We start from the raw sequence: 271,982 nt of genomic DNA, 5'->3' as shown, positions 1-271,982 counted from the left end.
CTTATATCTGACTTAAAATGTCGTGGTTTGATTTAAAAAAATCAAGTTTATAAAACTGTGGTGTAATTGTAAATGTTGCGAAACCATTTTGATAATTGGCATATGAATCGTGCAACAGCAATCACAGAAAAGCCCGTTTGAATGCCGGTTTTGACGTTTGGCTTGTTGTTTCGTGATTTGAATCTATAAAGTTACGTTTGAAAACCTTCCAATCAAATTATGAAAACAATACATAAACTGCATACTTGCGATTCAATTTAACACTTTGCTATTTTTGCGGCGTTGGCGTTCCATAGATAGACACAAACACCACCCTATGTATCGCAGACTTATTCTTATGCTACGTTTAACTTTATGAATTGCGATGTACTTAATAAACTCAGCATAAAAATATCATTATTAGGCCTCGTTTGACATGTGTTTACTAGCGGCATGTTTGTTTTTCAAAATTAACATTGTTTGGATCTTATTTTTTTATAGGCTACACTTGTTTTCTGTTAAATCAAACTTGGTTCGTGGTTGTGATTTGTTGCGCGCGCTGCGCAATAGAGTTAGACTAAGCTGCACCATATTGAATTAAAAGAACAGCTAATACAAGAATTACACTGTAAAAAGAATTCCTGCACAGGCGCTCACTCGAAAAGTGGAGTGCTGGGCAACATATATCAGGAATTTTGCAAATAAACACCTTGGTTAGGTTGTCAAATAATATAATTGATTGATTCCAATTATAGAAAGAACAATGAAAAAAAATTGTGTTAGGAGGTAATTCCCCTAATGTGCAGTCGCAGTTCAAATTTCAAAAATAATAATAGAGGTAGCTTCTTATATCTGTCTGCTTAAACAATCAAAGTTTTTAATCTGATTTATAAGTAATGTGTTAATTAAATATTTGAAAGATAAGGAATTTTTGTTACATGCTTGGGGGAATACTGTTTGAAAATATTCTGTATGCATTTTTGTCTAAGTTATATTTACTATTTAGGCTTACCCTACGTCCCGTTTTAGCCGGGACAGTCCCGGTTTTTAAGGCTTTGTCCCGGCGTCCTGGTAAGTTAACCAAAAAGTACCGCTTTGGAACTTAGTCAGCCAACATTGTCCTACACTTCACGAAAGTTAGCATGCTGTGATTGGTCTGTTTAGTCAACTTGTTGAAGAGTAATATATGCCTGATTAGTTTTCTACTGTTCTTGTTTCGTTTGTTAAATGTGAAAGTAATCGTTACGTCATTTTAGCATGTAATTGGTCCAGTAGTGGGTTGATTGTTAGCGCGTTCGATAGTTCAGTAATAGTAGGGAAGTAGGAGGAGGTGTCTTTTTTGCAGTTAGGTTATTGAAAGAGCTTGTGATGATATGATAAGATTACCTGCAAATAGAATGCCGCATAGAATACTGTTTTGTTTACGGAAATCGGCAAAGCAAAGCATTACGTTACGTAATCAATTACTCTCTGCTTATCGTATTAAGTCGTGACAAAAATGTCGTGGATGCCTGCATTGCGTGTGTTGTTGTTCATAGTTGTTCAATGCGTTACAGTCTACTAAGTTAACCCTAGAAAATGGTCGACTTTATTATGTAGCTGTCCCAATGCTTTATCTTGATGTATTCGTTCAATGAAGCTTCAAATATAATCAGAATATACAGTTGTCATTGTTGTGTGACCTTTGTAGTGAAGTGGGTAAACCTTATAGGTTAAGGTACCATATACCACTTTTCATTACAAGCTTATTGCGTACTGGTACTTGTTTGCATTTCCTTCTGCAAAAGCCTTTATCTGATAAGGCTCGTTGTTCCGAAGCGTCCCGGTTTTCAACCGTTAAAATATGGTATGCCTATCTATATTAAATGTAAGAGATAAAATTCCACGTATAATTCCTTAATCCTGCTCCTTGGTACCTTTTAGACCCAGGCCCATAACGGCTTTAATCCGGCTTTTGTCCCGATTATGGTCCCCTATGTAACCTACGTTAGTTTTTTCAAGTCCTATTTGAGCCATCGACGTGTGCAGCCGGCTTTAAATTAGTTTTAGTTTAAAAAAATGCAATTTAAATATTGGAAAAATTAAAGAGTAAATTTAGGCAAACTTTGAATATGGTGAATATTTTTGAATTATACATCACTTTAATTTTTCTCATTTGTGACACAATGTAGCTGGCCAAAAAATGATGGCACCAAAGTGGTGCCCCTCACCTTAAATCCGGCCATGACTTGACAATCAAGTTAACCTTATTTTTTGTCAATCGTGTAACTCTTTTCTTAAACAATGTTTTGTTACATCCTCTGTACATCCATTCTTCTGTTTACGACCCCAATGCTCTAAATCACACTAACCAAAGTCATCTCTTAGTACACCTGAAGAAGCAAGCTTATGCTCGAAAGCTCGTGTAGAAGAATAAAAAATAAAGTTAACCTCAGAATGCCACCTTATATCTTGGGGTTAATACCAAAGTATTAAGCAAGCACATGACGTAAAATATTGCAGAGTACTGGTCAAAAACAGCTATTTACAATTGGTGGCGTCACGAGAAATATTCAGTATGTGCTCAGTTGAAACTGCTATTGTTCAATTATGCAAGCCGGATTCAGAACTTTTATTTTGCAGCGTTCCAAGCTTCCAAAACTTTGATTCTTAGATTTCTATGAAATCTTTTTCATGCATAAAAAGAGACCGCGCCAATCTGACCGACAAGACCAGAGTTGCGCTAGCACGGCTGTGTACTGCAGAGTATGGCCATTTTTAGCAAGGTCTTGAATATGCCAAACAACCAAAAATGCTCAGACGCAATGAAGGTGAAGTGTGCAATTAAGCAGTAATGTACAAAGTTTGGCTTATTCAATCTCTAAATCAATTGAAAATTGTGTGCGCAGAATTTCTGTCTGAGACATTAAGTGCAAAATAACGCAGCTAAATTGCGGAACTGAAGCTCATGAAAGGCAGTTATTGTGATGACCATGATTATTTTTTTTGGCTTATTTAAAGTATCCCACAACATCACACCATACTGATCGCGTTTGCTAGGCCTATGCATCGTAAACCAAATCCTCAACTACTGCATGATAGAAACAATTTACTTTTGGCTAAATCACACAATTAAAAAGTATGTTATTCAAGATGAAATTCTGCATGTGACGGTATCAATTTCGTTGTTATACGTCTAGTATAACTTGTATTATTTGGGTTTAAATCAGCAAGATAGAGTGATTTTTTGCACACTGTTGACCTAATCCTATCAGAATTACAAGCTTTCCAGTTTGACCTTAATTAAACTGTTAAATAAACTTTCTGCTTAGGCCAGTGGCAGATGTAGAAAATTCTTGACGGGAGTGTTCCCGGGCCGATTAAAAGTTGCGGGTTTCCTGAACTAAGAACAGCTATTACGTCGTGCAACCTTTTGCACCATGTGTGATTAGTGACATAATTGTAACTTGAAGTACGTTGCTAGAGCTAATATAGGTGCACTTAATACGAAAAAAATGAGTAACAGGTTAGTGCATACTGACAGAGCCGTTTTTCATATTTATTGGCAAATTTTATGTGAAGTAAAAGCTTTAGCCTCAATTTGTGACGTTATGAAAGTACTGGTAATTACAATGTCACACTCATACCATAGTGGTTTTTGATCCAATATGCCGACATGCATATGTGACAAACAACACATTGCGTTTAACCCAATCTAGCATAAGAGTATCATATATTTAGCCTAAATGAAAAATTACGCTATGTCTAAGTTATGTTGGTCAAGGTTGCTGCTATCTTTAGAGCTAAGCTCTAGCTTAGCCTTAAAATAACCAGGTTTTCAACGTGCAAACCCAGTAACTTCGTGTATTTATTTGCTGAAACCATAAAATACTACTATGCGTGAGTGTGCTAAATACTATCATTTGCTTATTATCTATACACTTTGCTTTAATATAAGCCGCTTTTATAGCTTCACCCGTTTTTGAATCTAAAGCTGGCCGTAACACTCAGCAATTTTAGTGTGACATCACAATAAATCTCAATCACTGCACGGCAAAACGTGGAAAGTTTGCAATAACTTTGAAGCCATAAATGGTTGCTTCCACTTCTAAATGGTTTTAAAATTTTTGCTGTTAAGTATGTTCATTTTATATTCTTGTGTCATTTTTTGCGCACTTGTATTAACACTAACCTCCCAGTTTAAATGAATAAAGTTACTGTAAGTAGGTCAGTAAGGTCACACAATCCTTTGTTTAAAATAGCGGTAAGGATTTAGAAGAAAGATCAGAAGGTCGTGTTAAAAGTTGATTTTAGTTGTTTGAAATAATAAATCAAAATTAAATGAAATTTATGTTTTAACTTTCAAGGAACCGAAAAAAGTAAAACAGAAAATTTTTTCGGTAAAACAGTGACATTCCTTGTTGCATTGATAAGAGTTAAGCAAAACTCGAAGTTTATGCAAAAATAGTTTATTGCTGCCTTTTAAGTCACAATATTTATTCTTCGAATAACCTGCGGTTGCTAGAACTTTGGTTTTAAGTGACGTTCTTAAGTTGATGGTTTTAGCATTCTAACACTCCATTATAGCCCTACTTGGTGTGAAAAACTTTATGCGTTATTTTTGTCAACTCTTTATTTCAGTCGTATCTAATTCTGACATATGACAAGTCTGTTTTCATTTCTATGTTATGCAAAAGCTATATTAAACTTTTGTTACATGATGAAGTCGTATCGTTGTTCCAAATAAGTTAGAAATTGTGCAGATTGGATGGGAAAGAACGAGCACATTCCTGTTGTTGCACTGTTAGAAACAGGAGATTAATCAAAATAGGTGAAAAATCAATCGTAGACATTGCAAACTTGTAAATAATTGTATCAAAGGACATTCCTTTGTTCGTTGGTCATAGTTGTGTTATTGTTCGGTTGATATCGTACTAATCGGGATTGTCTGTTATTATTGTCGGATTCAGTATTTTCAGGTTGAAATGACAAAACAACAAAGGCGTTTTTCTCGTAATTTAGGCAAGTGCGGCTTGCCCTTTTTCATTTTATAATTATAATGAAATCATCAATGGCGATAAGAGAGAGATATAGCATGACAATAGGGGCATGTTGCAATACACAAACACCTCCGCCTAAATCCACCGCTGGCCTAAGCCTATTTTAAACCGCACAATCTGCTAGTGAAATAGTAACTTGGCCTACAATCGATCGGTGAATTTAAGTGGGGTTGTGATCTGACTAGGCATGGAAAATTGAATGGAAAAATGGAGATTCACTATTGATGGAAAACTGTCCGATAAGCTGAATGGTTCAATTAAATATAGTTCGCCTAATCGGCCAGCTGTAGTTTTCAGTTTAGTTGTTAATGGCTTTGAACAGTCAACACCTGGTTTTAGTCTCATGGCTCCGGTGGATTCAAAACACACTATAACATGGCTAATTGACAAAAAATGTGTTAATACAAGCAAAATATTTGCACTAGACCTTTCAATAGACAAGCAGAAAATATGTTGATAGTAAATCAAATGTTTTTGAAGGTTTTCCAATTCTGATTACCATGGAATCAAATAATGATGGTTTAACCTATGCAAGACCTACCTGCAGTCGCAAAAATTTGTCGCAGAAGTTTTGTAAACTGGAAGATAAATATAGTCGGCAGTATGCTCACATTTATTTCATGAGAAGTGAACTGATGAAGAATAGGATAGAATCAGCGGCAAAGAAGAAATGGGGAGCAGAAATAAATATCAAAAAGCTGTCTGATGTAGTCAAAGGGGAGAAATGTTGTCTTTTAGGAACTTTATTCAAAATTATGCCACTGCAACCAAGCATTTTAAAAGAAATAAGTGAAGAATTCAGTGTACCTCTTCAGTCAGAACGTATGCGATTTACTGGTGAAGATGATAAACTTGTACTTGAAGATTCCATGCAGCGCATTTCTCTTGTTGGCAATATTATCTCACATGAATGTTTTACTGGAAGCATTATTGCAGTGCTTGGCCATGAAAGTGAACATGGGCAGTTTGAAGTAGAAGATTATACATATCCTGGACTTCCCCCACAAACTGAAATAGTTAATGTACCCAAAGATGATGAGTATGTGCTCTTTGTATCGGGTTTAGGAATAGGAGCTAAGAAAGAAAAGACCATGCAAATTCAGTTGCTGATTGATTACATTTTAGGGATGTTGGGCGGAAAAGAGGATCATGAATTGTGTGCAAAAATAATTCATGTGATTGTTGCAGGAAATTCACTGTCGAAAGACACACTAGACAAAGAGTTTCAAAGCAAGGCAAAATACCTAACTTACAAATCTGAAGCATCCTCTGTAAAGGCCATGTGTGACTTGGACTTTTTCTTGTCACAACTTGTGCCATTTGTAAGTGTAGATATAATGAGTGGAGAATTCGACCCAACTAATCATGTGCTACCACAAAAACCTATGCATCCATGCATGTTTCCTTCGGCACGTAGTTTTCACGGTAGCACATTTCATTCTGTTAGTAATCCGTATGAATGCAGAATTGAAGGAGTCCATTTTTTGGGGACATCTGGACAGAATATTAACAATCTTTATGCATACAGCACAATAAACGATGGCTTGCGCTTACTCTCTGATACATTGCAGTTACAGCATTTAGCTCCAACTGCTCCAGATACCCTAGGCAGTTTTCCATTTTATGACATTGATCCTTTCATCATTGATGAGTGTCCACATGTCTACTTTTGTGGCAACCAGCCTCACTTTGCGTCTGAGGTAAAGCTTGGTGAAGATGGGCAAAAAACTTTATTGCTAAGCATTCCAGAATTTAGCAAAACATCTTGTGCTGTTTTGCTCAATCTGAAGAATCTTACTTGTGAGGAATTGTGCATCGATGTTGATTGGAAGGAAGAAGTTGACAATATGGAAACAGATGATCCAGAACCAGAAAAGTAAATCTTCTTGAATGTGGTCGTACATTGGTAAGATTGTAAACTGATCAACCATCTGCGACCTGGTCACCAATCTGTCTATGTGCACATGTTTTTATCATGAATTTAAAGCCATTTCGTAATAATCAAAGTAATGTCGTATCTTACATTACATTTGTTAAAATTATGTATTATCTTCCATACATGTTATGTAAGTTTTGGTACATGTATTGCAGAGCACCTCAGTGCTCATTCAGCAATAAATTTTTATTGAAATCGTATAACATCTATAATAAGTGAAGGTTATTTCTAAAGTGATGTTCTGGATTGCAATTACAACCATTTATTATTATACATGACATTGTTTAACAATCTTATTTGTACAGATATTCTGCAGTCCTGACTGTAAGCAAATAATGGCTGAATTGCAGCATTTTTCTGGTGCTGGAAGTGTAGAAACTGTTAACTACTCCTCAACACTTTCTTCTACTGAACAAGATCTGTCATCCCAAGACAGTTCTCAAGTTCCAGAGGCAGCAAGTGCAGAAGTTGAAGTGCACGACAGCAGTGATATCACTGAAGAAACTTCTGGTCCAATTAAACTAGTGGCAGAGAAAGATCAGAAGACTTTATTTGCAGTCCTTCAGTTTTTGCGTAAAAACAATCTTGGAGAAACAGTGAATGCATTGGAGCAGGAAGCTGAAAAGGCTGGTGGTGAGTTTTTACATAAGCTGCCCTTGTTGCCGTAATATGTTTCTGCATTATAGTTCAATAGTGCAGTGGTTTTCTTTTCAACCTTATATAGTTGTGGCTAGGGATGAGACCAATACGTAATTACCCGGGCTCACCGAGACCAGGTAATACTAATAAGGCTTGCAAGAATTTGAGTACTCGTCATGACGTCACATGATGCTCTTGCATGCATACGCACGGAGGTTAAACACTAATTATGCCTGATACAACTAGGGTTGGATTATCCGGATAACGGTTAACCGGTTAACCGATTAACCGCAGTTTTTTTTTCTATCTGATATCCGGATATAATTCTGCCGGTTAACCGGCTAAAAGAGTATCGTTGCTAATGCGTTTTACACTTTTTAGTAAGTTTGAACATTCTTTGTTACGTAGAGGCTGACTCCCGCTGAGCGCAATTAAACCTTTGTTCACACTTCCATTGTCTTATACTTTCAACTACGGTACTCGTAAAATGCACGAGTGAAATTTACTATCACGTCACAAAGAAAGCATAATGAATGATTCTTTTAATAGAAGACTGCATTCTCATGGCAAGGTAAAGTCTGTGAAGTGTCAGTTGAAAAGCTTTGACTACAACCTAGTTTGAAGTGACTAAATTTAAGAGATGGAATTTAAACGTTTCAAAAGTGATAATCCAGTTTGGGGCTACTTTCTACGATGGCGTTGCGTTGGCGTGGCGCGGAGGAGGGCGTTGCAGAAGCAGTGAACATTAAATTTGCGTAATTTTTCTCGTATTCGCTCGTACTGCGCGTGTACGTAGATCTACAATAAAACTGTGTAATGATTTTACAATCCATTTTTCATGCAAACCTCGTGAAATCGATTGTCTCACTTAGCAGTTATTATCCGGTTAACCGGTTAGATAAATTCCAAATATACGGATATATCCGTTATCCGGATAGTAAAAATTATTGATATCCGAAATAACCCTAGATACAACGTGTCATACATACATTGAACGCAGTTATTGAACAGCAACACTAAGCAGTACTTGCCTGCAATTTGTCTGTTCCAAATGCAAGTTCTTTAATTTTTTGTGAGAATTTTATGCCTTAGCAACCACTTTTCCGGAATTTTTAACGCAATTGCTGATGGTACTAACTGAAAAAATTAACCTTCTCCATTGCGCAGGCATTTGACAATAATAGGTTGTTTCTCGTCATTACATCTAATATATAAACAATCAGGTTTGGGTATGAACAAACACGCGGAAATATATGGCCTTAGCCTACTTATTCATTTTTTGTATGAGCAAACACGCGTCAAGGGTCTCTTGTTCTCTTCAATTATAATTTGTACAGGAGTTTACGATACAACCATGCACATGAGTAAATTTGGTTAAAACTCAAGTAATCCAGAGTTTACTGGATAGGTGTGCAAATAAATAGACTGAAAACGTTACTAAGAGACTCTCAGTGTGAATAATGAGATATCTGCGGTACATGCGAATATTAGAAATTATTTCAATCCCCGGGCGAGTGTTCGGCCTCAGATTCAACCCAGTACATCCCTAGTTGTGGCATTGCTTGCTTGCAGCTCATGCCCTCATGTATTGGTTATGCACTACACATGTTCATTTTTTTAGTTTTCGTTAAGAGTCTGCTAACCAAACTGCCTCTCTGTCAACTGTCAGTAGCTATGAGAGCTGGACCTACTATTCAGTGTAGTAGACATTTTCTTCAAAAATATAAACTGCTTTTTGCCCTACCTCCATCAAAAGACTGCAACTGCTCAAGTGACATATGCCCGTATCATTCCCTTTTTATCAAGCTATCCACATACTTACATTACCATAGTCATCAAGTATGTATGGCACACCCAAAAATTGTGCTTGGGTCTGCCACAATCCTTGCGTTCGTTTCACAAACGTTAAATACGTTCAGCTTTCAAACCGCGGTAGAGTTGGTGTTTAGATGGAGTAGCCAACAAAAGATTACATTTAGAAGACTTTTTAAGACTTGCATTGTTGGTACAGTTTCATCATCAAAGTCAAAATCAGTTAATATGTAGGGCAAACAGTGTTATTGCCTAAATTTTCTAGTTCAGTATTTTCTAAGTTGTGTGTTATGAGATGTTCACAAGTATACCTCAATTTTTTTATAATTGCCAACTTTTGATCCCATGTTATGGATTGATCAACTGTCAGTTTCATTTTTGGCTATTCTTAAGCTAGTTTGGAGATGTAGGACACAATTTTGTGCTGTACTGTATTTTGTGTGTAGGCCGACAACATGCATGTAATATTTTTATAAGACTAATTATAGGCCTATACAAGTTTGGAAACCAAAGGTTTGGTAATAGTTCACTATACTACTAACAACAACCTGATTTATACTGAGTGTTGCAAAACAATGATAGTTGTAGGTAAACAGACGGCAATATTTTGTTCATTTGTGGTCTTTCTAATAAATTACCTATAGCTAACTTGGTATCAGCAAACTCATTATGCAATTGGTAATTAGTTTGCTAAAACTACACACCAAAGCTTTTCTTAGAAAATGGTATTAGTTGTGTACACAAATTATCACCAATACCATTATGTTTTTGGCACAATAAAAATTACCTTTAGCTAGGCCATAAATCACCTACAGACAACTATCATGCAATGTGGGCTCGTAAGCTGGTGCATTCAATTAAAGAATCTACTGACCTAGGATTGCACAAAGCTATGTCAGAAAAGCAAAATATTTGTAATTGGAAACTCTATGTATCAAATGATGTCATAATGCAGCACATAACAACACCTCTGCTCATTGCAAACAGCGATTTAGGTTGTGGCGATGCCCTGTTTGAATACTATTTAATTTATGGTTAGTGATAATTGTTGCTTAAACTTTGGCCTACGATGTAGTAATGTGTTTTAATATGTCTCATTTTAAATGCAGTAAAGTTAAAAGGAGATCCAGCATCAGGTTCTCAGCTAAGTACTGATGAGGTGTCTTCACTTTTATCTGCATATTCAAATGAGGCTGATCCTTCTAGTTATGAGGACAATTACAGGTGAATACTGAGTATATTAATACACAGATGCTCATATATTCTGCTAATTTTATTTATAATTTTATGTAAAAGAAGTACTTTCCTTTTTTGACAGTAAGTCACCAGTAACAATTAAAAAAAAATATATGTGTTAAGTAGTTTTTTCTGGCTTAGTCTTAATCAAACTAAAAAATTACCTCATGATATGCTATTGCTTTAACTTTAACCAAATGACATCTTACAGTTACATCAATAAATAAATAATATCTGTGTAGACTTTTGCAGCAGTGCATTGAAACAAGTTTAGATGCACATAAGTGCGAGCTGGCCCAGCTGTCATATCCTGTTTTTATTCACATGTACCTGGTGTTGATTTACAACCATCATGAAACAAAAGCAAAGTCATTTTTTCACAGATTTAGGTAACAATTTTGAATAACAAATTATGCCACCCTTTTAATTAGTCATATATTTACTTCATTATCATACACAGCCTAATCAACCTTGCTTATGAGGAAAGATAGAATTTATGTTGTTGAAGTGATTCTTGAATTTAGTGGTGTACTAGAGGATTTCCATCAGGATGATTTAAGTCAACTTTCTGCTGTTACTATGAAAAGTCAAATGGAAGGGAACAACTTCATATTTAGCTTAAGAAGCAACAAATATGTTGTCAGAATATCACAAGACTCCAATGATATGCTTAAGCGTTACCTTGAGGTAATATGCTGTGTGAATTGGCAGATTATTTAAACATGTACACAAAATTGCAGCTACTTATGAATTTCCTAAAAGAATTCAAGTCAACCTACTGTAGCTTTTTTGCAGGAGAAGAACAAACCATTAGTGCAGGACATAATCCAATCTCATATTACTCTTGATGTATTCGAGGGCTTACCTAGAACTCGAACACAAATTAAGGCCAGTGCTGGTGGCCTGTGTGGGGAGGCTCGCCAAGATGAAAACAAAGTCAAGGTAGAGTAGTAGAAATAAACTTGCTCATTGTACAAGGTTGTATACCATATACAGGTACAGTAGACTTCGCTTATTGTGACCACCTTGGGACCAGATTATTTTGGTAATAACATCCGAATGGTCACGTTAACCGAAACTGCTACAGTAGTACATATTGTTTAACCACACCGGGGTCAATACACTTATGCCAAAAATGACAAAAAATGTCAAATTCATACGTTTAATTAATGTTAAGCAGTTACATTAAAATGAATGGCATTAGGTGAATTGGGAATACAAGTGGCTCAATTGTCACTGTCAAGTAGCATAATTGACACAAAAAATTGATTGAAAAATCTGACGAAGACTACAAAATGGTCATAATATCGGAAGACTGGTCACAGTAAATGGAAAGTTTTATATGGCAAAATTCTGGACAACATCAAAATGGTCATATTAAGCGATTCTACTGTATTTCCTTTTATGATAGGTTTTTTATGGACTTCTTAAAGAACCAGACATTGACATTCCTTTGGAAGATGATGATGATCTAGATGACTCCCAAGATGGAAGCAGTAAGTCCAAGAAACGGAAAAAAAAGGAATTTTTATCTAAAAAGAACAAAGCTGACCCAAATGCTCCAGCATTAACAAGAATTCCCCTCCCGGAAATTAAGGTACCATGTACTTCAGACTTGACAGACAGTCTTGCAAAAACATGCTAGTACTTAGTCACAGAGTCTAAAGTGCAGTCAAGGTGTGATCTGTTGCTTTCCTTAAACAGTATGACCTGCAAAAGTTATGGCTTACAATAATTTTTTTTCACCAAACCAGGATGCTGATAAACTGGAAAAGATCAATATTGCAAAGGAGAGTTTAAAAAGAGTAAGACTAGGTGGAATGGAGAGAGTGGCCCCATCAGTGTGTTGTTACACTTTTACAAATGCATTTGGAACAGTAACTGCTGTCGATATTTCTGATGACTCTTCATTGCTAGCAGCAGGTTGGTAAAAGGTTAAATTAATTTTAGTAAGTCAATATTTCTGAACTTGTATTCTGCCAGGCTTTCAAGATTCCCACATTCGAGTTTGGAGTTTAACACCTCGCACACTCAGAACTGTAAAATCAGCTGCAGAACTGAGTCTCTTGGATAAAGAGGGAGATGATATATTTGAAAGGATGATGGATGATTGCACTGGAGTTGAATCAAAGTAGTGATGCAATGTACTCTTAATATGGTATTTTGTAATATATGATGTTTTTGCTGAGCCTGGAAATTCAAATTTTGCAGAACATTGTTTGGACATAGTGGGACCGTATATGCATTGAGCATAAGTCCCTGCAGGACACTACTTGTTTCATCTTCTGAGGACGGTACAGTAAGGTGAACTATGTCGACATAAACATTTTTGCTGCCTGCTGTACCAATAAATTGTTGGCTGATGATTTTGATTTGCAGATTATGGAGCTTATTGACTTGGACAAATTTAGTGGTTTACAAAGGCCATGTATGGCCAGTGTGGGGTACACAGTTTGGCCCTCATGGTCATTACTTTGTGTCATGTGGCCAAGACAAAGTAGCAAGATTGTGGGTTACTGATCATCATCAGCCTGTGAGAATGTTTGCCGGTAACTTTTGAACTAGATTTTGTCTTGGTTAATTTGATAACATTTCAGAATAGATGTGACATTAAAAATGTGTTTGCAGGGCACTTATCAGATGTGGACTGTGTTGCCTTTCACCATAATTCAAATTATATAGCCACAGGTTCTAGTGATCGCTCAGTACGAGTATGGGATGTTTTGAATGGAAATTGTGTGAGAGTTTTCACTGGTCATAAGGTTTGTATTATGATGATACATATGTATGAGTCCCGTCATGTCACCATTAAACTATATTTAGTTTTTCGTGAGGTCAAAAAGTGCTTTCTAGGGCTGAGTGTTGTAGCTTACTATTGAATATCTGACAACAATTTGCCCCTCAAACGCAAGCATTTTGGTTATCCAGAAACCAGTACTGTGCTTGGCTTGGTCACCTGATGGAAAATATCTTGCCTCGGCGGGGGTTGACACAGATATCCTCATTTGGGATATTGCAACAAAAGTAATGGTTGGAATGTTTAAAGGCCACACCGCAGCAGTTGAAACCCTAGCTTTCAGCAGAGATGGAGAAGTTTTAGCATCAGGTCAGTATGTGAGCGACATAAAATAGCCTCTGTTCTGTAGCATCACCTCAGTTTCCAGTTTCCATCATTTGTAACCAGTTTTGGCAATAATTCAAAATAAAGTTCATTTTATAGGTGGCTTGGACAATACAGTTAAAGTATGGGATTTCCAACAAGTTATCTGGGATATTGATACTGATGATATCGGCATGCAAAGGGGTCATGCCACAATCACTGATCACAATTATCTACTGTCAGATTTTCCCACAAAGGAAAGTCCTATATTTCACTTGCATTTTACCAGAAGAAATCTCCTGTTATCTGTTGCATCATTCTTAAACCCTTCTTGATGGTAACTTACACTCTCTAAATTAAAGCGAAGAGGCACCAATCTACTCTAGGAGGGGCTCAAATGATGACGCTCTTCCTAAATCTTTTCATTCCCTACAACCGCTTGAACATCTTGAGTGAACAGTATACTGTCACAAGTGCGTCTTTAAAGTGGTTATTCACTGCTTAGTCACTCTCAGTGAAAATACTGTTATACAGAAAATATGGAAAAATTGTACAATAGTGCATTCATTGTATAGATGCGGCACGAAAAAAGCAAAAAGAACATTTTTCACCACAGTGATTTCCATGCAAAACTAATGCTTGTGATGGCACTGGCAACAATAGATAAATTCAGAAAATAATGCAAAACATGCTTTAGTTACTAATAGTTCAATTGATTATAGATATAATTAAAATATTATGATGATAGAAATAATTCATAAACAGACTGGGTATTTTTCACTAGGTTTGAATAAGGTGATGCTGTTACAGACGAACTTCACCGTATACTTAAGCTAGCGATTCTGCTGGGATTGCGCAAAATATGACTTTATAGAGTGGTTATTTATTGATTATGTAGTAACAAGACAAGGTATTTGATTTGGAAATTGCTTTTTTTTTATGCACTTCAAAAATGAATAAATAGTCTTCACATTTTTTGCAGTAGTAGATCTGCAGTCTATGCATGTAATATTGCAAAGTTGTTTTTTTCATCTTCACTGACATTCTATTCACAAATGTTGCAAACATCATACTGGATATCAGGTTTTGTAAGCGGTTTGGGAAGCAGTATGAGACCTTCTGCCTGATGGTTTGTACCCACCTATGCTGTCTAGATTGTTAACATAAATCAGATCATAATTTTGAAAAACATCAAATGTCAATTATCACAAAAATTTCAGATTTGGGTGTTTTGTCGTAAACTTGCATTGCACTGTATGTGATTGCTTTTACTTCTGTGCCCTTTCCTCCATGCCTTTCTCTGTCAAAGTCTTCACCATAACCTAAAGCTTTCATTGTCCATTTTTCTCTGTTAAATTCAGTGATTTTAATCTCACGGGCCATGAAGTAGTCATCTGTACAAGAGAGAAAGAGGAATTCATCCATCAAATGAAATAAGAGGGATTCATAATCGGTTCCCTCTGCTGATACTTCCATTGTTTTCCTAGGTAAAACACCATCTATATCAGTCATATAATTGAACATGCCCATTACAGCATGTTCAAATGCTTCCTCGATTGTATCTCCCCATGAATGTATTTGCACATCTGCAGTATGATCCAGGTATTCAAATTTCTTGACAACATCGTAGTACTCACCAGCTTTACCTTCACTCTCCGAACTTTCCATTTTCAATTAGTCTTCAGAAGGCAAAATTAAACATTTTAGTTTTAATTATTTGACCCTGAAACAAATTACATTGTCATAATTGTTCCTCAAACATTCCAGGGTAAAACATTGAAAGTTTTAGTCTCAATAACAAGGTGACAAGTGAATACAGGTCACACAATCCATAGTTGAAGACTGACAGTTCCAAAAAGTTATGACGTCGGTATATTACTAACTAGATTTGGAATTAAATTATAAAATAACTTACAAAACTATGTTATGATGGTTAGGCCAAGCAGAAGGAGATCACCTTGTCCATTCAAAATCAGTTAATTTTCAACTAATATTAGAACAAAACAACAGTTTTTAATTTTGTTTGGCTATGGCAAACCATTTGTCAAGCACAATGTTGGCCTACTGTTTAAAAACTACTTCAACTTGAGAAGAAAATGCGAAAGCATGTTTCCAGAAACATAAAACTTTCAATCAAAAATTGTCATACCAATAGCACATCTGACAACATTACTGTGATAGGCTTTGTTTCTTCCTGCCATAAAAGTGACGTCATACTAAAACATAGGATTTTATTGCTCAAGCTTTAGGTTTAATTTGTAAGCTTATTTTTATGCATGGCTTTCTCCTTGCCCCGAAATGACATCAGACTTAATGATTTTATGACCTTGTTTGGACAATTTTTAAACAGCTTTTACCTTTATGGCTATACAAGACATTTTAGAGAAACAACCACCTACCTTCGAAAAACAATTAATGAGCAAGTGTTAAAAGAAAAGTTGAAGTTGTTTATTTAATCGCCACTGGCTAAACAGCAAGTTGTATTCTAATCGCATTTGTGTTACACCATTTTCCATATGCAATTCATAATAGCAACTCAGCAAAATAGTTATTGGTTTCTTTATGCTATCTAAACCTGTACACAACCAACATACTACCGTAAACAGACGTTAGGGTGAGAGATAAGCACAAGGGTTGATAACTAAGTGTCTACTCTACTGGATGGTAACAATTCCTCTATGGAAAGTTTGTATGATTTGCCGGAGAGCTTCAGCGTGGCAAATATCGTTATGCCACTAGCGTAAATATCAGCTTTGACTCAGTCTCAAGAAATGTGCAGTTTCATCTATTGACAGTGGCATGGATAAGCAGGCCATGCAAGACCAACAGACTCAAAATCGGCTCAATTCATTAAAAATAGGAATTAGTCACGACAGAAAATAATTAGAGTTTTAAAACTGGCGTGGCATAAAATATAGATCTTCCTGTGCTAAAATGCAAGTTTAACATACAGGTAACAAATGTCTATTAGGTGATCATAGAATGTTTGGGTCTAGTGCAGAAGGGCACAACCACAGGGTGCCTATGAATACATACTTGACCTGCAGCTACTCAAATTGTGGCATCATCTTGTTGCTGTGCACTCATGCAATATATAGACCCGAATGTTTAATAAAGTAAATCTATAAGGTTTATACGTGATGTTTATCTTTTGCATGTTCTGTCTTTATTTTGAACATTAAATAATTTAATTATATTTGCACAAGTTAATTTAATACCTGAATACAATGTATGTACATTAATGCTAATAACTTTAGAGTATTATTTCAAAACTAGACTTGCAGTTAAAGACAGTACTGGCACGCCTTCTACAGCTGTACTTCTAGCCTATATGGTATTTTCTATTGTGCTCATGTTAACTCTAAACGTGACATGAGTATTGTATATAATTGCATTTTGTTTGTTATTGTTTTGTTCTAATAAGATTGCTTTACTAATTAAAAACGGCACAGTTGTAAACTTTTAGTGAACTCTGATTTAAATGGCTTGATAAGTTCAAAAACTGCATAAAAATCGTTTATCAGAACAAATAACAAGTTGGCAACAATTAGCTAGTATGCCACCAGCTGGTAGTGGGATGCTAACTGACTGTATTGTTGGGGTTGTGAACTGTTTTTAATTGTTATATTATATATAATTATTGCTTAATCGATTGTTCGCTAATCTGACTCCATTGATAGCTTATTCATTAACCCCTGATGACCAGTTAAGCATCACAGTACCAAAACCAAACTGTCAATGTCTTGAATAATATTTATTATTGATTCTCAACGAAACGGTTACTCTTTTCATAGCACAGAATAAAGGTGCATTTGACAGACTGTAAATTACATACTCCCAATATCAGACTGACAATATCAGAACTAACGCATTGAGCGCTGTAGTAGGAATGACGTAATACGGAAGTAATCAAAACCGGGTCGCGTATATTAAACACGGCCAAAATATATTACAGCGCTTGTTGTTAAACACACGAAATAGAACACAAATAACATTACAATATCATCAGATCTGCACGATAATTTCGTAGGATTAAGGGCTAATTATGACAATTAGCACAGTGGTACCATCTATAACCTTACTTTGGCAACTGGGCCACCAACAATGCGATCAAGTGTGATACGTGCCAATTCAGGTAACAAAATGCAACTGCCAGTTTCTAGTCCAATTTTAGTTTACTGAAAAAGATAACTAGGGCAATTTAGTGAAGCTAGTTTTGTCCGTCATAATTTATAGTTTATACAATGTATAATTTATACGATGTTTAATAATGTCTGCGACTTTGCAGGAGTTTTGCATTATTTATTGTATGATTTATTTTACCAAAGCAATATAAAAGTACCTTTATATTTACCTATCAAACATATCAAATTAAACTTTAAAGAAAAGATATTACAATAATTATCTTATGAACGTGTTATCATGTTGTTATATGCCAAAATTACGTTTATGTATTTTTATTTTGGTATTTTGGATAACCTCAACTGTTTAAATATAAATGGTTATACGACTTAACAATTTGTGTTTCAAGTACAAGATCAGCTGATTGGTAAATGTGACGTCACTTCGTTGTGAAACTATCTAAGGTTATTAACATGGTATACAAAAAGATACGTTTTAGTATGCTGCAGGTATATTATTAATTTTCTTGTTGCTGCTGTTAGTGTGATTCATGCAGGCTTTGCCGGAGCAAACTGTGAAATTCGGTACAAAAATTCGAGAATGATACAACCCACGATATGAATGAAAGCTTATGAATATTCTAAACAGTTGTAGGCTGTCACTATACGAGTACCGTGAAGACGACTAGACTAGGCTATTATAGCCTAGGCTAATAGTGATAGGCCTATACCTGCTTACGGTATTTTACCATAAAAAATTGGGGTCTAGTACACAAGTGCACAACCACAGGATGCCTTAGTATACTAGAACCCAGCTAATCACATTGTGACGCCATTTGGTTGTCCACTTGTTAAACTATTTTTACAGTTTATTGTTAACTTAACTTGAATTTAAAAGCAAAGTAACCTAAACCCAACCCAAGTCTATATTCTAATCTAAATTTCACTTCAACTAACCTTAACTGCCTAAACACCAGTAGCCAAAATTAGCTTTTTGCAATTAAATTTACTCATCGTCTATTTTTAATTCGAATAAAGAGCTGCTTGACTTACTTGTGGACACATGTTGAAATAATCGCTCTCCATTCAGATTGGAAAGTTTGCTAAGTGCGTGGGAAATTAATTTTGTAATAAATATAGGAATGACTATAATATTTCATCTTTTTGCGCGGAACAGTTCTCACCCAAAAGCAGATACTAACTTTTCAATCTGGGTCTCCATCATTAAATCAGTTAGGTGTTTGGATTAAACAAATGTGTACTTCGTATTTGTTATTGGTTTTCGTTATTTCAATCCTGTATCGCTAACTAATCACACCTTCATACTTAAAAGTGTATGATATTATATGTAACTATACAATAAAACTTGTTCGAAGAAGCGGACAATATACCGTATCATACTGCCTGGACACTGTGTTACACTTCCATAAATTATATATCTGAATATTATATCTAGTTTCCACGTTTTGGTTGAAAAACAACTGAAGTTTATACACTGCTATATTCTTGAGTTTGCATTTCATGACAAATTTACTGATAAAAGGACATAGCTTATAATGTTTGTGATGTTATATTGCAAGTACAGACTTAATAAAGCAATATTTTGTGCATTCATAACTATAACCAAACAATGTAAATAATTTTTATGGATATTGCAACAAATTTGTTTTTCCTTGTAGAAAAATAAAGGTACTTGTATTTTTCCCTAGAATTTCTTCAAACCTTCATGTAGAAAGCATTAAAAGCAAAACCATCTCAAATTTTGCCTTTTTGAATATAGTAAGAACTCACCTGCCAAACTGAAGCGTGGCAATATTATTTGAAACCCTATTTCGCTATTTGGTTTATCAATTTGGCTTATCTTTGGGAGTTAATGTGGAATTTAATAATGGTCTGGTCAAGCTTGTCGCCTTAGGTGAAGCATTGGGCATATATTTTGATATTGCATTTGGGCAAATGAAGTTAATAACAGACAAACAGTGTTCCCCCAAAAGTATTTGCTCAGATGTTTCTGCATATCATGTTGACTTACATACAAAGTGATTGGATTTGCCGTGGTCAACACAAATTAACATATTTTATTCAATAAAGTGAAAAGTGATCAATACAAAGAAAAATAGTCTTGTTAATTGTTTTTGAAATTTGGCATCAGCCAGCTTAAGCGTCAGTTTAGATTCATGTCGATAACATTTCACACATAATTGCAGTATTTGGTGTAAGTCTGTTAGTTTAAAACAAAAGATCAGGTCAAAATAATTTGTAAACAAGCTTCTGAATTCCATTTGTTCTAGTCCGACTTCAATGTTCTGCACTGTGCTCAGTGGCGTATCAAGCCTTGGTATTTAAGTGCTTGAACACACCACTTTGAGAATTAACTTACTGTATCATATATACCGGGGGTGTTCAAATGGTGGATCTCGATCCGGATCCGGATCTTTTCAACTTTTTGTGTGGATCTTCAAATCTAAACCAACTCATCATTTTTCTCACTGAAATGTACTGATCTTCCAATGTAGTCTTGCAACAATCTTGCAGCTGAAGCACACATCACTTTTGGCTTTTACAAAGTTATAAATATGTTGTAGGCCCTAAAATGTAGGGTACATTTACTTGAATAAAGCACCATAAAAATTAAAGCATGTCCAATATGTTTACTATTCGTATTTAGTGGATCATCACATTGTCAGGTTTGGCTGTGGTGGATCATGGCAGAAATCATTTGAACACCCCTGATATATACTGACCAAAATACGGAAAGAAGCTTACATACGCAGGACCTAAAACCTGGCTAAAAAGTTTCTCATTTCATCGGCCGAAATTCTGTTCGTACGGTAAAAAACGCAGGTGTCATCATCCATAAAACAACAGAGTTGAAGAAACTTACACGCAAATAAATCGTTCAGATCTGATTTACGTGTTGTGCAAAACCATTGACCGTGAATGTAATTGAGATGCTTTTTAGCAGACATTTAACTTCCGTTAAACGTTCTTTATGGGAAGATTAAGATAGAATGCTATGGTTTACCATTGACGCTTTTAAGTATCTTGCTCACAAGTTTCATTATTTTATCATATTTTAGAATGATTGATTGACCGCATTGATACAAACAATGCCGTGGCGGGAATGCGCTTAAATTTTTTTCGCACATGGTGTGTCAGCTGGCTGTGTTGGTTTCTAGACGTTGTATTGTCATTTCACTTTAGAAAACACTAGATAAGTGCCTATTTAGGAAAACAATGAACGCAATGCATAGCGCTACTGGAAAGCTCTATTCCTTTGTGACATGAGTAGGTAGAAACATATCAGACCTGGGTGACAACACTGCGCTATAATACTGTGTCATTGAAAGAAAAATAAAATAGAAGAAATAAAACCAGATACGACAGGTTGCATTTTCTGTTTAGTGGTTGTCAACGTGGTAATCTCATTTCATCCAATTAATAAATATTACCACACTGGTTGTACCAATTTTTATTATTTTGGTAATGTCATCTTAATTATGATACTACATGGGCCCGGGTAATTAACCCTCATATCTGGCCGGCTGCCCATGATTGACTGACAGGTGGTGGAGACTTGCAACAAAGGTTCATTTGATCTGCCGCAAACTTTGCTTGATAGTATCAGAGATAATGCTAAACACTTGCCATCAAAAGCGAGTAATATTTCTTTGTTTCCATTAACTATCAGCAAAAGAAAAAGGTTTATGGGTTTAGTGGCCATGCTAGTTGTTACCCGCAATTATTACCTTAATTATTTATGAGCACGTTTTAGCCTTTTCAGCTTAGTCACTTTTGCTCATTCATTGGCATGTGTTAGTAACAACTGGCTTGATTTTTTGTTCCCCACGGTGAAAAATAATAAATGATTGATTGATGGAAAGTTAGACACATCTGTTGCGTATTGTTTTGCTACAACTGGGAATGTTTTAATTGTGCTGATACAAGAAAGTAGCAATGCACACAATTTGCATCATTGTTACGCATGTCGTCCCGACCAAGCTAAAAACTGGCCACAGTAATATAAGTGGACTACTTTATGACTTGCATTTTATTTTCTGCAAGTAAGATTATTATTATCTTACATAAGATAATAATTAGGTTGGGTTTAGGTTGTCTGATTTCATGGTTTTGTTTAGCAATTCGTATCAAAGACTATGGTGCAATACAGATATAAGGGAGAGTTTGGTTTGTTATGTAACAGTCTCTTTTCCGATAATGTATCCAGGCATTGTTGACAAACGCATAAAAAATTTTCTGAACATATCAGAGAGCGCTGTACTCGGCGAAACGTATTACTCTTGGTAACAAACAATCCTTGCAGATCTGCATGTAGGCTTATACTTCTAAGGGTAATTTAACATGGAAAGTAAACAGTGGAGTGAGCTAGGCAAATAACGCTTCAGTATTTAAAAAAAGAAGAAGTGTATTTAAAAAAAGAAGAAGTGTTTTGCTCACTATCACTAACCAATGTGTTATTGATAGGGACATGAAAGCAAGTAAACCCGCGGAAGAATAACCCTGGCAGAATTTCCGTTTCTTGGGAAAACCCCATTTTCAAAAGTTGAGACAAACTGAACACCCCCATAAAAAATTTTCTTGTGCATAATGCCTAATGACACATAGCAAAGTCAGTTATGGTATGACAATTTTTATCCTTGGACTAAGGCAAGTCTTTCCACGACAAATCCAGTGATGATTTCTCATCGCTCAAGCCCCCGTTATCGAGCTAACCTAGCCTGTAAAAGTTCCGATTGTCACACATTTTTTATTTTTTATATATGTAGTTATACCATGCCCACATTTAGAACCGTCCACCAGGTCCACTAAACAGGAGCAAGTGTCATTAATGCCTTGCTCAAGGGCATTACAACAGTATAGCGCCACTGGATACCAAACATGGGACACGAGCTGAATTTATTGCAAAGCCAACACTCGAACCATTCTGCTACCATTCCGAGTTAAAAGTTAAGCAGCTTGAAAAAAGAGGAAAACGAAAGCAACATGGGTTTCATGTCAGAAGTATGTTTTGTAGCTGTAGCGCTCAAAATTAGTGTTTTAGTTTTTCTTAGTAAAATAGGCTTGTAAAGTCAAAGTAAATGTTTTGGAAGAAGTGAATATCCGTAAATGCACAAACTCAGGAAATAACTTATTACTGAAAGCACCTAAATGCTTAATTTTTTGCAGAAAGTATGGACCAAATTTGGTTTAACATAGTATTCTACATTGTTATGTAGAATATTTTTAATTACCGGTACATGTTTTTGCCATAATGGTTTTTGAATAGGTTTGTGAAGAAGCAAATAATTGAGTGAAATCATATAGGTGTATAGTTTTGCCAAGGCAGCTACTCTATCTCAAAGGGCATTGTCAAAAATGCTGTATATATATTTTCGAACTAGTTTTTTTGTTTTATTGTGCAGTTAAGTAACAAAGGCCATCTACAAGGGGGCACATTTTTGCATCAAGAAAAGAAAAATATCATCACAATTTTCATCACTAGAAAAAGTATAAAATAACTTATTCCAGGGTGGTCCAAACCCTGGCACGTGGTCCGCGTGTTGCTTGCGGACAGCTTTTGTGCGGACCGCAAATACTTCCAGAGGTTTGGTACGCTGTACTTTTCCATCCAAAATCAGCAGAACTTTGTTAAAATACACAGTCTATGTTTTATTTAAATAGGTTGCATTAGCCACAGCCTGAGATAAGTAGCTCATCATTGAGGTGCAAGTCAATATGTGATTATTATAGGGTGATAAACATACAGGTTGCAAACAAGTAGAAAGTATCAAGGAGTGCGTTATTAGTCGTGCAGCAAAGCATCAAGTCGGTTATAACTGTGATCTCAGTCTTGCTAACATTGGAGATCCCCCATTTGGGGCTCTTCATGCTCGCAGTCATGGACCACCCTGGCCTATTCAATATGATGGTAGTCTTATTTCAGTATTTTTAATCTTATTTCTGTGTTGATTTTATTCCTTGCATGATAACAATATGGGAGCCCGTCAAAATTATCCACCTTTTAATTAGTTACAAAATAAAATTTTACTTGTCTCGAAATGAAACTTTGAAAATCTTTAGCTAATAATCAATGGGTACTTTGTCAAGCCTTTCAAAGCACAACGCTATTGCTGGCATTCATTTTCTGTGTTACTCCCACAAACTATAAACTTTCCGCAGATGCTATTTTCTAAGTGTTCTTTCCTTTATCTGTCATTTGTGATTCAAGTATTACTGCTACCTTCATTTAACCTTATTAATGATATTTATTTAAACGCATTATTTTTGTAGAATTAATTAACTTATTTCTATCTTCTTGATCGAAGTACTTACAATCTAACATAGTTTTTTTGCTATCAATGTTTTTGACCCCATGCAAAAACTGGTGCACCTTAATGGATGGCGGCAACTAACTCGGATCGAAACTTAATCGACTTTCTCACAGAGTCTACTCAACCTCAATGTGGTAACTATTTGTTCTTAAAAAGCATTTTTTATGATTTTGTTAAGTATTCAGGGAATTTTTTTTCATGGCCAGTTCACTGCTTGTTTTATAGATAACCCATCAAATACAAACTTCACTGTGAGTTATTATCATTAACTGTAACGAAACGTTTTAGACTATTCAAACATTTCTTTACTAGCAGAAAAAAACATAACATATTTCAATAGCAAGTATACTCACATCACATCTTTTCTATACACAACATGTTACCATTACCCTGTATCATAAATAGGGCCATTTTTATTTTGACCTAAAAAGAATTTTTTTGACTTTATTTTTATCAAATTTTGACTTTATTTTGACCTAACGAAATTGCTTATTTGTAGAGGCCACAGTTCTTCCTCCAGTTACCCAAACATAATATTTTGTCGATTTCAGACCCAAACGTAATATTTTGTCGAAAAGTCAAGGTGTTTTATGGATTATAAAAAGTGCGTCGTGTTTTTTGGCGATAGATTTAGGTAGCTTGTGTTATTTTGTCCTTGTGAAAAGGGCACTTTGCCTCGATTTTCTCCGCATGGTAAATTCTAATAAACAGCAAATTAAACAGGGAATGCTTGCTGTTGCTCCAATCCAGCTTGATGGCGTTTACTTTTCCTGTGGCTTTCAACAAAATACTTTTTATCGCACTTCACTATAACCTCGCAAATATTGCACCTTAAATCACCCCCGGGAGTTGCATTAAATTCATCAGAAAAATCTCGACAAATCTGTCTAACTTTTGCTGAAGACGATTTAGCTTGCTTAGGCATTTTTGTATAACAGAATGTCAGTAGGCTATTCCTAAAATCCAAACTGTTGATCTTCGAAAATACCACGTTTATGAAGAGGAAGTGTTTTATAAGAATTATTTAAATACGTAACAATGAATAAACAATGGACAATTTGCGATAAAAGTTACTGCTGATCCAAGTGGGCATTGTGACTTATTTCCTGCTTTTATGGGTTAATATGGTTTAATTGTGTCGCAGTTCCTGATTTACAATGCTTCCACGAGGATTTTTACAAGAATTACTCTCAAGAAACACAAAAACTTTGTAAAAAGCCATATTTTGACAAATTTTGACTTTATTGAAAATTTTGACTTTATTGTAAATTTTGACTTTATTTTGACCTATAAACTTCATAGAAATAATCCCCTAGGTGCTGAAAACAACTTTATTCTTTGATTCATGGTCAGACGAGGTCCTTAAAAATTTTTGACTTTATTGACTTTTGCGGGCCCTAATCATAAATCATCTCATGGGCTTATACTCTTGCTGCTATTGTATGTTAGGCTGGTAAAATAAGTTGTATAACTTTGCTTACAGTATGACAAAACTTAAAGTCAATAAATTTGTGACATTTTTGTTGGATATAGCATATATCCTTGGTTTATTTTTAATTGTGATTCATGCTTTCTTTTACAAGTCTCCATTGGTTTTATTTTACAAACTGAATTTTTCCATTGTTCTTAAACTTTCTGGTTTTGTTTATTTTAGACTAAGTTGTCACCACTAATTATACAAAATGTTTATTTACATTTGACGCCACAGCACACGGAAGTAGCCCTGGTTTTTCTAAACTGACTGACTATGAATTTCAAATTCAGTTTCATTTTGAGCATATTATTTTTTAATGCATCCCTGTAACGTATTGCAAGCAATTTGTTCTGTTCTCAAAATATTTTCATTAAACCGCAAAGAAAATACTACATATTGGGGGATTTAACTGTAAACATCTTAATTTGAAAGTTATAGTAAATAATCGTCTTGAATTACTCAGTTTTGACATTTATAATATTTTAAGGACTATAGGTGTTAGGTTTGGCATAAGATGTCAACCTGTTGTAAACATCATTTTAAAATGTAGGCAATGTACCTTATGGTTTTACTTAATTAAGATAAACATTTTAGACATTATGAAAATCATGAGTATAATGCCCCAGATATACTGTACAATGTACACAACTATACACAACCTTATTATTAATATTAACTATTAGATACAGTATCCACTTCCTCTAACTATCACATGGTCCTGGTCCCAATGTCCTTGTCAGTAAATATAAGATGAATTAACATTTTATCTGGAGCTTGTTTCATATTGGTACAATGGTACCATTGTTGATTGCATTTTATGTGTTCATGATTATGTACCAGTAGCCTACATAAAATATTATGTTCTAAATTTTTATGTGCAGAAAACTTGTGTTATTGAAATTTACAGTTTAGGTTGGAGTTGCATGTTACTAAGTTTATTTGAATGTTACCAATACAACATTAATACTGGTTGTAAGAATTTAAGCTAGTTTAGAACAAAGTGACTTAATAAAGTTTTTCGTACTTCTAAAAAAATAGCAGAAAACTTTGAAATTGCTTTGCTATTAATCTAACCTTGGTAGAAAATATATATTTCGAGAAGCTTTTATTTTAATAATTTTATGCAACTATTATTTAGGAAATATGCCTAATAATTACCCATTTGTATTTTGGCTATATATGTATCATTATCTTAAATAAGTTTAAAATACAGTAATATAAATTCACACAAAAATATGTTCCGAGAAAGTTGTAAACTGTAAACTTTGCTATCTGATAACTAATATATTTTAGAAAAAGTATTTATATTGGAAATATTTGTATTTTAAGCTATATCATAAGTGTTGTAATTATAAATAGATTTAATAAAGCAAAAATATAAATAAAGCCATTTTAAATTTAAGATACAGTTTTGCTTCCTGACAAGACAATTTTCTCTGGTGCAGGCATCACACAAATAGACCTGTTGGGGCAAACTAAAATAGAGCAGGTAAACAAACTATCTTGCGTTTGGATAACTATTTTCTATAAAGGTTGCAAACCTTTTTATATTGCTTCCTCTAATGTTGTTTTAGAATACTACAGTATAACAGATTTGTTCAAATTTTTTTATTGTTTGTTACTTACATGCACTTACAAATACAATTAAGGTATTTTTTATCATCATTTTTTGACATCCCTTACAAAACGGTATTTAGGCTAATTTGGAGGATATTTTGTTTGAACAAACTAAAGCTGAAATGACAGTCGAACAATAAGATTTTACTTAGTTGTTATGTTACGTTTTAAATTTTTTCACATAAGCAGTGATATATTTTGCATCGATACATTCGAAAACGTGTTAAGAGATTTTACAATTAGTAATTATTGTCTTTGTAAATTAAAGTGATTTACAATTATTAGAATTCGTCTAAGTTGCCGCCTACCATTTGGTCCTGGTGGAAAGCCTATTGTTTTCTGTAGTATGAAGTAAGTCGTCTTCGCTTAACTCGCCACCGTTCTTGCGACTATGACCAAAATAATCCGCGTAAGTAGTCAGACTTTAAAAACACTTTGTCAGCGTGATTACAGGGCATACTTAATCTGGTACGACTACATTACAGCAGTATCGCCCAGCTGTCTGCAATCCTTAGTTACATAACACAACCTTATTGTAAGTCACTATGTATATTTATGAAGGACTGGGAAACCTTGTCATTTTATACTGTTCTTATCAGTTTTAGTTTTCCTTCAGTTAACCATGCTACTGTCAGGTGAAGGGGCTTAGCCAGAGATTACAGAATGACGATGTGAATGAGTCCTACTATAGAGATTGTCGTTTTTATAGCTCAGTTTTGCTTTTGCATTTGAGTGGAGAGTTGTAAGCAGGTTATGATTATAGCGGCCTAGAGCTTATAAATATGAGGTAGCGCCTGTTAAGTGAATCATTTTATTTTTCGTCAAAAGCGCGGCGGGCTCGAAAAAAACAAGCCAGTTGCTACTAGCTAGCACCAATGAACGGGAAAAATTGACAAAGCTGAAAAAGCTTAAAACATGCTCAAAAATAATTACTTAAGGTAACAATTGCTGATAACAACTAGCACGGCCAATAAACCTGTTTAGGCAAGGATGCTGTTCTATATACAAAATTAGAATCTTAATATCTCGACGAACATTAAATTTTAACCAAAAACAATTTATGTGGTTTTTTATCTAAATGTAGTACCTCAAAAATGTAATAATTAATTCAATTTGGTATTGTTTGCCTAATTCACGTAAGTCGCCACTTTTTCTGTTCCCCTTGAGGTGGTGACTTACGCAAATTCTACTGTATTATGGAACTTTGATTGCATATTTATTTATGTTTTTATGCAGAACATGACAGATTATGTAGATGGAACAGAAACAATTGAATTGCAACAGAATTCAAGTACAAAATCGGTATGTGCATCTAGCATCTTTTTAGATTTAGTGTCTTCTCAACTGGGGTTCTGCAAAACATCATTGGGTGGTTCCTCAATGAAAATTGTTTTGTGAGCAATATTCATGCTTAAGAAGCAGAGCTGGGCATGAGCACGCTCGTTTTTTTGTGAGCAATCGCGCGGCTCTTTTTTACCAAAATTAAGCTTGCTCACATTTTTTGATCATCCGCTTAATAATAATAATATTTGTATAGCGCCGTATTTCGGTAAAAAATAGCCGCTCAAAGGCGCTTAACATATACAGGATAGATAATTAATAGTTATACTTTTATAAGAATAGGAGAACACATATAAAGTCAGTAAAAACAGCAGTAACAACAGTAGAACCAGTGATGATGCTGGGCATAGTTGAAAAGTTTAGGGCTGATAAGCACAGCAAAAGTGGTATGTTTTCAATGATTTCTTGAAGGCGTTGAGGCTGTCCGCAATGAATACCATTTGCAGTTTACAAATCATAGAAGTTTTGACCGCTTGGACACTAATTATAATTGTAATGCACTGCAAGTATAAGCTAGATTACAAAATATATTCTCCATAGAATGAAATTGCGTGAGCCAAAAGCGAAATGAACAAATAAATTTAATAATTTTAGTAAGATAAATAAAAATAAGATACAATAAAAATAAAATCACACTTTGATATTAAACAATAGCAAATCTGACAATATCGAACTTTTCATTAAAAATATCAAATGATATCTTACAATTGGAAACAAGTTCTTTATAACAACATGTAAATGCGAAAATTTATCAAAAATGTGCAGAAAGACAAAAATAGCTTGTTACAATTTATGAGCTTGCATGCTCATTTCTATTTTGCAAACACATTTTTTTATTGAAGAACATGAGTGGAAGTGTTACTTCGATTTTTCGTTGACGAGCATGAACGCTCCTCTTATTGAACGATCGCTGTACAGTCTGCTAAGAAAGGAAAGCAAGAATATTCTCATATCATTGTCAAGTATTATGAACTATCCAGAATTTTTATTCATTTTCCGTAGATTACAATCTCTTGAAATCTAATGCCAGCAAATAGACATTTCATTTAGGACTTTTTTGAAAAAGATAATTAACTTTGGTGTTTCGTGTTGGTAAAATGTTTGAAAACGACTGCAGTGTCAGAGTGTTTGTGAAGAAAACAACAAATAATAGTATGAAATTTCTTAAGTATATGTCGGGAATGGTAGACAATAGTACATCCAGGCCTGTGATTTCTACCTTGAAATTATCAAAATGTATATGAAGTGTATATCAGTGTAGTTTTATTTTTCATTGACACCATCGCTACCATATTTCTTGTGAGCTTAACTTTTTAACTATCTCCAAGACCTATACAGTATAATTTTGGAAGGTGTGCATATATTTATATATATAAGTGTTATGCTTTATCGATTTAATTGTCATGAATCATCTACCAAAGAAAATTCTGATATTCACAAACATCTAATATTAAATATTTTTGTTAATATATAAGAACAAATGTACTCACTACTCCCATGTTATAAGTTCTTCATATTTTTATTGCATTACTACCTGACTTATATTGCACAAGATGAGGAAACATAGATGTGTTAAAATCACCAGATTACCATTGGGAAATTTTGAGTTCTTATGAAAGTAGAAGTTATTCATTAAGCTCATTTTTTGAATTATGCTCTAGGCAGAGGTATTTAGTTTGAATCACTGTTTTTTACTGTCTTCCACAATTTAACACTATACTACAGAAAATGTGCTGCATTTTGTTATGGATATTATGTCAGTAAATCTGAATTGCTTATTCATTTTTGCATTTTGTCTAATACTGCAATGAGGCAAACAGAAAAGTGTTGTGAATACTTTCCGATTGCTGCATTTTTGCTTTCTAATCTAAGTTCCTTTAAATTGGCAATGATATATATTCTTTGCATCATTTACAGATCTGTTTTTGGATACAAACTGTTACTTGTCAATTGCCATCACTATAGTTATTGCATTTTTTACTTGGTGTAGAAAGGAGCATCTCAAAGTACTCAACCTTTCTGTTTGACGCAAAATAACAACTCAGTCAAAATGCTTACCTCAGAGAAGTACAACGCTGTTGAAGGCGAAACTGAAGCCATAAAGCACAATGGTCAATTAAGTGTGGATGATTTGGATCTTATTGTTGAAGCAAATCAGTTGGGACAAAGTGAGAAAACAAGAGTAAATGTCCTTGTTGACAAGAAAGAAGCTCCGTTACACCAAATTCAGGTACCTATGTTGTTTAGGTGAATACAGCAATGTAGCTTTTTACTGGTTCCACTTGAAGGTAGCGTTCTAGAAGTACAAATAAAGTGAACTTTTTTAATCAGATTTGAGTTATAAATAATAATCACTTTATTGCAATTTGAATTGATAATTTGATAAATTTATTGCTTTGCAATAATTATGAGTCATTGCATTTTTATAGGAGACCTCAATTCCATCCCACAGTCAGATATTACCAGATGAAGTTTCCAGAAACAGTGAAGCAGTATCAAAACATGCCGTTCGACATGTAAGAGTGGACATCACTTCTCCATCACCTCCAGTTTTGCCTAGCCCCAAATTACCAGTGCCTTCATCACCTTGTGGTGAAAACCAACCTTTACTTTCTAGACAGTGAGTATTCCTTGACCAGTTCAAACAACATTATTTTTAAATGTTTTCTATTATTAAAAAAGGGTATTTCTTAAAGAAATAAGTTTGGATTGATGGAAATTAATGCCTACCCATTGGAAACTAATAGCCACTAAATAATAGAACTAATAGAAACTAATTATATTCTACTCCTTTGCATTTAATAGTACACTTACAAGCAAATTAGATCAGGAGTTAATGTCAACATTTATCTTCCTCAATTTTCACAGTTAGCCAAATGCAGGACTGTATGACCTGACTAGCCAGTTGTTTCTGTGCAACTACCTGTGTTTTCTGATTTTAACAACTAACATGTCAGTTGTATATTACTAACTTGCTAGTAATATATCACAGTTAATAACAATGCTGTAGGTAGGAATGTTCATTTCAGAATATAACATCAAATCAATTGCAAATATCCATTTATTTGACATTTTTTTATTTAATTACGTATTCACAAAGAGAATTTGTAGAGATTTGTTGCTTAGGTAAAATGCAGTAAGTAACTTTTAGATGGCTTGACTGAGAAAATGTTTGGTTATTATGCTTTGCTAGTTTGTACCATAAAATTTGTTTAAAACTTTACCGTTGACAAAAGCTTAAAGTATTAGTTTGAACAGCATTTTTTATTTATTTGGAAATTGCTAGACAGTCAACGATATTTAGAATACAGATTCAGCATTCTGTTCTCGAAATTAAGATTCTTGAGTAATTTGAAATATTAACATATACTAATTAGATTATTAAGGCTAAAAAGCAAGATGAAGCAACATATTGATGAAACTTTATCGTTTGGTGCTGATATGATTAGGTCCAAGACTCATTCATTTCAATTTATGTGACATTCATGTTTGCACAAGCTCAAATAATTTTTTAACTGTAGAAAAGTTATAGCTAAGGAATTTATGCTAATCTTGTGAATATTTACATGTGTCTTAACACTAAACTGAATTTTAATCAAATCCATTTATCATAGGCAGTAGCCTGCAGTTTATACAGTAACGTATATAGGCATATTGCATCACACATGATAAATGTTGCAAGATGATGTTGCATTTGCATGGCATAATTCGGACAAGGTTTAGTTCTGTAAACCATGTGTTTTATGAGCATATTTAAGTACTTCCCCTTTGACGCATTTTTCTTTCTAACTCAGGAAGCATTTTGTATAGGGTTGTATGTTTCTTCATCTCTAGCACAGTAGGTTAGTATAACTGGCTGCTACTAGTTATGACTTGTTTGCTCAATGGCAAGTACTTCATATTTTATAGGCTGTTGTGTAGCAATAGTACGGTATGTTTGTAGTTCTTGTATGTACTTAATGGGATGTCGAGAGCAAACTTCATTCGCTATAATATTGCAAAGGCTTCATGTATCATAGATAGCTAAGTAGCTTGTTACAGAAGTTAATACATGCGCTATAAAAACAGGCTCACCTATGTGGAAAGTTTCAGGTATAGGTTTTTTGAGTAGCTTGTCATTTCGCATAACATTGCTTTAGGCAGTTTAAAAAGCATGGCAGAAACAGCTATCATATTTTTTCTAATTTTCGATGATAAAATTGTCTAGATATACTAAAGCGTTCATTTCAGTGGTCGTGTCATTGGATTGTAACTTAGTTGCAAAAAAACAAGGTAACAATGTCTCAATATTTAGAAAAAGGAAAACTGATTTGTTTTGAACAAAAACATGAGAGTGACTGTTTTACTGTGAGCAGGTCACAAAGCCCAATGTTAAAGAAAAGTGCGAAGGTTAGAAAAAGGGTTTGTAGAAAGGTGATTGTGCTTATATAGGGTTTAACTTAAAGCCAATTAAAAGATATATTTGGGTTTCAGTAACCATGTTAAATATTATTTTTAAAGTTAGATTAACAAGAAACTGAAAAATTTCTTTGAACGTGTGATTTTTTTCAGTGCGGTAACAGCAGTCAAACTTTATGTCCTAAAAACATTTTCATTTTAACAGATTTTTTATTGTTTAGGTTAAGAATGTTATTAATTATGTATGTCGATTGCAATTTGGTATTGTGCCAACTGTGAGACGTTGACTTATACAATAGGTTCGTGGCCTAAAGTACATGCTTATCTGTATTGAAATTTGTAACACCTCAAACAGAGTATTGCTGACAATTGACATTTCGACACTCTTTCCATATCCGGTTTTGAGCACAGTAAATGAGTAATACAATATATATAATTGGTACGGAAGTCGTGCATAACTCTGTAGCATTCTTGTTTGTACAGATGGAGTCTAAGTTGTTCTGACTATTAAATGTTACAGGCAGTATTCAATGAATTATAATGTCAGCGTACTAGTTACAGATATGACTGTTTCTGGCAGCGTTTTGCATCTGGCTGTGTTACCATACGTCATGCTTTTGGTTTTGCTTATAACTGGAAGTTTTTGATTACATGGCTGTAAGGTTTGGTTATTGTCAAGCGATATATCATGTAAATAAGACCCTAGGGATTGCCAAGATAGCAATGGCATCTGCCAAATCTGTGCCTCTTCCCTGTGGAGATAGACAAACCGAACCTATAGTTTATGACAGGTAGGCTTTTAAGTAAAGTATTATATCTATCTATGCAAGTGCAGTTACAATTCAATTGCATATTTAAATCATTATCAAAACTTTAAATCATGATGATGTGATAACATGAACGCTGGAAGCAACAACTATATAACCTTGAAACATAGAAACTGGATTGAATTTCATAGACTGGTATAAACCAACATGTAATTTATTATGGTCTTTATCACATTTGCTGTATCTTGTTTGCATTGTATCTATAGTGTAATGTGTAGCTAAATTATATACATCAACATTTTTGAAATTATTTTAACTTTGAAATCTAGAAACTTAGTATTATTAAGTCCTTTAGTGTCATTGAACAGTGAGTAACATGGTCATGTGCTTTCATTATTGGTCACTCATTGATTTTGAGTCGGTTAGTATGAAGCAACTACTGGTAGCTCATCATTGAGGTAATAAGGAGGTAGAACAACTCGGACTCGTTTATTCTGCAATGGCTGTCATTTACAAAGGATTGACTTGCTATTGCATGTGAACACCAGCCCTACTTTTTTATAAAGGCTGTTTTACATGTATCTTACGTATCAATTTACCAGTATTTGATAAAACCTGTCACGATTTATGTTTCTTTTTGCAGTCGACTTGACTCAGAATTTATAAATGAATTTCCTGAAGACCCAATATTTCAAGGGCTAGTTCGTGCAGCAGAAGCAGCTATTGACAGAGGGGTATACCCTGTAAGAATAGCTCAAGGTTCAAGCGGAAGTTATTTTGTCAAAGATGTAGATCGGGTACGTAGAAATGTTTGTTGTTATTATTTGTTGTTCCTGCTGAGTTGCTTTTGAAAAACTATAGAAGTATACTACATTATTCATTAATATGCTTAAACGTCATTGTGGGGCAAAATGTGGATTCCAGTAGTTTTAAAGTGGTCATCGCATAACTTATTTATGATTGTTTTCCTTTTACATCTTCTTTGCTTTGTACCTTTGTACATCATGGCTTCATTGTTAATAATCATGAATTATATATGAGTTTTTATTCAAAACCTAAATTCTTTTAACACAAGTTAATGGGCTTAAAGAGAACATTTTAAGAAGTTCTGCTTTGAATGCCCAAGTGAAACCATTACCGCTTCATATGGTATATAAAAACATTTTACCTCATCATTTCATTGATCTTTCAAGCACATTTCTACATTTGGAGTTTTTTCCTAAAAGCATTGGTTGTTGTAGACCATTTTACGTTGTTTCTAGTCCATGTTATTTCTTATCCATGTTTATTTATCAACAACCAATCTCCTTCACTGTGTGCTGCTAATGTCCATCAAGCTAGAATCCTTACTTTCGTATCAGTAATGATATAATTAATGCTATTATGCGGTTTGCTTTAGTTGATGTAATTATATTGAGAATTTGAACTTACTTTTTGCTTATTAGAAAAGCATTGCAGTATTTAAACCTAAAAATGAAGAACCATACGGCCAGTTAAATCCAAAATGGACGAAATGGATGCACAAAACTTGCTGTCCATGTTGTTTTGGTCGAGATTGTCTCATCCCTAATCAAGGTTACCTTTCAGAAGCTGGAGCGTCATTAATAGATTCTAAACTGGAGTTAAACGTTGTTCCCAAGACCAAGGTAAAGGTTCATTCTTCATCACTAGAACCCAACATTAAATCATTTGTATGTTTTGATATGATTACATCATCATCTGGTGATATGTCGTAAAATTTCCTCACTGTTCATAGCAGGCGTAGTTTTTCTGCTGTCACGTTATCAGATTAAACAAAAACGTTGCGTCTTCGCTCTGAATACACAAACGTAGAGCGTTATTTATGGCTTGCTTAATTGATCCAAAATCATGGCTTCTTCGCAGGTTGTCCATTTGGTTAGCGAAACGTTTAACTACAACGCGATTGATCGTGCGAAATCGAAAACCAAGAAATACACATCCGAACATTTCCCAGCAGTTGGGAAACGTTTTCACAGAATTGGTCTTCCACCTAAGGTAAAGTGGTGAACTGCTTACTTTAGTATATCATCCTGCATTTTTGGTGGGCAACGATGCAATATTTTCTGCTCTTTAATCTGCTGTTCTTTCAATGTATTGGCAGTAAAATAAATAAATTTGTTAAGTGATTTAACTGTTTGGCCATTTTTCTGAATATTTACGGAGAGTCGTATTTCCTGACGTCAAAGAGCTTCATCTTTTGTCCATTTCATGCGTGTCTTATCATCAACCTTTGCTTTGCAAGGTTGGTTCGATGCAAACTTTTGTGGAAGGTTATAAGGACGCCGAATATTGGCTCCGAAAATTCGAGTCCGAATCATTACCGACTGACACATACAAAGAATACCAACTCCAGTTTGAACGGCTTGTTGTACTGGATTATATTATTCGAAATACAGGTACAGCTATCGTACCTTGGTTTGGAAATACGTTTATTCACAGTGAGTTTGGAGGGTACATGCAAAGTATGTCTTGAAAATTAGATCGTGGCAACGACAATTGGTTGATCAAATACGAAAATCCGGACATCGATGACCAACAAGAAGACGATATAACCGAAACTGATTGGTCGATGGTGAAAAGGCCAATTGTGACGCTAGCGGCTATCGATAATGGATTAGCATTTCCTTTCAAGCATCCAGACTCATGGAGGGCATGTAAGCATTATGACGTTTGAATGATACTTTACCAATAATAACAACCTCTTAATTTTTAACTTATCTGCTGTGTAATATGGACAGTGTACTATGCTAATCTTTCAACTGTACCAATTGAAAGGCTGTCGTCAAACAAATTGGAGACAATCTTGCAACTTACAATTTTGTTTGCAGAAAGCTTTAATGTAAATCGGAAGCTTATTTTCCGTACTTTTTTCGTAAATGATATTTACGATTACAGACCCATATCATTGGTGTTGGCTGCCTGAAGCTCGGACACCGTTTTCAGATGAAACAAAGAATCTTGTTCTGGACAAGCTGTCTGACATCAACTTTGTTGAATCGTTAACTATGCAACTTTATGAACTGTTTTCCGTAAGTTGCTTGTTTAAAAACGTTTATCATTGTTATAGCTGAAATATGCATGTTAAGTTTCATCAGTGTCGTTTTTCTGGTAACTATGTGCAACAGCGCAAATTATTGCGATACGTGTATGAGTGTTACTGATACTACAACTGTTAAGAAGTTTTATAATATTTATATCTCGAATAATTATAATTATATCGAAAAAGTGCTCATAATTTGGTACTATTTTTAAATTTCAGCAAGACAAAGGTTTCGATAGGACTCTATTCGAACGTCAAATGTCGGTAATGCGCGGTCAAATCTTAAACATGTGTCAAGCCATGCGTGCGGGAAAGTCACCAGAACAATTGGTTAACATGCCTCCGGTGGTGATTGAAAAGACTCGCGAACTGTCGCTGGGTGGCAGACTTCGTACAATGACTGATCATTTCACGCAGACCTTTCACGGCAGAAAGCCATTTTTTTCCTGGTGTTAAATGGTGACTGTGCAAAAGTAATAATACTATTATTATGACATTTGCATGTCTTGCCATTTACTGCAGTTCCATTACAACCATAGTCACGTATTGCATACTTTTTGCTAACAGTCACCATATTGCATGCAATAACAAAGTCCCTAAAGGACTTACTCCGTGAAACTTTTGCTATCCAAAAGAATGGAGTAGATATAAATAAAAAGATGAAAAGATATAAATTATGAAGTTGTTAATGAATTTATATATGACCGCTGTGTAGAATTTTTTTCACTGAAGCATATTGAAGCGTAAGCTATACACGTTTTTATGGATTTTCAATTTTGTTCAATAAATGAGATATTTAAAAGTGAAAACATGAAATCGAAGCTAATCGATGGTTATATACTGAGGCTCAATTCTAAGCGTTCTACAGTATTCTGCATTTCCCCAACATGGTGCAATATCCGTCCGATAAATAATTCTATTGACTTGTTGCATTCCAACCGGACCTGATCTCGTCGTTTCAAACTCCTGTGTTAAGTTCATCGTATGGAAATCTTTTTTGCGAGAATCTGCATGGCACTCGCAAGCTAATAATATCTTGTGGTCGATTTTTGGAATGTTATCGCCACATTGTTTTTCGGTGTCAACTGTTGTTTTCTTGATCATGCGTTTTCATCTCATCTTCTTTATGGCACATCTGTTACCTTTTGTTGTTGTGTTCAATAGCCAGTTTTTGTGAAGTGTAAATTATTATTCGTTTTTCGTGTTTACAACAGCACTTGCTTTTTACGAAGAGAGATTGGCTTTAGCTTAAGACTTCGTTGCTGTGAGACGTGGGTGCTTGTGACCAGTTAATAAACCCAATCAACGCCGCATCGTAACTAACCTCAGTTTTATCTATTTGCTGGCTGCAAATATTGACCACATTTCGTTGTTGCCACAGAAATCCTGTGAATAGGATTTTACACAACAGAATATAATTTCTCTTTTCTTTAATGGTAATGTGACCATTGCAAAGTTAATTTAAACCAAAGGAATGTTAATCCAATCATAACTTGAGCACCACTGGAACCCTAAAAGCTAAATTGGAAATGAGGTGAAACATATTAGTTTAAGAACTTTGCTTCATACAGCTTTCGTTAATATCTAAATAAGTTAGAAGCGCTATAGAAAGTTAATCCTGCCAGATATTGCCGTGGAGGACAACAATACTTAAATTTAGACATTTGAGAAGTTTAATGGATGTAACGCTAATTGGCATTACAGGATAATGCAATTGCAATTAATATGCACATAACAACGAAGTTTTGCTTAAATTGGTAGTCGTGTAAGATTTTGAGAATGACGTCACAAGAAACAATACCTGTTTGGTTTTTGAAGTTGTAAAAATTTTTGAGCATATTATAAAAATTAATTGGAACAAAGTCACCACTCAATCAGAAGATTTGAAAACTGTAGCACATATATCTTTTTTTATTTTGCTTCACAGCAATCAATCTTGCTAAATTCTGTCTTGGTATAACACGCTAAGGTCTATTACTTTTATTAAGGAAACAATAGCGGCTTGATAAATAAAATCCACCACAGGACACTATTCGAAACAATCAAAAGCTAATCAAATTTGAAAAACGCCATTAAAACAGTGTAATTGTATCGACCTCATCAATCATACAGGCGGCAGAAGAAGCACACGGAAAAAGACGCTATGGCTTTTTTACTAAGAAAATGGACGTTGACGTTAAGTTTGCTCGTGTAATCTCTTCATCAACATTGTAAAACTGAAGTATTCTAAAAATTGCTTGCTTTGCAGTTGTACATTACGATACAGGTGTTCAGTTATAGATGAATAATAATCATTAGCATCAAAGTTCTGACGAGTGTGAGTGAGATTTGTCAGGATGTTCGTCTGAGTCTGCATTCATCATCAAATGATAATAGAAATTTATGGCTGATTCAAGATTCGCTTTGGATAATCTTTCGTCTCGGCCGTGTATTCTGAAAAATTCAACTATTGCTTAATGCCGAAAAATATTTATCAATTCAAAAAATAATGTCTTGCTTTAATATCTTATAAACTTCTAGCCTCTACCCCACTATCGGTGGACATTCCATCAACTTCTGTCTAAGTATTACGCTACATACATATAGGCTACGAAACGGTATCACAATAACAATCCATACTCTATAAGTCTATACTATAGTATACCATAGAGTCTATAGACCAGGGGTGGGCAAACTTGTTCAATGAAAGAGCCACTTGCGGAAAATTACAAACACCAGCGAGTCGCGAAATCAGTCGTGTTTGTCAATTTGGTCATTATAATATAATATTATATAATTAGTAGTCAACTTGGGATATTACTAATAAGCTAGATGTGCTATAAAAAACATGTCGGCGAGCCGCAGTTTGTCCACCTTTGCTAGTATAGAGTATAGATCATAGACCATATCGGCGACAGTTTACTTCGTTTTAAATCAACGCAACCACGACAAGCATTACATACTGCACCTGTGCAACTCAGTCTTAACGTCGAGCACAATGGGGTTGTGTCGAAAGACATGCTTGGAAAATGACAAGTAATGTTTAGTGTCAGTGTTTGCAACCAGAGGAACTGTAAGAAAAAAGTTTGCAAATAAATTTTTGAAGCACGTTTTGTAGCAGTAGATATAACTCAGGTTTGCGCAAAGCCAGAATTTGATAAGTGATGGCAGAAATGTTAACATTAAATTTATCACTTCTTACGTGGCGCGGTCACAACGTTGGGATATATTTGCAATAAAGTGTCCCTAATAAGTCGATATGGTCGGTCTTTCTTTGGGTGATGTGGCGACACTGGGTGGGCATTATAGCTTCCAGGCAGTGGCGTGATAGTGACACGCTTGTCGTTAACAACCGCTCTGTTTCTATCAATAATCTCAACAAGAAAATGATATAACAATAATATTAACACAACCAGTTATAATATTAATGAACGTTTGATTTTAAATTGAATAACGGTGTACGCTATCCATGCATATAATCTGTACTTCATTTTAAAGTTTCACTCACCTCAGCAATGGTTTGTTTTGGATGAATTCGATGATTGATAACAGCCCAAGCTGTGGGTGGAATTACATTTGGTTTGAGCCCACCTTGAAACATGGTTACCGCAGTTGTGGTTCGAACCATGCTTTCCGAAACACCTTTGGCCAAGGCACGGGCAACCAAAGGCTAGAAAAGCAAATAACCATACTCAGAAAACAGCGATTCGTTGCTGTATTAGAACATTGATCAGTTATGTAACATTCAACTGGGTAACAAACCTTAAACAGCCACAAGTTTGAAGTAACAACGTTCAACGGAAACGGCATATCAAGCGAAATTGATTCAACAAAATTATGCGTCATTTCGTCAAAAATAATGTCGTGCTGATTGGCTTCTAACCTAAAAATCATATTGCTCATGTATTTTCGAGTAGCCTACTCTTTCAATATTATTACACTCTATAATCTATATGGAGAGGTATTTACTTCGCTAACAGAAAGATCTGCAAAACCTCGCAAAATTTCGAGGCCTGTCAGAAAAATTAGCAAAGTTGTAAAAAACGCTAGTCACGCGTTAACATTGAATTCTCATATGTTTACAACCACTGCCTTAAATATAGATAAAGTTACAGTGCGTTTATGGTTCAATTACCACACGAACTTACTTGGCCAACGCTGCAGAAAGAATTCCGATGCTGGTTTGCTTGGGCGGCATGGAAGAATGGCCACCTTCAGAATGAACCGAAAGATTTAAATGAAGTGACCCTTTTTCGGTAACCCCAATTCTATGGAATAACAAGTAAAAAGATTTTCAACTTAGCCAAGGAATTACTCTCCGATTAGCCAGTTACGTTTCACGTTTAAACCAATATTTGGTAGAGATGGCAAAATTTCTAATGTGAATAAATTGATGTCATCTTCAAGTTTTCAAGTGCGGGCAATAGCTAAATAAAATTAATTAGCTTACCCAGCAATATTATTTGGTAATCCTTGAAATAAATCTTTTAAAACCGTAAGTCCTTCGTCCAAGACAAAGTCTAAGTCATGTATACCACGCTTCCACAACTCTTCTGCTATACGGGCAGCACCATCATGACCACCAACCTATACGCCAATGCAAAATGTTCATTTAAAATTGAACGACATCAACAGAGCTCGAAATCGATTATTATTTATCTTGCCAAATGTTTAAAATTTTATATTTTATGAAATGATGATCAAAGACGTGGTGCACTTTGCGTATCCAAACATATCTATATTAGCTTAATTGATTAATTAATTATATTTACTACACCTCCTCGTCATGGCCAAAAGCGAGAAAAAAGCCCCGTTGTGGCTGAATTCCTTTAGAAATAAGAAAACTCAAAGCTTCTAGTTGGGCCTGTAATAGCAAATATTGAGTTCGATAGGCTTCAGGTCGTAAGTTACATTGATAATAATCTAAAGGACATGTTGGGTATAGCTTATACTAGCAATCTAAATTAATCTAGGTTGTCACTATTTCAGTAGAAAGAAAATCATATAGGCCGAAGCTATTTTTCACAGTTTCTTGACATAACTGGAATAACTGGCAAGATATATCTTTATTCTAACATACATTTATAATTATTTTCAATTTAACCCTATATAAATAGCTAAAACCATCTTTTTGCATGACCATTCTTCTAACCTAACCGCCTAAGCACATAGCTTTAACAACGTTCTGTGTGGCCTACTTAAAGTGAAATAGTCATTTTCATTAGTACAATATATTTAAGACCAACGTGGTTGGTCAGTTTAAGACAACAATACTATCCGTTTATAAACTTACGATCACGTTCGATTTGTCGTCAATCGCCCCTCTTGCATAAACCATTGATCCATCGTCCTCTTCCTCTGCTCCAAACCCGTCATGGGTCCATTCCTCTTGGACTACGGGAACCACGTCTAAATGAGCTGCCAGCAGATAAGGTGTGAGAGATCTGTTTTTCCCACTGACCGAGATAAGGAGACTATATTCGTTTATGATGTCACGACGTACATGAGGAGACTGAAATACTTGTGGATAACCTGTTTTGCAAAGTTTGGTACAATGCTATTATCATGTCGATTTCAAACCTTTAGTAAACAGGATATTTTTTTAAGCACTGTTGTAATGTTTATGTATTATTCGCCCTAAATAGAAAGTACTGAAATTACTTTGCAGTAAAAAGGTTACGAATTCCTGTAAATCCTTCCTATTGTAAACGTGTGGAGCGTTGGATACAGTGCGAAATTGTAAGGCTTTTTTAAAACGGGGCCATGCATCTTCGCTGGTGATGTATCCTTGGCTTTCATTTCTGTGGCAAGGAGTCGGTGCAGCTGAGCGGGACACAGTCAGGAGAAATGTTCGAATACAACTCACGACGAGCAGCGCAATAAGCAAAGACAGTAAAGCGCACACAAATTTTAGAGCTTTTCGCATGGTTACGGCAAAGCTGCACAGCAACAGATACAGTGAAACAGTTTACTGGCAAACTGAACCTGTGAGTAATAATAATTTCTTTATCATTCTATTAACTTTTGCTGCATGAAATGAAACTTAATCTGTAGTTCTCTCCACCGACATCGTTTTACTGTTCAAAATATAACAGTGTATACGATGCTACCTTGCGCAAACAAACATATGTATGTAAGTTTGCATTAAACTTTGTGGTTAATTCAGTTCGTTCCTAACTTTCTATCCTTTATGTTTTGTAAAGTAATACAGACACATAACAGAGTTCGTGACAGGTTTCAGACATAATCATAGTCATCTAACAATCTATCGTCACTCACCAATTAACCGCAGGGGAGTGATAACTGCATTATACCCAGAAACACTGCAAATTATTAACTAGTGTTATTACTGTCTTCCGTGCATAACCTAAGCACAAATCTAAGAAGGTTTTCTTACTGAATACAAGCTGTTTTCTGATGTCATGCCCAATTCGCCATGACATTTCAGGGCCAATCAAGTTAACTGGTTGCCGAAGGCTGTTTTTAAAATACGCTTTTTATATATTTTTTGGGTGTCTAATCATCACCCATCTAGCTCCACAAAAAAATAGTTACGTCAATTATGCGTTTGCTAAGTAGCATTAAATCTTTCCTCAATTGCATATTTTAGAGGCTACTTAAACTTTCAACTCAACTCTACTTCATACTTTCAACTCAATAAAAACGCATGCTCGCTCCGCAAACATTTAACCACGACTAAATTGTACTGTAACAAAACGGGCCATTGTACAAAATTCTCGCAACAAAGCCCGCCTGTTATTTGAACCGTACCGCTTTATCAATAAAGCTTATTTGTCAAGTCCTAACACGAATAAAGTGGAGCATGGCCGATTACCAAATCGGGGTTTCTCTTTCAAAGCATTGACCAGCACCTGCTTCCAACTGCTATGTAACCTGCCACAAACTGGCTTCATTTATCAAGTCTGTCTCGCGATGACGGAATGCGAACACTGCGACAGCGTGACGGTTTGTCTGCTCTATCTTCAAAAACAAGCTTAGCCCGGCGAATAAAAACTTTTGAGTGGCAGCTATAGAATTTAAAGAGTTTCCGTCAAACTGGTATCTGTTGGGCAATTTTGCAGTAACCACACTTGGTGACCAAGTTTTACGATGTATATATTTTACCTTGTAAAAAAACATTCACTTTACACCGTGATTCATTTTTCCACTATTAAGGCATGTTTTATTAGAACGTGTGTCTGCTGACTATAAATACTCGGCTTTCAAGACGAAAATTGTTTGTCATAAACATCCAAGTATTTAAAGCTTTACCTACGTCAACTGTGGTATTGTTTTGAGTGAAAATGCACGTGAACATGAGTACGTAACACTCGAAAACGTACATTGAGTTTGCAGTTTTAATCGTCAGCTGTGCACATTGACTAGCCGCAGCATCAACTTAGTCGAAATGAACTGTGTCTTACGAGTGAAGACTTCACTTATTTTGCATTTATCATTCTTAGATATCTAATTACAACCAAGGCGTTTTATAATACGGGTCGGTTAATTTAAACATGATGAAATTATTTTCTTGCTTCTTATTGGGTGAAAGCCTAATAAGCGCGAGTGAAATTGATTTAAAATTGTGGAAGGAATAAATAGAGTCGTAAAATAACCGTTTCCCTTTCAGCTTCGGAAACATCGGACTGTCAGGTATTAAATAAAACATGTACGTATTAATTTCTAGAAAAGAATGAGATTAACACCATAACGAAATAAAAAATATTGGAGTAAGACTATCACCGGACGGAAAAGGACCAAGACCGTATTTACTTAATTATGGAAAAGATACGAGAACTTATAGTCCTTCATTAAAATTGTTCATTTCAAACTTATTCCAGTGATGAGCACCATATTTTGTTGTTGATATATCACAACCATCAGTTCGGCAGTTTCACACCAACAGTAATTCAATCTTTTCAAACGTCAGTGATCAACTTATGTTGTTTTTGCATGATAACGTCATAATGGCCGCCACTTCCGAGGCCAAATTTGCCATATATTTTCGGCAGTAACTTCTTAACCACTACATAATATTGTACATCCTTTCTCCAGTATAGCCTACTGGCTTGGCAATTATTCTTTGAAGCCGAAGTTGTTTTCAACTTGCCTTTCACTTCAATGTTTGTATCTACTCTGCTTCATGTAACTCGCTCTTTCCATTATTTTGTTCGAAAGGATTTTTTCACTAAAAAAATCGATTTCGACAATTTACAAACCTATGCCCAAGGTGAAATAAGGGTTGTTTGCGGTACCTATCTAAATGACTCGGTAAACTCGAGAGGGTGACAAATCAAACGGCATCAAACTGTGATGCATTGACAGATCTATGCGTTTAATGACGTAACTGATAACCTCTAATATAATATTTTAGAATTTGCAAAACATTAGAAAACACAAAATACAAAAAATGAACCATTGCACGAAAAGCGATTGCGACTTCGGGAACAAAGCACAGTTACAACGATCGAAGTGTGATGGCACACAACAGATAATATAACAGCGATAATAGTGAAAACGATGAAACCTGCTCGACATAATGTAGTACAGTATGTAATAGCAAAATGCCAGGAGAATCCAACATAAGGCCTACACATTTTTATATTGTAAGTAGATAGCAATGCGCAAGATTATTATGCAATTATGTTAATGAGAACATACGAATAATTGCATTCATATGAATACCCAGATAAGCACCATGCTGTAGGTTTAAATAAGACGGTCCTAAAATAAAATTGATAAACGCAAAGTTTTTAGATGTGTGCTGAGATATGAAAGTCATGGCAAAATAATTATCAAAAAATAAATGAGTTGCCTTGAATAGACAATGATGTTATACTTTTAGCAAACGCACAATGCTGTATAAAGCATGTGTGTTGCTTGATTCAAGCCTCAACTGCAGTGAGTCGCTTTAAGTGCAAAGGCATATAACAAATCAACTTTACAAAATGTCGGCGACATTCTGCCACAGACTCAAATATTGCACAATATCACAGGTGAGTTGGTTACACCATTGCAATAAATTCAAATTTGTCAATTCGAATAAAACTTGAACGAAGAGGAAAAACTTTAAACTCCGCATGTTGAACGTGAGGATTTAACACTTGTCAGATGGAGATACTTTCATTTCAGGGAACAACTCGGTAAGGAATGCATCGAGCAGTAAGTAGCTGAGCTGTGTCAAGAATATTTATTTCATATTTCTTTCTGTATGTTATACTGTGCGGTCATGACTATAGTAAACGTACCTGCTTGTTCAACTTGGGCTGCTGTAACACTTCAAACAATCTCTTGCAACCCTCCTCATGTTTCTCAGGACCAACAGCATTGGAAAATGTCCCTGGAGTAATTGAAATACGGTTACTTAGAAGAAACTGGCTAAAGGTGGAAAATTATTGCACCACGCACAACTATGATTTGAAAGCACGGATTCACTGTTGTTCGACAACAGGCCGACAGCGAGTCATTGGTTTGTTACAACTTTAGTGAGATTAGAATACACCTATGAGTTGTAATTAATTAACTTATGAACCCAAATGATCAAATCTTACCTGGAACAAATTCCTTCCATTGCTGATAGGTCAATTTTTTCCTTTCTTCTTTTTCTTTTAAGGTTCTAAAAATAAACAAGATACTCGAACGTGAAAAATGTATCTCTGGTGAAAATCCTTCATCCACGGTAAATTGATTTTGACCGACTGCAACTGTCAGTAATTCTTGAACTAGATTATATCTTGCAATTGAAAATTACAAGCGTATTATTTCAACGTCACGATTATGTCATTTCACATCGAACTGTTCCAATCAGGACAAAAACTAAAAAACGTTTTGCGGGGCACTGCAAGAAACATCTCGAAAATTGAAGGGTTAATTGCTAAGTGGAATATATCATAGTACCTGGGAAGATCGTTATTATGAAATAAAATATCGCGAAATAAATGGATCAGGTCAACGACGTGGTGTTCCATACGATATCGATCGATCTTCGATTTAAGGTACCTGTTGCAAATAAAAATAATTGGCATATTCGTCATGTTCGTTAGTTAAGAGAACGGTAAGTGAACAACAAATGTAGAAATTTTGCACAGGATATGATTCACTAACAAGCTATAAGTTAGCAATAAAACTGCATTTTAAACCGTCACGTTATTGCAAAGCTATATGCTTACATATATGTGAAGGGTTCAACAGTATTTTGAAATAATCTTTTGAAACAGATTAAAATGCATTTGACCCACCAGTCCGCTTGGAATACCTGAGTTGCTATATGAAGAAAAAAAGAAAAACTTAGCACTGTAAAGTGTGTTTTAATACCGACCAACTTCCGACGCACAAGTATTCCTACTTACCGATATATATGAGGTAGTCAAAGATTCCTTGATTCGTTGGATGTTCAATTTCTTCTTCATGAATTCGATGGGACTGAAAAGAATCGGTCTGCCAATCGCTTTCCGGATATAACTCATTGTGAATCTGAGATGAAAACAATGTCTTCTATCGGGACTTTGAATAGTTTCTCGATTCAAACGTGTTCAAGCGTAATGCGCTGTGAAGAGACAACTGCAAGCGACTTTAACAGTCGGATTGAGAAGCCAAATCGATGTAGGCTACTAGGAAATTGAGTTCTGCATGTTAAACTGAGGTCTATTCAACGGTGGCGCTTGGAAAAATAATTAATTGCTCCATTGCGTAAAATCGATAAATTTGGATTAACTACTAACAAATGAAGTGAAGTTTTCCAACCCAGGTTTAATAAATATTTATTGATTGCCACAAACAAACTTCGTTGAAATGCTACATCACTTCATCTGCCAATGCTTACAGATAAAGTTCTGTTGGTTCAGTTCTTATCGTTTGCTGTCACTCTATTAAAGTTCTCTTTACGTATCGATCAAAATGGGGAATTGCAAAGAATTTGGACAGAAGGGTTCACGCAACGTCTAACCAATGTCTTGCGAACTAAAATCTAAATTTTATGCGTGGTACAACGGAATCAATCAATTAATTTTCTGGATTCAAGTGTGTAGTTACTTAATTTCAACCTCGATAAACTACAAAAAATACATTCCGTTCGCTGACAACTGGTTTTCTAAGATTAACTGTGTATAAAGTGAACCACTTCAAGCGTGATACCGCTATTTGCTCGTTAATTGTTCGGCAAGTAACGTGTTCCTAATTCGGCGAGGTTATACAAAGTTTCATACCTTTTGATCCATTTGTATATCTGGATGTTCTGTAAGTGGAGGGTATTTTCTGAAAAACAGTTCCATTAACAGTAAATAGATAATAACCAGCAATACCTGCAAAATATGTGCTACCAATGCCGCTATAAGCAAGGCACGTTTTTACCGGAATAACATACAAGTGACCTTACCCCGGCTTGGGCTTTGGTGCTTCACAAGATTGAATGAAAGATTGGAGGAACACGTCCAGATGTTGACCCTTTTCTTTTATCAATTTATTTGGCACTCGTCGAAACAGTTTGCCAAGGTTGACATCTGGTAAGACTTTTCCGTAAAAGCGCGCTGCGCCTGCCTGATGTGGTCGAAGGAAATGATACAAGAGTTCGCTACGACACAACGTCACTTGCGACAAAAGATCCTGAAATGTTAATTATAAATAACGCTCCATCAGTAAATTAAACCCATTAAACCCAGCTCCATTAAACACATCAGTCTTAAACCACCTGAAGCCCAAACAAAACAAACTTAATTAAATTTTTATTGCAATGCAAAATAGTAAAACACGACAAGACATGAGACAGAATTACCTTTAAAAATCTTTCGAAGTCGGCTCTTTTGGATTCTAAATATTCTTTACTTGGTGATCGCAGAAAAAGTTTCTTAGGCGGAAGACTTGCGATGTGTAAACCGTCGTGAAATTCGTACAATCGACTTTCAAGAACATAGAACTCATTGTATCGGCGCAATACATGCCACTGATCCGGCTCATCCTCTCCTGAACGGAAGGTATTGCGAAAATGCTAAATGTTGCTTATTCTACTACAGGTCGTAACACAGCCTCCTACATAACCTAACAGATTAAAAATTTAGAAAATATTATTCTATCCCATCCAACTTTCGATAACATTGGTAGTAGCAGTAAAAACCAAAAATTGTGTCTTTTTAAAGTCAATGAATCTATTGGTCGAGATGTTCACCATTTTGGTTTCTTTAATCGCTTATGTTGCTTATTTCGTCACATACCTTCCACGACGTCAACTCGCTTTACTTCAACGAAAAAAGCGTAGATTCTTTCGTTGGAAGTGCTCAGTCCGTCATCGCGTCGTGGTACTGAAGTCAAACTAGGTACTGAGACGCGCCATGTCGATAAGTTTCGATTAGCCAGCCAATCATCTTCTATCTCCTCGTCCAATGCGATTTCAGAATTCTTGTCTTCTTGTTCGATCTACGAGGAATATGCATTCAATACAATCAGATTATTTCTAGTTCATGCACAATTTACAACGGATGTGGAACAAGCTGACAGCGGCGCTTTCAAACGTAATCAACTTAATGAATGGTGACCTTATGACGTAATACAATATCGGGTCAAATTAATGATGCCACAATGAACAGTTGGATTTTATGTAGTGAATTTTGTGGTGGATCGAAACATGGATTTTTTTCAGTTTACAAACAACAATCTGATCAGGCATATAAAGAAATGACACCACAAGCTGCTTGAACAAAGGATACATGCATATATTAGTGATTTTTTGCTATGCAGTATTATTATGTACTGATTATGCCGACGTTAGCTGGGTTAGTTCAATCGAAAAATGGATGAAGCGTTATACTTGTTATTGGCCAATAGACTAGCCATGGCAACTGGTGGCATTTATGTTAAAATGACACTGCAAAACAACACCACATAATGGCACATACCCGGACACGGGAAGGTCTATTACACATCTAAAAGACATATGTTTTCTGTGAATGGATAGTGTCCGCAACAGTAAATATACTTAATATACAAAAAAAAAACGAACGGAGATTTGATAGTGATTTAGGGCAAAAAGCAATAGCTAAAACTATTATAAAAATGGTATCAAGGCGAACTGTTACTCACCAAATTTGTGTCTGGTTCAGAATCATTGTCGTCCAAAGAGAATTCACAAGCTACGAATAAATAAATAAATAAATAAATAAATACAACAAAGTATTAATAAAAGTAAGCTTTCCCGACTTAACAACGAAAAACTCTTCTGCAGAACGAAATACTGAACAAATAGAAAGTGGACATCAAATAATGACATTGACATGACAGGTACGACACATAACTGCACTCTACAAGCGTTACCAGTTTTTTACCTTTTGCAGGCACTTTGCTTGGTTTTCTTTTCATGCTTTTCTTCAATGCATCTTTGTCTGAACTTCTGTTTATTCCTCGTCTGCATTTTGAAGCAAATTTATTTCTGTTACTAATGTCAAGTTCAATCATCAAAATTGTTTTTCGCTGTTGGATTGTTAGATAGATAAGGAACACTTGAGATTTTAAAAAGGAAAAAAATAAACTGTATCAAGCCTACCTCTGCAACACAGTTTCCTTTTGTTTGACTGGAATGCAATCACCACAAACCATGTTATAATACTGCACAAAAGATATATTATAATTAAAGAGAAATCGAATTAACACTGTCTACAAATAGTAAACAAATGTTGAGGAACTTTACAAATTACCTGAAAATTTACTTACTATATCACTTTGATAAAACAGCGGACAATATATTTGTTCTAGTAGGTTATAGACGTGATCGTATGCCCGAAATAAGGGAGTGCTTGTTCGCAGACGACAAACTTCATGAGGTGGCCCATGAGCAACTGAAAGAAATACAATTATTGTTGAATGTATGAACTCAGTTACAACTTACAAGAACTTGCATTAATAATAATTAATAAATGAAAAATGTGAAGTTCATTATAACCTACTATGACAACTTACTTCAGTCATTAATCATATAATCCAGTGGTAAAAGTCAAGCACTTTGTAAAATAAAGGAGTGAACACTATTCTTTACTGACTGGCCTATGTGAAACCTAAAAATTAGGCAGTGTGACCTACTTGCTTGTAGTTCATTCACAATATCTTCTTCAAAATGTATAAAAGTAGGCGAGTTGGCACGGCAATACGATTCATAAATATTACAGGCCTCTTCATGTAGTTTTTCTTGTTGATTATTGTCTTGCTCTTGCGATAAACATCGATTGTTGAAATCTTCTGTAATTGCATGTAATAAAGTGCATTTATGAAATTAAAGTTATTAACTATCACAGTTCTGGAGAACTAAGCTGTGTATCACTGCACAATAGGAATGATTTACAATTTACATGATAACGATACTTACGGACAGTAAGACAGAACTGAAGAAGATGAACAGCACCGACAGTTTTGAGAAAAGTCATCAATTGATAAAGCTGATCTTGTGTGGACATGATCTTTGGCAGGTCAACATTTAGAACCTGTTGTCAGAAAATAATGTGAAACAAAACACACCTATTTTCTGTTTCGTGTTAAGAATTATGAAGAAATGAACATACCGATTTAGGAGCACTTTGATCTTTATAAATAATCTGTGACAAAAGTGGAACAACAGGAGAAGGAGGATTGTCTGGTTCACGAGGCTGTAATCGCACCATTAAATGATTATATGAAATAATGCAGGCATAAACGCAAGGAAGCAGCAGGGTACATAACACATATACTGAATAAATCCAGCTTAAAATCTCAGAAATCTTGAGGAAGGCCGGAAGGGCAAGTAAAAATAAGAAATAATAAAAGTATAACAAAATAGTTCAAGTTACTCACTGGCGTTCTATCGAAGAAAATAAGAAGTAGATTGTTGACTTTATCCTGCAAGAAAGCACAGTTTGATAAAAAGTTAGAATGCCAGGCAGCCAAAGCATGTACCACACCAAGGGAGTTACCAGTGAGCTATTAATATAATGTATAATGCTGTATAATGCTTTACCAGTGCAAACAAAAATTACATTGCGTAATAAACATTAGGTACCCAATTACATTGGGTACTTTGACAATAAAACGAGAGGACCATTGACTTAATTTTGTAGCCAGCTTACTCACAGGGTCTGCTATAACGTCCATGCTAAAAAGGATAACATTTGAGGACAACAGTTCTCTTAAAAATGTTCTTCCAACTCTACAATAAATTAACAAACGAGTACATTAGTTACATAATAACAGCCTACTAATAACAATGACAAAAGAACTCACAGTAAGTGCACTGTAAATATTTATTCTTATTAAACACATTCTGGATACAAGTTTGCAAAAGTTCAAAAAGTGCATGCTTTATTGTGGCGCCAAAGCAGTTCAAATAATGAGTGCAGCATATCATGTACCTATACCCGATAGACTGATATACAGTATACTGATGATAACAACAACTAATAACCTGCTTTTCACAAGAGATGGGGGGAAAAGGTGAGGAAATAATGCATCACACAATGATCGTAAGTAGGTCACCTCTGACCTTCGACTTTTTAGAGCTGGATGAAGATTATTTCCATACCACATTATTATATCATCACCATTGCAACATTCTGTCATATAGCGTATAATTTTTTCAAACAATACCTATATATAATACTACATAACGGTCAGATTTTGCACTCTTATATTAGTTAAACAAAAGATATGCAATAAGTATGATAGACTGTAAAACAATTTTACTGCCAAAAAGTTTTTGAAAAATCCTATCCAGTATTTTAGATAAGTATGGTATTTGTTGCTTAGCCTACCTATTTTGCCTGCTTTTATGCAAATGTCAGCATGAATTATTGCAATCTTCAAAAGCTTTTTAAGAATCAATTCTGACAAGTCAACCTGAAAAAAATAGATGTGTACAGGTATAGTAGTAGCATTGGATAAACAAATCTTACAAAACAGTAGCTATACAACATTACTTTGGTTATTACAAGTAGCACATTGTTATTGTGTGTTTTACAAAAGAAAATTTTAAATAAACAAATAAGCAAAGTCAGAGAAACACTACATAATGCATATATACAATAAGAAGAAAGCAGAACATGATTTCAATAAATAAGCTACTTTCTGAATATGATAATGCCAGCTTACCTTGTTAACACGTAGATAAAGCGCAGAAAGCAAATGTCTCAAAGCAATTTTTAATTCATTCACAAATGTATCATCTTCGCTTAAATCTCTGTATGTTTATACAATATATTTATGTTAAAGAATTTGAATATTTCAAGTCTAAAAATATATAATAAAAAACAAAACAATCATTTATTATTGAAACAAAATGAGCATGAATTAAACATATTTTATAAACATATAAAAATCTTAAGTTTTATTAAGGAAACAAATTCTGACACAATGTTGCTAAAATAAGATACTTTAAAAGTTTAAATCGTGATTCTAAAGGAGTGTACCATATTATAGATGACATATTATATCAATCGTTACCACTCACAGTCACATATAATTTATTGCGTATGAAATGATTGTAGATATGTTAATGAACTGACTACATATTTATGTAGACATAGTCACTCATTGATTAACTTGCATTTGATAACTGATGTTGGACAAAAATGAGCAATCAAGCAAAAACAAAAATCGTTTTACCTGTACCATTTCCAAACATATCTTTCGATCATAAGTTCAATAAACTATAACAGAAAACAACTCAGTGAAAAACACAATAATAGCTATGACCCACATTGGTACAAATATTCGCAACTATTAACTACAATACTTAGCATTATATGAAATTTTATGCTTTAAGTAAAATAACAAAGTCGCCAAAAAATGTTGTTACTTTATAAACCATAGGCTGACACATGTTCCTTTGTTCATTCAATACAACAAAGAACAGTCTTAAAACCAACCAAAATGTATCTGGAGTGAAAGTAATATCTAAAGTGGAGATACGCTACTGTAGATTCTGAAATATATATACTCATTATCTGAGACTTTGTTGTGCTTTTGAATCCAAGACAATTTACCTCCTTTAGTGCTTGGTCTACAGTTTCATTTACATAAATCCCCAACCAGGGCACAAGTGATTCCATATTACTTATTGATCTAAAATAAAAAGCAATGCACTTGTGATACATATTTGAAATCAATATTACACAGAATAAGAAGTGATTGAAACTTGTAATCACACACAAATATCAGCAGCAGAAGAATGGTAAGTATGTCGCAAATTTAGTGACAGGACGTTACTAAGGCAAACAACCTAGACAATTTTTATGTTTAGGCAATGAAAAAAACATAATTAAACTAAATATTAAAAAAAACGTATTTTCGAATTTATTTATTATGGCTATCAATTAATTATAGTTCAATTATTTTGTCTACAGCAGTCTATCAACATACATGACCAGAATTAAGCAAACATATTTCCAAGACGTACTGCCTGTATATATATACATATAAAAATATAATGGCCAAATACACACAAATTTGCAAACTTTTAACCATTACATTATGCAGAATCTTTACACAAGAGAGGACATGATTTATCCAGATTTACCTTTCTCTTTTGCAGTCTTGCTGTCCACAAACACTACATGGTACATGTTTCTTGTCCAAAACTTGTTTTTCCTAAATATTATATATGCAAGGTACCATATTAATTATGATATAATTGTTCTGAATTGTTTTTTAAAATTATGATATACACTCAATGTATAACATTATGCCAGACACAGAGTTTATTGCATTCTCATATCTGCCATGTTGAGCATAAATGAAAAATATATTCATGTCATCTACAAGCGAGCGCCTGCTTTTAAAAGATTGTCTATTAAATTGTACAAAAGGAGCGAGGTAGGGTAAATTTTCACATAAAGCGTTAAAAAAAACTTACATTTCAAAATCCAAATTTACTTTAATTGTCGTTTGCATGACATGACACTGAATGTGTCTTGAAATGCAATAGTTGCTCAAACTTAAGTACTTTCATTTTGTAGAAAACAGTAGCTTTATTTTGAAAACTTACTATACTCAACTGAACCCCATTTCTATAGTATAATAATTTGAGTATAGCACCACAAAGCAGGGCAAATTTAATTGGATCAGGGTTGTCCTTCAAAAGCAACTTGCCATTGTGTAATTTCAGTCAAACAGAAATATTTCAAAATAAAAAGTAGATCATACATGCCTAATGCCTTCAAAAACCGAACACATTCACAAACCATGTCTGAAAATTAAAGACACACAAAATCCGAATTTTAGGCACTTTACATCCCAGAATTTGATAACAAATTTGAGTATTACATAGACAGCACATTTACCACAAATAAACATTGACAGATTACAAATAAATTGTCCACTGATTCGTAAATATATATTTCTTGCATTAGAGGTTTAATATTTTCCATGAATTTGTGAACAAAACATGCAAAGATAATATCTAGTTGGGTTTCAGAGATGGATTCTGATTTAAAGAAAAAAATTTTTGCTTATGGTTATTTTATCCAAATGTTAGATTTGTAACATATAACACCCATTCTAAATAGAAAACAAAACTATCTTGTTTCACATTAAGACAAATCAGTTGGGATATGGCAAATAATTAATTTGCCTGCTAATGCAACCATGATATGCCCAGAATAGCTCCTCAAAACATATAAGTTTGGTTAATAATTTTACAAAAATAAAAAGTATGATATATGACATGTATAATGATTTAATATGCCATGCCAACCCAAACTACCCTCACCCGTATTGCATATAAAATACTGGTAAATACACGCATGTAATAGAACATGTGAATAGAATGTGTGTCACTTGTACACAACATTACAAAATAGTATATATATATAGTATATATATACCTGGTATGATATATTATTTTAGCAGTATCACACAAAATAAACATATAAAAGAATGACTAATTACCGCTAAATTTCTATTCATGTGATATCGAAGTAGATTTGGAATTTTATAATCCGGCCTTAAAACAAACAAAAACATGAGTTTAAAAGTGATTATATTGTAACATGTAGTCTTTTATTACAAGAATTTTAAAAGACAAAGTTTCGCAAAATAAAGTCAGCTATTTATGTTATAGCTGCGGTTAACATTAAGACAAATAAAGAGTTTACCTTAAAATAAAAGTACATAGAGCAATGCCAGCGAAGAAAGACCAGAATAGCAACATTAACGAGAAAGTGCTGAAATATATAACATAAAATCGTCAATACAATTTTAACAGCAAACATTTAAACAGTAATCTTTGAACAATATACAGTTTATATACGAGGTCTGTCCAATAAGTATCTGACCTTACTCCCTCCCCACAAAAATAATGCTATGCCAGGGAAACTGTTTTTGCAATGTGATATCATTATCAATGCACATTCATAGAAAGTTTCAAGTCAATAATAGGAATCATTTTCTTTTAATGAAGCATTCAGTACAATCTTATAGTGCATGATCGTCAATTCTTAGTTGCAAGTAAAATGACAGAACGTCTCGAAACAAAGGTATTGCATCGAGTTTTACCAAAAGCTCCAAATGTACCAAACCAAACCAAGTTTCAATCTTCACAATGTACACATCCAAAATCTCCAAAGCCCAAGAAACCAAGGCAAGTTTGCTGCAAATTAGAAGTGATGCTGACCTGTTTCTTTGAGTTTCGCCTTTTGCGGCATTTTGCATCATCAATACGCACCAGTAGCCCAAACAATCAACAAAGAGTATTACTTGGAAGTTTTACGTCGCCTTCGTGATGCTGTACGAAGAAAGCGGCCAGACATGTGGACAAGAAACAACTGGTGGCTTCACCATGACTATGCTCCAGCTCATTCCACCAATATGATCCAAAGATTTTTGACAAAAAAAAACAGTACGGCACTTGTGCGACAACCTCACTACTCTCCTGGTTTGGCATAAGGAAACTTCTGGCTGTTTTCCAAATTTTAAACCATGTCAAAAGTGACACAAGAAGACATTATGGAAAAATCGACAAAATAGATTAGGAACATTCCATGTAGAAGTTCAAAAGGTGTTTTTAAAAGCGGAATAGGTGCTGGGAAAAGTGTGTGCACATGTAAAGAAAGAATTTTGTAGGAGATTAATAAAAATTTGTAAAATTTATTGTGTTCTTTAAGCCCAAAGGTCAGATACCTTTTGGACAGATCTCGTACGGGACATATTATGTTTTTAAAATTACCTTAGTGTTAATAGAAGAAATACAAATATTCCTCCGCCAGTGAAAACTGCAATATGTTTCATCGACATCTTGCTCTTGCAGAAGTCAGAATCAAGGTTTTCCAAAACTTTTTTTGGGGTTTGTTAAGATGGAATTTCTCAAAAACTAACGGTATTCCATAAAGTTTAAGAATTTGCATAAAATTCACCATAAGTATGTGAAAGTAATCTTTAGTTGAAAATGATTAACTTCATATCTTGACAAGTCAGTTCAAGACCAAATCTTAGTACAGTATGTAAACTGATTAGAAAAAGAGAACCTGAAAATATCATGGTAACACTTAACAGTATGGTAACACTTGAAGCATAGACTACCAGTATACCAGTACTATTAGACTATGCTATATTATAGCCTATAATAGCAAATAGGTTTGTCACCCCTGATTTAGAGCAACTTTAGGAATTACTTAACCGCAAAACTTGACATGCTCTGCTTTGCGCATGAGGTGAGTTACTACGTGACGTCATGAAGAAACGTGATGACATCACACTGCACGCCCAGTTATTTTATTAAGCTGGCGCCTATGATTATTATAGGTCTATATACATCTTTATCAATCTAAGTGCAGCCAGCGCATGTGATTCCACATGGCCATACGCAACCAGAAACCAAATCCGCTACCAGCAATACTGTTCACTGTTTGAGCAGTATTGATAGGTACCCGTACCGGTAGTCTGGTGCCTTTTGAGGTTGACCATTTTAAAAGGCTCCAATGTCATGCCATCACCCTCTGGATGGGAAAGTTCGCTAAGTACGTGGAGATTAAACTTAATTGCGTGTATACAGTAGTCGCCGCTTTATAAGCCTACGGTTAATAAGACCAATTAAGCACAGCCTCGATTTACTCCATTTGTTCCTGTAGTAAAATGCTCTGCCTTCTAAGCTTAAAACTCCGTTTAATAAGCCCATTTTTGGAGAAATTTCACATAATTTGAGCATGAGTGGTGATGGTTTTGCAGTATTGTACTATGGTAGGCTATACATTAAATGCATCTAAGCAGCGTATTGTTTCTGCAAACTCTAAATCTGAGCAGTAAACAAACTACAGTATCTCATGCAAGTGTTGCATCATAAACTTGATTGTTGGTCCTTATTCGTTTATAATCGTACTGTGATGTACTGTAACTGTTGCGGTGTACGAAAGGTGCAGAATTGTAAGAACTATAGTAACCTGAAAACTTAGTTGAGTCTGAGTTGGGTCAAAACTTGGTTGAAACGTAAAAACTTAGTTGTGTAAAGCCATTTATAGCCTCTAGATTGACGAAAACACACATTCCACTTCATAAGTCCACTTTCTTAATAAGTTTACCATCCAGTATTCATAACAACATTTTCCCGTAGTGCAGTGTGTGGCATGTGCATGCACGAGATTCATCAACATGTACAACAACCTTCATCATTTATACGTTGATTTATAATAAATAAACAAAGAAAAGCTGGTTGTTATAACACCAATTCATAAATTATAATAAATATAATTAAACAAAGAATTGAGGCTTCCGTGAACGTGAAAATTTGCATATTTGTAATACGCATGCCATGGTGGAAAGTGTGGCAGCTTAACGAAGAAGTTTATCAATGTGCATACTGAAATTTGAAAAAAGAAATTATTACGACAATTTCTAATAAACAAAAAAAGAAAATCTGGTTGTTTGAACGCCAATCTATAATAATAAATAAATAATTGAGGCTTCAGTGAATACCATCATTGGAGAAGTTGAGTGTGACTATTTCATCGTAAGTAGGTCACATAGCCTCTTGTTAAAGATAGGTGGTTAAGTTAGGAGAATGGACACACAAAAAGTTGATTTTAGCTATTTAAGGTTTTGTTGAAGTAAGATTTAGATCAGAAAGAAGATTTAGGTTAATGGGGCAACTGATTTGGATGACCGTGAGGTATTTTCGCTGCCCCACACCAATCAACTGTGTTAAATTGTATTGTACTTTAACTTTTACTTTGAATGGTCAAATAAATTCTCTCTCTCTCTTCTGTGTTATAATATTTAAGTTAGGTTAACAAGAAAATGTAAAAAATAGCTAGAAACACACGATATTTTCCCGTGTAATAGTGGCAGCCCTGAAATTTTGCTTACACCTTGCACGTTTCAAGCTTTCAGGGCTTTGACGTTTTTTCCGTTCTTTGATTGTTTGTAAGCAAATTTCTTGTTTGACCAGTTTACAACGAAGTTAGCATCATACTTTTCAATCTTCACAGCAAGACTTGGTCAGACAGTCAACGGCAAAAAATAAATACCAGTGTAGTACCAAAACCTGTTTAGTACCTGTATTTTTCTACTTAGTTAAACAGTAGCCAGTGAAGTAGGCACTTATTTGAATTATATGCTTTTTTTCAAATAAAATTGACATTTTTCCAAAGTCCAAATTAATTTGAAACTAATCCCCTCCAACCCAAATTTTCACCTCTCATGAATAAATTACATAAAAAACAATTTTTGACAAAATTTATGTCAAACATTAACAAGATTCGAACCCGAGACCCCTGTATGGAAGTTAAAAGTTGTGCACCAGACATGTCCAGTGCACAACGTAGCTATCTGGAGCACAAAATGGGTCAAAAAAGCTAGTTTGTAAGTTATGTAATTCCCAAATAGCGATATATGGTGCACACTCACGCATAACGGTGAACACTTTTTGTTGATTACTGGCAGACTGGAGCAAACCAGTGTTTGAAAATTACACTGTCCGGTGCACAATAAAATTACATTCCATACTGGTCAAGACCTCCACTAGGGCCTATATCAGACGTGGGCAAACTGCGGCACGCGAGCCGCATGCGGCTCTCCGGCATGTTTTTTGTGGCTCTTCTAGTCGAATCGTAAAATTCCAAAAAATGTAAAGGCTACCAAGAGTACCGTTTATGAAAGTTTCTGTGTAGTTTTTCTTTATGTAGGCCAGCATTTCGTTTATGACGTAACACTAGACATCGATTCCGACATTGTTTTCAGGTATAGATTCTATACTCTATTGCAAAGGTTGTCAAAATGCACCTCACCAACATGTTTTTATGGGTCTTTTAGTTAAAAAGTAATATCCCAAAATGACTACTAATAGTATAATAACCAAATTGACAATCATTACTGATTTTGCGGCTCGCTGGTGTTTATATTTTTCCGCAAGTGACTCCTTCATTGAACAAATTTGCCCACCCCTGGCCTATATCATTGCTTTTTTTCCCTCATAAAAAATGACAGTGATAAACTCGTCAGCGAAAATCTACCGGGCACCATACTGTAATTCAGCAACTTCGGTAAACGAACGTCAGTGAAATAGCCTAGTCACTTCGTATTCAATATGCTAGTGTTTAATAGCCTATGTTTAATGTTCTAACTGGGCTAGTAGCCTAACACTCGGTTTCTGCTGTTTCAAACCGATAATCATAATGAAATCAATAACGTCACAATGGGCTGTTTTGGACGGGAGACAAGTTTTGGCACTACACTGACTACACCGATACAACTTGGATGATGAAGGATAGGCCTAGTCATTGGGCTTATATTTTGACAAAGGCGCAGGCGAATGTTAATGAAAACCATCGGTATACTTTAAAAACAATTCAAAACCACACTTCGCTGACTAGGCCTAGCCAACTAGCAGTACTGATCAGTGTTGCCACTCAAAAAAAGAAATTAACCCTACCAGCACACCTAAAAAAAAACCTACATCTCCCTACGCAGTTTGAACAAAAAAAAAAGAAATTTTGGCAGTTTTATGGCACTTTATAACTACTTTAGTTTCAGTTCAAAAGCACCAGAACTAAAGTAGTTCAACATTTACTGACATTTGTGTTTCCACTAATTGAATATATCAGTAATGTTGAATTTATAACAAGAGCAATAGCAGATAACATTCTTTGGCGCTTGTACTCAACAACTAAGTCAGAATATAAACCACCAGGGTTATCTTACCTCAATTTTCTGAATTTTAGTGGTGAAGCTGAGCCATACATGTTATCATACCCTATATACACCAAGCAAACTCTATCAAACTAAAGCAAGCCCATCATAAGACATCTTCTAACCCAAAAAATATTTAAAAAAAAATAAAACAACTCACAGTACGATACATTCCTTTACAAGTACATCAGACTGCCAAATGTCATAACTAACATCACAAAAACATTAAACAATTTCAATATTAATTTTACAGTTAGTGGAATACTGTCTGCAAAACATTGAAGCACTTGTCATAGACTCATAGTGTTAAAATCACGGAAATGATAAATTACAACAAATAAACTAGTTACCGTATCATACGTGCAAATAGGCAGTGTTAACACAGTGTCTCATACCCACAGTTACTGTACCATTATCAAATGACAAACATTTATGAATATAAATCACAAAGTTGTCTAAGAAACTAATTAGGCATTGATCTTCTGAGATCAAAAAGGAAAATCATCATTGTCCATAAATTCCACCTCTTCCGCAGCAACACGATCATCAGCAGAATATTTATTCATATATGATCGTCTAGCATTTGCATGCAGCCGAGCTAGTCTTGATGTGACGTCAAAATTATCAGAAAATTTCTCACTCACTTTTATAATTGCCTCAAGAGTATTTACACCAAGATTGTTTCGCAGTTTGGTTTTGTTTAAGTTCAGCTTGGAGAATGTTCTTTCCACCACTGCAGTACTCTGTGGAAGAGCAGCTACCTGCAGCACAAATGTTGCCAGAGTTCTATAAGAATCAATTTTGCTCATAGCAAGCCAAAAATTTTCAAATGACTTGCCTTTCCATTGTCCAGAGATGATATTTTCATCTGCTAAAAGTGATCTCCATTGTCGGTCAATCTGCTGTGCATTAACATTGAGCATAGTTGTAATGCAAGGAAGTCCACTAGCAATCGTGGCTGCAGCAGTGATTGAAGAAGTTTCGTTAACAATAGCAGATGGTTTCAAATGCGAAAGAGATTGGAGTATAGGGTCATCTAAATTGATCCTTCGATATAATTGCTTCACTGCCTCCCTATACCATTCCCTACATCTTTCCAAGAAACTTTCTTTCTGATGAGGTAGCAATTCTTTGATTGTGTCACTTGCCATCAAGCCTGGATAAACCTCTTGGATAGAAAGCCAGCGGGAGCTGTCGTCAACATTAAGATGGTGGATATGACTATCTTTGATATAAGATCGCTTCATAAAGTTCAAAGCAAACATTTTCATCACACGGACCACTTCCGGATAAAGATTGTGCAGCTGGAATTCATTGGATTGAAACAGACGATTCAACCCAGTGAGTTCATCTAAAACAAAGTTCATGAATTCAAAACTGGCCCTCAGATAAGGTGCAGTAAAAAACAATTGCAGTGGTTTCCATTGTTCTACTATCCTTGAGGTGCACATTTGTAAAGAAAGCCACCGGGTTTGACACATTTTCAACATCTTGTGTGGTTCCGTTTTGCAAAAATGTTGAAATTCTTTCAATGACTCCTGTCTGCTGGATGAATTTTTAAAATAATTATAGATGTCTTGCACAAGTTGTTCAGCTGTTTTTGAAAGCTTTTTGCAAGCATGATTTGCCACTAGTTGGATGCTGTGGCAATAACACTTCAATACATAAATATCAGGAATCTTTTCTAACATCCGTGTTAAAAATGAATTACTACCACCTTGCATCAAATTTTCTCCATCTGAAGCATATCCAACCACTTGTTGCCATGTGAGTTTGTCTTTAACCAATGCTTCTTCCAAGGCAGCAAATAGAGCTTCTGCGTTTCCCCTTTTTAGCCTAATGAGTTGGTATAACTGTGTTCTTGGTGATCCATTGTATAAGTAGCCGACGTTTATACAAGATATTTTATTCATTGATATATCTGATGCTTTATCACAGAGAATTGAAAAGCCTTTAGCTTCTTGTAGCTCTTGAATTAACATTTCATGAGCATCAACAGCTAGACATTCTGTTAGTAGATATGTTGTTTTTGTCCGACCAGAGGTCATATCTTTTATTGCTTTGGAATCACTAGCAATATGCTTCAGGGTTGGTACCATGTATGACATGAAATTGAAAGAAATATTGCGTCTTGCAATTAAGGCCACAGTATTTAATTCAGCTTTGATGCAGCCTTGACTACTTGTGACATATTGCTCCATCGATGTGCTTCCAAGAACTTGTGCAGCATTTTGACAATGTTGAGCAGTTTTTGCATGCCTCATTAGTTCTGATTTCCAAGCAAGAATGTTCTTGTCACAAAATTGACAAAATGCTTTTGATGCTCCCTGAGACGAAACTTTTAACAATCCTTGTGCCCAGTTTTCCTTTTCCCATTCTTTTCTGTAGCTTTGCGATCGAAACCTAGAATTTTTGGATCTCACCTCTTTGGGCATTACCGTTGTCAACTTGTCAACAGCCAGAATTATTGTAATTTAATGATAAAAGTATCGTATTCAAGATCACTTGACTTGATCAAAACAAGATCACTTGATTCCTGTAATCCTGTCTGTTCAATCTGCTGATTCTGCTCATCTGCTGTCTCACAGTCTCACTCTCCAGTCTCCACCTGCTGGGCTTCTCCAACTCTTTTTGCAATTTACAATTATTAGTATAACCATAACCAAGACTTAAAACTAGGTCAGCCCTGACGTACAGCTTCAATCTGACAATTTACTTAACTAAAGTGTCCATTGTTACAACAATGAGTCCATTGTTACTACATGAGATAGAACGCATTGTTTCATAATCTGATCAAACAACTCGTCTAGACCGGGAAAATGCATGTCTAATTCAACAATGCTAATTCATTAAAGAGCCGCAGTTTGGCCACCCCTGGCTTAGACTACGTTTTTGTCATTATTCAGTAAATTTATTATTTGAATTTATTTTTATTTTACTTTAAACAAAAGGAAATCTATGAATAAAGGTGAAAAACCCGTAGGGTCACCCTACACCCCACAAGGGGCCAAAAAACCCTACCGTAGGGTAAAATCCCTACGAGTGGCAGCCTTGGTACTGATACTAAACTAGCCAGAAAAAAATAGGGATGGGCGGATACGAACCCTAACCCGAATAGATTCGCCGAATATCGCCATTATGGAAGATTCGGGCGAACACGAATACCAACAATGGCGAACCCGAATACAATATTACTTATAAATTTACTGACTTTTGTTAAAAATAATTATCTAGTTTCCCGACAAAGCTAAACTAGAATCAGCAGTACTTACAATGAAGGTCGTTTTCCTAACGAATTCCTTTTTCAATCGTTTTTTAAACACTATTTTTTGGAAGAAAGCGATTTGTTTATCGATTACATCATGTTACAAGCAAGACTTGACAACTTTTGGATGAAATTTTATTGTTTGGTTCTAATACGAGTAGATTCGGGATTCGTTCGTATCGACCTTCATAATATTCGGGTTCGCACGAACCCGAATAATCTTCCTCGCGGCACATCCCTAGAAAAAACCATGGTCTAACTCTAAACTTGATTGATTGATACGATACGGCGCGATTGATACCAATCGCTATTTACGGGCAACACTTCTTACGGAATGAAAAAAAAGGAATCCGAGGAATGCCGAACTACTTTACGGAAATGATAATATATGTAAATCAAAAACTAACACGTAGTTACCTGAATGGTATGATAATATTTATTCTCGGACTGAGGAAGGTCTTTGCACGACTTAAACCCAGCGATAATTTGTCATCGCTCGAGCTCGGTTATCGAGCTAGTTTTTGTACAAGTTCCGATTGTCAGACATTTTTTGTTTTGTTTTTTTGATTTTTTTATAGTATTGCCTGAATTTAGAACTGGTCACCACTCACCAGATCCACTGACCAGGAGCAAGCGTCGTTAATGCCTTGCCCAAAAGCATCACGACGCCACTAGGTATCGAACACTGAACCTGAGCCGCATTTATTGCAAGGCCAGCAATCAAACTATTCGGCTACCGAGTTGAATAAACGACAACTAACGCAAAAATATCAGACAGGTTTCTTTGTAAAAAATACTAATTAGATTCGGACTAACAAGATTCTTCAAAGGCGTTATGGCATAAATAAACTATGAACATGAAACAACTTGAAGAACTTATGATAAATATCAGAATAAAGAAAGCATTTAGGGGTTCAAATCGATAACAACATAACACATTAGCCTACAACTAAAGAAGATGCTAAATTGGTAAAATAGCCTACCATAGACTATTTAGTTTTGTTAGTTTGCAATTAAAGTTGTTTTATTACGTCATAAATATTAACATTTTATTTTTTGTTCCCCTGTCATGCCAAATTTGTTCCAAAGTTTTCCTCGGGTTTAGGGAAAACTAACAAGGTTACCAACTTAACTTTCAAGCAAGAAAAGAATACATACGAAATCACCGGGAATACAAAGTTTTTGATCGAAAAACTTGCGCTGAGTCATGGAACATCTTTACGTCATAATGCCTAAACAAATTAGGCACGGCATCCCCACAGACATTGACAACAAAATAAACAATGCAAAAACGATAAATGTGGAAACTATTATATTGAAAGTCGACTTGGAATCTTCCATCATAGTGTTATTAACTTATTATTAGTTATATCGATGAAAAATACAGTGATAAAGCAACGCAAGTGGTGATAAAAAGTAGACAAGCGAAGACGTTATTTTGAACAAAACAGTTTGATCAATGCTGAATTTTTAATAAAAAGGGCGGGGGTTTTCATAATTCAATTGTATTGTTTTTCAAGTTTGCACCTACTCCAGATATACGCATCCAGGCTGTTGTGAACTTATTTTGATGAAAATCCTCGTTAGTCCAAAGCTATGTGTGTTTTTTTTGTAAACAAACGACAATAATTATGAACTTTTGAATGAATTTGTGAATTATTATCAGCCTTTTTTTATTTGTTGTCGGTTTGTTTTTTCTTGCAGGTCGATCTCATCTTTACCAAATCCAAACTGAAGAATTACGAAAAACTGCCAATGCTATTTTACGAAATGTGAGAAATAACGGAATTTTATAATCTTTTTAGTTTTTTGAGTCATTGATAAAGCATGTAAATAGAACAAGGATGCATAGAGTAACTTGGTATTCTTAATAAGTTTAAACTTTGTTTTGAGTTGAATTCACTTAAACGTTACAAACCAGGACAAGTTGCAAGTGGTTGCAATTACTTGGTAAGCTAATTAAATCATAATTTTTGTATAGGCCTAAGCCTACCATGATTTATAAAAACTGTGATATAACGAAGAGTGCATTGCATTAGGAAAAAAATAATTCAAAGGTACAAGAAATTTTTAAGAAAAAAGAATTTTAAACGCTTTAGTATCTTTTTAAAAAATTACCAATTTAGGATAAACAATGTCGAGATTTGGCGACATAAATTTTTGCAAAGGTTGAAATGTAAAAGGCTAGCTATAACTGGGGGGGATAAATTTGCTTGCAAATGCCAGGAACTGACAAAAGTGTATACAATGTCTACAGCAATTTCATTTAAAAACATAAGTTTGTCATATTTAGACCATATTAATTGGTAATGTTAACAAAAGTAGTTTTTAAAATACAGTAGCCTACCTACTTTGTCAATTAAAGTCAAGTCAAATAACCTACTAAGTGGTAAATAAATTAAATTTTCCTTAAACTAACATTGACCATATATTTCGTAAGTTATTAAATTTTTTGATTAGTGTTTTTCAGTGTCGTAACCAACGCATTTTTTTCTGACTTGAGTCAAACAATTCAATTTAATTTGTGACTGGAGTAAAGTCAAGTCAATGGTAATTCACTTAAAATTTTCTTGACGTCACACAATACCTTGCGTTAAATGGGTAAGTTTATCATAGCGTCATGTATGATGCCAACCATGGTTGTCCCTAAAACAGTATGGTTGATATTTTTTCAGAGAAATGTAAGCTAACTTTTTAGAAATTTATTCAATTTCGTTGCCTTCCTTTTTTACTGTTACGACTGTCATCACTTTACTCGGGTTTGTAGCGCCTCGCTAGCTGTTTTCACTTTAAGAAGGCACCGCAAGGCTTATTAGTGCTTAGCGTTCACTTGCTGTACTGGCGCAAACGTGTCTCACCAAAATAATGTCGCAATAAATAAACATGTAAATGGTATAAAACAAGACCAAGTAGGTTCTTTAATATCAATAATCAAGGTTTATTTGCTATATATAAACTTATAACACGTTTACAGTAAGTTTATGGTATAGTGTTACATGGTAGTATTGGAATAGTTAGGCTACCCGTGGACGGAAAAACTCTTTACACAAATTGAACTCCGATTAATGAGGTTGCTTGTGTGCATTTTCCGATGTTGTAGCTTATGCGTATCTGTTGATTTTCATTTATTCTTTGTGGTCTTGTCTGAATTTGGAAGTATTCCCAGTACTGGTAGGCTACATAAACAATCAACAGGACCACTGAACAAGCGCAGTTATAGCATAGTTCTTATACATCTATACAGAGGTGGGCAGTCGGTACTTTGAATGTACCGACGGTTCCGGTATTCGGTCCTATTTTAAAAAAGTAGTTCGGTACATTGTCGGTACTCGGTACCGGTAGTTTTTGTGTAAAAGATGCTGCGGCAAATGTATTGTTTGCCGCTATTATACCCTTAGTAAAAATTACTCCAGGTCAAAACATATGTGACGTTGCTCGCTTGCAATTATACTTGACATTTCTAGATCAAAAAAATCAAAAGTTGTTAAAATTAGTATTTAGAGTTAATTAACATGTATTTTTGAAAACAAAGTTGTTAAAATTGTGAAATAATCACATGAAAAGTACCGAGTACTGGGGCCGACTGAAATTTCTTGAAAAAAGTAATTCGGTACAGAGATTCGGTACTGTTTTTCAAAAGTACTGTAATGAAATGGTTGTTTATTCTACCTTAACCTGTAAGGTTGACCACTTCACTACAATGTTTGTTAATAGAATTGTTTATTGCGCTTGATGATACATGAATCTCAAAGGTCGTTGTTCTGCTTTTCTTAATCTTAGAATTAATTGTTCACCTTGACAACTGTATATTCTGATTATTTATATTGAAGCTTCTTTGAACGAATACATCTAGATAAAACATTGGTACAGCAACGGCATAAAGACTTGCATGTTGCGGCGTTGATCGTAATAACAAGAAGACTGATAACTCATAAAGCACACACAATAACCAGGAAGTAATCGATTACGTCACGCAGTGTTGTGCTTCGCTGATTCGACACTTAAAAAACTAAATTTCCAAATGATATTTAATTCCGTATGTTACATTAGTCATCATATTATCACAGTACCAACGGTACCGGTATCGGTACTGAAAAAGTACCGCGGTACAGTAATTTGGTAGTATAGTACCGTGGTAGTGGCCACTTATGTACATCTATACCTGGCGTTCCGTTTGTTCCACATTTGTTCCGTTTGTTTCACGTTCCGTTCGCTATCTAGCGTCCGCTAGGCAGCGGCAGGACATCACGTTTATTTACCCAAAGAATTATTGTGTTTTTTCTCTTTTTTCCTGTTTGCATTTCGAGTCAGTCGTCATTTAGACAAGGAGGCATACAGACGCTCTTCTGAGACGTTTCTCCGCTTCATGTTATGCCTGTGCTTCGGCACATGTTATTTACCAATAAAATAATACCAAGTTAGCCGCAGTTGTGAATCAGGAACAGCTCAAAAACATATATATATATATAGCGTAATGACCTTTCGTTGCGCTATAGTATAGCCTATAAGGACAATGGTTATAATGCCTTGTCCAACTTAACGGTCTAACCCCTTCTTTACATATACCCTACAGGAATAAACTGCAGCAATGATAACAATTTTTTGACCTTATGTAGATCTAACATGGCATCAGATGGCGTGGTACAAAATAACACCTTTAAGAAGATTGCAAATTTGACTTAGGGGAATCACCTGTTATAAAACTGTTTTTATATGGATTAGCCCAGGGGTCGGCAACCTTTTGCACTTAAAGAGCCATTTTAACCGATATTCCACAAAATAAAAATCACTGGGAGCCGCAAAACTATTTTCACAATAAAACGAAAATATAATAACTAGTCTAACTGCTGCTAGTAGACTGCTAAAAACAACCTTTGTGTTAATTGACTAATTATGACGTCACAACCAGAATGATTATGCTTTCATTTACTATAATGTGCTCAGTGAGATAAAGACGCGAGTGTTCTTCTGTTTGTTTCTACTGTAGCAATAAAATTAATAAGAGCCGCATTAGAAGGATGAAAGAGCCGCATGCGGCTCCGGAGCCGCAGGTTGCCGACCCCTGGATTAGCCTAAAACGTTTTCCAGCGTTGCCGAATGCCATGCGCCACTTTGATGCGAAAAATTAGTGACTAAAACTCCTATAGCCATAGCCTAGTTGTAGTTGAAAGGTTGGGTATTTTTTTGATTTAAATCTCGGGTTTAAAACTTCGAACTCAGCGATAGGCGTTAGCTTATTCTGCTATTTGGCAAAAAAACTTTTAAATTTGAAGTTCATAATAAAACAAGTATAGGCTAGCTTAAAGAGTATATATAGGCCTAGGCCTACACATATTTTCGTAGCAAATTGGAAATTTGCTATTATATCGTTTATTTTTCGGAAAGAACTATAGGCTATGTCGTTGGGAGGGAAACTAAGGTTCTAAATTTAAGAATTTTTATGTGCAAAAATATAAAAAATATGCTTAACAAACAGAAAATTAGCCTACAACTGCAACGGAAAATCATCAAAACTCTCATAGCTTAGAACGTTACAATGGCAGAATTGTGATATAAAGACAGAAAAATTGTATGTCATAGCCTAAAGATTAGATTACCATACCAATATCTGTATATATCAAAGTATGTTAGTACGGCCTTCAAACCCTTAAACCTGGAACACGATATTCCTTAGACAAAAGGAACTTAATTGAGAAAAATACTGAGATAGGACCCAAATACACTCATAACTTCAAAACGAATAGACCCTTTTCGAGTTACTGTCTGGGTGGCAAGATTTTTTTGTTTGAATCCTACGCACTGGACTTGCTTAATAGCCTACAAAGTCACGTTACGTGGTCAGCGTAGCCAGCGACGTAAAATGCGTAAGAGTTTGCATGTTATCTGCAGCACGTTTCAATGTAATAATACGGTTTGTATTTATTTCTGGTTGATTATTTTAAACTTTGCTTAACATTCGAAACAAAATTAGCCTAAGACGTAACGTGCCGCAGATAACACATACAATCTTAAGCATTTTATGTTGCATGCTTCACTGACCATGTATCTGGACGTCACATCGAACATTTTCAGTTCGAAGGTTTCAAACCACTGTAAAATAAGAAATAGGCACCATATTTCCAAAATTTCTTTTTATTGTGTAAAGGAATTTATATGTTACTCATCTGAACGAAATCTTAACAATCCCATATCCAAAATTCTTGTAGTTTAAAAAAGAGTCGAAGTGGCTTGACAATTTCCATTGTTAAGTACATGCGATTGAAAAAATCTTGCCATCTGAAAACAATGGCAGCGGTAACTCGGAAAGGGTCTATTAGATGTAAACAAAATAACAAAAACCAAAACAGGAATAATGAAGAGTGTTACAAGAGAACCAGAGATTGTTAAGATGGTAAGGACATGCTTGCATGAGTTAAATTAGTTAATTACAGTTACAAATTAGCATTAAAGAGCAGGAGATGCCTGAAATATATTGCTGTGCACATGTATGGTAAAAATGTAGAATGTTCCAAAAGTCACTAGCCTATGCCTGCTTTCTCTTTCCTCTTTCATTTTAGGTGTTATTCGTAGAAACTGGCCTATGGTTGGTATAGTCATACTGCCTTACTGTATAGTCATACCAATCAGGAAGGCATTAACAACACTTTGTTGTTTGTAGTGTGTATCAATGGAGGCTCGTGAGTTATATAAATATAAACGCTGCAGCTTAGTTACACACTTTCAAACCTTATAATTATTTTTCCATTTTGAAATAAACGCATTCAAAGTAGTGACTAACATTCAAAGCTAGACCTTCCACAAAATTTCATATTGTGCTTGAGCAATAATGTAAAATCGTACCGTACTACAAAATTTAAGAACATTTGGAATCACAAAGAACTATTCATGCTCTCACATTAAAAATGTATGTAAAGTAAAGGCCTATTGCTTGCGGCTATCTTCTTTTCAAACAAGGGTGTGGGGCTGTTGTTAACCTAACAAAAGCTTTGGTATGAGGTACTGTATACAATAATTGCATTCAATAATCATGATTCTTAAGGCTTGCATGTTTTCCTTGCAGGCTAACCTAATTCGGAATGAATCCTACCCACTCTGAGCACAGGCTTAGGCCTCTACTACCTGCACTGCCATAGCTTGTTGAATTTTTAAAATAACCGTCAAAATGATCCTAGCCTACAAGTGAAAGGTCCTGTTGCAGTAGAATGTAGTTAAGTCATTCAATGTCAATGTAATAACACTGGTCTACCAGCAGAAAGCCATCATACCGCATAGTTTTTTACGATTTCGGGATGCTACTTTTGCAGCCCAAACCACCAGCTATTTTGCTGCCAACCTGCTAACTGGAAAATTTTCTTTTGCGAGTCAAAGAAAAACAAACCTAAGCACTTTCGGGCACATTCCTAAGTGCTTCCAAATAAAAAATTAAAAAAAAAAAAAAAATATTAAGCTCTTTGGATGAAGAATTGAAATCTGAAACGTGTTAGCGTTTTCTGTTATTTGACTTGGTAAAAATTTCAGGAGGGGCTACAACTTTGCAGGTTGCATCCAAATTAATAGAATGCTTGAAGTAAATAGGCCACATTTTACTCAGTCTGGGTAATTTTGTAATATTGCAAAGTAAATCAATCTTTGTCTAAGGGGGGTTTCAAAGATATATGTAATGCAATAGCAAAAAGCTACTATTTTCATACCTATTGCTTTGTTAAGTTGTTTTTATGTGTTACAATTATCTCAGGTTTCCCAATTTTAGATTTTTAATTAAATTATTTTGACTAAGAATGACCAGTGAATCCAAAATAATGACCTTATCACCTAGCAAAAGTGCATTTAAAGGTCATGATTTTAACAGTGAAGAAACACAAATACTTGCTGCACTTTCCATATGTATTCTTTTCTTCGGAGTTGGTGTACCAGTCTGGTGGAAAACTACAAATGTGTATCGAGCTGATCTTCCATATCATGAAATATCTAAACTTCATGGTGAGCGCCAGATGACAGTGCAAATTTTTGTTGATGTGATCAATGAAAACACACCTGTCAACTGTAACACTTTCACAAAAAACTTAAATCATTTGCTCAATGAAAATGGGAATCAAACCTCTGTAGGTGTTGTTTACAAGGTGACGTGTCATGATGAACGTGAAACTGCCAAAGTGAACAAAGTTAATCATATTTACATTATTTTCACAAATAATGATGAAAGAGGGTATGGTCTTAGGCTTACTACCAAGAGAGAGGTGATTTGTAGCATTTCTGATGAAAAGTCTGGAGATAGTGAAGTCCTAGAGCTTGTGCAGTCCACTTTGACTTCTCTGATTAGGGATGTCATGGTACGAGAAAGTATTTTGAAAGAATTGGTATCCAACATCCATCAGGAAAGAAAAGATTTTTCTCACGATCAAGAAATGATGAAAATGATTCAAGGTAATCTAAAGTTTGACATTTTGTTTTCTCTGTTATGCCCAGAACCTAACGAACAGGTGGCAGAATGGAATATTGAGGAAGCTGATGATCTTTATCTCAAGGCAATGCTGGAAAAAGTAGAACCAGTTTTTGATTTTAATGTTGGTTCTCAAACTTTGTATTATACTCTTATTCCATATGCACCAAAAGTCAAAAAAGACAACAGCAATAATGTGGAATATCATTATTTAACACATAATCAGTTGTCACTTGTTATCAATCCAATTGAAGGTAGATTGGGTTCACAAGTGTCAGCTGATCCTACCTTAAATTTTGTTGTGTATGTAACAGAAAAAAAATTTCAGCCTTTGTATATACAAAAAAATGACAAAAACTTGTCTCAAAGCAACACTTTTCTTATTCCAAGATGGGGAGCATTGATGTTTTATAACATGAATGATACCTTCAATGTTGAAGGAAACTCATACAAAAAAGGAATCGTTGACACCAACACTATTATGAAGCCTTTTCTGAACCACCTCAGAGCATTAATGGGCATCCAAAATCCTAAGCCGCACTTATCCAAACTAAATGTGATGCTACATCAGCTAAACTATGATGGCATTGCAGACTGGGAACTGGATTATCTCATTCGATTGCGCACTTTAGAAAGAATTGCCAGTGCCACTCATACTCTTAATTCCTTATATGATTTGCTAAGCAAGATTAGCAACATTGTTATTAATGACAATATTGCTGAAGAAGTTTACAAAGCTACTGAGACAGCTGCTAAAGCCAAGGCACTTTTAGCCACGGGAGACTTGTCTGAAGCCCTAAACATATCAAAGATTTCGTTCAAGTCATCCGAAACTGCATTCTTCGACCCAACACTTCTTGAATTGCTGTATTTTCCAGAGGACCAAAAATTTGCAATCTATGTACCTCTGTTTCTGCCTATTAGTCTGCCCGTATTTGTTTCATTGGTGTATACAATACGACGACTTAAAAATGCAAAAAAATCAAAAACAGATTGACCAAAACTATTTAGTGCAAATAAGTGAACTGAGTTTGAACACGCTCACTGTCATAGAGGGAACTATTTTACTGAAGTATTTGGTACCAAAAGCAGAGGTTGTTACTGTGAGTTATTTATAAGAGATATCAATTTTCTGTGTGGAATCGGTGATTTTTAGTATGAATTTACTATATCTTGTGAATTGTTTCCTAATTTTTTGTGGTTTACATTCTGATTGTAATTTTTTGAAACCGTCTTTTTTAATAATTCTGTACTGGGATGAATGGTAGTGTTTTCCAAGGGTTCGGGTATTGATTGTATTTTTTTACTTTTGTTACCCACCCCAAACTAATGTTATACAATCCATTTAGAATATCACTATGCTATATCTAATATCTATATCTAATATCTAATATCACATTTGCAGAGAATAGATGAATCTGTAGTTTATGGAGTCATATTTTTGTGAAATTGATTTAACTGCTGCTACTCACAAGGCCATGTGTTTTTCAAAGTGTTGTTAATTTGTGTGTTATTCAATTACATTTTTTGAGTATGAGAATACCAGTATTTCCAACGCTTATGTTTCATTATCAATTTCATGGTTTGGGCTCAGTAGTGATTTCTGTTAATGACATAACACACAACATTGACACCTTTAACTTCATTGTGGTTGATTCATCATTTTACTAATTAATCAGAATGCTACAAATTTAAGTTGAATTTTAAGACTAATGTTGTGAAAGAAGATATAAACATGAAGTGCACGTCTTGTGGCGTTGGTGAAGTTGTTGAGGATTTTTCTGGTGCAGAAACTACAATGGTACAAGGGTGTTATATTGTTGTGGCATGTTACCAGTATTGTTTTCAAAGAGAAGTTGTGCAGACAGTGTTCCTTCCATAGGTTTGCAATGAATGCGGATGTGTGGAAAAAGGATGCGAAGCTACAAATACTTGGGTAAACGATGAACGTGATGCAGATGATCCTCAAGACAGTAACTGGGAGAAAAAATACAAAGTTCACTTCTCTCGTTTATGGTGCATACCATCTGCTATAATTGGTTGCTGTTTAAAATTAGTTAATAATAATTTTGTTACATTCTTTTATATACATAAATGTTGCATTGTTACATGATTTAACTTAACGTGATGGCTAGTCCAAAAACAAGTTGGCCTTAAATGAAGTTGTCAGTAAATATACTGTTGAAAAGATTAGTACTAATATGTAGTTGTAAAGCAGTTATTGCCATGAGCAAGTGACAAAAAAGCAAATTCATCGCTTAATTAGGGCGGTTCATATTACGTCACAATTACAGAAACAATTGGGATGACTTAAGTATAAATAGAATGTTTCCTGTGACAGACAAGTAAGCAGTTAACAGGTTTAATTTTGTTATGGTATGATAGTCTTTATCGTTGGACTGAGGAAAGTCTTTGCGCAACTTAAACCCAGTGATGATTGCTCTACTTTTACTCTACAACTACTTTTTGATTTAAGGCTGACTTGTTTTTGGACTTGCCCCTCACTTTAAGTAAAACGATTTACATTGTGTAATTTCACCATTATTTGCAATCCTTTATATTGTTTGCAGCCGTTCACAGGTGTTGCAAGAGTATCTAGATGTTATGAAAAATGTTATAGACCTATTCGCTATGAAGGGCAATGCTGAAATATACAAACTTGCAGTCAATATATTTCTTGCTGTTGATAAGAAATTCCTCCATGGAAAGGGAATAAAATTGAAGATGCAATGTGCAGGTTGCTATTGAAACGATATTGGAACATGGGGCCATTAGTAAACTGAAATTTGATTAATTATACCCATGTCAGTTGTTTGTGTATTAAATACAGATAGCTGTAATGGAATGATCAAAATTGGTAAAAATGTTAGTTAATGATTGAAACATGAAACATTTGTAATCATAATATTTATTGAATGTTAATTTATACATGACTAACATAATGTATGTTTTCGCAGGAATATGTGCTCATACTGCTTTAGTCCAGAACAACATTCTGGTTACTATTGGAGGTATACTTAAAGCAATGGATGTTCCAGCAGCCAGTGTTTTCAAAACATTGGATATGGTTTGTATACATAGAATATAGATGCTTTTCCTGAAAAAGTTTTACATGTTAGATTGCAGAGTTTTTAATGTGGCATATTTAATGTACTTATGGGTCAGGTGAGGTGACTGGGTAGTGAATATCTATTTATTCAGAAGATTTGTTTTTTGTTCCTTGAATTATATCACTTTTGCATTGATTAATATTAAGGTTTAAAGTTAGTAAAATTAGCAAAGATTTGTAAAAGATGACAGCTATAAGAATACATTCAAGCGTAGGTGGTTACAGATTATATTTTTAGATTTTGGAAAATGTTTTATCAGAATGATGCATTTCAGATACACAGCACAATCACAGAAATCGCACCTTCTTACTTGGAAAGAAGGCAAAGAGAACTCGCAAAAAATACCATTTCAGAAGATATGAAGCTTACTCTGAAAACTATACCTTGCATGAAGAACCGGTAAGAATCATTGCATTTGGAATTAAGCAACCCACGCTTCAGTAAAATACATAAGTGAAATGAATTTGTTCATTATTTATTAAAGGATATGATTTTTGCGTTTGCTTTAAACTGGGTATTAGTTGTGTAAAATTGCAGACCGGATATTATCAAAAAAGCTTTGGATCTGGTGTCATTGATATACGATATTAATGTTGCTACTGGAAGGAAGTCACTAACTGTTGTTTCTTGTGCTGCGTACTTGGCATTTCTAGCAGAAAGCAAAACGTAAGATGTTTTAAGACATTCATGCTCAGAATTTTCCAAAACTTTTTTAATGATTAAAATTAGGTTTTTGAAAAAGGTAAACTGATTAGTGATTATTATTGAGGCAGTAATTAATTTTACTCTTGTCCCGTGTTGCATAAGACAAAGAATCACACGCAGTTTATCTCTCTACTTACTGTATTCAGATGTTTTTACATGGGAGTTTTTCACATCCATATTCATGAAAGGTTTAATTTATTTAAATAATTAATGTCTTGTGATACAAGCATGTCAAACCACAACAAAATATAGTTTTGCTCTGCCATAAGGTCCTTTATATTGTAGGAGAAAGAAAATTACTCTTCACCATTTTCTTGTGACAAATGATATGGTTGACGTATTTGGTGGCGTGCATTCCTGCTGGATAGAAGTACAAGCCAGGCTGCTTGTGCTTGTGAAGAGGTGCGTTTAGTCATTCTTAGAGTACTGTATTTTTTTGTTGCGTATTAAATTTTTTTGGGAAGAAATACTGTTTTGGCAGCGTTACTTTGTTGCGCAATTTATGTATTTACAATCGTTTAGGTTGCCCTGGATGAAGGGGAAGAACGTTAAGAAAGAAAAGGTGCATTTCTTCCTCAATGACATTTTGCGTTTTAAGACTACATTGTTGTCGCAACGTAAACGTGCCAATGAAGTTGACGTCTCGAGTTTTGCCAAAGTTGCCGCAACCTGTAGCCAAACCTTATGTGAGAATAACATTGAAAAACGTCCTGTCAGCGTTAAAACAGAAGCCATTTGTGAGTCTGTAAATACCCTGCCATCCCAAAATACCAGTCAAACAATTAATGTCAGCACTAAGCTACAAAAAGTCCCAAACAAGAAATACAAACGCACAGAAGTTTGCAAACCCAGGACAAAAGTGATGCGGTCCTCTGATGTTTTTACTGGTTCAGAATTGTTAAATCCACCTTCTTATTTACAAAATTTAATCCAACCCAAACGTAAGAAGATTCATGAAATAACATCTTTTCCGGTTGCTTCAACGTCAGAAACATTAACCGAAGACGATTTACCAGAAGCTGAGCTCCAGAAATACTTAAGGACTCCTCTTGAAATTGAGCAAGCAGCAAAGATTCAAGAGCTTCTAGAGAAATGTTGAATCTAAAATAAAACAAACCTTTTTGTATTGCTGTGACGATTTATTCCGGCATAAAGACTCAATGAAGAAGAAATTGGAGCTGTTATGATATCCATTAGATTTCAGAACTATCTAAGCTTTTCAAGTATTTGTTTTTCCTTTCATTGTTTTAGAAGGATCTGTAGTTTGTTATCTACTGCCAATGAGCGCAGGTACTTTCGGTTTCTTTTAAATAGCTTATGAGGCCTGCCCCTTTTTCGCGCTACATAATCCCAAAAACAGTAGCACAATCAAATTAAATCTCGTTAAAACGAAATAAATATGACTATAGTAAATGCTGAAAATTCATAATCCGGTAAAAACAAGTGAAAGCTATTCCTATCTTTCTTTTTAAATGTCGCACTAAGGTATATCGAAATGCCCAATATGGAAAGCTCTGCCCTACATACTGTGTAAGACGAAGATAAGGACGCAAGTGAAAACAAGGATATTTTTAGAAATAAGAACAAGAATATTATCTAAGACACCCTGGCTGTAGACGAATGCGTTCTAGCAATGTTAGTACGCAAGGCTTGGTAGCCTATATAGTGCTTGTTTAAAGAACTTTACGTTGATCTTTTGTTGATTCGTATGTTTTCTGGGTTTTTGACAATGATAAATTATTGAAATTAATACATTATTTCTTTTTCTAATTGCGGCACACGTTTTATACTATTAAAATATTTCGTATTATGAATTTCATATAAGAGATTTTATTGCATGTAGGCTGCACAACGTTTAACAGATTGATGAAGGTTTTCCGGTTTAAAACTGGATAAGGGCGGTCCAATACAGTCTATATTTGACAGATTACACTTTCAGGCTTGCGTGAAGGATAACGGCTAAAGACAGTGCTGAGTTGGAACTGTTGTTAAGCGTATACATAGAAATTACCGCTGTTATATACGCTCTGTAGTTTTTTGTATATATCCCCCACCGAAAGTTTGTAGGAAATTACTGCAGATGCCTGAGACCTTTCGATTGAGAATACGCTTATAATACTTTACAGGGTTTAACCGTTTACTTTGTAGTCGTAACAGTCTGGAAAAAAATGCATCAATACCAAAACATCGATTTCATTAGAAAAATGGCCATAGACTACCAATATTAAATCTTGATAGGATTTTGTATTCTAGAAAATATTTTTGCAAGTTTCCCAGAAGAACAGCACTAAAGGCCTACTGCATATTGTTCCTGTGAACGATCCCGTATCCTGTCAGCTAGCTTGTTATAACTCCGAAGCAGCTGGAAAAGATTAAATGAGTATAGCGCTTTGCTAAGTTTCAGCTTTATGACGACGTTGTATGATGATGTGGTTACATAAGAAATGCAGTTGCGCAGATTTTTACCTTAATTATGTTGCGATTTACAAGTTTTTTTATAGAAGGAAACCAATAGCCTAAGTAGCCTATATTGAAAAGCATGACTATACGTTAACCATATTATTAATACTGTAGCTTAATACTTAACGTGTTTAGAAACGCAAAGTGTTGGGGTGATTTTAACCATAGGAGAAAGTAAAAATGCCTGAATTCCTTAATGATCAGTCGTCTTCTGCGGAAAGTTCGTCGCAATATGACGCAAGATATTCACATGATGACGGCGGATCCGTGACCTTAAATCCGGATCGCTTCGGTCATAGGCGAGAGTCCTTGGAGCGCGGTAGAGCGCGTACTATTTCTTCCATAGCACCGCTACCGGAATCGTGTTATACCATCAACACCTTTCTATTTTTTCTGATATGCTTCCAACTGACAAACCTATTGACATTGACTTACACAAGCAGCGTGCTGAATTATATCGCAAAAGCGTTTAATATTCCAAACACCATGGCATCGTTCATACCAGCTAGTTACCAAATCAGTAGTATGGTCGTTCTCATACCAGTGTCGTTTTTCGGAGGGAAATGGAACAGGCCAAGAGCTATTGGTGTGGGAGTTATGGTTATGGCTGTAGGATTGGCATGCTGCGCGTTGCCTCACTTCATTTCACCGGCCTCAAAGCTCTCAAATGTAACCGAAAGCAATATGTGTATTCTAAACAAGACAGCCGCTAAAGCAGACAACATCGTGTATCTTCCGAGCGGGCTTCCGTGCAATAAAGACGGCAACGTTGAAAACCCTGCGTTGCTGTTGATCATAGGTGACCACAGTTGATTAACTTGGTCAATTTTTAGTCGTTATTCTACTTTCAATATGACCACAACCTGTTTGTTTTGTGTCTACAGGAAATATTCTTATCGGAGGCGGCGCTTCGCCCATATGGCCTCTTGGTATTTCTTACATTGACGATCATGTAATAATTAGAAAAGCACCATTGTACATGGGTGAGTATACCAAATATCAACAGAGGCTATAGCATATTTCCTACAAAATATATTACTGTGTAGTACAAGATTTTGAGCGTTTCAGGCCATCAGGTTGATTGCATAAGTTTTTTATTGAAGGCATATTTATTGGCACTAGTCTAAGCGGACCAGTATTTGGTTTTCTATTGGGAAGCCTGACTTCTTCTATCTATGTAAACTTAAATGCTCACGGTCTCAGCCCATCAAGTCCCACCTGGATCGGAGCTTGGTGGTTAGGTATAATTTTGAGTATTTTCTCCTTTAGGCTACTTGCATAAGAAAAAATGATAATATAATTTAGCCTGATGTTCTTACCCAACAATAAAACACAGAAGAAGCTAAAGTCTATCTTAACTTCACTGCACACAAATTGGAAATTTACTGGAAAATTAGAAATTTAAAACAAATTTTTAACCTTTCCCTTGTATAATTCTGTAGCGTTTATAAACACGACATTGCTTTATTTCATGATGCAATGAAATTGTTTAGGCCTAGGAAAAGGTGGAAAGGTTCACAAATATTGTCACACTCATTTACTCCCCAAATATTTCAGGGTACCTGGTGGCTTGTCTACTGTTAATCGTTTTACTCTTTCCATTTTACTTCTATCCCCGTTCCCTCCCAATATCTGCCCAAAAACAAGCAGAGCTTGCCGAACTGGAAATTTTGCAAGAACGAAAAGACCAGGTGAAGTTATATATATCAAAGTTTTACGTTGAATGAAAATAACTAGCTCGTATATAATAGACTACATATTACGTTGGGTTGTCTGTAATGTGGACCAACAACGCTTCTATAAAGAGACGTAACTACATTTTTTAGTCTTTACCCCAAACGAAAAATGAAGCCATGGAAAGCATTAGCTCTCACGAGCTTTCTTCAGAGACAAGTAGTATACCTGGATGTTCAACTGCACCCTGTGAGCTAAATGGGACATGTAAAGGCACGTTTGCAGGAAGAATTATTGCCATTTTGAAAGGTGTTTAAAATTTAAAGCGGTTTTAGCCTAACACAAAATTTTTATTTTTTTAGCTTTTGCATTGTGATGCCTAAACGTAGACTTGTTATCGATAGAGAGTATTATTGAAATGCAAAATGTTAAGCTACTATTCTGTGTTAGTCGTTAGCTATGCTGAATGTGACATACGCTATAATCGTATGCTACCCATAATTGCTTTTGGTTATACTGCCTATTGCTTTTTGTTATAGCTTATACCTTTTGTTATCCGGATTAAAGCTGTGCTTTACATTTAAAGAAGTCGCTTGCGCCATCAAAATTACTCTTTCCACGCCGCTGGTGTTAACATGCATTTGTGCATACGTCGCCATGGCTAATATTTTGTCGGGCCTTGGAACGTTTGGTCCGTCATATGTACAGACAACATACAATCTGTTGCGAACTATGGCGGATGCTTTAATAGGTAATGTACAGAAACTTCTACTAGCTTACAGTATAATCAAGCAGCACTTTATATCTACCCAGAACAAACACTATAGATCTAAAACAATAGAATACTTTTTTGTAAGTCATAAGTTTCGGTATAGCCTATAGCCTACTACAGCGTGGTCCAACTTCTTTTCATCGCGGGCCAAAATCAGAAAATTTTTTTATCTTGCGGGCCAATGTTTTTAAATTAGAACTGAAAAACAATGTGACATTGATATTAGAACTGAAATTAGAATAGTTCAAAATTTAGCTATTAAATGCTGATCAATGTGACATCTGCGGTCGAGGTTCTTCCTCGACAATAGCGACTATCAAAGCTGACTATCAGTTCGCGGGCCAACTTTGGCCCGCGGGCCTGCAGTAGGACCACGCTGTCCTACTACAACCATTGTAATGTGACGCCGACAATGATAACGGTTGTTGAGACTATATGGCTATACACGAGATAGACTAAAATGACTATATCTCATAAACGTGATTTCTATTGTTTTGAGTCTTTACTTAAGAGTGAACAGAGTCTAGTATTTGTTCTGCTTATAAGATAGTTTGCTCCTGCGCATTTTATCTGTTTAATGCTGTAACCAGCCCAGTGTAGAGAGGATTCAGGCGGGCCGATTTGCCCGAGCCTATAACTTTTAATTAGGCTTATTATTTGCAAATCACATTCATTGTCACGCTTTGATAAAGGAAGCATGTAGTATAGTAGCACAAAAGTTAAAACATATTGTACAAAAAATGATTTTTTGTGTTTTTTATCGATTATATTCCAACATAGTACCGTAGTTACACGTATGTTTGCGTCCATGTGTGCGAAATGTGGCCCCTTAAAATTTGCACAGCAGCACAAGCATTTAAAACACAACACACAGCCCATTCCGAAACTGCAAACTCAATATGCATTGTCACAACAAACTTTTGTGGGCCTTTTAAAGTTCTCAGAAACCCCTTCTGTTTGAAAGACGCTATAGCTACTTCCCTGCATGACAAGGACAACGTCATCCGTAAATGTTGTGGTCGAGGAAGTTTACTTTTTTTCAAGAAATATAAGTCGGTCCCGGTACTTTTAAAATGATTACTTCAAGTATCAACGCTTTAACACTTAGTGCCAATTATAGCGCTTTTTGTTCTTTTTAATCTAAAAATGTCTAACAAAGTCGCAAATAGTGGGTTCACATATTTTTAACCTGAAGTAACCTTTACCGGGGTCATAATATCGGCAACAACTGCACTTGCAACAACATCCGCTGTACAAAAACTACCGGTACCGGCAATTTATCGAACTAATTTTTTGAGATAGTACCGAATACCGAAACCGTCGGTACATTTTTTGCCAAGTACCCGTTTTGTCGATACTTTCACCGATTGCCTTCCTCTGCTAAAAACTAGCGTTAAAACCTATTTAACCGGATTTTTATTTACACTGCAGCTATCAATGTCACACCTACTGATACCGGTTTTAAAACAAAACTTTCTAAAACCGTTACAGTACTAACATAACCAAACAAGTTTAGTCTTCAATGAGAAAAGGTATGAATGATAAATGGTTCAATGAGAAAAGGTACGGTTTTAACTTGCCCTGGAATAAATACATTGTGATTAATACCTGTATATAGTAGGTAAATTTTGAAGTAAACCGGCTCTGTTTCGGTATTTAGTAATTACAAGTTTATTTTTTAATTATTTTTGCACAGGCACAAATTTGCTTTCGGTCCCAGGCTCATGTACTGTGCTGTACGCGGCTCTGGCTACAATGTCTTGGGTCTAGTCATAAAAGTCAATTGTGGCAATTTCATTACAATATTTAGCCTCCTGCAAGTCTGCAACTAACGTATACTATAGGATAGGCTCATGCACCGCAAAGTACAATGTTAGGCTCAATCCACGCAGATATTTCTCGCAAGAAGATACTTCATGTTCGTTTTTGCAGTAGCTATAAACTAGCTCGCGGTGCTCGGTTATAGCAAACAAACATAACATTCACTTGCGAGAAGTCATTTTTTGTATCCAACCTTACTACAGTATAATACCTTCTGTACAGCTATACGCTGTAACCTTCAACACCCTATCAAGTTCTTCGAAAATGTTTTGAATTATTACAGGTGGAGTATGCTTACCGTTGGGTATCTTGGGTACGTTCATTGGTGGTTACATACTGAAGAAATACAGTTTAGACATACGGCAGTCTCTTAAATTTACTGTGGTCATGTCTGGTTTGGGGTGTTTATTCATTCTTGCGGTTATGTTTATTGGTTGCCCTCTTCAGCAAATTGTAGGCTTACAACATAGGTAAGTTCAAAATCGTAGATTTTTCCTACATCGTAAATGTAAACCTACGTCTCCAAACTATAATTTTTGTTAATTGTTCTCAATTTTAAGCAATCGAAGTTGCGCCTCAAAATGCCACTGCACCGTAGGAGAATTTCATCTGATCTGCGGTTCCAATAACCTGACGTATCTTTCGCCTTGTCATGCAGGGTGCCTTGAAATGCAGATCAAAAACGAAGGCTTTCTCAAAACTAAAGAGGTGTGTAATTTACTTGCGTTTTATTCAAAAGCATAGTTTGCAGAAGTGCTGGAATAATACCCATAAATTACTTCCCTTGCTCTTGACTGGCAGAAGCTGTATCATGAAGGGATGGATATAAATATAACAGGCTACGTTAGTTCTGCGACCCTGGGCTTTATAACATCCGCCAATTAGTCTTGTTTACGCAACTTCATTGCTGTCTTTACTTAATTAAAGTTTATTGTTATGCAAGGACAAACTTGGAGATAGAAATACTAATCTTTTTTTGATTTACGACATATGACTTACTTATTCTGTGATTGATTTTAATGGAATTATCCATGTATAAGTCCCGATTTAGGGACTGAGGACTAAGTTTATGTACCTCAAAGTTGGTAACTGTCGAAACCGAACCTACAGTCCAATTCTTTGAAAGTCAAATTTTTAGCTTTCTTATTGATAGACTGTTTCGATTACAGACTTATAGCAACTGCTCTTGTATCGATGACACACAGTATTCAGCAGTCGGCGGTGCTTGTAGCACGAGATCTTGTTCTGTTAAATTTGCCGGTTTTATGATACTTGCTTGCTTTGCCGTATTCATGTTTTGCCTTTGTCAAGCACCAGTGTATGTCATTATGCTTCGAGTCATAAACAAGGAACACAAGGCATTAGCAATCGGACTTATGTCATTCTTTTCTAGAGTATTAGGTAAGATTTTTGCTACAGATTTTGGTTTCATTTGAAATGAGTAAAAACACTTTAATGTGCCTGCATTCTTATTATCAGGAAGTATTCCAGCTCCAATATTGTTTGGTATGATCTTGGACAAAAGTTGTACATACTGGAGTCCAAAATGCATGGGAAAATCAACCTGTCTATTTTACAACGCAGAAGGTCTGCGCTTCAGTTTTATTGGGCTTATCCTGGCCTGGGGCTGTATCTATTGCATTGTATTTACAACGTCGTTTGTATGGATGGAGTTCCATAAAGATAAATACGACAAAACAATTTTTGCGATGCCAGATTCTACCTTAAATAATAACAGTGACACAGAAACCAGTCACCTCCTGCGATAATCAGGGTTTGGCATGGCGTCTTACAATTTGTATACTAAAGGAAATACAACGACAAACAAATTTGACATGCTCGTTATGAATTCACTTGCTATAGTTCACTTTGGAGTAAACTAATTTTTATCTGGCGTCCCATGCACAAACTTAAAAGTTAGAAGGCTACTAACAGCAACATAGCATGTCACACCACTTCAAGATCTGCATTGAGCCAAAACTGCAAAATATTCAATTATGGGTGCCTCCTTTTTCCACAGACAGAATGCAGAATACTACAAGGTTCTCTGCTATACAAGGTTAAAACTCCTAATTGCTCTAAGCTCTGCATACATTTCGGAATGTTTGAGAATAATGTGGTTAGTGCCACACAGTACAGTAAGTCAGTCATTGGCGTGACCCTGATAAAAAAAACCGACTTCATTTTGTGGTCCTCCTTAGTGCAACTTTAAAGCACTTGGTTAGACACAGTTTGTAAACAGTCTCTACTATCTACATACCAAGTTACCAACTATATCATATAAAGACTAAAGTATAACCGTGAATCCTTGATATTACTGATCTACCCATAACCTCTCATTTCACATAAACATATAACCATAGTCTCTACTCTCACATAACAACTATATAATATAAAGACTAAGGTATAACCGTGAATCCTTGATATTACTGATCTACGCATAACCTCTCATTCGACATAAACCTCGGCAAAATACAATAGTTACTTCTCGTTTCGTACTGCAAGCCAAAGTTCTTTGACCAGTTTCTCCAGTTTACAATGCTTTTTGATATAAGATGAACGTTTGCTTAGATTTAGATAAACTTGTGTTTAGTATTGTACTTGGCTAGACTTTCTTCAAAGCCCAGCAAATTCTGTTTTGTATGAGTTCTTCTATTACATCACAGACATATTTTGATTTTAACAAAAAGGTTCCTTAAGTAAGTTTTAAACAGTCGATGATTAGCATTCAAGTAAGTCAATGGCAAAAGTGTGACAAATAAGATGATGAGCAAAACTCGAGTTGCTAAAGAAGCAAGATGTCGACCACTAATACGCAGTAGGATGAATGGTGCTATGCAAGAAAATCCGCATTATTGCCCAACCCACTTGTTTTCTGCAAAAAATGATAAACAGAATCTGGTAGAAACCATGTTGGCAGCCCTGAAGGCCAAATTTGAATTGCTAAATCGTGAAGAACATTTGGAACAAAATCAAGGAAACAACAGCACTAAAAGTAAAATATTAAATAAAACTAAAATTTTGTAAAGTTTTAGCAGATATTATGTTTGGCACTGAATTATATAATACTGTCAGCCTGATATTTACAAGATGGCACTAGAATGAGTTGCGGGCCAGCTTTGGTGGGAGCCCTTTCGTTACTATAAGGTTGTACTTCAAGACCATGTCCGCCAAATTTAGATTTATAAACTCAATCAAAACGTTCTTTGTTTAAACCAGCCAGGGGTTGCTTCAGTACTGTAAAGTATTTGGCTACAACATAAAATAACAACGCTGGCTTAAACATAGTAAAATACAGACCACCACTGTTATATTACGATAGCAAATATATGCTTAACATGAAATAGTATTTAGGATTGTTAATAACAGGCCCTCTGAAAATGTTTTCATGCCCATAATGTGTGGTTCGCAAAGATTCTGCGTTTTACGCCGAAAAACTCCACAATATAAAATGTACCCTATTCCCATACAGTGGTCTTGTACCTGATATAATTAATGGCGTTTAATTTATAGTTTGTAACCTAAACAACAATTTTGTAACGCCGTATATTCGACTACGTGTACTATATGCGAGGATCGATCCAGTTTTTTCATAAAGGAAGCGATAGAGTATATACAATATAGGGACCGCAGCCGCATACTCATGTCATATAATTCTATTTAATATCTATTCTGTAAAAGACGGATGACATTTAGCTTGCTAAAACAAGTCGGTAAAACAGTCAACAACTACGATACCCATATGTTCTTGACTATAGTCATAAAGTAGTCATATAGTAGTCAAGTAGTCATATAGTCATATAGTCTATAGTCATTTTAGACTATTTAAACTTTTTAGAGCAATAATTACTGTCTTTCCTATGGTTGCCTATTGTACTAGTGCAATAATTAAATCTGATAAAGAGTTGTAAACAAGAAAATGCCATAAATGAAAACAAGTGAGGACGTAAAATGGCCTATGACTCTAAAATATTAGGTTGGCGAGCCATGAGAGAGATTTTATATTCCCTAAGTATGCGAGTGTTAACAAGTCTTCCTTGAGTCATCGATATGCGCAGCCGGGCTACGATTAATTCGAGGTTAGAAAAACAGATTCTCCAGTGAAGTTTGAAACTATTAAAACCAAAGAAATACGCCATGCCACCTAAATGTTGGAGAAAACTTAATATTAAATTAAGGCATAACTTTAACTTTTGATGAATATTTTGCTGGTATATCACTATCAGTGTATGTCTGCTCATTTTTGGCACAACGCAGCTGACCAGACGAAAAATAGCTAGTGAGGGCCCGGGCAGGCCTGTAATTAAATGGGTCCCATTGGCCCAACCTTTTTCGGAGAAATTGTGTTAAGCATTGTTTAAAGTAGCGTATTTGTAGTTAGTTAGTTGCTGTTCAGTCTCCTTCAGAAAACTCTTGGCCTCCTAAGGTGTCCCAAGTTAGTTACAGGTCTGGGATCTTCCCTTGATGCGGGCATGTTTGTCGTTATCGTGTGTTTATTGGCATATATTCAAAGCTTAAAACCAAAACGGCATATTTGATCATACTGTTAAACTGTTTATGTCTAATTCGTCTAAGTTATAGATGTTCATAAACTCTTTCAGCCTTATAGGCTATGTTGCTACAGATGGTTTAAAATTTTGCCCCCTTGAAATATGCTGGCGATTGTCGGTTTTATGAAGTTAGGTCACTCTTTTTCATTTTTTAAAATGCATGACAAAATAATAACGAGGCTTGCAATCAAATGAAATTTAAGTAAAATTAGTTTAACCTAGTTCTCTCTATAGTTAGTGGAGTAAATGGGCTATATCTATAGCCCTGATAGAAAAACGTAAAGTAAGATCAAGTATGACAAATATCCTACCTCTTAGCCCTACAGGTCCATTATAAATTAACAAATATCGATGAGCAGGCACGAAACACAGTCTTCTAAGGCAAGTATACATATTGTGAAAGTTTACAGTAATCTTCAAAAAAATACGGTATAGCTTACAGTAGGCTATGTATACCGTCTTGAACGCATTTACTTCACTGAAATTTTTTTAATATTGGATTTGAGCTGTAGAGTTGATAACACTTTGTCATATTTTAGACTACAGCGCGACTGAAACTGAATCATTATCTGCTCAAGGAGACATTTGTCAAGACGAGCCAACATTATGTGATGATTCAGCAATTCCGGTCAAGCCTGAGCAAAAATTGCACAAAACTCGCAAACATGGAAAGAATAAATGTTCCAGTCCACAATCTTCAGAGTGTTCATCCATACCAATTCTTCGTTCGGGACTAAACATGGCAGGGTAGAGAGAAGGAAAATTTTAGGACCTGCGTATTGTGATACTTGAACGCAGAAACTATAACATAACACAGTCTATTTCCGTCGCAGAATTACAAATTTCACCAAACCTCACTTAGCGATACATGTCGACGTATTTTTGGGTCTTTGTCGTAACAGTTCCGAGGTTATGCTTTAAAATTAAACATTCCTGTACAATTAAAATATTACTGAATGAAAATATTCTGTTAAAATATCAATCGTGTGCAAAGTCGTATTCTTACAAAAACAACTTGCGCATTCCTGTAATTGTAAGCTAACTATAAAGGTTGTGTCACCCAAAAAACATCGTGTGTGGCTATCTGGAAGCTATTTTTGATAGTTTCCTATTAATTTAAATTGTTTTTATGGTAAATAACACTTAGAAATTTAAAACAACCTTCTAATTTACCTTCAATTAAACCCTAAATAGCTTAACTAAAATTACCTTTTTGCAAACCATTTCACCTTACATACATTAGCGGCTATCTTTATAACAAGTTAGCAACGAGCTGCGTGACCTACTTGTGGTGAAATAGGTCACTTTCTTTTCATTTTCACGTCCACTAAGTAAACGTTATCCAATCGAGTTGTTGAGAACTTGAAAGGCGCCGAAACTATGAACAAATATAAAATTCACCAGCCGCAGAGAAGGAAACGTTGTTTCTGTCATTATCAAGAAAATAGCTGTGGAGTGCAGTACTCTGCTATTAAATAATAATCTATATACCGGTACAGAGAGACTTTTAAAAACGGTAGTAGATTGCCTTATACTGCATGTACCACTCACGCTGTTTCGTAACTTTGAACGCATGTGACAACATAGAGAAACGAAGAAAAGTGCAGTGTTTTTCCTATCTACTTGAAGGTTTGGTCATCGATTCGTTTGTCTAAGAAAGGCTTATTCAGTCAGTGTGTACAAAACAAATTGTATTAAACTTGAGGCATGCTAACAAGTGACTGTGCATTGAGAGAAGATATTTCAGGTAGCAGCTTTAAGATGGGGTATTGGCAAAGAAAAACGTTCTGCTAATTTGTTAATAGTAATTAATTAATTATAATTAAAAAGTATAAGTATTTTACACGAGTAATAGTTAATTAGCTAGTTAATTTGGAAACAGGGTGATTTTGTCATAAAAATGGAACAAATTAATTGTAGTCGACTGTTTTACTTCTCAAGTGCAGCGAAATTACAGATATATTTTGTATCGACCACCAAATAACCACTCGTTGCATGGCCAAATACCTGTGCATATTTTCAACAAGAGGTTCTATGTAATATATCAAGCAATATTTTGGAATAATTGACAAATTCTAATTTTTGCACTGCTGTCTCTTGTGTAGTGGCATTAATGCCGCGTAAGTATGTATATAGTCGCGTATTTTCATTGGATTCTAATTTCCAAAAAGACTTTCCTTCGTTGAAAAATAAAGATTGAGATACCAAATCATGCACCATAACAGTACAGTTAAGCAAAATTTAAGACTCTATGTATTAGTAGATATATTGATAACCTTTGACAGTAGTTGACATTCAACCGAAGAAAATAACAATTCAAAGGTGTGATGTTTCTGTTGAAATAATGACAGCGTTTGATGTTTTCCGTATAGTAAATCTGCTATTTTAACTTTGATTAAGTGCAAATGGTTCGACCTAAATCCAAAATATCAAACTAGGCAATTGCGGAAATGCAATTTGTCATTATGAAGCAGTATAGCACTACAATACAGAAACACAGAAAAGGATCAGATGAGATAATATTTTTAGTTTTCGGCAAGAAAGTTGTTCTCTCATTAACAATAGGCTACAGTACCTGCATCGGCATCAAGAATATGTTGGGAATCAATACTGAAGGCCCAAAAGCCGGAAAAATCTAGTGCTTGCTAAGGTTTATTTGTTTACTGAGGGCTAGTCATTGCGCAACCTTTATGGTTAAAAGTTAAAACCAAGCGGGTAAGAGCTATAATAAATTAATAATGATCAAAAAGTCATTGTGTATGTGTGTACAGTGTGTACAGTAGGCTATAAGAAGGTGATCAGCATAGTCCGGATGAAAAGAATTAGTAAACAAAACTCGATTAGCTTTTTTTCGGAAGCGGCTGAATTCCATACTCCAAAGAACTATACAAAACCAAATAAATGTATTAATTGCCTTGTCGTTATCAAAAATAATTGAACGCGAAAGAGATCTTGAAGCTTGTGTTTATCAAACTGCATAGCTCTTCAAGTGTTCAGTAGTTAGATTTTGAAAGGTTTAAGCATGGCAAATGTTTAAATTACAACTTTCTTTTAATCGACGTGTCCGATCAACATATACGAGAGTAAATCAAAGCCGTAAACAAGACAATTTTGATGTACAGTGTTTAAGCCGTAGCCCACACTTCAAACCAGACGCCTCATTAATCATTGAGATTATTTTATTGAAAAAATTGCCTTTAGCAACACTTGAAATTTTCTTGGTGTGGATCACATTTGTGACGACAGTCTGCTGCAGATAAAGCGTGGAGTGTGTGAGGTACCCACACAACCGCATGCGTCAGCATTCAAATTAAAATGTTTCCTTATCATATGATAACAGGCTGTTACACTTTGATTACAGTCTATGTAGCCAATACAAGTTTTGTCAAGTGTTAGCAGATTTGCAGAATGGCAGATTTTCAAACGTTCGAAAAACAGCTTAGATTTTAAAATTTGTTTTACAGGTATTGTAAAGTTAGCAACAGATAGGCTATTAAGTTTGCAATGACTAAAGATAACTCAAAATACTGTACGTTTGTGACCATCTTCTCTCAAGTTAGCGTATTCTTACCGTTAGCTCTCAATGCTGTTGCACTGAATCCAATTGATGAAGTAATTACCGAGTTTATTAATGAAACATATCAGGTAAGATTTGTGTTTTTTAGAATGCAGTCCTTGTGATTAGTTTTGCATATAGTTTCAACCCAGCCATATATAAATCTTAAGAGAAAACGGATACCATTACGTTCTTAACAGCATTTTCTTATCACAGCTGCATATATGTATATACACACGGTGACGTAATTAATTTGTTTATATAAACATTACAATAGGGCATAATACCACTGACGCTTCAGATAGTCCTGTGTGAAAACATTAACATTGCGATGCATGCATCTTATAGTTATAAAATTATTTATGATGTATACAGTGGAAGAAAAGTTAAGGGACCGATCAAATCATTCCGAGTTATCCGAAGTTTATAAAATTAGTGATAAATGACATCGAAATGAGAACACGTATATTAGAAATCAACATTTCAACAATTAACACTATTACAATATTTAAACACCAAAACTTTATACGCGTATGCGTCTATTTATGCAGCCTCGCACAGACGTCAATAGCTTATCTTAAAATTCTACGTTGTGTAACAAAACATGCACTAAATCAGGGGTGCCCAAAGTTTAAACAAACTTTAAAGTGTGTGGGCCACACTATACATTAATCTTGTGCTTTGGGGAGCCAAAAATTGGTGCAATCACACCAACCTTAATTGCGAGACTTGCTGAAGAGCGCAACAATTTTTCGCGTGTCACATTCAGTCCTTGGGCTATACTTTGGGCAGCCCTGTACTATATGATGGTTTGTAAGTGTTGTAAGGGATTAAAATTCGTACAGCTAACTACAAGTTATATATCTACCGAAATGACATACTGTATCAGTTGGGATCCAAAAGGATTAAAATAAGCTATCAAAAAAAAGATAAAAGTATGAGATGAGAAAAAAGCGAACGTGGATACGACTACCGGACAATACTTTTATTGCAAAGGTTTGCAATAATTTCAATATAACGAGCGCTGTCACACTTTAGGACCAATAAAACACTTTCACTTAAACGAAATTTCTCTTTACAAAATTCCTGCGTGGTACGGAGAGTTGTTTAAATGCATTCGAATAGGGCCAGAACCGGTAAACGTGTTAAGCATTTTTTCGTTTTTCTATTGAACACCATCTAATACATACCATACCATCTATCTATATAGAATAATGTTCACGATTTGTGTATGAGTTACGGTATGGTAAAAATAAAAGATATATGATGACGAATGTTTATTCAAGCTAATTGTTATATACTTACAGCATCGATGGAATATCACCGTTAACAACGAGGACGCACTTTTTATCATTACACTTGCACAATCCATGCTGATGGTTGGCTCGTTAGTGGGCGCTTTTGCAGCCAGATATACACTCATGATTATGAGGTTTGTTACAACACGGGTTTGCGTTTTGCATAACACTTGCTAGCCAGCTAGCGTAAGTATTTAAAACACTGCGTTGTCTTTGACATAAAGAGAACGACATATTCTTTAAGGAGGTATAAAGTTTTAAATTGTGATAACGGGATGCATTTTTTTATATAGCCGCCGAACAAACCTGGTTTTGGTACATTTCATGTCGGTCGTCTCGTGCGTGCTCATGTCGCCGGTGGCCTTCTATTGCAAGTCTTATGAAACATTAATAGCGGGTAGACTTATAAACGGCTTTGCTAGAGGAATTGGATTTACAGTTGTACCGTTAATTGTAGCGGAGACCACAAGCCGTGCTACTCTTGCTTTGTTTCAAGCACCGACCGTGGCTATAATGGACTTGGGGTCAGCAGCGGGTAATATACTTGGCTATCCCATTGTGCTTGGTTCTGGGGACAGATGGCCCTACTTATTAGGAATTTCTGGTATATTTTCGGTCGCCTACTTATGCTTAGTTCCCTGGCTCCCTGAAACCCCGACTTATCTCATTTTACAAGAAGAGAAGTCTGCCAAAACTACTACGAAAAATTACAGTAACTTCCCATCCTTCCACCTTCTTCGTAAATTGCGCAGTGGAGACCTTGAAACAGTCCGAAAAGAGTATGAGGATATAAAGGACGAAATTTACGCAGATTTGCAGATCACAAAAGCATCACTTAAAGAAATATTAACCACAAAACGATACAGAAGACAGTTTTTTGGAGCTCTCGTCATATACTTCTCATTTCAAAGCACAGGCATACAAGCTATCGTTCTATACACGGATAAAATATTTCATGAAGCCGGAATTCCATATAATCAGGCGACTTTGTATACAGCAGGTAAAAAACAGAAAGTTTATCTCGTTGATTCGTCCACTTGTAAATGTCATGTCATAACTAGGCCTACTAGCTAATTGGATTTTTCAAAGAGTGTAATAAGCTTTTTCATATAGCCTACGGATAAATTTGTACAAGTAAAATGTAAACTTGCTGGAGATGAGCATAAAGTAGGCTAATGTAATTATTGGCATCTGCAGTAGCTTATTTATAGCCTATAGCATTAATTAAAAATTTTTTTGTTTATTTAGGATTTTTTATAGTGATGGCGCTTATCTGTTTTGCAAGCACGCCTATTCTAAAGCGTTTTGGATCAAGGAAAATGACTTTGTTTGGTCTGGTGGTGACTGCCTTTGCATTGGCTATGCTGTCTGCATCCATTGAGCTTAAATTAGCATACGGAAGCATCGCCGCCATCGTTCTGTATGCATTTGGCGTATCTAGCGGACCACTTCTATGTTACGCAGCGCTCGCATCTGAAATTACGTCTCAAGTTATACGTCCTACTGCTTTATGGAGTTGCGGCATTTGCTACTACACTATGGCTTCCACTGTTTCCTTCGTAACTCCTTATACTGTTGATTGGATTGGCGGTTACACCTACTTGATCTTTGTTGGACTCGTTGTTTTGGATGTAAGTTGCAGTGTAGGCCTATACTGTATGCTGCTCATTGCTCGAGTTGCAGATTTTTTATCACTTATTCATTTTCAGGTGATCTACATCAAGTTCGCTATCCAGGATACTTCCGCATCCAGCATGCTAACTCCGCGAATAACAATTGAAGAAGCAACTTCAACGGAAGACGACGAATCCACTTCCTTGTTATCTGGTAAAAAACCGTTCTATGGAGCAAGAGAACACGACGACACCCATTTCGAAAAACACATTTGATTTTTGTCTATGCTTTCATTTAAAAGAAGTTAGCCCTTTTCGTTTTCTTTCGCATGTTTTGCTGTAAAAATTGTGGATGATGCAGTGACAATTAACAATATATCGTCTTTTCCCATAATGTCTCTTTATCGTATACGAATATCGTCTTTTTCACCAAGTGGCTTAAAACATTTTACGGCGGTTCAGGACAAAGTTTATTAAGCATAAAACACTGTAGTGATGAAAAGATAATGTACGCTGCCTTTCAAAAAACTGTATTAACAAAATAAGAAATTATTTAAAGATCACATACAAATAACTTACATATACTACTTGCAACATGCCGTGATAGCACATTAGTCAATTTGCCTACTACGTTTCCTACTTTGCACCAATTACACCAGATGCAACGCAAATTATTTTTTTGATCAACGTACATTTAAAATATTGTCTAATACTTAAACTGGAAGAGAAGAATATATCACTTACTAGAGCGTGTCATTTGTTGGTACAGTCGCACAGTGGACCTGGCGCGTGCAAAATACAACTGCATAGCAGACAATGGTACCACTTGGTAAGTGTTACTAATGTTACTCGCCCATAACTTTCAGTTCTAGTACATCAAGCGTTTGCTGAATTTGTTTAATGGCTGCTTTGCGTTCGGTTCGGATTTCCTCGGCACCGGGTGCTCCAGTAGCGTTTATTTCGTCCAGCCGGAGTAGTTTGTTTGTTAAGAGATTCTCCAGTTTGAGGAATTGCTTATCCGTACGGCTGCCACTAAATGCATCCACCTCTTTTTCAAGTTCTTCCAGGTCAGCGAGAATGCCAGCGATTCGCTTTCGGGCCTCCACGACTCTATAATCTTCACTTCCATCCTTTTCAGTGGTGGACGCTTGCGAATGGGATCGAACAGGATCAGGAGCTTCCGCCTCACATTGGTTGTTAACCTGGGGCGGTTTTGATGTTGACGTCGCAGCAGGAGTGACATTGGAGGATGAAGAAGTTCTGGGGGGTTCTGCTGTTTTCTTCAAGTTGGAAGAAGTTGTCACATTCCCGGGAGATTCGTGCATCACCTTGATAGGAATGCTTCTCTCAACCGGAGGCTGACTCTGCAAACAATAAGAAAAAGATTACGATGACGTAACAATACAATAATTTCTATGAGAATTAAAGGCTGAAAAATAATTCCTAAAAACGGAATTTACGATGGTTAGTCCAGCGAAACGACACGATTTAACACTGACTAATGCATTAATGCTGGGCCATAGGCGACCGCTTCTCTGACTTAATTAGATTAGGCAGCTGCTCGATTAAAAGCAAAACAAAGATGGCGCCCGGTTATAAATGGCAATGCGCTTGAAATGACGATGGGTCGATGATAAAGCATGACCTTTGATGACGTCATAAGCAGATTTCGTTTATGGCAAATGAACGACGAGACGATGGCAGAGTCTTTCACTAAATGTGGGTAAACATGCAAATGCCCTTTCTGATTTCTTGATGTGTTTGAATCGCAAAACATGATACTGTACACGCATTTTCAAACAATACATTTGAACTTGTGAAGCGAAACACTCTAACCTCTTTGCATTGATCAGATTCTGGCGAACCTTTATAATATACACATGGCTGGTGTATTCGATGATCTCCATCTGGAGTTTCATGTTGATTGTATTTTGAAGTTTTTTTACTAGTTGAAATAACACTTTCTGTTTCAGGCGGCTGCATGGCAAATTCTGCTTCAGGTACTGGTTGTGGTGACCCAATAACTTTACCAAAGATGTTATGGCTTTCCTCGTCACTAACTCCAGAATCACTTCGTTCTAGCGGTACATGACCTTTACTTACGTTGCTATCGTCTGCTTTATAAGGAAAAACAATTGGTGTACAACTAGGGCTTAGTGGCTGATCTCTCTCTACCGGGTTTGACATATCAGACGGCTTCGGACGATTTGCTGCTAACTTATCCCCAACCTGATATTTTAATTCAGGCGTAACCGCATTGTCCCAACCACTAACGCCAACAACGTTTGGGGGTTCTTCAGGGCGTAAAACCGGGTCACCAACGTTAACATGTTGCACTGGTATTGATACAGAACTCAAACGTACTTGTCCCGGATTTCGACCGGAGTTTTGTAAAGATCCAGACGGTCTCGGCTGTTGATGGAACTGTTGTGGTTGTCGGATCTGCTGAGCTTGCTGTTGGGGGATATAACCATTTGGTTGCGGTACGTTGTAAACAGGAAATTGTTGAGGCTGAGGCATTCGATTCGGATTATGCTGTTGCCAATGTTGGCCACCCAATGGCTGCTGCTGTCTACGTTCTTGCCATTGTTGAACTGGAGCGGGTACTTGTTCGTGTTGCACTGGTATCACTCGAGCTTGTTTCGGTACGTTTGCCTAAACAAAGAATTATTCCATATACACTTTAGCTTTGCAGCTCTAATGACGATTTAAAAAATAAATCAGAAAACTATTTCTTAAATAAATAACTGATAAAACTGGCAAGATTTCACTTCTAGTCAAGGCCATAAACTTGTACATACAATCAAGGTTAACTTGGATAAATATATTCCTTATTTAATAGCAACCCGAAGAAACGTCAAGTTAAAAGGTTAAACAAAGACTGGAGTTATCGGTTAAACTTGTTGCTACTTGCCACCATAAATAAATAATGACAAAAAAGTCTTGTTCAATATTGCCAAAAGATGTTGCCCTACTAGGCTAACATACCGTCTGCATACTGTTTCCTTTCTCGCTACACAGCTCTTGGTTTTCTTGGTTACTTGTAAATGTATCTTGCGGTCTTTTCATTACATCAGCAACGCATGGGTATAATTAGATTTGTAAAACTAGTTCATCATACGAAAGTACCAATATCTATTTACATAATTTAAAGACGAAATTTAAATTTCTCCAGTACAACAATTTTCCTATTTCTTTTTATGTGGTATATATTTTACGCTATGAAAAGCGATCAAAAATAAATTGACTTCTCCATACCTAAGTAGATTAAGATTTCAATGATGCCTAAGTTCAACTATTCTTAATCTTAGCATCACCTTTCTCTAACAAAAGTACAGCAGAATCTGCCACAAACGCTGGCGCCGATACTCACGGTACCAATATGTCAATGCTCAACCGCGACGTTCCTTTATTTGTGCGGCAAACAGGCGATGTGCTGACGTCATATGCACTCTAGACGACACGCGAATGGTCGAGAAATATGGAGAATAATTGGGTTCCATATAGAAGCTGCGTATAATATCGCGCTGGCTCGACAGCTTTTTTATTTCTTATCTTAGGTGAAAGGACGTTTTTCATCATACCTTTTCGATGTTTTTGTTCAAAATCAGTTTACCTCAAGATATATCCAAGATTAACACAACAAGAACCACAATAAATCTGTAATAAATCTCCACCCAAATGTTAAACTAAATCCAATGACTAACTCACTTAGTTTATGAAACATATTAATGCAAAAATCGCCGACTACATAGTCCGGAGTATATCAGCACAAAATAATTAACTTGTCAATGGTCAATGTTATACTAATAATCATAAACACATTTCATAAAAAAAATGAACACAATTTTTTAGAAAACACTAAAATCTATACCTACTAGAACGTATTGGGCAAAAATTTTTTATGTAACTTTTGCTGTTTTATCGGTACTTTGAATATCTTGTATTCTAATGCGCCTGTTTTTAATGCAGCATGCATATAGTTGTTGGGGTTTGTTTGTTTAAATGTTTTTGTGTCAGGTTTTGTTTACAACTTTTAACCTAGAATGACTAATTTGACCCCACCTCAATGAACTTTGGTTTCAACCAATTTCATGTCTTGAGAAGTAAACATCCCCATTAATTCTTATAATAAAATGTGTGGATTAGGCATTTAGCTGTTCACTACTAAAGATATATATATATATAATTATATTATTAGTTTATTACCATTAGTAGTCTGAAGCACAAAACTAGTAAGACACAATTACTGTGTGGAGTTAACACACTCACACAAGTCATGTAAGAGCTAGTTAGCTAAAGTAGGGGACAAAATTGACCACATGCTGAAAAAAACTGTTCTAATTTGTAGCAAGTTAATAGTTTTATCTAAAGTCAGATTAATCTGATCTACAAAGAAGAGTTTGAAAGAAAAATGTAACAAAACACAAAAGTACAAAGCAAAGGTAAACATACATACATAGGTGGGCAGTACCGCGGTACTATAGTACTCAATTACTGTATTACTTTTTTCAAGAAATTGCAGTTGGTCCCGGTACTTTTCATGTGATATGACTATTTCAAAATTTTTACAAGTATGTCTTCAAAAATACATCTTAATTATATATATATATAAATAATCCTTAATACTAATCTTAGCATCTGTTGATCTATTTTAATCTACAAATGTCAAGTAAAATTGCAAGCAATTAACGTCACAAATGTTTTGACCAGGAGTAACATTGCAATTACAGCAGCAGCTTTTACATAAAAAGTACCAAATACTGGAACCGTGGGTACATTTTTTGCCAAGTACCAACTGCCCACCTCTGCATACATATATTTTCAATAACAGAACAAAAAGTAATTTGTATGATGTGGTTTCGGCATATTTATACTATAACAATCTAACTGAATAAATTCCTTGCACAACCTCAGTGATGGTTCCTTCCTGTTCAACACAAGCTTGCTTGTGTGCATTTTTTGATAGATTCTATTTTATTTGGTTTGTCTTTTATGGAGCCTTGCCCAAACATGGCACTGATCGCCAATGTCACTCAACAGAAGCAAGCAGTATTAATATCTTGCCAAAGGGTAGTACAACAGTGCAGTGCCATTTGCGCATTGAATCCAGTTCACATACAGCTTGCACTATGTGTTTCCAACAATGTAAACACTACACTACCAAGCCAGCATGTATATATATCTGTGTAAATAGTTTTGCTTTGTTCAACTTGTTACGCTAGCAAAATAATTATACACCAACTGAGAAAAGGCTTAGCACAAGTTATACTGAGGGATGCTTCCTCCCCGCTCAGGTATCAGTAATCGAGTATATTTGCATGTGTTTTCTGACCTTTTTTCTGATTTAGGTTTGTGAGATTTTCCCAGATTTGGTTTGCTTTATTCCCTCCAAAGAAAAAAAACAGAACAACAGAAGCATGCTGTGCCCAGAACATGAGCAAGGGTAGTTATGTCAAAGCACTATGCCACTACAGTGACTGCTGTGTTTCAAACCTGGATTGCTAGCTCTGAAACATTCCAACCACTATGATTACATTCAAAAAGTCAAGTATGAACTTACTTTAACAGGTCTTGGATCAACCCATGTTGTTGTTTTTGTATTGTGGTCAATGAAAAAAGGCCAGCTGGTTCGATCATCTATGCGCATTTCCCATCCTAAACCATAAACAACATTACACATCAATCAAAGCTGTTTAAAGTGCTTGCACAATGTTTGAAATTATGAACACATTAATAAATTCAATATGGTTTTAAAAACAATGATATGGCGTAACCAAACGTCAAACAAATCAACAAAATACCAAGTAGTTGAAAATTTAGCAACATAAAAATGATACAAGTAAATTACATAATTACTGTACTTACCTGGTGGCAAAGGTTCATTTAAACGTAGATCTGGAGGTTTAGGAAACTGGCCATAATTTTGGGTCATGGTCACAGTAAAGAACTATCTTCAATGTTCTTTATCGCTGGGGTGTTTAATGGGTATTATAGACGTTTTGGCAAGGGCTCACCAAGTTAATTCGATTTTTATTTAACACTCTATGAAAAAAGAATCATCATGAAAAAATTGAGATCATTTAAACATAGGCCTATATACATCAAAACTTAAAAAGGTTTCTTACCCGTTAGCTCTGTTTTAACGCGACCCAATTTCTCTTCATTTAGAATGCTTGTAACCCAACCTTTTGCTGTAGCCTATCGCGTGTCACCAGACTTTTTTTCCAAAAGGGCCAGATAAGTATGAGAACCGATGATTACTGTTTTGTTCAACGATCTAACCTGGTCAGTGGTAAACTAGATGAAATTTGCTTTCATACTAAAAAATAAAAAACACCGAAATTTTTGTCAAATATTCACCTGAACGCCGCAAAATATTTAACAGAACACTAGAAATGTCGCTCCCAGTGTACATTAAGATGTTGCATGCCTGCGTTATATTGGCCAAAATTACAAAAATTTCCGGCCAGAAAGGAATGATTTAATCTGTTCAGTGGTAAACAAGATGAAATTTTCCTTCATACTAAAAATTAAAACTCCATGATCTTTGCTAAACTTTTAACAAAACAATTGATTTACTCTGTCTGGTCAGACATTTTTAGTTTTATTGTTGGAAACATGCCTTGACTTAGGGGCGCTACGATTCTGCGTAATCTGATAGCATTCTGCCTGAATGAATGTGGTCAATAATGCGCAATTTAGAAGCTGGGCTAGCGAATATTGCTGTTAAATTTCAACTTAAAAATATGTTTCCATTAAATTAGCTTAAGCTGTAGGCCTGCCCTAGCACACTGCCTTTCAGCTCGGTACTATTCAGTCGTTAGGGTACTGGGCTTGCAATCCATAGTGGAAACCATAGCCTAAATGTGGCAGCTAAACGCAAGAGGTTCATCATTGTGTACGCCGAATTTTTATTTTCACGCTGTTTTATTATAAACAAATTACGAAAATTTGGTTGTTTTAATGCCAATTTGTAATAAATAAACAAGTAGCCTAATTGAGGTTTCGGTGCACGCCATCACTCCAATATTTGCGTTTTGTCAAAAACTGCCATACTTCGGCTTGCAATAGTCGTATGCGACTCGTGTTCAATATCCAGTGTCACTACCTGTGGGATACTACTAAAATATACTAGTTCGAGTGTTTCAGAAGGTATCACTTGGTTCGAATAATTCAATAGGAACTGCTGGGCTCGAGTGGTTCAAGTTTTAAAGATGTGTCTTTTGTATAGGCGTCGATTTGTTTAAAAAAAAAGAAAAAAATGGGGGGGAGGGGGCAAATTAAAATTTATTGATTTCCACATTATGAGAGCATAAGGTCGGCACAATGTTAGCGTTGATGTGTAGTTATGTATCACAATGCGTTTTTGCGTATAAATATGTGAATTTATGAAATGTCTTGAATCAATTTTTCAGCGCACTCTTTTTGCATTGGTCTACTGTTAAATTGATTGCCCATCATTAAAATGCGGTGCGTCCTAAGCTTTTCATTTAATACTTAGAACGATTACGAAGAGCCAAACCAATGGGAAATTTTTTATTAGTCAGAAGATTTGTCATTGTTGAGTTTAGTTCAATTCGTTTATAAATACTACTTAAATAATTAATTTAATTTGATTAATTTATTTATTAATCGAATGAATTATGACAAAGTAAGTAATTTTTTAGCATAAAAATGTATTTACAAAGGTTGCTGTTCATGACATGCTCTGCTCATATCTTGTGTATATAATATATAGTATGTAATAACCGCTCGAGTCCACGAAAACTTACGACGCATTTTGATTGTATTAACGGAAAGTGGAACCAGTTTATAGCGCTAACTAGCGACAAGAAATCACTGTCTTCAAGGCCGCTACGAGTTAAAATGATTTATTTCAAAACGAAAACAATTTGGTTGACCCAAGTTCTCAATAATCTTGCACTTTTGTTAAATATAACAATTAGGTAATTGAAAGCAATTATTTTATTATTTTTCTCTTGTGTTATATGCTGTTCGAGCGGCTGTTTTGATGCATGTCATCTCTCTCGTTTTTTAGCAGCATGTAAATGCATTGTCAACGGATCATATGTTGTTGTTATTTTTGTATATATTTAAGAAATTTGTTATTACCAAAAAGGTTAGAAACTAAAAAGCAATAACCTTCTTCGAAAATAAATAGTTCATACTATAGCTTTGCAGCTTCACAACTAAGGATATGCAAAGATTCCTTGGTTGGCTTTTTCATTAATCACTCTCTTATGACAAAGGCACGTGTCGTCGCACATACACTTGCTGCCTTTATTTATTCATTGCAATCCATTAATTGCTGTGGCGGTTAAAGGATTGTATTTTTGTAATGATTTAAGCGCTTGTGCGAAGTAGTAACCATCACGTTCAGCAAAACCGTATATAATAATCAGCTTCAAAAAGGTTATACAAGGTAAATTGAAATATTTGTGGACAGTGATCGTAGTTTGAACAATATTGATTACAAAAATAAGAAAAAATTTAATTAAATAATTTGTATGTCAGATCGGTGAAGATAAAGACTGGGGGGCGAGCATATATTCTGTCCCCTCAAAATTTCCAGATGGGGGTGCGTGCCCCTGGCCCACCCGGCAATCGACACCTATGGTCTTTTGTGTAAAGTGTACTTTTGGGCATGGGTGGACAGTACTATAGTACCGAATTACTGTACCGCGGTACTTTTGAAAAAAGTACCGAATCTCTGTACCGAATTACTTTTTTCAAGAAATTTCAGTCGGTCCCGGTACTCAGTACTTTTCACGTGATAATTTCTAAAGTTTAACAAATATATTTCCAAAAATACATGTTAATTAATCCTTAATACTAACTTTAGCATCTGTTGATCTTTTTTAATCGAGAGATCTTAAATAAAATTGCAAGCGATTAACATCACATGTGTTTTGGCCTGGAGTATCCTTTACTGGGGGCATAATAGCGGCTAACAATGCATTTGCAGCAGCATATTTTACACTAAAAGTATCGAATACCGACAAAGTAGTATCAAACTACTTTTTTTAAATAGTACCGAAACCGTAGGTACATTTTTTTCCAAGTATCGTTACCGATGGTACTTTTAAAAGTACTGACTGCCCACCACTGTTTCCGGGATTGCGGCATGACGCAGCATAACTTTACCACTGAAAAGCCTTGAAAAGTGTAGTTGGGTTTAGGTAATGTTTCATTGTCACACTGTCATGGGGCTCCCTAAAACCGTTCATATTATCGTATCAATGCAATTTTCCTGAACTGAGAAACAGTATCAAACTAAGCTCAAATTGCAAAAGCTATAACAATAACTCTTGATGCAGAGATCCCGGAAGTTTGCTTGACGAAAAAGATACTTCTGTCCAACTTGAGCCTGCGAAACATTTCAAACCAAATGGTACCTTTTAAACCACTCGAACCAAGTGGTTTGACCCATTGATACCATTCTAACCAAATGGTACCGTCCATACCAAGAACTACCACTCGAAATCTCGAACCTGTATATTTTAATAGTATCCATTACTGTAAGCATTAATTGTCCATTAATGATTTATAAATAACCTGATAAGCTATTCCAATGTTCTTTGCATGTCAGAATTTTATGATTGTAAACAAATAATATATCTCTGTAAGTAAATAATTGATGATCGCAAGTGTCAATTTCTTGTTTTATTTTCGTGTTCATGTTATTTTACGAAGATTTTCTGAAATTATTATATTGGTGTGTTAAGGAACATTCCAAAGTTAAATCAAGAAACATCAAGTTTGGACCTGAATCACGCAAATGTGTGCTCGCCAAAAGTGGCGCACGAGCCTGCATTTGCACCCAAAATTGGTTAACCAGAGCTTTTTGTTAACTTTGTTTCAATCATGCTGGTCTGGCTAATACGTCGAAAGTTGTGATGTCATAGAGAAGAATGACACTTGGTTGTTGAAGGAAACAAAGTATCAAGAGGCGATCAGAGTGTTTTCGTTTTGCTGAATTTTGTACCATGTTATTATACCGTAGGTGGTAAACAAAAGGTAGATTTCGGTGCGATTAGTTACAGTGTACTGGTCAGGCCATTAACAAATGTTTTGAATGATTTACGCCAGACGCTAGGGAAGTGGTTGGAGTACTGGGCTCAAAACATATGCTTATTAGATTCAATAATCAGCGATAGCATCATTTCTATTGCTTTATCCTTGAGCAAGGGCCGAAAATGCTTGCTTTCATTCTGTGATGCCAATAGTAAAAAGGTCCCTAGCTCTGGCAATACTATATGAAAATAATAAATCAAACATAAAACGAGTGTATGCTGGTGTTTCCGGGAACTTTGAAGCCTATGCCTATCATCGCCCAAGTTAAGTTGTGCAAATACCATGTCATGTAGATGGTCAGGTACTGACACTACTGCTTTATTAGGTTTCCTAATAGGACTACCGTATATGCTGGCATATAGGCCAACCCGGCATAAAAGACCACTACCAGCTTTTGGGTCCAGAATATTGATTTACCTACACTTGCCGTATAAGCTCATGCCACGTTTTGGCCTTTGACTACAATAGAATAATTGCTAGTCTTTGCCTGTGACGTTCGCTCGCCATCGCAACACTACAACTTCATAACAATGCATTGTGTTTTGAACAAAACACGTCCTACAACATAATTGCTGTCAACCGCAACACAACTTCCTGCATAATTGTCTGTTAGTCCCACTACGGCACTTACAATGTCTATTTATTTTTTTTATTACGCTTTAAACGAATTTGAACTGATGTGTGCATTTGTTCACTTTTCACATCATCTGCTTTACTCACAAAGAGTCACGATCAAGATAGCCAAGTGCACTCTTGCGGAAAGATAAAAGTGTGATACCGTAACCGCAATGGAGAACTGTCTTGATGCGTTGTTTATTTACCGTTGAATAGGGAAGAACGCAAGTCGGTTATGTCGGCACTAATGATTTTATGCAGTCAGAGCGAAATTTTTTTAAGTAACATTTTATACTCGTCGTATAAGCCTACTGCTAATTTTTTGGATGATTTGGACATGCTCAAAAGTGGGCTTATACGCATATATATATGTGACCTGTGATGCTGTATGCTGTGCAACTGATTCTGGCTGATTGTCCAATCACTAGTTCAAATGTTTTCTCTTCAACAACGAGAGGGTAGTAGAAGTGGATCATATATTGGCCACTGGCCCACTACTTAATGACACATAACTTCATTTTTATCATTTACTGTTCTCTGTGCAATTCCACAGGAAGAATTTACTGTGAAAAATAGTTAACACCAGATAAATTGCTGTAAGCTTCCAAAAAATATTATATATAATATTGACTGGTGATTGGATTGAAAAAAAATATAAATGAAATAATTGTAGAGAATTAATATAGGTTTGCTAGATCTTCATACTACTTACTTCAAAAACTTGCAATGTTATTTGAGAGAGATTTCAAACTTGTCAACAGATGAACATCAACATTGTTTAAACACTCATTGAAAAAAAAATTGTTGTTGTCCCCTGCATGGATTTTAAATGAAGTAAGTAAGTAAGATTTACTGGAAATGGGGTCCTGCTTAGGAACCCATCGGTCTCGAAATCACCCCAGATATGGATCATCTAGATATCCAGGTAAATTATCTTATTTTATAAATGAATCTTTTGCAATATTTGAGGACTGCTTTTTAAAAATTATGTTAACTTTGTTGGCTTATTTTACATTACGAATTTGCAAAATTTAAGTACACATGCTTTCGATTTGACTTGAGTCACCACAGCCATGAGCCCATGACACATTAATTTTTGTGCCTGGCGAAGTGGCAAGGATTTTAATTTGTTTTACATAATTATGAAAGCAAAAATGTTTCTCAAGTAAAATATATAATTATGGTATTTCTGTTAAAGATGGAAATTAAATCCAGTCAAGTTTTTCTTTTTCAACAATGCTATGTTTCTTGTTGGTCAATTACATAACTGTGAATAATACCTTTTTCCATAGATTTCATTATATTTATACATTTTTCAGCTATTGGCAAAAACCAACCTCTTCGAAAGGAACATCCTAAATGGAAAAGTGGTGTTCCCCTGACTGAAGGGCAACTTAGAAGTAAAAGAGATGAGTTTTGGGACACTGCACCTGCTTTTGATGGTTGTATACCTAAAGAATCTTTCCCATTTTTTTGGTTGCAGTGGTTCTAGTCAACTAGTGTATGATTACATACATACTATGTCTGTGCTGAGTAACACAAATAACTTGTTTAAAGGACGCAAGGAAATTTGGGATGCTTTAAAAGCAGCTGCTACTGCAATGGAAAGTGGAGACAATGCTTTAGCTCAAGCTATTATTGATGGTGCTAATATTGTTTTGCCACATGGTAAGAGGGAAGCATTTCTGAATGGTTTATCTACATATAATGCTTGATCAATAGGCATATCTCTAGTTTACATAAGCCCATATTCAAAAGTGGATTTTTTTTGCCCAAAAACACACATATCTCTGATATTTATAATTTTATCTACATTCTGCATGTCATCTGGATCTTTGAAATGTGCCAACTGCTGGGGTGATTTCGAGGCTACAAACCAACACCAACCAAGCTGCCCTCTAATTGGTTCAAATAGATTTTTAAAGGCATCGGTTAATTAAGAATCTAACGGAACTACAAAAATCATATTTTTTCATACATACACCTCCTCAATGTCCTCTAGTTGTTGTTCCAATATTTTACACCAAGCACTTGTAATTCTGGTCTGAAACTAGGCTTGAACTATACAAGGAAAATAATAATTAATTATAGGCAAGGCCAACAATAATAGAAATATAATGCAATACCAATCAAAGCATGATGAAGTATACTGAATACTGCTATGCCAGTTCATAGCGTCCCTGCAGACCTGCTCATTGCTGATGTTGTCCAGGGTTGCTGTGGCATCCTGTTTAAAACCAATGATTTATGGGATACAAATAATGTTATACGAGATGAAGCAAAAGCTGTGTTTGTAATTGTCAGGTACGTTACTCGACTGCTATGATGAGCTTGGAGCACACTACCAGCTTCCTGTCTATTGTTTGTCATCACCCATCGACCTGGTAAAGGATGAAATTAGTGTTCACAGCGACACTGTAGAAGATCTACCAGAGATAGAGCCAGATAATCAGTTAGTGGTTAAATTTATGAAACATGTGCCATTTATAATTACATATCTTTGGTGTCAATGGGGACTGTTAGGGTTAAAAGTAAGATATAACAGTAAGCAAACGTTCCTGTGTACTATGTAGGTGTTTAAGTTAAAAGCTATCCCTCAAATCAAAGTTACAATATAAATAAAAATAAGCTTCCACTGTTTTGGATCTAGCCGGGACTATAAATCTGTTTTATGACTAAGTGCATGCTTTAGACCAGGGATGTCCAACCTTTTATTATAGTGGGCCGCATTGTCACTTGAAATAATTCAATGGGCCGCAGAACCTATTAAATTTCAAGAAAAATGGATACATAAAGAGCTGACTGGTACATTTTAATTAGGCTAAGATTCAAAGTTCAAAATACTACTTGGAGTGAAAATGACTAGCGGGCCGCACAAAAATCTCAGGTGGGCCGCAATGTGGCCCGCGGGCCGCAGGTTGGACATCCGTGCTTTAGACCAAGGCTTCTCAAACATTTTTGTTCTGAGACCCCATTTTAGAAAACATATTCTATACGACCCCTTGATTGGTGGCCCTAGCCTATTATACACGTTAATGTCATTAAAACAATAAACCACCCATCACAAATATGAAGTGATATTCTTGTCTATGGAAAAATCATACAAATGCACACAATCTACGAAAGTAACTGTACAGTAATAAAAGAACCGCATAATGGAAACAGTAAATCGAACCAAAAATTAACAAAATAATCAATTGATAAAAGTTGAATTTGTTTGACGACCCATAGTTTGAGAATCCATGCTTTAGACCAGAAACTTTCTGCCACAAGCTAAAGGAAAAAGTTGTTTAACATTTTTCTTTCCAGTATATTATAAACATATCCTTTAATGTAACCTATCCAACATTTAAAAAAAGTTAGGCTCATCAGTCATCATGTATTTACACGAGTTTTAATTACGACCATATGGTATCCAAAAAAGTTTGTGTGATACCAAAGTTTATTACAGCAAACAATCATGTATATATACAGTGATTTCCCGTTCATTTGTACTTCATATAACTGGCATTTGATTATCTGGTCGCTGGATGAAGCGGCTTTATGATGCAACAACACAGTTAACACAAACGACATGTGAAGCCTTCTGCAGCTATAGCTGTTTACAGTGTGTGTCTGATATAGTGTATTCTCATTAATGTTTGTTGTACAAACTAAATCCTATATTGTGTCTTAAAATTTTGAGATGACTTCATATTTAAAAGGCGACATGAAATGTAAAAGAATCGTTTTAAGTCTTAAATATTAGACTTCACTTATCCACTCAAATTTCTAAAAAGATTGTCTGAACAAGACCAGATAATCAAGGAAGCACTGTATATATTAATTTCTTTTAGATGTGGCAAATCAACATTACCACTGGAATGGCAACAATCGGTATTAATATTAATAAAAATGGGTATTTTTTTGATCAAGTTATCCAGGTCAATCACATTTTACTCTATAACACTAGAAACAAATTGAGCCCAATTCATAGGCTAGCTTCCATTATAGCAGAGAAATATTTTTTTAATAATATGTAGTCTGTAGTTTTAAGAAAGTGAGAGCCAGATTAGTGCATCTATTTCAATACAGTGGTTGGCAGTTTAAAATGTCTGTTGGGAAGGTAAACTTTTTGAACACAAAGTATGTTGGAAAACTGCACAAACTATCGAGAATTATGGCACAATTTTCATGTAGCAACTTTCTTACTTGTAATATATGTACTGTATTTTTAAATTTTCCAACCATACCTAAAAGTTATCATTTTTGTCTATTTACGAAATATTAATGTATGTATATTTTTATAGTTGTTTTTGATGAAGATTTTTAAGCATAATTTTTTGTGTAATATGTGTAAAATATTAAAGTACTTCTTGGAAGAAACCGATCTTTGTGTGACTTAAAACTTACTTTACCAACTAGCAGCGTTTTCAAATAATACTTGTGTTTTTGTATTGACAGTGTAAATCTTTTGTATGTGTAAAACTATTTTATGTATACAGTTCTATATGAATATTCTTATTTGTTTGCAAATTACAGAATAAAGCTAGTTGACTGGGCTTTTGCATGGTTTGATTAAACTCATGAAAAAGTTGGGTTAATATGTGAATTTAGTATTGTGTTTAAACGTTTGCATTGTAATACTTTGTGCGTGATAAATTGAAACTGTTTGTATAGGTCAGCAACCACTCTTCGAATGAGGCTTTCATCAGAGAAAGAAGTCAAATTACAAGTTCTTTCAACTGATTCGATATCTGTTGCTAAACGACGTCTTGAACAACAGGTATAATGGGTATATACAACAGCAAAAACTTCACTGCCTTCTAGGAGTTTATTTTCAGTTAGTTAGTTTTAAAGGTGACGTATTTTAAAAACAGTTTGTGTTCTAATGCAGGAAAACATAGCTGTCAACACTCAACGTTGGTTCTTTGCTGGAAAAATGCTTACCGATCACATGCATATAGAACAGTGTAAATTGGAAAAAGGATTTGTTGTGCAATGTATAATTACACAACCTATAACATAGCCAACCTGTGCAAATGCAGCTTCATTTTTATGTGTTTCCTAATTCTCAGATTGAAATCAAATTTGAGCCTTTGTGTGCTAGATGATGTAAATGAAATCTCATTTCATTTTGAATGTCTATTTATACTAAGCCAATTTGTAATCAGTTGTTTTAAGACATATTATACACTTGTCAAATTCTAATGAGGGTAAATACTTGTGTTTTTCTGGTCATTCAGCAGCTTAGCGTCGTCAGTTATGAACGTAACTTACATGCATATCTAAGCAATACAGCTTCCTGTTTATAATCGAACAATCGTGGAACACCATACAATCAGTTACACGTTCTAGATTGTTTCACTTTTGTCAAACCTTTTTTTGCAATGTTTTGCTTTGAACTGAATTTCGAAACTGTACATAACTTTCCAGTGTTTGTGATGCTTTATTTGCAATAACTTATAACAAATAAGCTTCACAAGTGAAGCTTACTAAGAAGTGTCAATTAGTTAGATAACAATAGTAACTTACACTGTAGTGTCAATTTATTAAAATTACCAACGATTTTTGAACTGAAGTTACAAACAATTTATTTCTTAGTCATAAGTTAATATTACTGTGGTGTTAAATATTCAAATTTTTGTTTTGTAACTTAGCAGTTTTGTTGCAAAACACTTTGATCTATGTCTATTGATATATTCAACATCAGTTAAGAAACATGTACTTAAGCTTTCAGTGCAAGCTGCTTTTTATTCAACTTCACCTTTTATTGCTTTTTAGGTAATTTCCTTCTTGCATGTTCTCAGTTTGTTATGTAAATGTGCCGATTTTGTCCAAGTGATACAATATGTATCATAATTTTTGTAATTTTGTTCTGCATGTCTGGATACAATGCCAACCGTCAGTGCTCTTGGTCACCTTCAACATATGTATATAATTGTTTAGAAGAAAGCCAAAGGGTTGCCATATATAGTCACCTATGATGGTTTTAGCAGTTGTAGAGTAAAATGTCCATATGTATACTTTTAAGTTATCTGTTTACATTGCAGTTTTGTAAAATATTTTTCAATTTGATTGTTTATGTGCTGCGTGCATTTTTGTATGTGCAATTATATTTGCTTAAACTGTAAACAATTGCTTAGATATTACAAAATAGCAAGAGCGTTACAGTGCTAGGTGAAGATAATAGTACTTTTTAATCCACTCTTCAAATTTGGTACTTCATTTATAAGTAACCATCCTGATATGCATATAGAAATGCTCACAAATAACACAAGACAAAACAACAAGAAAATACACAGTTGCAAGTATATTATTAATAATTATATATAGCTTCACTGATTAATGCAAAGAAATACCAATCTGGCAAACAATGTGTTTATATTATAATTGCAAAACAGTCAACACTTGGCATTTTGCTTTCAGAAATTACAGCCGCAATTTCACAAATTATGAGATTTTACAAACCACTTTGCCATAGCAACCAGCAAAAGTAAAGGACACATTGCTGACAGACACGCTTGTTCCTTAGTAGTTAATGCTGAATGAGATTTCAGTTATCCTTCTTGTCAGAAATTGTACTTGTTTCCTTTTGAAGAGCTTCAACTTCCCCCATCAAGCGATCATATTCTCTGTTGGTGGCTTCTGCCTGAGTTTTCATGGTTTCCATATCAGCTTGTGCTGCTTTTGTCTCTGAACATGAGAAATGTAGTAAAAAGATTAGATACATTTGGACAAGATATGCTCAACTTAATGTTCACATTAAAAAAACTCCTGACAATACCGTTTCTTGCTTCAGCCAGTTTGGTTTTCAGTTGCTCTATTTCCTTTTTAAATTGTGAATCCTGTGGTGTTTCTTTTTCCTCGTCGCCATGATCCAAAAGTTGCTAAAAATATTCTTAATAAGAATATATACAATATTAAATGACACTTATTTAACTAATTTGATGTACTCATCAAACCTGTGCAGCACGTGTGGCACTTTCTGCCTGTCTCTTTGTTGCATCAAAATTAGCCTCCAATGTAGCACTATCTGATATAAGCAATACCAAACGCCTCAAGACACTTAAGCAGAAGAAAAAACATATCATAACGTGACATAATATACTTCAATCATTATCACATTACAATAATAATTCTACGAAAAGTGTATCCATAATTAGTTTATGGTTGTTAAATACTGAAAATTACTGTAACAAAAATGTTAAAGCATTAAATCTAGTAGAACATACAGCCAAAGAAATAGGGCAAATCCGGATATATACAGGTTACGTTGTGCACGAAACAACATCATAAGAACATGGTCCTGTGCATTAGGGTTATTTGACAGATTGACCTGTTGTGCATCAGGCAGGGAATATTTTCTCACTTCTCGTACAGCATCTACCCATTTAAAGTCATTTAAAACTTTTGATAGCAAACTTTCAATGTTTCTAACCTAGCCAAGAATTCCTCAATGTAAATTTCTTTAAATTTTTACTACCTGCTTTGTTCATTTAAAATTCTATATGAGACAGTTTACATATCGCAAATAATAACAGAATTAGAAATACTGCAAATTAAAATAGTTATGATTTCTTAATCATAGATTATAATGCATATTGAGTAAAAATGCTCAGTAAGGGTGAGTACATACCAGCAAACAACAAACAAAGGATTGATATAAGAACCATGAAATACAGGTTTCCATAGCTTACAAACAAAGCAAAGAGTCGAGATTTGAACACATACTTCCATCTGCAAAATATTAGGCAAATTAGTTAAGATAACTCTGGGTGATTTTCATGCTTAAGAATACCAGCATTTTTTTTTATAAACCCTTCAAGATGCATATAACGGATACGATACCATATCATGTTCAGATCATTTAAGTTACTCAGATTCATGCAAACAAACTGTTGACATGACCAACTTCTAAATCTATTCATGTCAGTACAATACAATATCGGCTAATTGGGCTGTAAAATTCCCTTAACGTGATTGATAAATGTAATTGCAACCGGAGTTCAATCCTGAACTTTATTTGGTGGGTCTGAAAGTGTTTCTTTTCTTTCTTTTATTCCACCATTTATGATATGTATCGGGTTTTACCAAAAAATTGCAAGAATTACAACAAATGCAGCACACTTCATATTTTATTAACTACTACTTAGTAGTACGGTTGCTACTAACATACGCTACTACTACATACGTACTACTGTACGGCTTTGTACTATGGAATTTGTGAACTTTAAAGAAAATGCATTCTAAAAAAATCAAAGTCAGTAGTTAAGTCTGACTTACATAACCACACTGGCATCTGTCTTGGACTGTGGAAGCTATTGGTTTAGAAATTAAGCACTGGTACAATTAAGGAATTTGCAAGTGACCTTTTAATGCAACCTGTCAACCATGACAGAACTGCATGAAAATAGGATTTTCTATTTGTAACAGGCTGTCACTATTTTACAATAAAAGTGTTTGGTTGAAGCTATTGTTACAGTGTTTTTGTTAACCTAACTTAAAAGTAACTTCAATCTACCTTCTATCCTGAAATGAATCCTAAATTGCTAAAATCAACTTCTTGAATATCCATTTTCCTAACTGCCTAGCTTGACAATGGGTTGCATGGTGAAATGGTCACTTTTTTGCATTAACTAGAATAAACTCATTTGTGAAGACGTGAGATCGGCATTAGGTGTTTATGGTGTATAGCGAAGCAAATGATAAGGCAATTTGATAGTATTAATGTTTAAAATATAAGCATGTGTTGGCAGCAATAGATAATGGAAGATGTTTAGACAATGGAGCACATGTGACAGCAACGTTTAGATAAACAACACTATATAATCCAGGAAACAGTTTCATGGCCTCACTGCATTATATTATATAAATTATAGATGTTATTTTTTTTGTCAACTCAAAAGTTTTATAACAAATATATATCGTATTTAAGTATCAGTCTTTGGCAAATTCACTTTGTATCAGCTTATCTCAAATGCACAATGGCAGTTTATTTTAGTAGATTTTTTATTAACATATTGTTAAAGCGATATGACATGAAAAACTTCGTATGTAAAATGTTTACAATATAATGTTCACTGCTAGTTATTGGTAAAAATTAGAATTGTCTATAACCAGAGGTGGGCAGTCGGTACTTTGAAAGTATCGTCAGTAACGGTACTGGTACTTGGGAAAAAATGTACCCATGGATCTGGTATTCAGTACTATTTTTAAAAATTAGTTCGGTTCTTTGTCGGTACTCGGGACCAGTATTTTTGTGTAAAAGATGCTACTGCAAATGCAATGTTTGTTGCAATTATGTCTCCGGTAAAGGTTACTCCAGGTCAAAACATATGTGACGTTAATCGCTTGCAATTTTACTTGACATTTCTAGATTAAAAAAGATCAACAATTGCTAAAAATACTATTAAGCATTAATTAACATAGTGTTTTGGAAACATACTTGTTAAAATTTTGAAATAATCATGTGAAAAGTACTGAGATCGATTGAAATTTCTTGAAAATGTAATTCGGTACTTTTTTTCAAAAGTACCGACGGTACCGGTAATGCCTACCTATGTCTATAACACTATACTTGTAATTAAGCAAAAATGCATATTCACCGTTTGGCATTGATGAATGGCAGGCAGAGAAGAATACAGATTGCTATCTCAAGGTACAAAAAACCTGCAACGAATGTCCACTGAATTGACATCGTCTGAAGTTTGTGACAAACTGGCAGATAATAAAACTTAACTGAATTATGTTTCGTTGTACATATATTACTGAAACAAACATAACAGAAATAATTAACAATGCTTTCACAAAGTTTCTACAGTTTAGTATAGGCTAATGGAACTTTTGTTTCATGTTTGGCAAATAAAGTATACACCTTCAAAAGCGAGCTAAGCAAAATATTGGCTGGTTAATTAGCTTATAACACTAAATATTAGTTTCATAGTTTTGCGCATTGTTTAAATTAAAGACTTAATACTTTTTTATATAGGCCTAAAGGCGGTTTCTCAAAATGTTCTGGGTTCACTGAGTATATGTAGAGGTACCTGGCCTAAAGGAAGTTTTACACCTGCCACACTTTCTACTATGGGTACCCAGCTGCAGTTGGACCATGCTGCACTAAGTAGTACAGTTGAAAGTTAACGAGAAGACTAGTGATGCAGTATACATATACTATAGTGAAAGTGTTTCAAGTTATAACAAACTTTGACTAAAACGAAATTGACAAGCTTTCAAGCTGTTTTTTTAATCGAAGCCTCTATTGTCTCATAATATCTATCTGTAATATCTGTAATGCCTATCTGTAATAATATCACGGATAAAATAAGGCTAAACTGGTTAGCTATATAGAATATTAGGCTATATAAGAAGCCCAATCTTGTGGACTAAATTTTATTAATTGTGAAAACGTTTTATGTACAGTAAATTCCGGTCTAGGCCTAGTGGCCTACTGACTTTCCACTGATGCTAGCCTAGGCTTTGGTTTTAATAGATCTAAGCCTAGCGTGAACAACACCCATTTTAGCCATTTAACGTTTCTGCCGAAAGAAAAAAAAATTGATTTTTTTGCCATCCAAATAATAAATAAATTACTTAATTAAGAGTTGCATGGCCCGCGGCGTGGGCAGGCGAAAGACAATAGCAAGCCAATAAGCCTATCTATATGTAAATACGACACTAATAGGCCTACACTGTAAAAAATCTTTTCTAATTATAAGTCAGTGAGACAATTTAGACTAACTATAAGCCATACTTTTCGTTGGAAGACTAATTATTAGTCTCAATTGTCTCACTGACTTATAATTAGAAAAGATTTTTTACAGTGTATTAGTTAGGTCTATTGTTAGGCAGCAATCAGCAAGGATAGTTTATTTTCAGGGTTTACTTGGCTTAACTTCCACAGCAGTGTTTGACATAACATCTCAGGTCCTCGACCTGAACTAATCGAACACCACATAAATGATCAATGTAAGAGTCTAGCCCATAGGTGTCAAACTCCCGGCCCGCTTTACAATAAAACTTGGCCCGCAATGCTATTTTATACATTGAACTATTTCCGGCCCGCGAGATCATTGTGCAGTATTACTTACTTTTTTCAAGCAAGAAACAAGATTATAACAAATCGCACAATACAGCAGCACAACAGTTGCCTCATCATACGATAGAATAAATCGATTTATTCCCAGCCAAAACCGTCAAAAAAAACAAAAATTTGGTGCTGTTTCGCTGACTGTTCCAATTCATATACTCGTGTCACGAAACGTTCAATCAAGTTTTATCCTTACGGCCCGCGGCGTTAAATAAGTTTTGAGTTTTGGCCCCTGGTGCGATTGAGTTTGACACCCCTGGTCTAGCCTATACCTAGCCTTAGCCTATCTCTCCAATATTTTGCTGTTCAACTTTCATGAGACTAATTGAAGACAATAGGGTTATTCCCCTAAACCAAACAGTTGAGTTGACACGTCATTGACATGTGAACATAGGAAATCATTCAAGCTATGTTGCAATCTAGTTGAAATTAGGTAACAGATTGGGTATTTATCATCAAACCACCAAGGTTAGGTAATAAATGAAGTAGCCAATTTGGAAAACGAAACCTCGAAAAAAGCGGTGTAAACATTACGACAAAGGTAGACTGAAAAATATTTCAGGGTTTAAGCTAAATCTCCATCCCAACAAGTATTTCTTCATTCTTTGTTTTCTTTCTTCCACGTCTCACTTTCTTGGGCTGGTCTTGCTTCTTTGCTTCGTGCAGTCGTTTAGCTTGCCACGACTCTCCACCCCCAGCAACACTTCCACCTGCTTCGTTTTCCGCTTCGACTTTGGTCTAAGCAAGCATTTAAATCATTTATTTACACAAATAAATCGTAAAAAGCATCAAAAGCATAAAAAAAAACCTGAAAAGAAAAATCCAGTTGTTGTATATCACAAGTATATGGTTCCACAAGCATGCAAAGGCAGAGCTGTACCTACAACTTAATACAAGCACTAGTTTTAATACTCGAGTACAAGGACTTACTTTAAGACACATTCAAGTACAAGTACCAGGCCAGATAGCAAGTACTCAGGGTAAGTAATCGAGTACTTCTTTGTAATTTAATTTACGAAACAATTATTTAAAGCCTTCATTCTTACACATGGTATGCGAATTTTGGCAAAATAATGATTAAAAGAGTAATAGTTAAAAAAAACATCGGATAGATGACTAGTCATACTGCATTGCTGCTTAAACTTATAGTTAGATAAACCTGTTTAAGAAAGCATAATCTGAAGTAACAAATCATTAATCTTAGTAAAAAGCACAAAAAAATTGTGCTATTGTATAAATAATTCTATACTACTATTATACACAATCCAAACCTATAGATAATTCTATTACTACCAGCAACTTCTCATCAACAGTGTAAGTTTCCAATTTACATATTAATGCATTACATTGTTATACTTTCGTCGGACCCTTTCAAGGGCAAGCATTCCTTTAATCAAGACCTTCCATCGCGAATAAACTTTTTGTTCCAGTTTTTCCTGCGCACGTTTAGCGACATGCGCTTGTTCCTCTGTCCAGGCTATTCTCAGAATTTCTTCGTGTTCAGCGCACGCAATGTATCCATCGGTTCTGTTATTTATATTATAAGTTTAACAACTTTTCCAGCTAACTTGTATACAACAACGACTTGATAAACGTGATGATCACACAACAGTTTTTAAAAAATTTAATTAAGCAAGATGTACTAATTGATTGTACTTACACTGGGTGCGGAAATCCATGATGAGTATCAAATCCAACAATGGCAGTTGCTACATCTATATTCAGCTTCCGAGCAGTTAGATTTAACGATGGCAACCTCATATGAACGCAGCCGATTGGAAGCATGCATGGTTTATAAAGATCTACATTTCCATAGTCATTGCGCGGTACCTTCAAAATCGCAAACATTTTGACTTTAATTTCTCGGAAATTGTGGCAACTGATCAATGATTTTCTTCAACATGGTGAAGTATCAGGTTACTATGACATTTATAAATAAGCATGGTTTCGAAGTTTTTCCACAACTTCACTAAACCCACCTTCCCATTCTTTGCGACTGGAGGCTTATAATTTTCTGTTTGCCACTTTCCAAACAGCGGAAGAGACAATGCATCAGAATCTCTATTGAGTTTCTTATTCATCAAATATGAAGCAACCATTTTATAAGGTTCTTCTCCATCTTTAACAGAAAGTGCCTGAAAAGCAATTGGCAGCTGATAAATCAATGATTTCCATTACTGAGGAATTAATTAAAACCACCATCATAACCACTAACTTTGAATTAATCTAGTAAAATAAAAAATATACAATATAACTAACAATGCATGATCTAGTAAATGTAATATTTCCAGTGGAAAGTTTCCTTACTAATTGAAGCCATTTTTCTCTGGTGTGTAAGACATGCACTGATGAACGCGGTAGAATTTCTTCTCCTCTGATGTAACCAATGGGTGGAATATCAGGAGGATAAATACCTTCATATTTCAAAAGATGACGCCTCAGTGCATAAAGAGGATGACTTTTGAAAGCGCCGATGCTGGTAGGTAAAGGTCGCGATAGCAAAGCTGTTTCTAGTTGTTCGTTCTCTTCTTGATCTTGAACCTAGGAATATTGATGAAAAAATACTGTTGTAAAATTACATGAAAGATTCAGCTCAGGCACTGATAATGAAAAAAACAACTTAAAGAGCAATACGATAAACAGCAAAAGAGTCCTAAAGTGTTGTGTAATGCTAATGTTATCCTATATTCCGTTCAAACAGAAGAGTATTTCACCCGTCACGCAATATATCATTACCTGATCCTTGGTCTTGAACAGCTTTAATGTATTTCTCCACCAGTCTTTATCTACATTGCCAATTCGAAGTTTGCGGGTGGTGGTTAGCCAGCTTGATGCGTAACGAGCGGTGACATCTTTCACACAATGCTCATTATCAAACCCAACAACATAGTGAAGAGGACCACTAACCAAAGCTTCCATTTGCTTAGGCTGATCGATAGTTCCAGATATACAATCAATGCATAGCCATCCAACCTTTATGCACAACAAATGTCTTTATATATTTTAGGTTACATCCAAAAATTCAAGAAAAATATGTTTTGTAAATAAAGCTTAGCTGAGCACTTACATCTCGCAAATAAACTTCTATCCACTGATTGATGAACTGATCAGGCTTACAGGCCTTATTTCTGCCAGGTGATTTTGTTTCTGTTCCAATTTACAATACATAAAATTTTGAAAAACAAAGTAAATTCTTAGTTCTAATATTATAATTGGTCTATTACAGTAGTGGCTTAACTAACTCAACATTAGACTCACTTATGGATTTGCCTTTAGGCAGAGGAAGACGGTTTGACAATTTAACTGACTTCTTTTTAACTGACTTTACCTCAAAGTCCTCGTCACCGCTTGCATCACTGTAAACACTTTCTTCATCAGAAGTCCTTGATTTTTCCTTAATATAAATTGAAGAGCTGCAAATTCATTCACAGAAAACAGACAACAGCTTTTAATTTCCAACTAGAGAATACCTTTTCAGCTTTTCTCTTTCTAACATGTCGAACAGAGTGACCAGTGGCCTTTATTGTCTCCAGCTCAGTATTAGAATTCACATCTTCTGCTGTATCTTCACTCTTTTGTTTCTAGAAATTAAAAAATAACAATATAACAGTACTGTCTAATACATGTAGAACAGTAAAGAACTAGAGATTGGTTTTATAGCATGATAATATGATTAATACGATATGATACCTTCTTAATTCTTTTCGATTTCAAAGAATTTTTCATGCCAAGCGGCTCATCTTTTAGTGCTGGAGCCAGTGTATCATTTTCACCTTGCACATAATTTGATGACTTGTTTTTGGCTGCCTTTGCTCGCTTACTTAGTTTCGTGGCAGGGGAATAATTTTCACCTGACTTCACACAAACATCATCATCTGAGCTAAATGTGTATTTAGAAATGGTGGATTTTCTCAATTTATTTAGCTTTAAGACTGGTGCAGATACTCCTGATTTTGAATCCACATTCGTCTCTGATTCACAGTTTAACTTTTTGCACTGTTTTAAAGAGCTTTTCTTTTTTTGTGCTGTAGCATTATTTTTGTTCTTTTGTTTTGAAGGCATTCTATTTCCACTAGATTTGAGAACTTGTGTGCTGCGAGTTCTTCTCGGACTTATCTTTACTTCATCATTAGCTCCATCAAGTTGAGGAATAACCTGAGTTTCAGAACTCAAGAGTTTGGTTTTAAACTTTGATTCTGACACTCCTTCCCTGACCTGCAAAATACAAATTTTCAAACATGATCAGACACGTGTAGTCTAATAACATAACAGCAGTGTTGTAACTAGTGATGAGTGTTGTAGTTGTGTTGTGTTGTAACTAGTAGTGATAACCTGAATCGCTATCATGAACTGGAAGAATCAATTATTTCTTGAAAATGAATACAAAAATTGTTTTAAAATTTAAGATTTCTAAAACAAATTATTTTTGATCATAAACGCATAGGTATACAGCCCAACTTGATGCACCAGTCACTAACCAGAAAAGTGTTTTTTAAGATCTAACTGCAGCTCTGCTCCGTTAATAACCCTTTTTCAAATTAATTGACAAGCAAAAAATACAGAATAATTGTACCAACAAGATCAACAAAAAAGTTTTGAAATTTTAAATGTTGAGAATCAGAGTTGGCATTGATATAAAAATATTTTACTGGTATTGGCATTCTGGAATATTGGAAATCTGAATAAGCGAAAATCTTGAATAGAACTCTTCACTAGCAGCAACGTAAAACTTCCTTGAATAAATTACTTTTTGAAGTATTTCTTGAAACTGGTTTGCTTTCTCTAACTCTTGTTTTTCAGATGGTATTTTCAGCGGTAATGGTTGCAATGACATCACAAGTCTTGCTTGTAAACCAAGTGATCGCAAAACAAGAAGATGAATCTGATACAAGATAAAAAATCTTATGATTATAAAGTATAATAATGAAATTGTAAGTCACTTAAAATATAAAAAACATTCATATGAAAACATAACAATTCATAACACATCTTCACAACAACCTAATTTTTAACTATTTCTGCAAGACATACTGTAAATTACCATGATTATGTCAATTTTGTATTCAGCATTTACAGTGCCTTGGACAATTTTGGCAATGCTATCTGTTTTCTTGTGCAGGTCACACAGGCCTTTATTTTTCAATAAAACATTATTCTTAGACCAAAATGTTTCACCAACCCAGTTGAACACACTGAAACAAAGTTAATTGTTTTAAATACCAAGTACAAAATATGATGGTGATACTTAGAAGATTATAACTTGGTGTACAACTTCAAGAATTAAGTTTTAATAATTTTTTATGCTTTAATGTTTATTCATTTTAGTAAACTTTGCAAAATGTTACCTTGAAATCTTTTCCTTTGTTAGATTGTAGGCATACACTTTAATATATTTGGTTGGTAACAAAGATAAACATAGCCCTTTTAACTCATCATCGTTGCATATTTTATTTGTTTGTAAACCAATGCTTAAAAGGCACAACAGATGTGTCTAAAACAAGAAATATTGTTAGCAAAAGCATCTGATATTCTGAAAGTATGAATGCATATAACAGAGGTTGTACAACAGAAAAGATAAAAAAGTAATAACTTACCTATATATGTAAATATAGATACAAAAACAATAATAAATCATTGTGCATACTGATCTTCTTCGTTTATGATTGAACTTTTTCATGTTCACATCAATTTAAATAAACAAAGAAAAATTGATTGTATGAGAAATAATTTATAACAAATAAATAAAAATATATATATCAAATAAAAATCTCAGTGAACAGCATAATTCCAATTTTTGGGTATCTGCACACTTTATTTCTCATTAAAAACTGTTATACTTTTCAGACAGGATCCTAATCACTTACTTTATGCATGTTGACTCGCAATTCTCTCTTGCTCTTGTTAAATGCACGTTTTATCATAATCATCAACCATTCCCTTGTCTTGTCCTTTTTCTTTGATTGTTGCTTTAACACAACATCAGGTAAATCAAATTCAATCTGCAAAAAATATGGTACTTTGAAAGTCTAGAAGTAAATCGACTATAAGGTGATCAAAACATGTACAATAACCAAATATTACCTCAACATCTTTTTTTTCATGATGAATTGAGACATTTTTTTCCTCCACTTCTTCCCATTCATCTTCACTACTTCCTGGCTCAGGTATACTCTTATTTTTGCGTTTCGGCATTTTTATGCTGAAACCAGTTTCTATTATACACAACATGACATTTAACAGAAAAAGAATTTTGCTTCATTATTTCATAAAATTTTCTAAATGAAACTATGATACAGTATCTCTTCCAACGACTTCTACTTCTTAAAAGAGAAGCATGATTGCCTTGTAACCTTTTAAACTAAATTGGAGGAAATTTTGTTTCCAAGGAAATATCCATACCATGACTGATTGGAAGTAAGAGATCACAATAAAAGTGATCCAAAACCAACAAATATAAGTATTTACAGACAAAAATGTCAATCTTATCACCTTGTTTATCGTACGTGCCACGAGTAACAAGAAAAAATTTGGCACTTTAGTCAGAGAGTTTGAAAAGTTTATACATGCTTGGGGAGGAACTGGGGCAGTGCAGAGGAAATAGCGTCTTATCACAACCATGGTAACTACAAATTCACTTTCCTCTTCCATTTTTCTCTTGTTTAGACAAAAAAGATCACAGTGTTTCTTTTCTTTGAGAAAATGCTGTTGGCATAGTACGTCCTTGGCGTACTCGTTATGTACATAAAGCATACGTGAAAGAAACATAAGGCAGAAAAAGTCTTTCTTCACCTTTCCCTAACGTTTGTTATGTTTTGAGCTATAACAATTGGTTAACGTAACACTAACCCATGAAACACGACCTATGAATCACTCGGCGACCCCACTTTACCTCCGACTGAGGGCAGGGGTTGAAATTTACTACATAGCTTATAGGAAGTCAAGTATCATATAGCTAAAATTAATCATTCTTACCAAATGATTTAAAATACTATGACGTTGTCTGTTTGCAACTAAATCCGTATTCGAAACAAATGCATTACGCATTTCAGCTTTTTGCTACATTGCAAAACAAATCCCAGAGGCCAGAGCCGAACCATCTTGGTAGCAACCATACCACCTGAAGTCAAAAGGTCCAACATTTGCAAACCAGCTTACGGATAAGTTAGTTGATCTTACATAACAAACAACATGCCCCAGTGATTGTATCACGTGACTGTTATCTTGTAGCGTTCACTACCGTGTCCGCTAGGTAGCGGCAGGACACGACGTTTATTTACCCAAAGATTTGTTGTGTTTTTCTCTTCATTCGCTGTTCGTATTTCGAGTGAGTCGTCTTTTAGACAAGGAGTTATACAGACGCCTCTCCACATCCAGCTAAGCCCGTGCTTCGGCACATGTTATTTATCAATAAAATAATATCAAGTTAGCCGCAGTGGTGTACCAGGAACAGCTCAACAACATACATATGGCGTAACGTCCATCGTTGCGCTATAATCTAACCGTTTTTATTTGTTTATCTGTTTGTCATGGTCCAGTGATTGCAAAAACTGATTGGCACCTTAGTCTATGTTGGCACTTGGGACTACCGGTGTAGTGCCAAAACGTGTCCTCCGTCCAAAACTTGCCCCCCCCCCTCATTGTGACGTCATACATTTCATTCTGATTATGGGTTTGGATCAGAAGAAAACAATTTTTGCGCAGTTATCTCACGTATATATTAATGTATATCTTATATTTATGGTGCAAACATGTTTTGCAGTTTTTCGTCGCAGTATTATTGTCTTTGATTCGAGGACCGAAGATAAAGGTATGAAATCATTACACCATACCAACCAACGTATCAAATTTTCATGGGAAAAACATTTATTGATTTTTTTATTATTTTTTGATAAAGCGAAGACGTTTTAACCTTAAAACTCTTTCTTTCGTTCTAAATTAACTGTATTATATATTGCCCCGATTAACATGGTGCACTTTTTTATTTTGACACTGCTTACTTGCACTTTAGGGGAATTTTTGTAGCAAAAACTTGACATGCATGATGCATTGCTATGGCTTAAAAAAAAGGTGACCAAAATCGAGAATTTTAGCTGTTCAGTTTGTTACTGTTGGGCAGCCTTTTGGGTTCAGTCAATCAATCATTTTGCTTTTCGTCAAAAGTGCGGCGGGGACGAAAACTCAGTCAGTTGTTGCTAGCACGCACCAATCAACAGGAAAACGGACTTAAAACGTGCTCAAAAATAATTAAGGTAATAATTGCTGGTATACAACTAGCATAGCCACTAAACCAATCTAGTTATTTAAATCCACAAAACCCCAACCCGGGCAAGAGCATGCTTTCTGGTGGACATAACACTAATAAAGGACGTTGTTGATGAGCCCGAGTTTGTACAGCAAAGATGCACACCAATGATAATCTTTGGAGGATGTGATGACAAGACTGTTCGTTGCAAAATGGAATATTCGGGTTTAGGGCAGAAGTGCACTACAAAATGACTTTACCATTTCAATAGCTGGGATCTAGTATACAACTTAGACATCCTGTGGTTGTGCACTTTTGCACTAGATCCGAATTTTGAAGATGTCAATGATGTCCAATAGATGGCAGTGCTGAAAGGAAGCACCTCTTTTTCCAAAGCTGAACCCTCGAGTGGCGCTGGTGGTGAAATCTCTATTTAGGAACTGGTCCCAGTCTTTAATCTTTAAAAGATATAAAAGCAGTCTGCAGGAATTGCAGCAAATATCCAAAATAGTTGTGAAATTTGCAAGTTACTTAATACGTAAACAGATTGACACATAGGCTAGTTTTCTTAGTCCGATTCAAAGTTTTCCAGCACCATCATCATATCAAAGTGCTTGTCCATTAAATTTATCATGCGCATACTGGATGCTTACTGCTTACGTCTAGAGCAGGGGTGTCCAACCTGTGGCCCACGCGGTATTTTTCGAAATGACTTACATTATGAATTTAATCGCCTATGTGATTTATGGCAAACTTACATTCCGAGAAGTTGGCATTTATTGTTTGTTTACTAATTTCTGACAGCCACACGGAAAACTAGCTTCGCATTGCTACATCGTCCATCTCACCGAATATTGCCAAACTTGTTAGAGAAAAACAGTGTCAAACTTCACATTGAAATGTCGACGTGTAGTAAAAACTTTGTTGACTTTACTATATCTTGGTATGTTTATTGTTCTTATTATTGTAAAGGAGGATAATATGTATTTCTGAGAGTAGAATTTTGGTGTGAGGGTTTTAATTAGAAATTAGCAGTAAACACTTAAGTGGCCAGCGCAATCATTCGTAAATCACATGTGGCCCTTTGGCCAAAAAGGTTGAACACCCCTGGTTTAGAGTTTGGCAAGTTTTATACAAATGTAGTAGCAGGTGGTTGACAAAAGCATTTAACTATGTTCAAGCTGGAAGAAAGATACCGCAAGTGAATGTGTATTAGAAATTCTATGAAACTAATACATCAGCATAATTACTGTTACAGTATTATTAAATGTTGCCTATACTCAATAACATTGAATGTGACTTTTAGCCAGCAAACATCCTGTAGTGAAATACAATTGAAAATATACATATGCATAATATAGAGAAAAACAAGTGTATAGTGCAATAAAATATATGGAAATGCTTGGTGCTAGGGTGCAGATATACACAGTGCATATTTACACAAATATGAAACAAAAATAGTACAAAACATTGTCACATAGTGTCATGCAAGTGTGATGAAGCAAAATATTTTTTTTTAAATTGTATTATTTTCTAAAAGTTTCAAATCAGAGAATTCCACATTTTTAGTCCCACATATTGAATAGTTTGTTAGGTTAAGGATTTACTGTAGAAGCGAAGGTAAAAATTATTTTGATTTCTTAGCGAATTAGCGTATCTTGATGAATTTATTTGAAAATAATGGAGGAAGCAATTGACCCTTGACTTTGAACACGATGGTGCATATTTCAAATAAGCTGTTTGAGGATAGAAATTTGCAGTGCTTCCAGAGATTTGAATAAACTTTGCTTTTTTATTAACATACTAGCTCAGCATACTTGTTGCATATTTTTTGAATATGTTTCAAAACAGGTTGTTGGTCATACTTCCAAATTGGGATACAGTAACGTAAATGACGTTCTATGAGAGAGTGATATAAAGACATCTGTGCAGCTTCATTTAAATAAGATTTAATTTTTCTGGTCATCTAAATTAGTTCTTGGTTTATATAGTAAATAATTTATATGTGGTTTATTTGAATTTTGGTAGTGGTTGTGCTAGTTACTACCAGCATTTATCAATTATTATCACTCTTTTTGAGCATGTTTTAAGCCTTTTCGACTGTGTCAATTTTTCCCGTTCATTAGCAAATGCTAATAATAACTGACTTAATTTTTTCATCCCCACCACGCTTTTGACGAAAACTTATTGCTCTGGGCTTTAGTGGCCGTGGACTGTGGGAGCCTTCCATTGTTGTAGCACCCCATTAATGTATTTCTCAGACGTTTTAAGTTCTCAAGGCTTTACCACTTTTCTCTGTTTGTTGATTGTTTATGAGCTTATTTCTTTTTTGACCAATTTAAAATGAGGTTAGCACCATACTTTTTGTTTCCCACAATCAATGGCGGAAAATAAAAAAATGGTATGTCTGGTGCGCAGCCCTTAAGCCAAGTTTTCTAAAAATTAGAAAAACAAGGATAATTGGATGAAGCGATCACCATCAGATCACTAAATATTTCTTTGTCTAGTACAAGTTTACGTTATAATACTGAAAACAAGTGTTAATGGTCGTGACACAAGTCAAGTCATTTAATTATATTCCCAAGTCAAGTCACTCATGTTTTAACAAGTCCAAGTCTTAACAATGCCAAGTCGCCATTTACGATTGTATCGTAAATATAAGCATGAAATCTGATTTTAACTATTTCTGACACTTTTGCACATTCAATGGAATGTATAGTGTAGTGATTTTTGATTAAATTCTTTCACAAATATAAAATCAGATTTTACAACAATTAGAAATAATTTGTTTTGGAAGTCGAGTGAATTCAATCGTAATTTGCACATTAACATGAGTCGAGTCTTTTAAGCACTAAAACACTAGTTAAGTTTTTCTAAAAACCTTAACATGAGTGTACTATACGTAATTAACTTTTTACAAATAATCCTTTCTGATATCATGACTACCTATATCTATGACAATGGCCTGCATTAATCTATTTTCGGTAAAAAATACTCAATTTATATCACATTTAGAACTTTAACCGTAAAAATGATGAAAAGATAAAATAAATATTAGCCGCACCAAGAATTAATATTGAACATGAGCCATTGACCAAACCTGTATTTCTCTGAAATTAGGCTATGCCCTCCTTTGCAAGGATGTGCAAGAGAGTTGGTTTAGGAATTGGGACTATTAGATATGTTTGAAACTAATGTTTTGAGTTATTTTGTTACAAATCGGCTATATTATAAAAATTTGAAAATACTACAACTATACAAACTGCACAAATCAAACCAAATAAATAGCTATTAGCCAATTGCTTTTATTCAAAGCAATTCAGTGTATTAAAATTTACTTAGCTTTGCGTATATTTTGTTATAAAACAATTTTCAAGACAGCAGGAATAAAAAGGTTATTGATGTTACTAAATTAATTTAACTGATATTAAGGACAAAAATATGTCGTTATCTTGTACGTGGCATTTATGGGGAAAGTCATTCAGAGTTGGAAAATGTTTACCAGCAATATCTAACTCCCTGAGGCACTATCGTAATCGTCCAACTCATAATATTGGAAGAATGCATGGACTAGAAAAACCAAAGGTTCTTTTTTGTGAAGCTCTAATATTATATTTAGGTCACATACAGCATAATACCACTAGTGTCCACTGTCCACTATCACAGTTTTGTGGTGACAAAATTATAATACGTGAGTCGAATTGGGACATTCTAAAAATATGATATCCATGTTGTTGACATTCTTTAGCCACCTCCTGTGCGAAAAAAAGAGGTTGGAACCTGGAAGCCTGAAGAATACAAAGCTGTCAAAGAGAATCATTTGGATGCACTAAACTTTATTGTCTCCGGTTATGACATAGTTCTGGTAGAACAATATGCCAAATATGTGCATCAACTGATGATAAAGTTTAAACAAAATATTTTGGAAGTGTAAGTGCATGTACATTTTGGACACGGTACAGTGTAAGCATAAAATTTATAGCGTTGCTGTTGGTCATTAACAATTTTATTGTTTATATGCTGGCATCATTTAAATATGGGTGTCTCTGATATTTTGCAGATATGCTCTGCCGTCTAGTAATGCTGTCGTGAAGAAAATGCTTGGTGCTGACCAGAGACTTTTAAAAGCAATGACACCAGAAATTGAATTAACAATGTATAAAAGGATAATACAAGTGAAAGATATGCCATCACAAACATATCCTATTTTGCTACAGACACTGATGCACTATATTCCACAATCTATCACACTTAAAGTTGATAAGGTGAGTTATTCAGAAAACTATTGGGGTACCTTGTGGACAATATGATTTGAGTGACATATCGTCCTACCTCATATATTTTCAATTCCTGCAGTTCATGGTGAAATAATGACATGATAATTTTTGATCGTTTTTGTTATATCTGTCTAAATGACTAAATAATATTTAAGCAACTTTGTTATCAAATCTATGTATTATATTGCAGCACAATGAAGAACAGCACTTGAGTCGATATCAATATAGAGTTGAGTTAGCAGAGGAAAAGGCAATGCTTCAACAGTTATATGATTCAAGATGAAAAAAATTATATATCCGTATAAATTGACTGTATACGTTTGCATTGAACACTAGCTTGAAAGTGGCTTCCAAGATTCACTTCTATTTGAGTTTGGTCACATCAGTTTTAACAAACACTTTATAGAACTTTACAATTATGCCCTTAACTATGGCATGCAATGTAAAAAATGGTCATACAGCTAAGAACAAGTTGGTTCACAGCCATTGTCACAACTCTTGTGCGGCTGTTTCCAGTGTCTGATTATTCTGTCAGTGTTGGAGTGTTGTTGCCAGTTGAAGAGTTAAGAATGCTTTCGACTATCCTTCAGTGAAGTTGATCTTGGGCCGATCGACATATTACTTGGAGACAGATCGGTTCCTTGTGCTGCCCTGAATTCGGATTTAAGTAAAATTTTGTTATCTGCATGCTTGGACTTTTATTTCAGTAACTGAAGCACAACTTTGTAACCTTACTAGACAACCAAGACATTCAATACGTGATGAAACGAAAACATGGAAAATAAACTGCTAAAACTTATGAATGAAAAAATTGGTTTCAACAAATGTACTAGTTTTTAGCACAGATAAAAAAAGATGTAACATCAGAATTACTGTTGTAAATTGCAAGCAAACAGAATTGATCATGTCGTGGTAGACCATGCAAATTAGAATATGCCTGAGTAACACCAGTTGATGCTTCAAAACTATGTCAGGGAAAAAATGCTTAAATAAACCATGCTGCTAACAACGCAAATAAAATATTGGCAAAGGGCAGCCTTCCACAAGCAAGATGCATTTAGCAATTTTTGATCTAGTGTAGTGTGATGGTTTTATAACACCTTGACATATGCTATGCAAGAAATCAAACAACCAAACATTCTGCAACATAACCTCTTCGTTATGTGTTATCGCAATACAACATTGTGATATAAATGGCAAATAAAAAACACAAATATGGATAAAAACGATGGCCATGTCAAACAGTCAGTTAGTTTGCACATTGGATACACAAAAAATAAAAAAGAAGACGCTACATGGAGAAACCGTCGTTCAAACTGCTGTAAGTGGGAATGCGTTTTCATGGAACAAAAACAGCATATAAAAAACAAACCATGCCAGTGAATACTAGCACTCCGGAGATGTTCTGACATCAGCCGTGTGCGAGTTAGTTACTGAATGTTCCAACCTCCGTATAAGTGCTTCTAGACGTTTGCGGCTTTTCGATTCTTCCTCCAAGTTTTGCTGCAAACGTTTCTGGTCCTACACACAAAACAACACATTGTGCTGGTTTCTGTGAATTTAATAGTTTTCTTTCTAAATGCATCAGCCCTGCAATAGATTAGGCCAGGTGTCACCAAACTTTTTTCACAAAGGGCCAGATAAGCATGATAACTGATGATTGTGGGCTAAATTCCCGCTTTATTCAATAAGCTACCATACAACAATGGCGCTTGCAGAATATTTTGAAATGCTACGCACTAAATTGTGTTATACCAGCAATTATACGTATCGTGGTATATACATCAACCTTCTGTCCAGGAGCGGTGAGGTTATTTTGAATGCTTGGTTTGAAATCCTGGCAACTGTCAACCTCATTCAAAATGAGCGGAGCGCAAAAATTTTGCCGCTTTATATCTCAAAAAACGCTTCGAAATAAAATGTACTCACGCATTCATATAAACAGCCTGTGGAAATTTACGATGGACAGTTTTCAAACGCCGTATAACCGGCCTATTTTATGTTTTACGAAGATCATCCCAGTTTTTTGATAAACAAAGCTGGTGTTGCGTAGAGCCTGTACTCGACGTTACGTTTTGCTTGTTAAATAACCATTTGCTTTATCAAATTCCCTGCTTGTATATGGAACTTCTCACTTGCTCACAGTGTACTAGCGTACCAAGTAATCGCAAACAGACGACACAAAATAATTATGGTTTTTATGTTCTTTTAAAAGCTTTTAAAAACTGGTTCTAAATTCCCCACGTTTTTCCACCTTGCCTAAAAGGCGCGGAGAGCAAAAAATTGGGTTTTTACGTATGAAAAACACGTTACAATGCCTCAAAATGAAATATATTCTCATATTTCACGTACAATGCTGCCAATCTATAGTTTGCAATTTTGAAACACCGTATACAACAATTTTGTTAACGTCGTATACTCGTCAGCTATAGGCCTACAAATATGGTAATTAAAATTACTAATGAAGTATTCCGTCAGCGGCGATAAGCATGACTCTGAAACCAACACGCAGACAGCCTGAAACTTTTAAAATCTAATAACGTAATAAGCGTAAATTTAGAAAACACAGCTAAAAACTGGTACGCACGTGCATACTGTGCGTATACGCTGCGGGCGTCTATGTATAATAAGCTCATCTGTGGTACAGTGAGGCGGCCCGGACAAAGTAACCTCGCGGTACGTAGTTTGGTGACCCCTGGAATAGGCAAAGGTATCTTGCGTTCGCAAATGCTGCGTATTTGAAACATATGTTATGAACACCGAACACTACTACATTTTTTTTTCATATTCCCACATAAACTAAGCAACTACTTTGCATTACTAAGCAAACTGTTTAAGGACTGAGCAGATAAAGTACCAGACAAATTCCTTCACATGTGCTGTGTTTTTCATCTTTTTTTTTAGGTATCTAACACGTCCAGTATTGCTAATAAGCGTTATGAAAGTGCATTATAAAATAAGACGGTACTTTACCTGCCGAAGTGATAAAACTTGGTCTCTCAGTTCATAAACTGTATCAACAAGACTTCTGTGGTAAGATAAGGTCAAAATTTAAGACTTAACAATAAAATAATTTAAGATATTTACTCAATTGATTAACCTTTAACTTTAATAATAAATCATAATCAGCTTTGTAGTACAGCTAAACCAGTTAAAAAAGTTTCCATACAGCTTATTAAGCCCACAAGCGCATCACCCTGGTTACCATAGGCGCCAAAACTGGAATGTGAGCATGCCCTGTAATATGCAAAAGTTGGCAAGCGGTCGTGACAATATCTCATTTGGAAGAAATTTTTTTGTTTCACTTTCTTTCTGGCCGTTATTTGTGACGACTATGCGAGCGGTCAAAATATGCCGATTGTGCAGGTATCCTTCTTGCTTCATACCATAAACTCTTCACAACGTCTCTTTTTTTCTTTAATTCCAAACAGCGTAATTTAACGCAGTACAGCTTTGTAGGGCGCATTAATATCAAGTTAATAACACAGTAAACATTTTAACTTCGTCTCTATTATTACTATCAATGTCCATTATATCTTCCTCTTTGTCGAAGTCTTAGCATCAAGTAATTGATTCTTTGTTGATACGATTCCAATCAATGTATTTAAAGACATGCCGGACAAGTGCTGATTCTTTCACGAATTCTGCATTTACAGTATTTACACTGGCAATATTATTGACAGATCTATAAATAGGACTCCTGGGTTTTTAGCGCACTAACACAAATGTTTTATACATTATTTAACCATTTCAGTATGTTAAGAAATATGCTCAATAAACAACTTAACGTAACTTAGCATCGCATGGGCAGCTGACACAGTTCCACAATGTGCAGGTGTATGCATGGCATCGTTTACTTTTCGTCAATGTCTGTTGTGGGAGAACGGAAAATAAAAGGCTAACCATAATTTATAACGTGACAATTTAACAACTCCTTCATCAAACAATGAGCTGGAAAAAGCAAGGAAGCTCAAGGGCTTTAGACATGCAGGAATAATGTAACCACATGATAAACACGAAAAATGGTTAGCGATTGGCACAGCAACCACACCCAACATAAAAATGAAACGAAAGGGTAGAAAACAGCTAAGAAAATTGACAAAACAAAGCTGAGAGAATTAGTGTAATTAAGCATTACCACACGTCGGATGATGTCAAAAGTGGGAAGTTATTATTTTGATTGTCTTTAGTTGACTGACACAAACAAAACTTGTTTTTTAAACCTAGTGTCACCACTGATTGTAATTCTTAAAATGACTGACGAAACAAGTAAACAACGCCATAAGCAAGTTTGTAGCCGGTATTGTCTTGATAATAATTACATTTGCATATGTTTAACCGCCTTTTGATTTGAGTCTTTGAGCAATTGCGACATCGATTTGGCAGATGGCTAATTTTAATCAAGTTTTGCGTTGTGCATCCTCTACGTTTTCCGGCATTGCGAAGTCACAAATCTTCAGCATATACTAGCCTAGATTTTCAAAAGTTTGATACTTGGGGTGGATACTGGTTCCTGTCACGTCACATGCAACCATACTTGAGTGATTCGCTTTGTGCATTGCAATTCACACCATAAATATTGTGCTAATTTCACAAACTTACTTTTCTTCAATAAGTGCATCATTTTCAGGGTTTTCCACAATGATTTTTTCTTCTAAAATAGATGTATGCCTCTTCCCTTGAGCCATGGCTGCAAGAATATACACGTACTTATAATAACAATACAGTGTTTCTAGTTAATATACACTTGGAAACTTGTTTCAATACAACTTATGGCACATTGAGGCAGAAAAATAAATGCTTCGAAGGATTCTTACACGAAATACAACATAAAAACAACTTCTTTTTCCAACTTATTCATAATTAACTCGTAATAAAATAAATAAACAGAAGACATCATCTACGCTTTTCCTGCTGGTAGCCATAACTCTGTGCTTTACCTAGTTTAATTGGTGCTACTGCAACAACTGACTACATTCCGTACGTGCAAATTGTTAGAATTTGGGCAATGTAGTTCATCTATAGATAGTACATACACTTCAAGCACTTCTAAACTGCTTTGCTTTCACAAAACTCACCTAAGCCAATATAAGCTTTTCTGAACAGAAGCTGCTCTACTCAAAACAAACACATACACTTCAAATTCATAAGTAACCCTTGAGTTTCTCTGACAACTCATCTCTTGACAATAAACCCATACCGCACCTGCTTCATTATTCCATTGTACTTTCTACAGTCCTGACAACAAATTGTTTGTGCCGTGCAATACAGGAAGTCGATGACTGGATATATTGAATAATGCCACGTCATTTCAAAATGCAGTGCAGTATTGAATTATCTAAACATGTTTACTGTATGCAGACACAATTGTTCATATCACTATTGATTTATGGCAATAAATAAAGCAAACTAATATATATATATATATATATATATATATGCATATGCACTACTAATGCATTTAAAATTGCTAAATGATTGTTAATATTGCTGATACTGATACACTAATTTGTGTATTGCACACTCATTGATCTTACAACCTAATATTTATGCAAAACTCCTAACTGTTACTCTGCTTTTACCTAAATAAGTTCTGTAGACGTTTTTTAACCTACAACAAAACTAATGTTGAGATGTTGCACATAAAAATTAGTTTTCTGATTGCTGATCAATATAGTGATAACAAAATCACAATAAGTTTCCGACACAACACAAAACAAGGTGTGAAACTGAAATCAACATTGGTACCCAACCCACACCATGAACCACACTGGACATTGACGTTACTTAAACGTCTTGCTAAAGAAAATATCCAGACAATACAAACTAAATTCAACAACGCTTGCTTTCTTCAACACAAATTTCGTCATTTCCTACCGAAACAATTGTATTGGGCTTAACCACAAGAATTTCTCTAAAATGATAGATATGATAATTTCTTCCAATTTGACTGTAGTAACAAAAATTTATTGTTATTTGAATGTGTGTTTACTACTAAAACAAAAATCAATTATTTCAAGTTGGTGGAGTAATTACAGATTCTGCATATATATTAAATTATTGAGATTTTCTACAACAGCTTTCATGTTTCATGATTACTGAACGCTTTGCATTTACTATTTCATAAAAAATTATAAGGTAAGAATTTGTAGGAAAAATATTAGCAAATTGAGTTCAATTCTTTGAATAAATAAGAGTTCGGAAGAGGATCATTTAGTGGCAAAAGTAATACGTACAATAAATAACATTAATAACATATATGTTGAATATGTAAATTTGAACAGTGTCAGTAGTGCTTTGGATTTAAAGTGATTCTGTATGCAAGACACTTTAAAATGTGTTTTGCGGGATACTTCAAATTTGTCTCAAACAATTTTTATGTCCTTTTACCTAACTCTATTCTTTGAAACAGGTCATACTCATAAGTTATACTTACAATGAATTGCATTACGTGCAGAAGTAGGAGTGCAGTATGAGTCAAGAACCAATAGAATCTCTCTCTCCTCTTCTGCTTTTCCTGAAAGTAATAAAATCATCACTTGCATTGGCAAAGTTTAGCAACTAGAACTGCAACATTAACAATTGACAAGAGTGATATCAGGGTTTACAATTTAACTGTGTGGCACAGATGCAGTTTAGTTCATTAACGTCATACAAGCACATAAAATACGCGAACGACTTTTAGTCAAAGCGATAATAATCAATGTTTTTATATGCAGTTTGTGATCCAAAGAACTGTAACTATGGAAGTGAGAAATGTGGGAGTTTAGAAACCTTGGCATACCTTTATCGACTAAAATTTTTTCTGTAGCAATAATTTCCTCTGCTTCACTTCGCTTTCTTTCACTCCTGTGCTTTTTCTTATTTTTTCCACCCGGTTTAGGACTTCTACTTCGTTCCTAAAAGTTGTTATTGACTTATATTGCTATTTGTTTGTTACACTGAGGTAATAACTGCAAGGCCTGAAATAAATACAGTTAAGTTAACAATAAAAACGTTTAACGAACTCTGTTTCTTGTAGATGAGGAATGGTCTCGACTGTTGGTGGTGTTAACATGGCGGCAAGGTGCTGCAGGCCTTAGACACATCTGGCACCATGTTTTTTCAGCATCTAGTGGAAGCAGAGGCAGATATAAATTATTTCATTTACAACACAAAAACTAGAGTTGATCTGGAGAAAGAAGTGGAGTATAAACACATTGATATAATACAGTTACAATGGAAATATCTTTTCAACATAATTCAACACGTAGTTAAAAGTGAAAATACTAAGTGCGACACAGTGCCTTAAAATAAAAACATAGTAATAAAAACATTTCATATATCGCACATGCTATAAGTAGTAAAAATATAAAGGCACTGCAATATGCCAAAATAAGAAATTGAAATACTGTGAAATATGTAAGCACGACAATAAAAGATTACCATTAGAACTTGGAAAAGGTGGTGGGGAGCCAGTTGGCGAGATGTGCTGCAGTAACTCCAACTGCCGATTTATAGCAGGACCATTTCGCATACCACTGGTCATCGGTCCAGCTGGGGAAGACCGAGAAGCAATAGGAACAGCATGCTATGTGATTTAAGCATAGTAAGAGATTTTGTTACAACTTCTTGAGATCTACAAACAGTCATGCAAACAAGCCTGTGGCAACAGTTTTATGTGCACAAACTTGAGCCAACACATGGGGTCATAAACTCCAGAAAATGGGCACAGCTGTACTAAATAAACACAAAATATTTCATACAAATTATTAACTTATAAATCTGACCACAAATTCATCTGATGTAGCCATTAAAGAAAGCAACCTTTGGCGGTGGTGGAATTTGGGTCACAGGAGCTTGTTTTACAATCGGTGATGGGGCAGTTGCAACTGGAGCAAGGGATGATCGTCGATATTTCTCACACTGTGCTTCCAGAGTTTTCACCCAGGAACGTTGCTCTTCAGCAGATTTAGTAATTACAACAATCTTCTCTATTAAACTACCTGAAAACATGAGCAAGAATACTGATGTTATTCAGCACCTGAAGATTTAGAACAGCTCACCAACTTAAATGCCCACACACTGCTAATATATACTCATACAACAAGCACTTATAAATAATCACAATCAAATATGGGTTGATAACTTTGTAGAAGATAACTTATTTCAATATATTAGTATTTAATAAAGGTTTGTGCATATACTTCCAATATTGGCAGAACTTGCATTTAAATTATGATTCAGTACATCTCGACTTGATTGCAATTACTGTATCACTAAACCTTAAACATTTTACCAGTGATTTCAAAGGCATGTTGATATGAAGAAGTGTCATCTAATTTTTTTGCTTGCATGGCAGTAAGAGGTAGCTTTCCTTCATAGTTAAACCCGCTGAGACGGGGAGATGCAGAAAGTATAAGCAAGGCGCTTGAAAATAGGAGCAAATGGCGTTCCTTCTTCTCCTGCCAAATGCAAATAGAAAAACGAGAAAATTTTAAAATATAGCGGATGTCACACTAACAATATTTAAGATGCTAACGGACAACATGCAGTCGTAATAGAAATACCATAAATATAACTTCTACATCTTCTAGTTGAACAAGTTTTACGGATACCTAGAACCACATGAATAGTGTGCTACCCCTAATTTAAAACTCATTGACAAAAAGTGACTGGGTATGAACCTCTTTTTGCAAAAATAGCTCCACAGTTGGTTAGCAAGGCAGACTATACTTGAAAATTTCAACTATTTTTCTAAGAAAATTGGCAACTATTTACATTATTTATACTAGATTATTTATCCATACCATAGTTTATCCTCCAGCAAAAAATAATGAAATAAATTCAGAAAACGTTATTTGCAAAAAATATTCAAAACTTTTTTGCTGTACATAGAATATACTACAGCGGAGATAGGTATCCTTGTCTTTGTCATAGGATAGCATATATACAAGGCTTTACATATTGGAAAATGATTTAATTAATTATTTAAACGCATTGCAACAAGAACATAATTTAAAGGCATTTTTGGATACTTGACATTTAGCAAAAAAGCATTTGATGATACTAACTAAAAGAATGATGTGACTTACATCATTTCCTATTAAGCAGGTAGCTGAGGACAAATATAAAACTTTTCCGAGGGAAGACAATGGCTCTCCTTCCCAGTTTTGTATAATGCTTGATAAAATGTGTTGTTCGGTTTCTTTGCGTTTTCTTGTATCTTGACAAACAAGCTAAAAACAAAAAGATTGAATGTGATGTCATTGGAATACAAAGATGGTGACGTGTGTTTTATACCATCAGTTAGCTACAAAGGGTAGAACACCATGTAAACATATAGGAAGAAAACTAACAAGCAGAGTTGTGCTGCATTTAGCATTGAAAACAACACAATCTATATAATAGGATTACCAGCATTGACTTTAATGAGTAATGTGGGCTTTGGTACATTAAACTTCCTTATAGTCAACATATGCAGCACAGTTATTTCCTATTTCACAGTCACGAACATTTAATCAATCAAGATACAACAGCAATAATATTAAATACATGGACAATATTTTGATCTACCAAATTAAGCAATTGAGTCAACTCACAGAAATCTTTTCAAATGTCAAGATTGATTTCATCAAAAAAACACGATCCGGGTGGTTTTCCTTTGCAGATGTAAAAAACATATGATAATACTAAATGACAGTTGATTTTAAGAAATAAAAATTACATCTTGTGACAAATTTCTCAACAAATCTTCCAAAAAGAATTACTGTTATATGTCGTTCAAGTTCACGTAAAATATTCGGATAATTCTCCAATCGCCTGAAAGGCTTGCTCAAGCCACTTGTAAGAAAAACACTTCCAGGGCTGACAGCCCCTTTACTTTCCATGTACCTGCAATAAAACTTCATGATAAGACCTACTTTTCAAGATGCAGCATTCATAAAAACTATTATAAAATTACATTCAAAACCATGGCACATATTGGGAGCTGTGTCTTGTCCAGACTGACTTGTCCCACAAGTTATAAGCAGTGCTTTATTTTGTAATCACAGTTTTAATAACAAACAAGTGCCGAGTATGAAATGATATCTATTAGTACTAACTTGCATATTGTAACCTTGTTGTCTTGAATAATCTTCACAGCGCTAGGGTGATTGCCACAATATTCATTAAATAATGTATCAAAAGTGTCACTGTGTTTCATGAAGCAATTGCCAATTTCATGCTGAGCATATGGCAGCCTTACAAAGAAAAAAAGCTTGCACTAAAATTTGTGCCTATTTCCTATACAAAATAGAGCAAATAAACATAAAATAATCCTTCACAAAAACTTTTAAAGCAGGGGCCGGCAACCACCAGGCCACAACCCAATGCCGGAACGTGAGAAATTTTTACTGGGCTGTGTGGAAATAATACATTAGTAGCACAAAAAATGTTCTATTAGTGTGGTGCCCGTTGCCAACAAAATTCAAGTGAACAGCCTAAATCACCATAATTGGTTGTGTAGAAATGAAAATGAACATTGTTATTCGGTAATGTGTACTCGTGAAGTCGTGTTGTCTAGTTTTTTAGTAGCAGCTATTTCAGGCAGTGAGAGTTCATGTCATGGTCAATCAATCAATCAGTATCATGGTGACTGAGTTGTAATAAGTTGTAGGCCTCAAACATTTGTTATTTTTTTGAACATCGATTGGAAACATAAAGCCTGAAATAAGCCGGTCTGTGAAAAAGGTTGCCGACCACTGTCTTAAACCACAAAACTTACTAAAATAAACTATTAGTGTATGAGTGCTGTATTGTCCTAAACATAACTTTTCTGAACAGCAAGACATGAAATCATTTGAAAACTTTATAGTTACTTGGAGATTTCTTCAATTTCTCTCACAAATTTAGTTTGAAATTCAAAAATTGCTTCTAAGTTTCCACACATTGTCTTTTTGTTGGATTTCGAGAGAACCTCTGGCTGCCCAGTTGAGGACAAGGGAGTAATGTAAACAGTAAGCAGATTCTGAATTTCTTTCACATGCTTCCATTCAGTTTCAAGAAAGTTTTGTAGCACCTGTTATTGTGACAGGTATGACTTTGCTTTTAACTTTAGCGCATGTAATAACAAAACAATAAAGAACTGCAGTTTGTAGATTACAATTATAATTAGCACTTCCCGTTTCTAAAATGTAAAACTAAAACAAATAAACTGTCCAAAAAAATACAGAAAAAGTAGCAAAAAAGCATGATACAACTTATACATAACACAGCGGAGTGTTTAAAAACTAGTTGGTGAATTTATTAATTTTCTTACACGGCAAAATCAACTCAGGCTATACAAGAATCAATCTAAAAACAAAGTCAATAACCTGCTGATAGAATGCTTGCTTCGTTTCCTGAGCTTGAATGGGGTCTTCTTTCAATTGCACTCTCTGTCCAGGGCTACCAGACCTGTCGCCTATGCAACAGGGACCAGAACATTCAAATTTATATATAGAGTATATATAGAGAGAGAATATTGAAAACTGAGCTTATCTAGCGTTTAGATATATAAATGCAGAAAGCAACAATTTTATAGCAAAATCATATAATCACTTCACATGACTTACAAAACACAATTCAAGCTTAAGAATTAAACAATCATTACCGGTATGCTATTTTGTTAGAGTTTTGCAGACTTCATGAAATTAATTATAAACTAGCCTTAATTAATACAATGTTACAATCTTGTTATTCTAACCGGATTCACTCTTTTTGGGATTTTTGATCTCTCTTACGTAGTTGCTAGGAAACCAGCCAACCTTGCCATTATACTTGCCTTCATACCAACCACCATCATCTTTAGTTATTAACTGTGAAGCACATGAAGTAATACAACATAGCTGACAAAAATTTATATACATAGACTATAGTTTAAATGTGTTGCAACCAATGTTATGGTTAAAACAAAAATAAACAGTTGGTTTATTCATTGTAAAATTGTGATTACAAACTTAGTACTAATAATAACAAATCACAGCATATAAATCATGAATGCACCAAAAGTGTGCAAGTGCAGAAAAGATTTAGACCTGAATAGTGGCTCCTTTTCCAAAAGTTAATTCATCTTCATTTTGGCGTTGATAAGCATATTTTGCCTTCACCTTGGGTAAGACAAAATCTCCCATTTTCTTAATGTTATAGACTTAACTAAAAATTCATACCTTAAACTACTTTTTTTCAAAAAGTATTAAAGAACTGTTGCAACCCTGTGAAATAAAGAAAAACTCTTTGAAAACTGCTGCAGTAGCAAAATAAGAAAGTACTACACGGCGTATAAGCCTCTTTTATGACGAAAATATTGCGACGAAAATGAGAGGGTTTAAATAAAAACTCGATGTAAAATCAAAGTAATGCTCACTTAACCTTATTAAATGTTTAATTTTTAAACTGATACTTATTAAGACTAGTTTTGCATAAATACGAGTAGAATATTTCAAAACTATCTAAAACCAACAAAACGTTTTAGTCAATTAGAAGCAAGAGGTCAAAATAAACAGTTTTTCCCATACTGCAGGCCAAAGAATACGCAGTTATGTTAGTCAATAAAAATTTCTGAACTCAAACATTGAAATGAGCTACCAAAATCAATAAAAGAAATACATGATTATTATAATGCATGTCCTTTAAAAAGCTAACAGCTACTAAAATTCCAAATTTGAAAGATACTAATAGTGTTTGTCTGCACCCTATGGTCTATGCATACTTCACCATTTGCGTTATCATTTAATAGCAAATAAATACAGGTTAGAACACCCATTGTACACGACTGCCACTTTCTTGGTTTCATTTTGTCAGGTTTTAGTTGTCACAAATTTACAAAATTTGGGACAATTCTATTAGCTACTTGATTATTGTCAGTAAAACATATAACAAGCTGAGGATTATATTAAATCTCCTTGAGCAATATTTGTTTTGGTATTTCCAAATCAAAAACTCTTGCAAGACATTCTTTATGGAACAACAGTCACTGTGATTATTTCGAATCCTAACATGTTTTAAAGGGCTAGTATAATTCAACATTTCTTTACATGTTTAAGCTTTTGGTACGTTTCCATTTTTTATTATTAAATACCGGTAATTGTTTGTGACTGTATTGGTTACTGAGCAAACCAAATAGTCTATAATGGTTAGCATAGTGTTTTTCACTTAACGCATGCTGACACATTTTGTATTGTATTGTTTTTTTTGTCATTGGCTGCAGGAGAATGAAAAACATAATTCTAACGTTTAAAGCATGATAAAGTAACAGCTCCACCAGAAACAATAAGCCAGCAGAGCCCAAGGGCTTAAAACAAGAATAATCTCACTAAATGATAAAAATGAATCAAGGCAAGCTGGTAGCCACCAAACCCAGCATACAATAAACAATTTGAATAAAACAATACAAACGACAAAAAATTGTAACAAGCACAAAATTATGTAAAATATAAGTCATATGAAGCTTGATACTGAGACAGTATGATGATTACAAATGAGTTGACAAAAAAAATATAAAACCCTTAATCTGTTAGTGAACGTGGTAAAACTTGGGGGCTCATTCACTTTTGCGCTGACATGACAGGATAGAATTTTGAGGAATTATTTTGCCATAATTTGTTTTCTATTTACGCATAACTTCATCTCATTCACGCCTTCAAGTCGGAGTGCAAAAGTACAAGAGGCAAAACTGGCAAACAACAAGTTGATCAAGTTTAGTGCATCTGGATGGTAAAGAGAAATCCCATCCTAAGGACCAGAATCCTGTGTCTGTGGCCAAGGTAAGAGCACAATAGAAGGTGCAACCTTATTGAATATCACATTGTAAACTCTATTATAAAATTTCGGAACATAAATAAACAAATATTGGTAAGTATTGTACGTAAGACACATCAATGTCCATGTCAAACATTACCACATTCATAATTAGGCAATAATAATACGTAGTAAGTACAATAGTTTTTGATATGCAAGTTCGTGCATGCAAAGACGTAAATTTTGGTATGATGGCGTGCACTGAAGCCTCGTTTCTTTGTTTATTGATGACAAATTTACCTTCAAGCCATTAGCTTTTTCTTTGTTTATTTATCATAAATCGGTGTGGAGATAAAAAAGAACGGCGTGCATGTTGATGAACCTCCTGTGTGCAGCTCCCACACTTTCCACTACAGCATTAGGAAGGAAGAGTTTGTTATGCTAGTTGAAGGCCAATTTATATTAAATTTGTACAAAAACTTAAGCATGATAATCATCGGACACCAGAATAAGTTATGGTCGTTTTCAGCAAGACCTTGAGTGCGTCAAACAACCAAAAACGACAAGTGCGATGCACAAAAATGCACAGATGAAATGAAAGTGTGATCTTAGGTTTAAGTGTGCAATTAAACAGTAATGTGCACAGAAATTCTGTTCAAGTCTGTAAGTGTAAAATAACGCATCTTAAATGCGACACTGAAGCTAATGGAAAGCAGTATTGAGTGCACCTATGCCAAACTCTGAAGTCTGGCCCATTATAAATGCATAGTGTGGCGCCTGCACGCACGACGGCATGAGATCCATCATCGCGCTGACCGAACGTTTTTATCTTCATGACAATTTATAATTTATAAACAAAATTGGTTGTTTAAACGTCAATTTATAATAAACAAGCAAAGAATTGAGGGTTTAGTGCATGCCAATGACCTCATCACGCCTAAAATTGAGTCTTCTCAAGCTCAATTTTAATACAAAAATTGCCGGCCATAGTTTGGCCTAATGGCAAAAAGAAAATACGCAAAATCGTCTAGCTAGATTATGCAGTACATAGGCCTCCTTTAGCCTATGCATATTAACGGTTAGTATACCGACTAGCGCTACACCACAGACCCAGACACTACACCACATTTTAGGTTGTAACGGAATAATTAATTATTAGGCCTAGGCTGTCACTATTTCACCGGAAAAAATTGTGCGTTCTAAGCAATTTTCAGTTTCTTGTTAACCTATAGCCTAAACCCTAACCTAACTTAAGCGGTTAGCCAGCTAACAGCTCAGTAACTAAACTTATAAAGCGTATAATGTTTTGTTAGCCCTGTAAGTGGCCAACAATTCTTATGAGCAACCTAACGTTCAACATAGTTCAATGGCAACCTTTTATTGGTTGTTGACCGTAATTAAGAGTTGAACCGGGCACCAGCTAAACGGTTTTCCGGGTAGGTTTAAATCACTGGTTTTGAGATCGTCCATGAATACTTGAAAATGGGCGATTTTAGGATAGGCTTAAATAGCGGATACGAGAAAAGGGTCCATAAATTGGCTGAAATGACTGATATGGGAAAAATGTCCATGGACGGTTCATTTATTTATTTTTTCGTCTTCAAAGTGGGGAACGAAAATTTGTGCTGACGCAGGTGGTTACAAACATATCACCATTAATGACAATAATTTCCACACATTTGGCGGGCAAATATTGACAAGGCCTCGACGGCAAAAACGTGCATTCGGGACCAATATGAGAACCAAACCCAAACACATTAAACATAAAACAAAAGTTAAGCTGTTAGGTTGTCAGAACATTGGCTTTGTGTCACCGTCAAGATAAAACCTACCTCTTTGTCTGGGTGGAAGAAGTAAACCCCACTAAAATGGACTCCATCCAAAAGGCCCGGAGTGTCTTTCAGGGGGCCTGTGGATAGTACACGGTAAGAATCTTTTACATAATTCGGTTGTGAGAGGGAGTAGAAGATGGTCAACTACGTCATTCATGTCCAGCCAGATGGTTTAATCAGCTTGTTTGAATATGCATACATCGACAGTGATGTAAGTGCCAGGAAAAGATGAACATATATAATGCCCGATTGAATCTTGGAGCAAGTGATCTTGAAATCCAATTTTTATGATTGGGTTTTCTTTGCCAGGGTGTAAATGAGACAATTTTTTCAATTGTTTTTTTGCAACTTGAGGTATAAAAAACAATTTTTAAAACGCAAGAAACTGTACTGGATTTTAATTTTAAAGAGTATCATAGTTTAATAGAATCTCACTTACGTTACTGTATCTCTGTTTTGTGTCATGGACAAAATATCTGGATAAAGAGTCTGCAAAAAGTATGTGATTAGTTTCGTGGAATGATATTGAGTTTATCTTCCAATATCAAACACTCACGCACAGGTATTGATATTTGGTCAATAAATGACTTGTTATCTCTGGAAACCAACATGTTTATGCACAGATGCGTCAGTAAAAACTTGCCATCTGTGTTAATACTTGAGAGCGATATCTTGAAAATGTGATGAGCTAAAGAAAAACTAAAGGCTACGGTGGCTTGTAAGTGCCACAACAATTATAATTTGGGTTCCGCAAAATATTTATGATCACCACAAAAATATTTCACGTTAGCGCAAAATATTTATGATCACCACAACATATATATTTTGTCTCAGCAAAATATTTTGTGTTGTGAAAAATTTTGTGCGTTGAAAATATATTGAGCTGTGAAAATATATTGTGCTGTGAAAAATTTTGTGCGTTGAAATTATATTGAGCTGTGAAAATATATTGTGGTGTGAAAATATATTGCGCTGTGAAACTTCCACTACCGCCACAAATAAAAATTCCCGACCACGATAATTTCAATTCTCATCGCAACATTTGAAAATGTATGCTTACCGTATGGTAGGCCTAGGCTAGTTGATGAGGTGTTCGGGAAAGGAATAAGGTTACCGGTCACAGCCACAAATAGTGAGAGATAGTAAGCTTTTGCAAGCCTTAACAAGCTTAGGTCTAGGCTACATGTTAAACATTGTAAGGTCTTTTGCAAGTTCAGTATGCTAACAAACTTGCAAAGAAAATGTTGAAGACTTTTGTCTTGATTACTATTAGGTATATAGGCCAAAGCTGGGTGCAACATTATAAAAAGTTACCTGAAACAGGACCAAACGCTATAGACACGTTTCAACCAAAAGTTAAAGATATTGTAGCCTTCCCAAATTAATATGGGTGTAGTATACAACCTTGCAGTTGACGACATAGTTTGAGTAGTTGGGTTTCATTTTACAAAGGCATCATGTGGTTGTGCACATATATACTAAACCCACATAATATATGATTGTCACTTTTTTTAAGTGCAGTCGTGTAATTTCTGTCACCAATTCCCCAAAATAGCTGTGTGCTCAGCTTCCCTTTCCCAGCTTCTTATAACTCTTCGACACGATTAGGTATTTTTATCAAGTTTTTTGAACATGTTTTGTTTAATATTCTTGTAAATGTGACATCAGCAAACATCCTTAAAAGCATTTTTGGATTCATTCATTCAAGCATTTGGACTGCATTAAAATTTCTCGTTGTTTAAATGAGTGTTTTTCATAACAAATGTGTTCAGTTTTCATAACATGTATAATCTGCCCTTCCGCTGTTTGCCCACTTGACCCTTTCAATGCAGATTGGTGGCGTCTAGTATTGTATATGTTTGAAATTATTGTCATACTTCCTGTTGAAATGTGTGTACAGTATTCATAAATTGTATTGTTGTCCCACTTGTTAATTAGTGAACAGTTTATATCATTCTATTGTTTTTATTTTTCAAGTTCATGTTCCTTTCTCATTCCAATTAAAAAAGTTTCCGGCTCAGACTGTTGTAAAACAATTTAATTTGTCAGTTAAACGAAAATTTGCTTAATCAATCCACAGATAAAAATTTATGATAATACTCACATTTATTTAACTTGTTGCTAATTCTGACATATTTTACATTAGTTTAGTTGTTGAACTTATTTCACTTGCCTTCAATGTGTAATGACCACTGTTTAATGTTTATAAACAAAGCTTGCCAAACTGAGTTTTTGCTGTAATTAGTATTTTTTTGTGTGTTTAGCAGTATTTATGTTGCATGCTTGTTGTGGTACAGTAGATATATTTCTGTGAGATTTTCAGTATTCTTTTCAAGTGTAATGTTTCTGTGAGCTACAGTTGTATTTCTTCAAGTGTGTCTGCTAAAATGTCGACACATAGTTTTTCAGTGTAATAGAATCGTGCTTAATGATGAATGCAATACAAAAGTAATACAAAACACGACATTTATGTTGATATGAAATGTTGATAGACTTAAAATGATAGGCAATGAACTTTACATTACTTGCTCACACAGAAATAAATAGTTCCGTTTATCGGTCTCTGGCTACATTCATAAGCATTTTATACAGATCTAATGCTTCAGTGCAACAAGATGGCACTCCTTGTCCAAGTTCAGATGTAGCATAATCAAAATATTCTTGATAGTGTTCAGTTGGTTGTGATATTTCAGCCAATACCAAACTAATGTTGTGTGGTGCAACGTTTTTTAATAAGCCAGAAATTCCTCCATATCTTTCTGGCATGGAATATAGTAAATCTGGCCGTCCTGCAATTACATTATGTCGAGATTTTCTTATTCGTTGAGTATTCCAGTGGTCCTTGAAAAAATCTAAGTCATTTTGAATTAAACATGAAAAGCAATACCACAAGCATTCTTTGCTGAGTGTTTGGGAGAAATCCACAATACCTCGAAACTCAAGGTCACTAAAAAAGTTGCGCCACCAACAGGCACGAAACCTGGAGAATATTGACCACCAGCTTTCTATCCGCTGATTTCGGGGTGATGGTACATAACGATGCGAGTTAATGTTATCTCGAAAAAAGCACTGCGCTGCTGCCAACAATCCATTTTCTGTACCCAAATCTGATACTACTTCAATTGGACAGCCTTGGAAGTGAGTGACAGCTTTAATATACATATTAGCGACAACATGTGGACATTTGTTTGATCGTGTAACATTAAGCCACAGCACTTTTCGACTAAATCCATCAATTGCACCATGTAAAGAAAATCCGAATGGTTTGAGCTTGTCGTAACCATCTGTGTGCCATGCATAATTTGGGCCAGGGTTGTGATACTCTCTTCGCCTTAAACGGTGAGCTCTTCGAGCCTCACACCCTTTCGGATCAATGTACATCAGCTACATACAACCTTGGTACTCTTAAACCTTCCATTTGTAATGTGTGCCAAACTGACCGATATCCACCAAAAGAAGAGGGTCCATCTAACAACTCCTCGATACGTTTTTCTGCCTGAAATAAAACGGTGATGTCTTTTTTCCAGCCACATTTTCTTCGCAGTCCAATTTTGTGCAATCGTCTCTTTAAAGTTCTCATACTGATTGCGTAGTTATGACGACTGTGTAGCAATTGTAAAATTTCTCCATACTCATATCCTGAATGGAAATATTCAGATATTATTTGATCTTGATCCAAAGTAGTAGCTGCAAAACATAAAAACAACAGGTGCACTTTGAGACATGACTTGGCACGTTGTATCATATATTTTTTACTAAATAATAATTAGTTATTAATAATAATACACAGACACATAGTCGATTTAGGTAAAACATTTCTTGTTGGTGTGAAAAAGAAAACAAAAAATATGTTAGTCTACAGCCAAATTTTCATTAAAATATTTATATCTTCACTTGAAAGGTACGCTACTCACCGTGACCACAGTGTGAACATATCATAAAAGTGTCAGGTATTTCATTATGTCACTCAACACAATTCATTGCAATGAAGATCAGCTTTCACACTAAGAAGGTACACTTCATTTTATAAAACAAATTTCTGAAAAAGTTAGTTAAAATTTATGCTGTTATAAACAGCTTTGGCCTGTCCTATAGTAAACAAGAAAAAAATATTGTAATGTTTTCGCGACAAAAAAAACAACATAGCCTATAGCCCTATACCTTACATTCGGTAGGCCTAACCTATACAGCGAAGCCCTAGAAAGTTTGTTTGCATACTGAACTTGCAAAAGACCTTACAATGTAGCCTAGACCTAAGCTTGTTAAGGCTTGCAAAAGCTTACTATCTCTCACTATTTGTGGCTGTGACCGGTAACCTTATTCCTTTCCCGAACACCTCATCAACTAGCCTAGGCCTACCATACGGTAAGCATACATTTTCAAATGTTGCGATGAGAATTGAAATTATCGTGGTCGGGAATTTTTATTTGTGGCGGTAGTGGAAGTTTCACAGCGCAATATATTTTCACACCACAATATATTTTCACAGCTCAATATAATTTCAACGCACAAAATTTTTCACAGCACAATATATTTTCACAGCTCAATATATTTTCAACGCACAAAATTTTTCACAACACAAAATATTTTGCTGAGACAAAATATATATGTTGTGGTGATCATAAATATTTTGCGCTAACGTGAAATATTTTTGTGGTGATCATAAATATTTTGCGGAACCCAAATTATAATTGTTGTGGCACTTACAAGCCACCGTAAAAGGCAGATTCGGAATCAGAGCAAAAAATACATCTCAAATAATATACTTGCGTTCTCGTTTAAAACAAAAGTGAAATTTTGATGACCGATGTTACCTACGATAAGAATTGCACATGGAAACCATTGTTTTGTGGTGTACATAAATATAACAATGTATAAAAAATTTAATCAAACGTTTTAACTTGCTGTTTTATTCAACTTTCTTGCAGCTTAGGCTAGGCTATACCACAGACTACGGTCTAGGCTATCGCTGTCTATCGGCCAGAGGGCAATTGCTAATTTTATTTGCCACTTATAACACATCGTATTTTTCACGTCTTTTCTGCAACGCACTTAATTTTGTCAAAAATTAACAACACAGGTCGTAACTTCTAATTGTTTTCTAGGCATGATTATTCTTTTTTAAGGAATGGAAATTCGTATATTTATCAAACTATCATACGTTTCACACAATGTGATGTGAACCAACAGAGCAGAAAAAGTAGGCTAACGTGTCTTAAGTTAAAAACGAACTTACTTTTACTTAGGCCAACACTCAGTTTTCTTTACTGTACTATGCGTATGTTCAACACCATGCATTTTACCTTGTAATGAAACATATGAAAATTTGTGGCACATTAATTGAACTTTTGTCATGTTTCTATTCATTTTCATCAAACTTGCCTTTTCTAATTGTCAATGAAGTTTTTTTTGAGGAAGAAACCCTCTTGCTAAGCTGTTTTATTTTTCTACCTTATTCGCGGCTTAATATACAGAATCTTACAAAAGTAAATATGCAACCCGGTACATCGACCATCCACGGGGCCATTGCCAAAAGGTTTGTTTTGTCAGTAGATTTCACACAGTAAGATTCTGTGATTGCAAATAAAATGAAAAAGCAAAAATAAGATGTAGTTAATAATGACCAGGTTGCTTGTAGTTTACAACAAATTGAACAAATATAGTGTAAACAGACATGGTTCACTCATTTACTGCTGGGAGTGTTTAATGCGAGTCAAAAGACATAATCATAAAGTATTCAAAATTCCATTATTCAAACCCATTTTTCTGGTCAAATGTTGTTTTAGGGTTAAAAAATATACTCCATCTGAAAAACTTCGTTTTGAAACCAAAGTTAATTTTTTGCTTAACATTCTCGCTGCTAGCCATTTTTTTGCCTTGCCTTACACCAAGAACCAAGTGCAGATATTGCACGCATTCGATTACAATGTAATATACGACATATAAAAGCTAGTTATCGATGTTTTGTTCATGAAATATAGCAAAAAGTAGCTGCTTAATAAAGTAAGTTTCGTAATTATTGCCAATTATGATAAGCAACTTTAAAAATGAATGACATTTTATTCTAAAATATGTCATATGTTTGACCATGAAATATATGACAGTATCTATGTGCCAGTATACCACTAACTAAATGCGAATTAACAGTAATTATTGTTAATTAATGATTAGTATAAACTTAGGCCATGACAGGTGAAACAACGTCTTTGCATTTCTCGGATGCTCATCCACCTACACAGTTTTACGTAGATGCTAAATTTGCCAACTCTCTCAACAATCAGGTAAAATGTGCAGTCATTTTATTATTTATGTGAAACTCAAGTTGTTTATGATATATAATAGTACATAATTAGCATTGTTGGGTTGTGCTACTTTGGGTTCATTATTTTGTCATAGCAATATGAAGATATTCTGTCTCGCTTATTTGCCTTTACCCACAATCCTGACCTTGGAAGTGATTTGGGAAGTAACCTTCAACACTATTGTTTAACTGAAAGTCTACCTGTCTCATCTGTTAAAGATTTGTTCAAAACACTGCTCATTGTAGCAAGAGGTACGGTGTGTATATTTGGATGTGTGTAACTAGGTTCAAATAACTAGTGACTACGGTATACTGTAGTATCTTAAGCGTAGTTCACTTTGATGAAGTTTTTATTTGTCAGTTGCACATACTGATTTAAGTATTATGATATGTTGTCTCTGTCTCATAAATTTTTATATTTTACAACACCTGCATCAAATCTTGAAATAGCCGAGGTAAATTATAATGTTAGAGCTTAGTAATAGTAGTAGCATAGGTACAACCATTCCTACTTGATCCATAATGGGCAGTTTAGATGGAGTGTTTTTCTACTATTGCCTTTGCACTGCTATTTTGTATTGTCAGGTGCAACAAAAAACAAGTTAACCGGTGGGCAGCTTTACAGTGACCTTCAGCGACTTGGCCTGGATGCTGGCCGAGCGAATTTATTTTGTCAAACGTGGAAGGACCAATCAGAAGTATCTGATCAGTTTTCTAAACTTGACCTTAAGCGCTTAGTTGACCTTGAGTGGAAGTTTGGTGTTACTGCAGCCAGCAGTGAATTACACAGAGTTGGCAATTGCTACATACAGGTGTACACATACTTTCTGAACATATTCATCGTTGTCATATGCAAAACATGAATGTATAATATTATCCTTTATTACTATTAAGGTTATATGTTTCTGCTTAACAGCTGAAGATGGTAGTTACTAAGGATTCTAAGAGAGAAAGTGTTTTGATGGAACTGTCCCTCCCACAATTTTATACATTTATGCACGAAATGGAAACGGCCAAGCTGGAAATGGGCACTTAATCATAACAGAGGAATTATACCATCATTTATTCTGTAAAGTGCAATATCTGATTTTGTTGATGTTTTCAAACTAAAGCTGTGAACAATTCCTTATTATTGTGTTCTTTCGTAAGAAACAATAAATCAGTACTGAAGCAATATCAACTCGAGTTTCTCATCAAAATTTGAAATTGAAGCACATTGCAAAACAAAAATTTGCTTGTGCAATACTGAAATTCAGACATAACAATATAACAGACTTGTAGAAAATAAATAAAATACCGGTTTGTACAATAAATATATACAGCACCAATCCCTGGTATAAGTACGCTCATCTTTCATAGGGGTACAACACCTTAAAACGTGGAGTAGAGATAGGTAGAGAAACAAACTATAAATTTGCAGTGAAAATATACCAGCACCCCTGTTAAGTATAAAAGGTAAGTGGCAGAAACTTAGTCACTTACTAAAACGCAATTGATGAAAATTCAACGAAGCCAAACTACTCGAAGAACAGAATGAGCATTAAAACACAACAACACAAGTGAAGAAGTGTTATTAAAAATACTGGTGAAGCATAAAAGACTAATTTTACTATTTGTGCAGCAGTCTGTTACATAAAAATTTGCCCCTAAATTATGCTCCAAGTGACACATGAACTTTGTCTACAAATAGACCATGATTTTTGCAACAATTAAATGCAATGGCAATTCTTACAATTGTAATAGATTTGCTGTAATTCATTTCAAACTTGACCAACAAAATGCAAGTTTCGAACTTAAAGTTTTGTAAAGTTGGTGTATGACATGTTCCACCTCAGAAAGCATGCATATTTGTTGACGAAATGACAGTCAATAATGTTCATACAAACTTTCACAGTAAAACGAGGCACATTTTGCTATAAAACAGTCAGGAAAATAAAAGACATTTACCATAATTCAGACTACAAAACATGGTTAGTTATATCTTGCGGCTTTCAAAACTAACCAAATAAAACCATTAGTCAACAACACAAAAAGTGCGCTTCATAAACGTGTGAATTTGTCTTTGGAATATTATTATTGCTAAGTTTTATACATCTCTGGGCAGTAAAACAAGTGAAGAAACCGAAAAGGAACAATATGCAAAAGTAGAAATTTTAAGAGAAGGTACAAACGAACTAATAAAGCAAACAGTATTTTCCAAAGAAGCTTTCATAAAAATCTATAAAGCGTCATAGTGCAAGATTACGTCCTTGTAACACGTACAATTCTGCATTGCTTCAGCTGTTAAAATACCTTGTCCATTGAATAAGTGGTAACTGGACTATGGATGATCAGCATCCACAAGTATATGTGTGAAGAACAGCAGCTATATGGCATAGTATTACTTACACCTCTGAAATATGATTGATCTCAATACTTCAGCAAAGCCATGGAAGTGACCAGAGTTAAGGTTTGATGTATGTTGGTTCACCATGCAAACCCTTCATTCTCATGTGCCAAGCTATGCTTGTTGCTGAGGAGACTGTTCGAAATTGATGGATTACATTGCGTGGTATAAAGTAAATGTCATTATCATACAGCTTGACCCTTGAATAACGAACACCCTCTCTCCGCATCCGGTTTAATTTTGCTTCATCGACCCACTGAACACACTGCAAAAGTATAGAGTGTAAAAAACAACATATTTGCAGTGCAGACTTTAAGAGCATGAACTATGGTGCAGTAACACCTACCTGTGACATGGGGGGTTCAAACAGGTCAAGTTGAAGCATGTTTGACACATCGGCAAAAGATGAAGAATGAAAACATACAACATCTTTGACCAACTTGTTCATTGGTGGTCTATCATATTTATCATTAAGTACACATTCTAGATATGTGTGATCAAGTATATATTTTAGTTAATATTTTCATGAAGGTTACAATATTTATTTAACACTTCTTACTTGTGGCCAGCTGTTATTCCTTTCAGCAAACCAACAGCCCATGTAGTTTGCCTATCAGTGATATGTCCGACATGGTCAGCATGTGCATGAGTACGATCTTCAATAAATGTCTCTCGTGAATCGTTGGACCGAGCACTGGTTCGAAAAGCCAGCTTTTGCAAGCTTTCAGCATGAGACCTAAATAACAATATATATAACTTTGCTTATTAGCTTATTTTGCAGGGTACACCCTTTGCAATTGTTCAACTACCTTTATACCCCAATCATGTCTGACACTAAATAGATCGTTTAACACTGTCACCTGCCATATCAAAAAAAGGTGTGTCTATCTTCAACAAGAAGTTGCAAAATTTTTAAATATATTCCATTTGCAAATGATTTAAGGGCTAAATTATGAATATTTTTACTTGATGTGTAGCATGGAGCTTCCAGAACACAGTAAGTTATATATTTTTAATATATAAAAATTATAATAAATATTATATAAAAAAAATCTTTCTATACCACAGGATGATGATGCCCGCTTTGAGTGAAATATATTTCTGGTTTTAAAATCTGCAAGCTGACATTGGTTTTAATTTTATATTTTATTATATAAAAATGGTACATTATTATGAGCATTTGAAATTTTTTTTCCTTGTCCAGTAAATTCTGTGAAAATTTGGCATCTCTACCTACTGTTAACAAGCCTTTCCGATTTGTGACTTACACATAGCGTGATAGAAGAGTAAATCACACATATAAATACATATCTGTAATTTTCTTTGTTCCAAGCTTTTTTATTTCATCATTATTTTGTTACCAATACCTTCTTCGCTTTGTTGGAGATCCTTTAATATCAGCAGCTGGTACCATTTGTTCACCAGGTCTTATCCAAAGAATGGGCCCATCATTGCTTAGAGAGCGGCATTCCAGATCGACGCAGGACATTTCACCCCAGGGTGAAGTAATGTTTAAAAATGGGTCTCGCTCCAGCATGTCAAGAATATCAGGAGAATAACCTCCAGCCTCTTCATGAACAGCACCAACAAGACTTATCTGTCTCATAGGACCATACCTGCATGAAAAATAATACTGTCATAGTTCGGTGGCTCAAGCCCATGAAATTTTATGAACATGACTATTTTAATAAAAGTAATATTTTCAAGTATATAATAATGTAAGTTCTATAAGAAAAATACCACATTGACCTCAATGTACCATATATGTCAGCATATAAGCCCACTTTTGAGCATGTCCAATCATCTCAAAAATTAGCAGTGGGTTTATACGCCGAGTATAAAATGTTACTTCAAAAATTTCACTCTGACCGCATAAAATCATTACTGCACAGCATTATTGGATATTGGATACACAACACAGCAGTTGTTATATTTTAAACTAACAGTACTGACGGACTCGGTTAATTGCATAATCCATTTTATCGCATGATTGTAAGTCCCAAACCATAGCCAACCATTTGTTAAGAAAATACTTCGGTTTATCGCATACCGGTTTATTGCAAAATCCGGTTAATTGAATAGAAATAAAAGTCATTTTTATTCGATTTACTAAAACCTCAATCGCTAGATTCAAGTGACAGAAATTTTCAATTTTATCCAGAGTATTTGTTTACAGATGAATGCTGGAGGTTAAGATTATCAGATAAATGCCACTTTAACGTTTTAAAATTTTAATGGATGTGACTAAGTGCAGCAGCCAAACGCTTAATAAACAGTTTTACAACTACGGTATTAAAAAAGCCAACGGGACAAACAATGCCTGTTATTACGTTATAATTGATCGTTTAAAACATCATATGGCGGACAATGCAAGCATGTTACAGGCTTATATGACCAAATGAATACAGTTTAGGCCTAAATCAACTTGTTATGCTTAATTTAAGACCATTTTGTGGTGCACAAATTTAGTTTAAAGAATTTACTTCAAACCTAGTCACTAACTTGATATAGATACAGTCAACCCTTGTTTAACGGACAAATGCGGACCAGCAGCAGTCCGTTGCTGGAAAAAGTCCGTTAATCGAAAATACCGTACTCCCACTACTGTACAGTGCACAGTAAAGTACTCTGCTATAGCGTAGACCATCTGTCACCGCAAATTCTAGCTTTTGCTTGGAAAACACGCCTACGATAAAACACTACAGTACTTTGATGGAGAGATGTAATACATTCATGACGAACACTGCCGAAAGCGTTGCGGATGTCGAGGTACGACACGACCAGGGGTCGACGCCGCATCTGAGCATCAGCAACGACAGAGTCGAGCATAAATACATGCTCGTAGACGCCTTCTGTGGGCACAAAGCCCTTCTGTTCGGGTGAGACCACTCCGCCGTCGACGGCCCAACGCTGAATTCGGCGGGCGATCACCGACGCATAGACCTTATAAAGCGTGCAGCAGATCGAAATCGGTCTCCAGTCACTCAAATCGTTCATGTCACCCTCAGAGCTTTTAGGAATGAGAGTGACGTGGCTTCTGCGCCACGAATCGGGTACGGTACGGCACGACCTACAGACCTCGAACAGATCTGCAAGGAGCTTCCCCCTGGGGTCGAGATCCTTCCAAAAGCCGCTTGAGGATCGATTTCGCAACGGCGCTCACTAGTGCAACCTTCGGTAATTTTGCGAACGGTACCTTTCATGTCTTTCCAGAACGCTGAGCGAAGGGCCGCACCTCTTCGGTACCGAGCGCTAGCCCGGGTCTCAGATCGGCCATCGTCTCCGCGACGTTGACCCCTTCTGCGCTTCCTCTGAGATCTTGCCATCGCGCCACGGTTGAATCGGGGGACAGACACACGTTGTTCTTTCTGGGCACTCTGGGCAGTCGTCCACAGCTCCAAATCTGCGAAAAGTTTTGCAAGGTCCGACCATCCCTGATGGTAGCAATTTAAAATTGTACGGAGCGAGCAAGCCGGGCTCACTCCGGGTGATAGACTGATGAGATTTGGGGCGTCATACCGAACCGTGTCAGTTTCCTGGTTTACCGATTGGTCGCGAGATAATTGGCGGGGAGAGCGCGTGACCTCATCATTGTTATGCACATCCGCGACCGCAATTCCGTGTGTTCCGCCGACCAGGGCAGAAGAACTATCAGTAAGTCTATCAGTAGGTCTATCGGGGCAGCTATTATCGTCTAAACTACTTAGTGAGGACCCAGTGCCGGTAGGGGGGACGTGCTCGACAGACCGCTCCAACCGATCCCACTCGGCAAGGTAACTAGATACCCATTCCCAAACAATAGCAGAAAGGTCAGTCCCGCTCGATTCCCACGAAGATGGATACATCACCCCGGAGGACGACTCGCTAGACGAGAGGTCCGACGTCGCTGGCGAAGATGGAATTGTCGGCTCGGACGACGATCTGTCGGGCGAGAGGTACGTCATTTCGGGCGAAGATGGAATTGTCGCCGCGGAAGAGGAACTGCTGGGCGAGAGGTACGTCACCTCGGGTGAAGATGGTAAGGTGTGCCCGAGGGAGTCGCTGGTGGAATTGCAACTCGACCTGCTCGACGCTTCCTCCGGGTCCGCTGATGTTGTTTGCACTCCATACAAAGCCAACTGTTGCGGAGTTAGCCTTTGCAGCCGTAGAAACGGTTGCACTGCGGTCAAAGGTGACACGCGGATCAAAGGTGACACGATCTTGTCCTTGCTCTTCTTAATGTCTGAGACTGTTTGTTTTTTGACACCATACTGATCGCAAACACTCGCAACGCTGGCCCCTTTTTCAAGCTTTTTGATCAGTTCTAGTTTCTGCATCACCGACAAGTTCACACGTTTACGTGTTTCATTTGGCTTAGACATAATGCACCGTACTAAACACAGGCAGGTTCTAACGGATTCTAAGGTGCACCGAATGAAGGCTCTTGCTAACAGAGTACAGAGTACGCTGATAGATCACAATACGCTGGTATTGTGACGTACAGAGTACGCTGACAGAGTACGCTGATAGATCACAATACGCTGGTATTGTGACGTTGTGAGAGACAGCTTTCTAATCGTTTCACGCATTCACGCAAGTAGCCTGGCGAATTCCAAAACAATAAAAACCGTTCTTTTGGTACATTCTTTTACTCATAGATCTGCGCATATTGAGTCCGTTAAATCCGAAGTCCGTTAAATCGAGGACTGACTGTACTATTAATGTTTTGTCCCTCCCTCCCTAGATATTTTTAAAAGTAGGTGCCTATCATTGCAGTCTTATTATTATTCAAGCGCAGACTACATACCAGGGGTGGCCAAACTGCGGCTCTCGAGCCGCATGCGGCTCTTTAATGAATTAGCATTGATGAATTAGACATGCATTTTCCCGGTCTAGACGAGTTGTTTGATCAGATTTTGAAGCAATGCGTTCTATCACACGTAATAACAATGGGCTCATTGTTAGTAATAATCAAATTACACTCCAAAAAGTATATACATTATTGTACAGAAGTGTGCTAACTTGTACACTGTAGTTAAGTAAACTGTCAGATTGAAGCTGTACGTCAGGGCTGACCTAGTTTTAAGTCTTGGTTACGGTTATAATAATAATTGCAAAAAGAGTTGGTGAAGCCCAGTTGGAGACTCATAGTATCACCACGCAGTACTAATGTTAATCAATAGTGAGTGAATAAATAAATAAATAAATTTTTGTGAGTGAATAAATTTGTGTTTTTTATTGTGTTTGTGTTGTGGCTCTTTTAAAACTGGAATATGTTATATGCGGCTCGAGCATAAAGCAGGTCTGGCCACCCCTGCTATATACTATATATTAGGATTGTGCCGCAAGGATGACTATTCAGGTTCATGCAAATCCGAGTATCATTAAGGTCGATCCAAACGAATCCTGAATCTATTTGTATCAGCATCAAATGATAAAATTCTATCAAAAAGTTGTCAAACTTTGAGTAACGCGATATAATTACTAAAAAATAATAATTAAATGGCGATTTGAAAAGCAAAATCCTTAAGAAAATGATTTTCGGTAAGAAATGTTGACCCTAGTTTAGCTTAGCCAGGAAAATAGATCATTATTTCATACTAAAGTCGATGAATTTATTCGTAGTATAGTATCTGGGTTCGCCATTACTAGTATTCGTGTTCACTCGAATCTCCCACACAGGTAATCTTCGGTGAATCTGTTTGGGTTTGGGTTAGTGTTGGCCCATCCCTACAATATATTGTTACATTAGTTTACCTGTACATTCCACTCTCATTAGAGTAAGTGCGGCGAACTTGATCACGAAACTCTTTGATGCTCATAGTAATGATATCACGTTGACCAAGCACTTCAGACTTCACTCGCAGGTCAGCATGTTCTTCTGAAAGGAACTCAAGAAAATCGGGCATCCATGTTGCAGCTCCATGAACAATTCCCATGACAAAATCTGGTTGATGTTTCTTCTCCTCAATGAAGCAAAGGGCACAGAAGTCCCTTGCAAATGCTTCTCTATCCTTTTCTGACAGCCTGTCAAGTTCGTGTTGATATGCATGCAACACAGATGCTTCACCGTTGGGATCTGTTTCAAGGTGTACCAATGACTTAAATTCGGGCCGAGAAAACAGAAATCTGTCAACTACTTCCAGGTCTGTTGACAAGGCTTGCATGTACATACTCATAGGAATACAAGAACCAGGTGAAGTTTTGAACTTTTTTTCATCAATATCCGAAAATCTTTCGCCACGACTGTCAGTTTTTTCAGGAGCAAAAGGTGAGAGAGGTTCCTCCTTAATAGGAAAAGCATTGTCATTTAGTTCTGGCTTAATACTGTTTGAAAACAATTCAGTTTTTACAAAAGTCTTCTCCACTGGTTCTTTTGAATGTTTCTTCTCTTTTAGATATTTTTCATGCTTGTGTTTTTTGTGTTTATGTTTATGACTATGCTTGTCATGTAAATATAAAGACTGATCCCGACTGTGTTTGTGCTTTTTGTGCTTATGTTTAAGCATGTGTTTGTCATGAAGTTTACGTTTAAGTTTTTGACGCTCTTCATTAGATACGGCATGATCTGCAATATTGTTTGAAATTATTTCAGAATTCTTTGAAACAAATGGAAGAACACTTTCAGATTTCATTGCAAGACCTTGGCTTGTTTTGCAAGTAAACACATCAGCCCTATTGCTGATTATGTCCAGATCAGTTGAGAAAAACCCTTGGTCATTTGTGCTTGAAACTTGGTTGGCCATTGACAGAGGATCACCTGATTTGTGAATGGGTGAAGCATCAGATGACCTCCACATATCTTTGTCTTCTGTCCTACTTTGATGAGGTAATGATATACAGTTGAGTAAAAAATCGTCTGATCTTTCCGGGCATTGAAGTTCTTCTTTCCTGTTTTGATCTTTACATTTTGGTGAACTTAGGTCTATGGTCAATTTACTTTCAATTTCATTGGCATCCTGAGTATGGTAATCCACTTCACAGGAAACAACAAAGTCGCTTGCACTGTTCATACTCATAAGATTGTCAAACACATTGTCACCCAGCTCACCCTGTCGGCTTTCGTTTTGGACCGAAACATTGCAGTTCACCTTGAACTCCTCTTCGTGATGGGTAGCAGCAAATGTCGATGTTGAAAGCTGAGAAATATTTTTGTCATTGCTAATTTCCTCACCACTTAACTTCACAGGACATGGATGGCTACCAACAATAACATCTGTACTATCACGCAAATTTTCAGGTTTCGGCTTCTTCTTTAAAGTAACTATATCAGCACTTGTATTTTTACCATCATGTTTAAGTTTGAATAACTTATTTTCACGTTTGCTGTGACCATCTGATTTTTGTTGTACCGACTGCTTTGCTTCGTTACCATTCAATGAGGTCCTTCCATTTACATCTTGCAGTTGTTTGGATGATCCAAGCTTAGATGGAAATCCAGCACTTGCAATCTTTCCATTACCTGAAGTTAACTTGTGCCCAGAACTCTTCATAGAACTTTGTTGTACCATAGATTTGTTACTCACCACATTTGGCTTTTTAGTTGAACTTGATGATCTAGGCTTTGTTGCAGGATGATCACCATTGGAAGCAACTATAGTCTTCTTGATTTTATGCAGTTGTATTGGTTCCGAGAACAAGCCAGGCATAGGTTGGCATATCTTCATTTTATGCTTTACTTTATGAACAGCATGGTGAGGTTGCTTAGCGGGAGAAGTCATGGCAACAGATGCATACATTTGCTGGCCTTTAACTAACTAGACTTTATCAAGGCTGTAGTTGTTACACTTACAAGACAGAAAATCACCAAATCATGGCCTTATTCCTGGTGAAAATTAGCTTAGATGCTAGATAATACTAGAAAATGTGAATATGAGTAGCCTACTAAAGTTCTAAAGTTTCATTCTTTGAATCATTTACAATAACACAATTAAGCATAGAAAAAGTGTTTATGTACATAAATAACAATTAATATCCGATACTCACAGCTGATCTTACACGATCTAAACTAAGGATTTTTATTGAAGGAAACAACAAACATTACTATTTGGTCACATTCCCCTTGTTGTCAGAACCATTTGTGAATGTTATAGCATAAAGTCACTCAGACTTCTAAAATAATCCAATTTCCTCTCCTGGCACCATACTTTTTTAACCTCTGTTTTGAGGGTGTCAAAGTTGGGTTTTAACTTTTGAGACATGTGTCGTTTTTTTATTCTGTGCCAACAATTTTCGGTTGGGTTTCAATCTGGGCGGTTAGCAGGCTGTTTTAGCAACGTAATCTGGTGCTGTTGAAAGAACTAATATTGACTTTTTTCGATTTGTGGCAGGGTACATTATCTTGCAAAAAACTTTCACAGCTGGATATTGAACATATTCATATTCATTCATAGTCAGCAGTCTCACCTTATTAAGGTGTGCAACAAACACATGGGGGGAAGCGTTGATAAGATTGACCTAAATATGGCTAAACGTTGCATTGCTATGCGAGGAAAGAAGTGATATTCATGCCTGATAACATATTGGATAGCTGGTGCTGTGCTTGGTACTTGAATAGAAAATGCAATAGCAGAAGTGGTCTAGATTTGCTGCAATCTCACAGATATACTGTGATAACGTACTTGACAGAGTACAGCTAACTGCTTCAGCAAGGAACGAAAAACAAACTTCAAAAAATATGAACACTGGGTAAATCCTATAGACAAGTAAACCCACTTCACTTTTGACATGCAAAAATTACTACCCGGTGAGCACGCCCCTGTAGTTGTGAATTATAGGGGGGGTGAATACAGGTTTGCTCCCTGGTTTTGATCTTCAGTTGTCTCATGTAACTTCTTGTAAGTTAAATTTTTTTTGCTATCAGCGTCAATGTTTCGCCCTAATTGCAACAGAAAATGGTTTTCGAAGTCACCTGCTCTGTCATTGAGGGGCCTGGGCATAAATACGGTTGAAGATGATTAACGCATTGAAATGCAACGCAATGGTAAGAGGAGAAAAAGCGCATAATGAGACGACGGATAAAGCAAAGACAATAACACTTGCTTGCATGCCACTGGAAAGCTTGCTGTAAAGTTAGTTAACATGACATAAGGCACGGATGCATCAATTCTTAACAATAGTGGGCACAGAATAGATCCTCTCCGAGTTACTGTCTGGGCGGCAAGATTTTCTCAAATGCCTATACTTAACAATAGAAATTGTGGACCCACTTTGATTCTTTTTTAAATTGCAAATGTTTTAGGCATTGGACTGAAACGATTTTGCTCAAATAGCATACGAATTTCTTTACACGATGAAGAAAAAATATGTTTCCTAGTTCTTATTTTTACAGTAATTTGAACCCAACGCTATCTTGTTCGATATGTGGTCAGTGAAGCATGTGAAGTGAAATGCGTAAGCGGTTTCGTGCTATCTGAGGCATGTGTACTTAAATTAATTCAGTTTTTTGCTGCTTTACTTTATTTTACTGCTAGTCTATTTTTAAAGTTTGCTTGAAATGCAAGGCAAAATTACATGTGCAACACATCGCAGATACCTCACTAAATTTTACTCATTTCATGTCACATGCTACGTCAGGCATGTGCAACCTTTTTCACTGGAGGGCCAAATACAAAATTTTGAATGACAACGCGGGCCACATGATTTTTTCAGAAAAAATTAGTATCATAAAACGACTTTCCTATGCAGTTTATATAGTTAAGAAATAGATTTAATGTAGTCCACGACACGAAAATGCGAAAATTTCGAAAATTTCCATTGCTTTGATGTAAACTGCATCAAATAGTGATGGCTAGTATGAACTTCTAACATTTTGCTGAGCACCACGCGGGCCACTGGTTGCACATGTCTGTGCTACGTTGACAACGTAATGTGACCTCATGTCGAACGAAACCAATGTGTAGGATATAAGGTACTGTGACGATTCAGCCAGTGCATCACGTGACCAGTACAATGCATCATCAGACGATTGCCGGGCAATCGTGCAACATTGTCAACATTAAAAACTATACAATTAATTTGTCAAACAGCATTATGCTGCAATTTTACAAGTTTTACAAACACGTTTGTACTTTGAAAGTGCAAAACGGTAATCAATGGATGCTCTATTTAACTGGCGCCAATAACCAAAGATAATCACAACAAGAATTTATCTACTCGGAAAATCATGCAAGGAGATGTAATAGCCAGTGGGTAGATCACAACTACAAAGAAATCACATATTATCAGATGATCAAAGCCGTAACTGAGTAAAACTTAGCATACTACAAAGGTTATATATACGGAGTGTGTCATGGTACAAAAACACAAAGTTCGAAAGTGGATTTCAAAGTAAAAAGTTCGAAGGATGGAATTAGCACTGGGAGAACTATATGAATTAGTAGTAGAAATGTTGGCTGTAACATTTTAAGGCTCTAAGCTATGACAAGTTATGAGTGAATAATAATTTTACAACTGAAGCATTGCTGGTGATTATTAACTAACAAACATTCACCTTGGTGGTGATTGTGTGTTTAGACAAAAATTATATCTTGTGTATCTCTCTGCTGGTTTGTGCTCTTTTGTTCCAGATGGCAGTAGGCGAATGTAAGCAAAATAAGCATTAGACCTAACTAGCGAAAAATCAAGGTGTTGTTCCTAAGTAAGACTAATACTGCGCTAATTAACCATCAACAGTCAACAATCCATTGTGACCTAGATTCCGATTGTCAACTGAACAAACAATCATTTAGCCAGGGTACTGTAAAAACTAGACAACCTTTAGAACTTCGATATTTTATCTTAACTGTGTAAAGAAATCATATGCTACCTATACCTGTTCGAAACCTTTGCAATTTTAAAAAGATTGAAAGCTGGTTGATAATTTTGATTGGTAAATAGGCCTATAGGTGAGTGAAAAAATCTTGCCACCCAAAAAATGGCAGCAGTCACTCCGAAAGGGTCTATTGTCGTTTCAATCTCTAGTCTACTCTAAATTATAAGCCTTACGCCAGTATGGCGCAAACTTTGGTATTACATTTATCGGGCATTTCGGCAAACTAAAAGCAAACTTTCCAGTACGGCTGCAGAACTGCCAGTTTGGCATAGGTGCACTCAATAACTGCTTTTCATGAGCTCCAGTACCTCACTTACAGTGTGTTATTTTGCACTTAAAAGTCTTGGACAAAACTTCTGTGCACTCAATTTTCAATTGATTTACAAACTTGCAGAAGTGACTATTTCACCATATGTAGGTCAGGCAGCTTGTTGTTAAAGATAGGCGATTAAGTTCAATTAATCATTTTTTTCGTCAAAACCACGGTGGGGATGAAAAATTAAGCTACTGGCAGATGCTACTAGCTACACCAGATGCTACTAGCACACACCATTGAACAGGAAAAAGTGGCAAAGTCGAAAAGGCTTAAAACGTGCTCAAAAAGAATACAGGTAATAATCGCTGATAACAACTAGTACAGCCACTAAGCCCATAATTAGTCAAATCCACAAAACATAAGTTGAAAAAAAGCAAAATTAAACAGATGAGCTGGTGGTGTGTTCAAGCAACAGATGATTGAAAATCGCTTTAACGCTGTATATCAGTGGATGGGAAAAGAAAACCCACCTTGAAAGAAACCCTATCCCTAGGGTTTCTTTTCCCAGGAACCCGGTTTCTGGTGGCCATAACACTGATGAAAGGTGTTGATGATAAACCCGAGTTTGTACTGCAAAAATGCACACCAATAATAGTCTTTGAATGATGTGATGATAATACTGCTCATTGCAAGACGGAATTTTCTTTGGTACATAGACAATGCTGTACGAATAAAGATGCCAATGCTGTTCAATGTAGATGGTAGTGCTGAAAAGCAACCCCTCTTTCGGAATAAAAGGAGAAAAGCCATGCAAAAAGTCGATTTTAGTTAGATTTAGATTAGAAGATAGATTTAGGCTACTATGTAATTACATTTAAGTTAGGTTGACAAGAAACTGTGAAGAATAATCTTTGAATGCACGATTTTTTGCAGTGAAATAGTGGCACCCTTTACAGATTGAATAAGTCAAACTGTGTGATTGCGCACCAATAAGTACGGGCTTTGATTGCATGTAAGCATTTTTGCGCACCGCTCTGTTCATTTTTGGTTGCTTGGTGCACAAGATCTTGCGGCCATACTCTGCAGTCCGGTAGAACGGTCCAACCACTTATGGGCACTTTTCAAGGCTGAAGGTAAAGTCCTTGAAAGCAAGCCCAATTGGAAAATCTGCTTTCAGTGAGTCATAGCTACAACTTCTACAAGTATTGCAGGTCAATAAATGTAATTCCATAATTTGCGTAAAAGCCGAATTTCTGCGCAGGACTCATTAAAAGCTTGAACGGGCTGAAATTTAAAACAGTGTTTTCCAACTATAGACCTATTTTCTTCGTTTCAACCTTTCGGATTTTTAGTGGGATCCTTTTGCCTGCATCAAACAAACTTTCCACTATAGAAAGTAAGGCACGTAGATTTTCCTATTCTTTCCCAAGCTTGCACTCCCAGACATTAGTGCCAGTGGGGTCAAGATTTCAAAAGCGGGTAGACCGTACTTTACAACCCTAATCGATTAAGCCTGGAGTCTATAACTACACCAATTGAGCTTCACCCAACTCGAATTGTAAATCGAACATGGAATCATGGATACAAAAATAAACACTAAAACTTCCCCGGCTGAATAGAGACTATCATTTTTGGCGTGAGTTGCTTTGTAATTTTATTTTAAATTATCACTTTTCTCTTGCACGCAATAATGAATGTCTTGCAATTTGCTGTCAATTTGCAGAGAAAACTTTCCCTATAATTACTGGTGTTAATTTACCTCGCCTTGTCATTTCAATAGCAGACTGGTTAGATAAAACTTAAGCGATGGGCATGGGCTCCCAACAAAAAAGCGGCCCGTGTTCAGCCACTGGGAAGCCATGGAAAATCTTGCCAAGTCATGAAACGTCCATGATATGGAAAGCCATGTCATGGTTGACAATGAAAATCATTGTTATCACTTATCAGCTATACCAGTATAGTACTTTGTACAGAGAGAATAGCCTACTATGGTTATAGGCTGCCACATAACCATTATTACGAATAACTATAAAGTAGAACGATCCAAATAAAACATCCGATTAATAAAAGTAGTCCCAGCGATGATGTATTACATTGTTTATTTTTCGTCATTTACTGTACGAAACGAAAGTTAGGATGTTAACCGTTGTAGTTATAGCACAATAAAACACATGCGCACGGACAATTAACGAACAGGCAAAAGTGGCAAAGCCCAAGGGCTTTAAACATGCAAGATAGCGATAATGAGATTGTGCTGTAAGATAGTTGGTTAGCATGGCCAACCTGCAACATAACTCTTAAGTTTAGCGAATTTAAAATGTTCTGTAACATGTTGACAACATGACAACAACATGACATGTTCTCTAACATTAAAAGCACGGATATTAACAACCAAAATAAATATAAGAAGTGACATGGTTTGACAAAAATGACAATGAATATCTTAAGTGCACAACAAGTCAATGATTAAAGAAAACCGCACAAAATAAACTCCATCCTAGGATACGAAATCCCGTTTCTGTGGCCAAAAGAGGGCACAATATTGAGACCCACAAGAGTACGAATCAAATAAAAACTATAATATTTCCATTAGGAAATCATGCCTCTACATTCCCTTCAGCTACGGTATGATGTGATGAATAGTGGGTACGCCGACTATGGCGTAAACACAGTTCTCACAAGCGATTACGATAACTATGTTACAATGACATATTACGATACATAATAACAGAAAGCAGCAATGTATGTAGGCCTAGTCAATTTCACCCATAAGAGATCCTTGATTCAGAATCATCACGGCCAGTAAAGAAGAATACCCGATACGATGGTCATGTCAAATTTTACTGATGATTGTGAAAATGCCGTGCCAGCTTATGAAGACAAATGATTTCATCCCAACTGAATTCTGCGCAGCCCCGATGAATAAAATTTGACAGAAGAAAGAAAAGAAAAGCTCGGCAGTCTATATTCAAGAGGTGTGTGCTATCCTATATATATTTGCTATATTAGATTAAATAAAAAAGTATTTTAAATAGGTTAAAGAAATAAAAAAGCTTATGACTGAAGGCTATTTGTTGGTGACTTTTTAAAGTCTATGCAAATTTATGAAGATCTTTTATTGGTTCAGGCAAAACATTCCAAAATTTAACACCAAAAAATTTTATTTTCTGCTGCATAATGCTTTGGCTGCAGTGTGGTAAAAACAGTTTATTTTTGCTTCTTGTGCCGATTGAGTAAATGTTATTGTTAATTTCAAAGAGATTGTCGAATAAATATGGCAAGTTTTTATTGACGCATCTGTGCATAAAGATGTCGCTCTCCAGAGATAACAAGTCATTTATTGACCAAATAACAATACCTGTGCCCAAGTGTTTGATATTAAGTTAGAAGATAAACTCAATATCATTCCACGAACGAAACTTATCGCATGCTTTTTGCATACGCTTTTTCAAGGTATTTTGTCCATGACACCAAATAGAGATACAGTTGCGTAAGTGAGATTCTATTAAACTATTATACAAAATCAGTAAGTTACCATGATTTAAGTACTGTTTAATTTTTATCACTGCACCCATGTTCATTTTGATTTTCCGTAATATCGACGCCATATGGCATTTCCATGATAAGTTTTCACTCAGATGAATGCCAAGAAACCTTTACTGTGCTAAAGCTTTCGATGTTTATTCACTGTTAAAGGTATTGAGTTAGAATATTTAGGTTTAGTTAAGTTTAGCTTTGTTAGTTAACCTTCTATGCCCATTCCCTTGGCTCTTCTTAAAGTATTATGAAAAAATTTAAACTTTTGTAATAACGTTTAGTCAGTGTTAGATTTAAGTTATTAAGATGGATGTAAGTTATATTTAACTTATTTAAGTTTCATTTCAAGTGTAGTTAGCCTTTCTCAATTTGTATAATGTTAGTCGAAGATATGACTCTTAACAAAAGCATTGGAAGGCCTACCCTTCTTGATTTTAGATCTTTGGGTAGCTGATCCACTCATGCTGAACAATCATTATATTTTGAGGAAATAGAACTCTTACAACGGCATCCTGCGCCTATATTGATAGTCAATTAAACACGTTGTAAAGAGTTCTGATGGGTTGTAAGACATGTTTTAAAATCAAGTGTAGTGAATGGGGAAAAAACGTTTGGGAAACATTGCGTTGGTAGATCTTCAAATGTAGCCGAATTAACAGTTGTGATTTCTTTTTTATTAAAAGTACGTTGTCAAAATTGTGTGTTAACCAAGTTGTGTCGGGGAACTTTATACCTACAAACCAATAATGATTAATGATCTCTAAAGCTGTCAAAATCCCGGTTTTACCATTTACCTTATTCCTATGATGCAATTTCTGTTTATCGCTAGGTGTTTGTTTAGAACTCGGTTTAGTGACCAAATTAAAATATCTTTATTGGGACTTAGTTTGTTAGCATTGATCTGTTATTTGTGCTATTTCGCCAATATCGGACTACTACATTCTAAAATTATAGTTAACTTAGTTTAACAAAGTAAAATGTGTCAGTACTGTATATAAGTATTTCGTTCTTATCATATCTCGGAACGCGAAGCAGGTCGGATAACAACAGCAACCTAGAAAATTTGGTGTATTCAATTCATTTCTAAAGTGTGTATAAGTATGATAAATGAGTTTTCGTATATAGGCCTGAATCAAAGAAAAAGCAATCAAACCTATGGTAAAAATCAGTTAAAGTTATAGCTTTTCTTATATACGATATAACTTTACAAATTTCCTGATGCCTTACGCGCGCACATTCCCGAATGTGCTCTGGTAAACAAGCTCACGCTTTTACGACGGGTCTTGTCATCAATTTATTGAACTTATGATGGGGTCCGCTTGATAATTATGTCGACCGTTTTGACGTCGCAATAAATGATTGGTGTAGTTTATCAGTAACAGAATGTGCGTTTACATATGCCAGAGCAGAGTGCTTCAGTAAACAAAACGGGGCTGAGTTTGATATATGTATGTGTTTTCGTGACACATTAACGTCTAGTTGCTAGCATCGTATGAAAGACGAGGTAGTGAAAGTCGAAACAAAACTTTAACCTTCGACTGTGGCTCGGAAGTAATGGAATCATGCAAAAGAGACGAGTGTTTATGCAAGCTGTGGTTTAATTTTTATTATTAACAAAAGAGTAGAGCCGTAGATTTTGATGTAATACGATCATGAAACCTTCATTTCACTAACCTTTCAATGTTTTGTATGATTTACAGTGAAGTTAATGGAAATGACTAAAAATATATGCTGCATAAATCTAAGTAAAATCTTGTGGTAGAAATCTAAGGGTTTAAGCTACTATAAGCAGCCTTTAGCATGAAAAAGCACAGCGTCATTCGCGGAATCAAATGCACCATAGCCGTACTTGTTGTTATACTTTGGGTAAGCAAGCATTATGATGTTGAACCCCAAGTCCATAAATCAGCAAACTTTTTGCTTGTAAAGAAGACACAGTCTTAACACAAGTGGCCCGAAAAGCAAAAAGAGCTTTTGATATTTAATTGATTTTTGACTGGCTGGTGCCACGAAATTGTTTGCTAACACTCTTGCCTACAGTTTACAGAGACCGATTTGAACTGTGAAATTTAACATGTCCAATTTTAGATAGCAGGTGTACAGGCCTTGAGCATAGCTCATGTCTAATTAGATGAATTTACACATAACCAATTATAGTCGACAAGTGTTTAGAATATGCTTCAGTAGAGGATCTCGTTAAATACATTGTAGTGTAGATTGGCATCACCAGATATCATCTTAATATTTCCATTATAGTTGTCCACAAAACATGTCAAAAACTTTAACTAATTTTAAAATGATTTGGTTGATTTTATGATTGTGGTTTGGCCAAAATGTCACTGATATTTTGACTTGCATCAAAAGTAATCTATAAAAACCTATATTACCTTTCGTTATATGTGTTATGAATTACCACTAGTCCACACTACAAAACACATGTATAAAAATGGTTGTAATTTATTTTAAACAGTAAGCAATGTGTATACTTTATATCTGCTATGTCATAGCATAGCAAATCATAGCAGCTATGAAAAGCATATAAAGAAATAATTTCAAACATCGGTCGATTCATTTTGAAAATTGACAAGTGCTTTTCGTATCTAACAGATAATAATTGACTTCATTCACGTACAGGCTATTGATTTCAAAATTTGGTCCAGGTGCTTGCTCACAATGGCGAAAAAAATTTTCCTTAAAAGCATTAACTCACGTTCGTTTGATAAGGTTGTTTGCCGTCGATATTATAATCTTAGCAAAACGATGAGAATGTACTACAATTCGTATAAGTTAATATCTAATCCAGTGAGACCCGATATATCATACCATCAAATGTAATGTTTTCATTTCTGAGTCAGAAAACACGTTTGGGTATTTGTATAGTGGGGTGAGAAAGCAGCCTACGGTAAAGTACATGACTTGTATCTATTACATACTTTTACAAGATTTTCATTTGCATATTCGCGCAACATCATCCAAGAAGCTAAAATCCGTCATTTAATTAATAGCTGTACATTATCTTGTCCGTAAAGCTCCCGGCATATCCAGTTGATCATAATGGATTAACATTATAACAAGATGTTCAAATCTGAGGTTGCTGTAATAAATAACATGTTTTCAGGTGGTCAGTATAGCAATCCTTGGAGTTGTTACCGTGATACGAGACAACTTGAGCCACGTTGTTATTGTTACTGAAAACACAACTTCGGGAGATTTTTATCTAGACGTCTTTTTCCCTGTCATTCTTCCCGTGTTGATAACTGTATCTTGTTTCGTTTTTGTCATTGGTTGTTTGGGATGCTGTGGCGCCTTCACAGAGAGTCAGATACTATTAGGATGGGTAAGTCAAACCAACCCTATCTGCATGAACCAGGCGTGTACTGAATTAAATATAAAACAAATGTAAAATTTGATTATGTATATTTACGTGATATTAACACATTCAACTAATCCTTCACTGCTATCCAAAAGCAATTAAATACTGTACTTGTCATATTGGGATCATAGATCGCGTCTCAGAGCAGGAAGAGAAACATGGCCACAGCGAGCGATCGGCAATACAAAGCAGTATTAAGCTTATAGCATCTCTTAAACACTAGTGTTCTCAACTAAATGCACGTTTCACCATCATCAAATGTATCCTGAAAATAGTGAAAAACAATTCCAAAAGTTTTGTGGACATCCAGTCGACTATTATCGATTAAAGTCGATTTGTCTATTTGTAGCGTCACTGGTACCACGAAACACGTACAGACATAAACCTATCGCTATAGGCTAAAATCGGATTTACAAAAATTTTGAGATTACTATAAATTCATTTCATTTTTCTTAATTCTTTTCCTTATAACAAACAAAAGTTGTTTCTGAGTTTTGACGCGTATAAGTGTTTATGCTTCTCGTATGTATACGTGTTAAAATTTGCTTTTTCAACGCGTTCACAATTTACAAGAGCATATAGCAGGGCTACTCAACTGGCGGACCGCGGTCCGAATGCGGACCTTTTGAGTGTTGAATCCGGACCTTATCTGTCTCAGCATTTACGCAAATGAAATCGTTCATCATTAGTTTTCTTATTCCTGCTTATTCAATTAATCAGCGAGTATGTAAGTGGTAAATTAATACCCATCCAGAGAATTATTATATTATATACCGTATTTTTAATACATTTGTACGACTGTAAGTTATTTCATGAGAGTTATAACGGACCTAAGCCAATTTTGAACTTTTGTAACTGGACCTTTGCTAAGAATAGTTGAGTAGCCCTGGCGTATAGTAATGAACCGTTTGGTCAACACAGCCAAGTTTTTTCAACGATAATTAATTTATCGTGCAAGCATTTTATGAAATCGTTATTTTGAATCTTTCGGCCAAGAAAATTGTCATACATAAGCTCTCGCAAATTGCGAACGTGCATGTAATTCGTGAACACGCCGAAAATAAAAACGAATTTTGGCACATATGGCTAACCAATGTAACTATAGCCTTGGAATTATAGAAAGTAGTCCTAATGATAGACACTTTTTTGTTTTTTTAGTTTTTTTTTTCACTTCTGGTCACCTTTTGTGTTGAACTGAGCGCCGGGATTTGGCGAATGGTGGATTATGATTTGAGCTACAACGAAACTGATATAGAACAGCTCAAAATTAACATTGACAAATACGAAGGAGAGAATCCATCAGCATTGTGGTTCACTTCAGCCTGGAAAGAAGTGCAACGTGAGGTTTGTTGCTTGGTGAAGATTTATGCTACTAATGAATGTGTGGTGTGAGGACCTTGTATCGGTAACAATTTCTAGTGAGTGGGAGTTGGAATTAATAATGTACTGATACATTTTCGTCACAAGGTTTGGAATACAAGTTTGTGTTTACTTAGTTTCAGTGTTGCGGGGTGGATTCGTTTGAAGATTGGTTGCAGAGCCACCCAGACCTTTTACGTTCATGCTGTCCTTACAACATAGAGCGCATACAATGTGCACATGACTTCGGCATAATGGAAGGTTGTGGCGAAAAGTTACTCCAGTATCTTAGCTCGTCTCCTTACATGAAGTCGATTCCTTATCTCACTGCCATAATGGGTATTATCCAGGTAGGCTATGCATATATAGATAAGTTCATCGTTTCCCTTATAAGTATAGGTTCCTGTTCAATGATCTAATGCTTCAACCAAAAATGACTATTGAAACAAATTTCTAGTGTAGGCTAGTAAACTTCATCAAAAGTATAAAGTTTGACAAAACATCATTCATTAGCGTGGTTGTGCATGACTCTTGCGAGTAAGCTATGTCAATACATCAAAATAGTATAATAGTATAATGTATAAACCATACAAGGTCGATCATTCGTAGTTATTTAGTGAGATTCATTCTGCAAGTTTTGTAAACAGATACAGTTTCTTTCAAAATATTTTTGACAGTTTTATCACCTTTCTTCTTCACTAGAAACGCGTTAGCACAGGTATAAAACTTTAGATTTCCTCATGTCGCAAATCATTTGTCAATAGCTAGTCGGTTTCTTGGTATTTTTCTGCCGAACGCGGTCCGTAGTGAAGTTATTTGTGAACTCATAAAATCGTGACAACTATAGGAATGATGTCAGAAATTCAACGGATGATTTACGGAGTCATTCTACGAGCTATAAACCAATGCTGTCAATGGCTCAATAAAACGGTCTCGCTGCCAAATAGTAACCGTTATGTAAAGTATAGGTAGGCTATCCATATATAATTCAACTTACCAAAATACTATAAAATTCGGTAACTTTTACAACTTACTGAAAACAGAAGATCTTGCCGATTTTTGTAATCTATTAACTTTCGTTGGTATAGGTTACATTAATAGGTTTAATACTGGATAGTAAAAACGAAAAACCCATTTCCTTTTATATAAAGCCCTGGTAACATATTTTTCAATTTTTTAGCCTAAAAAGAGAGCAATTTTTGTTTAGACAAAAACAACGTTATTGTATAAAATATTATGCTATTTTCATGTTTGACAGCCCAAAAGCAGTGTATACACAAACTTAAAAATTAGCTAGTCATTATATTAGAATTATTAATGTTGCAAATGATTTTTAATATAAAAATTAAGAGTTGAAATTAAAGAACCTATACAGCCATGTTTTACTGATTTTTTTCAAGATTATAGTACAAATTATTTGCAGGTTGTGGCCATGATTTTAACACTTAAACTATGGCTAACCTTCTGCTTTGCTGTGAAAACTCAATATGATGGATACGACATTGACGTTAAACACGGCAGTCATCCACAACGACAGTATCACGTTACGCACAGAAAAGGCGTAAAACTTGACAACACATCTGAAGGCAAGTTTTTATCTTATTTTCTATTTTAAATAAAACGTTTTCATTCAAAACATTATCCAGTTCTATAGTATTACTCATTTGCTTGAAGTAATACTGTAATACGTTACCGCATAACGATTTCCAAATTTCAACCATACTTTCCATTAAATTAGGTCAGTGTTTACATCTACTGTCAATAAAATTTCGATTTTTCAGTTTATTACTTTCCCACACTTGCTGTATACGACGGTCACAAATATCGCGACATCAGCAGATATATTCCAACGAGAAGCGATGGCGCACGATCTAGCAGTAACCGAAGTGTTGGATGTACAAATAATAGGTACTTGTGCAATATTCGAAATGAACCTGCAGCGTACCCACGACATGTTAAGACACAGTATTTGACAACGCCTCTTTCAAATTGGGTTGGTGCAACCCAGTCGCCTAAATGTGACTTGCTAAACGAAAGCACAAAGCATGCGCAGGATCATTGTATTGAAAAAAGCAACAGTGCTCAAGCAGAGTTGATCCAAAAAAGCGGCATCGGGGAATATTCACGTTTAACACGAAGCTGCAGCTCTTTTCTGATAAAAAACGGCTGGGACTGCGATGGAGAAAGTTTGCAAAACGCATCTGCAGAGGCTAAAACGCGTTTTGCGATTGATCGTGACTATGGAGTTGGTGCAACAGTGAGCGAACGAAGCGCACATTCACCCATGAAAACTAAGGACAACTTACATACAATACACAAATCCCGGACATCCATAAACACAATGAGTAATGCTAATGTTGGCCACGAAAGGGAACCAATTCTTGACAAAAATGTCAATCAAAGGCCGCAAGATGTCACCCAGCTTGTTAGTTTTAAAAAGCTTGGCAGTACATTAGGGAGTGTGAAGAAAGCAGAAAATGATATCCAAGTTGAAAATTTACCGAGACCAAAGCTCTCTGATTCGCCAACATTGTGTTTCGAAAATAACGCTGAAAACCCCCGACCGACAAACACGTGATACCTCTGTCATTAACGGTTATTCTGAAACGGGGAATTTTTGTAAAAATCGCCGTGGTAGGTGAAATACTGCGATGTTATGAACAAACATATAATATACCAGTGATTTTGATTTTATCGGCGCAAGATTTCACTCTGATATGTTTTTTTGCGTTCGTGCTTTTCGTAGCGTACTACGCAACCAAACGTGTTCAATAGATACAAATAAAAAAAATCGAAGCACAAATACGTTGCTTAACAAGGAACGAAAAGTGAGGCAAAACATTATCCACTACTAAATCATTCTGCTCGATTTCGGGTAAGTTGTTTGCAATACCTGACGACGGCAGACCCTGCAAATACAGTCTATTTATTGCTTCTGTGAATTATATCTATAACGAGATAACTCTTTCCATGACAAGTATATGATTGTATTTACTTTTCCTGCACACCGCCACAGGTATTAAAGCAAAAGCAATTATAGGAGAACAACAAATGTAAGTTACATGATACAGTATAAAAATATTTAAAGAAACAAACAATTCAAAAAAAAACAAGATACTATCAGAAAACATATAAAAGTAGCCATAACAAGCTGATTTATCAACACAAACAGAAAACATTGCACAATGTAACAAAATATTGTTGCTAGTTAGAATCTACTACTGCAAGAACACATACGGCAAAGAAAGAAATTACTTCCGGTATGGCAGTCAAAAGTATTACAAAATAGAAAAGGTACAAATTAAAACGCACGGGCGGATATACACAATTAACATCACACAGCACTAAAGATACTAATTAGTATACATCGACTGCAAAAAGAAAATATATTGCAATATAGTGAAAAAAGTAGTTTTAAAAGGTCAAATGGAACATTAAGATTATTAAAATATGAACCACATAAATATTTGATAAAGACAAAATCACAATTAACTTATCGAGGAACAGTTGTTGCAGACACCTATATAACATTTTCATTGTTACTACATTGCCTTTAAAAAAACTGTTGATTGTGCACTGTAGCAATGCTATTATAAAAATGTTTAGAAAGAAATGATCAGTTACCAGAAATAAAATGAATGAAAACGATTCTGTTTTTAAAAGCTTTGAATAAAATATATGAAGTATCATGTACAAAAGTTCAATAATCATGATACGCTGCACGTTGTGCAATCACCTCTCAAAGAATTTCTCACACATTTTTGACAATTCAGTGAAAACCTAAAAGTGAGTTGTTTATTTCTTACAACAAAAGTAGCTTACGTTTTCTTGGTTGATATATATGGTACTGTTTAAATTATTTTCTACAACATTATTATTATCTTAAAAAGTACATGCATGTTACAGACTAAAAAAATTAGCAATACTATTTAGTAAACTATCTAACAAATTTACAACCATCTACAGGGTGGGCTAAAAATGTCTGCCTTTTAAAATTCTTGCTTTACTTGCAATATATCTGAAAACCAATGTTAGCTATTATGGACCTGAAAACAACTTCAAAATGGTAATTTTTGGCCCACCCCACATTTCAAGTTTTACCGTATGTAAATACCATGTAATATCCCTACAGTATACTATGTTTGCCAGCAGGCATAATTTCAACAACAAAAGGTGTTCAGCTAGTGAATGAATTCCTTAATGAACCAACGTTTCGCTAACCCATGCAGGTGAGCTTCATCAGGGCAAATTACAATAAATAGAGAATATTTTTGAAAACGTTTTCAAAAATATTTTTTATTCTCTATTATTGTAATCTGCCCTGACGAAGCTCACCTGCATGGGTTTGCGAAACGTTGGTTCATTCACCAGCTGAGCAACTTTTGTTGTTGATACAAACAGTATTTTAAATTGTGACCAAGTAAAATCTTATTTTCAACTAATCAAAATCGAATAAATCAGTAGTTACTAATATAATTACCTTTTGCATCGAAGGTCTTTTAGTTCGCTTACTTTCCACACATTGATTACCTAAATCATACAGTGCTTGTCCTGTTCCATGGCACCATTCCCCAGCCAAGGTATCGAAAAAACTTTCAACTTCCACATCACACATTTCTTCTATGTACATGGTAAGGTGGCATGGATCTCTATTTTCATCCATTACGGCCATGCCAGTAAGTAGTTCAAGTAAAACCTGTTAGTTCAAATGTTACGTAAATGATTGTCTGCGTTAAGAACACCAAAACACTATGGTAGGCATGCATTATATAAAACTATATACACTATACAGCACTTCAAAAAACACCATGAGAACTAATTGTTGTAGCAAAACTTACCACACCAAAGCTGTATACATCCATTGCATTTGATACAACGCCCTTGTAAGCTTCAGGTGACATGTAGACTAAAGTGCCAATTGGATTATTGGTTTTGGTACTTGTTCTGTTCGAAGCTTCAGAATCAGTTGATCTTATCAAGCCAAAGTCACTGATTCGTGGTTTCATTTCAGAGTCAAGCAAGATGTTTGAACTAAACAAAATATTAATGCAAATTTACCGGGGGAAATTAAATAAACACTGCCGCATTAAATAGAGAAATATTCAATTTTATGTGCACTATAATAATCATGTTATACATGTATGTAATATATATAAAGACATTAATAGAGTGGGATCTCATTAATTTGAACCATTTTGACCCCAGGGCACTGTCTCTAAAAAGTAAGGTTACCAAAATAAAAAATGGGATACAATGCGCTAAAATACATTGAAGGTTATCTGTACCATGATACTTTGTGTTGGATGGTGAGAATTTTGGATTAATAAACTTTAGAATAATGAAATCACACTTGATCACTTTATAAATGCATGTATATAGTACAACATAGAGTTTTGAAAGTCATCACTAAAATAACAAAAAACAATGAAAAAACCTAACCTCTTTATATCTCGATGAATGAGTTTCTTCTTATGAAGATAGGAAATTCCCGATGCACTTCCACGAGCTATTTCTAACCTCTGACCTACTTTCAATACTGCCTTTTTATTTCTAAAAAAATAAAATTCCTATGAAACCAATAGAAAATGCTTGAACAAAGGTGATAGGTGTTTCAAGGGCAGTAGATAATTCTGGTATAATTACCAAGGAAAGCCAAATCATGCAGAGAGCACACCATTCACAATTAGTGAGCAGAAGTGTACCTCATGAATAGGTTTGAAGAGGCCTATAAAACACATCACCTGCACAACTCAAGGCGAGAACTTAGTGAACCGTTATACATATAATCGTAGATCAAACAAAGCTCAGGACCATCATACGAATAACCCATCAGAGGCAGGATGTTTTCATGTTTTAACCTGAAAAGCGTAAAAATACTCTACTTGGAGTTAACAATTACAAAACAAAATAGAAGTACAGAAATACTTCTTACTCAGATATAACGTGAATTTCTTTTTTAAATTGTTCCGTTATTGCACTTGCAAATTCTGGAGTGTCCAGTTTCAGTCGCTTTATGGCGATCTTTCGAGCTTCAGATGAATTATTGCCCTAAACCAGTAATGGAAAACAGCAGTACTAGTAAGGTAAATATTTATAGACATATCTTGCGTGGCTTAGCTACTCTATTTAAAACACAAAACAATATATTTTACTTTTAAGATTGGCCATACCAACCTGCATGTTTCGAGCCAAGTGGCCTTGAAATACGCAGCCAAAAGCACCCTCTCCCAGCTTTAAAGAATTGTTGAAATTAGAAGTCACCAACTTCAAGCTGGCGTATGAAAACGCTGTTACTGAATGATGGGTAAACATTTTGAACTAAGGTAAATACGGTTACTGTGCAGTTCAAAAAAAATTTATGAGCTTTTGTGTAATACAAATCTTATTAAAATGAACTTATACTCAATAAACAAAGTAGTTAACCATTCAACTTAAAAGTACTTGCATCGTCCTAACCATCTTGACCTTACCATTTCCTGTTGCCAAATCTTTTTCTGTATTCAAAACACTAGCAAGAGAATCATGTTCAGTGGGTTGTCGCCTTGAAGAGGATGATTTTTCAAAAACCGATTTCTCAACTGATTGATCTGATATAAGATTGTACGCATGAGACATAGCATCAGAATTTCTCGATACAGCACTTGCAGAAGGTTGTGGAATTTGATTTGAAAACCAATTTAAGCTGTATGGGCTAGGACTGTTTGGTGCAAATGACACAGGTTGAGGAGAAAGAAAGCTGAAATCGTTGTGACGGTTTTGTTCCGGGTTATGCTGTCCGTATGTGGATAGAAATGGAGTTGGAGACCCAATTTGACCAAAGGTTTGATTTGGAGAGCCATATTGCGCTGATTGTCCAGGTATTGAAGGTGGATATGGCGGACCAGTATTTCTTCCAGCAATTTCATCATAAGGAGGTGGAGTTGGGGCTTGAGCAATTCTTGCTTGAATCATTGTGACAAGACTATGCAATCCCATTGATGATAGAATTTCCATCAAATTCTATATATAATTATGCAAAATATGCAACCTAATTCTGATTATTATTCAAGGTGAATTCAACTTTGGTTAACTACAATAGCTCTCAGCAAGTAAATTCTGATCAATTCAACCTCAGTTAACCTAAACCTAGTAAGTGTAAACAACTGGGGATGAATTATTGACTGTCATACAGGGCAAAGTTGAGATTGAAAATGACTAAGGAAAACTTGATCAACCATTTTTTATTATTACCAAAGACAAAAAATCTACAAGTGGGCTACCTTCTACCTAATATGAAATGATTCATGATACATAATAAAGTAGGTCATGTCCATTTAATGTCAACATGCTTAACAACAGTGCAATAGCAACTTGTATAAATGACAAATGTACGATGTTTAGAAATGTACCTGAACTGTTGCATTACTTGTTGACCATGACTCCATTATTGCCATTGTTGGGCTTTTGCCGCTTTGTGCCACTGCTTCAAAGCTCCTACATGTAAGTATCACAACAGCAAGCTAATGAACTTGTAACAAGATACAAAAGAGCAAAAATCATAAATTCAACAAACACACCAAACCTTATGTGTTGTATGGTAAATTTTGGTTCTGGATTGTGTGGTCCTTTTGGTATCCTTAATGCGAGATCTTTCCAATTGGTAGCAGTACCAGCTGGATCCAGTTCAGCAGCAATTAACTGAACAAGGGAATAAGGCAAATTTCTTATATATGAGTTATTTGAGAGCAAGGTTTTCTGCGGTCTTATAGACCATGGACGAGACAATTGACTCATTTTCAAAATTTCATAAAAAGATTGGTGTATAATTTAATAGCCTCATCTGAAATCTAAAAAAGAGACTAAAAAATTGTTTATCCAAACATTATATGGCTTGGAAAACTAGACATTTATAAAATTACAATTGATATTAAGAAAGGTATTAAACTGCTTTTCAATAATTATAAACGTTTCTGGTTGACTGAAATGGTATTTTTTCTTTCTGTATTTTGCTTGGTTTCGAATAGTAACTGACTCAAGTCTTATATATCAAATGACTCAAGCTGACTCGATTCACTTGCACCAAAATACTCGACTTGAGCTCGACTGGTAAGTACGGCAGTTTTTGATGAAAAATCGTGTGTGTAATGATGGAAATCTTGGCGTGATGGCATACAGTGAAGACTCAATTTTTTGTTTACTCTTTATAAATTAGCATTCAAACAACCAGATCTTCTTTATTTATAATAAATCGGCATAAAGATAAAATATTTTGGCGGGCACGTTGATTAGTCTCCTGCGTGTCACACTTTCCACCATAGGAGCCTTAAAAGGTAAATTACTTGACTTGTGACTTGAATTTGATGACTTGTTTACAACTCTGCTGCCTTATATTCCAATTATAGTTACTGGGAGGCAGTTAGCTGTTTTTATAGCCCATAATGCGAAGACGATGAGGAGCAGCAAAAGTACCAGAATACCCAAACCTAGCCAAGGCCTAGCCTACTGACATATGGTTGAATGGTGGTGCTTGAAACATGTGCAACTCTCCGTTGTTAAAGAAAGACTGAAAGAGCTGCAGAGTCATGCATCTATATTTCAACAACGATTCAATGAACATATAGGCTAGCTGGCAACCATGACATAGTATCTAAATCGAATCTATAGTATATAAGTGCACAACCACAAGATGCTCTTGTCTATTAGACTCCAGCTACTCAAAATGAGACGTCATCTGGATGTGCACTTATGCACCAGACCCGGTCCCTGAGCTATTGGCTATGCCAGTAGGCTATGCAGCTGTCCGTCATACCTCAGATATGCAATATGATTTTCTTAATCGAGACTTCACATTTTCAGAGATGCTTTCCCTGCTTGAACGCGACGCACATAGCCTACTCTCAGGCAGTGGTTTAAGGTTTGTAATGACTCAAAAATGCATCATTAACCAAAGCTTACTACGCTAAGTACTTCTTAATGGTTGATTAAACTTAGTCTACCTTTTTTCACTCAAGCTTATCGTAACTAACATAATTAATATCAGTCTAGTCATTAATGTCAATTTTTTTCGAATTTGAAAAGGTGAAGTAGAGTATATCCGTATCAAAATGTTTTAAATGTATCAAATTTAGTGGTAGTAATATGCCGCAATTAGCAGTTTACGGTACTTTAATATATCATATACGGAAGCAAAATTTAACAGCAAACTTTAACCTACCAAAGTTACCCCGGCTTACTTTACAGGTATGCCATATGCCATCAATAAAATATTCAGGGCCATTAGGCTACAATTCGAAATAGAAAGCATTAACCTATCCTAACCGCCCGTATTTAACTATGGGTTGCGTGACCTACTGTCGTTAAAATAGTCACTCTCAAAACAAAAATGTTTGTGCCAAAGCTGACAGAAAAGTATAATTTGGCTTTTCTGATCAGTGATAATACAATAATTGGGTTTATTATGTATTGTTTACATTATGTATTATTTGCATAACAAAATCAATTATGATTCATAATAAATCAAATTTGCAGAGTAACGCCTACCTATGGCAGAAAATAAAAAGTTTATGCATACTGCAAACAACTTGAAAACATGGATTTTGTGCAGAGTTTTACTACGGAAGTTGGCCAAACCGCTGAAAATCTCTTGCATAAAACTTTTCCCAAAAAAATTGCTGAGTTGGATAAATCTTTAAGAGATCCTGAATTTAGTTTGAAAAACATCGAAAAAATTCGCCAATGTAGTTGGACAAGTTTAGGTGTTTTACAAAACAACGAAAAAAAAGTATCTGTAAATGAAGGTTTGCAATCAGTAAAAATTGCGGACCGCGAAGAATCAAGGCAAGTTGAAGTCAATAAGGCTATAACTAATATTATGGATAGGCTCCGTGCGGAAATTACCGGCTTAATCGACTATTGCAACATTCTGCGTTTGTGGGTGAGTGTAAATGTTTTGTATGAGTAAGCATTGTTCAGCAAAGTTACTTCAGTTGAAGAACTATTTTTCTAATTAGCATATATTTGTGTTTGTTTCTTTTCTGAAATAGTAGAGCAGTTCCCTGGTGGATGGCTTTGCTAAGGACGCCCTCACTGGAAAAGTAATTTAAATTTTATATTTAGTACAGATATTGCTTATGCGTTTTCACGCAATCAATCTGTAATTTTGCAAGTTTTAAAAGCTTTTTGGTTTTGGGGTTTTTCCACATTTTCAAGCTGGCTTTATGTTTGTGGTAGCCTACAGTATTACTATTTCATCTTATTATATGGTTAGCATTTTGCTTTGGAAGTGACTATTTCACGGTAACTTCGTAACAAGTCACGCAGCCCATTTAATCTGGCAACCCTATAGGAGTTTCCCTATGCCCTATACCCTATGGCCTATGTCAACGCTCGAATCTCGGCTACCGGTAAAAATCCCTATCATCAGAAATTTTTTAAACATGAAGATTTATTCATAAATGGATTATTATTAGGCTAAGATAATATTAACACTGTAGGTAGATAACATTAGGTCTATACTCTATAGGCTGAACTCTTCATGTATAGAAAATGAGAAAACATTTCGGCAAAGCTGTAGAATTTACGACTGTTTTCTCCTATGGCGGGGGGCTGCTTATGCAACTCTCCCCTAACGCCATTTTCCAATGCCGCAGTTTTCTGTAGGTCATTTTTATCGCCCCGTTTTGACGTGAAAGATTGTTAAGATGTTATATATCATTCAATGATATTCTTGTTCATTTACAATTTACGCTTATGTAATGAGGAAATTGGTGTCCCTTCTTGGAACTAGGGCCAACTGCGGCATACGGGCTTGGGCCGGTTAAGAAAAATCTGTTTGTAAAATACTAAAACTCGTTAACAAAAGACGTAATGTTGTTTCTGCGTGTTGTTTTAAGGTTACCTTGCTTTTACCAAAGATAGAAGATGGCAATAACTTTGGTCGATCTGTTCAAGAAGAAACTGTCAATGAAGTACAAAATGCTGAATGTGAACTTGCACTATATTTAAGTCAAATTTCAAATTATTTTTCTTCTAGAGCAAAGGTAATTAAGAAATATTATGGTGCTTTTTCAGTAGTTACCTGATTATGCCTCTGACCTATTTCTGCAACATCATAAAGTTTACAAGCTACCAAATTGGTTTGTCGTTGCAGATTGCAACGAAGATAATCAAAAATCCTCATGTGCATGACTATTACCGGTATATTGCTGAAGAAGATGAGAAGCAGTTTGTCAATTTTCGCCTTATGCTGGTCGACATAAGAAACACTTACTCTTCGATTCACGATTTAATACTGAAGAACATAGAAAAGATAAAGCGTCCGAGAAACTCAAACTATGGTAGCATGTATTAGTTGATATTATACAGCAAATGAAATTATTTGTGTCGAACACTATTTGATAAAAGGAAGAAAAAGATCTAAAGTTTAGGCTGCATAAAAGGTTACAAACACTTGCAAAAATAGAAAAACCATTATAGGCTATAGCCTGTTTGGGTTCTATTTACTATAAGGTGACATTGCGGCCCCAAGCAATTGCACCCACAAAAACCACCACCGTCATTTGCGCCCCATGCATCTATGCGAATACTAGGCCAAATGGAACAAGTTACTGATGTGCGTAGTCCGTACACGTTTATGTGATGCATCTTTCTATAACCTATATGCTACGAAGGCAAGCCATATGTAATCATATAAGAGTCGGTCATGCATAGCCTATGCATATTAGCTATATCAGATTAATTATTACTGAGACAAAAGTTGTAGGCCTACCATAAACTTGGGATAAATTTAAAATGAAAAATCTGTAATCAGTAGCATGCATGCTGTTTGTCCAGCAACGTTTACAATAGCTAAAGTCAGTTGTACTAAAATTGTCATTCCTTAAGCTCTTCATTGTTTCGAAATTGGTAATGCTTCTTCCAATCCTCTCCGAAGCGTTCTTGTAATTTTTCATTCAAGAGTTGATACGAATTTGGAACGTCTTTAAAGCACATCCTTTGCAGAGCAAGTGCTCTTCTGATAATATGATCAATTTCGGGGGTGTTATGAGGAGCTACAGACGGAACCATTTTGCGCAGAAACTCAACATAACAGCTTGGAACTCCAGGCATTCTACTTACGTATTTCAACCACACCTTAAAGAAACACGTTGAAAAGGTAGACGTTTCAAATACAGCAGCCTACAGGATTTTCGTGAACCTGATATGCTATGAAAATATCAAAAAAAAGCTTAGCGCATTACACGAATCCTAATTTTGTGTGTTCACCAAAGTTATAAGCTTCTACAATGTACACAATTATACTCTATACGTATTCCGTGTATCAATTCAACACTGTTGTAGCGTAAGAATAGCGTAAGAAACTTGCTTAACATATTTCACTTGGACTTACATGATAAAGCCTGAACTCACGCGCGAGACTACAAGCGCTATTCGATGCCAAAGGTGTACTTTTCATTTAAAAGACGAACTTGTATTTGGAGTGGTCCTCTGTCCCATTTAAAGCAAGTAGACTACTTGAAGATATAAAGGAACATTTTAACTATTGCGTTATTTTTAGGGGTTTACATTGCTTTGTTTCGTCTTGACAGTTCGAGTGCGTACTGAAGTAGCCTACACAACATCTTAAATTAAACTTGTGTAAAACGTTCAAAAGAACACCGTTGAACACTTGAACACATAAAATTAATTACAGGCCTGCTGGAAATTGGTAGGACATTTGCAAAGCCTAACGTAAACGTGTAACACAATGCCAAGACATTCAATACAGAATAGTACAGGTTGACTGCGTGAAATGCCACAATATCGAGACAATCTTAAGACAGTAAATTATCACCAAGAATCATTTCATTCTCGTTTTGCTATCACCTGCGTGACCTGCTGACAGCTTTGACTAAGTGGTCAGGTCAAAAACGTTTCGAAACGCATTTGAAAAAAATGGTCTTTGTGGTCAACATTAACACCCCATCTATACAAAAACCCGAGCGATTGGTGGATTCAAATTAAGGGTAGACTAAAACAACTCATTCTTGGCTACACCAAAGAAATGAATCAAAAAAAATAACGAAAAAGAAACCCTACTTAAAAGGAAATACAAACACGGGATAACAGCCCTTAAGAAAGATGAAATCGGATTTAGCGAATATTTCGACGAAAAAAAATCTGCGAAATTTTCGAAATGCGAAATATCAAGAAAGAAAATTATAGGTAGAAATGCAGAAAAATAGGGAACACTCTGAAAGAATAGGCAGCAAAGAGTTCTTTGCCGAATTTGAAAGCAAATAAAATGAAACGTACATAAATGAACTGTACGATAAATATTTCGTACCGAATTCCAATTGAAAAGAAATTGATCCAAGCCGTCGCGTCATTTTACGCTAAACTCTACTCCAGTACTAAAACAATTGCTAGCACGAAAAACGCTTTTTTGAAAGAGATAAAACGCAAGATAAACCCAGAAACATCATCAACTTTGAAATGATCCCTCACGGTAGAGGAAATAGAAAATGCGGTCCAAACAATGAAAAACGGTAAATCGCCGAGTCCAGACGGGATCTCTGTGGAATTCTACAATTCATTTTGGCCAAAAATTAAGAAAGAAACCAGCGAGTAATGCAATTCTGGCTAGATTGCAAAACGGTGCCAAAAGAGGTTAAAAAAGGTTCCATCACACTAATAAACAAAAAAAGAGACGACGCCAATTTAAGCACCTCTAGACCCATAATGTTGCTAAATATAGAATATAAAACCTTTACGAAAATCCTGGCCAATAGAATTCGACAAGTAATGCCCGAGTTGATAGGGGAACAACAATACGCAACAATAGGAAAAACAATAGGTGAAGGAACAACAGTAATAGCGGGGATCTGTTCCACCACATGTGTCGCAGAAACAACCCGGCTTTCTTTTTCTCTTTAGATTTCGAAACAGCGTTTGATTAGATAGAACACGATTGGCTAATAGAAACTTTAAAATCCATGCGGATTTAAAAAATTTCCCAACAGAGTTAATTGAAATGGTCGAAAATATGTATAAAGACAGCTACGCTTCAATCATGATTAACGGATTAAAATCCCCAGATATTGAACTAAAAAGGGAGTGAGGCAAGGGGATACCTTAAGTTTTTTACTGATTCTCTTAGCGGTATAAGATTAAGCAGTATACGCGAAATTAAAAGCATGAATTACGTGGACGACGTAACCCTGACACTCAGCGATGTGACCTCGGTAAACTTCACCATTGACATCGTGGATCAATTTCAACTGGCATCGGGTCTCAAATTAAATAAACAAAAAGCGCAAGGGTTAAGAACAAATAACGATTTCCCAAGTACCCTGCTACCCAATATAAAATGGCACCATACAAACTTTAACCTCCTCGGCGTAAATATTGTAAAAAATAACCTGAGCCCGTTTTGACAAGAAATTGGCGAAAAAATCGAATCAGTAATAAAAGACATAGATAAAACATACGCCACTTTCGACGTCAAAGCGGTATTAATAAAAGCGAGACTGCTTCCCGTTAGCAATTACGCGGCACAAACCGACACTGCATCAATTGAAAAAATAAAGAAAGTTAACGAAAAAGTAGTTAGATATGCAGTTGGGAAAAATGAATACGTAGACATAAAAATGCTACAACACCCAAGCCAGACGGCGGACTCAATTTTCCGAATTACGAAATATACGCCGACTTAATATATATAGGATCGATACTAAAATACTGCCAAGCGAGGGTCCTAAACGAACCGCTGAACGCCCACACGAGTTACATAGAATACCAGATAGGCCATGCAATTGCCGACGTTTTAGAAGCAGTTAGGCTAAATAATATACCGCACACCGAATCTCGTTCCCCGTACTATGAAAAAATAATGCAAATAATAAAGAAATACAATCTGAAACGAAACGACTTAATTGCAAAAAATAGTAAAAAAGAGTATGAACGTATCATACAAACGAAGAAATTACGAGCAATAAGCCACTTGGCTAAAAATGGAAAAGAACGGACCTGAAAATACTCCCAAGATATCTACATACATTCAACTACAAATGTGCTTGGAATCTCTTGCCATTCCGAAACGAAACGGGAAACTATACGCCAAACATGGTGACCAAACATCAAATTTGGAAAACAAGACTAAGATGCGTAAACGATAACCAAGCTTTCTCACTGAACAAACTGATAAATGATGTAAACAAGGCCTTTAACTTTAGATTAACCGCAATACGCCGTAACCACCCGAACGTAAAAGATAATATGAAATAAACCATAACCCAACTTCTGCGAAGGCAGAAACTTGATAGTGCTCTAGGAAATGCTGAGTTATTGATTGTGTAAATTAATTGTCGTGATTGTTTTCGCTATACTTGCAAGTAAAATTTACGCCGTACATTTCCCTCTTGTGTACTACTAACAGTTGAAGTGAACACAGTGATTGTTACTTTCAGTACGGGTATACTACGAAGTTTGCTATTATAGACCTGACGTCAAGTAAATGCAAAATAAAACATATTCGACTAAATAAAACCCTACTGGAGATACCCAGAATACACCGCAATTAATTTCGACACCATTGTGTGAATCTGATTATTTTATTATTGCTATTTTTTTTTATCGTGTGTTCAACAATCTCTATTTGCGTGTACGTTTTCTTTTAAAAAATATGTTCCTGCGAATAAAACAAAAACAAACAAAAACGTTTCGAAACTTGCAAGCAAGATAATAATTAGAAGCGGTTAATTTTACGATTTCATCTGTAGCTGATTTTTCAGAAAGGATCGTATATTTTATTTGTATCAATCCTTTAACGTGTATCTATATGTCAAAATGTTGCCAAACATTCGAGTGATTAATGGAACAAGCCTGCTATTTTTTCTTGGTTATTGATGGCAGTTTTTAAGTTTTTCATCATATCGTCTGGAATATCAAAATACACTTTATGGGAAGGAAAACTGTTGTAAAATTCGAGTAGATCTTCTGTTGTTGTTTCTTCGGATGTGCTATGCCAAATCGTTAAGGTGTATCTGGTAAAGAAAGCGTGGACTACATATAAATAAAACCGAAAAAGAAATCCGAAAAACGATAAAAAGTTTGATACTGTGTTATTACATTTGTAGCGTTTATAAAGCAATACAAATAATCTATAAAACTAAAACTTCCAGATGATGAACTTCATCATATCAACTAGCGTATTTTTTTTGGGGGAGGGGGGACATTGGGCCGTGGCTCCCCTAATGAATCTAACTTTTTGGGTCATATAGGCCATTGATCATACCTGTTTGATTGTGATAGTAGCCACTGGAATTCCTTGATGGATGGTTTTGCTAAGGACGCCCTCACTGGAAAAGTAAATGCTTGACGAGTGGTCGAACAAAGTGCATGCATTTCTTCTACCATTTCTTGTGAGTAGGGCTCATTTTCACCAACACGTCGATAAGCTACATATGAAAATAAAAAATTAACTACTCTAATTGAATTGTACTAAAATAACCATTATACATTGTTACTTTAAAATATAAAATATTTTACTTATCAAAGAAGCTTATAACAATAACTCAATCGTTTAAATATAGCCATAGGCCTACCAGGACAACTTTTTTCAGCATTCTAACAATAATTTTCTAATATGCATTTACATGCCTTCAATCTGCTGAGACCGTTTGAGTGATGTTCAGTAAAATAAAATCAATTCTGCTGAACTAACTATTAATTATTTTGAGTAGTAAGTGAAATATTTTAGTTCGAATGGTGTGTTCGTATGTAAACTGGAAAGTAAAAAATGAATTCCAAATAATCATTCCCGATCAAAAATCATTATACCACATATCTATACAATATACTCCTTATACTTGTGGTCCAGCCTGGTGATATTGTGACATCAGGAAACATTGTCTGCACAATCTCAAGGAAAGCCGTTGCATTCACTGGAGTCGTTACTGAGTTCGGACCACGTAAAACATCAGCGTTTAACCAAACAGGAAAAGGCAATGAGTCCTTAAAATCTTGCAAAACATATAGGGAGGCATTGGCTGCTCCGATGCTTTTAAAATCAAGTTTTATTCCCTTGATTTTCCCGCCTTCTATAACCTGAGTAAAATTCACTTATAAACAGTTAGTCTAATACATTTTTTAATATTATCAAACTCAGCTCAACTCATCCCAGCAAACTATTTCCTCGACAATAATATAGATACCTTTTCCAACCATTCCCTTAGCGTCAGTTCATAATTAATAGCCGGTGGATCATGTGACATTACTGGAAGACTTTCATTCAACTTCTCCGTTCCTTCTCCGTAGAGTCGTACGTCAGCTTCAAGCATCAAGATGCTATCATCTACATTAATAAATAAAACAATGGCGTTACTGACATACCCTGACCAACACTGGTTGGTCAGGGTATGTCCCTATATGATATTAATTATTGTCATTTATATTCATATTAACACCTTCAGGTATAATAACTATGCTAACAACTATTTGCAAATAACCAATTAAAATATAGCTTGATTTCAAGGTTTTTGCCATTATGTTTAGTTATACCGGTTAATGACGTAGTGAGGTCGTTTAATCCATTAACACGATGAGCCCACGTAACATCTATGGCGTTGGGTATTCGGAAATAGTCTAAAACGTTTCCACCAGAATAAAACATCTTCGGAAACGTGCCAGTTTCTGTTATATCAGAGTAATCATTATAGCAAGTAAAGTAATCAAGGAAAACAGGCGATGAGCGAATACACCTAAAGCAAGAGCGCCCTCCAAGTTTTGCTCAAAAGTCAGAAAAGGGGCGTCGCTCTCATGACCGTTCCTAAACAAGCACGCGTCTGGCCAGCTGGCAGCTCTATTACTTCACGTTTTGAATAAGTAACTGGCTAAGTAATCAACTGCAGGCTATATAAAAAATAGAGTTCGTATTTCGTGCTTTGTGTTTACATGAATCGAATAGCCTATGTATAGCTGTTTTTTCAAGATCCAATCTTTAATTTGCATAACGCATACGAGGCATCTTTACAGAAGCAGTTTATCCTAAATCACTTATGACGACACTGGCTTGTAACGCTAAACGTGGACTTTTTGAGACAGTTAGTTAGCTTTCAGAAGTGAAAATAAATTTTACTGTTAACATTACAGAAGGCTTAGTCTCAAGGCCGTCTGAAGTTTATGCTGTACTTCTTTGTGTATATTGCGACGTAGTCAGCTTTAATTTGTCGTGGTTTCAATACGTATACTACAGTATAACCGTACCTCAATTTGAATGCACGGTATCAGTGGAAGTAATACTTTGCTCAAAGCATTAGTAAGAACAAGTATTGTTCACACCACAGTATACCATTGTATTAAGCTCTTGATAAACATGTTCATACGCTGAAAAGAACAATTGGCTTATAAAGATATCAACTGGCTGAAAGCGAATTTATTGCGAAGCAGCCTATTGTTAAACCGCGCAAGAAAGAACATGTGGCTAAACACCCTTTCTACACCATGTGTGGCCGACCCTGCACACAGTCACAGCAAAATGTGGCGTACAGTTGCACTGTTTGTTGTAGAAAATTGAAATTTGGTGACTTTTTCTGAAAAGTGTTCAGCTATCTGTCCATGTTTGTTTTATGAAGTTTGATTTTGTAATTTTTGAGATATTATTATATTTTCAGACTTTTACTCCCTGCTGCCACCGTGAACGCATTGAAGCATATCGTTTTCTTTTAATAGCTCACGCCCAACTAACTCGATTAACTGTTCTCTTGTTTTCTCTTCTCGCAGTCAGCTGATTTTCCAGGCAATTAAGGTAATAACAAATAAGATAAACGATAGATGACGCTCACGACATTCAGTAACTTCAGACTGAGCTATTTAACCCTATTTAAACCGGGTGAGCGACATTACTATTTTAACTGCGTGTGACGAAACTGCACACAAATTTTCCATCGTTAATTACTCGAACTATACGGGATAAACTGATTGGATATTTACAGGTTAGTAGCAAAAACATCTCGCTTCCTGTATACAGCATGATTGTGAAACTAAAGAAAGTGCATTTTGTGTAAATTAACTATTTGTACAAGTGATACATTTCTAGTTGCTTTTCTTTGTTCGCCGTGCTCCCGCTGTGCTTAAATGACAACAATGGCAGATATTGTGCAACGCAACGTTCTATATTCCAAAATATAGCGAATGTGGCTACTACCGGTAACTACCAAAATATAGTTAATGTACTGTAGCTACTAAATACCAAAATATAGTTAATTTAGAGGTACATTCGGCTAGACTAGTAGTATACAAAAGGGAGCTATTAAAGTACCAAAATATAGCTAAAACGTAGCTAATATAGCAAATGTAGGCCTATCTACAGCTAATGTAGCCAACATTTTGATATTTGGAAAATTGTTCGAAAAGTTCAGGCTCGAGTTTATGTTAAAAATATTTCCATGTCACAAAAGAGAATTATGAGGCAACTTAATTGTAATGCATACCACAGCTACATATAGCTTAAATGCGACATACTTTTGAAAAAATATAGAAAAAAGAAAAATAACCTTACCACAAATAATTTATTTATGACACATCTAGAAAATATTGGCCTATAAAATGCTAAAACAATGCATCTTAATCCAACTCTAAATCAATATCTGTTTTACTATTGAAGTTTTGATTTGTAACTTATAAGTTTTCAGATATCCAATTTTAAATAAAAAACCTATCCATATTATAAAACCGAAATATGCACTACACAAAGCAAGACTACACTTGCAACACCGTGGAAGTAATAAAGCACTAAAATAAACGAAACTTACAACGTCACAAACAGCAAACACTGAAGCATTTAGTGCAATATTCTGATCAAAACGAAGCCATGAAGCTGACTTGCACAACGAATAAAATCTTTCCTTGCGGGATTTGCACTTTTTGTGCATTTGTAACAAAGCATGTGATAATACAACATTTAAAAAAGCCAATATAGTAACATACATACGAGATTCACAATATAAAACAATACAACTACGTTAGTTGTATTAGTTACGTTAGCTATTTTAAACATTGTTTTGGTATATTTCGTAGGTATACATTAGCAGGATTTTAGCTATACATTGGTTACATTATGGCTACATTTTGGTATTTAGAAGGCGTACATTATAGTTGCTTTAGCAAAATTAGTCATACGTTAGATACTTTTTGGTATTTCATAGCTATACATAGGCTACACTTTGGTATTTTTCCAGTTGAGTATACGAAAAGCGCTAAAAAGTTGATCTGTTCTTGAAACAGCTCTGGTCTTAATAGGGTTGCCATACCGTCCGGAAAATTCCGGACATGTCCGGAATGTAGGGTTAAATTTTGCGTCCGGGAGGAATTTTAAAAAATGCTCAAATGTCCGGAATTTTATGATGGGCGTTTTGGGGGAATTAGAATTGCGGGAATAATCCTGTAAATCAGGGGTGTCCAACACGTGGCACGCGACGTGTCTGACCTAGACCCTAGCCTAGAGATCACCATAGCCTAACCCTAGCCTAGAGATCACCAGAGGTCAAATCAGAAATAGCCCATAGCCTAGTGAATTCACGACACTATGTTCAAAAATCCACTCCGGTATACAATGGATAAGCAAAGCATTGCTAGTGTGACGTCATATTGACAGACAATGTGTTCATACCTCATTTTTAAAAACCGCTAGTGGGCACTAAAGAGTGTCCGGATTTTAGGCCACGAAAATATGGTAACCCTATCTTAAACAGCTAACTCGCAATTGTTACACTCACCAATAGCTTTACGAAAATTATCCATCTCCATTTCAGTAACCTCGTAAAAAACGCGAGAAAAAGCAAGATTGTCTCGAAAGTAAACCAGATCTTCTACATCCACAGACACGTTATGATTGCTCCAAACGGTAAATGAGAAACTGAAATATACGCAACGCTAGTCTATAAATCATGAATGGATGACCGTAATTGCAAAATAAACAAAAATCATAAAAATAACCTGTCTGATTGCTCTAGTAGCCACAAAAATTTAGGCCAAGAAGCCCTTACAACTGAAGCAAGACAGGTAAAAGTAATTTTCTGAGATACTTTTTTTTCTGCGATTGCCAGCATTTCATTCATCATTTCCCAAGTGAATTTGCTTGAACTATAAGTAGGAAAATAAATTGAAACCTAAATGGATGATTTTAGACGAGTAGGCTATAGGACTACAATTAGGCTTGAGATTTCTGGAATCTTAGGCTTCCAAAAGTTATCACAGTGTTTCCTGGACTGTGGGTTTTTAATAACTTCCACAAGGAAGATAAAATATACACAACAACTAAGCAGTACGTATAGTGAAATAGACAGGCTTGTCCATGGGAATGGGATTCTCACGGGAATCCCATGGGAATCCCATGGGAAATGTCCCATGGGATGGGAATGGGATGGAACAGCACGAATTGCAATTCCCTTGGCAGTATTTTAGCACCATTTCTTTGCTGTACAAAGTGCTAAATGCTATATACTTGGTATAAGTTGATTTATTTTGACTTAAATTTCCATAAATTTAATAACATTTATTGAATTGTATTTTGATGTGATGGCATGGGATGGGATGGGATGGGACAGAAAAAAATGTTCCATGGACAAGCCTGGAAATAGATCAAGAGAATTATACTATAGAATCAGGAAATCCTGGAAGCCTATAAGCCGTGTGATTAGCTCAATATCTGGCTGTAAATAGTGTTTATAGGACCATAGGGCTCCCCGCTCCCCAAATGCAGTATACCATAAAGTTATACGTTAGTTTCATGTTTTCAGTAGTTTTACCTTGAATCAGTAGTCCAGCCAAGAGATAATGAAACGTAGGGATAGATTTCATTCACATAACTAATCAAAGACTCGGCATCCAAATGGCTATTTTCCGCTCCTGGTCCACCCACAACATCAGCACTTATCCAAACAGGTTGGTGAAGGGCACGAGATCTGATATGATGCAATCGAAATTATTCATACAAAGTAAAATGTATACAGTTAAAAATTTAAGTCGACCTAAAGATCGACTAAAAACCTAACGCTGTAACTCTTAAGTTTGTGTGGTAAAATTGTGTTCTTATTTTGAAGCTTGTATAATAAGTATACAACAAACACAACTGCTATACCTTGAAGTGTTCAATATGATAAATATTCAGGTACACGTTTTAATCAAAAACACAACACTCCCTATGGAACACAGGCCTACTTGATAGACTCCAGTACATCAGAAACAGCCTCGTCTATCTTGATATCCAATTTGATGGCTTTGTTTGTTTCTATCACTGCATCAAGCCATTCGTTAAGACTGTAATTGATATCAGTACCTGGCAAAACGCCCATGACTGGGATTGCTGATGAACGAGATATCTTTAATGAAACGTCTCCCTCCACCACCTTAGCACTTCCTATTAAACAAGCAAGACTACTAAACTGTTGTAGGTACAGCGATTTCAATTGTATATATCATATAATATACTGTGGCATCTATTAATATTAATTAATTATGTGAAGACTGTAGGATATCTTCATTCAGTGAATATATGTTTTTGCGCATATATCATACCTAATCCAGTCAAGTTGAGTTCAAATGATACGTTATAGAATAATAATGAAGATTGCAAGTTCGAAGGAAAGAGCAGGACACAGAGCATTACCTGTCAATGCTGCCTGGAGATCGTCTTTCGTGTTTGCAGCGTGATAGAAGCCTATATTCAAACCGTCTTTATTGGCGCTTGGATAGTATTGAAATATGTCGCTGGCAGTGAGATTTTTGTCAGGATACATAACCATCGTGCTGAACTCTGTTGCTATCACTGTGTCAACAAATGTTTTTGAAATGACACTAATTTTAATTTGACCTTCCTTGGTGGCTAATGTACACCATAAATTCTAATAGTACCAATATGTTTCATACGTTATCTACAATCGTTGCAATTGAAAAACTTTATAAAACTCAGTTTTGACAACTATAAATACGAGCGAAAAGTTAAACTTTGGGAAATGTATGAAGTTTTATTTTAGTAAACTATTGGGTTGCTAGTGCGGATATGAATACATAGTGGGAGGAAAAAGTTTGGTCAAACTTCGTAAAGTTTGCAAACTTAACTCACGAGTAGTTCGATAAACTTTTGCTAAAGATTCGTAGATTCTCCGCAGCATTCTCCTAACCTGTTTGCGATTATCAAAAGTCTCGTAAACGCAAAAATTGAACGAAAACCTTTCCAACAAAAATGAAACTAAATCAAACTAAAAGGTTTATTCGAACTAACGAAACACAAGACATTCTGTGATATCGTGTCGTGCGGTACAGCATAACCATTTATATTGCACACCAATAATAATAATAATAATAAGATGTGAGGAATGCGCCCAGAAGTCCGAAACTTGAAAGGGAAAGTGCCATGCGAAATTACTGTATGGGGCCGCTAAACGCCACATGCTCATTTGTAGATGAGAAAGGTAATCGGCATAGCATAGCACCTAAACAAGTTTTATATCGCAACGAAAACTATTATAGCAAGAAATCTAAATCTATAATAATTTAAAAACCTGTAGGTGTCCAAGGTTCAGTTTTGGTAGGTTTGGTTGTAACATTGCTTGAAGAAGTGTAAAAGTCTATTATCGCGTAAAGAATTGCAGTGATGAATCCCAAACAGGCAAGTAATGCAAGTACAGCTAGTGTCCGCTTAATAAGGACAGCACTACGTCGTGTCTTTGTTTTTGGTCCTGTATCATCACTTGAAAAATCATCCATTACTTATAGCTTGACTGCAACTAAATGTGCAAGAAAATACTGCATCAACAAACATTACATCCTATATTAATTATACCTACCTGTTGGTATCTAGAGCTATGTGCAGTTGCCCAATGTCCTGCTACAAGTACCAGGTTAAATATACTCTCTTACTTATAAGTCACTACAATATCGTTGGAGTCGCGCAAATCAGTAGTCTCTCTCCAATATTAAACTTTCTTAATGCTTCAAACAAGCAAAGCGGAAGTTGTATTTCAACATGCTATGACAGTTGTAACTGTTGAAAACAATCAGCCACCATCATTTTACTCAAATCGTATTGCTTACGCTTTGTATGCACAATTTGTAACTGCTTGAATTGCAGTTGCAAGTTAATAATTACCAAATAAAGAATAAAGTAGTACCATCATCATGTAACTATAAGATTTGGTAAACATTAGGTATATAATGCTTTTAAAGGCGTTTAATTGATACGTCTTTTTGTGGTTCATTCCATTATTTGGCAATGTTTACATCTTTCATGAAATTGGAAGTGCATTTAGGATTAGCCTGTTAAGCCTGCTATCTTTCTCAAGGAACAATTAATGGCATCATTCCTCACACTGCTTTCTAAGTTTAATGGTTTTTTGATTTTTTTGACTTCTAGGCTAGCCAATGTACAGGTTTTATCCATTGCATAATCACTAACGCTGTAACTAATATTAATAGGTTATACGCTACCCGCTAGGGTGCGTCATTAGCACATATATCAAAACTGCTCAGTGCCCAGCAAGACGGCACAAACTGAATAGTTGTCGGATGACGAGAAATTATAATCTTAACGAGTAGAAAAAAGATAGCGCTAGCTGAGTTTATTAAGCGTAAGTTACAATTGTTTATGTTACGATGATGTTTTCGTTAGTCTTTTTTCATTGGCTTTAATGCTGAGATAACGATATGCTTGGTCATAAGTGAGAAGAAAAAATCGATCGCGTGAAAAGTGGACATGAAAATGAGTCATGGGTCGGAACTCGGAAGAAGAAAACAATAGAAAGTATAGTCTTTGTGACTCGTCGCGCTTACAAGTGTGTGGGAATGGGGACCTTTACGGTAATCTGTTAAATATTAACCCGATATTCGGACTGCTAACATACGAGCGTAGCAAACAGATAGATATCGCAATACAGCTAAAGTATTCTTTGATTAAATTTGACAGTCGACGCAGAAATAGGCCTACCAGCAGCCACATATTTGTAATGTGAAAGAAAAAGTGACAATATTTCATCATGGTAAAACCACAGGGTAATCGAGATCAGACTTTTATGTATGAGAAAGCGAACATAGCACAACAGCCGCCCGCGGGCGAGAGCGAAATTTTTTCTTATCTTAAAACATTTTATATATGTAAGTCTTTGACATACTGCAGCAAAGGCAATTAGACACGAGTCCGGTTCCGGATAGAATGGCTCGACATCGTACTATACGCTGAGATTTCGTCCAAGGTTTCGTTTTACGATTTACTTTGCGCTCAAGTGAAATGAAGAATAACGATTGCCGTTATGGAAAGAGAAGGTACAAAGATCGAAATAACAAATTAATGTAATATACGGAAATAACATTACTTAAGGCGAGGTAAGGCGGCCTACATGCAGGTATTTGGGTTGACAAGGGAACAGGCAGTTATTCTTTACTTATGAAGTGACCAACGAAACAGAAATTCTCCCTTCCAAAGAATATATAGCTGCAGGGAAAATTAACTACAATTGGTATAGGTGTTAGCGCTTGCGTTGATAACACGCGCGAAGGTATAAGTATATACTGTAGTTCTAAAATGACTATAAAAGGTTAAACAATTAATCATTTAACCGTTTAACGGTTTAATATACATTTAGCTTGAATTCATTTTAAAGCAATTGATGTCGATATAATGTGCCACATCCACGAATGTGTTAATGCAAACAAGTGATCAAATGGCAATCGATGAAAACCGTCCGTTTCACCTGATGCAAATCTTAATTCTGGTTTTCATGGTCGTCGCTTTTGTAAATTGCCGAAAACTGGAAGCTAGATCATGGCCGAACCAAGTGAAGCCAACAAAGACTACCACGGTCAGAAACGGCACAACAGCTGCAATTACCTGCCAAATATCGGCTGAAAAGAATGCCTTAATAACGGCCCACGAGAAGAGGATTAAAATAATATGGCGATGGATACCGCAGGTAAATTAACTGAAGGTTGCCTCTTTGCACAACGTCATTATGGTTACAATTCTTCGAATTTAACGCACCGCCTTGTACAATTCACCTTTTGTGAGGGATAACATTTCACATTTAAGAGTTTTATAAGTTGGACGGCGTTGCTTCTTTTGACATATATGTGCTGTTAGAATTGATCAAGACACAGATATTATAAATGGAAATAATATTTATCGCCACCATTGAGCTGTGTGTATGATTTTTCAATGATCACGTTGTTGTTAATAACTTAGTAACGCAATGACGTCAAAACGTATTTTGGTATACTGTATACACATACATTTAATTTGACCCAAAAGCCTACTGTAAAAGACGTAAAATATGTTTTATTATTATTCAACTTAAGGGATATGAACTGCCTAAACAGCAGTTCGCTTATACTTTGGAACTGACATGGTCTAATAGAATTTTTGAAACATTCCACTATTGCTTTATCAAAATGTATATTATATTACATATCATGTGCACGACGTAAGCGTAATTGAGAGATTTCTGATTTATAATAAATTAATTATTGTTTTGTAATATAGGGATGAATATTAATTTTAACCTTTTCTTTTAGAACGCATCGGGTTGGATTGACATAGTCCCAAACGACAACGTTTCAATTGTTGACTACCTTGCTGATAACGAGTCCTTGTTGTCGATTTTAACGATAACTCATGCAGTAATTGACAATTCGGGAATATATGCATGCTTCGAAGCCGTAAACTATTCGCTTCTTGACAGCACTTTGCTGGAAGTGGGATGTAAGTTAGTTATGTTCCTTTAAGTATTCAGCGCCGCTATAAAACAAACCAAATAGGCTACTTTTTCTGTTAAAACAACATAACATATTACATAGCCATTATTTTGCTGTACAGTTGTATTACCTAACAGTTATAACTAAGTTATTTACCCTTATTAGATTTTAGCATTTATAAAATTTTTGTCTCCATTGTTTTCTTATTCAAGACACACATTTAATTACAATAGCTCGCTTTCGGAGACCTATATTCTTTTTACCTTTTGTTTGTATTACTGGCTGTTGTTGCATCGTATGAGTTGCTCGATTTTAAGAGCATCAGGTTATGTTTGTGCAACCATTCTTTAAATTCACTTCCGTACTCGAAGATGATGTGGTAGCCTCCATTTAATTTCGTTGGTAGACAGTCTAGCATTATGTGATCGTTCTATTGTTGCAGAAATATACATTGTAGGCAATTTGGTGTCCCAACGCGATGTTATATGCTGGATATCTTATATAAGTGACTTGTACAAGTTCGTTATATGATTTTGTTCATTACCGTTTTATTGCTGTTGCAGACCCTCCAGATAAACCTACGGATTTGTACTGTCAAACGGACGGTATGCTTCACTATATGTCTTGTTGCTGGGATACAGGAAGAAAAACTTACATTAATACAACTTACCAACTTGGATATAAGATAGTGTAAGTATACATACACTTTTATTTTTATAAGTAAGCAATCTGTCTTGCGATCTGCATTTTAAATTTTTATTGTCGTCATTATATTTCTGAAGGAGTTATAAGTTAAACCACCATCAAACGTTTGAGTTAAACACAAAATCGACCGTTTCCTTTTAAAACATTAAAAAGTGAGCAAAACCGGTCAAAATTCCTATTACTTCAGTGGAACTAAGTTTGTGTGTATTTCGTTAGAATGTCAAACATGTCACACAATTTCAGTAGTTTTAAAGGAAAGTTGCTTCTCAAAAACCTAAGTGAATGTTTAGGTACCATTTACCGTTATATGCTGGTTATTTCTACAGTTTAAATTGATTGTAAAATTACGACATGGTGTATAAATACTGGCAGAAATTGGAAATATTTATGTTAAAAATGCGTTCCATCATGCTAGAAATAAAATATTACAAGAAAAGTAACAAAATATTACGAAAATAGTATGTTTTGAACTTGTTATCTCATTTTGTTATAAAGCAATAACATCTAAGCGGCGTGATACTTTACAAATTTTTGGTTTTTGTCATTTACCTCTTAACTTCTATATGCTTTCTGGTATCGGTCTCAGAGAGTTGGATGCAAACAATGAATTTAACACTATCGAAGGATGTGTGACCATAGATGTGCAGCTATATTGGGGCATGCACTTTCTGATCACAGTTACTGCTGTCAATGCGTTAAATACATCAATATCACAAACTTGGACTCAACTACCTTCATTATTAGGTATCAAACAGCAAATTAATGAACTCAAACTTTTATACAATGAATGTCCACTTGTGATTCATTTTAGGAAAGCTTGCTACAGCTGATAAATTTCTGGATGCAGCAATCAAAAAAACAAATAATTTGCATGCTTAATTCGATTGAAAAAAATGAGATCATAATTTTTGTAAATATATTCTTCAATTTTTCATTGGAAAATACTATCAATTCCAATTTAGGATGTGGAACCGACTGTAAATAACGATTTGTAAAAACAACATCGTATGTGCGCTGGGACTGTCATTTTTGAAATGCTTAAGCTCAAGCTGTATAATTGTAAACGTTTTATTTAAAAAAAGAAAAAACGGCTAAACATAATATCCTAATGCAATGCATATCATGGTAACTCTTGTTTTATAATCTTAGAGAAGTTTCAGGTTAAAATTCTAGTTGCCAAGGCAAACTTCATCTGCAGAACGCTAATGTTGTAGAAATCTAACAATGTATTCAATTTACTTTGAGTTAAAGACTGGATTGATCAAGATAAAAAATTAAAATGAGGACGACATTACCCCGAATTACATTACCGACATTACCCCAAAAACGTCGCCAGTCACTTGTTTGTTATTGAATATTCATTTTCACCTCTTAGATGACTAGGTATAACAACAAACAGAAGAAATTTTTGTCAGCATAACTGCTATGAAGCTAACATCAGCTTAAAACTGTTTCAGAAACAATAAGCGTCCTAATTGTCATTTAAGGGAATCGGCTTTTCTAAACCAATCACCAGAGCGGAACTACTCCATTTACCAATACGTTCCGTGTCGTCAATCCAATAACGAGAATAACCTAGATGAACGCAATGTGAGTGTTACATGTTGCAGCATTGACCTGTCCGACTGGATAGGTTATTTTGAGAAAGAAGAAGCTCCACTTTACCATGTCCATGGCCGCGCAACAAACTCTATTGGGACATCGGTTAATGAGGATTCGTCCGAACGTCCTCAGCTATACGGTAAATGTATAGGGTGCTATAAAATGTAACATTTCGGTCTTTTTACGGTCTTATTCGCCAACATTGGTGTTAGGAGGGCGGCTGTATAGCTGGATAATGATGCTTCAAGGATGACAACATTAGTATTGAAATGTTTCCCGTAAATGATGCGTTTTTATTTGTTTTTAATGTCATTGTCGACTTTTTTCTTACACATGAGAAATAAACACGCGATTGATTCTAAACGTGCACCTATAAAGTTTTTTTATATTTAAATTTGACAGCAGCACGTTCAATTTGCATGTTAAAATAGATTTTGCATGTTTGTGTACTGACATGTAAGCATGATTTCAGTTTCAAAATGTAACATTGTTCAAGATTTTAAGATTGTTTAAGCTCTCTTTTAAATGTGGAATATAAATGGTTAACTTTTAAAGATCTTATGTTAAACCTTGATTGCAATGCTAGTGGTAACTGATCCTCCGCAAACCGTGACCGTAACAAACTTCGGAAATATCACAACACATGGTTCTGCAACTCTTTTGGTGACTTGGAAACATCCAAAATTGAATCCTTTGCTTATTGAATCGGAATCGTTGACTTACAACGTTAGATACAGACTATCTGATAGTAGTGATGAATGGCATGTAAGTATGTCTCTTTATATGGAAATGCCTATGACATAAAATTCTACCAGTTATAGCAATCTACGCACCAATTTCTTTCACAAATAAATTTTTGCGACAAAGGGCGTATAGGCCATATCATCGCTTAAGGTTTTGTTTGCTTTGACTGGTCATTGGAACTATAAACGTCTCTTTTCCATGATGTTTAAAAAAGGAAATAAAACAAATATTAATTCTTGATTTCTTTTCTACATTAACTTCAAAATTTTGGACATTGTTCGTTGTCTAACTTGGAGAGGTTATTTGTTTTAAATGATAAAGGTAATACAAAGTATTTTACGGTTTCTATCGTTTGATTCAATGTCAATCAACTCTCACGTGTTTAAATTTAGACCGAAAAAGAAATAGTGAAAACGTCGCACAAGCTAACAGAGCTGCACCCTGACACAAGATACGACGTACAAGTATCTGTTGAGCTGCAGGGCGATTACTTTATACACGGTTGCAGCGAATGGTCGGACGTAATAAACGGAAAGACTCAAATAGCAGGTAAAGACCGTTTTCGTGAAATCGTTTATGTTACAATGGTTTAGTAACAATAATATTTTTATCTTGTTTTTCCACAATATCATCTTTAGGCCCTACAACCCAATTCAAGTTTTTGATGGTAGAAGTAATTATCTCGGCGTTGTCGACAGACAAATATCAACTAGAATTACGATGGGTGCCATATGGCGACCCGAACAGCCTTGGGTTTACCTGTAACATTTCAATATCAGGAAACAAAAATGATAATAAGGTAAGTATTGACAAATATTGACAAGATCGTTCTATAATATCTTTGTGAAAACAGACATCTTCCCAACAAACCTTTCTTATATACATTCTTTAAAATTATTTAATAGATCTTAAAAACTTGCACCTAAATGCATATAGATGATCATAGTTTATGACTATAAGCGCCTGTTGTATCAAGAAGATGCATTGCAACTGACAAATCTAAAATTTAATTTTAGTTTAGCTATGGTGTTCACGAAAAATCAGCCAAACTTTATATAAGAAGAGATGGAGAAATAACTGTAACAGGGATGTTCTGCAACAACATTGGCTGCTTTGCACAAGACAAGGAAATAATTGACCTTACTGAAGGTAATCATTTCGTTTAGACTTATCAAAGTTGGTAGCATTCTTCACCTGGAAGCTATTTTCTGGAAAAGAACTTGTGTAGTTGTTTTCACAACAATATTGCCGAAAATAAATTTGAAATATACGTTTTGTTTTGGTTTGCCGATTTTTGTGTCACTTCCCCTTGAATACCATTTTTAAACTTTTAACAAATGTTACTTCAAATAGCCACAAGCAGTGGGCCTAACTTCTTACCACTTTCGATCATTTCAATAAAGTGTCGACAATTAAGTCGGGACATGTTTCACTTGTCTGCGTGCGAATGACAGATACACGTACTGCCCTTAATGAATGTAGAATACGTATTATTATTGTTACAGCCGCCGAACCTCCCAAAGACGTGAGTCTTTCGATGACTCCCAACGGCGTTAACCTAACCTGGAGCGCGATTAATGACGTAAAAGGCAATTGTGATGTACATCTGTGCACTTACCCAAGGTAATATTGCGATGTCGTGCGGTGTTAAAAGTAAAAATGTTTTGTTTGACGAGCTAACAAAGTTTTAGTTGTGTAAGAGTGTTCCGTGCCTTAGAACAGAAATACGGGCGTAGGCTATGTAATTGATGTTTTATCCTATTTTTAACATGGAATTTAACGTTGTTCAACGGTAAATTGTAACATTTTGTAAGACCATAATGCAATTTTTAAACAATATACGATGTATATTTTCATCCATTGTTGTTCAGGTTTTGTTTTAAATGTGCTAGCATAACCATACACAAGTAGCCTACCCTATGGATATGTACATCTTTTTCAGACTGGAAAATGACCACAAAACTATCTTCAAAAGCAACAGATCAGACACTTTCTATACAGATACAACTAATCCCATTTTTCCTTGTGATGATAAAAGTGCTACTGAGTATACAGTTCCGTGTGCAGATGGCCAGTTTTATAAAGAGATGGATGTCGTGTCCCCGTGCGTCTTTTACAAAGCATTTATTATGAAGTCCAGTATTCAACAACACAGATATCGGATTCGAAGCAGTTCAGTTCCGAGCAACCCCAGCTTTGGTCAGGGCGAGTTTTTATGTATTATTGTGTTGTATCGCAATCTTTGTATCCAACAGCTAAGTTTTTGCGCGACTTAAATCTTTCGATAATAGTACAGGGTGATAACATACTAACAGATACGTGTACCTATTTCAACGTATTTGTTATTTATACAGTCAACCTAAATGGTGATAATGTGTACTTCTCGGCAAACGACGAGTCTGATAAGGAAGGATATCAAATACGCACGAAGTGGAATAATTCAAACCTACTTTGTACCAAACCTCACAATCACCTGATACCGACCGTCTTATACTGGAGTGCTGACTGCAACGGTACCTGTAATGATACTCGACATCACCAGGTATTAATTGATATAAAGGCTACTTGACGTAGGCTGTACATTTACACCTCTAATATTAACATGTACGTATTTTGTAAAAAGGGGAGGCGTTTTTGTATGCAGAAAAGAATAATATCATGTTTGGAATACGTTCAAAACTGCCTGAATAATTTCGTCAAAAAGAATATGTTTTCATATCTTTCCGTACTTAACTAAAAAGTCTACAGTTTTGGTCTTACTACATTTTTGATTTTTTTCTCGTGTTGATGTGATTCCTTTGATAAAAGTATCACGGGCTCTTTTGAAAAACACAACATTGGTAAAAAAATACTTATAATTATTTGTACCTTCTGCTACCTTGATGAAATGAAAGGTAAATCGAGAAGCACAAAGAATCGTGCAAGTATAAATACATAACGTCAGAGATAAGCGATGACATTTGTGGCTGCTTTCTCGAGGCTACAAAACAGCAAATTTAAGTGGAAATGCAGTGGCATTTTTACCAGCAATGTGTATACCAAGAAAGACCGCTTCTTATAACCATGTTTTGGTTAATAAAAGTTCGCTTATGGAGAAAAAAATTTCATACCCGCCAGTTATATACGAACATAAGACACGTGACTTCACGTAAAACTCTCAGCATCTTATAAATAAAGATTATTATAACTTTACTATACAGTTATTACATTTTGGCGTTCATGTTAAGATTGAAATGTGTTCAACAAATTCTACCAACTCTGTGATATCGTCCGGCCTTCGTCGATCTACAAAATATAAACTTGGACTCGCCCACTGTTGTCTTCATAATTTCCCCAAATCGATCTGTTTTGCCGCTTCAAATCTTACAACAGTGATTACCGGCTCAGAAGGTTTGTTTTATGATTACAGTATTGCATTTATTGAACAATAGTTAAGGCATGTATGGCCCATTATTGTGAAACTTTTGTTTTGATAAAAATCCAGATACAAGTAGTAGCCTACTTTTGTTTGGCGATTTTTACATATAAGTTTGCAAATGTTGACACCAACATTTGTCTTCCAGAATATCCGAGCGTTTGATTCTTAGAGAGTGTTGCCTAAAGGATTTTAGATCGTAACATAGGTAAAATTTTATCACGTTTTTGGAGGCTTTTCGTCACAACGTTATGCAAAAGCGTGTTGTCATGTAATAACACTAATAACTATGTTATTTAGGAGTACCTTTTTGTGAGATGTTATGTTTATCAGCAAAATAGTTACATTTAAAACAAAGCCATTAGTTGTATAATACTTTTTCATGTTATTTGTAAGTGAAATCAAATCTTTCATAAACCTTTAGGAAAGTAAACCTTTAATGTTATCGGCAAATAAGTTAAGAGTTATTATAATGTTTATTTGCTTTTGAATTTCGATAAGACGATTTAAACTTTTGGAAATAAAGATTATGTTTTTTTCGGTGATCTGATGCAGTTTCCGCGTATTGACGTCTTTTCATAAATGTGGTCGGTTGATAATTACGACACACTAAGCCAACACCTTAATCGAATATTATCAGCAGACGTCTAAGAAATTAAACCTTTAATCATTGAAATCTAAGACTCCCGTAACTGCGTCACGACATTTAACTTGCTTGAGTTTAATATTAATCACCAACTCAATTGCTTTTCTAAACATTTCCGTCCAACTTGCCGACACCAATCAAAGTTACTCTTTTATTCATTAATAATTATAACGTAACACCACATAACTTTTTGTTAAATGACATGTAATTGACGGAAACGCGTTTTGCCAAAAGCAGAATACTATAATGTTATCTCTGGAATAAGTTCAAAATGCCTTAAATAACTCCACCAAAGCAAGAAGTTCTTGTATCTTTTCCATTCTAAATTAAAGATGGTTTCATTCTATTTTTGATTTGATTTTTTTGATAAAACTATTATGGACGCTCCAATAGACTTGTTCAAAATAGAACAAGACATTCATATCGTCATTGACATAAAAACAGTAAATGCAGCCGGGTCAAAAAATCTTTTCTAACATTTACTTCTTAGAGTTTATTTAAAACGTTTATTTAAAAAAAAGGGTTGGATTAAAAAACGTAACAGCTTGTTTCTTAATTGTTTATCAAAGCGTTCACATGACTTTTCCACACTGAAATACCCATTGTTTTTGCAGGATCTCTGCAAAAATCGAATGAATTCAATAATTCAGCTGGCACACTGGTGGTTGTAATAGCCTGTGTCGTAACGGTGATTGCTTGCTTGCTTGCTGGGCATTGCTACAGAAACAGCATAAAAAGAGCAGTGCGGAAATCGATTTGGCCCAGAATTTCAACGCCAGCCGTCCTGGTCAAATTTGCAGACCAGGATGACAGTGTTTTAAATAATAACGTCGAAAATGGAGCACCTAACAGGTCAGCCAAAAGAAGGCACGAAACTTTTATTTTAATAAGTAACAAATATAACAAGATCGGTTTAATCGGTAAATTGCCATTTCTGCGGAAACTTATTGAAAACCTTATACAGAAAAGCACTTTCATGTGATTGTTTAATAAAGCGTCTGTTGTTGGATTTCTGAATTTTTATTTTCTTACGTCAGACCAAGTTCTGGCGACGAATTTGACAAGCTTTCGACGCACGAAGTGGTCGACAGCATGAAAGAAACAAATGTGGCAAAAATAAACAACAAGGAATTAAGCAAATCGGAAAAACCTCTCAAAGAACTAATTCCACAGTTTGTAGACATTCCGCCTCTACGTTTCGAAAAACAAGTGCCTCCGGGTAGGTTCTCACCACTAGGTGCAATTGTTATTCGTTCTGGAGCGGATGTAATCGATGTCATCTATATGTAACTTCTTCTAAAACAGGAATGATTTCTTTACTTAAAATGTAATTTTACTTTAACTCAATTCTTAAACCAGTCCTAAACGGTAGCAAACGGTCAATCACTCGTTACATTACTACCTTATTTAGTTAAATTGGATTCAACTAAAAAGATTGCGTATATTAAGCCTTGTTTTAGCAAACTTATTGACGTTTTTTGTTTTGTTTGAAGGTTGTTCTGGCATTTTAGGTCCTCCTCGTACCAATTTTTTTACCAACATTCCCAAATCTCCATGCACTGATTCTGACCACGCCGGATATAGCGTTGTGTCGCCATTGTTTTCAGAACTTAAAGGAAGTAGCTTGTTTGATGAATACACGAACTCGGGTACGACTGCACACACAACCTTATGGAGGTACCTTCTCTATCCCAAATCTTCAGCCATGGATGAAGATTGGCGTCATAGGCTACCTCGTTCGAACAGTTACTGCGGAGATTTTGGGCGTAATATAAGCAACATGGGGTCATATGTTAGGTGAGTTACTTCGAACGGCAAGTGGCCGTCAGCTATCTATAGTTAGACAGGATGTTAAGATTTTACAATTTTTTAGGTACTGTAAAGAGGGCCAAGGAAAAAACGCCCGCGAGGAACAATGGAGAATGCACGTTCCGAAATCAGTAGACAGAGTGGGATGTATTGGGTCTTATTTCTCCGAACCAGAAATAACCTACACAAAGCTAGCAGTTGATCCGGACGGTGTGCCTGCCTTTATCACAGGGCCTGTGACAAACGGTGTGGATTGTCGCCAACTTGGACCTGCCCAGAGAAGTTGTGCTGTCTGCAATTCGCGAGACGTCGCTGTTACGAGTACACGCTTTCTTCCGTGCTCGGTGAATTGATTAAACTGCTTGTATAACCGAGACCAAACTGACATTTTTCTGTTTTAATAGCGTTTGCTGAGTTTGTAAATTTATTAATTTATACATGAAGTAGATCGAACTTTCTTCTTTAAAAGTCACCCTATATACTAGTAAGCTACTAAATACAATATGTACTAATGGACGTTTTATTTAACTTTTCAGTGCAATAATATGCTTAGTGACATTGGCCTCTGGAGAGCAGAATCCTGGCATGACGGTCTTCAAAGCCATTTATCAAACCTTCTTGAGCCAATTGAAAACAACTCCTTTTTTACCCACGGAGCTACCAACGTTCCTATAAAAGTGGACCCCATACCAGATGAAAATAATCACGCTGGATCACCGTCGTATGTTTTAGTACCTGACAACAGCTTCCCTGAAAATTTAAATCAAGGAAAAGCAAGCCAGGAGAGCTTAAAGTCAGATAACGATCAAAATGACTCGAAATCTTCGTCATCGGACTCAATAGATAAGCTCTATCCGGGGGTACGTGGTAAACCGACCAAAACAAAGCAACGGGGCATGACGGACTACTCGGGTATGAAAGAGACGGATCTTTGCTCCGCCCACGAAAAGGACCCTCCCCTGCCTAATGGTAGCGTGGGGCCGTCTACCCCAGAAGCAAACACAGAAGATTACGTCACTGTCGGGCAAGCTCTGGATCTTGGAAGAAGCGATCGTGGAATCCCAGCTCCGGAAACAACTTTACTCCTAGATAATTTTTCCTGGAGAAACGATAGCGAAGCGTATACGGATTGGTCGTTGGTAAGTGAAAGTTTATGCTGATAATATTATGGAAAACGTAGAACTGAAAGCACAGCGTTCACTTACTAGTTACAGAAATTAAGGCCGTAAAAGGTTACGAGCGTAATAACAGCCCATGCCTTTGTTTTACAACAATACGTGCACTAACTTAACTTTGCCCAAGAGTGACGCCCATTTCTTTCCAGTGCAATTTCAACGGCGATAACGCCTCTACTTATCCAATGGACAACACAGAACTAACTGGACTCCTTGACAACCAGACACACAATCAGTGGGTCAACGCTGACGGAGGTGGATACGTTACGGAGGCCAGTTTGATACCCAAGTGACCAAAAAGATTTACACAAGTTCATGTTACTTTTGAAATAATTTATTAGTTAAACTTCGCGTTACCTTCAATCTTTTTATTACAAGTTTTATGCGAATACATTGCACTTTGAACAGTATGGTGTCAAATTTTACGTTTATAATACCGCGATTGATCCTTTGTAATCTTAGAAAGCATTCCAGTAACGCTAAAGATTATAGAGTGGATATTTAAGAACCTTGTACTACGAGAGTATTATATTTTATAATTAGAAACACCTTTCGCTTTAGCAACAAATTGAACAAGTTTCTAGAAATAGCCGGCATTATAGGCTGAAAAGTAGTGAAACTCTTGAAACCGCTTTACTAACACAGAAGCCGGTTATCAGACATGCTAGTTGCACGTTTGCTTGCAGTAGCTTGGGGCACTTTAAATTTTTTAAGCGATAAAAAATACGGTATCACAATGTTTATTATTAATCACTGCACCGTTGACGTTCATAAGTTATGAGCTAAAACTAGTACAAGAATACCCAATCAAAAAAAGATTGGGCGCAACAACACAGTGAACCTATTACAAAGAGTAACAAAATATACAGCACGTTTGTGTTACAGTACTTTGTCATAGTGAAGAGACTATACTATACAATGAGCAGCATTTCATGTCTGAAATCAGTAATTTAGCACGCTTTAGAAAAATAAACACAATTAAAAGCTCTTTGAGAAAGCAGAAAGGTCGGAGAGACATTTTTTCTCATCAACAACATAAAAAAAGAAAAAAAATATTTTACACCTTTCCATGCGGCCAGAAGCGCGGTCGTGCGATGGTCACGTACGCAATGAGATTACATATTTAGAGTTTGAAAAACGCAACTAAATTGCGGATTCTTCGAATTATCATTATCGAACATGGCGCCCCTGTCGCGGAATTTCCGTATTTGGATGCGATCGTATCAGGATTACCTTGGTCAGATCGATAAAAATATAAACAAGTTTGGTATAGAATTTGTTTCAAATGAGGTAAATATGACAATGTGGTTTGGAATGTAGTATATATGAAGAAGTAAAAATAATTTATGCGTTAATCTTACTAACACTTACAGATAAATGTAGTACTGTACAGGGAACTTGAGTACTAAAAAATACGATTAACGGATATCTTTTGCAAGACGAGAAACACTGAAGGCAAAACAAACAGATCAAGTTGTTTCAAAAAATTCAACGCAGTTTGCCTTGTATAAATAATACCTACTTAGACAAGTTGTTTTGTTTTCGTTCATTTGTCATTGCCGCAACTGCTTAGCAGATTGGCTGGAAGTATTTGATCTCCGTTAAATCCACGATGAGTAATTCTGCTTGGTCTGAGCATGATACCGTGTTTGGGCGGACACGTAAAATATCTTCGACCTTTGACCGATCCGTCGTTACGGCCCCGGGCTGCACCGAGATCGAGCCCAACCCAGAGACCAGGCGCAAAACTGGTCATTCCAATGAACCTTAAAAAGCGAGAACAGCTATTTAGCATATTCAACGTACATCGTCAGCACTGGTTAAATTTACATGGCAATTGACTTTCTACGAAAGAAATGGCTATATTATAATTTCTTCCGGGAATAACTTCGCCGTATTTTACGCAAACTGGAAGTACGAAAGCCATCGCGTGGTTACAATTTTACATCGAATGTGGTTAAGGTTTAAAACAGACACTTTTCACTACGTTGGCTTACGCATTAAGGATCTTAGCGGCAAGTAAACGAAAAGCGGTTCTTTATCTGTAGAACTGTGCGCTTTTGGACGTTTCCGATCACCGAAAAACAATCGAGCAGAAAACTGAACTTTACAAGGTCACGAAAATACGTGCATATTGTGTGACCAAAGTGTCCTAAAAGTTCAGCCCAACCCTAAAAGCTAAGCATGCATTTTGATGTCAAGATTGAAACCAATGCGAGATATCTTCTCCCAACAAGCGTTTAATAAAAATGTTTAGTCTTTCAAGTATTGTGGGGCTGACCTAACGACTGGAGCAAAAATACATGTAGAGAATGATTACATACAAACAGAATAGCGAAATCATTGACGTATGAAATTAGTGACAGAAGAAAAACGTTGATAACTGTCTTTGAAGTTTGGGGATAAACAAATAGAAAATAAGCCGTTGGGTTATTTATTTTAATAGGCGTAGAGATTATAAACTACATAAGATTATCTTACATCCAACTGTACTTACTTGACAATTGCAGTTTGTTTTGTACCGCAGACATCGACTCGAAGGCCTGGACGTAAATAAGATGTCTTCCTGAAATATAAATAAATCTTTTGATTTGAAAAAATCAACAAACAAGGTAGGTTTTTCCTGAAAACCTGTACAGTTCAAAAATGCTAAAGCTTTAGGGAAAGTGGTAACAGTGTTGGAAAAATCCTAAAATTAACCTGTTCTGGCAAACGCGGGAAGAATTTAGTTAATTCTCAAAATATGAAATAGTTGTTCGCGGATGGACTTTGAAACTTTCTTTCTGATAGGTTAGGCCTGCGGCATGACTTGTTTTTCTCATATCCAACGTTTATGTTTAAGCAACGTGCATTAGCACACGTTCACCACATTAAAAGATAAGCACGATGAGATTAATGCAAGGAATTAGACTTTCAACGCAATCTTTATGTTTGGATGGACTTTGAGAATTCTTTTGAGAATATTGGCCTGCGGCTCCAGTAATTTTTTCTTATTTCCAACGTTTATGTTTAAGCAACGTGCATGGCACTCGTTCACCGAATTAAAAGATAGGCACGAAGGGATTAATGCAAAGAATAACACTTTCAAAGCAAAGTATAAATACTTGCATTGAGTAGATTAAACTTGCGAATCGGCTTATTTCCACTTTCAACCGTCACGAGCATACATACACGACAGAGATTAAGGGAATAACCATTATTACGAAATTAATTTCAACCAAAATTTATAAGCAATAAGACTGAAATCGAATTCAACCACCTACGTGATACCCATCGGCAATCATCTACATTCACAAACCCACCCTGCCTGCGCTGAACGTCTTCTGGTAACGGGCGTTGAACTGGCGCTGTCTGTACGATTTTCTGACATGTCCTTGCGTTTCTGCAGCATGTCAGGAGTGGAAGGGGCTGATTTCGTTGAAGCCAGCTCTTGGGATTTTGGTTTAGCTTCCGCGGGTTTGGCTTGACGACTTGCGGTAGAAGTTGACTGACCTTTCACGAACGTTTTTGAAGTTGAGGAAACTTGAGAAGTCAAAGGTTCCAAATCTGTTGAGAGGTCATCCGTAAAAAATGAAAACAATTACAACTGACTAAGACAGTACATCTAAATAAAAGAAATGTAGAAGTGATAAGAAACCACAACAACCTAATCGACATCATAAAGCTAATGCAAGTTGAGCATGTACCTATAAATCTATAACAAGCCACATCATTTGCCTAAATATCGCAATCTTTAATTAATTCCGTTTGCTCTAGCTAGGTGAAGTAATCTTTTTTTCAAATAAACAAAAACAGTTCTCTATAAAGAGTAGGTACGGTGTGAAGACAACTTCCAAAGTGTTTTTATGGCAGCTGCCACCAACATCGAGGTAGCTATCTATATAACTAATTGCCCTGAAAAGTCATGCATGGTCTTGAATCTCAAACTTGAGTTAGCTACAAAGTTAATTCTTGGCTTAAATGCTCCGAAGGTCCATGTTGAAATCTGACGTAAGACAACAAATACTTCTAACTCTACCACGTAAGTTGCAAACAAGATTTTAATAAACGGAGTAGCCCAAAAATGAACAACTTTACATACATTTGTGAAGTAAGCATTGCACTTTATTTTCAATTAAACTTTAAAAAGTTTTGAAGTAAGTAATAATGCAGTTCTCGTCATTACAAAACAACAATTTTTACATACTGAAGTATGCATTAATTGTCAAATAAGTCTTGAGAGCAATTACCGAACCAGGATAAAACAATCATTTCTTTAAAAAACTTTAAGTTATTTAAAACTAAGCAATTAAGTATTACTTGGATATGACTCGAATGCTTTTACAACAACATCACTTTATAAACTGGAAGCCTCATTTTCCATGCTCATCAAACCTTTGCTTGCCGTGGTTATTTTCACTTTTTTACAGCTAAACGAGAAAAGTGATAATATGCTTTGGCACGGATACAAATATTTTGTGTAATAAATATTCTGAAAATTGTAGGTGGGGAACCCAATGCTTTATCACAGATCAAATCCTGGAAGTCATCATCAAACTCTTTACTTGAATTATGTTCGCTTGTAATTCCCAAATACTAAGTATTTTGTTGAACGCAAGACAATAGACATCATTATCGCCTAATGCTCGCTTTTAGTTAAAATGTTGTTTGTGTCAATTCATAACTTAGTGGTAGAAGTTGTGTTACAACGGATATAAACCAGAATCTTCAAAGAATTTTAATCTTACCAACCCTCCAGCTCAACTTGTTCTGAAGTTATAAGATTATCATAGATTTTGGGCTTTCAATGAAACCTCAGGGTAATGAGCTACCTGGGTGTGGGATGAGCAAAGCCACTTTGGAAGTTGTTGTCATACCCGGTTTCCGTTTCCTTTGAGATATCTCTCTTTTGATTTGTTAAAACAAAGTCTGGCGTTTCACCCCATTGTCTAGATTGAATTTCTCTAAGTATGTTAAAAAGTTAACCACAACCTTCAAGTTTTGAAGAAACTTGTTCAAGATTATGAGATATCTTTGATGGAGGAGCAAAAACTCCTCTAGATGAAGGACATCGAAAATAAGAAATTCCTCCAACGCTACCATCATTTCTCCCAGGGCCTTCTTTATCTAGTTCTACTCCACACCAAACACCTAAGATGGCAATAAGATCAATATTAAACATAACAAATATTCAAATTAACTTAATTGCTCAAAATGTATCAAAAGATCATATTAGCACCAAGCATAAAAGCTGTTTTTTATGTTTAATTGTCTGTAAATTCTTATAATACCTGATGCAAATTGAGTAGTTCCAACATATCTAACTGTTCCTGCTAAGCTTCCAGCTACTAATACTCTGTTGCCAACAACATATTCACATTGACTGCTTGATCTTCGCCGACTTGAATCTACATAAATAAGGAAAGCTGTTGCGTATCTAGGGCAAAGTGATGATCGATTAAGACTATGTTGCTGAGAATGCCGTTTTGAAAATAAAAAGCAAGCATTTACACTGTAAGGCATGACAGTATATACAACATGTCACAAAAATTTTATAGATTTAAAAATATAATAAACAGTGTGAAAGAAAACTTTTTATTCATCAACAGAAATTGAAAATTGTAAAATTTACTTTTGCTCATATCCTTCTTTCTTGAAACTCGTTTTTTATTAACTCTTCTACCAGAAAATAGGGGACTTACACGTGATGTTTGAACAAAAATACCATGATCCTTTTTGCATCTATGTAAAGAACACCCTTAGTTTATGTAAACAGTTAATGAAATACTGCTGGCTCTTCCATACTAAAACACAAGCAATTTTAGGGTATGCAAATCTTGTAGGAATAATTAAATACACACTTCTCCATATCAGGTTTATTAGTAAACATTTATTAGTTTATTAGTTCCAGGTTGATTGAACTTAGGACAATGAAACCCATAATAATTAAACCAAAGCCTATGCATCAAATAGACCTTAGGTTAAAATGTTATAGGTTTAATCACCCCAAGTTGAATTGGTCAAAGGTTGAACTGACCGACAACCATAAACTGCACTAACATATGTTAAGAACAACTTGAATAAACAGTAGTGCAACCTATAACATCAACTTTTGTTGACAAACTACAATGATGGCAATAATCTTGACTGGTACTTGGATAGTTTCAGTGGAGGAAATGTTTAAAACCATTGTTTTATGTATAAGCGAATGTATACCTGAAATATGTTTTGCCTTCAAAGGAACCATCATTTTTCCCTTCAGCATAGTCAAGTTCAATACCTGCCCAATCATCTACACTTGGTGGCAAACTTCCCAGGTACCTGATTATTCCTGCACAGGAAAAAGTGACGCTACTATCGTATTGAGTTAAACTTAAAGCTATTGAACTGTGAAAACTAAAATTTTAATTGTCTACAACTGAAAACTCACCAAACATGGTTACAAGCTTGCTCTTTTCCCTCCCGCTTGGCCTCTCAATCTGAAAATTCACATGCATACCAACACTTAACTTGGTAGAATCACTACCGGAACTGTGTTTGCTTGCTGATCTTGGGGATTCATTGTATCGGTGACTAAGAAAAAACCTTCACTAATGAGTAAATTGTTTAAATTTGTAAGATGTTTCTTAAGTATTCAAAGTCTTACAGTAACTCCCTTATTTGGTTGGATCGTTTCTCTTGCTCTATGTTGACTAAATTGTGTGGAAGGCATTCTTCTGGAGTGCGATTTAAGTCATCCTTGGCATTGCACGAAGCTCCTTTCTAAGATTGAAATAATATGATTTAAAATACTGAGCCATACTGACAACATATAGAGCAGGGGTGTTCAAATGATTTCTGCCATGATCCACCACAGCCAAACCTGGCAACATGATGATCCACTAAATACGAATAGTAAACATGTTGGACATGTTTTAATTTTTATGGTGCTTTATTTATGTAAATGTACCCTACATTGTAGGGCCTACAACATATTAATAACTTTGTAAAAGTCAAAAGTGAAGTGTGCTACAGCTGCAAGATTGTTTCAAGACTACATTGGAAGATCCACACAAAAAGTTGAAAAGATCCGGATCCGGATCGAGATCCGCCATTTGAACACCCCCGATATAGAGTATTTGTACCAGAAATGGCATACAATATGCAAAATATCAGCTGATTGCAATTGCAAAGCAGTAGTGTTGCTTTTAACTAACAATAATTACAAAACTTACAAAATTATGTAACAGGTTTACTGTTTTGAAAGTTTGGCATAAGTTAGATTATTATAACCTGCTCTTGGCTCTTGGGCATATTTTATCTACAAAAAACGTTGAGGACTAGCTTTTTAACCTGTTTGCACTGACTTTTGAAATCAGATGTCTAGTGAATAGACTGTAGTAGCAAAAGATACAAAATTACTTATGGCCTTGTTATATGTAAATTATGTAATAAAATTTCTGATCACAAGCAACATTACACAGCAGTTATCAATTTTAAAATTTTTGCCCTAAATTAAACCCAACCTGTAATAATATTTCCAGGGTTTTTACCGACAAGCAGGAGGAAGAAATATGCAAACTAGTTCCATATTCATAACTATCACATAAACTATCAACTGGTACTGAAGGCCACAAATCACATTCTTTCACAAGCAAGCGGGCAATGGATGCAACATCAAAGTAAGCGGCCATGTGCAATGCATTCATGTCTGTGTACAAAGACCTTTGGCATGGATCAGCTCCATTTGACAGTAAGCGTTTCACCACAGCAAGGCCAGATTTTTCTGTAAAAACATTAGAAGGGTTATTTAAAAAACAGCAAAGCTGAGTAAACATTCACTATGGAAAAAGTCAACAATGAAGTAAAGCAAGGACTTGTTGAAAGAAAAGGTACAACACTATTAATAGTTTTGTAAAGCATCACTTATCCGGTATTTAAACATAAAAGTAAGAATGCTCCATCTGGAATTAGGTGAGCAAAATTAACACGTACTTCAAATGCGGGACACATAATATATATGGGGAGAATATGAAAATAGAGAGCCTAATCAAAATAAGGGATCGACCAATCACTATGTCCAATATTTGGAATTTTCACGCATATTGGCATTTTTTAAAACAAGCTGCCAACTTCAGATTGCTTTAAAAGCTGGTAATTTGGCTCGCTCCAGAAACAGTGATTCCCTGTCTCCAGCATTGTCAACATCAGCAGTGAAAGTTTTGCATGAATAGCTACTTAACATCCAAATTATTTCCCTTTACTATTATGTGTTGGTGATGTAAGATTTTGTTTGCACCACATGCTTTTGAAACACAAGCTGTTTGGTAAGTATATAAAAGTATTTTAAAAAAGTTAGGTGTTAGAGTTTGTATTGTTCAAAATTTTAATGTCAATAGTTTTCGCATTACTACAAAATTAATATTGGCTTTAAATATTGGTTATCGGTGTCTTTGGTTACTAAATAGTCGGTATTGGACCTGAAAAAACCATATCAGTCAATCTGTACAAAAAATGTGGAAGACAGGCGTTAAATAAATTTATTTTTACTTCTAAATTTATCAAGGTTATCCTTATGTACTTTAACTGAAAAATGACTTTTTGTATTAGTTTTGGGAAGCCAGGTAGGGAATGTTCGCCAAAGATGTTCCTATCCATTGACCGATTTGAGATTGTTCCGTGCCTTTTCATTCAACAGATTCTCGCTTCCTTAAACTTTCACGAATTCCAAGCAATCGGATTTAAAATAAAGACATCCAACCTTGTGTTTTGGAAGTGTTAATTTTCATATGCCCCTTGTATGGACTAAAATTTGTTTAAACATTCCGAGATTTTTGCTCATCTTCCCAGCAAGTTTAGTATACTTTTATGTACAACTAACTATTGACTAAGTAAACTTAAGAGTTCCAGCTGCATTTTTTTCTAACATACGCATACACAAAAACAAGGTGCAAGTGCACAGGACAAGAGAAAACTTGTAGCTATTTGCTTACTTATAAAAGTTAAAGTGAGGATCCTCAGCAATGAGCAAAATATGCCAGAATGAAAAACAATAAAGTCAGACCTCATTAATCCAAACCCTGAACAATAGGAATTCCCACTATTCGACACAAAACTACAAGGAACGGATTTCTTTCCATGCATTTTACCTCCGTAATCGGAAAACCCTGCAAAAAGTTCCACATAAAAGTTTCGAAACAAATGTGCTAAATCAATAGAAAAATATTCGATAAACCGGATTGTGAAGTGCAAAACGAAAGAAATGGTTGTCAATACAACTCTAGTGCGTTTGTCGTAGATGAAAAAACGGTCGTTGATCAACTGAGTGACACTTCATTTGAGTGACAGCTTATTTGAGTGACACATTCTTTTAACGTTCATTTGAGTGACAAATAATTCATGCTCAACTGAGTGACACATTGGTGAGTAGCCCTACTGTTCAAACTACAGTAATGGTTGAGAAATGAGTGGCACATACCATATAAATGCAACAGATAACATGGTTTCCGTTGCTCTTCACACAAATACAACGGAAACCATGTTATCTGTTGCATTTCATGCAAGATCGCACCGACGCAATAGAAAACATGGTTTCGAGAAGGTTGCTGTCAATGCTTTAAAGCAAGGGTCGGCAATTCGAATTCGGCCCACCATGCGAAATCGTCCGGCCCGAGACATATTAATTAGTTATCACAAGAATACGACTCGCCGTTTCTTATTGAGTTCCAAACTGCAGTGTTAGCACTGTTTGAAAAATTTGTGGTATTGTTACGCCATAAGTACGACGTACTAGTCTATTGTTACGCCATAAAACTGGTGCGAAGGCGGTAGACTAGTATCCCGTACTAAGTACGAGATTGTTTGTAGAGTAGACTAGACTAGTGATTATAGATACAAAGAGAGATGCGACATTTGTTCTCTACAAAATAAATTCAAGCTATTCAGTACTCCGTTTGATATGGATGCCAATACCATTCCCGAAAAATTTCAAATGGATCAAATTTATTGAAATGCAATGCAGTGACGAATTGAAGGCAAAATTGAAAGTGGTCTTTATCCCAGCTTGACCAACAATGTAAAAGAAATGGTATCGATGTTTCGATCGATCACGCATTTCCGACGCCCATTTAGAAAATGTTCTGGTTCTTGCTTCATCTGATTGGTCACCAGATGTTGAAAAACTTTCACAAAGCAAGCAGCATCAAGTGTCACATTAATTCTGTGTTGTTGAAGTGTGAATACATGTATTTTGCTCTTTTTGTGATTGGTATGATTGAGATTGCAGCAATGTAGCGTAATATACTGAAGTGAGTGTGAATTATAGTATTAATGAAAATTCCGGCTCGCCAAAGAGTTGTACACTCGACATTTGGCCCGTGACTAGCAAAAGGTTGCCGACCCTTGCTTTAAAGCAGTGGTTCCCAAACTATGGTACGCGTACCACTAGTGGTACGCGAAGATCTTCCAGGTGGTACGCGAGCAACTTATCAAGTTCACACCAAACAATCGCAAATGATGTTTTATTGTCGTCGGCATTATTTTAATTCACATAAATTAGGTAGAGCATGAAATTTCATTCTATATTCCCTACTGAATGGATCGTAAAACAGGGTTTCTTTGTGACGAAATAGAACGTCATTTATTACTACGTAATACATCCTTGAAGTCAGTTTTTGTAATACGTTAGTTGTGCTGTAGCACTGTAGCGAGGGTGGTAAAAGTTCGACTAATTTTTGTTTAATATTCACGAGCCTTTAGTAACATGTCAAAACGAAAGTATAGCCCGGGTTATATAAAGTACGGGTTCATAGCTATCGAACACGGAGGAGAGTCTCTGCCGCAGTGTGTAGTATGCATGAAGACTCTTGCTAATGCAGCAATGAAACCCAGCCTGCTCAAACGCCATCTGGAGACAAATCATGCTAACAAGAAGGATTGAGATGCCAGTTACTTTCAACGACTTGGCGAGAACGTGAAGGGGCAACGTCTGGACAAAACTGGCACTATTTACCAGAGGAAAAGGAGCATTGTCAAAGCGTCGTATGAAGTCTCCCTCCTGGTGGCTAAAAACATGAAGGCACATACAATTGCAGAGTCTCTCATAATGCCAGCGGCGAAGATTTTGGTTAGACAAGTGATCGGAGAGGAAGCGGCTGCAAAGCTGGATATTGTGCCCCTATCTAACAACACTGTGAAGAATCGAATAGAGGAGATGTCAGTCGATATTGCCGACCAAGTAATTGCAGGAGTTAAAGCCTCAAAGTTTGGGTTTTCAATTCAACTGGACGAGTCAACTGACGTAACCAAATGCTGTCAGTTACTTGTGCATGTTCGCTTTACGCAAGATAATTCTGTCAAGACGGAGCTACTTATGAGCCAGGATCTTCCCAGTACAACAAGAGGAAAGGATATTTTTAACGTTGTTAACGATTTTTTCAGACTGAATGATTTGGACTGGGGAAAGTTGGTTGGATGCACAACAGACGGGGCTCCGTCTATGCTTGGCCGAAAATCGGGGTTTACGGCCCATGTGAAAGCTGTGTCTCCCCACACCACCATTGTGCATTGTTTCATTTATAGATTTGCCCTTTGTGCTAAGGTGCTCCCTCCAAATATGTTATCATGCTTGCAGCGAGTTATCAAGATCGTAAATTTTGTTAAATCGTCAGCCCTGAATACTCGGTTGTTCAAGCGGCTCTGTGACGATTTAAGCTCCGACCACACTTGTCTTCTCTACTATACGGAAGTGCGCTGGCTCTCCCGAGGTAATGCAACTAGGCGTCTGTTCGAACTGCGTGAAGAACTGCTTCAATTTTGCAAGGAGAAGAATCACGATTTTCAAACAGACTTGGAGAGTAAAGAATATATTTTGAGGTTGGCCTACTTAGCAGACATTTTTGAAGTCCTAAACAACTTCAACCTGTGGTTGCAAGGGCCCAACCGAACTGTAACAGGATTCATCTCAAAGCTTGGGGCGTTTGTTCGGAAGCTGGACCTCTGGATTAAGAATGTTGAGAATAACAGCTACGAAATGTTCAAAGTCATGGATGCCCTCGAGAACAAACCTAATGATGATATTTCCAAAGAAATTGTCTGTCATCTTTCACAACTCAAGACTGAATTGATGCATTACTTCCCGGACTTTGCATGCTGTGCTTACTCCACGAACCCGTTCTTCGTTGATCCAGCCGATGTGCCTGTGGGAACCGGGGAACAAGAGGAGCTAATAGACATACAAGCTGATGAGACAGCTAAAGCGAAACACAAAGAATGTTGTCCTAAAAACTTCTGGCTGAGTATGGTATCATCATACCCTACGCTAGCCAGTCATGCTGTTCCCCAGTTATTAATTTTTCCGTCTACGTGGGAATGCGAGCAGGGGTTCTCTGCTATGGTGACTATCAAATCGAAGACACGGAACCGTCTTGTTGCGCCTGGACATGACTTTCGATGCGCTGTCAGCAAAGTTATTCCTCGCATCGACCAACTGGTTGAGAAAAAACAACTTCATCCATCTCATTAAAATTGTGTTGTGTTTTTGTTAATTTCATCTTGAGGGTTTTAAGTATCCCATTCAACGGTATTCATTAAACATTTTGCCTATCATTTTTTATTTGTGAATTCTGGAGTTTGTCGGACCACCTACAATGTAGGTGGTACGAGAACGCTGCATGAACCAAAAAATAGTACGCGAGTAGATAAAGTTTGGGAACCACTGCTTTAAAGGAAGTGTTTACCAATTCGTACTGCCACGGATGTCTTTTCCATCCTGGGCAAAGCATATATCGAAGAGTCCAGATTGGAGGGGGATTGGCATATAAGAAGGGATTGGCAACGGAATTCCGTGATGATGATGATTTCAATTTAAAGATCAGAACATTGATTGCGCTAAGCTTCTTAGAGGCTGACGCAATACCATCTGCACTTGCAGTTCTTTCCCAAGACGCTTCACCAAAGGAGGCAGAAATTTTCAGATATTTGGAAGAAGTGTATGTCTTAGGCCAACCAATCCAAACCGCAACGTGCCGAGGAAGACGACCAATCAACCGTCGCCCTACAACTCGACACCCACCCCTCTTCCCACCTGATTTTTGGAGTGTCAGCCAACTGCAACAATCAGGTCTTGCTCGTACAAGTAACATCCAGGAGGCATCACCGCTTCAATGAAATTGTTAACAGATACCACCAAAGCATTTTCAAAATAATTGAAGAGTTTCAAAGCGAGCATCATAGAGTTTTCCAAGAACTCTTTCGCCTTGAATTTGGTGCATCAACACCATTGCGCCGATCGCGTATGACAAGGCAAAAAGAAACCCACATTGGAAATTTATTTTCCCAGAAGACCTTCCACAGGAAGTATTCCTCCGCCGAGTTGCGCGTAATTTGAAGATCGGACCAACTGCGGAACTAACAGAAGAATTGGACGAAATGGTTGAGGATTCTTAGTTGTTTTTTTTGTAGATAGTACTCTAAACTTTGTCTTGTGTGTGTTGTCATCTGTGCACTTACTAATTAACAGCAACTTCAACTTAAACAACAAATGTCAGTCTGTCAATCAAATGAATGACACAGTCCTTATCAATGTGTCACTCAAATGAATTAAACAGTACTTATCAATGTGTCACTCAAATGAACTGTCACTCAAATAAATTGTCACTCAGATGATATACAACCGAAAAAAAAAACAATAGCCAGTTATCTACACACGATGAAAGCAGCAGTCTCACCCCTAGGCCTCTGTAATAGGCTTGAGTGTCAAGTACAGTAGCCCTACATCCACAGTTAAGCAGCACGGCCTGACATTCACTGTGAAAAATTTCGCTCTATTATTGTTTTGATTGTCTGGATACCTTGCTAAACCAACATTTTGTGGTGAAACAAAGTGGTGCGGATTAATTAGGTCTGACTGTATCTATTACAAAATACTCTTTAATTACATGAGTTAACATAGTTAATTATTTAGTTACAGTTAACATATATGTCATTGGTTACCCTTTAAACGCAAGCAGTATTGGGATTCAAATTTCTAAAAATCGGTTCACTGGTTTCAATTTTGTCCCACCTATCATAAAACTTGTGACAATGAGTTCAATTCAGCTGGGAAAAGTTAGTTTGTATATGATGGTGGTGGCCACATATAAACTGACCTAATTCTAGCAAATACTGTTATATTATAATGAACTTTAAGAATAAGTTTGTTGAACCACCGGTAGAACAACAATACATTTAATGAATCCAATGAATCACATAACTAAATCAAGGGATTATCCATTCAGACTAAAATGATAAACAAACTACAGCATCTCAATACATTATCTCTGAATTTCCTGCTAAAGCCTGTGTTTGAGAAACCAATCCAATATAATTTTATGAAGTTTTTGTTTATGTTCTGTGCGAGTGTTGAAGTAAGTTTTAGTAAGAATTAAGATTGGCCCCAAAATCAAGGAATTCAATCTAGATTGAGACCTTATAAATAAGACTTCTTGCAGCACACTAAGGTTAAGTTGACAAACATTTCTGGAGTAGTATCTAATCAGCAGCAAGCTAAATAACTGCTAATCAGCTACAGTGGTGATAACATGTCAAATAAAAATGTAGGGGTCTCTTGATTATTTCCAATAAAATGTGGTCATTCGCTCATCGCCTCTCACTCTGACAAGTTGGTGTAGTTAATGCTGCTTGTCAATGATCTTAAATTTAGTAACTGTAATGAAATAAAATGTGAGGATTTATTGTAAACTAGAATTCGTAAAAAGTTGACCTTGCAACCAACAAACATAAAACTTGTAATCAGCCAAAAATAGAATTAATTAGATGATGATCAATTTTGTGCCTGGACAGAGATCTATATACTTACGATAATTATATATAGTGTAACATGATACTACACAATAGGTTTTCAAGTTTACAGGTGGCCTGTTATCAGCAAGATAAATTCTATTAAAATCAGCATAAAAAGCTAAGTTTCTACCTAAAACATAATTATTGTTTTCTAGTACCGATACTAACTTTATTTGAAAATAAGCAACAGGATAGTAAGCACATATAAACAAAAAGCTTTTGGTTGCATTTAAATTACTGTATATAAAGTATCATTGGAAAAAATGTAACAAGCATTGAAAAAAGTGAAAATTAAAGCTTACGCTTCCAATACTTCATCCATGACAAAACAAAAAAATGGCAAGATATATATATACTGTGAGATCTCATTAATCCGAACAAGGTACCCAGTCAAATAAGTTGGCTTTGTGGAATGAAAAAACGAGATACAATGCATTAAAGTAGATATGTGGATACCTGTTTCTTGACAAATTGTGTGGGATGGAGAAAATTTCTCATTAATTAACCCCGAAATAATGAGATCCCACTGCGAGCTGCATAAACATTTTAGTGACAAGCTGTCATATATATTACTAGATTAGCCAGTTTTACCTGCTAGGGCTGATGCTCGAATCGCATAATGAAGCATTGTCATGCCTGTTGTAGAATCTACATCATTTATCCCAATTCCTCGCCGAAGCATCTTTATTGTATAAAAAAAAAAACATTATTGTTCATTACACGACCATCACCAGCAAATGATAGCATCACAAGTTAGGTAACCTTATTTCTTTGTGAGAAATTGATCAGCAAAATTAGTAAACAGCATGTAATTGATCCAGGACACTCATATGCTATGTAAGCACAAAAGTAACTGGCAATTAGATGTTTGCTTAATTAAATTAGATAAGCGTCTTAAAAAGGAGTTTACAGTTACATTGTATATATCCTGAAGAACTTACAGCTCACTGAGGGACAAAATAGATTTAGCTACCTATAATTCATTACCTGCAACGAGCAACTAACTAAGCTGAAGGTTCAGTAAATGCAAAATTCGTCCACCTAGAGACACTATTTGGCTCTTTCTGCGATTAGCAATTTAACAGTAAACTTTTTACACACAGTTGATAACATTAACATGCCAGGATTTCATTGGTCCAACAAATCTGTGGGAGATAGGAGAATATGTTTTGCAGTCAATGTGCACCATGACCATAGTGAAAAAAAAATAATGCCAAAAGAAGCCCCGGCCTAAACTATGTAGCTGAAATGGCTGCAACACATATATCATTTTGTTAGATATTCAGAGTTAATAATACTAGTTTGAAATATTTTCTTATCTTATTGAATGTTGACCCACTTACATGTTGTGGTTGGACCTCAATTATTACCTTATTGTACTGGCAGTCTGACACCTTTGATACAAGCGTATCATAATCAGTAGATCACTCTTCCAAACACTTTTTGACTTGTTCGCACTTTTTTAGAACTTTATGTTGGTTGTACATTTTAATGAAGACACAGTTTGAGTGAGCAAGGACTGTTGTAAAGTTCAAACAGTGTACTTAAATGTTTAACACAACACTGATATTTTTGCACTTGTTTTTGTCATTGCAACAATTTGTTATAAGCAGATCAAATTTTTCATGGAAATTTCTTTAGATAGTTTTAGTCACTGCAGATGACATTTGCGATTACTACAGTTTCCATGTTACTCTATATTATGCTCAAGTAATCATTACAGTAAACTAACCTCATCTACAACAATGCCAATATTACTGCATAGTGGTCCAATAAATTGCCTCATGATCGCAAACAATTGAGGTATGGTAGTTCTTTTATCATTCATCAACCGTTTTCCTTCACCAATGCTTGGATCAAGAAAAACAATTTCATTTTCTTTTTCCTCCTGTAACGCAATATTGAATATTCATACATGTATAAAAATGGTTCTGCCTAAAGTGACTATTTCATTTTTTTCAGACACCCGAATTTTTCAACTTAATATGACACAAACCCATGAAGTTACAGTAATTGCAACTCTCTTATGACATACTTACAATCTCAGATGGAAGCGGAATATCAGCTACAGGGTGAACAAAAATATCAGCATTTACATCAGATCCTATACTGAGAATTTCCAAATCTTCGTCAACCTTTTCAGCTTCAGATTTATAAGCTGCATCAGTTGGAGGTAGACAACAATCTTCCATCATTCTAATTTGCACTGGTGTACACCAAAACAAAAAAGGCTTTTTTTGTCAAAAGTCATTTTTCCATCAAAATGAATATCGAATTTTTAACTGCACTTTTGCTAAATTACATTTCACATTTCAGAGAATTTAAAAGTTTTCGTTCAGTAATTGTAGAACGTCCAATACAGAACATACAGTAAATATAATGCTATTAAGTGTTAATTAAATAATCTCTATATTCATATATATCGTGCATATAGCAGACAGAAAATGAATATACAGGCGACAATTGTTTAAACTAGCCATGTAAAAATCCACAGCTTATGATGTACAAACAAGCATAGGTTAGGCCAATATACAGTAAATATCTCTAAATTACACGTAATGGTCTTAGCTGACTCAAAATTTTTTGCAAATAATAATTTATCTTCCAGGACATCTTTAATCACACTTTAACATTAAAGATACATACTATAAATTATATACAAAACATTAGGCCTTAGTTTAATCTAAACCAATTTAAAATTATTAAAATTTAAAACAAGTTGGATTAGATTTAAAATTGCAGGTTAGGTTAGGCCTTGCATAAGTATATAGTTTATGTGATGATGTAACAAACTTTTTGAAAAATCATACTAAACCATCGCAACATGCATTACGATAATTGTAAATTCCGGAGATTGCAGATTTTATGACAAAAGTGTTATTTTGTAGAAATTATACTTGAACTAAAATCAAATAGGCTTACTGAACAATGTATGTACACTTATTATGTATAAAATATGATATGCTCATGTTACGCATTTGAATATTATAATGCTTTAATAAAAAAATATCTGTTATTTCATATGCAAATTTAATTCAAAGGTGTATGGTGGGTCCTGATGCATTATATACACATATCATACAAGCATGGACCAAGATCAGTTTAATGAATCTAATGTTAGTTTTGCTATTTTTTTGAGGAGCTGGCGGCTTTTTCAGCTTGAGCTTTCTCTTCCTTTGCTTGTTGCTTTTGCCTCATTATATCGGCATCTTTTTCCATTCTCGCAGTCTTTGAGGAGCCGGACTCTTTTCTTTTTCCTTTTGCTTGTTCTTGTTGTTTTTTAATGTTTTTTGCTCTGGCAAGATCTCTTTGATTTCCACGAGTCATTTCTATTCAGCTCAAATCAAAAAAGCTCGGCCAGGACCAGATGGCAATATTATTACAGGTACCCCACTATGCAAACTGCATTGACAACTATAACATAAAAATGTAAAGTTAACGGACACAGACAAATATATTTACAAAATAAAAATAGATAGTTTTTGAAATTTCTACTTTTTTAGTTTTTGAGCCTAAATTCTTCATTTTTGTTGACAATAAAAATGGTCGCTTTGCTTTGCCCACTAATAGGCTTGCCATACGTCCTGGTTTAGCTGGGACAGTCTTAGTTTTAAAGGCTTATCCCTAACCAGTTTGTCTCGAAATTTGCGTTCTGAGATTTTCTATTTGACCATTGAGTTTCTTTCTGCATCCACAGCTCAAGCATTGCATTTTAACCATTTTAAAGATAGAACTATTTGCAATAGTCTACTTTAAAAGCAATATTTTTTCATAATGACATTTCACCAGGGGGTTTAATTGAACGAATCTGTCAACAATTAGCATTATCTGTTAGGAAATTCTAGCGGTTACTATCCTCCAATGGAAATTCTACTGCCCCTGTTACGTCACTATGACCTAGATTCAATCAGTTCAGAAAGTTAGCTTGACAACCTCAGTCAGTCAGCATTGCAGTTGCAAGTCAGAAGCAGCATTTTGTCAAAATGTCAAAGCTCTCCTCACTTGCAAAGTTAACACTGATTTCACATGTAGTGAATTTTATGAGAAGATGAAATCGAACATGGTATTTCAGAAAAAGGTGCTTGGCACAGAAAAATATGATTAGTTAATTTGCTAATAAATTTATTTACCTTCTATTTTCGTTACGTTACTTTAGTAAGCCTACATTAATTGGTAATTTACCAAAAATCAAATGCTTAATCTTAATACGTGTATAAACTGTATATACATAACGTGGGCCAACAACAAATATACCATTTGTTCACAGGTTTGATTATCTTGTCGTATATTTGAAATATTACCATTTTGCAACCTTTTGTTTGTAGTATCTTCTATTGCTGTTTGTATACAAGCAACACAAATAAATTAAATTGACAACGTGTCCCAGTTTCGCATTTAAAAAAAATGGCAAGCCTACCCACTAATAATTAATGCATAAATTAAATGGTTTTAAGACTAAATTACCTTATGTGGCACATAAGGTAATTTTAATATGATATAATATATAGATAACTAAATATAACTGACTTAGCAAGAAGGTTCATCTGACTCCTGACGAAGGCATGTTCTTTCCAGAGAGGACGGAATGAAAAGGTCAACAGAAAATTAATCTTTGCTAGAAAGCAATATTTTAAAATCAATTTTATCGCCCTCAAATATTGGGCAAAACTGTCTGTTCAAGGCTGTGACCGCGAAACCGAAAGCGTGTTGAAAATTTAAGAGGAATGTACCGGTACCTATAAAATATTTTAATTAAAACTGTATAAATGAGTTCAGGGTTCGAAATATTTGTGTGGGCTAGACAGCCACAAACACCATGTTCAAAACAGTTTACAAAAAAGTAATTTTACAAAGAAATTACTAAAGCCATTACTTTCCCTTGCAAAGTAATTCAAGTCTTATAGACTTTATCAATCTAATTCTACACCTTCATGTACATCTAGACCAGTGGTTCTCAACATTCTGATCTTGGCGGACCCCTTTTGCTGCTGTCAAAGCAGTGGCGGACCCCTGAAGTTTAAGCAAACTAAGGGTTCTGAGACTGCACTTAAATGTTTCTTTGCTTAGTTTTACTTAATAGTCTTGGTGCACAACTGCGCTATTCATTCAAAATAACATCAAACTATGCGGATATTTTTACTTAAAATCACTGTATCCAGCTGTCTTCTCGTATAATCCGCAATCTAGTGCATCACAATAGGCCTTCCCTGCGGGTGATAAATCTCAATAAGCTTTTGTATTGTCCCATCACAATAGGCAATTAAGCAAATGTTCAAGCCTATTTCAAAAAGCAATGATAAACAGCAAAAAATTTTTAAAAACTCGTACTTTATGTTGCAAATTTCGAAGTTCTCACGGACCAACTGAAAACGTTTCGCGGACCACCGGTTGAGAACCACTGATCTAGACAATGCAACTTTCGAGATGTCCTAAAGTATGTTCGTCTTATAGTCTATAGTGGAAAGTGTAGTTTTAACCAGACTTGGGCATGACCGTGCTGCTTTATTAAAAGCGGACTCAAGAGCGACAGTTATTTCAAGTTATGAATAGAACGGTGAACACGCTTTTTTAAAGAGTTATCTGCTTGTTGCCTTTTTTTGTGAACAATCAAAACTGTGAACACACAAAAAGGAAACAAAATGTAAATGGCTGGACACAGCAATTTTAATTTTCTGGAATACTTTGGAAAAATACTATAATTTTATTTGGTAAATAAAAATTGACTAAGCACTTGGAGATTAATTTTAAGCAAAAATTTTGCTCTGCCAGTTAATGGCAAAAAGTAAACAATACAAAATGAAACACTGAGCATGTCAGAACCATACGATAGCCGTTCAATATAAACACTTTGCTTTCAAAGCTAATAGCAATTGTCCATGAGACTGGTGAGCAACCGGATGATAGAAAGATCCACACAGATGAGCTGAATTGTCATCATAGTGTTGTAATTTGCTTCACGTCGCCACTGTTTTTATAACTTAACCGATATATGTTGTGAAATTGAAGAATATTAAATTATTGAACATCGGCATCTACAATTCTGGAAGGTTTTTAATACTCTATTAAACATTTCTGGCAGGGGTCATCATTTCTGAGGACTGGCAAGAAAGGTTCAACTGTGGCTTTACATCGCGCACCGGATTGGTAGGGCGACCAAACCGATTGAAAAGTTTGGCAGTTTATGACAAGAAATCGCTTGTGCCAAAATGCAAATTTTATCATGCACGGAAGGTTCAATTCTTTGTTTATCAATTACAAATTGTCGTTCAAACAACCAACTTTTTCTTTGCTTATTTATTATAAATCAGCATGCAAATAAATAGTTTAGCATGTATGTTGATGAAACTCGTGCATACAGGTGCCACACTTTCCACTATGGATGACCGTATATTTCATAAAATTTTCATATTTTTGTAGGTATTAAATATATGTTCTTTATGACATATAAAAGTCCCTATAACGTAGCCTATTATATTTTCAAACACTCAAAGAGATTTAGTCAATTTTTGTAGGGAAGAATGCGAAGAAGTTGTATATTTTAACAAATTTATTACCAGGCAATCTGTTTTTTGGAAAGAAAAGCAAAACTTTAGGTATTCTTTATTTATAGTTCTAGTCTTCTAGGCTAGACCTTTTAAATCCAAACATTTCCGAAGACGCATGGTTCGAAATTCCTCATTGGAAAGTTTGTTACGTACGTGGGTGATAAAAATGAAGTGCGCCTATAATGATTATTGCTTCATCTTGTAGCGCGAGGTATAATACTCACCCAAAAACAACTAACTTTTCCATCTGGCCTGAAGTCCCCTACCCTATAAAGGATATCGGTAGCATAGGCGCTTCTTCGGAGGGGACAAAAGGGTACGTCCTAATAATATGGCTAACAGGTCTTTAAAATCAATACCAATTTAACAACCCTGGAAAACAAGATTAATTTGGATTAGCCTAGCTCTGGTACTCAGTTTGAACAATTTAGCGATCACGCATAAAATGGTAAATCCCCTTATGTGAGATCAAAATTAAATAAAAGGTCTGTTCAGGGGGGTCAAACCATAGATATCTTATCTATAATAACGTATATTATATACGTATAACGTTATTATATTAACCTTATATATTATAATAACGTTATATTATATATAAGATATCTATGGGTCAAACTCAATCGCATCAAGAACCAAAACTCAAAACTTATTTAACACCGCGGGCCGTAAGGATAAAACTTGATTGAACGTTTTGTGACATGAGTACATGAATTGGAACAGACAGCGAAACAACAACAAATTTTTGATGCTTTTGACTGAGTTATGTTTTATTATTTTTCTGTCACGTCATTATGTTTCATTCATCTCCTTCCAAAAGAATTAAAGAATTAACAAACAATAAAGAAAAAAGCAGCCCAGACTACAAGCGTTAGAATAAATCGATTTATTCTATCGTATGGTGGGGCAACTGTAGTGCTGCTGTATTGTACGATTTCTTATAATCTTGTTTCTTGCTTGAAAAAGTAAGTTATACAGTGATAGTTATATACAATGGGCCGGAAATAGTTCAATGTATAAAATACCTTTGCGGGTCAAGTTTTATTGTAAAGCGGGCCGGGAGCTTGACAAGTACAATACGGGTTACTTGTATTGTATGGTTTATTTTTCGCCATTAATTGTGCGGAGCAAAAATTAGGATGCTAACCGTTGTATTTATAACACAATAAAACACATACTCACGAAAAATTAACGAACAGGAAAAAGTGGCAAAGCCCAAAATCTTAAAACATGCAAGATAGCAATGGTGGAATTGTGCTAAAAGACAAAATCTTCCATTTTGTCTTGTAGCATTTAGTACATAAGTCGCCAAGGTACTTCCCCTTTTCAAAAACGACATGGCTTATGACTGCAATAACTACTGACCCATAATTCTTTTGTCTTGCTTATCGAAAATACTGGAAAAACTGGTGTACATACGGCTAACTAGTTTTTTTGACAGGCAAAATGTTTTCTATGATAATCAGTTCAGGTTTAGAAAGAAGTATACTGCAGCATTGGCATCTGACTTACTTATTAACAACATCACAGAAACTTTAAAAAAAAATCAAATCACACTTGGAATATTCCTGGATTATTCAAAAATGTTCGATATAATTGATCATGAAATTTTACTATGTAAACTAGTACATTATGGTATTAGAGGACCGGCGTTTGATTGGTTTAAAAGTTTTCTTTACAACCGAAAAAAAATTATTCAATTTAGTAACACGTACTCATCCAATGTGTGCAACGTACAGTACGCCTACGGATCTCCCCAAGGTTCTATTTTTGACCCACTACTTTTCCTAATCCACATAAATAATTTAGCAAGGTGCCTAAAAATGCGAAAGTTATCATGTTTGAAGATGACACTTCTATTTTTGTTCAATGGAATTGCATAGATAAGTTTACTGAGAAAGCAAAAGTGGAATTGGCCAGAATAACTGATTGGCTTGTTACCAACAAGTTAACTCTTAATGTTAAAAAAAACAATTACATTATTTTCTCAACGAAACCTAAACAATGGCTTTAACAGTTGATAAACTATGCCTTGAACGCGTTAGCACAGTTTCTTGGCATTCATCTGAGTGAAAACTTATCATGGAAATATGACCTCTGTACTATAGAAAATCAAACTGAACATGGGTGCAGTGATGAAAATTAAGCAATACTTAGATCGTGGCAGCTTAATTATTTTGTATCAAAGTTTGATGGAATCTCACTTACGTTACTGTATCTCTGTTTTGTGTCATGGATAAAATACCTTGATAAAGCGTATGCAAAAAAGTTGTGATAAGTTTTGTGGAATGAGATTGAGTTTATCTTCACAGGTATTGATATTTGGTCAATAAATGACTTGTTATCTCCGGAAACCAACCAGTTTATGCACAGATACATCAATAAAAATTTGCCATCTGTATTCGAACACCTCTTTGAAATTAGCAAAATCATTTACTTAGTTGGAAAAAGAAACAGAAATAAACTGTTTTTACCATACTGCTGCAAAAGCACTACGCAGCGTACAATAATATTTTTCATGTTAAATTTTGGAATGTTTTGCCTAAACCAACAAAGGAGAACCAATCATGATAAATTTGTACATGCTTTAAAAAGCCACCAACAACTACAACTATAGGCCTAAGCTATCTAACATTGCTTACATGATCTAATACAGAAAATATATACAGGTTAGCACACTCCTTTTGAAGGTAGAATGCCGAGTTTTCTTTGCTTTCTATTGTTAGTTTTCATTCATCGGGGCTGCACAAAATTTCGATTCGGATGAAAACACTTGTCTTTAAAAGCAGGCACGGAATTTTTACTATCATCGGTAAAATTTAGCATGATCTTCGTATCGGATCTCCTTCATTGTTGGTTGTGGTTGTTCTGAATCGCGGATGTCTTACAAAGATGTTCTTTGGGTAAAATTGACTTGAGACATTGCTTTTTTCTGTAATTGTGTTTTAAAATATGTTACAGTATAGCATAGTTATCGTTATCACTAGTGTGTATACGCCATAGTCAGTGTATCCACTATTTATCACAAGTACCGTAGTTGAAGGGAATGTAGCGGCACGATTTCTTAATGACATTATTATACTTTTATTTGATTCGTACTGTCTATCTTTTACTCCATTTGTGGGCCTCAATAGTGTGTCCTCTCTTGGCCACAGAAACGGGATTCCGTTCGCTAGGATGGATTTTCTTTTGTGCGGTTTACTTTAAACTTCCATTTGTTGTGCACTTAAGATAATAATTGTCATTTTAATCTAACCATGTCACTTTATACAATTATTTCGGTTAGCAATATGCATGTTTTTAATGTTACGAAACATATCTTCTACAATTCTACATCTTCCAACATTGTGGTTGTTTCGTTGTTTTTGTGTTATTTTGTCCTTAACTTCGTTAAACTTAGGAATTATTTTCTGGATTTGGTGGCTATGCTAACCTACCATCATATAGAACAATTGCATTATTGCTATCTTGCATGTTTTAAGTCTTTGGGCTTTGCCACTTTTACATGTGGAAAGGATCTTGAATAATCGTCCTTTGTGCCCAGCAAGAGATGATTGCAAGGATGCACCGGCAATAACACCAAACATGATCCTAACAGGATCATTGGCAGAATCCTTTCCCCCAGGAAGGTTAGGCCTACTGGAAATTGATGGTTATAGAAAATCTTGGCGCAAATTCCAATGGTATGCTGATATGTTTTGGAAGCGTTGACTCAAGGAGTACTTGCCGATTCTGCAAATAACAAAAATCTGAAGTTGGAGATGTAGTTCTTGTCATTGATGAAACCTAGAAACGAGGTCACTGGCCAAAGGGAACTACAAAGTGTTTGTTTTAAGGCACCGCCACCTGATGTAGAAGCCTATAGACACAAAAGTCTGGGGGGTCATTGCCCCTTAATTGGCCCTGCCCTGGCTATGCCTATGTTCCCAGGTTTCCAGCATCTATTTTGATTGATAGAAGTCTGTTTTGGATTTGCCCAATTCTTAACCTTAACACTGATTAGTGATTATTATTATTTATCCATATCTCAATGTGTCAGCTTTTGCTAAATGTATCTCCCATTGTCTAAACCTAATTCTTCCCGTTGCACCTGCCACAAGTCGCAGCGTTTATCATGTTGAAAATTTTAATTCTCATCCTGTTCACGTTATATATCTGCCAGTGAGCAAAGTTAGCCGAGTGAATCACCGAGGCTAACAGATGAGTTGTCTAAAAGCCGTGGTGATAGTAACTCAATATACATCTAATAAACGGTAAAATTGCTTATCTTCTTTATTATTCTCATTATTGAGAAAGTGTACAGCACCTACAATAAAAACCTTTTGTAAACTATTTCTGTTGTAATATTAAAACATTTCAGCCTACAAAAGGTTAGAGTATTAGGTTAGAGTACCGAACACGAGTTACACAACAATAGAGTCAGATAATTTAACAGGCAAATTAAGTAAAGAAACCATCTTTTTCTAAAAGGGTATCTTCAAAATAAAGCTTTAGTCAGCATCTTTTAGTTTAATTGAAAATAAACCGGTTGTTGTAGGCTAGGTTGTTGTATCAGTGCATGGTTGTTGTAGGCTAGGTATAATAAACACTTTATAACTTACATTATAGGTTACATAGAATATATAGTAGGCCTATATATATATATTTATATACGTATATATATACATATACATACATATATTTATATATTACGTTTGTTTAGCTTCTTCTAGTTTTATTTACCACTGATCGCATTGCATAAAGTGAAAACGCTGAAAAACTAAAAATGCATTTTTAGCTTCTGTAAAAATCCAGTGTGGCCATCTGAATGGTTGCGAAATAAAGATGCCCGAAATAATGGAGGCTCTGTCTGACTTCACTTGTGGTTGAAAGTTGCGGCAGTACATCTCGGCATTGCACATTTGCACATGCTCAGCAGAACGACCGACAGATAAAGAAGTAATAAAACTTTATTGGTAAAACCAGTGGTGAAAGTAAAATTTTCTTACCAGAACGATGGCGGAATTTGTTGATCCAGTCCCGAAATCCCAACCCTAACTGTAACAAAGCAATCAGTTTACTTTTTCCGACTGTGTATTGCATATTTTCAAAAGATGAAAAAATATTGTTCGAAAGATTTAGAGCACAAACGTTCATAGTAATTATTCTCTTAACTTTTGACGAACTTTCTGAGTGAGTTGTTCTTCTTTTTCCAAGCCATGTTTTTACGTATGGCTGTGGATCACATTTATCGCTCGGAACCCCCCAAAACAATGGTTTTCAACGTTTTTCGAACCGCGACCCTTTTTCAATAACCAAATTGAACAATTTTTTTCTGCTCGTTAATTGTTCGTGAGCATGTGTTTTCTTGTGCTAAAACGGAAATATTGTTGTCCTTATTCCTAAGAAGTTGTCCCTATTTTCACTTGCGATCTTAGTTTTGTCTTATTTTTAGAGCAGCGCTTTCCATCTTAGTCATTTCGACATGTCTTAATGCGTCATTAAGAACTAAAGATAAGAACAGCTTTGGTGAAAGGACAGTCAAGCCTGTCCTGCAAGTAAAAGTACAATTGTAAGACAAGACCTGCCCTGAATAGAGTCTCGTTTTTTTTTAGACCAATCGCTTTCTTCTCCTACATTGAATTGATGTGTTATATGAATACATTCCGATCAGTAACTTCTGTTCCTTTTTAATTTTATCTTGTGTCCTGGTTTTATTTATTTTTACATTTTTCATTTATTTTTATACATTTTTATTTTACACATCGCTATTTTGCATGTTTTAAGCCCTTGGGCTTTGCCACTTTTTCCTGCTCGTTAAATGTTCGTGAGCATGTGTTTTATTTTATTGTGTTATAACTACAACGGTTAGCATCCTAACTTTCGTTCCGCCCAGTTAATGGAGAAAAACAAACAATAAGTTACAATACCTCTATGTTATGAATCTCAAGTCAAGATTATTGCAGATTACAGTGACTAGTTATTTTCGTATACAATACACCTCCATCGGAAAGTGTGCTTTTAAAGCTGGGCTCGCAAATCGAAATAATACGACCTGTGTTTGTGAGGCTTCAGTTGTAGCCTAATATGTCTTTGGGTAAGGTATTAACAACGCTTGCTCCTGTTCAATGGTTCAGGTGAACAGCTATAAATTCGGGCATTACGATATAAAAAAAACAAAAAAAAAACTATGAGTGTCTATCAAAACTTGTTGAAAAGCTAGCTCGGTAACCGACTAACCGGTGCTCGAGCGATGAGGAATCATAGCCAGGCTTAAATCGTATACAGACTCTCCTTGTTCCAAGATCAAATATTTTATCATACCGTGCCGGGCATGTGATCTTTATACAGCCTAAGTATACGTTAGTGGATACAAGTTATATTTTAGAAACGCACACATTAGAATAATACGTACTTTTCCAAACCGAAGTTTAAATAAAATGTTGCTTAGCATATGCGCGCAGTATAGGCTACGTGCTTCTTATAAATATAGCAGTTACATTACCACTTCGACAGGCCAAACTAAGTCAGGCTAGCCAGCTTATTTGTGCGGTTAAGTCAAATAAAATTTAACTTTGCTTGAGAGAAATTTGTGGGTAGATGGGTACCTAATGAAAAACCACAAAATCTTTTACCTTTGCTTGCTGAGTAAGATAGACTGCTTACTCACCCATGGCCGAGACAATGGGCATTGTTTGTCGGCCTACATTTCATTATACTATCATAGTATACTAAAACATATACCATGGTGTAGAGTGTAGACTTATACACTTTTGGTGTACTACAGTATTACAGTACTATTCTTTTAGTATACAGTACTATGATGATACAGTACTACAATTGAAGTGTCTTTTTAGGGGAATGCCCCTTTTAAAGACCAATTCTTCATATTTACAATTAAATATGAATTTTTTGAATCAAAGAAATGTGATTAGAACTATTATGCTGAAATAATTTTACCAATAAATGATTTTCACTCGCTATTATTATTCAAATTTATTGTTTATGCTTGTAGTTTGACTCATTTACGGTAGTTCTGAGCACATAAGATATTAGGCATTACATCACTGTATTAAACATATTCATTTCAGTTTTGCCGCCAAATTTGATTCCTCTTGGATGAGGTACCAGATAGATTTACCTTGTTTACACTGAACACTTACCTTTTATGTTCCGCATAGCTTATTGGTTCTGCGCCTGTGTTAGCAGATTTTACTTCATCAATTTGACTAGCTGATTAAGATTGGGTTGGGCTAGGATAAGTGGAAAATCTCATTATGTCTTGTATTTATGATGTTCAGTGCAGTGCATTTTTGCCTTACTCGGAAACCAACTTCTATGATAGCGTAAGTTTGTATTTCTCAATTTGATTTTTTTGATTAGGTTAGACCTAGTTTTATGGACTGTGCCGAAGTGTGCAGCAATATAAAATTTGGTTAACCATAGTTTCATCAAACCTCGGTCTCACCTTTGCGACCCTGACCTCAACGAAAAAATGATGCTGCAGTTTTTATATTTTTCTTCCACGCTGTCAGACAAAATGCTTCCCGCATTTAACAGTAATTGCTTTGATTTTCCTCCATTTCAGTTTTTTAGTTTTCAAATCAAGCCTTAACGTCAGATTTGTCAGCTGAATAGTGGTTCGAGCGCTGGCCTGGCAATAAATGCGTTAATATTTCGTGTTCTATACCCAGTGATGCTAAAACATTGTAAACCTCTTGGGCAAGGCATTAACAACATATTCTACTGTTCCGTAGACCTGATGGACAGTTCTAAAGTCGGGAATACTATATGAAAAATTAATCAGTAGTCGGTGCTCAGGCTTTGAGGAATCATCACAAGAAAAAATAAAAGCAGCTGTGTATTTCAAAAAATAGCAACATATTATGAAGTATTTCAAACAAATTTCTAAAACATAGAATTGTAGAAGTTGCAAGATTTTAAGGACAGTTAATTTTCTTGAGTATTTGTACTTCCGAGCAAATTTTTTAGTCTTTCCTTTGGAAGACTGTTTACCTGTATTTTGTATTGGTTGTTTCAATTGACAATGACAAAATATTATTGAAATCTGATTTCAATGTTTTACTAGATACTACCAAAACATTTCGCTGCATCTCAGTCATATGAACAAGATCTGGTGGTTACCTCAAACACACAATTAGTTTTTGTGTCTGAGAATGGCACTGCTACTTCTAATGCAATAACACTAGGTATGGTATGTTGTTTCAACTATGTTAAATTTAATATTTTGATATAAACATAAAAGTAACATTTGTTATCCTAAAATATTTTTTTGCGAATATACTTTCACGTGAGTAAAACGTTTGTTAGAATAACACTAATTTATGGAATGATATTTAGTAAGAAAACTGAGAAACTGCACTTTAATTTATAAAAAGTAGGAAATTGAGTATTGCCAATGCTGATTTATAGAATGTGAAAAATTATTGATTGTTTCATTTTCACCTCTGTGATGATTGAAACTGTACGTTGTTCATTTTTAAAAAAGTTCTAGGTGCCACCCATTGACTCAGATAGGCTGAGTTATTTTGTATCGTCAGGGATTATATTTTCTTCCTTAATGTAGCCTATGTTGTTTAATGTTTAGATGCCAAAGTAGATGCTTTGTGTTGGAGTCCAGAAGGAAAGTATGTTGCTGCTGTTGACTCCTTGGGATACTTGCACATCATTCCCAAATTGTCCACAAAAGTTTTGTATTCCAACAAAATTCTTCCTGACGATCATGTATCAGACATTAATGATGAAGAAAAGATTTGTTTTAGCGCAGTTCATTTTTCTAAATCCAAGAGCAGTGGTAAGTTTAGTAAATATTGATAATAATAATACCAATCATCTATTGTCATTTTTGCAGTTTCTTTTTGGTTTTAATGTTGAATTGATAGTCTTTTAAAAAAGGCTGCCGCTGTTTCACCGAAAACAATTGTACGTTCGAAGCTATGTTTCATAGTTTCCTGTTAACTTAACTTAAATGTTATAACATAGTTGAACCTAACCTAGATCTACCTCTAATCAAATTCTTACTCCAATAAAATCTTAAGCAGTAAAAATCAAGTTTTTGCATACTCATTCTCTTAACCTAACCGCCTATCTTTAACAACAAGTACAAAAAAGACACAAGATTAAACTCCTGAATTCCATTCCTTGATCATACTACACATGTTATATACCAGACGTGGGCAAACTGCGGCTCTCCAGCATGTTTTTTGTGGCTCTTCTAGTCGAATCGTAAAATTACAAAAAAATTGTAAACGCTACCAAGAGTACCGTTAATGAACGTTTCTCTCTTTTGCTTTTCTTTATTTAGGCCAGCATTTCGTTTATGACGTAACACTGGACATAGAATCCGAAGAGTTAGTTAATTGCAAGTCAACGTAAGTTCATTGCTAAGACAGTAAGCTTTAGCTCAGCTTAGTCCACATAAATACACTGCAAAACGAAAACGATGACAACTAACGCTAGCAAAAAACGAAAATGTGAAGATGAAAACAGAGGTTTTAATCTAGAGTGGGAAGAAAACTATTCGTTTACTAGTCAAGGAAATAAACCTCTGTGTCTAATCTGCCATACAAAACTGAGCCAAAACAAAGGTAGCAATGTGAAATGTCACCATGAAACTAATCACGAGAACTTTTCAAGCAATTATCCACCTAAATCAGATATAAGAAAAAGCAAGTTAACTGAGTTGAAATCTGCGCTGAAAAGTCAGCAGAGGTTTATAAAGGTATTCAGCATGGAATCTGATGCAATGACTGAAGCTTCTTTTGTTATGTCTTGGAATATTGCTCGTGCAAAACACCCCTACTCCGATTGTGAATTTGTGAAAAAGAATTTAGCTGATGCTGTGGCAGTTTTGGAACCTAAAAACAAAAACACCTAAAAACAGTTGCATTTAGTTTAGCTCTTGATGAATCAACCGATATTCAAGATAATCCACAACTAGCAATATTTGTTCGATACATTTCATCAGATATGACTGTTAAAGAAGAATTGTTAAACTTGGTGGCATTAAGAGAAACGACTCGTGGAATAGATATTAAAAATGCACTCAACGAAGCTTTAGCAAGAGCCAATGTGCCACTTAATAAACTCGTCAGCGTCGCAACTGACGGTGCACCAGCAATGGTGGGTAAACATAAAGGATTAATTGGACTGATGAAATTCGATCCTAATTTTCCAGAGTTCTTCCCTTTACATTGCATTATCCATCGCGAACATCTTGTAGCCAAATATTTCAAATACGAAGATGTCATAAAAACTGTCATCGAAATTATAAATTTCATACGTGTTAATGCGAAAAACCATCGACAGTTTCGAAACTTCGTTGAAGATTTGGAGTTGGAAGATGCCCCAAGTGATGTCTCTTTGTATTGTGTTGTAAGATGGCTATCAACCAGTAATCTGCTGAGTTGATTTGTTGAACCCTATCATTGATTTCCTTCAAGTAAAGGGAAAAAAGTACCCCCAACTAAAGAATAATTCATGGATGCAAGACTTAATGTTTCTCACAGATGCAATGAAGCATCTGCAAATCTCAATTTGGCCCTTCAAGGTTCTGAAAAGCTTATATCAGACCTAGCGCAAACGGTTTTGAGTTTCCAGAAAAAAATCCAAGTTTTTCAAAGAGACATAATGACATAATCATTCTGTCACTTTCCTAACTTCAAAATGAGAATGAATGCTTTTCCTGAAGAGTCAATTTCAGATCACAAAACGGAGGAATACAAAAATAAATTGTAAGAACTACTACAGGACTTCCAAGCCAGATTTGAAGATTTGCAGGAGTTAAAACCATGCTTGGCATTCCTTGTAAATCCATTCAGTGTTAATGTCGTCAGTGATGGCTGTCCAGTTCGCCAACCGTTTGTCACAAACACATCTGCTGTTGAAATGGAACTGATCGAAATGCAAGAAGATATGGCTCTAAAAAGTTTCAGCCAATGCTACTCTACGGTTGAGTTCTGGCGACAGGTTCCAGAGAGTAAATATTTAGCACAACGTATTGCTGTGAATCTTTATTCTCTGTAATGAAGTTTATTAAATCAAAACAGCGTGCAACCTTAACAAATTAACACCTGGAAGAAGTAATTCGCACAGCTTTAACAACATATCGTCCAAATTTTCAGAGATTAGCAAATCAAACAAAAGACTGATTTTGAAAAAAATTGTGCTTGTTAATTTGTTATTACCGTTATTATTATTGTGTTAATTATTACCGTTTTGTAATATTACAATTCTGTTATTATTGCTGAAATTTCATAATTTCCGTTTTTGTATTGAAATAATTTTGAGGCTCTCTGGTGCTTGTATTTTCTGCAAATGGCTCTTCCATTGAATACATTTGCCCACCCCTGTTATATACTTTCAAGCATCATTAAGTGTAGTTTCTAATTTATGATTAAAGTGTCATGGGGATTCACTAGCTATGGTACCATCTGTATAGACTACTGCCTCGCAGAGGAGCCTGAGTGCTTCAATGAACTTCCAAACTAAACTTTGCTTTCAAAATTTACTCAAAGCAAGACAGGTCAAAAGTAAAGAGTCAGACTAAAACTGGTGAAACATGACCAACTATATAATATATGTGCACAAGAATGTCAACCATTCTACACAGAAAGTGGCTCAGGCTAATTTGGAATGCGAACAGGCTTTACGTAGAAAGAGTCATTTGAAAAGTAAGTGACATTTCCCCACACAAACTGCACATAATCAGAAACTCACAATTGTGTTTGCTTCGTTTTTTGTTGTTGTTGCCAGAACAGAGTGCTTGTACTTTTTAAAATCATCTGCGTACTTGCTTATGAACCTGATAAAAGCTAATTGTTGGAAACAGCAATGATGTCCTTTTTCGGATAGAATAAGAGTAGGAACTAGATGAGTAAGCCATATGTTATAAGTTGGATACTTTTAGCTCCCCTTCAACAAAGTGTCGTGGCTGTAGAACTGTTTAAATGTTTTATTGGTGATAAATGTTCTACTTGGACACCAATTTAACAGTTCCTGCCCATGTTGGTGTGGGGATCGTCACAGGTCCCCTTGTGTGGATGAATGGAGTTCTAGAGGAGTTCAAGTGTGCACGTTGAAGCTCAAGTTGGATGGGAAATGCTTGTTTTGTTTACCAGTTTTGTTTCCAATTTTTATCTATGGTCATAAAAACCAAAAGAGTGCACTAATGAATGCAGTTTTCACAATTACATATTTTAAAGAAGGGTCTATAGCAGTGGTTCTCAAACTGGGGTCCGCGGTCCTTTTGGGGTCCGTGAGACAATTTTCTGGGACCGCGAAGCAACTTCCAAAAAAAACGGCACTACTTGCCCTCAAGCCAAAAGCTCGAAACCGTGACTCACTACCGTGAGACATTTAAAAAACTGCTAGGAGACCGTTGCATACTTTCTTTTAAAAAAGTTTGAGTACCACTGGTCTATAGTGTAACATTACCATGTCAAATGCTTAGCACTGAAATCTGAAATTATTTAAAAGTTGAGGACATATCATACTTCTTCGAATAGATAGGTCCCAACTTTGATGATAATAGTCCTATGAACAGAATACCTCAGCAGCTTGCAAAACTAATCATGCTTGCCACACCCACCGGTAAGAGACCAACAGGTCAACCAAGAATCATGTGGTAAAATTAAATCATTGATCTGACCTGGTCACGGCTGGTTATTGTTTTAGCTGGGCTTGGAAAAAGATAGCAAAATAATTGAGATGATAGAGTAAATTTTGAAGAGAGAGAGAGAAAGCAGACTGTGGTACAATGTTCGAAGAATTTCACCCGGCAGTGAATATGATTTTATTGATGTTACGTTTGACCCTTACTGAATCACATTACGAATCTTACGTGTATATAACTGAAAGCATAAATGAAAAGTATTCGTGTAAATTATCACTTAATTCGAGATTGTAATGATACCTCATAAATTATAAGGTTTTGGGTATTTATTCAGTGTTAACAGCAAGTAGTAGTGTATAGTTCAGAAAAATAATTCTTAAAATACACCAATTTTAATTACTTTTATTAGAAACTAGCCCAAATTTCTTCAACTTGTCGACTTCAAACCATGACTAACTCTAAGTAATTAGTTCAATCTTTTCAACTTTATGTTCACAAGCTTTCACTACAACTATATGTTAACTAACATGTATCTTAAATTTTTGCAGGCCTTTACAACCTTGCCATAGCTGGAGTGAATGGAAAGGTATATATTTTCGACAACATAGATCTGCAATCTATTTCCGAAGGTAAGGTTTGCCTGTTTTTTTTAAAAAAAAAAGACTTGGCACCCTTTTAAAATATAGTAAAGTGTACAAGACATACCTTCATGGTAGGATATTTTGAAACTTGTAATTAAACAATTGGATTAAATAAAATCTAATTTTAAGAAAATTCTGGTTAGTATTTGCGAACAAAGCTTAATGCTTTTTAGTAGAAAGACACTTGAGCAACATTACCCTATTTCTCTGGTGTTAAACAGAGGTTGTCTATATAACCGGACTCACTGGCAGTGGCACATGTAGCTTATGTTTTAGATGCACAGTAATATATATTATATATGCCTAAAGTGTTAGATTTTCAATAAATGTATAATATTTTTGTAATGATTACTTGAATTTGAATGTGAACTTGAGATTCCTCTAGTAATGTGTAATTGATGGTATATATAAATAACAACCTTTAAGTAGAGGTAAGAATGAAGAAAATGATTTTAAATATGCAGACTAGGTGCCATATTCATCACTCATATCTATAGTTTGTTTCTAAACTCACTAAAAACTTTCCATAGCATGTAGTTTTAACATTATGTTTCAAGCTCACAGCTCACAATTTAAAAACAACAAATACTAATTTAACGTTTAAGGTCTGTTATGCAAAAAAATCATTAATCACCAATTTCTTTGGTACAACTTCTAACTTTTAAAGCATCAGTTAGAATTTTTATATGTCTGAAATTTTTTAGCTCTCGCAAAAAATGACATGGCTGCAAAAACTCTGAAAAAAGAAATAAAAACATACATCTGGGATGTTTCTTCCTATCATGAAAGAGTGAACAGTCTCATGTCTTATGGTGGTAGCTTTCAAGCATCTTACATTATTGTGGTATGTAGGATACCAACAAGTAATGTTTGTATTTTTTTCATTGATTGATATTCTCTAAAGTGTAATGAAAATGTGTCATTCAAGGAAATTTTATGATGTTGTGTGTTTTGGCTGTATAAACATCTATTTGTGTGTTGTTGGGAATTTACGATGTAATGCAATTTTAATTAGGCCTTCAAAAATAAATTTACTTAATAGGGCTCAGGCAGGAACTTCCTTTCGCTGTGGGAAAAGACAGAAGATATTGTTTGTGATCGTATGTGTGCTGATTTTTCAAGAAAATACTCCTTGGATTGTGACACCATTATTAATTTGCCAGATAATTGTTCATGTTGTAGCTTTGTGAAGGTGTATCAAGCTTTTTCTGCTCTGTTTTGTTTGGACAACCAGGTCTGCAATTTTTCCAGATAAATTGTGAAATCTTGTGTTCAAAACTAACTCATTATTTTATTGGTATCATATACTAATTTTTTTAATTTTGTTAACGAGTTTTAAACAAAAATGTTGTAGAACATAGTGTGAATAAAAATTGCTTCAGAAGGATTAGCAGAGGTTATCAGTACCGCTGTACTACAGTACCGAATTACTGTATCATGGTATTTTTCGGTACCAATACCCGTATTGTCTGTACATTTGGCAAGAAGTACCGAATCTCTGTACCAAATTACTTTATTCAAGAAATTTCGGTCCGTCCAGGTACTTGGTACTTATAAAGTGATTGCTTCAACATTTTGAGAAGTAAATGTTTTTCAAAAGTTCATTTGAATCAAATCTTAATGCCAGTTTTAGCGCTTTTTATCGTTTTTAATCTACAAATGTCTAAAAAAATCGCAAGGTGTCAAGTCACTTATGTTTTGGCCTGAAGTAACCTGTATCTGGGCCATATAATAATGCAAAAATTGCACTTTCAACATGAACCGTTAAACAAAAAGTACCGGTACCGAGTGCCAACAAAGTAATGAGCTACTTTTTTGAAACAGTACCAAATACCGGGACCATTGGTACATTTTTGCCAAGTACCGGTACCGTTACTGACGATACTTTAAAAGTACCGACTGCCCACCTTTGTGAATAAGACTGTTTTATTTTCTTGTTGTTTTTTCTGCTGTTGCAAACTTCTTCGTTTTAGGGTCATTTGTATCAATTCGGTTTGCCCTGCCTTTTATTGGTGAGATATTGGCCAATGTTATCTATTATCGATTTTGTCATTAAAATGCCTTGTTCACCATACAAACACGGGTAAGGTGTAAAACATAACAAACTATTAACTACCATTAATTAATTAATTACTCTTGAGTTATGATTTAATTTTTTTTTTTTAATTTTTTGATTTAAATTTTTTGTTACTTTCTGCTATATAATACAGTACATAGTATGGATATACTGATATAGTCATGCTTTTCAGAATGGATTTAGCCAAGATATATGCCATTGTTCAGAATCCTAAAAGTGGGTTGTCCCTTTCTGTATTCAATTTGCTCACAATGGAGAAAGTTAGTTTGCATAAAGATAAATAATATATGCATAATGTGAATCAATTAAATTTAAATATGTATAAAGGGTAGTTTCCTTTCATTGAAGTGGTACCGGTAGTTTTAGCTGATAAATGTATATTGTTTTTTTGGAAGCTATTGTTGTGGAGTAATCTGGGAATAAATTAGCATATATTTATTGTAAATAAAGTGCTTAAGTTGTTAATTTACAGTTTAATTTTTAGATATTTGAAACAAGTGTTAAAAAAGAATCATCATTTATTATGCCACCAAAAATGATGTTTGAAGATTTGTTTTTTCTTGAAGAGGGTAGATCTGTGTAAGTGTATTAATTTTGAATGGAGCAATGCTAGCAAATAACAAATAACTTTATTACTACAAACGCATTTAGTATAAATCGATTCTATTGATGTAGTTGTCACTATATAGGGATAACAACAAAGAACTTGGATTGAGACTGAATTCCATCAGTGAAGCATCCCCAGATAGCCGTCTCCTCATACTCTTGCAACAACACTCATATAAGGAAGCTGCAGACTTTGCAACTAAATTTAACTTGGACTTGCAACCAGTGTACCAACAGGAGGTGAGTTTTAACTCGCTATCAGTCAATCAGCCATATAACTGTTACCAGTCAAGTGCTGATTAGGTCAAAGTTTATATAGTATACACTTATACAGTTTGAACCATATTTTTCATATTACATAGCTCGTAAGTTAGTGGTATTTCAGAATTTTAGTCTATTCCAGTAACATTAAGCCTGCCAGAAAATTTTCTGGAATGCAGCAAGTACAGTAGAATCTGCTTAACCCTGCTATGGTACCGTGAACAATATCACGGTACCTAGGGGTCAATATGACCACATCACTGAAAAGTGTTGTGTTAAAAAAATCCAGAGATTTTAAAATTAAATTAATACCCATCCAGAGAATTATATTTTATATACGGTATTTTAATACATTTGTATGACTGTAAATTACTTCATGAGAGTTATAACGGACCTAAGAAAATTTTGAACTTTTGTAACTGGACCTTTGCTAAAAATAGTTGAGTAGCCCTGGTCTACAGTGACATGTTTTTTAGCATTAGTCATCGCTATTAATCTTGTTACTGCTCCCAATCAGATGCTAATTTTTGTTAAAATCTATTATTACTTGCATTTTGTTCAGTGAATCAATGTTTTGTAAAGATATTTGTTTTTAGGCATCCTTTATTCTTAACTCAATGTCCCATATGTCTGAAAGTAATGAGATGGAAGTCAAATTTAAGGAGTTTAAAGCTTGTGTTTCCGGGTAAGTTGAAGGTATTGTATTTGTAAGTCACTTTTGCCTGTAATTGTGTTTTTAAGTGCACGTAAGCAGTTCTTACACTTTTAGAAATTTAATCAATTGGGTTTTCAGTGAACAGTTTAGAATATGCTGTATTTAAGTAGCTATATTGAAATTTGAATAATAATTTTAGAAAGTGTTATCTCAGTGTGTGGTTTTAGGATAACAGATGCAGTGTTCATTGGAGAATTGTGTACCAGTGTTACGCTATCAGATTTAACATACACGTTTCAACTTCTAACCCTGGCTCATGAATACTTAGACAGTGGAGGAAGGTTTTTTAGGGCGTCTGTGTCTCAAGTTGATAACAATGTCACAGATATGCAACTTCGCCTAGAGGTAATATATATATTCTATGTTATTTGTAGGTTTGAAGACCAATAAGTTAGTTTTGCACAAAGAAAAATATGTTTTTGTATGATAGGTTGATAGGTTGTTAGATCTTCTAGTCACCTTTCGCATGGCATTTGAAAATTCTAGTGCAACATCCTGGCAACGGTTTCGTAGCAGTTCTCTGCCTGGTGAAGTTGCAAGGCTGCTATCTGCTGGTAGACTTCAACCTGCTACAGTTATATGTTCACGTCATGAGGTCTAATTTTTGATTTTGTTTACAGATTATTATAGAGGCTACAACAGTTTATTCAATATACTGTAGTTGAAATTTTTCGATGTATTTGTAGTTTTAAAATTTGTAAAATAATTTCATGAAAGTTTGAATATGAATAATAAATTGGAAAGAAATTTAGACAAAGTTGAAATAATTTTTATACGTATCTTTTTCATGCATAGGTATTTAACAAACTTGTTTTTTCGTAGAATGGAGAACAAAATTTGTTTTTTCTGTACAATTTTATTATGAAACTTGTTTCTAGAATGAACTTATAGCATATTTGGAAGGAGATGATGGCAAAAGGTTTCACAGTCTTCTGAAAATTATATCTGATGATTCAGACACTGATGACCTTATTAACTGGTTAGAACTTATTATTCCTGCACTTCTTTCATCTACCATACCACAAGCAGTTGAGGTGATAAAAATATTTAATTTGTTACGGTGTTGATGTATTTGCAAAAATGTAGTTTTGTTTTTGATTAATTTTACCAATTAAATATCTTAATGATTAATAAATTTTATTGCAGGTTTTATTATCTTGGCTACATAACAGAGCGGAGGCCCTTGAAGAAATATTTCCTGAAAAGTGGCCAGAGAATGGCTTAAAACTGGCAAATGTGTTTTTCAGTGTGCAGAAGAATCTTTCCAGCATTGGCTTCGTTCGGTATAAAAACAAGCTGATATTTTTAAGCATTGCATTCATTTGTTTTTATCGAATTTGTTTTTGTAATCCTTATGGCAAGAATATTTCTACAATACTTGTATAAAGCTGTGTAAAATTTATAGTTTAACTTTTTCTACTTAAATGGCATGGCTTCTTTTCTAGAGAAGAGTTTTCCTCTACATATTTTATATTGAAAAAGGACGAAGTAGCAAAATTGCGCCTTCTTGTCTCACGCTTGCAGTTACTGAGTAAACTTCAGGCTCGCTATCAGTGCAAAGTGTCTTTGGATGAATTTATCAAAGTTTGTCCAACCTGTTACAGGCTTAAGTAGATATGAAAATATCATTTAAGATAAAAAAAACAAATATCATTTATGATAGCATAAATTGGAAAACTTTTATTAATATCGACATCATAATATTTGGTGATGGTTATTGGTAACATAGTGATTAGTCTGATAAGTCGATGTTGTCTGAACCGTGTTAAACAAATTTAAAGTAAAATAAAAAAACAAGATATAGTTTGGCCCTCAACTTTATATTTTTCTGTGTTTTAGTAGTACACCTGAAAAAGCAAGCTTATGCTTGCAAAAGCTTGTGTGGAAAATATAAAGTTAACCTTCAGAGTGCCAAACTAAATCCTATTTTTTATAGTGATTAGTGGTTTAGTATCTCTAATGTTTTAGTTCATTAATTCAAACAACAACTGATGACATTTTTAAAACCGCATACAATGAAACATTTTCTAGTAACAAGTGGGCATCTTGCCATGATTTTGCCACTAATTTTGAAACTTGCAGGAAACCACAGTTACATTAACCTTTCGAATGCTGGATAAGGTAACTGCCCCCCAATTGGTAAAACAATGTTTGGAAACCACCCTTTGGCCATACATGAAAGAACACCAATTAAATGAAGAAGAGACATTACTTCTTTACATCAAGGTATATGATATTAAAAAGATATATTTTGATATGATAACTGCATATTTTTTTGTTTTGGGAAAAAGAAACGTTTCTTAAACTCTTTTTATATATCTTTTTGGTGTTTTAGGATGTTCTGTCTCAAAACAACAAGTATTCAAGGGGGCTTTTTCATTCAATTTGTGAGAGGAAAATAATTGCTATTATAAAGTGCATGCAAAAGCCCAGGGTAAGAATTAAGCCCAGTACCTGATAGATAGAATTAAAAAGAAATCAAGGATAACATATTTACTTGAATAAATGGCGCCTTTGAATATAAGGTGGATGAAAAAAGTATAAGATGGCCTTGATTAAAAAATGAGTGAAATGTTGTTGAAAAATTACTGTATTAAAAGACATGCAGTGTTTGCCTTGCAAGTGTAAAAACGTTGTCTCATCAACAAAGTGGCTTGAAGAAGTAAGGATAACTACTAATTAACAAGATAAACAGCACATTTATTTTCATGCTTACAGTATTGGGCAAATAGATTTTTTACAGGAAAAAAATTACTAACTTCCATTGATTTAAAGCAGTGGTTCCCAAACTTTATCTACTCGCGTACCATTTTTTTGGTTCATGCAGCGTTCTCGTACCACCTACATTGGTCTGACAAACTCCAGAATTCACAAATAAAAAATGATAGGCAAAATGTTTACTAAAAGCTCGTGAATATTAAACAAAAATTAGTCAAACTTTTACCGCCCTCGCTACAGTGCTACAGCATAACTAAGGTATTACAAAAACTGACTTCAAGGATTTGTTACATAGTAATTAATGACGTTCTATTTCGTTACAAATAAACCCTGTTTTACAATCCAATGCGTCAATACCCTAAGGAATTAGTATTCAGTATGGAATATAGCATGAAATTTCACGCTCTACCTAATTTATGTGAATTAAAATAATGCCGACAACAATAAAAGATCTTTTGTGATTGTTTGGTGTGAACTTGATAAGTTGCTCGCCTACCACCTGGAAGACCTTCGTGTACCACTAGTGGTACGCATACCAGAGTTTGGGAACCACTGATTTAAAGTTACACAAAATGCATTAAAAAAGTTTTTTTTTTAGTTGAGTAAACATGTTAGCTTAATTTAATGAGTTTATTGAAACTAGTGCTGTTTTTTATCAACCAGTCTTTGTACTTTATATGCATATTATCTCAGACTATTGTTGAATCAACTGCTGTTTTGGCCAAAAAAGCTTCAATTCCGTGGTCTGTGGATATGAATGCTCTTGTCCAGAATGCATTTAAACTGAGTGATGATATCTTGAATGAACAGGCAATACTTTTATATTTGTTTTGTACCTTTTTGTTTGCACTTAAAACTAACTTGTTATAATTAGCTAACTAGCATATGAAGGTACACTAGCACCATTTGATTTAACTCCGAGTAATTTTTATTATTATTCATGCATATACAGTATTGATTCTTAAATTCTTCAAATATGTCAAGTCCAAGCCCAATGTAAAGCCTGGGCCCATTTACCAAGTCCTTCAAACTTGAAGCAAATGTTGCTTAGTTATTGAGTGGTGTTACAATTTAATTAGTTGCATGAAACCACTGTCTGTGATTTACCTGAAACAGGAACTAGAGTAACTAAACCTAAGAAGAGGATATTGTGCTTTTGATTAAGGCCTGTTTTGACTTTTAATGGTGATTAAAGGCAATTGTTATGACATGCAATTCTCGTTGGGTTTTCATTACAACATATTTTAGTGGTCCTGGTAAAGCAGCAATATCTCGCACACTAAAGTTTTGTATATGTGTTATCGCCATTCAAGGTTCCAAGCGGAAAGGATTTGTATCAGGACATTGAAAAAATTTTAATGCAAAAGATTGTATTCAAAGCTTCTTGCTTGCTTCGTCAGATGGGTCATTGGTAAATGGTGAAAGCAATTGACAGTAACTAAGAGAGTTCTTGCTAAGTGACAGCAATGTAAATAATGACGTAATATATATAAAGTGTATTACGTCATTATCAGCATTACAGTTATTAGCATATCCACCTTTAAGTTTGTTTAAAGTTGAGCATGAACAACAGGAATTTTCTCACCTTGTTTTTTGGCTTCATGAAATCAGTAAATGTCAATGCAGGTTTATAATTCCTTGTCTATTAATGAGCATTAATTTTATTTAATGAAATTTAATTTCATTGCACAATTTCTCGTCTCAAACTTGAAGTTTGTGTTTATTACTTCTTTCAGTTTGATCAATAGTAAGTCTTCACTGAATTTATGTCATCAGTTTTTATGTTTTAATTTCCATTACTTTCCACTTGAGTTATGAACAGCTGGTTTCCGGAAAATATAAATTGCCTTTAATACCTGAAAAAGTCAGGTAAAAGCTTTTATGATAATAAGATACACGTCAGCCTTTGCTATTTGTTTCTTTTTAGCTATACCATTAAATGGTTAATGAAAGTCAGTTGTCTTTATTATAACATAAAGAATTGCATTCACAGGATCAAGACTCCAAAGATAAATTGGTGGCATTACGCAACGAGCTACTTAACTGTGTTCACTTGGAAAAAGTGCCGGCTATAGCTGCCAAGTATGATATCCATCAGACTCCGCAACATGAATTGGCTCACGAGGTTAGTGACAATTAATTGTTTAATGACCAAAAGCGTTAACTACTGTAAGTGAAAGTATTGAAACTAGCGCTGTTGACAAGTATAAAACTTCGAAGGTTGAAATGAACATGTTACCTGAAATATCATATTGAATAAAGATGACCACTATTTACTAATACATTGCTATAGATTGTTTTTACCATTGTTACTGTATTTATTGTGTAACTGCATATCCGGATCTTCTGCTTAGAAGAGCAATGTATTAAACAAGTTGGTAATGTTACAGAATAAACTGTATTGTTCTGTTTGAAAAAGAGATGTTTTACTGAAGTTTTCTATACAGGTTGTTTGTGGTGAAATTTAGCTTTTTATTTTTGTTTGTTGCAGCGTTTTGTTAGATTTTTGATAAAGCATGACACTGATGAGGCTTTGAAAGATGCCGTTGAAATTGCACGCACCTTTACTGATGTCCCGGAAGAGAGAGTTTATCTTTATCGCATCGCATTTCTCATTGAGCAAAACAAGGTCTTTTTATCTATTTACATGACAGCTTCATAGCGAAGTTAATTTAGAATTCAAATATCATTCAATATATCAATTCAAAATCTTTAATTCAAAATTAATTTATATATTAAGGTTAATGAATGCGTTGATATACTGGACAAAAAGCCAGAAATTTCCATAAACTTAATGAAGCATGTCATCATTCGTACAACAATCTTGCTTGAGCAAACACACATGATGGCTGCCTCACTCAGAATCAGTTACTGCTTGGCCACAGTGAACATGATAGAGCACATGCTTCATCGTTCTATTCCAATTGCATTGAGAAAAGAGTGGATAGAAGATCTTGATATGATAAAGAGCATTCATATGTTGCAGGTAATATTTTTGTCATTAGCTATCAATTGAAGTAATGTTGAAAATCTTGGCTGCGTTTTAAAAGAAAAAAAGAATAGATATGATAAATAATTGCTTGTGTTATTTATTTTTAGAGTCGGTACAATGAATTGGTGACGGTTGCTGATTTCCATGATCCTCGATTTAGAGATTCTTTGCTGTCCAAAAATATTGTTTTACATTATCAGAGCAAACCCGTTGCTACCACAACTACCACTGCCTTTATACAGTCAAATGTGAGCTCATTTACTAATTACAGTAGTAATATTTATGCATAATAGAGTTTGCAATTCTTGATGCGTTTTATTTATTAATGATTATCTTGCTCATGTTAATGGTATTTACTATTACAGTACTACAATACTTACCACTTACGAGTTATTTATTTTTCTAGGTTACTGATCTTTCAGAGCTCTCGCAAATTAGCAGCAATAACACCTCGGTTGCAAGCCAAATGTAATCAATTCATTATTTAAAATCAATGCTTTGTCATCCGCAAATTAATCACAATATGATAACTTTGTTTTTCAATTTTTTAAGTAAACAATCATATGAAAAAGATGGATCTGGTGATGCAGAAGCTTTGCCTTCAACAGTCCCACCACACTACACATCATTTGCTTCAGTTCTCAATCTTGCCCGTTTGTTGAAAATTCCACATCAACTAATGCAGTCACAAATTGCTCTAAAAGCTGCAAAACAATGTCAAGCTGAAGCTGCCATTTCAATATGCAAGTATGGTGTTAAATGAAACCAAGCAATTTCTTATTTTGTGTAAAATTAACTTCCAAGATTTTTATCAAAATGGAAGATCCTTAGTTTGTTTGATCTTTGTTAATGTTAGTAATTATTAATTAACTACATGTTAGTGACTAATTTTTTAACCACGGTAAAATTATTAAACACATTAATAGTGACTAATATTTCAAGCTTTCACCTTTGCATTAGTTGCATAGCAATGTGAATTAAGGTTTATTATAAGTACACATGTGGTTTATCTGTTTGCTCTGGTTAAATTTTTGAATGCAATCATTTTTAGGGAGTTGTACTACACGTCACCAACCACAGACACTGCAGAAACTTTGCAAAAAATTGCATTGGTTTTACTGAAATTTCTAGAAACTCATCCAGATTTAATTAATAAATTACTCCCTGGTAAATGTCTTTATACATAGTTTTTGATTACTTTTAAAAATTCTTTTCAACAATCTGTTTTTAAGTAAGTTTTGGAGACAGTGAAAGATATAAGTTTGCACTGATTAACAGAAATTCATGAAATTGCTTGTGCGGCTTCAACATGCTGCCACAAAGATAAATTGCTGGATGTAATTTTATTGTTAAAATTGGCTCGACTGTCAAGAAATGTACAAAATGCAACTGATGCAAGCACGCAAGCTTTTCTTTCTAAGGTGAGATTATAGAAATGTTTATAATTCGTGCAGTTCTAAATTAAAAGCAACAACAAAAACTTTATTGCACATTTATGTTTTAGTTGATAGATATAATCTTAATAATTACATTTGTAAGAGGATTTTGTTTTTGCCTACTGTAGGTCTGAATTAAAACAGTAATGTAATAATAACATAATATTAAATCACTTGAAATTTTTTAGGTATTTAAACACTTTTGTTACAAATATATTAAAATACTAATTTTGATGTGATCGCAGTGCATGGCATCTGGACCAAAAGCTCATCGTAGTTGTTATGATCACATTGAATGGATACACAGTTGGTATGAGGAAGCTGATGGCTTAACTTTACAATCTAAAGATGTCTTTCAACTTTTAGCTAAACTCCAAACATGCTTATTTAATGACAAAGGTACTAATCTGTCCAATGTTTGCTAAACACAGAAAATTAATTTCTCAACATTTTAAAATCATCATAACTATGAAATGTAGGAGTTTCCTTACTAAGCACTCAGCCGACACTTCTTGGTCAAGGCATTGTCACTCAGCTTGGTCAAATTGTTATGGAAATGGCCAACTTACTGGCTAACTCTCGTCATCACTCTATGGCATTGGAATGGATCTCAGAAATGCTTTCAATTACAGTCACACATTTGTCAAATCACAAAGCATTTTATGGAGTAAGTCAAGTATTTTTTGTTATTTTGTAAAGTTTTAATGTTGTGTTGTTTTGTAACCACTTGATTTAATTTTACAAGAAAAGGTTATTCATTAAAGGCTAATTGAGGTTGGTATATTCCAGCAGATAAACCACTTGTACCACAGAGAAAGAAACCACTATTTTTATAAAACGCTAAGATTGCCTTTTTAAAATTCGTTTTTCTATTCAAGTCATCTTTATTTTCAACATCTATTTATGGTAATATGTTATTTGTGATGCACAGGATAATAAAGGAATTAAGGCTGTTGTGGAATTAATTATGCAAGCTATGTGCAGTGCAAAAAAGAAAATGAAATCTTGTGTAGAAGTGCTGGTTGAAAAGGTGAAGTAGTTGGTGTTTGCGAAAATTTGAAATAAAATTTGTGTATATCTTAGATTAACAGTTTTCTTATACACCTGCATGATATTTAAGTCAATTCTCCATTGACCTAAAATTTATAACAAATAGATGCAGCAGGATAACACGTAATAATTAGTCTTGACGATAATAATTTAAAATAAAGCAGTTAAAAGATTTACCATATAACAATTAATGCTATTATATGCAAAACTGTGGTCACCATAATTTCCATGTGCATAGCTGTATTTTAATCTGGAGAAAGATATGTGGTGAAATTTTTTCCAATTATTCTTATTTAAGGTAATGGCAACTCGAAATCCAGATGTTGCTTACGGTATTGGCCTCATGCTGGATCTACAACCTGATCAAGCTTTCAATCTGTTAAACAACATTTCTCAGTCTTTTGGAAATAACTTCAACAGAATATCAGTTTGTGTTGATAATAATAAGCCTTTATTCATGAAATAATTAATTATCAAGTTAATATGTGAATATATGTTGACCTATCAAGCCACTGCTTGATTTGTTAGCCCAAGTTAGTAATTTTGCTCTAAAAAAGGTAGTACTGGAAATTGCTTTGTTGGTGTGCAAAAGTCACAGAACTAATAACATCATGTATGTGTAAAAACTAGTAAATTTTAACGGTCAATTTATTACTATTACAAGCTGGAAAGTGCATTCCTTTGTTTTGACTGGTGATTTTAAAACAGTTGTTAAAGTAATTTTTAATCTGTTGTTATCCTATTTTAGGCGGTAGCTTGTGCTGGCTTACAAGTGTCACAGATATTTGGAGTAGTTGCAGAAGTGCCTCGTTACGAGCAACTTATTCTTAGTGCAAAGTGGGGACAAAAGCTCTGTAAACTACAGGTAAGTAATGTGCATGACATTCAAAGAGCATGTTTAATTCACAGTGAAAATTTTGTTTTTGGCTTCGTCTTCAGATTCCAGCAGATGGTATCTTGAACTCTTCTCCACAATGGAAACAAAGGTTTCTTGTAAATTTGCTTACTCATCCGCGAATAACTGCTGCTGTTTTGCTCAATTATTGCAAGTAAATTGATATTTTATTTCTGCTTAATTTCAAAGCTTTGTGTTTGGGCCTGCTAATTGAAAATTATTATGTTAAACAAATATGAAAAAAGTTTAGAATCTGTTAGTGTACGTGTTTATTTGCACATAATGCAAAGGTGATGACTTGCCTATTTTTTATATAGTTGCTAGTTGTGATCAAAATTACCTTTATAGCTGCATATCACGTTAAAGTGCATTGTATGGTTATCTTAAATTTAACATTGTTAGGAGGGGATTTTGCATTCCCTAAATTTACAAACCTTTTTTTAAAATGGGATTTTCTTGGAATATAGTATTAGTAGTCTTGTAGAATGCTTTGGGGAAAATCCGGAAAACTCTTTTCGTTTAAAATTCGAAGTTGATTTTTTGGTCAAAAATCAAACAGCTATTTTTTATTGAATCGTTTATTCATTAATGTTTTTATTTTCGGAATATGAATGCTTAAGATTGTTTTATAAATTGCGTGTATTTCAACAGTGCATCTTTACATTGATGAGGTTACCAATTCTGTGGAAAGTTTATATGAAATTTCAATATTTTGCACACCTTTCGCTTTCAAACTTTGGTTAAGTAGCCTTCTAACATGCAGAATGAGTTTGAGTTGCCCGATGCCCATAGTGGTGCGATAATGAGATATTGAGCAACACCTTTTGTGGACTTCTTAACTTTGCATATAATCACATATATTAAAATAAGTTAGTTTAGCACTGTGTCTGATGAAATAGTTTTTGGTAAAAGATTTTGTTTTCAGGGACTACAATTTAGATTGTGACCAAACTCTGCTTCAATATGTTACTGTACTTCTTGGAGGTGAAGTTACACTGCAATATCAAACAAAGATTGGATCAGCAGAAAAGGGCATGGTTGAATTTGCTCGAGACACAAGTTCTGCCCTGGTTGCCTTTAGCTCTACACTGAGTTGCGTATCGTCTAAAGAAAATCCTAATACTGCTTCGGAAGACGGTCGACCTTGGGATAAAATAAGAGAAGAATTACGTAAGCAGGAAAAAATAAGCTTGTTTTTGACATACGTAATTATTCTATGAGATTTGTTTGTAACATCAATAAAAACAAAACAGTTGAAATTACTTCGGCAGAATGGATAAGCAGAAATATCGAAAACAAGTACGAGATGTTGAGGCAATTGGAACGAAGTCTCAGAAACATCATCTGTCCATACAACTACGACAGAGCAGAATTCTTGCTCAATCTTATCCAAAAGTGCATGTCCGCGACGGAGGGCGTTATAGACGTTGGCCGAGTAAGGGATTTTTTAATCAGTTTTCGTTTTGTATGTAATTCGAAATCCATTTTATATGGCTATCACTAAATGTATTTTATTTTGGTGTTTTTTATACAGGGTTTAAAACTGATCGGATATTTGCGATATGTGAAACGAGACAGCAAGCCAACGGATTATGAAATGCGAAGAATGTGGCGTCACGATGGAAAGGAAAGTTTCTCTCAGAGGAAAATGCCAGACGCAGCCCGTGAAAGGTTAGTATGATGCATTAATTAAATAACTTTATTGGTGTAAGTCCAAGTAGCTCAATTGAAGTGACGATTGCTAACTCTGTCATTACGATCTTTGTCTTTTGCGATCTTTGTTATAGACTTCCGCTTCATCCATTCTTATATGGCGATGCAAGCCAAGCATGGAAGATTTTATCCGATGAATTAAGCGAAAAGTCTGCAGATCTTTTCGCTCCAATTGCAAAACTTCTCCAACTCAACATCGATAAACTGTACATGACTGCGGCTGAAAATATCATTGTTAAGGCAACGGTAAATCTGATTTAAAGACATTGCTTTTTAACAATTTTTCGATTTTGCAGAGCTGTTTTCGTAAACAACCTATTTTAAGTTAGTACTTCGTCGTTTTATTTTATAGAAGAATGCAGATGGTAAAAGTCAACTCACAAACCAGCATATTTCAAATATCCAAGGCCTGATAGAAAAAGTGAATTCAATAAAAATGGCAGTTGCAATGGCCAAGCGTGTTTGTGAGATTCTGCCTATCGGACAAGAAAAAGTTGACGCTTATAAATGGTATGCAACGTCTGAAGTAATGCCTTAGACCATACGTGTCAAACTCCCGGCTCGCGGGCCACATCCGACCCGCTTTACATTAAAACTTGGCCCACAATGCTATTTTATACATAGAACTATTTCTGGCCCGCGAGATCATTGTATAGTAAAACTTACTTTTTTCAAGCAAGAAACAAGATTATAACAAATCGTAAAATACAGCAGCACAGCAGTTGCCCCACAATACGACAGCATAAATCGATTTATTCCAACGCTTGTAATCTGGGCTGCTTTTTTCTTTATTGTTTGTTAATTCTTTAATGCTATTGCAAAGAGAAAAATGAAACATACCGATGTAAGAGAAGAATAATCAAAAATAGCCCAGTCAAAAATCGTCAAAAACATCAAAAATTTGGTGTTGTTTCGCTGCCTGTTCCAACTCATGTTTCTTGTCACGAAATGTTCAATCAAGTTTTATCCTTGACCGGCCCGCGGCGTTAAATAAGTTTTGAGTTTTGGCCCCTGGTGCGATTGAGTTTGACACCCTTGCCTTAGACCAAGGGTCCGCAACTACTTTTTGGCGCGACCCTTAAAAATCGTTCTAAATTCTCGCGACCCAAGCATTTTGTGAGCATATAATTTTGTGGAAAATACCATGTAATTAAATATCGATGTTAAGACTACTATTGACAGTAGCTATTTTCTTGCACAAAATTGTGTGAAACTGAGCACATAAAACCGTAAAGTAAATGAATACATTTATTCTACCTAATGAGAACTATAGGTTTTGTGTTGAAAACAATAAATATTAAATAAAAGTATTAAATAAATATTAGTTAAAATATTTCGCGACCCAAACTGGAAGGTCTCAAATTTGGGTCGCGACCCACTTTTTGCAGACCCCTGCCTTAGACCAGTGTCTTTTAATACGCAGACTGACGGACATGAACTGTAAGCTGTTAGTATCATAATGATAATAATAATTCGACATCATAATGAGATTATATATTTTCAATTTTCACACACCCTCTCAAAACTTTCTTATCCCCGGTTAAAGAATCTCTGTCTTAGACTATGACTACTATTGCACTATCTTGAACGTACATATTTTTTTACTTTTCGAAAGTATACGACTATAAACTGGGAATATCTGCCTATGTAAAGTCATAGCAAGTTTAATTTTCCACAGCAATATTTTCTTATTGCAGGTGCATCTCTCTTGTCACACGGTGGCGCACTACTGTCTTGGAATCGTCTCCCGAATATGACGTCATATCAACAGCATATCAAACGTTAGTATGGAACTACAAGTGTGTGGACACGCAGAGAATGTTGGTTCAGGAGGGCTTAGACGGGCCGGAAAATCTGAAACTGATGAGCAAACCAACTGACTTGATACTACATCTCTACCAGCATCATTCTATTGTGCAGCGCTTTTACGAACCTGGGGATAAATATCCGGGTAATTAGGATGGCATAGTTTTTGTAAAAAAGTTTTCCGTTAAGAGCTACGACAGACGGTTGGAAGTTTTTATTCATAGTTGGCTGTTTTCTGTCCACGTAGCTGCATCGTTACTTATAGATTACTTTTACCGCTTATATTCATATACACTTGATGTATGGAATCTAGCAGGAAGTATATTCGACTTATTATGTCTGGTACTGTAGATATTCATGCGGTGGTTGCAAGCATAGCAGAGTTAAATGAGCTAGACGTCAGTGATTTACGGTTGGCTGTCATCTTCAAATTGCTCGTTTCTGCGAAACAACAAACTCAGTTAGAAGACGACGATTCGGTCAGTTTACGTAGATTTTATATTCGTACCCAGTGTTTTTTTAAGATTTAACTTTTGTGACCGCTAAGAAATTTTAACAGAACGCGACTTTTGAAGACTAACTGCTGTATTTGCAGAAGTAAAAATTTTGAAAGACCGTTTTGTGAAATTCAAGACACCGCTTTGGTCCCCAAAATCATTAAAAAAAAATCACTGCTCTGAGCCTCTGACCCATCGCGAGGATTTGTAAATCGTCTAAAACAGTGTTTGACTTAACAGTCCATGTTTAAACTTTGTAATTGATACTTGAAAGTACAATTTTGCAGACTACAAACATAGAGAGGTTGCGATCAGCTGCTCTTGCTAATCCTTCGAAACAATCTGATGAAAAAGAACTGATACAATTGCTTTACCTGCTTCCTTGTAGCAATCCACTGAAACAGGCCAAGTAAATTCTTTTTATATCATCGTGACCAAAAAGTGTGTGATGATGACAACACTGATTGCAAATGTTCAATACAATATTCAGGTATTTAATGAACATTATTCGAGATCGAAAGAATCAGGGCATCACAAACGTTTGCAGAGTGCGTGCTTTGCGTTGTTTGTTTTATCTTATAAGCGATGAACATCTGCCAAACCTAACTGGAAAATCGGCGGATGAACTGAAGTGCGTTTACTGTTTATGACATCTTTTTACTGATATGTTTGCTTATTTCCAAATTGTAATTTTAGGCTTACTCTCTAGTGTCTTCACTACTTTATAGGCTACGGAAACAATGGTACTTTGTGAAACCTGGTAATTATAGTGCTACAATGCTACAAATAACGTTTACTAATGCTTTTTATTGTATTATTTTGTTTGATTTCGAATAGGGCGGATTTACGAATCTTGATTTACCTAACGGAGCTTGAATCAGCTAACTTCAAAATCCCTGCATCTCAACTGAAGCAGAGCGACAAGTCCTCAGTGGCCAGAAGCGTAATCGCCTTTTCCGCTCGTAAACATAACCCAGCAGGATTACGTGCCGCAGCGGAAATGTGTCGCGAATTCGGATCTGTTCAACGTGACACTTGGGTGGCCTTACTTCAACAACTTGTCGCCTTGCAACAGGTTATTATGAGTGATTACCTTTCAATTTTATTGTACGATTTACGGCTAGTCGGCTACGAACAAAACACTGATGCTCCTTGATTTTTTTTTAGTTGTGACGGGTGTACCTGTCTACTGAGTATATGCTGATTACTTTATAATATTTTCAGGTGGCTTACTTGCAAAAACTTCTACCCGATATCTGTCGTATTCCTTCTGTTCGGTCATTGCTTTGTTTGGCCTCTGTTTGGCAATCTTGTGTGACATTACCCTTGGTCGCACTTACGCCCCCGCTTGACGCAAACCAAGTAACATTAAAATTACATTATTTTCATTAATTTTTAGCGTTTGATCTTTCGCAGGGGACCCCCTTAAGATAGTTGTATATTTTTTTGGTCTTGCAAGGTTTATTAGACTTCTTTCTGTTATTTCAAAACGTTTTTGACTTCCGTTTGCCAAAGAACAATTTTTCTTGTTATAGCGCGAGGTTGCACTTTCTTCCTACCGCTTTCTGCTTCGTTGTCCAGTTCTTCTCAGAATTGATCTTGCAGCAGTGGCCGAACAATTTAGCGCCGTTGAAATGCATGTTCTTGCTTTGGGTAAGGCAGCGCTTTATCTATTACTCTGTAGTCTATACACTATACACTACAGTGTTTCAAATAAACAAGAAGATTACGATCCGATTTGAAATTACTGTGCTGCACGTTAAAACTTTCATTTTAGGATGCTTGTTGGTGTCGCCAAGCAAAATCTCAAACGCAAAGAAATTGGCAAAATCGATGATTCACGAAATTCGAAATGAGATTGCCGAAATTCATACTCAGGACCAACCATTACTTGGACATGTCATGGTAAAAAATAGATGTCTTTGTTTCATTCAGTAAATTTACTTTTTGGGCTTCAAATAAATTTTCGGTTTCGGGCCAGTTTCTGCCAATGATATAAGCCCCGTTTACAACTCTGTCGTACATCTGAGTGACCACGATATTACGCCAGCTTGCTATTGCACTTAACGCATAATTGTGAAAAACTACGCTAGGAACTTTAAAAAAGAAATGAGCGGAAATGTTGTTTTCCACATTTAGCAACGGCTGAAGGCTGTAGATTTGTAGTCTTTATTGATGTATTTTCCAATCTCAAAAAGCCGTTAATATAGGCTAACATATAACATGTTTCCTTTAAAAGCTTTATCAACGACAAACCAGCATTTTTCAAAATAGCGCTGATACCCTACAGATAACTTTTATTATCTGCAGATCAACCAGCTACTGCAAGAGATCTCAAGTTCTTCCTAACAAAGCTGCTGCAGAGTGCTCTCTTATCTGCAATTAAACTTATTCTTGTACAACATGGTGCTATACATTATACTCTGCACTACTTGTATTGTGTTGGCTTAGTAGACCTGCGTCATCAATTATTTTGTTCATTTGTATTAAACTCCGTAACTTGTGTTTGTTTATAAGTTACTTCAACTTGTAGCAGTGACATTTTGTTCCTTCAAAAATAGGCGTCTTATATATGAAAGCAATCCAATATTGACTGGAATGGAGCTCATTTCCTGCACTCAACTGTGGTTTTCGCAAACCAAGTGAAAAGTACAATGAATTTTCGAGTGTAGTGAAGTAATTGGTAGAAACATATCAACTGCATGCTTGCGAATCAAGATAAACCATTAAGGTTTAGATTGAACACCGCCCATGAGCAAAGCTTCAGCGTTTTATAAACTAGGAAAAAACTGTACAATACAGGCAAGTTTTTATCGCTTCATTATATTTATTAATCGGAGTCAGATACTGTACTTACTTCGAACCTAACATTGGTTACTTTGACAAACCGATGACATACGCCACGTCCCCGTGTACATATAGGAATAACAACATTTTTTCAAGTATAACATTTTTCATTAAGGTGGCGTCGAACTCCAAAAAATGCCATGAAATCTTCCTTTGTTCAATTATACATGTTTCAAACTTTTTTAACAGAGGCGCAAATAAAACACTAGAATTTTCGGCCTAACAAAACAATGTTCATATACGTTTGGTGCTTGCTACATGTTTGACATCTTGCAGTCGAAGTATAAGGTGATTATAAAACAAGCAAATGAAGTTGTCAATTTAAATTGACGTACGACAAACAGTTAATGATTAGGAACAACGCGGTAATAGTATGGAAGAAAATCTTGTTAAATACGAGGCGTAAAACCACGAAACAATGCATAAATAATTGCACTTATAAAGCAGACAAAAGATTGACTGACTGATGACGAAGAAATAAACGATGATTTGTAACTGCCCACTAAAATCAGCTGCATATGCACATACAGTGACGTAAAAACACAATTTAACGAAATTTATAGCGAATCTGCAATAGGACTGCTTAGTATCCATTTCACTGCATCTTGAATAAGGCACTTGATTCGCACAAGATTGTCCGGTAAAATTAAGCATGCACAAAATCACCCATGTCTTCCTCGTCATCAGTGATGCTGAACATTCGTTCTGCTTCTTGGCGTTTATCAAGAGGATGCTGAGAGTCTATGGGCCTAAGAAGGAAAAAAGACATTTAGAACCGAGAATATATTCTTGCCTGATGCCTACAGTCTTTGCAGAAGTTTTAATATAAGTATAATCTGTCTGATCTGGTGCATAAAATTTGAATCTACTGTTTTTCACAGAGTAATTATCATCTTTAATCTTCAACTTGTGGTAATATGTAATAACTAACAAGCGCAGCATATACAGAATTACAGCTTTTAACACCACTACAAATAGACATGATATGAAACAGTGTAGGAATTGCTGTGTGGAACGTTATCTATACTGTGTTATCACTATAATATCTTACTTGTTATATATGTGTAACTCATTACCACCACCTACTCCTACTGGTTCCAGGCGCTTTTCTAAAGGAGAATGCTTATGGAATTCCATTTTCGAATGGTGGACACCTAAAAAGACATGTCTATCAGATAACCTTGCAATAATGCAGCAATGAAAGACCACATTGAAATTTTTGAAAAATCTCACCGGATGTGTAACTGTCCCACTCTAAACCGTTAGCATTGTTGTGTACAGAAGCTTGTGTTGCTTCAATCATGGTGAATTCGTCATCACTTGACATTCCATCAACTCCACGATCAAACGATGGAGGAGGATCTTGTGCATCTGAAACAACAAGAAAAGTTACGCATATTTATACGGTAAACAAATAGTAAACTTCAAACGAATCAAGTTGAAAAGTTTGATACCTGATTTCTTGTTGGAATACTGACTTCGAAAGGCAATTGACCGTGATCGTACTTCCTCCAAGAAATCCTCAAAGTCTTCTTCCACCTCCTCACTGAAAAGTTGGTTGGGATTACTTTTGCTTTTATTATTTTTTTGTTAAACAATGTAATTATAATTCATGGTTAAATAGTTTAATTAGTCAGAAAGTAGTAACATTCATACAAAATACGGAATACAATGTCACTTACAGAGTAAGACTACGTCTGTCACCCGCAGATCCTGAAGAATGGTTAGCATCAGTTGATTTTTGCTACAAAAAGCAGTAAAAAAATAAGGAAAGGAATTGAGAAAAACAACAAAAAAATATTTAATTAGACTTTTCCTGATTAAATTTTAAAAAAATCATAAATACATAATTGCGAAACTATTACACTACGTAACACAATTTTTGTTTGGCTACTTTTTTTAATGCCCCTTTATGTATTTTTGGGTGCTGAGTTCAAAAATCCAGTTAGTTTTTTCGTACCATCGTTGCTTTTTGAGATATTCAAATTTTGATATAGCTGTAAGTACAGCAAATCGTGTTCTACTCTTGCAGTAGATTTTAGCTCAACAAGGTTCTGTTTGGTTTATTAAACGCAAAAACCAGTTTAAAAACGTTAATAAGGAAGGCTTGAAGATAAATGTAACATAGTTTTGTCAAACAGTAAGAGTCGTTCAAAAATGTACTTTTGAGCGAGGTTTTCTTTTATGACTACTCCTGTCTTTCCTTACTAAAGACCAAATGTAGTTTCCCATCATTACACTATCCCAGCGGCCTTTATATCGTTTTTCCATTGGCTCAATATCCTGATGAAGTCTCTCACCGTGCTCCTCACTGAAATCACGTAGATTTTCTTGAAAAAAATCCAGATGCGGACATAAAAATAAGTTTGACAGACATGCGACAACCCATGTTTTGGTAACTTTTGATCAGTTTCTTCACCAACTCTTTGTAATTTCTGTCCCTTTTATTTCCCAAAAATCGATCAACCACACCTCGAAATGCTTGCCACACTTCTTTTTCTGTTTCATTCATTTTTTCTTCCAAGCTTTTACACTTTAACATTGTGTTTATCTGAGGACCAACAAATATTCCTCCTTTTATTTTGGTAAGTGATGGTCTGGGAAACATTGAACGGATTTCTTGAAAATCTTGTCCTTGAAAATCCAAAGCTTTGACAAACTGTTTTACCAGACCTAATTTGATATGAAGTGGAGGCAGTAAAACTATTTCCCGGCTTACAAGAGGTTCCCTAATAACGTTGTACATTCCTGGGTTTGTTTTTCCCGTGTCGGCCATTAATTTTCTCATAGTGCTCACCGTCAGCTCTACTATTCCACAAGCACAGAAAGCAAGAGTATTTTGTGTAACCACCCTGCAGACCAAGCAAAACTCCCAACATTTTAAAGTCATCACAAACATACCACTTAAACTGAGTGTAATTTATTTTAATGAGCAGTTGCTTGACGTTTTCATAATCTTCTTTCATCTGTAAGGAATAAGCAAGTGGAATTGATGGGTATATGTTGCCATTGTGAAGTAACACTGCTTTAAGACTTTTGGTAGAACTGTCAATGAAACGCCGCCACTGAGTAGGATCATGATTTATTCCAACAGCACAAAACAGACCTTCCACATCTTTGCAATAGCAAAGGTCTTCAAAAATGTCAAAGTAGACAGAAAACTCCAAGTGCCTATTCCTGTGGGGTAGGCAGTACTCTTACTTAAATTGTTTCACTCTCTACTAGACATTTTGATTTCTACTATTTAAAAGATGAACTGAATCTAAGATTTACACAATACTTAACTGTGTAAAATGTAATTATATGGCATACTTCTCTCTGTAAACACTAAACATGACTTTCTAATGAGACTATACTGAATTTAACATAAATAGATAAAATGAAAACTGAGATAAGAAATAAAAGCACATTCGTCTGCGTTTCAAACTCCCACTCCCATTCACTTTCTCAAGTAAATAGGACGCCCATTTACAACATGATAGTGCTGACAGACACAGATCATAACCGCATAAAATACCTACAGTTAATGGAAAATCACAAAAAACGGAAATTTTTGTATTTTGAAAACGATCGATGATAGAAAAAAACTGAGAGCATTTTTGAAATCAGCGCTTGAAAATCATACAGATACACTTAATAAATGTAGCCAAACAAAAATTTTTTTGAATTTTGTTACGTAGTGTTATTTATTAAATAGAACTTTTTATATTTACCGTGTTTGATGCAGCACGTTCGGCCTCTTTTTGTGCTTCTAAATAAGCATCCTCTTCTATCCTGACCTGTTCCTCTTCTTCAAACAACTGAAATGAATTATTTACAGGCATGTTATTTTCATTTCGTATTTTATGTTATTTTACAAGCATTTTAATTTATAAAACAATAGAAGCATGCAAAGTACCAAGACAATTGCATCACACCCTAAAGTTAAAATTTGATTGCAATGCAATGGCAACTATGATGATTTGGTTGAGCTTGAAATATTTATCATAATCACACTAATCAAGAATTTTAAAATGCAAATTATTATTTTTTGTACTAAGTTACATAATTTGTAAACTAGTAAAAAATCTACCGTGCCGACATTAATCAGTGTAATTAATTGCTGGCCTTAAGAATTGTTCACCTTCTTATCAATTTGCTCATCAATTTTTCTTTGTTGTTCGATTATTTTATCATACTGTCGCTTTGAAAGATACTCTTTTTCTTCCTGTGTGATAAACCTGAAGAGAAGAATCACAAGCCAGCATCACAGCTGTATCTTTTATCAGTTTACACAGAACAATAGTATACATCATTATCATAATAAAGATGTTGTTACAGTTGGTTATTTAATGTGGCAGTTAGTAGTACAGCTGCAGGATCAAAAATTTTAACGCTTGAAATTGAGCAACAGCAACGATTGAAACTTTAGTGGGTCATCCCACGGCTTGTTACTTGGGGAAAACTACCCTGACACAAAAATTACAACTCAGATAAATTTGGTGGCAGGAAGTGGTTACCAGAAGACAAAACTACAGTTGCGTGATGCTAACTCCGAGCAGACTATCAAAGTATGGCAGAGAACGCACTCCCTGTGAAAAAAGGAACATCTAGAAGGCAAAAACAGAGATGTTGTGATCAGAACAGAGTAATCAAAAGGTTAAATACACAAGGCTGTGGTAATAGACAAAGTTTAAGTTCAATATTATCAACCAAATTCCTCTCGAAACAGCCTCAGCAAATATACAATCAATTCTGACAGCGATGACGTCAAAGAACTGCAGTCAGAATCTAATGGAAGTTGTAAAGCAGACTATGAAAAGCTTGAAGGTATAACTGACCATGGACATAACAAGACAGTGAGAAAGGTGCAATACGTTAATACTATCCACGGTCAAGCACATGTCCCCCAGCCATGTTGAGATAAACGTAACAAAATGTCATTGCATAACCCTATCATACCCATACCCAATAGAGAAAATATGACAATCTAGATTTTGAGAATTGCCTATTAAAGGCAGGATTGACTTCATTAAATGCTTGCTATTGAGTTATTCAGGTACTTTGCATTGCAAGGTGTTCAGGATTGGGAATATGTAAACTGATGAACTTGGTAAATTTGGTAATAATGGCCACTGGCATGCAACATAATATTCACTGTTTTTTATGTTCACAGTTTCCCCAAAATTTTATTGAAACTGTTTTGAAGAATAGACTGCAGTTATTGTGACTTTTTGGTGAGCATGTGCCTTAGTCTAGAGGTTCGTAAATTTCCACAATTATGTTGCTGGTGGGGCATCATTGCAAGCTATAATATGTCCAGTGATCATATCATAACAAATTGATTTCCTTTTTTCGCAATATATCACAACACTTGTGATAGATTTGTATTCTCTTTTATTCTGGACAACCCCAGACTTATTCCAGATTTAAAACACACCATCCATTTGCTGTTGTACATAAACTGTACTGTTCCTGCATAGCAAACATCACTCAGACTATGGCTTAACTTGGTCACGTTTTTAATTCTAAATCACAACCTCTAAACCAGGGGTCGGGAACCTTTTTGGCTAAGGGAGCCATGAAAGCTACATATTTTTAATTGTATTTCCGTGAGAGCCATATAATATTTATCAACAATTAATGCAACTAACGTGTGCATTTTTAAGCAAAACCAACAACTTTAGACTACGGTAAATGCCTGAATTTACTCTTTAATAACATCTTTCTTACTGTTAATACGACTTAAAATTACAGAAAAAGTTTTATTCGTAACAATCGAGCTAAGAAATGCCAGTTTAGATTTATCTGCGAGCCAGATGCCGTCGTGAAAAGAGCCACATCTGGCTCGCGAGCCATAGGTTCCCGACCTCTGCTCTAAACAGTTGACTTTTGACAGTTGAATTTTGGGGTTTGCTGCAATCGATGCCAGCAAATGATCCTTTTTAACATATTTTTCTGACGTTAACTTGTAATATCACATATATGATAAGCCATATAAAGTGAAGCATTTGTGATATTGATCTTTACTAAAAAAACAGTTTCAGTTTGCTTATCTTGTACTATTGTAACAATACAAACAACAATAACAATCTGGATGATGATGGAAGCATATCTGCAAGCATAGTAAGGTGTGCACACAAACTATTAATTGGTTAGTTTCTTTTTTTCCACTATAGAACAACAAGAAATAATATACCGGTAAGTTAGATACATCTTCTGAATCGTTTAAAACAATACCTAGCATAAGGTTCGTTAGAATGAAAGGAAATGGAATTAGCAGCCTAATCATACGAATCAGTCTTCATAATACTTTGTCAATATGTATTAGGAAGGCTGATTAGTATGATTAGGTTATGATGGTTATGACCGTGCCAATGATGACAATGTTGTTTTTGATCAAACTTTTTTTAGTATTTTTGGCTATTTTAATATTATTGCTTTTATTAAAATCGAAGAAAACGTACATTGTATAATACAACTTTAAGTCTTCATTCGGTGATTCTTAAATGGACTTCGATCAAACCAGCAAACAGACAGTCACAACACGAATTATAATTGACAAAAGCAGTGAGGTCTTACAAACTGGTGCACAGTATCACACAATACAATGAACCAAAAAAGTAAGCAAAAGCTGACACAATATCCGATCTTCTACAAGGATACAAAAAATGGTCAAAGTACTTTGGTTGACATAATGAAGTCGTGACAATAACCCAGTAACAGTACCTCTGTAAACACTATACTATGTTCCAATTGACTGGATACCAAGGTTACAAAAACCCAAAGCAGTGATAGAAAATAACAAAGCAAAATATCTGAGCAGACCTTATCCTCCCTAGTACTAGATGGCAGAGTATGGCATGTGCATATCAGAGATTTTTTGGTGCAAAACAGTTACCCACTTGCACATCGATGAGTTAAAATCGCTACACAGTATACAAAGTGTTATTGATAAGTGTGGTAAAATGTTCAATCTTTTAAAATGTTTGATTTCTGACCAGTGGGCCATTGGTAGACATTTTGGAAATGGTAAGAGAATAAAAATTGTTTAGACCAATCTACCGGTACCTAATTAGTGTTCCACTAGACTAAGAAGTCCAAAATTTCGGTAAAGGTATAAGCTTCGTGCACATTGGAGCAACTGTTTTCATGCAGAGATATTATTGAACACAGACGTATTCTGCAGACCAGCACAATGAGATGACCAGCCTATGCAGCAGTCAATAGTCAATAAAACCAGCAACAAACATCGACCTCGCGGTATCAGCACCAAGCAACTAAATGAACAAGAAAATGTACACCAAGGTTATCAAACACCTATGTCACCACCAGTGAGTGAATAGAAGTATCAAGGTTCCGAAAAATGTTAGGACCTCAGAGCTGAACCAGCCATGCAGCAAGAACACCTGGACAATATCCTAATTCTAATTCCTGAGTGCAAGATAATTCTAACAATAAATCAATATGCAAACAAATACAGTGATAACCAGAAATTAAAGAATCAGCTTAAAAAGATAACATCAAAGTTGTGCGGTGCTACCTGATAAAATTTCCATCAAGAAATAGAATTAACAAAGAATGCACACTAAACATGGCTTTGTGACATGCAGTCATAAGCAATTCAGGCGATCAAAACATAGAAGACCATGATATTGGGAAATGACCATTACCTTCAAAAGGTCCTTTACATACTCGAAGTCCAAGCGAAAGAAAAAATCCAACCAAAGAAATGAAGTCGTGAAGAAAAACACACACACAGTACATGTTTATGTTACAAAAGCATAATTATATATATATTTATGCTCTACATTCAACAATCAATAAGCAATATCATTCATAGATGTACCGGTACTTACTGCATGTCTGTTCCATAGTTGGTTTTACTACTGTCATCAAGAATTAAATTTTCAAATTCAACTCCAAGTTGCCGCTCACTATCATCTTTATATTTAATCAAATGTCGAAGTCTGCAGAAAAATTTGCATATTTCACACTCATCACCCCATATATATATTTCCCAATCTATTCATATAAAAACAGTATGTCTTCAGAATAAAGTGATTAATTAAACAAAGGTTGTATTATAAATTAGGCAATGTTCAATAGAGGAATAGAAAATATAAATCTTATAATGATAATTTAAATTCGTTATTTCAAAACCATATAGGTAGCTCATGCAAAATTAATAAAACAACTATGTTACTTTTAGTTACTTGCCAGTACCAGGTGGCATTAAAAATTCTGCTATTCAAATATCTTATTTGCAAAAGTATCATACAACTAAAGACAAAACCTTCTTCTGCGATTTCTGGTTCCAAATAAAATCCCAAGACATCCCAGACATTGCTCCATCTTGTTGGATTTTTTCTTCAAAAAGTTAAATTTTATGACTGTGTTACTTTTATTTTACATTTTTTGCATGGGATTATGATAAACTGTTTGCCTAAACAAAAAATTAAACCCTTGTGTAACCATCTCACTGTAAAAAACTCTATCTTGCTGATTCAAACCAAAATAAAAGCCATACTCAACGAACAGCAACAAAATTTATTCCATCACATGCAGAATTTCATCTTGCATAACATATTTTTAAATTGCGTGATTTAGCCAAAAAACTTTGAAGTAATAGTAACTTTTCTGCAGTGTACTCAGCTTTTCCTGGAATGGAGCCTGTCTATGAAATTTCCACCAATGTTCCAAATTTTTCAAAGTTCGCTGCAACTTTTCCTTGCATATGATTAATTATGTCCTTACTTTGTAATTATAGGCAAAGCATCGTGGCGTCTCGCTTTACTAAATACCACAAACTTGAAGTTGTATTTTATGTTTTAGACCGTTCGGCAGCCATTTATTTGTACAAAGTTGCAAAAAGTTTGCTTGAAATTTATCTAGGGCAGGGGTCGGCAACCTTTCTTCAGGCGCG

The 271,982-nt window shown here is 35.3% G+C and overlaps 30 protein-coding genes and 2 long non-coding RNA genes across 47 annotated transcripts; 17 read left to right on the top strand and 15 right to left on the bottom strand.

Annotated features, from left to right (window-relative positions):
* Window positions 1–5,366: 5,366 nt before the first annotated feature.
* On the top strand, window positions 5,367–7,260 carry LOC143459249 (DNA polymerase delta subunit 2-like). Its single transcript, XM_076956305.1, has one exon. It carries the CDS (start codon window positions 5,519–5,521, stop codon window positions 6,896–6,898), a length of 1,380 nt encoding a protein of 459 aa, XP_076812420.1. The 5' UTR covers window positions 5,367–5,518; the 3' UTR covers window positions 6,899–7,260.
* A 26-nt stretch (window positions 7,261–7,286) lies between these two features.
* Window positions 7,287–14,716, top strand: LOC143459248 (transcription initiation factor TFIID subunit 5-like). The gene is made up of 13 exons (XM_076956304.1): window positions 7,287–7,587; window positions 10,515–10,629; window positions 10,884–11,030; window positions 11,166–11,328; window positions 11,437–11,583; window positions 12,053–12,238; window positions 12,396–12,564; window positions 12,625–12,772; window positions 12,853–12,945; window positions 13,021–13,190; window positions 13,270–13,403; window positions 13,570–13,747; window positions 13,862–14,716. Exons 1-13 carry the CDS (start codon window positions 7,290–7,292, stop codon window positions 14,074–14,076), a joined length of 2,163 nt encoding a protein of 720 aa, XP_076812419.1. The 5' UTR covers window positions 7,287–7,289; the 3' UTR covers window positions 14,077–14,716.
* On the bottom strand, window positions 14,288–15,485 carry LOC143459250 (protein archease-like). Its single transcript, XM_076956306.1, has one exon. It carries the CDS (start codon window positions 15,407–15,409, stop codon window positions 14,933–14,935), a length of 477 nt encoding a protein of 158 aa, XP_076812421.1. The 5' UTR covers window positions 15,410–15,485; the 3' UTR covers window positions 14,288–14,932.
* Window positions 15,486–24,058: 8,573 nt separating this feature from the next.
* LOC143458983 (phosphatidylinositol 4-kinase type 2-alpha-like) lies at window positions 24,059–38,171 on the top strand. Of its 3 annotated transcripts, XM_076955907.1 has the most exons (12): window positions 24,059–24,328; window positions 27,072–27,157; window positions 28,522–28,587; window positions 30,617–30,856; window positions 31,056–31,246; window positions 34,435–34,588; window positions 35,237–35,437; window positions 35,676–35,807; window positions 36,055–36,208; window positions 36,293–36,466; window positions 36,708–36,841; window positions 37,072–38,171. In XM_076955907.1, exons 1-12 carry the CDS (start codon window positions 24,262–24,264, stop codon window positions 37,306–37,308), a joined length of 1,836 nt encoding a protein of 611 aa, XP_076812022.1. In that variant the 5' UTR covers window positions 24,059–24,261; the 3' UTR covers window positions 37,309–38,171. The 3 variants fall into 3 exon arrangements, with proteins under 3 accessions (XP_076812022.1, XP_076812023.1, XP_076812024.1); XM_076955908.1 differs by lacking the exon at window positions 28,522–28,587; XM_076955909.1 differs by lacking the exons at window positions 27,072–27,157; window positions 28,522–28,587 and having other exon boundaries at window positions 24,184–24,328.
* A 646-nt stretch (window positions 38,172–38,817) lies between these two features.
* LOC143460961 (N-fatty-acyl-amino acid synthase/hydrolase PM20D1-like) lies at window positions 38,818–42,840 on the bottom strand. Its single transcript, XM_076958665.1, has 10 exons — window positions 42,493–42,840; window positions 42,125–42,363; window positions 41,609–41,695; window positions 41,282–41,418; window positions 40,980–41,099; window positions 40,594–40,714; window positions 40,340–40,501; window positions 40,034–40,205; window positions 39,800–39,902; window positions 38,818–39,285 (listed from the first exon to the last, which is right to left on the bottom strand). Exons 1-10 carry the CDS (start codon window positions 42,755–42,757, stop codon window positions 39,153–39,155), a joined length of 1,539 nt encoding a protein of 512 aa, XP_076814780.1. The 5' UTR covers window positions 42,758–42,840; the 3' UTR covers window positions 38,818–39,152.
* Window positions 42,841–45,145: 2,305 nt separating this feature from the next.
* On the bottom strand, window positions 45,146–57,320 carry LOC143458966 (sorting nexin-14-like). 2 transcript variants are annotated; one of them, XM_076955879.1, is made up of 29 exons: window positions 57,002–57,320; window positions 55,932–56,000; window positions 55,726–55,780; window positions 54,356–54,426; window positions 53,823–53,901; window positions 53,443–53,486; window positions 52,930–53,017; window positions 52,593–52,677; window positions 52,247–52,394; window positions 51,916–51,991; window positions 51,640–51,684; window positions 51,372–51,455; window positions 51,179–51,293; window positions 50,896–51,051; window positions 50,530–50,654; window positions 50,363–50,424; window positions 50,145–50,224; window positions 49,903–49,952; window positions 49,719–49,745; window positions 49,038–49,239; window positions 48,602–48,789; window positions 48,206–48,432; window positions 48,036–48,084; window positions 47,181–47,304; window positions 47,001–47,094; window positions 46,729–46,830; window positions 46,383–46,447; window positions 46,080–46,171; window positions 45,146–46,006 (listed from the first exon to the last, which is right to left on the bottom strand). In XM_076955879.1, exons 1-29 carry the CDS (start codon window positions 57,067–57,069, stop codon window positions 45,929–45,931), a joined length of 2,748 nt encoding a protein of 915 aa, XP_076811994.1. In that variant the 5' UTR covers window positions 57,070–57,320; the 3' UTR covers window positions 45,146–45,928. The 2 variants fall into 2 exon arrangements, with proteins under 2 accessions (XP_076811994.1, XP_076811995.1); XM_076955880.1 differs by lacking the exon at window positions 49,719–49,745.
* Window positions 57,321–60,727: 3,407 nt separating this feature from the next.
* On the bottom strand, window positions 60,728–64,500 carry LOC143458967 (uncharacterized). Of its 2 annotated transcripts, XM_076955882.1 has the most exons (2): window positions 61,789–64,500; window positions 61,474–61,711 (listed from the first exon to the last, which is right to left on the bottom strand). In XM_076955882.1, the coding sequence occupies exons 1-2, from the start codon at window positions 63,387–63,389 to the stop codon at window positions 61,612–61,614; spliced, it is 1,701 nt and encodes a 566-aa protein (XP_076811997.1). In that variant the 5' UTR covers window positions 63,390–64,500; the 3' UTR covers window positions 61,474–61,611. The 2 variants fall into 2 exon arrangements, with proteins under 2 accessions (XP_076811996.1, XP_076811997.1); XM_076955881.1 differs by having other exon boundaries at window positions 60,728–64,500.
* A 6,191-nt stretch (window positions 64,501–70,691) lies between these two features.
* On the top strand, window positions 70,692–74,340 carry LOC143459196 (GPI-anchor transamidase component PIGS-like). The gene has a single exon (XM_076956232.1). It carries the CDS (start codon window positions 71,998–72,000, stop codon window positions 73,654–73,656), a length of 1,659 nt encoding a protein of 552 aa, XP_076812347.1. The 5' UTR covers window positions 70,692–71,997; the 3' UTR covers window positions 73,657–74,340.
* LOC143459197 (transcription factor IIIB 50 kDa subunit-like) lies at window positions 74,328–77,600 on the top strand. The gene is made up of 8 exons (XM_076956233.1): window positions 74,328–74,460; window positions 74,542–74,675; window positions 75,230–75,396; window positions 75,617–75,726; window positions 76,044–76,168; window positions 76,307–76,435; window positions 76,760–76,876; window positions 76,997–77,600. Exons 1-8 carry the CDS (start codon window positions 74,395–74,397, stop codon window positions 77,571–77,573), a joined length of 1,425 nt encoding a protein of 474 aa, XP_076812348.1. The 5' UTR covers window positions 74,328–74,394; the 3' UTR covers window positions 77,574–77,600.
* Window positions 77,601–79,059: 1,459 nt separating this feature from the next.
* LOC143459195 (solute carrier organic anion transporter family member 2A1-like) lies at window positions 79,060–85,035 on the top strand. The gene is made up of 10 exons (XM_076956231.1): window positions 79,060–79,733; window positions 79,819–79,917; window positions 80,038–80,175; window positions 80,492–80,625; window positions 80,761–80,917; window positions 81,195–81,359; window positions 83,485–83,671; window positions 83,762–83,909; window positions 84,371–84,602; window positions 84,681–85,035. The coding sequence occupies exons 1-10, from the start codon at window positions 79,115–79,117 to the stop codon at window positions 84,968–84,970; spliced, it is 2,169 nt and encodes a 722-aa protein (XP_076812346.1). The 5' UTR covers window positions 79,060–79,114; the 3' UTR covers window positions 84,971–85,035.
* Window positions 85,036–85,920: 885 nt separating this feature from the next.
* Window positions 85,921–88,806, top strand: LOC143459861 (uncharacterized). Its single transcript, XM_076957164.1, has 2 exons — window positions 85,921–86,196; window positions 88,291–88,806. Exons 1-2 carry the CDS (start codon window positions 85,965–85,967, stop codon window positions 88,500–88,502), a joined length of 444 nt encoding a protein of 147 aa, XP_076813279.1. The 5' UTR covers window positions 85,921–85,964; the 3' UTR covers window positions 88,503–88,806.
* Window positions 88,807–91,207: 2,401 nt separating this feature from the next.
* LOC143459365 (solute carrier family 2, facilitated glucose transporter member 5-like) lies at window positions 91,208–94,612 on the top strand. The gene is made up of 5 exons (XM_076956486.1): window positions 91,208–91,396; window positions 92,615–92,739; window positions 92,899–93,605; window positions 93,854–94,236; window positions 94,315–94,612. Exons 1-5 carry the CDS (start codon window positions 91,256–91,258, stop codon window positions 94,492–94,494), a joined length of 1,536 nt encoding a protein of 511 aa, XP_076812601.1. The 5' UTR covers window positions 91,208–91,255; the 3' UTR covers window positions 94,495–94,612.
* Window positions 94,613–94,671: 59 nt separating this feature from the next.
* On the bottom strand, window positions 94,672–100,507 carry LOC143459366 (uncharacterized). 2 transcript variants are annotated; one of them, XM_076956487.1, is made up of 5 exons: window positions 100,347–100,507; window positions 100,087–100,263; window positions 99,782–99,876; window positions 96,583–96,873; window positions 94,672–95,582 (listed from the first exon to the last, which is right to left on the bottom strand). In XM_076956487.1, exons 2-5 carry the CDS (start codon window positions 100,151–100,153, stop codon window positions 95,064–95,066), a joined length of 972 nt encoding a protein of 323 aa, XP_076812602.1. In that variant the 5' UTR covers window positions 100,154–100,263; window positions 100,347–100,507; the 3' UTR covers window positions 94,672–95,063. The 2 variants fall into 2 exon arrangements, with proteins under 2 accessions (XP_076812602.1, XP_076812603.1); XM_076956488.1 differs by lacking the exons at window positions 99,782–99,876; window positions 100,087–100,263; window positions 100,347–100,507 and adding an exon at window positions 97,207–99,775.
* Window positions 100,508–103,880: 3,373 nt separating this feature from the next.
* On the top strand, window positions 103,881–111,027 carry LOC143460841 (ubiquitin domain-containing protein 2-like). Its single transcript, XM_076958483.1, has 6 exons — window positions 103,881–105,835; window positions 106,230–106,352; window positions 106,468–106,578; window positions 107,215–107,362; window positions 109,570–109,675; window positions 109,787–111,027. The coding sequence occupies exons 1-6, from the start codon at window positions 105,769–105,771 to the stop codon at window positions 109,916–109,918; spliced, it is 687 nt and encodes a 228-aa protein (XP_076814598.1). The 5' UTR covers window positions 103,881–105,768; the 3' UTR covers window positions 109,919–111,027.
* A 160-nt stretch (window positions 111,028–111,187) lies between these two features.
* On the bottom strand, window positions 111,188–116,224 carry LOC143460840 (B-cell receptor-associated protein 31-like). Its single transcript, XM_076958482.1, has 6 exons — window positions 114,498–116,224; window positions 112,529–112,629; window positions 112,125–112,275; window positions 111,855–111,957; window positions 111,677–111,779; window positions 111,188–111,585 (listed from the first exon to the last, which is right to left on the bottom strand). Exons 1-6 carry the CDS (start codon window positions 114,587–114,589, stop codon window positions 111,446–111,448), a joined length of 690 nt encoding a protein of 229 aa, XP_076814597.1. The 5' UTR covers window positions 114,590–116,224; the 3' UTR covers window positions 111,188–111,445.
* Window positions 116,225–116,369: 145 nt separating this feature from the next.
* On the bottom strand, window positions 116,370–123,141 carry LOC143460838 (DNA repair protein complementing XP-C cells homolog). The gene is made up of 16 exons (XM_076958481.1): window positions 122,951–123,141; window positions 122,060–122,190; window positions 121,843–121,977; window positions 121,324–121,469; window positions 121,020–121,170; window positions 120,726–120,860; window positions 119,669–120,193; window positions 119,449–119,559; window positions 119,237–119,372; window positions 119,046–119,125; window positions 118,715–118,951; window positions 118,286–118,519; window positions 117,958–118,113; window positions 117,639–117,808; window positions 117,325–117,505; window positions 116,370–116,716 (listed from the first exon to the last, which is right to left on the bottom strand). Exons 2-16 carry the CDS (start codon window positions 122,168–122,170, stop codon window positions 116,549–116,551), a joined length of 2,676 nt encoding a protein of 891 aa, XP_076814596.1. The 5' UTR covers window positions 122,171–122,190; window positions 122,951–123,141; the 3' UTR covers window positions 116,370–116,548.
* A 543-nt stretch (window positions 123,142–123,684) lies between these two features.
* Window positions 123,685–129,296, top strand: LOC143458550 (large ribosomal subunit protein mL48-like). Of its 2 annotated transcripts, none has more exons than XM_076955323.1 (5): window positions 123,685–123,785; window positions 127,653–127,805; window positions 127,969–128,150; window positions 128,281–128,485; window positions 128,688–129,296. In XM_076955323.1, exons 1-5 carry the CDS (start codon window positions 123,699–123,701, stop codon window positions 128,778–128,780), a joined length of 720 nt encoding a protein of 239 aa, XP_076811438.1. In that variant the 5' UTR covers window positions 123,685–123,698; the 3' UTR covers window positions 128,781–129,296. The 2 variants fall into 2 exon arrangements, with proteins under 2 accessions (XP_076811438.1, XP_076811439.1); XM_076955324.1 differs by lacking the exon at window positions 123,685–123,785 and adding an exon at window positions 124,042–124,227.
* Window positions 128,657–143,667, bottom strand: LOC143458549 (rho guanine nucleotide exchange factor 7-like). The gene is made up of 18 exons (XM_076955322.1): window positions 140,536–143,667; window positions 140,205–140,316; window positions 139,834–139,922; window positions 139,339–139,538; window positions 138,583–138,720; window positions 138,247–138,370; window positions 138,079–138,138; window positions 137,572–137,715; window positions 136,776–136,941; window positions 136,304–136,482; window positions 135,923–136,067; window positions 135,505–135,608; window positions 135,282–135,396; window positions 134,934–135,014; window positions 133,100–133,187; window positions 131,471–131,525; window positions 129,945–130,018; window positions 128,657–129,148 (listed from the first exon to the last, which is right to left on the bottom strand). The coding sequence occupies exons 1-18, from the start codon at window positions 140,629–140,631 to the stop codon at window positions 129,061–129,063; spliced, it is 2,058 nt and encodes a 685-aa protein (XP_076811437.1). The 5' UTR covers window positions 140,632–143,667; the 3' UTR covers window positions 128,657–129,060.
* Window positions 143,668–146,459: 2,792 nt separating this feature from the next.
* Window positions 146,460–148,181, bottom strand: LOC143460532 (uncharacterized). Its single transcript, XM_076958086.1, has 2 exons — window positions 147,984–148,181; window positions 146,460–147,756 (listed from the first exon to the last, which is right to left on the bottom strand). The coding sequence occupies exon 2, from the start codon at window positions 147,448–147,450 to the stop codon at window positions 146,623–146,625; it is 828 nt and encodes a 275-aa protein (XP_076814201.1). The 5' UTR covers window positions 147,451–147,756; window positions 147,984–148,181; the 3' UTR covers window positions 146,460–146,622.
* A 530-nt stretch (window positions 148,182–148,711) lies between these two features.
* LOC143458754 (COMM domain-containing protein 7-like) lies at window positions 148,712–151,544 on the top strand. Of its 3 annotated transcripts, XM_076955608.1 has the most exons (5): window positions 148,721–150,072; window positions 150,252–150,350; window positions 150,466–150,622; window positions 150,956–151,182; window positions 151,287–151,544. In XM_076955608.1, exons 2-5 carry the CDS (start codon window positions 150,255–150,257, stop codon window positions 151,404–151,406), a joined length of 600 nt encoding a protein of 199 aa, XP_076811723.1. In that variant the 5' UTR covers window positions 148,721–150,072; window positions 150,252–150,254; the 3' UTR covers window positions 151,407–151,544. The 3 variants fall into 3 exon arrangements, with proteins under 3 accessions (XP_076811724.1, XP_076811723.1, XP_076811722.1); XM_076955609.1 differs by having other exon boundaries at window positions 148,712–150,350; window positions 151,265–151,544; XM_076955607.1 differs by having other exon boundaries at window positions 148,724–150,350.
* Window positions 151,542–165,341, bottom strand: LOC143458753 (uncharacterized). Its single transcript, XM_076955605.1, has 5 exons — window positions 158,493–165,341; window positions 154,124–154,372; window positions 153,316–153,492; window positions 153,103–153,211; window positions 151,542–153,021 (listed from the first exon to the last, which is right to left on the bottom strand). The coding sequence occupies exons 1-5, from the start codon at window positions 160,472–160,474 to the stop codon at window positions 152,815–152,817; spliced, it is 2,724 nt and encodes a 907-aa protein (XP_076811720.1). The 5' UTR covers window positions 160,475–165,341; the 3' UTR covers window positions 151,542–152,814.
* A 3,679-nt stretch (window positions 165,342–169,020) lies between these two features.
* Window positions 169,021–174,866, top strand: LOC143459997 (uncharacterized). The gene is made up of 6 exons (XM_076957337.1): window positions 169,021–169,207; window positions 170,460–170,678; window positions 171,873–172,058; window positions 172,211–172,423; window positions 173,497–173,659; window positions 173,855–174,866. The coding sequence occupies exons 1-6, from the start codon at window positions 169,142–169,144 to the stop codon at window positions 174,649–174,651; spliced, it is 1,644 nt and encodes a 547-aa protein (XP_076813452.1). The 5' UTR covers window positions 169,021–169,141; the 3' UTR covers window positions 174,652–174,866.
* Window positions 174,867–175,044: 178 nt separating this feature from the next.
* On the bottom strand, window positions 175,045–179,928 carry LOC143459996 (interleukin-1 receptor-associated kinase 4-like). Its single transcript, XM_076957336.1, has 10 exons — window positions 179,635–179,928; window positions 179,462–179,546; window positions 178,544–179,072; window positions 178,248–178,366; window positions 178,006–178,121; window positions 177,815–177,931; window positions 177,513–177,623; window positions 176,912–177,104; window positions 176,554–176,769; window positions 175,045–175,853 (listed from the first exon to the last, which is right to left on the bottom strand). Exons 1-10 carry the CDS (start codon window positions 179,844–179,846, stop codon window positions 175,806–175,808), a joined length of 1,746 nt encoding a protein of 581 aa, XP_076813451.1. The 5' UTR covers window positions 179,847–179,928; the 3' UTR covers window positions 175,045–175,805.
* Window positions 179,929–181,614: 1,686 nt separating this feature from the next.
* LOC143459920 (proteasome activator complex subunit 3-like) lies at window positions 181,615–183,472 on the top strand. The gene is made up of 3 exons (XM_076957241.1): window positions 181,615–181,986; window positions 182,945–183,091; window positions 183,202–183,472. The coding sequence occupies exons 1-3, from the start codon at window positions 181,642–181,644 to the stop codon at window positions 183,400–183,402; spliced, it is 693 nt and encodes a 230-aa protein (XP_076813356.1). The 5' UTR covers window positions 181,615–181,641; the 3' UTR covers window positions 183,403–183,472.
* A 4,151-nt stretch (window positions 183,473–187,623) lies between these two features.
* On the bottom strand, window positions 187,624–196,026 carry LOC143459916 (protein FAM151A-like). 2 transcript variants are annotated; one of them, XM_076957238.1, is made up of 11 exons: window positions 195,593–196,014; window positions 194,698–194,856; window positions 194,250–194,448; window positions 193,838–193,993; window positions 193,026–193,172; window positions 192,806–192,945; window positions 189,591–189,722; window positions 189,245–189,384; window positions 188,900–189,137; window positions 188,326–188,488; window positions 187,624–188,074 (listed from the first exon to the last, which is right to left on the bottom strand). In XM_076957238.1, exons 1-11 carry the CDS (start codon window positions 195,795–195,797, stop codon window positions 187,900–187,902), a joined length of 1,854 nt encoding a protein of 617 aa, XP_076813353.1. In that variant the 5' UTR covers window positions 195,798–196,014; the 3' UTR covers window positions 187,624–187,899. The 2 variants fall into 2 exon arrangements, with proteins under 2 accessions (XP_076813353.1, XP_076813354.1); XM_076957239.1 differs by lacking the exon at window positions 193,026–193,172 and having other exon boundaries at window positions 195,593–196,026.
* LOC143459919 (uncharacterized) lies at window positions 193,838–194,773 on the top strand. Its single transcript, XR_013117802.1, has 3 exons — window positions 193,838–193,973; window positions 194,200–194,482; window positions 194,645–194,773. It is a non-coding gene; the product is annotated as an uncharacterized LOC143459919 (long non-coding RNA).
* Window positions 196,027–197,649: 1,623 nt separating the features above from the next.
* Window positions 197,650–209,277, top strand: LOC143459914 (uncharacterized). Of its 5 annotated transcripts, none has more exons than XM_076957233.1 (18): window positions 197,650–197,995; window positions 198,594–198,780; window positions 199,337–199,463; window positions 200,966–201,219; window positions 201,667–201,845; window positions 202,217–202,373; window positions 202,463–202,623; window positions 202,841–202,973; window positions 203,330–203,447; window positions 203,767–204,029; window positions 204,179–204,366; window positions 205,052–205,214; window positions 206,500–206,752; window positions 206,923–207,104; window positions 207,379–207,682; window positions 207,759–208,038; window positions 208,231–208,833; window positions 209,019–209,277. In XM_076957233.1, the coding sequence occupies exons 1-18, from the start codon at window positions 197,729–197,731 to the stop codon at window positions 209,160–209,162; spliced, it is 3,963 nt and encodes a 1,320-aa protein (XP_076813348.1). In that variant the 5' UTR covers window positions 197,650–197,728; the 3' UTR covers window positions 209,163–209,277. The 5 variants fall into 5 exon arrangements, with proteins under 5 accessions (XP_076813348.1, XP_076813346.1, XP_076813347.1 ...); XM_076957231.1 differs by having other exon boundaries at window positions 200,936–201,219; window positions 203,767–204,023; XM_076957232.1 differs by having other exon boundaries at window positions 200,936–201,219; window positions 206,500–206,737.
* A 316-nt stretch (window positions 209,278–209,593) lies between these two features.
* Window positions 209,594–226,799, bottom strand: LOC143459915 (CAP-Gly domain-containing linker protein 4-like). Of its 2 annotated transcripts, XM_076957236.1 has the most exons (14): window positions 225,708–226,799; window positions 225,401–225,556; window positions 224,260–224,350; window positions 217,821–217,994; window positions 216,354–216,613; window positions 215,495–215,610; window positions 215,279–215,421; window positions 215,065–215,179; window positions 214,481–214,590; window positions 214,140–214,256; window positions 213,841–213,999; window positions 212,172–212,415; window positions 211,367–211,435; window positions 209,594–210,635 (listed from the first exon to the last, which is right to left on the bottom strand). In XM_076957236.1, the coding sequence occupies exons 1-14, from the start codon at window positions 225,861–225,863 to the stop codon at window positions 210,416–210,418; spliced, it is 2,130 nt and encodes a 709-aa protein (XP_076813351.1). In that variant the 5' UTR covers window positions 225,864–226,799; the 3' UTR covers window positions 209,594–210,415. The 2 variants fall into 2 exon arrangements, with proteins under 2 accessions (XP_076813351.1, XP_076813352.1); XM_076957237.1 differs by lacking the exon at window positions 217,821–217,994.
* Window positions 219,239–221,433, top strand: LOC143459917 (zinc finger BED domain-containing protein 5-like). The gene has a single exon (XM_076957240.1). It carries the CDS (start codon window positions 219,899–219,901, stop codon window positions 221,348–221,350), a length of 1,452 nt encoding a protein of 483 aa, XP_076813355.1. The 5' UTR covers window positions 219,239–219,898; the 3' UTR covers window positions 221,351–221,433.
* A 195-nt stretch (window positions 226,800–226,994) lies between the features above and the next one.
* LOC143459918 (uncharacterized) lies at window positions 226,995–230,606 on the bottom strand. Its single transcript, XR_013117801.1, has 3 exons — window positions 230,438–230,606; window positions 228,196–228,404; window positions 226,995–227,082 (listed from the first exon to the last, which is right to left on the bottom strand). It is a non-coding gene; the product is annotated as an uncharacterized LOC143459918 (long non-coding RNA).
* Window positions 230,607–237,329: 6,723 nt separating this feature from the next.
* LOC143458826 (kinetochore-associated protein 1-like) lies at window positions 237,330–262,735 on the top strand. 2 transcript variants are annotated; one of them, XM_076955702.1, is made up of 47 exons: window positions 237,330–237,535; window positions 238,279–238,399; window positions 238,798–239,004; window positions 243,372–243,452; window positions 244,169–244,308; window positions 244,507–244,698; window positions 245,438–245,547; window positions 245,714–245,801; window positions 246,026–246,120; window positions 246,231–246,387; window positions 247,005–247,093; window positions 247,291–247,468; window positions 247,554–247,718; window positions 248,002–248,157; window positions 248,270–248,406; window positions 248,569–248,707; window positions 249,206–249,349; window positions 249,459–249,557; window positions 250,535–250,651; window positions 251,835–251,966; window positions 252,333–252,470; window positions 252,582–252,827; window positions 252,941–253,081; window positions 253,240–253,301; window positions 253,386–253,580; window positions 253,885–254,000; window positions 254,112–254,254; window positions 254,515–254,668; window positions 254,749–254,936; window positions 255,201–255,299; window positions 255,618–255,746; window positions 256,068–256,184; window positions 256,259–256,368; window positions 257,140–257,384; window positions 257,486–257,649; window positions 257,749–257,885; window positions 258,002–258,173; window positions 258,283–258,437; window positions 259,625–259,878; window positions 260,085–260,212; window positions 260,518–260,639; window positions 260,721–260,861; window positions 261,068–261,305; window positions 261,455–261,592; window positions 261,766–261,883; window positions 262,008–262,135; window positions 262,541–262,735. In XM_076955702.1, exons 1-47 carry the CDS (start codon window positions 237,467–237,469, stop codon window positions 262,577–262,579), a joined length of 6,633 nt encoding a protein of 2,210 aa, XP_076811817.1. In that variant the 5' UTR covers window positions 237,330–237,466; the 3' UTR covers window positions 262,580–262,735. The 2 variants fall into 2 exon arrangements, with proteins under 2 accessions (XP_076811817.1, XP_076811816.1); XM_076955701.1 differs by having other exon boundaries at window positions 258,280–258,437.
* A 299-nt stretch (window positions 262,736–263,034) lies between these two features.
* LOC143458827 (AP-1 complex-associated regulatory protein-like) lies at window positions 263,035–271,529 on the bottom strand. The gene is made up of 9 exons (XM_076955704.1): window positions 271,353–271,529; window positions 270,916–271,026; window positions 267,201–267,297; window positions 266,791–266,877; window positions 264,760–264,821; window positions 264,532–264,623; window positions 264,311–264,448; window positions 264,129–264,231; window positions 263,035–263,826 (listed from the first exon to the last, which is right to left on the bottom strand). Exons 1-9 carry the CDS (start codon window positions 271,409–271,411, stop codon window positions 263,724–263,726), a joined length of 852 nt encoding a protein of 283 aa, XP_076811819.1. The 5' UTR covers window positions 271,412–271,529; the 3' UTR covers window positions 263,035–263,723.
* Window positions 271,530–271,982: the final 453 nt, after the last annotated feature.

This window comes from Clavelina lepadiformis, chromosome 5 (assembly GCF_947623445.1).
Source record: "Clavelina lepadiformis chromosome 5, kaClaLepa1.1, whole genome shotgun sequence".
Classification (NCBI taxonomy): domain Eukaryota; kingdom Metazoa; phylum Chordata; class Ascidiacea; order Aplousobranchia; family Clavelinidae; genus Clavelina; species Clavelina lepadiformis.
This window is presented reverse-complemented; position numbering and strand designations above follow the sequence as displayed.

What these genes read in the sequence shown, in the direction of transcription:
- LOC143459249 (XM_076956305.1), top strand. Translation starts at nt 5,519, where the DNA reads ATGGAATCAAATAATGATGGTTTAACCTATGCAAGACCTACCTGCAGT.
- LOC143459248 (XM_076956304.1), top strand. Translation starts at nt 7,290, where the DNA reads ATGGCTGAATTGCAGCATTTTTCTGGTGCTGGAAGTGTAGAAACTGTT. An exon ending in GGAAGCTGAAAAGGCTGGTG is followed by an intron (nt 7,588 to 10,514) that starts GTGAGTTTTTAC and finishes TTTTAAATGCAG; the next exon opens with TAAAGTTAAAAGGAGATCCA. An exon ending in GCCTGTGAGAATGTTTGCCG is followed by an intron (nt 13,191 to 13,269) that starts GTAACTTTTGAA and finishes ATGTGTTTGCAG; the next exon opens with GGCACTTATCAGATGTGGAC.
- LOC143459250 (XM_076956306.1), bottom strand. Translation starts at nt 15,409, where the DNA reads ATGGAAAGTTCGGAGAGTGAAGGTAAAGCTGGTGAGTACTACGATGTT.
- LOC143458983 (XM_076955907.1), top strand. Translation starts at nt 24,262, where the DNA reads ATGGCGGCAACTAACTCGGATCGAAACTTAATCGACTTTCTCACAGAG. An exon ending in TTGTCAAAGATGTAGATCGG is followed by an intron (nt 34,589 to 35,236) that starts GTACGTAGAAAT and finishes TTTGCTTATTAG; the next exon opens with AAAAGCATTGCAGTATTTAA. An exon ending in AACTTTATGAACTGTTTTCC is followed by an intron (nt 36,842 to 37,071) that starts GTAAGTTGCTTG and finishes TTTAAATTTCAG; the next exon opens with CAAGACAAAGGTTTCGATAG.
- LOC143460961 (XM_076958665.1), bottom strand. Translation starts at nt 42,757, where the DNA reads ATGCGAAAAGCTCTAAAATTTGTGTGCGCTTTACTGTCTTTGCTTATT. An exon ending in CAACGTTGTGACCGCGCCAC is followed by an intron (nt 39,903 to 40,033) that starts GTAAGAAGTGAT and finishes TTTTTCTTACAG; the next exon opens with TTCCTCTGGTTGCAAACACT. An exon ending in GTTAAGACTGAGTTGCACAG is followed by an intron (nt 39,286 to 39,799) that starts GTGCAGTATGTA and finishes TGAATTTTTCAG; the next exon opens with AATACACGGCCGAGACGAAA.
- LOC143458966 (XM_076955879.1), bottom strand. Translation starts at nt 57,069, where the DNA reads ATGTCGATGAAACATATTGCAGTTTTCACTGGCGGAGGAATATTTGTA. An exon ending in TTTTCTTCGATAGAACGCCA is followed by an intron (nt 51,456 to 51,639) that starts GTGAGTAACTTG and finishes GTGCGATTACAG; the next exon opens with CCTCGTGAACCAGACAATCC. An exon ending in CTGAACCAGACACAAATTTG is followed by an intron (nt 49,746 to 49,902) that starts GTGAGTAACAGT and finishes TATGTCTTTTAG; the next exon opens with ATGTGTAATAGACCTTCCCG.
- LOC143458967 (XM_076955881.1), bottom strand. Translation starts at nt 63,389, where the DNA reads ATGCCCAAAGAGGTGAGATCCAAAAATTCTAGGTTTCGATCGCAAAGC.
- LOC143459196 (XM_076956232.1), top strand. Translation starts at nt 71,998, where the DNA reads ATGACCAGTGAATCCAAAATAATGACCTTATCACCTAGCAAAAGTGCA.
- LOC143459197 (XM_076956233.1), top strand. Translation starts at nt 74,395, where the DNA reads ATGAAGTGCACGTCTTGTGGCGTTGGTGAAGTTGTTGAGGATTTTTCT. An exon ending in GTTCACTTCTCTCGTTTATG is followed by an intron (nt 74,676 to 75,229) that starts GTGCATACCATC and finishes TATTGTTTGCAG; the next exon opens with CCGTTCACAGGTGTTGCAAG. An exon ending in TTTCTAGCAGAAAGCAAAAC is followed by an intron (nt 76,436 to 76,759) that starts GTAAGATGTTTT and finishes TTTATATTGTAG; the next exon opens with GAGAAAGAAAATTACTCTTC.
- LOC143459195 (XM_076956231.1), top strand. Translation starts at nt 79,115, where the DNA reads ATGCCTGAATTCCTTAATGATCAGTCGTCTTCTGCGGAAAGTTCGTCG. An exon ending in TGCGTTGCTGTTGATCATAG is followed by an intron (nt 79,734 to 79,818) that starts GTGACCACAGTT and finishes TTGTGTCTACAG; the next exon opens with GAAATATTCTTATCGGAGGC. An exon ending in AATTATTGCCATTTTGAAAG is followed by an intron (nt 80,918 to 81,194) that starts GTGTTTAAAATT and finishes TTACATTTAAAG; the next exon opens with AAGTCGCTTGCGCCATCAAA.
- LOC143459861 (XM_076957164.1), top strand. Translation starts at nt 85,965, where the DNA reads ATGATGAGCAAAACTCGAGTTGCTAAAGAAGCAAGATGTCGACCACTA. An exon ending in AGGAAACAACAGCACTAAAA is followed by an intron (nt 86,197 to 88,290) that starts GTAAAATATTAA and finishes GTCATATTTTAG; the next exon opens with ACTACAGCGCGACTGAAACT.
- LOC143459365 (XM_076956486.1), top strand. Translation starts at nt 91,256, where the DNA reads ATGACTAAAGATAACTCAAAATACTGTACGTTTGTGACCATCTTCTCT. An exon ending in TATACACTCATGATTATGAG is followed by an intron (nt 92,740 to 92,898) that starts GTTTGTTACAAC and finishes TTTTTTATATAG; the next exon opens with CCGCCGAACAAACCTGGTTT. An exon ending in GGCGACTTTGTATACAGCAG is followed by an intron (nt 93,606 to 93,853) that starts GTAAAAAACAGA and finishes TTGTTTATTTAG; the next exon opens with GATTTTTTATAGTGATGGCG.
- LOC143459366 (XM_076956487.1), bottom strand. Translation starts at nt 100,153, where the DNA reads ATGACCCAAAATTATGGCCAGTTTCCTAAACCTCCAGATCTACGTTTA. An exon ending in TTGATCCAAGACCTGTTAAA is followed by an intron (nt 96,874 to 99,781) that starts GTAAGTTCATAC and finishes TTCTTTGTTTAG; the next exon opens with GCAAACGTACCGAAACAAGC. An exon ending in CCGGTCGAAATCCGGGACAA is followed by an intron (nt 95,583 to 96,582) that starts GTACGTTTGAGT and finishes TATTGTTTGCAG; the next exon opens with AGTCAGCCTCCGGTTGAGAG.
- LOC143460841 (XM_076958483.1), top strand. Translation starts at nt 105,769, where the DNA reads ATGGGGTCCTGCTTAGGAACCCATCGGTCTCGAAATCACCCCAGATAT. An exon ending in TAATATTGTTTTGCCACATG is followed by an intron (nt 106,579 to 107,214) that starts GTAAGAGGGAAG and finishes TGTAATTGTCAG; the next exon opens with GTACGTTACTCGACTGCTAT. An exon ending in AACGACGTCTTGAACAACAG is followed by an intron (nt 109,676 to 109,786) that starts GTATAATGGGTA and finishes GTTCTAATGCAG; the next exon opens with GAAAACATAGCTGTCAACAC.
- LOC143460840 (XM_076958482.1), bottom strand. Translation starts at nt 114,589, where the DNA reads ATGTCAATTCAGTGGACATTCGTTGCAGGTTTTTTGTACCTTGAGATA. An exon ending in TTTGCCCTATTTCTTTGGCT is followed by an intron (nt 111,958 to 112,124) that starts GTATGTTCTACT and finishes CTTCTGCTTAAG; the next exon opens with TGTCTTGAGGCGTTTGGTAT. An exon ending in GTGCCACACGTGCTGCACAG is followed by an intron (nt 111,780 to 111,854) that starts GTTTGATGAGTA and finishes GAATATTTTTAG; the next exon opens with CAACTTTTGGATCATGGCGA.
- LOC143460838 (XM_076958481.1), bottom strand. Translation starts at nt 122,170, where the DNA reads ATGCCGAAACGCAAAAATAAGAGTATACCTGAGCCAGGAAGTAGTGAA. An exon ending in ATGAAAAAAAAGATGTTGAG is followed by an intron (nt 121,978 to 122,059) that starts GTAATATTTGGT and finishes TATTTTTTGCAG; the next exon opens with ATTGAATTTGATTTACCTGA. An exon ending in TCCGACGAAAGTATAACAAT is followed by an intron (nt 116,717 to 117,324) that starts GTAATGCATTAA and finishes ATGCTTGCTTAG; the next exon opens with ACCAAAGTCGAAGCGGAAAA.
- LOC143458550 (XM_076955323.1), top strand. Translation starts at nt 123,699, where the DNA reads ATGTATATCTTATATTTATGGTGCAAACATGTTTTGCAGTTTTTCGTC. An exon ending in ATGGACTAGAAAAACCAAAG is followed by an intron (nt 127,806 to 127,968) that starts GTTCTTTTTTGT and finishes GACATTCTTTAG; the next exon opens with CCACCTCCTGTGCGAAAAAA. An exon ending in TCACACTTAAAGTTGATAAG is followed by an intron (nt 128,486 to 128,687) that starts GTGAGTTATTCA and finishes ATTATATTGCAG; the next exon opens with CACAATGAAGAACAGCACTT.
- LOC143458549 (XM_076955322.1), bottom strand. Translation starts at nt 140,631, where the DNA reads ATGGGAGATTTTGTCTTACCCAAGGTGAAGGCAAAATATGCTTATCAA. An exon ending in GAAAAGGAGCCACTATTCAG is followed by an intron (nt 140,317 to 140,535) that starts GTCTAAATCTTT and finishes TGTGCTTCACAG; the next exon opens with TTAATAACTAAAGATGATGG. An exon ending in GATGCACTTATTGAAGAAAA is followed by an intron (nt 131,526 to 133,099) that starts GTAAGTTTGTGA and finishes ATCTTACCACAG; the next exon opens with AAGTCTTGTTGATACAGTTT.
- LOC143460532 (XM_076958086.1), bottom strand. Translation starts at nt 147,450, where the DNA reads ATGTACATTGATCCGAAAGGGTGTGAGGCTCGAAGAGCTCACCGTTTA.
- LOC143458754 (XM_076955608.1), top strand. Translation starts at nt 150,255, where the DNA reads ATGACAGGTGAAACAACGTCTTTGCATTTCTCGGATGCTCATCCACCT. An exon ending in CCAACTCTCTCAACAATCAG is followed by an intron (nt 150,351 to 150,465) that starts GTAAAATGTGCA and finishes ATTTTGTCATAG; the next exon opens with CAATATGAAGATATTCTGTC. An exon ending in TTGGCAATTGCTACATACAG is followed by an intron (nt 151,183 to 151,286) that starts GTGTACACATAC and finishes TCTGCTTAACAG; the next exon opens with CTGAAGATGGTAGTTACTAA.
- LOC143458753 (XM_076955605.1), bottom strand. Translation starts at nt 160,474, where the DNA reads ATGTATGCATCTGTTGCCATGACTTCTCCCGCTAAGCAACCTCACCAT. An exon ending in GGAATAACAGCTGGCCACAA is followed by an intron (nt 153,212 to 153,315) that starts GTAAGAAGTGTT and finishes TAAATATGATAG; the next exon opens with ACCACCAATGAACAAGTTGG. An exon ending in TTGAACCCCCCATGTCACAG is followed by an intron (nt 153,022 to 153,102) that starts GTAGGTGTTACT and finishes ATACTTTTGCAG; the next exon opens with TGTGTTCAGTGGGTCGATGA.
- LOC143459997 (XM_076957337.1), top strand. Translation starts at nt 169,142, where the DNA reads ATGAAAAAGCACAGCGTCATTCGCGGAATCAAATGCACCATAGCCGTA. An exon ending in GTCAGATACTATTAGGATGG is followed by an intron (nt 170,679 to 171,872) that starts GTAAGTCAAACC and finishes TTGTTTTTTTAG; the next exon opens with TTTTTTTTTTCACTTCTGGT. An exon ending in CCATAATGGGTATTATCCAG is followed by an intron (nt 172,424 to 173,496) that starts GTAGGCTATGCA and finishes AATTATTTGCAG; the next exon opens with GTTGTGGCCATGATTTTAAC.
- LOC143459996 (XM_076957336.1), bottom strand. Translation starts at nt 179,846, where the DNA reads ATGAGTCAATTGTCTCGTCCATGGTCTATAAGACCGCAGAAAACCTTG. An exon ending in GAAATTCACGTTATATCTGA is followed by an intron (nt 177,932 to 178,005) that starts GTAAGAAGTATT and finishes TACGCTTTTCAG; the next exon opens with GTTAAAACATGAAAACATCC. An exon ending in ATGTATACAGCTTTGGTGTG is followed by an intron (nt 176,770 to 176,911) that starts GTAAGTTTTGCT and finishes TTGAACTAACAG; the next exon opens with GTTTTACTTGAACTACTTAC.
- LOC143459920 (XM_076957241.1), top strand. Translation starts at nt 181,642, where the DNA reads ATGGATTTTGTGCAGAGTTTTACTACGGAAGTTGGCCAAACCGCTGAA. An exon ending in GCAACATTCTGCGTTTGTGG is followed by an intron (nt 181,987 to 182,944) that starts GTGAGTGTAAAT and finishes TGTTGTTTTAAG; the next exon opens with GTTACCTTGCTTTTACCAAA. An exon ending in ATTTTTCTTCTAGAGCAAAG is followed by an intron (nt 183,092 to 183,201) that starts GTAATTAAGAAA and finishes TTGTCGTTGCAG; the next exon opens with ATTGCAACGAAGATAATCAA.
- LOC143459916 (XM_076957238.1), bottom strand. Translation starts at nt 195,797, where the DNA reads ATGGATGATTTTTCAAGTGATGATACAGGACCAAAAACAAAGACACGA. An exon ending in GATGTACTGGAGTCTATCAA is followed by an intron (nt 193,994 to 194,249) that starts GTAGGCCTGTGT and finishes GCATCATATCAG; the next exon opens with ATCTCGTGCCCTTCACCAAC. An exon ending in TAATTTTCGTAAAGCTATTG is followed by an intron (nt 189,723 to 192,805) that starts GTGAGTGTAACA and finishes CTGATATAACAG; the next exon opens with AAACTGGCACGTTTCCGAAG.
- LOC143459914 (XM_076957230.1), top strand. Translation starts at nt 197,729, where the DNA reads ATGCAAACAAGTGATCAAATGGCAATCGATGAAAACCGTCCGTTTCAC. An exon ending in GAAACAAAAATGATAATAAG is followed by an intron (nt 202,624 to 202,840) that starts GTAAGTATTGAC and finishes ATTTAATTTTAG; the next exon opens with TTTAGCTATGGTGTTCACGA. An exon ending in CGTATACGGATTGGTCGTTG is followed by an intron (nt 208,834 to 209,018) that starts GTAAGTGAAAGT and finishes ATTTCTTTCCAG; the next exon opens with TGCAATTTCAACGGCGATAA.
- LOC143459917 (XM_076957240.1), top strand. Translation starts at nt 219,899, where the DNA reads ATGAAGGCACATACAATTGCAGAGTCTCTCATAATGCCAGCGGCGAAG.
- LOC143459915 (XM_076957236.1), bottom strand. Translation starts at nt 225,863, where the DNA reads ATGATGGAAGATTGTTGTCTACCTCCAACTGATGCAGCTTATAAATCT. An exon ending in CCTCACTTTAACTTTTATAA is followed by an intron (nt 216,614 to 217,820) that starts GTAAGCAAATAG and finishes ATGTTTTTACAG; the next exon opens with AAAAATCTGGCCTTGCTGTG. An exon ending in GAAGGCAAAACATATTTCAG is followed by an intron (nt 214,591 to 215,064) that starts GTATACATTCGC and finishes TTCTTTACATAG; the next exon opens with ATGCAAAAAGGATCATGGTA.
- LOC143458826 (XM_076955701.1), top strand. Translation starts at nt 237,467, where the DNA reads ATGTCTTGTATTTATGATGTTCAGTGCAGTGCATTTTTGCCTTACTCG. An exon ending in TTCTAATGCAATAACACTAG is followed by an intron (nt 238,400 to 238,797) that starts GTATGGTATGTT and finishes TTTAATGTTTAG; the next exon opens with ATGCCAAAGTAGATGCTTTG. An exon ending in TCCAGCATTGGCTTCGTTCG is followed by an intron (nt 248,407 to 248,568) that starts GTATAAAAACAA and finishes CTTCTTTTCTAG; the next exon opens with AGAAGAGTTTTCCTCTACAT.
- LOC143458827 (XM_076955704.1), bottom strand. Translation starts at nt 271,411, where the DNA reads ATGGAGCAATGTCTGGGATGTCTTGGGATTTTATTTGGAACCAGAAAT. An exon ending in GTATTCCAACAAGAAATCAG is followed by an intron (nt 264,449 to 264,531) that starts GTATCAAACTTT and finishes TTGTTGTTTCAG; the next exon opens with ATGCACAAGATCCTCCTCCA. An exon ending in GTGGGACAGTTACACATCCG is followed by an intron (nt 264,232 to 264,310) that starts GTGAGATTTTTC and finishes ATGTCTTTTTAG; the next exon opens with GTGTCCACCATTCGAAAATG.